Source organism: Tyto alba, unplaced genomic scaffold (genome assembly GCF_018691265.1).
Source record: "Tyto alba isolate M040663 unplaced genomic scaffold, T.alba_DEE_v4.0 Super-Scaffold_39, whole genome shotgun sequence".
Classification (NCBI taxonomy): Eukaryota; Metazoa; Chordata; class Aves; order Strigiformes; family Tytonidae; genus Tyto; species Tyto alba.
The window spans coordinates 13794532-14051110 of record NW_024881314.1 but is presented as its reverse complement, the minus strand read 5'-3'; the positions used below and the strand labels follow the sequence as shown (position 1 = coordinate 14051110).

The following is a 256579-nucleotide window of genomic DNA, read 5'->3' as shown; positions in this document are numbered from 1 at the left end:
TAGAGGTATGTGTGTAGAAGAGTCGTCTCTCTGTAGACTGAAATCATACCCCATCTCAAAAGAACCATTTCAGACAAAACCAGACATATTTTGTTTATGCAAAATTAAAGGATTTTTATATATTGGGGGAAAAAATAAAATCTCAGGAAGAAACAAACTTTTGCTTGTATTTTTGAGCATCTTCACTTAAAGTTTAGTGCTGAAAATGTCATTATGAAAGACCAAAATGTTTTCTTTTGAAAGTGCCCAAATGAAACTTTTTATTATAATTTTTCTCTGTTCCTTTTTCACTATTTTTTTTGACACAAGCCACACATTTTGATACATCTGAAGGTTTACCCTACCTGTGGCCAAAGTGACAAACTAGGTCAGTGGTAAACGGTGCTTCCACTTTCCTTCCAGGGGACCCAAAATTGATAATGACATGGGATTGTGACAGCACCAAAAAAATATTGTGAAATCTTTATTCCAGCATTTTACAAGAACCATGATGAAATTTTAATTGGTACATACAGCTCACCCAGAGACCCATGAAATATCATTAAGTTTTTTTATATTCTATGACCCAGTTTCCAAACTTGTGAACATGAGCCAATTGGCATACTGAAGGAAAAAATAAAAAGTCAACAAAAATATTAGCAGGCAATATTTATCTACAGTATAAATGTATACCTCAGGCACACACACATGTGTAATTATCTAGCCTACAACTAGTTACATAGCATTTGTTACAAATTTTTCCTGTACTTTAGCACTCTATTTTAACCTAAATGTCTGCAAATGTAGTAAAACATATCCTGGGCAACTAGTCCTAGGTGGCTTTGCTTGAGCAGGGGGGTTGGACTAGGTGACCTCCAGAGGGCCCTTCCAACTTCAACCAGCCTGTGATTTTGTGAAAACACTGTAGGTCAAATAAGTAATTTTCAGAGCTGCTCATGGGCTCTATTCACACATCTTTTCTCCAGCAGGTGCTAATACTGTGGCTGCCCTTATGTCTTTCCTTGCTTCTACATCTCTCCATGGGATGACTTTGCCCTTAGACGCCCTGCTTCCAGATTTACAACTTCAAATGTCACTTTTTTGAGATAGGTTGCCTATATCTTCAATGTGTTGTTTGAGCAGACTAGATTTATGCAGTTTATATTACTTAGCAACACTTTTAAAAATTATTTATCAGTCTACATGTAAACTTTACCATTTACGATATACTGTTTTATTGCAAAGAACAGATGCATTCATTGACTAGCACTAGGTCAAGAACACATTAGAGCTATTACATTCCTGGTATTGACATATTGATTAATTAACATATTGAATCAATACAAGGTTGTGTATTTTAGTAAAATATTAATAAAATGTAAATATTTGATCCATTTAAAAATATATCTGCAGTTTTAAAAGGCTTTTTACCAGAATGTGCACTCTGTTTATGTATCATTTTACTGCAGTGGATTTCTTCACCACGCATTACAAGCACCAAAGACTACATATCAGTTGACCATGTCTTCTCCAATTTAAAAAATTCTGATTTCTTCTAGAGCTATTGTTTATGATTTTAAAAAGCTTGAAGTGGTTTAGAATGCATTTTATTTGGGTGCTAAAAATGCAAAAATTGTAAGATTTTACTGTATCTCAGTACAGTATTTGCATTTTAAAGTATCTCAAATGGTCAAGAAATGAGTTTTCTGTGCTCTCAACAGCAGTCCCTGCTAGGTGCATTTTCCCCTCTCTATTATGTGCATGGTCTTTTTGCCTCTTTTGCTTTACAAAAATCAACTTTCTTTTATATAAGTAGAGCCTGAAAACCTAATAAAAACAATCATCATATGGATTCCTTCAGAAAGCATGTTTGTAAGTAGATAAATCAACAGGTTTCATCATAAAAATATAGCACTGTTTATTGTATCACTAAAGTACAGAAGTTGTTAAGTCTGGATGGACACACATATATGATGTATCTTTACAGAAATATTACTAGCTCTTCAGTTCTAAATAAAATATTAAGCAGTCTAGAAGACAGCAGTAGACTCAACAATTCAAACATGTTAGTGGAGTCAGCAAAAATAGTTGACTCTCTTCTTAGAGTGGTGAAGGTCTGCAGCTAGGTATCCTCCCAGGATTTTCCTTACACTTTTTGTGGAGCCCCAGGGCCACAGGAGGGCCACTGCAGCCAGAGGAACTGATAAGAAAAGCTGCAGCAGGCCCCTGGGATGTGAGACAGAAGACAGACAATCTGTCCTACAAGTGCACAGACTGGAGAGACAGAAACAGTTGGGAGAAAGGACAAGAAATATGATCTTGCTCTGGTGAAACTAGAGATGGAAGAGACAGGTTGACCCAAATTGGTGTTTGTTTGCAAGTGATATTTTGTATAAATTACTTATCCAGTTTGCACATAGATTAATTATCAGACAACAAAAACTTTAATGTTAGTCCAGTTTTTTTTTCTTGTGTAGACCTAGTAACAGGATTTTTCTCTTTATCAATCAACTGCTCACCTTTACTCCCCAGATTTCCACTGCCTTCACCTTACGAGAAAGACTGGTGTAAACTAAAGGCTTCTTCCCCCTTGACAAGAGAGCCCATCCTCTCATGGTCCTGGCAAGTTTGGTCTCTGTCAAGTCAGCCCATTAAGTAAGACAAGGTGGGATACTCATGCTCAGGACATCAGAGGCAACCCATGCTAAAACCTGACCCCCACAGCTTTGAAGTTGCCTTTGACAATGATCTTGCTTTCCATCAAAACCTGAATTGAATTGAAATTTAATTTCAAGACCAAAATAGCTTGTGGGGTTCAACAGAGCTTTCTCAGTAACTGTGATTTGTACGAATATCAATCTTAATAATATGCTGTGAGACATGCCATAAATTTTTATGTTTTACTACACACAAAGCACAACTTTCCAAACACAATGGCTCCTTCTATGGCCAGAGATGTCAACTATATACTGATTATTAATGTGTACTTATATTCTTTGTTTAAATGTATTCCTTCTACATACCAGTGTCTGTGTCTCAAATGCTCAAATAGTAAAGCACAAACACTCCAGTCTGGAGAGATCTCTGTCAGTTATGCATTGGAATCAATAATACTGGTTTGTATTTTTTAAAATATGGAATAAATCCAGTAGATGGATAGATATGTCAGTTCTGTCACGTTTTATGTGCTCACTTCTCAAGATACCAAATATAAGTGAAGCAAAGAGTCACACATGTGCCACCTCACTGAATCCTATGAAAAAGACAAGTTTTGGAAGGTTGTGTGTCTGGGAGACACTCCAGTGCTAAGGTGCTGTTTTGTTCCAGTGCTAATATTCTGTTTTGTTCCAATGCAAACATGAATTAATACAACCACCTTTTTTAAAAAAAGAGAGAAAAGATAACTTTAATAAAATAAAAAATCAAAGTATCATATGGCAACTCGTTCTTAAACTACAGTCATCTTCCCTCTAGGATGTTGAGGCTGGGATGGGAGGATAGCAATCTTAGCTACTGACCAAACTGTGGCATAGTAATGGTATCTCTATACTGCCAGACTCAAGTACAGGAGATGAAAACTGTGATGCTGCACATCTGGGACTATTTGGATGTCCCATACACCTGTGCCTGATACCAGAACTGGAGGAAGGGAAGTCCTACCATCAGGTATGTACCTTCTTCATCAGTCTTTATCTTTGTGAGTGCTCAGTCTTCAGTGGAAATTGAAGACAACCTTGAGAATGTGGGACAGCAGTAAAATGAGAAACGCTGAACTATGACATAGCTCCTCAGGAGGCTGTAGGCCACAACTTCCTGGGCATAATGCCCTCACCCCAGGCTGATGTCAGCTTCTTCACATGCACAGTAGAGCAAACCACTTCCACTTGACTAATTCTGTGTTTTGCAGTCTGTTGTCTCCTGGTCCACTCCTCCAATACCCCCTCTAGCACCAGCATCTAATGTTGCTGGCAGTCCCCACTGCAACAGTCAAAGCTTCTCTACTGGTACTTTCACAACAGCCTGATGGCAGAAACTGCATTTAGGGACTAGTGGTGTTCTCAGTTTACAAGCTATCACCATCTTTGAGTCTCCCATAGCACTTCCCACTTTTCTAGCTACTCCAGCATTCCTATCTGCCATTGCTATATTGGATTATTGCTTGACCAGTTACTAGGCTGTTAGGCAGGCTGTATATATGCCTTAACTCTGTAGGAACTGTCCTTTCTTTCAGGATACAGCTTCTTCCTTTCATCTCCTTCAGGAATTTTCTTACTTTTTCCAGTCAGTCTCAGCTCTTAGTAAGAGGAATTCTGTGAACTGTAATTTTTTTCCCTGATGTTAGTACTTTTTAAAAAATCAAGAATATTTTTATGACATCTTTTTCAGCTTTCAGAGCAAACACAGTTCTGGATTTTTGATCATTTCTTTTTAGCCTGCCATTCCAAATCTCACCAACTATCTGCTGTGCTAAATGTCATGTTGTGTTTAGCTATCTTTGCAGTCATTCCTGGAGCCACAGCACTGCAGTGAGGAGCAGCTGCTTGTAAACTATCATTGCAATTAACTCCAGGAAATTAAATTGGAGCTGCCACATAATCAGACCTCAAAGTCTTGAAGGCTGTTTCCTTGTGTATCATGTTCATCACACTGTAATGATTATTTTATCCCATCACAGCCAAATTCTCACTGCTCTCCCTGTTTGCTGTTCAGATTGTTTTTTGCACTGTCTGGAGTCAGCTCTGATTCTAAGCCCAGAAGCATCTCTGCAGTCAATGCTGAGCAGCAGTCCTGGGCTGTTCCTCTCCCAGAGGCTGCCTTCTTTCCATGTGTGTATCTGAGTCCCTCTGGGGCTAACTGAGAGTCCTGTCTACCCAGCATGACATGTCTGTCTACCCAGATGCCAAAATCCTGTTTGCTTTTACCATGTTCCACATGGGTCCTTTCCTCACAGTGTCACAGTTTCCCTGCTTGGAGGACCATATATATATGATTGTCAGAAAATTGAATGATTTGAAGGGAGTTTGGGCCTGCTTGAATGTGGAAAGCTGACTCCACGTGATGTGTACCCCTAACCGCAGACACTACATGGACCACATCAACAGCAGAGATGATGAGGCTGACCAAGTGATCCTGGCTTCCTCTTCTCCTTTGTGTTTAAGGGCTGGTGCTTAGGTCTGGCTCTGTGTAATGCTTTGGGATTGCAGTCAGTCCTCCTGCAGAGTCCTCTCTTCAGGCAGATGATGAGGCTTAGCAAAGAGGCTGCTAAACACCATCTAGAACTAAAGAAAGCAACAACAAAAATTGCACTAGGGCTAATTCTTCAGATTTGTCCTGCCTCCTTTGTCTCACAAAGACATCTCCAGAAGGTAGCCAGAGTTTAGGGGTGAGAGGAGACAAATGGCATTTCCACTTAAAGCTGCCACTATGTGATTTAACCACATTCAAATCTGAATCTCATGGACACAGTGAACACAGGACTGAAATTTGGGTTGTTTCAATTTTACACAAGATGACTGCTACCTTGCTGGGTAGCTTTGGAAAAGTTGTGTCAATTCCATGTACTTCAATATCCCCTTTGTGAAAGAAAGGTGAAAGTAATGACTGTTTCCTCAAAGCAAGGGAGTAATGAGGTCATCATTATTATTTATTACTTAATATTATAAAAATGTCAAAGATTCAGGCAAGAAATATAAAAGTCCAGACAGGCTAGAAAATAATACTTTGATTTTTTTTCCTCTAAATATTGTTATTTCCAGACCAATCCCGTTTTAGGTGGTTTGATGCATTTGTGTTAGCATTCTTCCAGTAGCATCCCTAAAGGCAAGAAAGGGGAGATGGGTTGATAATGACTCAGGATTACAGTTATGGGGAGAAGTAAAAAAGCAGGAAAGACATAGCACAAGTATTTTTATTTGTACTTTATAATTAATGTACCTAAATCCTTAAACTTTGAGGATTTGAGGAGATAGACAAAAATCTGAGAGGTGTCTCTGCAGATCTACTGGCAGCTACACGCTCTGAACGCTGCAAAGCAGGACCCTTAGTTCTGATCTCTAGAATAGCTGTATAGGATGGGAAGGAGCTGTTGAGGAGTTTTGTCACCTAAATTATTTTTACCCATTGTCAGATATCTGAGTATTACTGAACTCAAAATTTCACAACAGAAAAAAAAATCATGAAGAGTAACTGCCTTAATTCTCAGTCAACACATTAAGGTGCATTGTAGCTGCTTTGAAACTCACAATCAGAGATGTTGCTTTCTGCCTTCCCATCTCTACAACCCAAGGGCAAACTTGTGCACTGGAAGGGCACTCTGTGCTTTGAAGTCCAGCTGGGTGAAGGAACTTCCTATGCCATTTTGTGAGTTAAGAACTGCTCAGGCAGATGCCTGTGCCTAGTGCCAGAATTCTGTTGGCTGGCTCCAGAACACCTAGTTCAATGTTTGGAAGCAGTGCATAAACCTGCAGAAGTGTGCAGACTCCTGAAGAATCTGTAGAGCAGTAGGTGTATCAAGGATGGCATTCACCTGAGGGTACTGAGGGAGCTGGTGGAATGCTCACCAAGCCACTGTCCATCTTTTATGAGCAGTCCTGACATTTAGAGGTCCCAGCTGACTGGTGGTTAGCAAATATGATGCCCATCCACAAAAAGGGCTGGAAGGAGGATTTGTTCTGTTTGTCTTTATCAATGATCACCCTGAGTGCCATCACAAATCATGTACAGGACAACTAAGTGATCAGGCCCAGTTAGCATGGGTTTATGAAAGGCAGATCCTGCTCACTAACCTGATCTCCTTCTATGACAAGGTGACCTGCTTAAGGGATGAGGGAAAAACTGTGGATGTTGTTTACCTGGACATTGGTAAAGCCTTTGACACTATTTCCCACAGCATTCTATTAGAGAAACTGGCTGCTCATGGCTTGGACGGCTATACTCTTTGCTGGGTGAAACCTGGGTGGATGGCCAAGTCCAAAGAGTTGTGGTGAATCGAGTTAAATCCAGTTAGTGTCTGGTCACAAACGGTGTTCCCCAGCACTCAGTATTGGAGCCAGTTCTGTTTAATATCTTTATCAATGATCTGAATGAGGGGATCGAGTGCACTCTCAGTGAGTTTGCAGATGACACCAAGTTGGGCAGGAGTGTTGATCTGCTTTGAGGGTAGAAAGGGTCTACAGAAGGATCTAGGCAGGCTGGACCAGTGGGCTGAGGCCAATTGTATGAGACTCAACAAGGCTCAGTGCCAGGTCCTGCACTTGTGGCACAACAACCCCGTGTAAGGCTACAGGCTTGGGGAAGAGTGGCTGGGAAGCTGCCTGGTGGAAAAGGACCTGGAGGTGTTGGTTGACAGCCAGATGAATATAAGTCATCAGTGTGCCAGGTGGCCAAGAAGGCCAACAGCATCCTGACTTGTATCAGAAATAACATGGCCAGCAGGACTAGGGAAGTGATCATCCCCCTGTACTTGTCACTGGTGAGGCTCCACCTCAAATACTGTGTTCAGTTTTGGGCCCGTCACTGCAAGAAAGACATTGAGCTGAGGGAGTGCATCCAAAGAAGAGCAATGAAGCTGGTGAAGGGTCTAGAGAACAAGTTTTATGAGGAGCAGCTGAGGGAACTGGGGTTGTCCAGTCTGGTGAAATGGAGGCTGATAGGAGACCTTATCGCTCTTTATAACTACGTGAAATGTGTGTGTCTGTCTCTTTTCCCAAGCAGATAGTGATAGGACAAGAGGAAACAACCTCGTCATGTTATGGCAAGTTTAGATTGGGTATTAGGAAAAAATTCTCACCCAAAAGGGTTATCCAGCATTGAAACAGGCTGACCAGGGAAGTGGTTGAGCCACCATCCCTGGAGGTATTTAAAGGATGGGTAGACGTGGTACTTAGGGACATGGTTTAGTGGTGGACATGGCAGTGTTAGATCAGCGGTTGGACTCGATTGTCTTAAGGGTCTTTTCCAACCTAAATGACTCTATGATTCTAAGGAGACACTTGGCCATACATAAGACATCTCAACTCCCCATACGCTTGTTTAAGCAGAAAGAAGCCCTGGTCTCTGAGTTGGAAGGGAATCGTGGTGTTCTCCAACCACAACCCCAGCTGGGGTCTGGAGAGGCTTGAATGTCAAGAACCTTAGGATGTGCTGTAGCACATCGACCCCGCAGTATTGAGATGGCCTTTGTAACCTGTCGGAGTCCCCTTCTTGTCACCTTTTGCAGTATGGGAAATCTTGCAACTTGAAACACTAAAGAGCAGAATCTCTTGATTGGGACAACCTGGAACAATCAGGTGCATGAGGCAGGCAGTGAGAAGCTCAGATGTGGTCTGCTGTTCTTGAAAACCACAGAGCAACTTGTTGACTGATACAAATACAGGACAGATGAAGGTCTTGAGTGAATGGGAAGAGGAATGAGAGGTGTGCAAGGACAGTGTTGTGAGTAGTAACATGGGTCTAGAAGTGACAGCCACGCTGTCAAGACTTTTCTGTATTAATGTGATGGTGAATTATGCAAGAAGTTGCCCAATGGCAGACCAACAGACAAAAGAGATAGGGAATGAGCTACCATTAAATTCAGAACAGAAACAGTCTGAGCAGAAGTAGTAGTAAGAGAGAGATAAGGGGGAAAAGGAAGCTGGGAGGGCTGACAGAGGAAAATAGAGGTACAATAGATGAGAGACACTAAATGGAAGGCAGTGAGCAGAGAGCAAAGAGCTGCAAGAGACCAGCACCAGTTGTGATCAAGAAACAGGGAGTCAGCAGCTTCCAGATAGAAGAGAAAATCAGCAGAGAGCAAAGATGAGGTCCAGATAAAATCCATAGGAGAGACAGAGGTCTAGGGGAGAGCAGATAAAATTCTGGTATTGGTAACCATCATTATGTTTTAGTTTATGGCTGGAAGAGGCTGGAGCTCCATGTGAAGAAGAATGTACTTTATTGAGTGATGCAGCTTTGAGGTGTGATTTTTTTTTTTTTTTGGTGTGGGTTTTTTTGTTGGTTTTTTTTTTTTTTTTTTTTTTTTTTTTTTTTTTTTTCAGGCATGTGACCTTTGGAAGCACTAAAGAGCAGAAGAAAGCAAAGACCCAACAGAGAAGATGAAGGAAGAATGGAGTTGAGGTGCATCACTGCCAGGGAGAGTGGAACAGAACAAATGAAAAACAAGCAAAAAAACCCTCTCCACCTCTTCGGTGAGATATGACAGAAGGAAACGGGGAAGACAGGAGATCAGGGAAGGAGATGAGTGAATTTTATTGAACTTTATTTGAAAAAGGTATCACAGGAGATCAATTGATAAATCATTGACTGATCTATCTATCTATTGATCTGTATATCTGCCTGTTTATCTGGTAACTTGGGTATGGTCAGAATTTTATGCATCCTAGTGCATATTAAATGTGGACATCTCCAGCACCTGAGGTGTTCAGGAAAGCATACTGTTCTGCCTGGGGCTACTGGTGCAGCTCTGCACAAAGAGGAGCAGCTCTATAAAGGCTGGAGTGAAAGCCAGCATACAAACAGCAGCAACTGTAGATAAGGCTGATGAAGTCTGGTGGAAATGAAGAAAGTGGATTTGTGGAGAGGATTTATGGAATTCAACTCTCCCAGGAACAAGAATGGATGCTGCAGGATAACAAAGCAGACATAGCATTTAGAGGGAAAGGGTGCAGAGTGGAGCAGGAGATGGCAGCTGAAGACAGTCGGAAAATAACCATCATGAATTGCCTCAATAATCCAGGTGGGAGAAGAGATGGCTGGATGAGAAGATGACAGTGGATGACAGTAAGTGATGCATGGTGGGAGAGAAAGCAGGAAGAAATAGGTAGGCAGAAAGAATTGTTGGAGGCAGCGTTGTGGAAAGTGAAGGAGTTGACTTTGAAATGAGACAATGAGACAGAGGAGTGTGCATTGTCAAGGCAGGAAGTGAGTGGCCTGAAGAAAGGGTGAAGAAATGATTGCCTGTGGCCAAGGGTAGCTCAGAGGGTAAAGTGGAGTGTTTTTGCTGTGTGAGCAACAAGTAGGTGTGATGGTTAAAAAAACGTACAGACCAAAACCAGCAGAGGCAGTATCTGTGCAAGGAGGGCATTTATCCTGACGAGAGCATCATTGTGCTGGATCCATTGCTTAGAGTCAACACTTTGGTGGTTACTTCTCTGGTAGCTTCACACATGGATGGTAGAGAGGATTTATTATCTTACTTCACTGTTCTAACCAGCTCACTTTTACTATGAATTTGTGCCGAAACTGCTTCTCTAGGCCTTCTTTCCTGTACAAGTCGGTAGAGCTTATGCTTGCCTCCTTTTAAGATTTTAGAAGATACAGATCTTTCTCCAGATTTCAATGTTACTATTTTAGGTAACAGCATCCATAAGCATTGTAGAACAATTTCTCTGCAGGAAATTCAAAACACTGTTTTCTTATTGTTAGCTAAAGTTGCTATTAATTCTGAGGCAAGGAATTGCAGAACACAGGAGCTATCAGGACAAAAAGCAACATAAATAAAAAAGTGCTATGCATTATTAGGAAATAAATAGCCACTCAGCATTATATCTTCAGTGGGCCTACATCTTAAATACATTATGTAGTTCTGTTCATCCCACCAGAGGGGACAGAGAAGAGATAGGTCAGGCACATAGCAGGAGGATTTTGAGATTGGAACTACTCACCCTGAAAAACAAATGAATGGGGCAGGAGGGAAGGAACATGGTAGTGAGCTGTCAGATCACTGGCTGACAACAGAAGGCAAGTAGATGCCTCTTCACATGCAAGAACTAAGACAACAAATTAACGTGGAGAGGTGCAGATTAGTAGAAAGAAATGCTTCATATCATACATCACTGTGCTGTGCAGCTGTTTTTTACATAATGTTATGGGAAGTTTATATGACTTCCAAGATCAATTAATGGGAGAAAAAAAAATGTCAAGTGCTGTTTAAATACAATACTGCCACTGTTGGCAGAGAGTCTCTGAGCAGGGATCACCATGGTCTTAAAGTGCTATCTAGGGAGGAATCATAATCTATTTCATTACAAAATATTCTTCTCCCACCATTCCCTAAGAAAAATGGTACTTACTGGTCACTGTCTGTGCCAGGTTACTGGGCTATATCGACCTTTAGTCTTGTCCTGGGTTTGAGTGAGTGATGGTGTTTTGTTTGGTGGCAGGGGAGGTGGCTATCGGGGCGGCCCCCTGTGAGAAGCTTCTCAAAGCTCCCCCAGCTCCAAGTCACCTCCACTTCTGTTTGGGAAATTGAGCCAATTGGCTGCACCTCTGCGATAACATATTTAAGAAGGGACGTGGTGAGGAGCAGTCGGACTTGTGAGGAGGAGTTGCTGCAGCTGCATGAACACCAAGGTCAGTGGAGGAATGGAGGAAGAAAGGAGGGGGGAGGTGTGCCGGAGCAGAGACCCCCCTGTATCCTGTGGGGAGACGGCAGGGCGGCCCCCCTGCCACCCATGGAGATCTACGGTGGAGCAGACACTGATTTATGGCCTGTGTTTCGTATGCATGATCAAGGTGATTGTGTCTGAAGACTGTCAGGATCCTGTGGGAAAAGTAGCCCCGCTGTTGTAGTTCAGCGCTGGGAGGATTGCAGCATGCGGGGGAGTCCCACACCGGAGCAGCTCGGGAAGGGCTGCAGCCATGGGAGAGAATCCAGTTGGAGAAAGTTGGTGACCCATGACAGAGCAGTGTGGGGAACGCTGCGGCCCATGAGAGGGACTCATGTTGGAGAGGGTTTGTGGAGGACTGTCTCCTGTGAGAGGGGGACCATGATGGAGCAGGAGGAACAAGTTCCAGAAGCTCCCCCCACCAAAGATGGAGAAAGTGGCAGCACTGCCTGCACCCCCCATTCCCTGCCCCTGCGCCGCTGGGGGAGGAGGTAGAGATACCGGGAGCAGAGCTGAGCCCGGGAAGAAGGGAGGGGTGGGGGGAAGGTGTTCTCAAGATGTGGCAATGCTTCTCACTATCCTACTCTGTTAAGTGTTGTTGCTAGTGTCTGTAATAAATCTATGTTCTTTTTTTTGCTTCCCCTAACGAGTCTGCCTTTTGCTCGTGACCATAATGGGTGATCTGCCCCTCCTGGTCTTATCTGGAATCCCAAGTCTGGCTTATTTGTCCCTTCTCATCAGTGGGAGGGAAGGGAGGAGTGAGCGGCTGTGTGGTACTCAGTTGCCCTCTGAGCTCAAACCACAACAGGTCTAACCCAAATTTTTACTTTTCCTGGACTTGGGAGGTAAGAAATTAATTTCTTTCAGCAATAGAGAAGACTGAGGAAAAGCATAAAGCAACAAAGGGTAAAAAATGCATCGACTACACATCTTCCTTTAATATAAGTAAGCACCACAGGCAGTTAATTATACCCTTAAGCATACCACTGTAATACATTTGCAGACATTTTCATGATGTGAGCCAACATGAAAGATTCCTGAGAACTGTGATCAGAATTAAGAGGGTGTTCTGACTTGACTCTCACATTTCCACATTAACCACAGCACCATCCAGCAACTTTTCTCCCTTTTAAACAGACTTGCCAGAAAGTGAGAGAAGAGAGCCTGAAGCTGTGAGCAGAGAGACGTGATTGTCACCATGTTGGAGAATTCAGCTTAAAGATAGCTAAGCAGCTGATAAAGAGTTACAGTCTGAGCAAATAAGCAGAGACAAGTGATACAGTCCTAAAGCATTTGATAAGTCTACCAAAAAAAAAAAAAAAAAATCATAGCTCTGTAAATAAAACCACTATTAATTTATGTTGTAGCTTCAGGAGACTCGGTGTTTGGTCTTTTACTTTATAAAACAGGAAGTCAAAATAAAATCAGAGCTAGATGTTCTCATTCTCTACTTTCAGGGACTTGTGACAAAAACAGTGCAAACAGAGCATGCAGCATTAACAAGTGAGGCTGGACTGTTTATGCCTACAGTAAATACTTCACTAGTGAATGTAATTTTTTTTTCATTTGTATAAGGACTGAGACAGTAATTTATACAAGCAAAATTATTTGAGTAAGAAATATGACATTAATATTTCTGTGATTTCAAAGAAGATAGAAGAGCCTGACTGATGAAACTTCACTTGTGTGTGAACTTAGTTCAATGTAAGGTGTGCAAACAGCATTCCTTGGACCATTTTGTCCTGACCATCAGTTCAGAAATTGCCATTGTATTTAATGAAACCATGTGAGAAATGGTAGTTGGCACCAGTGTAGCAGAAAAGGTTACAAGAAATAAATTAAACCATTTGCTTCAACTTTGCACATAGGTTTGCTTTTAAGGGCCTCATGAAGGACCTAACATCACAATGACCTGTGAGGGTTCAAAATTGGGGCCTCATGAAGGACCTAACATCACAATGACCTGTGAGGGTTCAAAACTGGGGCCTCATGAAGGACCTAACATCACAATGACCTGTGAGGGTTCAAAACCACTTTCAGCCCATTCAGCTTCTAGAGTAAGTTTAACTTCTACATTTATCTTGCAGAAGTAGTTATGACTGCTCCTATTCAGTGGTCTTGTGTGAATCCTTCCATGAGCAGTGCAAATCATCATGACCATCTCTGACCCTCTGTAACCTGGTTCTCTGTTCATCCTAAGCCCTGAAAAGCAGAATTGTTTCTTCTTGCATTTGTACAGTGGCCAACATGGATGCAGACGGGTCCAGCAGATCACTGTCTGTCAGGCCCCTAAATGTGCCAGTATGACTTAACTACCCTCACCAGCCTGACTTTGGGGCTTCTACCCACACCCTCTGCCCAAGGTTTCAGGAGGACCATTTAAATTCAGGCCAGAGCTATGTTGTATGTATCATCTAAGCTATGTTATAGTTGCAGCTAGCTCCAGTTTTGCCTCTTGAACGGACCTTTGTTGTAGCCTTGTCTCCTAGTCCTATGTCTGTCTCATCTCCTATTGCTCCTGACAAAATTCTGTGGATGAACCTGGTTCATCACCTCACCTTGTCTTAGAATGTCAATGCACCCCATGAACAGCATCCTGCTTTTTCCACACTTTTCAGACCCGTTCCCCTGATCAATGAGGGCTCTGCCTGTGCTGTGGTCACTTAGATCCTGGTTTGTTCCACCCTCATGGAGTAACTCTGCCTCTTGCTGCTTCCTGACACCATTGCTCAGCACATTTTTCATCAGAAAACATTATTATTTGTTATGGTTATATATGAAACATTAGATGATATAAGAAGCAACTCCACTAGAGTGATATCAGGGAAAAACATTTGTCCAGTATAGGATTATGTGGTCCCTTTCCAAACTTGGCATCCTGTCACCTACCTGGCTACTGGAGATACAGGGGCCTTTGGTGCTTCCAAGATTCTAGCTCCCCATGGTATAAAGGTTTAGCATCACTTCTTTTTAGCCAGAAGTTATGCCCTACTCCTTGAGCAAAGAATCTTGTGCTGCACCACCACTGCTCTGGCCTAGAATGCTTTAAGCCCAAGGCTTTTCCCAGAAATCCCACCAAAGGTTTCAGATTATGGTTAAGCACTAATGCTTGAAGTGAAGTATGTAATGTGGCTACAGATGTGGTATTGTCCTCTGCTGATCATGGATCAAGTTCATATACAAAGAAAATGATGCAGTTAGAAATATGTCATATGGCACATCACAGGACATTGCCTGCCATTTCCTCTTTCCTTCTATTGTTCCAAGTTGGGATACATTGAGGCACTGTAGACTGACAATGAACAAGAACGAGTCAATTATGACAATAAAGCCAAGTTTTAGAAAGCCAGCAGCTTTCACATTTGCGGCTGATGCAGCTGGGTCTGTACCTGCACATGATCCATCACCAGTCCTGGTAACACACCTTGCAATATTCAACTGACACAGCAGCAGTTCTCTAAAGACCTCCTAGTCTGAAGCCCTCTAAGGGAAAATGGGAGGCACACAGACATCTGTTGTATTAGACTGAAACACACACTCCAAAAACTGCATTGTAAGATGCAGAAATGGCTTTGAACTGCAGGAGGGCAAAGGGTCACTGGCAAATAATCCTAGGGTTTCTCCTCAGACAGCGAGTTGTTTAAAGAGAAAAATATGTGGAAAAGCTGTGCCTGACATAACATCACCTCCTGTATTTTAAACATCTAGAAGCAGTTTACCCTGTGTTCAGGAGAACTTGTAGATTCATTTTCAGTGCTATTTTTAGCATGTATTTTTATTGTGACAAATGGTTTAATCACGCTACTGATTAGATTGCTTGTTTCTCTGTTTGTCTCAAAAGCTGGTCTTTTAACTATACTTTTGTCAAGCACCTGGTGTGTTTCTTGTCTGTAACCAGAATCAAGCTGGAGCCTCTTAATCTGGACTCTTCAGATCTCCAGTATAAACCAAATCAGCACAGATCAGATATAGATGCATGCACTCATAACAAGACTGCTGAGTTCGCCCATGGGGTAGAAGCAGAAAAGTGCAGGGGCTTGCTGAGGCGTGTCCTGTATTAACCATAAAACCCAAGCAAATTTGAGCCTATGAGGGTCTTTGACACGTTCTTGAAACTCATTTTGCTGCTTTGTGTTCTGTCTCTAGTGGTGGAAATCCCCATACAGCCAGGGAAAAGCACACCAACAGGCACACATCTGGTGTACCTTCAAACTTCTGCTATAGTCCATACAGCTGCAAGACCTCCTGCCATCAGAGGCTGAGTCTCTGGCTCTGGCAGTGTCTGGAGTAAAGTCATTCTCCCAGCAGCCTAAACCTGTTTTAGAGTTATGAAAACTTCTGACATCCTCAGCATTAGAATTTGCAGCTTGACTGTTGCAGCCTGAGAGGAATTACCATCTTTTGCTCTTTTTTTTTTTTTTTTTTTTTTTTGTGAATTTAAATGCTTCTAGCAGGAAAGATTTGTGAAGAAAAGCTTTCCTGGCTTGTTTCAACTTTAGGTGAGGGAGGAGGATCCACAACTGCAAGATAGAAGAAAAAAAAAAAGAGAGAAATACAAGCAGAGGCACTTGAAAACTAATGCAGGCTGTGAAAAGATGAAAGATGTAGACTGCTGTTGAGAAAAAGGCTTCATACCCCTGGACTTCAGATGAGTTAGGAGTGACAATTTAATATGAGTCTTTAGCTTCTTGGACATAAGACCCCATGCAAAACCCCAAACTGTGAACAGGGAAAGAGGCATTCATTTGCCAACACAAGACTGGTATTTGCAATAAAGTAGAATTTGGGACACTCCTAACATACTGTGCAGTTGACCATGTAGAAAACTTCTATTTATCTGGAGATTTCAGCATCACATTGCTGATGAGCAAAAGATGCAGACTTTGTTGACATAATTCTATTTATAATTAACAGGAACTTCTCAGTATTAGGTAACATCTTAAGGCACAAAGCATGTCTACTTGTTGGTCTCAAAAGTGGTCTGAAATCAAATCTCCTCACCGATGCCCTTGCAGCTTGCTTTCTACTTCTGAGGAATGTGAGTGTCAAAGGCTTAATTGTACAGTGGAATCCAAGCTGATTTTTAAGTTATTTTTGTTGCAAAAGTTTAGCACAGGTATTCCTGTGCAGAATGGAGTAAAACACCCTGTCCTTTATATCTAAATGTCACATACTACAAGGCTTTCACCCTCCTACTTCCACCGTCCATTCTGGTCCTTTCGCTGTTTTGTTTTTCTGAGCAGTAGCACTACACCAGTGTAGCAAATAAGCATCATGGCTTGTACAGTAACTCCCCACCCTGGGTTTCAAAGCTGTATCGAAGTCCTCCACAAGCGAAAATTCTTTTTGCTGTTAAGTTTCAATTAAATGTACATGGAGAATTGTACCATCAAGCTGGTCTATACCATGCACCAACATGTGAAACAGCATTCTGTGATTTTTTTAACAGATTTAGGCTACCTTGGGCAAGGTCAAAGACTCTGCTGCTGTTAAAACCAAGCTTCCACATGGAACTTTTTCAGTATCTTACCTTCCTTCTCCTTTTCTGAGAAGCATGGGCACATCTCTGCAACTACTTACCATACGAGCGTACAAACACACCATGGAGCTGTGGGATGTTATTCAGCAGGTGGTTGCAAAAACTAAATTTTTACATGAGTTCAAAACCAGACAAATTCTTAGAAGAAAGCTCCACTGAGGTTCATGAGGGGTGTGGACAATGCCATCACCTCCAAAGTCAGAGTCACACGCTGCTGGGAAGGTGGGCTCGTGTTCTGCAGAACTGCAACACCCGCTTGCTCTGAGCTCTGCTTCTATAGCAGTAGCCTATGTTGGTCACTTTTGAAGACAGTTGTTGGATTAGACAGGATTTTGGTAAGGCTGATTTTGACTTTGTCAGAAAACCTGCCAGCATGCATGATAACTCAAATATTCAAAGTAGAACAATTTATTAAGAACAACATTTTACGACAGTGTTTTCTCTTCAACTAAGCTTCAAGAGGCACGTGGAACTTGCAGGTAAAGGACTGACCGGGTATAGAAGACTTACAAATCATTTAAAGAATACCCATTTCACAGCAGTTGCTTTCAAGACTGATCATGATCAGCTTGCCCTCTTCATAAAAAACACTTAACTGGAAGTGTTTCTTAAATTGATTTCCTAATAAAAATGAAATTTTAGGGACCTTACTCACCTGAATATCATGCAAAGACTTAAAAAGGATAAGTACAAGTAGATTACACCCGAGTGATGTGATTGCAAATTCAAGCAGCGTTAAGCTGGTATCAACAAAGCACTAAATGTGCATATGGCACCTCAGGTCTTCTTTCATGATATTGCATTCAAAAGGTGTGTGGCTTTGGTAGAAGAAAAAGCAAGCGGGTAAAGACAGTTTCCATGCTCAATGTGTCTCTGTACAGTTTATTTTACAAGAGATGAGATGAGCACTGTGGTTCATATAAACTTGCAGAACAATATAGGAAAATACAGTTTAACCATATGAAATTGTTTTACAGTAAGACAAAAAAATTATGTATAGGAAAAGCCTTCAACACTGAAGGACAAGATCCACAGCTGACGTAAAGTAGCTTCCACCAAACTCTGCCAGTTTACCTGAGCTGAAGATCTGCCCCTTAAATCATTTCTACATTCAACTTCTTAAGTACAGTAAGTGATTCCTTCATGTATCGTTATGGAACAAAAGCCATCCTATAATTTGCACAATGATCCAAGATTTACTAGTTACCCAGACAGAGGCTGCATGATACATTATTTAAGGGGTCTATTCAGCCAAAATTTATGGGAAGCTATAAAATTTTGGTTAAACATCTTTAAAAATAAATCATTAGTAATGGCATAGGACAACTTTCCTAGAAATTTAGAAATATTTAGCAGAAGTTACACAAAAAGCACCAAATAAGCAACTTTATTTTAGTAGAAAACTCTGGTTTAGTGTATGACTGGTGATCCAGCCTGCCTTTTAATCCCTGCTGCTAGAATGCCTGCAATACTGTTCTGTGTTTTTTTCACACTGTCTTTGGCTACTGAAAGAAAGGAAACTATCTAAGGAGAAGAAAATATTTGTCCAATGCTAGTACCTGTTTTTTTCATAATGGATAGAGGTTACTGTCCCTAAAGAGTGTTTTTGATCTGCTGGAATAAGAGTGGTATAAGGACATCCAAATTCCTTAGGCTATTCTGAAAATCTCAGCCATCACATCAAAAAAACTACTAAGGATCAAGGGCCTTTAGGTCAAGAGTTCCCAAATTCAAATGATTAAGATTGTCATGTCATGCAGATGCAAGATCCTCAAAATCACTATTCAGCTTTAGACTTCCAGTACCAGAAAACTTCTTTTCAGCAATTCTTATGCAGAATTCCTTGCTTATTCAACTGAGACCCCTATACTGAAGGATGTGCCAGAAAATTAGGTTAGCAACGCTCCTTCAATGCAGTTGCTTTCAAGTCTAACATTTTGTGCTCCATTTTCAGCATTGAGAATTTAGGATGACTGTGCTGGACAGTAAATGATCAGTGAGACAAAGGCAGGTCTACTGGATACGTGCATGTCCTAAAAGAGTGCACAGTAGAGAGCAAGGAAGAAAGGTTGAGAATCCTGCACAGATCTGTGCATACGGACTGCTCCCGAGTTTTGCAAATTTGCAGGGTAAATCTGTATATTTTACATGCTTGTAGCAGGTACAATTTAAAAGGCACTTCAAGGGAAACTACTAGCAGAATTTTAGTAGGGTTGTGATATAAGCCATTACTTGTTAAATCAGTAGCCCTGAAAGACTGCATATATTCAAAATTATAGTCTTGTTCACTCATTGAACCTGAATACAGCAGCTGAAAAGCTTTTGTTCTGAATATCCACTGAGTTTGTCTCTTATGATGCACCTAAAACAGTTCAATGTAATGTAAGTTGAGGGAATTAAATAAGAACATTTCAAATTTAAATATTTTTTTGTAATTATTATGCAGTTAACCTAAGACTTATTTTTTATTGGTCTATGAAAGTTTTTATTCATGTATTTAGAATCAGATGCATCATTAGGCACAAAAGGTTTCTGCCTTGAGGAACACATGGGATTAGAAATTTATGTCAAATTGTGCTATGTGTTGGTCCCTTCAGCAAAAACATCCAGGAAGAAAAAAGAAACTGTGACTAGCACAAAAAGGAGTCATTGCACTTCCAAACCTGGTGGCTAATAAGAAAAATCCAAAACAAAACCCCAAATAACCCCTCCAAAAAGTATGCACTTACCACTCTCAGAAAATATCCAAAAGCATGAAGTTTGGTCAGCACGTTAAAGCAACAGAGATGTTCTATGAAAATTTAAAAATAAAGAAAAGATCCTGAAAACTGATGTATCTCAATGATGGAGGGTTGGCGACAGTAACAATGAAGAGGAAAAAATAAGAACTGAAAGATGCACATTTATATGAATAAGATCTACTATAAGACAAAGTAATGAATATTATTTAAACAATAGTGCTTCTCAGGAAAAGACAAGGATTTGCTGACAGGAAAGACTTCATCACCATTATGCAACAGAAAGACTGTGTGCTCCAAGATCCTGGAGTACATTTCCACCTGACTTACTGTCAGTTCAGTGCAAGGGCTCAGGACATCACAGTGCTGCCAAATGCCAAAAAACATTCTGCAGTCATCAGTGTGGCATTGCCACATACTGGACTCCTACTGGCACAATCAGGTGCTAGTTGCAGAGACCTGTTATCAAGCAATAGCGACAAGGGAACATTTAATCACTGATTTCCAGATGCTAGGCAGAATTCAGAGACTGATGAGCCTGTTACTGGACCTGTCAGGGTCTGAGGGAGGTGAGTGCCTCATGTCGAGAAGCTCAAATACCACTGGGGCAGCTAAATATTTTCCTGCCCTATGTGTCTCTTTTTAATCTGAGTTTGTCCGTGACTATTAACCACGTGGTTAATTTAAATGTGACCAGCAGGCTCCTCTGGTAAAATGTCAGTGTCAGATACCTATGTTGTGCAAAAAAGGACCTGTGTACCACTCCCTACACTATATGGGAGGAATGCCCACACAGCAAGAGCCATTTATAGCAATGCTTCAGCAACCTCCAGGACCTCATTCTCCTATTTCAACACGTTAGGTAGCAAAAAGCCTACAGAATTTCCAGAAAGGACTGTGATCATTAAAGTTCATTGTTTTGAAAACTGCCTTTTTGACATTGTCTTTTGAAGACCTAGTTCTTGCAAAGCAGAAGTGTAAGGGAGACCAGGACTGCCATCTCTGGGAACAGATCTGGCAGGCTGCGCTAGTGCAACAAAAGCACACTAGCTACTATAAAATAGCAAATATGTTTTCAATTCAGAAGAAAACAATCAATTGATCACACCAAGAAGTCACATCTAACTCATTCCAGGGGGACCTTCAAGGTGCTGGTCTGGATTTCTTAAGGTGCTTGATAGTGAAGGACCCACCTGGGTAAGCAGTGCTCTTTTTTTCCCTGTGTGTGACTGAAGAAATAGATGGGTAGAGCTACTTTTTCACTTCATTTTGGATATGGGTTTTTACAGCTGCATCAAAAGGTAAGCTGCAGGCCCATGCTCTAAATCTGCACTCCTATCACAGCCTGACAAAGGGTCACTCATGGATCTGCTTGGAACTGCACATATAGCAGCTAAGTCTTATACATTAAATATTTGAGGTTCTCATTTCTTAATGTTTACCTTATGCATGTACTCAACAACTAAGGAAAAAAGAGTCTTATGCATTTCTATTTGTTAGCCTGATTTTCAAAGTCTCTTAACACCTACAAGCTTCCTGTTGTGTTCCAAGAAATCTCTGAGTGCCGAGCACTTCCAAAGAGCAGGTGAAAAGAAGAATGCTCATTTCTATATAGAGTCTATCTTACAGCAATTTTTAAAATAATGACATTAAAAACAGGGACAAATTTAAAGATGTTCTGAGAAGGTCTGAGAAATTATGACTGCTACTGAACATGTAAAAGCCATCTATGAATGCTTTACAGAAATTTTCTGTTAGGAAAAAAAGCCCCTACCAAACAAAGAAGAGATGATCTGAGCACAGTTCACTGTTACAAGACAGCTACACGCACTGATATTACAGGATGGAGCTGGCAGTTAAACAAAAAGCAAGTAATTCTGCAACATGACACTGCACAGAGGCATAAAGGGTAAAGAGAACCAGAGCACAAGTTTGCACGCTGCCTGTTATGCACAAAAGGAAGAACAATTTCAGCATTTGCTGTAACTGTGCAACACACCACAGAAGTTCAGGCAGGGCTGCAGAGGGGGAAAAAGTATTCTAGAAACATAACAGGGATTTCCATATGACTTTCACTGCTGTTAGGATATCACTGGATCCAGGATGAGTTCTATTAGGAAATAAGCTGAAAGAATACCTTAGAGAAAGACATCTAACAAGGACTCTCTATTGAGTAACTATGCCAGAAGATGGCTTTGAAGACATAGGCAGGCTGGTATGGATGATGAATAAAATATTCTCATTCTGTATGGCAGCTGAGGTTACAGCTGCTAAGTACTTCACCAGCTCTGGCACTTGAGTCATGACACTCAATAGATTCAAAGTTGTAGGATTCAAAGTTGTAGGAATTCACAAAGCCCTTGAGCTCAGACAAGGGCCAAAAGGCTCTAGCTGAAGCTGAGATTGCCAGGAAGCCAGAGGCTTGGCAGCACGAGACAAGTACATGACAGCATCACTCAGATAAAGAGGGAGCTCCTCAGGAGTGGCAGGACTCCTGAAACGCAAGTGGCTTCAACAAAAACCTGGACAAGCAGAGCTACCAAATAAGAACCAGAGGCAAATTCCCACTAATTGTACCTCCTCAGGTGAAAGCAAACAGTACTAATCAAAAGCTCACTTAAACACAGACCCATATGAAGATGTAAGACAGCCCTGTCACTCAGTAAAAAAAGACTGATACCTGTAGGGACTAAAATAGTAAAAACTTGCATCAAGTGCGTGAGCCCACCTGCCAAATGAAATGAGATGACCCTTAAGCTCAGTACCTATAGAGGCAAAAGATTTACTTTGCTATTCCTATTAATCAGTTACATTTCAACATCATCATGCTTTTCGCATGCTAACTATTTTAACGTAACATGAAGTTCGATCTTGTTCTGAAGAAGCAGCTGTTTAGGATGAGCCATTGCACAAGGAATTACTGGGTTTAACTGCATTTTTGAAACTCAGTGGAAGATGACTAGAGCAATGGTGAAACTCCTGAAGTCACCTCGTTAGGAACAAACACAAGGGCAGGCACCCATGCTTCCCTTCAAACATGCCACTACCTTCTTTGAAGATGCTGTCTGTTCAGAAGCACAGGGGCTCCAGCACCCCCTGCCTTGTAAGGCATCACACTGTCCAGGACCCATCAGCCAGAGAACTGAATGAGCCGGGTAACACTGATCCCACTGTCTGCAGTGTCGTATCACAAGGGAGTATCACATTTTGCAAGAAATAAACTGGAAACTGTCTACAAGCAACAGCAAAACTTCCCGAACACTTCCACTGATCACAGATGGAAGTCTTGTAAAGGAAGCATCTCATTTGTTGCAGAACAGTATTCCACAAGTTTGCTGGGCCTGGTAAAGATTAACCGCCAGGTGCACGTGCTCTCCTCAGATTACTGAAGTGAAAGAAAGATACAGATTCCATCAAGAGAATTATTGCTTTGTGCATCTTACACATTCCTGCAACATTTCAAATGGACCAAAAACTACAAGTAGGAAAACTGCCTGGAAGTAAAGCAAAAGTGATAAAAAAATTTACCAGAAAATACAGTTGAGAATTGAGAGCATCTTAAATACACTTTAGTAGAGGAACCAAAATACATTTCAGTCCTCAGAGAAATTTGTGCTAATGGACAGTATTTCCAGTCCAAAAACAGATAAAATAACAAACATCTTTAAAGAAAGAGGAAAAATAAAGTGTAATTGATAACACATTATTTCAGGTATTTATTAATAATACTGTATAAAGTGCACAACTAGCTTGGTTTTGCAATCAAAACAAGAATGTGGTGAGGCGTCATTAAGATTGCTCATTTTAATTTACAATAGAACTTAGAATACAGGGGCTGACCTGAGATGAAGCACTTAAATACTCCAGTTATTTTTGGCCATCAAAGTTTTGAAAGCTCACCCTACACCTGTGTTTTTCAATGAAAAAAAAAAAAAAAAAAAAAGAAAAAAAAAGTGCCTGTCCTCCAAAGTGCATGGTAGAGACAGAAAAAGTATACATTGGTATGCCAAAAAAATTATTGGGACAGGGTGAATCAATAGGACAATCAAAAAGGAGAAATCATCACAAAACTTTCCTGGTTGAGCAGCAGAAAAGGAGGCTAGGGAAGCGTATGTACTCTGAGCTGAAGGACTATGTGACGCTTTGGCAAACTGTGTTCCATTTGTATTGCAATGGTCTTTGCAGGAACTTAGGTGAGATTCACGTAATAGGGTGCTGGATTCTTACAACACTGAAAATAAAACAGAAGTGTGTAGTGGAAGTGCAGTACGGGAGGTGCCACACCAGGAATAACGATCCTGAGCATGAAGCAGTCATGACATTGCACCTGCCAACATGCAAAGGTTTATAAAGTTCAATGACACAGCAGAAAAGTGGGTTGTGGAGGCATTTGCAAGACAGGAATGAATCTATACTGGTAAAGAAGTGGTTGAGAAAAAGGGAACAATAGGAAAACACAAGAGAATTCAGTTTGAAATAGCAAACCAGAAAAACAATCACTGCAGCATTACTGAAAATGTGTTTCAGATAAGACTTCTCCATGTCTGTTTGTATTTATAATGGGGAATATTAATTCTCAATGATCTAACCACAGCACTTTGAGGCTGCTGAACAAAAACCTAGAATAGTAGTAGAACAGAAGAAGGTTGCAGTCTTGGTGCTGGGGAGAAAAATGATGGTAACAATGAGATCAAGTGGAGCATGATTGTGGGTCAAATGCAATAGTATGGCTTGGGAAATTGCAGATAACACCACAGTAATCACCAAGAGCCACAGTGGTGAGAATGAAGGTGAGCAAAATCTTAAGAATCTTGGCCTTGTATGAAATGCTGCAAAATATATTAACAGCAACACTGAATAATCAATCAGAATGAACATCAGAGGAAGAAAATTTATACCTTTTCAAAACCAGTCTCCAAACTACGTAACACTATGTGCCAAGAGCAGTGTTGAATTTTTGGTAGTTTGCAATAAGGGTAACAAAGGAAAAAAACAAGGTTAAGAATCTAATGCTGCAGAAGTGCTGGGCACCTAGATCTACATTTAATGCAATCTAGCATTCATGGCACCTTTGAAAATCAGGCTCTATAAAGATAAACCCCACAATTTAGCTAGACAAACCTGGTAATTAAAGACACCTAAAGGCTGTGATATTCACCTGAAAGAACTAACAAAGTGTGATTTAAACCTGGATCCCAAATAAAATGTTAGAGGACTGTCTTTAAGGAGATTCTGTGAGAAAACATCTTGCATAAGCAGGAAGGGTTTTGAACATCTCATTTATTCCTTGGTATATAACCTCTTTCTGTCATTGAGGGCACTCAGACAGCTAATGAGGTAGGTATAGCACAACCAAGTCTTTCCTGATAAATAACAGTGATGGTAGCACTTTCAGCCTTATTGATTGGCCTAGAACAGAAATCATGTTGATAATGGGTTTATGTATCCCTGAGAGGGAGTATAAAACAGGAAACCCAGGAGTCTTCTCCACAGATTTTGGGAGAAGGGCCATCACTTCACTGCCATGGTGGGAAACTGTATTATATGAAATATATTTGCACAACATTGCTGTGAGATATGTGTATTTTATAGATGGGGGAACCAGAAAAGTTAACTGACTTGCCTATGGCCATGAAAGCAGTCAGTGACAGACCTGGGATTCATGATCAGGATTTCCTTGCTTCCTGCCTCATGTTCATTATCTACTTGTTGGCCAGAGGCTCACTGCATGGTTGTTCTAACATACGGTATAAAGATAGTCATGCAAGGGATGTTAGCACAAAGTCACTGAAGTACAAAGAGCTCTGTTCCAGAAAGCAGATTTCTTCTGGAAGCTGCGTGCAACTGGGAACCTCTGGTAGGAAGCACACATCTGGTTTCTTCACCCTGGAATGTCTGGTGCTTAAGGCTTAGCACAATGAGGACCATTTTAATGACTAAATGTAACAGAGATAGCCAGTACAGGCATAAAATACAAGGTGTCTGGTAGTGGAACAACCTTTTCCCTATGCTCTTCTGACCCTTAAAAAACAAACATTAGCCTGGCTAATTAAGTGGTCTCATCACACAGAATTACAGATCAGTCTATATTTCCATGTCCACAGGTCGGATATCTCCAGTTTTGTGTTCTTTTACCCACAGTTCCCTGTCTTTGGCAGGATCCACTTTCCGAAGCAACTGATCCACAAGCTCTACTGTCTAAAACAAACAAAACAAGAATCAAAATGTCAAGGGCACATTTCAAGCAGAGACAGTCATTGCTCTGAAGCTTAGAGCGCATCTATGGGCATGCCTACGTCGCATTTGCAGACAAGTGAGAACTGCATGTACACGAGACTTGGTGGAAAACAGCCAGATCTGAATGTGAAGCCTTGTAGCGGGATGCAAAGAGGCAGACTTTTAGTGTCACGTAGAGCTTCTTATGCCAGGCATTGGCCAGTCAATCTCTGACTCCTGTTCTGCAATCTGTACCTTACACCAAATACAACCATGTACTGAGGTCAGCATACTTCCCCCATATTTTAATATTTGAAAACCAGACAGTTTTTTAATAAGAAAAAAATATATACTCCCTCCCCCAACAGTGCAACTATTTATCATCCTCCTTGCAAGAACAGCTCAAGGCATAGTGCATCAAGCTGGGAGAGCTAATAATGGCTCATGCTGGCCAAATGTAATTCAATTCATTGTGCCTCTCCCGGCAGAAAGATGTGATCCAGCAGTATGAAATGTAACCAGAATCAGAAAGTCTTGGAGAAGCAGGACTGTAGAGTGGCAGTACAGTACTGCTGCTAACTAACAAGATGACTGTATACACTTTTCACATCTCCTTTTGAAATAAGTCAGTCAGATCAGGATAGGGACTGTTCTGCTCAGCTGAAGGGCAGCAAAGACCAGAGGGACTGAACAAAAAGCAGACTTACACTTTGGTTGAACATGTCCGTCTCATGCCGCAGCTGTGTATACTGGCAAAGATGCTGCCGAATCATCTCTACCCTTTCAACTTCTAGTCTCTCAAGCTCCTGGACACAAAGAAAAATAAAGTCCATATTTTTCTTGGAAGCTGAGCTTAAAGGTCCAGAGAAGGGATGACACACAAAAGGTTTCTAGTCAGTGTGATACTACCCCAGGGTCACACTTTGGAGCTGAACTCTGTGGTTGCACATCCCTCTGATTTGCAGAGAATCAAGAGACATCAAACAACAGAAGTCACTTCAGCCTGAGCTGACAGAAAAGAAGGTCAAAACCTTTCCAAAATTGAGACAACTATGGCAAAGAGAGGAGCTACTGTCTTCAGGGATGCTGCAAGCAAGAGGGAATCTGTTGCCTGCTTTTCATGCTTTGTTGATAGCTCCAGAAGTTACAGTGATTCCTTGGGGAAGCTGGAGACCACATTGGGGTGTATGGCTCAGAGGACCTAAGTGCCCTTGGTTTAACCAGACACCTGTAAGAGCAGCTTTATCTGTTTACCACGTGATGAGCAGGGACAAGTCTCCACCTCACTCAGCTGGCAGTAAGCAGATCCCAGCAATGCTTCAATTGAAAAGGCAAGTGATTTCTAACTTTCCTCCTGATTTTTTTGCCTCCTTTTTCTCCTGCATTCTGATATTATACCCCAAAATCTGTATTTAGTCACTCCTTGTCCACCTGAGTGGCAGCAGTGGAAGCAACATGCTGCGGAATTCTGCCTTTAAAGACATACTGTAATGGACTTTGCTGTATCACTAGAAAGGTCTGTATTCACAGGGATATCAGTGGGGCCAAAACTTAAAAAACTTGCTTCAGAGGGCATTTCTTGTGTTCACTTACTGGGCATCGTGGCGGAGTGCAACCTGAGCATATACAAGTACGCAGGCTGCTACATTGCCTTCTTTATGCTATCTGCAATTTGTTAAATGTCTTTTGGGAAACAGATCCTTCATTATAGCACAAAAATCTCACGTGGCAGACTATCTGGATGGGGAGAAAGAAGAGCAAAGGAGCTTATGGTATGGATAAGACTGAAATACACTGAGCTCCTACTGCTGTTGCCAGTTCATGTACTGCTCTTATGGAAAAAATGATCCGCTTTGAACTCAGACTTCCCTAGGGCACAGATGCGCAGAACCAGAAGGCAGAACCAAGTGTGCTAGCGTCAGTAAGCATGACATATACAGAACGTGCATTCTATCTGCACCAGAAGCTTCGGGGAGGAGAGTACACGAGGAAATACAAATCTTCAGACCTTGACTCTCTCAACTTTGTATTCCATGTGAACTAATCTGTATCTGAGCTGATCAGATGCAGACTGTTTTCCAATTTAGGTTTTCTATTCATGCACACCAGAAGTTACCCTCAAATGCTTCTCAGCCTGAGTTTCACAACTGACAAACCTGCTGTGCAGCCTGCAAGCTATGACTTCCCTCTTCAGCTATCTACTAGCACTCTTATAAGTCATACTTCTCTGGGAGCAAATATGCGGCTAACATATACCTGGCTGTATCTGGACACAGTGGAACTGATGGTCAGTATCATTTTCATCAGTAAGAAACCACCAGTGAAGGTAAGAGAATCAGATCCCTTATGTATAGGAACAGCCAACGTTTTCTCTCTTGTTCTGCTTTTGGGAAGATACCTACCTCCTGGTTTTCCACTCACCCATCTGCCTTTATTTATTTACTGCAGTTTAAATATTGCACTGACATACTTCCAAATGCTGAGCAATTTATTACCCTGCCTCCTATTAGGAGGAGTTTAGAGTTTTGTGTTTGTCCAATAAGAAAAATGCATGCAAAAGACATTTTTATTTCCCACTTTTGAAAGCAAATGGCTGTTGTCCAAAAGGACTCTAAGGAATGATACGAGAGAGGAGCCCTAAGCCACAGTACAGGTATTTCAAGGAATACAGCACATCAAAGCTTTATCTTGGCGTCTTGGTGACTAATCCCAAGGTACATGCCCTAGGGTGAATACTGTGAGCTGTATTATCTTTAGAGAAACAGAACAATAGGCAATTAAAACATGCCTCTTCTGAGCTGGCAGCACTTGTGAAGAAATTGTAAAATCATGGAATACAAAAATTCATTAATTTATAAATGGATTCAGTGATTTATCACATTTTTCCATGTCTTCCCTGTGCATTACTTCATTCTTCCTGGGGACAATTCCAGTGTTCTGGTCCCTAAGAAGCCCTGATCTGGCTTAATGCCTTCTGCAAAGAAACAATTATTTCTTCCCTACTCTAATGATACAAGTTTTTCTTGGAACTGTGAATGGGAAATACAATGGGAGATTTATCACCCAGTTTTTCCCCACTGCTTTGCACTGTAACTAGCATTGAGTGATGAATGCTGTATGCTATTGACAATTTTTCAATGTTATACATGTAAGAGGCTACACAGAGCTACATACCAGAGTGGTGGTCACCATTTCCTCAAACCACTTAGACTGGGCTTGATTGTAAAGATCCACGCAGCGCATCAGGTCATCTCCTGAAAAGTTGAACATAGCAGCACATTAGTCTTCTTCAGGCAGTGTTACAGAGCTTAGAAGAAAACTGCAAGTCAAGTTTTGTAGACAGACCCAGAGGGTTTGAAGGCCAGTCTTGGTGGAACTGAAGACATTTCTGTTACATGGTATTTGTTATGTGCAACAAAATTTCAACAAAATGCATGTACTTCATGTGTGGTAAAAGATCAGGTGATTAGGGTGAGAAAGGATGAGAGGGAATGGTAATATTTTAAAAGGAAAATATGAACATTAAGTCATATTTTACGTAATGACCATAACTATAAAAACAAGTTACTTCTGTTTTTAGAAAAGGTCAGAGACAGAAAGTTATATATGAAAAACAAAATAATTAAAATGGGAAATCAATAACAATGAGTTATTGAGCTGCAGGGTAGCACTCTGCAGGTGAGCCTGCATTCTAAACAGACAGGTCTGTTTAAAACAGGAGCAAAGCATCAGGCTCAAACTGTTTGAGATCAAGGGATGCTTATTTGCAACCTCAACCCAGCTGCGCACTCATGCATTCTCCAGACTCTGAGGATGCGTAATTCCAGTTGAGCTCTGGCTTCCTCCCGTGTTCAGGGCACTAACGCAATAACCTGTGATTATTTAAACTTTTTCTTTGTTGCAGGACTTTGCTCTGACAGAGAGGGAAAGGTGGGTGAAAATTCCTGGAAGGCATCTCTCAGAGATTACTGATTTCCAACTAGTAAATTCCTTTTCTTCTTTAAATGAAGCTCAGTTACACTTTCCTTAATGGTTTGATGCCTAGGTCCAGGGCTCAAATTCATCCTACTCTTTTAGATGTAAAAGGTATTTATACATAAACCAGGGATGAATCAAGCTTTAAGAACAGGACTCCATTGACCAAACTAGTGTCAAATAAGTAAATGCATCTGGAAGTCTCTCATGGATTTGAAGTTGGTGTGGCAACCAAACTCTATGAAGAAACCAGGAGTCAGGGCTTAAAACTTGACAGTAAGCTTACCCGCCTAGACGAGGGATGCCTACTCTTAACATGACAAGTCAGAACTAATGGCTCCCACACTCCAGGAGCCTCCTCAGGAGCTATCTGACTTGGGGTTATCCTCCACCCACCCGAGTGAATCTCAGTCACTGTACAGCCAGAAACATAAAAGCCACGAAACACACGAACAGTCGTGAGAGCAGAAAGCAATGCCACGTAACACCGGTAACCAGTGGGATGGTAGAATGGTCTGGTCGAGAGCTCTCTAGTCCTATTGTCCACTTGCAGCAGGCCTCATTTCAAAGATCACTACATGCTTCTGCTGTGCACAAGTACCCTAGCTGAGCTGCTGGGTAGCACTACCTGTGGGTACAGGGCGAGTCCTCCCCTGCCACGTACCATTACAGGGGCACACAGTGAGGGAGACTCACACCAAACTCTGGGTTACTCCCATCTGATCTTCAGCTCTCCCTTGCTTGTTCAATAAGTATCTATTACAAACAATTTCTGAGGGCCCAAGAAAACACAGAGAGGATGTGAATTTGCAAACGGATAAAGAGAATCTCTCATGGAGCCTCCTGCCGATACCACTTAACTTTTGTTTCTCTTTAAATGGTTGTCTATACACATGGTCACACTGCAAATGTTTCTTCTCAGTCTCCTCAAAACCCAGACAGGCTATCCTGAAGTTTTAAAAGCCTCAGAACTACAAAGTACCACTCTGCCAAGGAATGGACCTATGAGGGGATGAAACATGGAAGCTCTAGTTAAAACATCTTTTCAGCAAAGGTACTAACAAAGCTGCACATATCAGCTTTGCAGATCTCAAGAAAGTTCCTGATGGATCCTGTGGAAGTGGTTTGAGCCTCTGTAAAATATCAAGTAGCTGTGTCTGCAGTACAGCGTAGCATACACTACTATTATCTTCAGCACTCCTTTAACAGAAATAATTTTAATTGCTGGGTAGCAGTGGAAAAAAGACAAAAAGTTCACTTTCAAGGAAAAAGACGGTAACAGGAGGCATAATAGGCATCACTATAGTTGTGGGTGACTATGATTTAGCAAACAACCAAGGAAGGAACTGTGATTTAAGAAAGAAACATCCTCAGCTGAGCTTCTCTGAATCTGACTTTGAACAAACATTCAGTTATCTCAGCACACTTTCAAAAAACAAGGACAATTCACCCTCCTTTTACTGTTCTCACCCCAATTATCAAAATCATCATTTTGTGATGTCTGACTTGGAAAAACTGAGCTTGTTTCTTCAAAGGATTTACTATCAAACAGATTTGTAGCATGGTTCACTTTGTCTTTATAGCTACAATATTAAAAATCAAGAAACTTGCTGGTGGATGGGCAGTTGCATCCCATCTTGTTCCGGCTGTTCACGGGGCTGTGCTTGCCTCCCATCACTGACAGACACAGGTACTCACCTGCCTGAGTGGACTTCCGTCTCGCTTTCTTAATTTCTTCTTCTGTCTTGTTGCTGAGCTTCACCTCTAGCTGCTGCGTTTTCATTTCTAGATCCTTCTGTCTCTCTGTCAAGGCTTTCCGGGCCTTGGAGTAATTAAAGAAGTCACATGTTTTAGAGGAAAAGAGATGCCAGCTGCTTTCAGCCATCTATGACTCCTTCACACAAGTATCTGCTAGTAAGAAGTCAGGAACTGCATAAATCTGGGTCCTAACTGAAATTCAAGTTCTTAGGACACCATGTGGTGTTCAAAGAAGTGTCCTACCACCATACAGCAGCTGTCACCAACAAATCATGAAAGCATCTGAACTCTTCATAGGTTCTTAAAAAGGCACAGTAAAAAAGGCATCATCAGACTTTCATGTTTCTTAGTAACTTTCTCACTATTTCTGGAAGAGAGGGGAGATGAAGCTTCTTCCAAATGTCTTAACCAGCATCACCTAGATACCTTTTACATCTGCTTTTCTTAGGATCTAAGTTGTTGAAAGAATTTCAAGTACCTTGCAAAATTTAAGTACCTTCTGGATTCAATATACACTTATCAGAAACTCTAACAATAGGAACTTTTAGACTTTTTCCAGAAAAACTTATTCAAGATCATGACAACAGTAGTTTGTACTGTAGAAATCAAGAACCTGAGACCTGGTTACAAGCAATTATTTAAATTAAAGTTCTTCAGGCTTTTAAAAGCTGATTTAGCAATTTCATTACTGAGCGTATACAGTCAAATTAGTAAAGTGTCTTAAATAAACATCATTCCCACATATGCATGCTGTCACTTCATTTGCTGAGGTTGTCTAAATACACAGAACAAAAATAACCTTTTTGGCACAGACCTGTTGTAAAATAGATCACATTTGTTCTTTATCAAGTTATAGTGTTTAAAACTAAATTTGGGTGATTATATTTTGCTAGCATCTTGCAGTTTTCTACAGTCACACCAGCCTGCAAGTTACAATAATCTTGAGGCATTACTTGAATTTTTTCAACTTGCAGTTTTGAAGACCCTGTGCTTGGTTGTGCAGATCACAAGAGGGAGCTGAAGGAAAGCAATCTGGTGAGAAGCTGTGTGCTTCATCAGGCACACTGCAGATATGGCATTTCCCGTTTTCTATTCCTTCTTCTCAAGGCTATTTTAATTTGTTCTTTTCAATATCCCTACCGAGGATTGTGTTTCTTTGCAGATATGACTGTAAAGAACTTACTGTTTTACAGAAAAATGCCTTCCTTGCATACATAGACTCTAATAACCTTGTGTATCCTCAAACAGTTACATCCCCAGGCAAACTTTCTCATGTGCACTCTAATCTTTAATGAAAGCCCAAACAACCTTCTGTGTTGACTGAGCACAGTATTTCCCTTTCCATCTTACACCCAAGAGCAAACTGCATGAAGATACCATTTGGCATAAGCATCCTGACAGCCAATGCATGGGTATCCCCTGTTTCCTGCCAGCTGCTGACAAGAGAGCACCTTCTGTGGGTATAACTCTCCCTAAATCACAACCTCAGTTACCTACTGGGTGTTCGTGTTAAAACAGCCTCTGACTAGGGTGCTGCTGCTGCTTAAGTTTTTCAGGCGAGGATGTTGGCTGTGATGTGCAGAAAACTGGAAGTGGGAGAGGGTTTGTGACTTGCCATGCCAAGTTTGAGCTGCCTTCCTTGGCCATCTGCTTTTGGCTACTGCACGAGAGGATACTAAGCCAGGTGAGCCTTTGGCCTGACACTGATACTATTCTAAGGCAAAGTTTTTTAAATTTTGAGGGCAATAGGCGTGACTTCCAGATGCACATGAGCAAGGTGTATTTTCATCAAGTGTACTTGAAATATATTGTCCCAGACTGAAAAGGGGAGGATGAAACAAAAGTCAGTTCAGCAGTAATGCACTAGCCCTGCCTGTAGCTCCCAGTTTCCCATATTTCAGCTAAGCAGCAAATGATGTCTATGGCCCCAGGAAAGTGTAACAGCAGAAAGCACTCAGCAGAAACCTTTTTGCTTCTTTGTGGAGAAACAGAAACTTTTCACCGGGCAGCTGCTTTTCTGTCCAAATCAGCATTATCTCATAAACTTTCCAGTTTGTTCTCTGCTCCCACCTTTTCAACTGCAGCATAACGGCTGGCCAGATGTTTTCGTAAGTCTGCAATATGGTGGTCACACTTCTTCATGTCTTTCTTAAAGTTCTCTCTGAAGTTGAGCAGGGGTTTCTCTACCTCACTCTGAAGCTAGTAATGAAAACAAAGGAAGAAATGGCAATAATGAGGAGCCGGGCAGGAATTCCTGGCTCTTCTGCTGAGCAGAGCTCAGGACAGAGAAGAAACAATGCACACACGACAGTCAAAGGCAATATCATACAGCAACACTTCTCTTCCCCAAGAGACCTCCGAGTGAAGCTACTGCAAAACTCTGCTTTTCGCAGGACAGCTTTGTTAAGGGAATATTTACTGAAGGGAGCAAAAGAACAGAAATCTTGTCTTCCTCTCTCACCATAAAATCTTATCTCTCTTCTTACACCTAAGATGAAACTGCAGGCAATATCCAGACCACTACCTGAGGTGCTCTGATTCTGGCCTAACTGATGCAACTTTGTTAAAAAATAAAAAGTACAGGGACTAAAGCCACTAACCCCTGACTGCAATAAGGTAAGTGGACGACGGCGACACATCTGCATTTTTTGTACAGTGAAAAGAAACCCAGTAAGGTACATTTTACTTATTTCTGTGAAGTAGAAGGGAGACTAAACAGAAGGCTGAGTATTTAGTTGAAACTCTAAGTAGTAGCAAGAAACCACTGAAATGAACTAGGTAGAGATCCATCATGACCGCACAGGTGACTTATCACTTAGCAGGACTTGACAGTTAGTAATACTCAACTCTGACAGTTTGTATCAGATTGCTCTTTGGCCTTTTGATACACAGTTTTGACATCCAGGAAATGTGCTCTGAAGGGATACAAATATTTCACCTCATCAGAAGCAACTAAATATTTATTTTCTGTTGTCCCTCCTGTGGGGATACTGGACTCCATCAGTGCAGGCAAGATGGATCCATAATCACCTGCCATGGCTGACAGTACAGTAGTATCAAATAGTCCCTGAAAGCAAGTATTTTCTGCTTTTCTCCAGTGCTCATTTAATAAAGAAGGAAACTTCATTCAAGCTCAGTACAACCTTTTAATGGAGAGAGGCTTGAAACAAAAAAGGCCCAAACAATCGGCCTCAAACCAAGGTTGACTTCCGAGTGAATCCCCTGACCAGCAACCAGCATCTTATCAGCAGCATGAAGCAACCAGCATCTTATCAGCGTGAAAATGCAACCCTGGGAACAATCCCTGGGAACTATAAGTAAACAACAGGAAGGAACTATAAATCCCAAATGTAAAGAAAAACAGAAACTCCTCAGAGGTGCCCGGATCCTGGCCAGATCCGGACACACCTGAGTGAGGCATGTCAATCTACCAGATATCTCCTGTGCGTTTTGTATAGACTTGTTTGTTAAACTGTATAAGAGCCGGGCCCCCTCACAGCACAGACACAGACCTCCCCTACGAGCGGACGCCCTGCGTGGGACTTCCCAGCTGCCAGGAAAGGCTCTGCGACCCTTCGCTGGGACGGGGCTCCCCAGCTGATGCACGGGTCGGCGGGATGGTGAAGTAGGAGGGCAACTGGTGATGGATCTTTCTTAATCACTATAGCTAGCTTTATGTAGTAATGACTAGGTGCATTACCTTGCTTATTCTTTCTGCTGCTTTAAACTAAAGTAAAATAAGCCCATTTCTTTAGCTTGGTGTCTGTGTCCTTTGTGTTAACCCCGTCAATTGGCAAAACAAGGCTACAAAGACAGCCAGGGCCCTACAGCGCATATCCTAGAGAGGTTAAACAAGCCTAAAGCAGAGCTTGTTTAGACAGATGAAGACTGGCACCATGGTGATCTAATACGGCCTACAGGTATCTGAAGGTCAGGTGCAATGGTAACAGAGCCGAATTCTTTTTTGTAGAGCCAGGCAGTGTCACAACAGGCAACTGAGCTTTGTGAAGTTCACGTTGAACATAATTAAAAAAAAAAAGTCACCAGAATAGTAGCTGGACACTGGAACAGGTTGACCAGAGAGGTTGTAAAATCTCTGTCCTTAGAGATATTCGAGATTCTGCTAGACAAAGATGTAGTTGACTTGATCCACTGTGGGCGATAGTCCTACTCTGACTGGGGGGTGTAGACTAGATAATTATGGACAATATTTTTACGACTGTCTCGTCAGGATGGCCACAGGCAAGATAATAAAGACATGTTCACAACTCTGTGGTCCAGCATGGTTACACAATCTCTCTTAAGAACAGAGATACACATAGCTCTGCCTGAAGCATTGTCAATGCTCAACAAGACAAGAACTGGAACAGAGAGCAGCTCAGTATGGCCTCAGTGAACTCCAGAGGCAATATATTACAATTGACAGAGATGTTTGTGTCCAACTGATTTTGAAGTAGCTAAACAACCTTCATGCCCTTCAGACTGTTCCAATAATAAATGGATTAACCTGGGTAAACAACACCAGTCAATCATCCTCAGTGGAACAAGTGGCAACCTGACTCATCTGACATAAGTAGACACTGCTGTGAAAACCTTTATAAAAATCTCCAGGGCCAGGGACACACTAAACAGGAGGGCATTTTACTGGTAGTTCTACTTGCCTTATAGAAAGTAAAGATACTTGTTTATTTCACATGGTTTATAATGGGACAGGAAATTCTGAGGACCTCTTAAAGATGGGAAACACATCACCAGGAGGCAAAAAATTTAAACAAGGCAACTGCTTTCTCCAATTTTGTGTTCTGGGAATCAAAGAAGCAGACTTCTGAGTGAAGGCTGTCATCTTTCCTCTAGCACCATTATCCTGCTTGAACTTCCATCTTCAAAGACGTACCATAAGCTATCAAAATAGATCCACATGTGAATGACTCAGGCTTTTAAATGTTGCATTATAGCTGGCCATATTTACTCTTTTTATTTGGCTTGAAGATCTTGATAAAATACTTTCAAATGCATGCAATATGAAAAAAAAAACATGAACTACTATCCTAAGTTGAAAAGATTTAAAGCACCTGTGTATACAGACAACTCTGACACTTACCCATCACTGAATAGGTGAGACGTGACAAAGGACTCGAAATCTCAAGAAGTTTGCTGAAAGAAGTTATCAGGACAGAGATCCTGTATCTCTGTACCAGTATAGCAGAGACTTAGACAAAAAGAGGCGTAGGATTAATCATAGTATTAGATGCTGGACAAACTACATAGATGAGTTATCAGAAACGACACTTCAAAATTTCCTCTAATTTCACAAGTACTTATTTTTATCTTTGCCCCATCAGTACCGTTTCCAGAATTGCTGATAACACACCATCATATCCAGGCCAGCCTGCCATGACTTCAACTAGTCCAACACATGTGCACTTTCTCTTCTAGCAGAATCTGCCTCCTGGAGCTCAGTGAGGGATAATCAAGAGGTTCAGTGCCATGACAGCCTTCTTGAAGGATCCTTCGTGTGCGTGCATCTACAGCTGCCATGACAGTCTGTACAGGCATTAGTAGCATAGTAACATTTTACATTCCAAGTGCCACAAGAGTGCTGTCACCTTCTCTGATCTGTTCATAATCCCCAATGTGACAGTACCGTAAAGGACTGTCAAGGAAGTTGTTCAATGTCTTCAAGGTTAGTGTTTATGTTTGAATACTCTTGGTGTGCTCTGCACTGTACTGACTGCTTGTGCCAGCACTGAATGGTTTTGTTCCACTATCAACAAGAAATATAATTACTACTCTAAGAATAACTTCTCTGAATGTAATAGCAAAAATCAGTATGTTTAAAATATATTCTGTTAATAAAAGAAAGCTGGAACTAGGAACTCCCAAAGCAGGTACTGGAACAGTTGGGAGAGTTCAGAGGATACTACAGGAGTTTCTGTGCAGGGTTTAAGTAAAATAATAAAAGTGGCCCTATACATTGCCTGTCTAGATGCATACACACCATTCTAGGGTATATTTCTTCCTCTTGGAAAACAATACAGAAGGACAATGGGGAGCAAAAAGTATTTCACTAATTACAGCCCTCAGTTTGAAGATGGAAGCAAAGCAGTAGGTTACCAAGGCAGCAGCTGGTTGCCTGAGTAACCTCTGCATAATCACTTGCAAACAGTGCAGAGCTATAATTCTCCTCCAGAACACGGCTGTTATGCATGCAGTATCTGCCACTGCATTGAACTTGATCACCCACAGAAGTTAACATAATGTAGCAGGATGAAAGAGTATGTCACATGTGGTGGGAAAAAAAACAGATAAATACCACAATTTGTTCAAGAAATCTCCTTGGGCATCACTTGAGAGAAGATCCAAAAATAACATGAATTAAGTTCCCAGTGAACTTTTCAGAAAGGCTAATGATACAAAGTCGTTGAATTACTGGTTCTCTTCCTTCCAGATAGACACAGTAGATTTTTGTTGAGAAGCCAAATATTATTTCTTCCTCTACAGAAGTAATCTGTACAAACTCTAGGTAAATTTACTTGAACAGGCTGGAACTTAAGAGCCCTAGGTGAACATCCTCTGGAATCAGTTTTCCTTTTTATGAAAAATTAATGCTAGATGTGTTTTAACTTACTCATCAGGTATAGGAAATAAACTGATTTTGGCAGGAAAAATGGACAGAATTTCAGTAAGTTTGTTCACCGGCTTATTGATTCTTCTAAATTTGTACCATATGCATGTGTATTTTCCCAACGAACAAGCACTGAAAGGAAATCCACATCAATTACAGGGCAAAAATCTTTGCAAAAGGAATAACTATTTACCTTAGAAGAAAATTTGAGATGAACCTCAGCTTCATCAGATAGACTTTTCTTCAGCTGAGCCCAAGCTTCTCCTAGTGTCCTAAAAGAACAGATTGACAATGATCAATGCCCTGTCTTCTGCACAACCTCCCAGCGAGAATTTTTCAGATAGTGTTAGACAGATATAGTACAACGCTTTGTATCATATCTTCTTCAGAAAAATCATGAAAGAGTGATAGCAGAAATCTAAGATAACATACTTCTCTGACCAAGGCAGAATTATACTGGCTTTGTACGTAGCAGATATTTGAAAATACTGTTCTTCATAATCTCCAGTTACAGAGATGCCACAGTATCCATAAGCAAGATGCTTCGGTATCTTATCCTTCTCATAATAAAGTTTTTATTTTCTAATCCATAAAATAAATCTTCACCAATGCAGTTTTTCCATTGGCTCTTCTACTTTACAGCCTACTTTTGGTGAACAGATTATTCTACTTCTCCTTGGAGAAGCCTTCCAGTATTTGAAAATTACTCCACCTTCAGACACTGTTTTCTAGATAATGGCAGTTTAGGTATGCTCCTCTAGACTCTCTCCAACAGCCTAGATTCCTCTTAAAGCATCATAACCAAAAGTACACCATCTTCCAGCAGGTCTTCCAGTCACTAAATGGGTAACAGATTATTTTGTATTAGACGCTCCTTCTATCTATCTCAGTATGATTGCTTTTTTAGACAACAGTGTGAAGTTGTTGATGAATAAGCTTGTGATTCACTATAGCCAGATCTTTCTCCCACAGACTGTTATGTAACTGCATCTTTAACATCCTGTGAAAGTATAAAACCTGGTACTTTGTTCTCATTGAAATGCATCTTAATTTTTTTCAGTTAATTTCTCTAGTTTAACAAAATAATTCTGAATGGCAACTCTGTCTTCAAATTTACATACCATCCCTCCTAGCTTTGTCTCATCTTCGATTACAGTATACCCAGTATTTATTCTATCATAGGACATTAACAAAAACATTGAAAAAAATCTGAACTCAGGAGGAACCTTATGGGATCTCAGTCCATATCTACTTTCTGAAGTTTACTTTTTGTAAGTAGAGGGTATGATTTCTTAGCTAATTTTGCACCTTAGGCTTTATTTAGGCCACACTTCTCTTGCCTGCCTACAATAATCTCCCATTGCAGGAAGCTATACTAAATTGAGAGCTATGACTTCGGTTATTCCATCACCAGAGAAATTTAGGTTGGTTTGATTGTTCTGTATGCATCCACAATAATTGCTCACCATCTTAGTTTTCCACCAAGTGCTTCCAGAAAGCTTGATGGTTTATTCTACCACTTTGCAGAAGTTAAATAAAGCTGAGCGATCTACAATTTCCTGTCTCCTCCTCTCTCTCCTCCACCCACTTTTTGAAGGGTAGCCCCTTCCTGACAGCCTGAAAAATTGCCTGTCACCTGCAATTTCAAAATAATGATCTGTACTCTCTGACATTGCTCCAATGAACTGAGTCCTCAAGTACGGTGTTCATCACAGATAAACAACCTGAGACTTTCACCAATATAAGTGCTCCCAACACTTCTTCCTTAGTCCCTCCCTGTGGTCCCCCCCCACTGTCCAGTTCTCACTGGCACTATTTTATCTGATCTATTTAAGTAAAGAAGCCATTTCAGCCTGCTAAGCATCTTTTGCTTCTCTTATTCAACTACAATGACTTAAATGACCAAGGATTGTATCACCTTCTGTGTATATGCAACAGCACTGTACACACAGCAACTTGGACAGAACCATCCTGATCCACCACTCGCATCTCGTCACCCTTGTGTCCCACTCACAAGCATGATGGTGGGTCTTTATATGACCAGAGGAGGGTAGAGGAACCTGGTGGGACAGCCCATACTTTGTGTCAATTCCACAGACCACTGGACAGCAAGGCTGGAAAACGCTCTGTGGACTATGAAACCAGCAGTGCTAACTGGTCTGTTCCCACTCATACCTTCTCAGGAATGAGAGGAATACCCTGGTGAACGTTTGAGTGTGCTAGGCTGTAGTCCCACTTTTCGCTCCTTCGAATACTCCTGTTGTCTGCTCTTCCTCCTTCACTTTCTTAAACAGAACTTTTCCCTTTCCTGGGCTTCACCAATTCCCAGGATCTTCTCACTAGCCTCTTCCTGGCCCTAGCCAGTTTGGCCACCACAATACCAAGAGGAGAAATTCCAGCAGGGACTCCTTCCACTCCCTTACCTTGCCACCCCTCCAGGCAAAGCACCACCGGGCAGTGTTCCTAGCTCCCTACACTTTGCTTCATGTCCCCTTCAGTTCCCTACTTCAACATTATTTATGCTTTGGTCCTCATTCCCTCTCTTTTCATCTACTGTCCCCTAGTTTCCTTCCCCTTCACATTTTTCCGGCATTTCCCCTTTCTCCTATTGGGGGTAGGGAAAGTTGGAGGAAGATGTGGAAGAAAGTGGTTTTAGCTTTACTAGGAGAAGGTTAACACCCACCCCTCAAGGGAAAAGAACAACAGAAACCATCATCAGTGTAGGTGCTTAGAGAAGTTAGGCCTAGTTAGCCTCTTGCAATTTCTGTCCTCGCCTACTGGAACCTCGTGGAGCTTCACTGCCAGTAGAAACACACTATGTCAGAACTAGGGTGAGGACAATAATTTCCAGCCTTGGGTTTCAGTGCTTAGAGGGTTTGTGTTGGAACAGATAGAGCTAACAGCTTCTAACCCTTCAGGAGTGGTTTCTTTTCATTACTACTGAAGAATTGCAATCTAGTCTGAAGTGCATTCCCTAATACCTTTTTAGTAACTTCCAAAGTGTGAAGAGGCTGTAAATAAGGGACAACCTCCTGCTTTACTTGGAGGGCCCGACCCACGATGAGAAGAGACTTTGTCCTCCCTCTGTCTGTGCTGCTCCAATATATTCCATATATGCTTCCATATTCAAAGTAATTTAGTACTTATACATTCTAATCTCTAAATGAACTAGTTCTGGCTAGAACAAAAATAGCATAAACACATTATTGGAAATGCAGTGTTTTATACATATTCCTAAAAATTTACCATGAACATCTTCGAAACTCCAAAGCAGTTCTATCTTCCCCAACACACCTAAGCTAAATAAACCTCTACTCAATGAGAGAGCTCAGGAAAAAATACATGTACCTGCATGGGAGGAATGACTTTTATGTTAAGATTTTTATCTTCTGCAGAAGTCAGATACACACTCACCCTTCTTCCTGAGCAGCCAAGGAATTCTGAGACAGTTTGGACAGGTTCTTAGCATATTCCTCCTCAATCTTTATCCTACACTCACAAACACACACAGAAAATAAAAAGACAGCAGTAAGTAAGATTTAAGGCAGAAGCCCACACACTTAATTTAAATAAATTCTCTGCATTTTAACACATCTTGCCACAGGAATTTTCCTTCCAGTCTCTAGGGCTTGGCAGCACCAGTTTCAGGATCCATCTCTCCCCTCCATATGCTAAATATGCAGTGGCAAGAGCAGGGATATGCAAGACAGCATGTGTGACAAAATTGGAAGAAAAACCTACAGTTCCTGAGCAAATAACAAGGACAGTGTGTTTCTACTCCGCAACATGGACTGTCTGCAAAACCAGGCTCACTTGAGAAACATGTGTTTCAGTCTGCTGCTAAACATCGTCACATATCCTTGAAGAAAAGATGAAGGAATGCAGAGATACAGAAGAAATCTAAATGAGGTTTAGGGTGCTGGAATGCACCTTTCCTAAGGACACTGAATGCTTCTTGCCTCCCATTAAAGGTGACAAAGCTGGTTAAGGTGTGGCAGGGCGTTTCTGTCACCAACACGTGGTGATGGAGCCCCTGTCCTTCACCCATCTCACCCACTACTCTGTCCTGCTCGCCATTCACTCAGCAGCACCACACCTGGGACAGGGTATGAGCTTGCCAGCGGTGAGAGTGCAGAAGAGGAAAACTGTTGGCAACCAACCACCGTGGGAATGGCTGAAGGGAGAAGAACAAGTGTAGCTGTTGAGCAAGGGTACATGGGTAAATGCCAACTGCACTGCAGGGAAGGAAGGAGCAGCAACTGCTTCAGAGATGGCTGTGCACCATGCCTGAAACCCATCTACATCTCCCCTGAGTTCTTCTCCTAATGAAACATTTGCAAGGTATACGTGATCCCAACTAGGGAAAACAACCGGCTATTCACTGGTTTTCAAACCAGCTTGCTCAACAGAGCATCTCCAAGAGTGAGCTGAGTGATATCCAGGTGGAGCAGCTCCTGATTCTGTGCTAACTATGTATAAGCAGGGGAAAAACCTGGTTTGAAATTCATCTCTTTCCAGTAAGGAGACAGAAGGTAGCGTGTTTTTGGCATGCCCGTTTGCAGTAGCTAGCTGAGCAAGTCCTATTATGTGTGGCACATTTTAGATAAAAAGGGATCCTCTGAGCCAGCTAAGAGGGGTCTGGTATTCTGGGCTGTTGAAAATACGATATGGATGCCACTCTGTAGCTGGCTGAGGCCCAAGGTGATACCCAGCTCAGTACAGCACAATATAACTACAGACTTCACCCAGCATGTGGAAGGTTCTCTTCTTCCCCCTCCCATGGGAACAAAACCAGCCAGCTCCCCATGCCTCCTGCAGCAAGACCAACAAATACAGCTGTCCAGAATCAAAAGCTACACTGTGGTTAGGACCTCACTATGAAAAGGGCTTTATCCAGGCACATTTCACCCAACCTACTTTAAATACCTTCTTCAGGATGAGACTAATCTTGTCTTAGAAGTGAAAATTTCTATGGACTGGAAAGGGAGCATAGTTCAACTAGAATAAATATGCACACATCTAAATGTAGCTAAGTACCTAAGTGTCCAGCCCAAAGCCAAGGCTCACTGCTTTCACCTCAGTTACTAGGATTTCCCAACCAAAGCTCCTGTCTATAACCTTCACCATGCAACTTTATTCCTTCTGGATTTTGGCTTAAGGATGCCTTTGAGTGATTTACTTGTGAATGCTAGATGCGCAGAAGTGCTAGCAGGTCTGCTGACTGTTCTGAACTGCCCATACAGACAGACCCTCACAGAATCTGTGACTCAGTCCTTTGCCTCATAAACAGGGGAATAACCATCTTCCATCATAAAGGTTTGCTGTGAAAACAATGAATTTGAAACCTCATTAAGTTCTTCCTTGATATTGCTTTAGCTGGGGAAGTATTGAATATAGCAAGACAAAAGGAAGCCTCATGATTTTCACAATCACACATAAGACACACTATGTCTTCTGCCATCAGTGCCTGTCCTAAGCGTGGCACCCTACATGAAAAGCCACTCCTTACCGGTCCCATCTTTGGCCCAGATTATGGGATTTCAAGTGTTACTTGTACTGCAGGTGGACAGCACTACTAATAGGGCAGACAGCCTGGCAAGGAGGAGTAACAAGAAAGATGTGAATTGGTTATTCCTTAAGAGCCCCAATATAAATTGTTCCATGCCAGCCTGGCATCCTGTCACCATCTGTGGACAAGATACCTTGAACACCTCAAAAGAGGCTAAAAATCAAGATGAAGATATATTTCAAAAGGGGAAAAAGCATGCCTTCTGGCCCTGGAGAGTATGAACACACTGCAGACTCTGCGTTGATGTGACTATGAAACACCAACACATCAGTACACAGGGATTCCTGAGCCTTGTCAGCCTACCTCCACGAATCTACACAGCTGTTTTGCAGTTACTCCACCTTCACACCAAGAAAACCCTAAGTTTCTTGTTTCTACTAATTTGTTTGAAAATTTTCTGAATTTCACTCCCTGTGTAATCAGAAGCATTACATATTAAAAGTGCACTTTGACCCATACCATCTTGACTTTATTAGTTCTAGTTGCTCTTTGAATATTTACTCCCTGCTCTTACGTTTTTTTTTTTTTTAATATAGTTCATGTGCCCACACTCAAATAGTTTCAGTCACACCATGTTAGAATGGATGAAGAAAAACTAGAGAGTTACAAATGGAGGCAAAGATGGTCTGATGTGACTGCCATGCAAGAAAAAAGCTAAATAGATTAAGACAACATGGGGAACACAGAGGAAAGGTGATAGAGGATATTGGACAGACATCTACAAAACTGTCACTGTGTGAAGACAGTGACTATGAGGTTTTTTACACTATTTCTCCAAATTAGGAAGCAACAATGAAATTATCAGACAACAGAAGCATAATTACTTTTCCTGTGGTTCGTAAATTGAAGAAGTCATCTACAAATTGTTGCAGTGGTCAAAAATACAGAAAGACTCAAAAGAACTAGACAAACAGTGGAAAATGTTTACAAGTATCTGCTGAACATGGCAGACCTAAGGCAAACTCTGGCTCTGGGCATGCCCAAACTTCTGGTTATTGAAAGGTGAGAGGACAGAGTCTCATGCTCTTTTCCTCTTGTGCACTCAGTACTTCCACGGTTAGATTAAAGTCCGTGGGCTAGACAGACCTTCATCAGACTCACCACAGCCCTTCTCCTGCTTGTGTTTCTTTTCATGTAGCTAAATAATCTGCTATTTATTTTAAATTTTCTAAGCATAGCCCAGCTCAATTAAAAAGTGAGTGGCCAAAAGCCTAAGACTGTGTTCCTTTGTTAATAAACACACTACTTATACTCAGAGACACTGATGCTATTCAGGGCAGCCTGCAGAGCTTCTTGGCCATTTTGCAGTGCTTACTTGATTGCAAATGCTGGATCATATTTTCACTTTTGATTTAAAGTAATTAATTCCTTCTTTCACACCCACACCCTTGATCTTTCAGTTCAGTCAACTTACTAATTATTTTCCTCCCTTTCTTAAGATCTGTCTTATTAAAATTCAAAGTCTGTAATATAACCCTACCTTTGTCAACAAGAACTGAACGAACACATAATTGCTCAGTCCAAGACTACTACTTACAAGTAGCTCCTCTAAAAGAATCTACTTGATAAACTAAGTTTCAGTTAATATTGCCTCTTGTTGGTTATTTGATGAAGAAATCTAGTTATCGTGTCTCATCCCAGCTTCCTATTTAAAGCTATTTTTATTAGCTGCCTGAACCTCACCTCCAGAAGTCTGGTTGTAGAGATGAAGAGAACATTTCTGGACATGAAAACCCCTAGTCAAATGTGGCCGTGTATTCCCTGAGCCACCTGATGGTCATCATGAAAATCTTATCAGTAGTTTTACCCTCTCAGGTGGGAATGTAAAGGTTCCCCCAGTGGCCTGAGCTCTCATTTCCATGAGTAACCTCTCCAGTTCAACACCGTCCTTCTCCTTTTCCACACAGAGCAATCCTGAATCATTTGTTCCAAACAAAAGAAAAATATATTCATCGTTTTATAACTCCCATCTAGATCCTCTTCACACTCAACTCCAAACCTCTGTTTCCAGCACACAGTGATCTTTTCTGTCTTGTCTTCTCCAACATGCCTACTTCTTACTCTACTGAAGACATGGACATGACTCCTTCCAGTGTCAGAGCTGCTCTCTCCTTGCTCTCTCTCTTTTCACACCAACTTTCCCCCCCTCTTGAATGCTTCTTTGTTTCTATCAAATTTCATTATATACTAATTTTTCTGAAGCAGCTTTCCTCCTCCTTTCTCTGGCCACGGCTATAACAATTCTGCTTGCCTTCTCCTCAGCTTCTAGCTTAGCAAGACTACTTCTCGACTGTATTTTGCCTTTGCCAGCTGGTCCTTTCTTCTACCTGCATCCTGTGGTCACACTTTTTCATGGATCACAGAGGCAGCTGTCTCATGTCAAAGGCAGTAGGAACCACAAATGGATGCTGAGCACTCTACAGCTCCTGTATCAGACCATCTTTATTGCCTGTGCCATACTTTGCATTTCTCTACTGTTGCCATATCCCTAATACTAAAAAAAAAAAATGAGAGGGAGAAAGAAAACAATCCATAAAGGAAAGCAACTATCTGCAAAGTTCTGCCCAATTGAACTGCCCCCATAACGCCAACACAGGTGCCTGGTTTTTGCCCTTTTCATTGCTTCTGCCACTACTGATTTACACCAGCATAGTCATGCTGTGTCTTCAGCAGCAGATCAGGAAGGCAATACCAACTCAGCAGCAAGCACCAACACAGAGGCAATAACAGAAGACAGCAGCTCCTTCAGCTGGTGCAGTTGACTCCAGGAGAGAACATCCATAAGCATGCTCTGCCTTCCTCCTGGGAATAAACACTGTTCCCTATGGGCTGTTCTCAAGTTTTGAGAGTCATTCTCAAGATGATTTACATTAGCATGGACATGTGACAAGTGATTTCAAATAACAGTGACACCACTGATGAGTAATCATGTCACATCAACTCCTATACATGGTTGAACTGAGCATCTAATCACCTGCTTGTTTGATGCTTAATGCATTTCGCATGTCAGCAGAGCAACAGCCCATTAATAGCATTCTGGCAATTTCTAGTAGCAACATCTACCTTTATGACTTGGGGTTCACTCTAAATATCTATATGTATAGCTTAGCTCCATAACCAGCTTAATTCCAAAGTGATGTCTTTTTACATCTTCCTCTAGGAAACTGTGCCTATGCTCCAAGCCAACAAACTGCTTCTCTAATTTTCAGACAAAATATTTCCTTTCTAAATATCACCTTTACTCTGTTTGTCCCATGTCCACATTTTTTCCTTGAATTTGCAGCTTAAAACCTTCTTAGTTTCCTCTGTCTAAACAGACAGCCTGTATGCAATACATCTGAGACAGGCACAGCTGGAGAGACAAGTGAGAGCTGGGGAAGACTGGAGAAAGCAGATGGACATTAAAGAAATATTAAATGTTCTTTAATAATTGGTAGCATATCTTTTACGCAGTTTAAGCTACATCATAAACATCCTGAAGGAACATCTAAATCAAGAAAAAAAAAAATTGCCATAAATAGTTAATTTGATAACAAAGTGCTAATTACCTTTCTCGAACAAACTCTGCCATTTCTTTCTGCATTTGTTTCCCTTTAAGTTGCTTTTGAAGAAGAATTTCAAATCCTGAGACTGTATTGTTCCCTTGTGAATCCTTCTTATCGGCCTGGAAAGAAAAACGAAGTTCAACAAAAAGATATGGGGATAAAAACCACTAACACGCAGTTCCCAGTGGCAATTGCCCAAGGAGTCCGAGCAACAGGCAGCAGTGGTGACCAAAAAGCCCTCCCCTGATAACAGCTCATGGTTGTAGCACCTCAGCCCCTCACAGAGGGATAGTCCAACACTTTCTCTTTCCCCCTCATCTTGTTCTTGTTTTACAATTATCTTTAGCTAGCATAAGACTACGCTGGGGCCAAAGCAACAGCCTTGCCTTCTCTTCTGCTCATGGCCTTTCACATGTGATAAAGCCCCTTGGGCTGCCTCTGATAAGCGTGAGCCCTGACGGCTCACCTTGCAAAGAGATGAAGGGATCCTGAAGCCAGCACAAGGGACCTGCTGCGGGAGAGGGGAGGACACTAATACTCCTTCCAAGGGTAACACAGCCCTAAACAACCTTTAATAGTGTCCTGGGTTGAGTGAGTGGTGGGGTTTTCTGGTGGCAGGGGAGGTGGCTATCGGGGCGGCCCCCTGTGAGAAGCTTCTCGAAGCTCCCCCAGCTCCAAGTCGCCTCCACTTCTATTTGGGAAATTGAGCCAATCAGCTGCGCCTCTGCGATAACGTATTTAAGAAGGGACGTGGTGACGGGCAGTCGGACTTGTGAGGAGGAGTGGCTGCAGCTGCATGAACACCAAGGTCAGTGGAGGAACGGAGGAAGAAAGGAGGGGGGAGGTGTGCCGGAGCAGAGACCCCCCTGTATCCTGTGGGGAGATGGCAGGGCGGCCCCCCCTGCCACCCATGGAGATCTACGGTGGAGCAGACATTGATTTATGGCCTGTGGCTTCCGCCTGAATAATCAAGGTGCTGTGCCTGAAGAAGGCCAGGGTCTTGTGGGAAAAGGCAGCCCCCACTGCTGTAATTCAGCGCTGGGAGGATTGCAGCATGCAGGGGTGTCCCACGCCGGAGCAGCTCGGGAAGGGCTGCAGCCGTGGGAGGGACTCCAGTTGGAGAAAGTTAGTGACCCATGACAGAGCCGTGTGGGGAACGCTGCAGGCCCGTGGGAGGAACTCACATCAGAGAAAGTTTGTGGAGGACTGTCTCCTGTGAGAGGGGGACCATGATGGAGCAGGGGGAGCAAGTTCCAAAAGCTCCCCCCACCGAAGATGGAGAAAGTGGCAGCACTGACTGCACCCCCCATTCCCTGCCCCTGCACCGCTGGGGGAGGAGGTAGAGATATCGGGAGCAGAGCTGAGCCCGGGAAGAAGCGGGGGGGGGGGAAGTGTTCTCAAGATGTGGCAATGTTTCTCACTGTCCTACTCTGTTACATGTAGTTAGTGTCTGTAATAAATGTATGTTCTTTTTTAATTCCCCTAATGAGTCTGCCTTTTGCTCGTGACCATAAAGGGTGATTTTTTTCCCCATCCCAGTCCTATCTCGAACCTCAAGCCTGGCTCTCTGTCCCTTCTCATTGCCGGAGGGGAAGGGAGAGGGAGTGGCTGCGTGGTGCTTGGCTGCCAATCAGCCTCAAACCACAACAAATGGACTGTCAAGTTCAACCCTGATTTGCACTCAGAAAAATACAGCCAGTATGCACAGGTCCACTGTAAAGCAGGATAAACCAGCAACTTGTTCAATAGATTACTGCCATACATCCCATCTTTCACTCTATACAGCACTTTCTACCCTTTCCTCCACTGACTTCAGGGTTGCTGCAAGGACCAACACATTCTTCTCTCTGCTCTTTTCTTTCTCTGCTTTTCCCAATTTCAGAACTTAATTTCCTATCCTCTTTCAACAAACAGGCCCAGAGGACAATTCCCTGAGGACTACAGGTTTTGTTCCAATACCCTGGCTGCTGTACATTCGCACAGAGAAAAATGCCACATTAATCAAAGTGTGAGACTTGTATGATGCCATGAAGGCACAGAGCAGCTGAGACAATGGGAGGGGTGGAGCTGATCAGAGAAGGAGAGCAAGTCACAGGCAGACTATGAATGACAAGGCTGAACATGCAGAAAGTACTGGTAGCAGAGCTATGGGAGAATAGAAGTTTGCAGAACAGCAGCTTTAAGTGGATTTTCACTGAGAGTGAGATGGGGTCAAAACCAAGGAGCCAAGCAGCGGCCAAGCCTAAATGGAAAGAACCAAGCAGGGCAGTGACTTCTGTAAGACACATGCAAAAAGTAAGCCTATACACCATTAATTATTTATTGTTCACTAGGATCAGAAGACTGGAAGAAACTGAAGAAACTTTGATGGTTTGGTAACGTGACCATTTGCAAGTATGTTAGTGTATTTTAGCAAGTTACCGCCATTAGTCCTCACACCAACACCAAGCCAGCAGAAGGGGAAGTGTTTCCATGACTCTAATAGCTACACTTTTTGTAAGTGAAACTCTCTTTTTTAATTTTTTTTTTAAATTGGAAATGCTTCAATAACTGATAATTGAGAACACATACGATATTCATAAAATCTTTACGGTTGAAGATGGTAGTATTCCCCTCACCCCCCAAAAAACAGTTTTCCAGAGGAAGATTTTTTTCTATCAGCCTCACACTTGAAGGATTACTGTACCATCTTCATCTGATCCAGGAAACTGAAAGCGGGGCTAAGCACAATAAGACACACAGAGAAACACAGCCATTGGAGACTTCCCGTGCTGAAGGCTGCATTAAACTTATTCAATTTAAGAGTTATTAATGGGCCTGCCCTTCACAGACCTCATCCTTCAAAAAAGTAATTTATCATCTGGCCTCCAGAATAGCCTGTAGGAATGGGTTTTACAATTTAACACAAAATTTGTAATTATCTACTTGTTTTAGATGTGATACCCTCAGCTTCCTTGTGCATCCCTAGCTCTTGTGCTCTGGGAAACAATGAAATAATATTCCCTGTCAGCTACCTCACTGTCTCTACTCCTGCTGCACAGCACTTTTGGCTGAGGTATTTTGAGATGTGTAGTTTGTCCTACACAATTCCCATTTCCTGATCAAAACCCTCTCCTGACAGCTAACTTTGCCTTTCTGGACACTCTTCTGATAATCGCCCACATCTGAGACCAGTTAGATGATTTCCACCTGAAATGGCTTCCTCAGTCTCCCTGGTGCTGCCCTAACATATTGCATTTCAGCCCAAATTCTCCTTTGCCTTGTATCACAAATGAGCTGTTTGTTCCACTTTTTCAGGAGCTGCAATATGACATGTGGCTGGCTGCCTACTTACCCAGAAATAATCACAGTAGCTCCACTCCGAAGGTTTCAGCAACTGCTGCTCTGGCATTACGTCAGGGTGGGGGAAAGTCACACAGTTTATCTGTAAAAAAAAAAAAGCAGAAGAGAGTTAGAAGGTAATGAAATTTAGCTGTTGATGAGAAATATGCAAATGAGGGGTTATATACATGCACTTCCAATCAGAAAACCCACAGTGAATGAACGTCAGTGAAGAAAAATTGGTTGTTGCATGGAAACAGCAGTTAAGTATTCCTAGAAAGCTCCTCTGAGTGATTAGGAGTGTTGGCTCAGAGGAAAATGAACTACCCATTTCACATGATGAAAACCTGCTTGATCTGAAAGTGCCATACAGGCAGTTCTCCTAGAACCCTAACAGACTGTGGTAAAAATCCTGACCTGAAACACCCTGAGCATGCCCTGAACACAAGAAAAATGGTGCAGCAGAGAGCACTGAAGGCACTATCAGTGTATCTCATCAGAAAATCTTGGCTATGTTAGTCCCTGACTGGATTACAAAAAAAGATGTTATTTTTTCAGTGCACAGCCCTTCCATCTATCCCAGAGACCTTTTCAAATGAAAATGATGTTCCATAAAAAAAGGAATAGGGGCTCTCAAAAGTCAGATAGCCTTCAGTGCGCAAAAACCACTGCAATTTTTGAGACAGGACTCATCACAGGCATAAAAAGTACAAGTATTCATTAAGTTATCACAGTAGAAAGTGTAGCCTGATGAAAGCATAGTGGAAGCAAAAAATGTGACAGCTACTGCAAAATGTGCTCCAGAATAACTCTGGATGCATTTAAGTGCTTCAGGGGAAGCATCAGGAAGAGTCAGAGCTCACTGCCAGTACATAATGCTTGCCTAAGATTTCTGCTGGTCAGGAACACTAAAAGCAGTTTCTCTTATTGCACCTGCAGGTTCACTGAACTAAGAGTACTTACTTATGCATTAATTAAGGAACCAACAGAATTTGGGGACGGAAGACTCACAAATATAACTGTATGCGCTTGGAGTTTTTTGGATCAGGAAATCTAAAAACAAAGCTGTGGACAGAGTTAGCACAGCTGCATGGGCAGACCTAAATGTAGTGCCTACATGAAGTGAATCTGCCTTTGGGCTATTCAGAGAGGATCAAAAAGGCCATGGCAACATGCTGCAAAGTGCTGACAGAGTGTAAACCTACAGTGCTAGAGCAACACAGACAAAGCCTTAGCTGATACAATGCTGTTCCTACAAAGCCTCATTGGCTTTGCTGCTGTCTGCCCATGCTGAACTTTCAATGGCTGCCCTGTATGCAGTGCAAGAGCTTTCTCCACCCCGCTTCTCCACAAAATCACTGTCCAGAGCTTGCCAAATCCATTTCAAAGAAGGCTGAGGACACCTCAGCTAGATCCCAAATCATGCGTCTCCTTCCAGCTTCCTTCCAGCTTCCTTCCAGCTCCCACTGGGCTTCAATCTGATCTGCAAGAGGTTGGAGACCAGGGCTCTCACTTCACCATCCCTTTGCAGGCAGCAGCCATGCACTGGTGAGACTGCATCGCCAGCCAGAGCCACCCTCCACCTGCCACAGTCTCAACAACAGACAACAGGAGCTGCTGAAAACACCTCCCTGATCCTTCACATTTCCCATCAGAAGTGCCACGCAACAGGGGTTATAAAACATCAGTTCAGAGCAGGAGGGCCACACGACAGAGGTGGTGGTGCTCACCTGTGACCACTACAGCCTCCAGCACGAAACCCCTCCGTTAGGGATGTTTCACCGAGGATGATTTCTGTCTCTGCTAAAGTTTTCCTCTCCTGCCTCTTCTCTGTCAGCTCAGTTATCTCAGGACGGCACCACAAGACCATCTTGCCCTGTTTTGGTTAGGTAGGTTGGGTTTCCTTCCCTTCCCCATTCAGGGATTACCAAATCTAAAAGCCTATGAGCAAATTCTATCAGCTGGAAGCAACCCAGACACAGGAGAGGAGCTGGCACCTCTCTCCCAGATGCCTCCAGCACAAGCAGGAGTGTGCAGGGCACTGCTCCGGTGCGAGGGGCTGCCAGCGTGCACTGGCTCAGCATCCTGTTAGGAGACTCCTCTCATCCCTGCCAGGAATTTTCACAACTGATCATCCCAAATCTCTTAAAAATACTGGCTAGAAACCTTAAGCCAAATTGCTATGTTCAGACAGCATCCGACAAGCACTGACCTGGACCAGCACACAAGGGCAGACAGAGAAAACGCTCTGCTTTGCTTCACGTATCACCAAATCCCACGCCACTGCTGATCACAGGCTGCACTGGTACCTGGGCATGCCTCTACACTGACACAGCCACACACCATTTTTCAAATAACACAATATATTGTAGTTTCACCTTAAAAAAAATGAGATGGCTTCAAAACCTGAGCACAACTGCTCTGCCACGTATCAGAGTGGGCCAACTGCTTCCAGTGAGTGAGCAATGCTGTACCTTCTCCTCCCAGAGCGGGGGAGATAGAGGATGCTAAGTATTGTCAGCAATGACAATGTTATAGGTAACCATGTGAAGTTAGGTGATGTCAAGACAGATTTAAACAGCTTCTGGCTTTGAGGATTTCTGGCTTTTATGCTGCATTTTACACTCACTGAATAAAAATATGGGTGACAGCCACAGGTCGTTTGGATGACTGCCCTTCCAGCCGACCTAGCCTTTCCCAACCCTCCAGCATCATCAACCCCTGCAGCAACTACATCACCTGAAGCTGCTCCAGCCTCTACGGCCCCTCCAGCACCTCCAGCCCAACAGCCTGCATGAAAATATTGCCCTGTGCACAGCTACCATGTGTGCTTACACAACATACCTCACTGGCATTCAGGACAAGGTGCTGCCTCTTGAGAGCAGACTGTCAAGCTACAGGAATTTGGGGTTTAGCTCAAGTTAAAAATAGTTAGCAGAACGCAAAAGAAGTAAAGACACTGCATGGAAGTTTTGGGGATGCTGGAAACAATTCACATCTCCACATCAGGAGCACCAATACTGCAGTGGTGAAAGGAGAAGCTATTCTGGTTTCCACCTATCCTCTAACTGGTGGTCTTGCAAAGAATGTCTAAGAGGTCCCCTGCAGAAACACACTTATGAGTGGAGTTGTGCGTTGCCCAAGACAACTTATTTCAACTGAGAAAGGACCAAATGCTTCCCATCAAGACAGCAGTGTTTTCAACGCAGACTTCTGGGGCCCAACTCTGTCACACTGGATAATGAGAAAGGGGGAAATAGGCATCCCCTAAGTGTATTTTGCAGCCTTTCCCAGAAGACTGGGCACCATTGCACTACACACCAGGACATGGACGTGATGTGCAGCAGGGAGCACGTACAGTGGCACACAAGTTGTTCCCTGCAGCTTAGAAATCTGCAAAGGGAAACTGCAAGGGAAGTTCATAGTCCCTGCTAAAAATGGCACCTGTTTCACAAAAACTAAATCTGTGTTGGTTGGAAACTCTGTTACATCACTAATGTCCTGAAGAAATAAACAGAGGCACTGGAAATGCCCACACTTGAACTGGTGAAGGTGTCCCACTGCAATGGGCTGAACTCATCACACCACATCCACACATGCAACAGGAAGAAGAACACTGAATACACATGTCAACAGGTAATGAGAGTAGAGTTAATTCATGTGTTTCTCAAAGAGTATCATCATACTCAACATTTGATGAGCAAAACAAACATTCTTCACGTCTCAGAATCTTATATTTAATTGTCTAAGAAATGATGCTTAATTGTCTGGAAGAAGTCACGAGGCCATTTGGTTCTAATATAACATTTAAAAGGAAATAGAATAAAAGAATGCCAGAATAAAAGAAAATCTGCAGAAGCTTTTTCAATAAAAAAAAAAAAAAAAAAAGTAAGAGATTATTTGTGTGGTGGACAAAACTTAACAGAACTTACATTTTTCTAAACAAAGTCCCAGAGGGGGCATGAAAATTTTCAAAACTCTAGAAATATTACTAAAAATTATGTATGACTGCATCGCAAATCCTGTGACTCTTTCCTTTCATCACCACAGATTTCTTTAACAACAGCTCTTGGATCTGTATTTCTGAACATTTCTAAAACCTCTCAGGGTTTCCTAGCAGCGAAGGGAACACTGGGCTGGCACTGAGCAGCACATGGCCACACACCAGTAATGGAGTGACCACATCTCGCTCCCCCCACAGTCCTCACTGAAATGCTCCTTTTCTTGTTTCTAAAATCAAAGACAGCTGAAAAAAAGCACCCTGGTTCACCAGCTTAGTTCCACTGAAGAGCTTTTTGACTGATGCTAAAGAGAGCCAAAGCATCTCGTGGTGACTTCCTGATGTTTAACAGCATTAAATAGATATATCAGTCCCACAGACGATGGCATCCCCTCCCTGTGCAACTGGACCCCTGCTCTCAAGCCAGTCAGGCTACATGAAAGGTCCAAATTCCAACAACAGTATATACCATTGCAGTGCTAATCACTTTTAACAACACTGACTAGCCAGCAAGGCCTGAACAAAAGTGTGCAGAAGCTGACTATTACGGCTGTAATTGCCAGTAAAAAACGAAACAAATCAGAACACATATCTCAGCTAATGATGGAGTCACATAACTTTTAAGGGAAAACAAGACATTATGACCTGCATTACATTCGCACAGGCTCCACTGGGACAGCTAAGGTGATAATCAGCCTCACCATGATATTAAGTCCTCATTCAGATTCTTCACTAATAAAAATAATGGCTGTTGTCAGCTTGCAACAAAGCAAAATTAATGACAAGACACCAGCAAGGTGTACTCCAAGTATAAGCTCAGCTAACATGCCAGAGGACAGCAGCCTGTCCTTCCAGCTGCCACTGGACATGAGTGGTACCATAAAACCTGTGTGAGAGATCCACTCCATCTCCAAGGATAGAAGGTGGTACACAGGCTGTGAAAAACATAGCAACAAAGCTTGGGGTGGGGGAAGAAAACCACACAAGCAACACAAATTGATGTATTTTTCTTGATAAGACTGCTGTGTAACTAAATAAATAAATAGATTAAAATACTTTTGCCTGTATACTGATCACGAGCAAAAGCAATTACACTATTAGGAACTAAATATTCCAGCTCATGTTTCACATGAGTACACCGGCAGCGATGGCAAAATGAGCTGTTTACGTTGTAGGCAACTCCTGATTATGTCTGAGTTGCAAAAGGGTGACAGAAGAAATGCCACAGGGAGGCAGGTGAGCACACAGGATTTGCACAACAGCTGTGTGCTCAAGAGCAAGCAACTTTGTTGGGTTGGATATGCACATTCATTTAATGGATTTCAAAGTCCTCAGGAGGCTTTGAAGTTGCTACCAGCACTCACCAGTAAATCAGACATTGTCAAGCAACATGAATAGAACAAGAATAACTTGATCAAAGCTTAGGTAATCAACTACATGTTTATTACATAAGACACTATATAAATAAGTGAGCAGACTGGGTGAGCTTACTGTGCCATGCTAAAGTGACTGAAGCAGGTCAACATTCTTGCTCATTTCTTCAACTCAAAATGCAGATTATTTTTCCTGATCTCTGCATGTTCATAGCACCTTAAACACAGCACTGCTGTGCCAGATTGCCTAACTTCACTATCTGCTTTACAATTTCAGCAGAGACCTGAAAAGTGCAATGGCCAACTCCACTAGATGTAATGAGTTCACCTGTCAAATGGGACTGTTTGGGTGAAACAGCCAAATGCAAAGTCAGAAAGAGATCTCAGAAGAGATAACGAACAAAGGCTTGGGCAGTTTTAACTCCACCCGGACAGGGAAGCCCAAGAACGCCTAGACTGTGTCTAGGTAGCTTCAACATCACAAGTTTGCATGAGGTTCTAGTGCTGGCAGGGTGATGCTGCAGCTATGGTACAACAGAAAGGGAGAACAGACAACTGAAGTCCCAATTGTTAACAAAGTCAGTTGATATGCTTCCTATTTCAAAGGGAGAATTCTGCCAAAAGTGTTTAGGAGCCCTCTTGATTTGGTCTATCTGTAGAAAGGTCCAGAGATGATTTGGTCTGTGCCTGCCAAAGCAGGGGATTTCTGACAGTTTCTGCCATGCAGTCAGCCCCAGGACATTAGGGAGAATGGTGCTGAACATGCAGCCTCATACTGTGTTCATCACATTGTGTCAGACACAGAGCACAGCAGCAGAAAATACCAAATCACTGAATGTAGACTGTCCCTCTTCCCATCTGCAGCACATGTTCATTTACATGTTCAATATACACAATAAATGCCAGCATTTTCCAAGTCATGCTGTATCTTCAGAAGGCACTAGAGCATTCTTCAGAAAGAAACCCACACTCAGAAATACCGTATCATCAGCTGGGTTTCTTGCTCTTCAAGTGAGACATAGCTCTGGTCCTGTACCCTGTACATCCCCCTGTACCCTCTCCATTTAACTCTCCCTCATCTATGGTAAAGGAGCTTCAGCTTCCACAGGAACTCAACTCCAGAAAGACAGCTCTTCAGGAATCCGGCAGCACACCATCCAGCCTAAAATTAATGAGTGCACCTTGAAACCGACTGTAAAATCAACACAGACCACAGCCCTGCACTGCTGCTTCCTAAGTGAGCATCAATAATTTGTGCAAGTGGCTGTTTTGTAACAGTCTCTGATATAACCCAGCAGAGTTTCCAAAGAAAACACTCAACACAGTGTTGACAACATTAATTTACCAAAGAGAAAACATCATACTCTTCTTGTTGGGTGCACATGGACGAGAAATACTCCAGCTCCCACCTGCCTTCAGGATTTCCAGAAGCCATGCTTCCAAATGGCTATTTGGAAGTACAGGAGGAAGCTGCACTCCTGGGAAGATGGGAATGAACTCCCACCCTTCTGCTAAAACTGGGGAAACAGAGACAGCTAGGCTGCAGCCGCTGCTCCGGTTGGACATCATCTGATGCCTGCAGTTTGCATATCACAGAATTTCAGTTTGGGGGGAGGTTTGCTGGACTGACCCCCAAAGTTAATCACAAAATTACCCTCTTCAAGAAAAAGTTCTGCCTGAGCACTGCTACAGACCAAAAAACATGTGACAGCAAGCTAAGGGCATGCCCTGCAGCTCAGTTAACCAGAACATCCCAATGTCAGCTTAAGTGGCACTGAACAAACACAACCTCCAAGGAGACGGGGAAAAATTACATTGCTTTACAGCTTTACATACTCCATATGAAAATACTGTTTTTCACAACACTTCCTTGATGCAGGCAATGGCTTGGAGCAAACAGCTGTTAAAATTAGCTTGTGTTTGTCTGTTTGGTGCATCAAACTTAAAAGCTTCAGACTTCTGCTGAGGAAACACACCCTGTGAGCCTGACATAACACGCAACACTTTCTTGCTTTGCAGATGCTACCACATGGCACGTGGGCCAGCAAATGCGACAGTGAAAACCACCCTTAGTGAACAGCCTGAGTCCTCCCCCCCTGTAAACAGCAAGTATTTCAGAAACACAAGTGCTGTCAACTCTGTAGCTGTACCCTGCAACCCAGTGCAACCCATCCCAGGACCCTGTCTAGTCCCTCTGGACATGATGTTCAACCCACGGCTTGCCCCTGCCCCTGTCCCAGGTGGGTAGTGGGCTGCCTTAGGTGGCTCAGACATGTTTGCAGGCCCAGCAACCACAGCCCTGGAGGCCCTGCAGCTGACTTCCCAGGACATTTGCAAATCTGTCCAATGCAACAGATTTATACTAACTTCACAACATCCCATTCTCTGAGTACACTAATCAACAGAACAATATTTTTTTACTTGTAACAACTGATTTTGATACCCAACTATTGAATTATTTGTTTTTTCCACATAAAACTGTGCCTACATGGTAATGACTGATCTGCACTGCAGTCAGAGACACCTGTATGTGCTCCTTTCAAACCCTCAAAACCCAGGGAATCATGCCCACTGGCAGATAAATCAACAGGCTGCATGTGATAATGCAGACAACAACCCCCTCCTCATAGTAACAGTTAACAACGATGTGTAACATTAAATCATTCCTTTGGTTCTCATGGATTTTATACCCTGCCAATGCTTGCAGCTGTAAGAATGTTTATTGCCTCTCCTTTATCACTACATTTCATTTATCTGCTCATTTATCTTATTTAATTTTAAAGAAACCTTTCTATCGCCAGTCACTTTCATTAATTTATTTTGATTTCCTTCCTGTTTTTAAAAATCTCTCCTGCACTGAGGAGTCCAGAAATGCAAAATGTGTTCCAGGTGAGGTCACCAGGCATACAAAAGATATTAATGTCTGTAAACATGGTTCAGATAACATCTTAATTGATTCAACTATATTTAATTTTTAATATTAAAAGCAAATGTAAGATTAACCTCATATCAAAACCTAAAATCTTTGCTTATACTTCCCATCAGAAATCTTCACCTGGACACTCTGGCACAGAAAAATACATTCCAACAGCTCTTTGAGAAAAAATTAAAGATTCAGTTTGTATTTCTCTAACTTTTCAGTGCTTCTCCAAACACAGAGGCTGTTGGAGGTTGGCAGAGTTACCAGATGAAAAAGTTTTTTCAGGACGCCTGGTTCACATTCAAGCACCTCTCGAGCACGCGTGTTCCCTTTCCTTGGTCTGTCCTGACCTCCTGCTCATCCCACAACCATCAGGATCGAAGGAAAAATGACACTACAGTTCTGCCCCGGAGGGCGATCCCCAAGCCTCCCCCGAGCCCCTGACTTACGTTTAAACACCAAAATTACTCGCGGTGGAGGCCCTGCCCGCTTATCTCCCCCCACCCCACCCCACCGGCCGGGCGCCCGCCGGTGCCCCGCACGGCGCACCGGCCGCACTCACCGTCAGGCTGCTCTCCTTGCTCTGCCGCCGCGGCGCTGCCGGGGATCCCGGGGTCTGCGGAGACAAGCGGGGCGCATCGTCACGGCCGCTCTCGGAGCCCAGCATGGCGGGCGCGGGGCGGGCGCTAGGCAGACCCCATGGCCCGGCGGCTCGGAGGGGCTCGGCTCGGCTCGGCTCGGCTCGAAACGGGGGGGGGGGGGGGGGAGCTGGAGGCGACGCCGCTGCCCGGCAGGGCCGCCCCCCCTCGCCGCCCGCGGCCAATGGCGGCCCGGGCCGGGCCGGGAGTCGGAGCCCGCTCCCAGCCGGGCGGGGCAGAGCCGCCCGCCCGACACCTCGGGGCGGCGCCGGCCGGGCGCTCCGCCTCTGGCCCCGCCGCGCCGGGCCGCGTTGACGGGGAGGTGCGGGCGCGCCCGGGGCCTCGGCGCGGTCTTGTGCCGGCTCGGAGGCTGCGGGAGCTGATGGGCAGCGTGCGGGTCCGTTCCTGGCAGCAATCGCTGGGCTGTGCCGTGGATTCCAGCCCCGCGCCCCCCCTGCTTTGGCACCGCCTCAACTGCAGCCGCCGCGGAGACAAGCAGGGCCAGAGGCGGGGGGGGGTCCCGGCAGCGTTCGCGCAGCGCCCCGCAACGGCGCGCTCCCCGTGGGCTACAACCTCCAATTCCGACGTCCAGCGGCCGAAACATCAGCAGCACCGTGCCCAGGCACAACGTGTGCGGTTCCACACGGGCCTGCTGCTGCCTTACGGGACGCCGGCCAGCCGGGCTCTGCTGCTGCTCCCTTTGTGGCGGTTGTGACGACCTGAACAGGCAGCATTTAGCTGCTCTCTAGGAAGCCGTAAACAAGGCCTGGCCCTGCGCCCAACACAGCACAACAGAACTGTGTTGTTCTCAGTTGTGGCTTTTTCCCCCTTGACCTGTTTCCAAGAAATGTGGCTGAGCCTGCCTGAGGGATCTTGCCAGTGTTTGTTTGCGTGATGGCTGCTACCCAGGTCTAAGAAAGCATCCTGAAGAATGTCTGGAAGCTGCTCTGCAGCAGACAGCCTGTGCCAAAAACAGACAAGGAGGCAGTCAAGGCAAAGCAGCTTGGGATGGCCCAAGACAGGCAAGTATGACAGGGACTGGCTAAAGCGTATGAGAATTTGAGGATGTAGAGAACGTATTCTTGCAACCAACAATTTATGGTCAAATGTTTTCCTTACTAAGGACTCTTCTGCAATACCAGCCCCAGCTCCCAGGAAAAGCAGGCTCCCAAGCGGGCGTGGACACAAACTGCTTTTAGAATTAATGGCACCAGCAGCTAGTTACAGATTGAAAACTAGTTGTAAGTTCAAAGCAGGAATGAAGCCAGGACTTCAATTTGGAAAAACTTGTAATAAAGGAGCAATGGAAAGGAAGTATGGAGGCTGCTGAAGTGAATGAGAAGTCATGAGAGGGGTTTTGTCAGTCTGATGGCTGACTCAGCTGAGCAAACCAGTGCATGACAGCGGGCTTCCCATGTATCTCAGATGTGAATTTGACCAGAAAGGTGGCTATAAACTTGAGTCAGACTCCGCACTGTAAAAGTGTAAAGTGACAGAAGTTGTTACAAAGGAAGTTCTAGGGGAGTCGGTTAATCTGACCTGTGTACCAAGCCAACTGCAAAAACATTGTGAATCAGATACCTCAAGAAATTAAGTTTTTTGCACACAGATTAACATAGCATTTTTTAAAGGAAGTCACAGCCTGCAAGTTTATTTGGGTTCTCTGAGGGAGTCACAGCAGACGTGTGGACAGGGGTGTCTGGTAATAAACTACATCAGTTTCTAAAATCCTTCAGACCTAGTTTAGGTGCCCACATACTCTGCCTCCAGCCTGGGCAAACTGCTCAGAGAAGAAGCAGCATGGGCAGTTAAGTGCAAGATGTTTGATGTGGAAGAACAGGGAGTGCTGAACTGTATCATGGGAGAAGCCATCAATCCACTGGTGAGGAAACAAAACCAGAAACGCTGACTTAGCTGAAACAACACACAAGGGCAAAGCTGAAGGCCACTGCCTAGGAGGCAGCGGGTGAGAAAGTGGGTTGAGACAAAGAGGTGCAGTTGGCAGACAACACAAAATTTAGATGAAGAAGTAGCATCAGAGGGACACTGAGAGCAACAGGCAACCCAGGTCAGCCCTGTAGCAGCACACAAACATGCATTTCACTGGGAGTATTTAAGGAGTTGCATTGCAGAAGAACCTACCAGTTAATACAGAAATGAAATTAACTCCGGTCTGGTACCATTGGGAGAACAATGCCAGCTGGCAGGGAAGCACAGCCCAACAGAGTGCAGCCCACCAGCTATTCAACTGTTGCTGTTTTGGCAGGGGGCAAAGAGTTTCATGGGAGGGCCTGGAAGAGCACCCTGTGCTTCATCTACAGACCTGAAGGGAAGACTCCCCAGGGACATGAACTGGTGCAAGAAGTGCAGGATTATTTATTGAAAATTTGCACAGACAGGCCAGGGAGACCAGCTGTCTAGGGATCAGCGTCTTGAACACTAGCCTGGGTGATGAGATGGGTGAGGCTCTGTAAGGCACAGAGGAGGGCCTGTAAAAGGACATGCAGAAATGGATGAAGTAATTGAGAAAGAAGCTTCAGACAAATTCTTTGTGAATACTGTCTTTGGGAGGGAAAGCTGGAGCTGCAAAAAAATACAATGAGATACAGACATGGGCAGATGTGGAAGTCTAGAGAGGACTGTGCTGGAGACAGGCCCAGGCTTCAGGCTGTAGTGGCAGGAAAATTTGTAGGGTTGTTAATAGCAACTGAAGTGGCCTGGTGGATTTTTCAGAAATGAGTGATAGCACAAAAAAATCCAAAGTATCTTGGCATTTTGTACTGTTTTACAAGTTGAGCATAAAGACTAACTATCCTAGATGCAACATATCTGTAAGATCTGATAATTTCTAAAAGAAAATGCCTCTTGAGCTCCTGCTCTGGGCAGATTCTTAAACTACTTAAGTGAAGACCCATTTATTCTTGGATACCACTGTTTGGCTTTTTAACCAAAACTTACCTGGGGGTCACCACTGGCTTTTCGGAGGCTCATATGAACAGAGTCAACCTGGTGTACTGGGGTCCCAGAGATGTGGTAGCCATTCACTGTAAGAAGAGATGGAGAGTTAGCAGGCTTGCTGCTGGTAGAAAATTAATAACTACACATTTTAAAAACTGATCACGTAATTGAATATAAAGATATAAATCACAGTGCCTTTTTTGAGTCACTGGTGTTCAGTGCCTCCAGCCTAAGAAACTGTGGATGCTTCTCCCCATCCCAACAGGCTAGCAATGTGTGACATGTTAGCTCCAACCCAGAAAGGCCCCAGAACCAGACTCTACAGAAGCTTAGCCCATGGGCCCACTCCACCCTCAGGATCCTGCAGTAGGGTCTTATCCAAAGTTATGACAGAAGTTACTGAGCTGGAAAGAGCCAAGAAAAAGAGAACCCTGAACTCAAAACAGTTCCCATGGTGCTGTTTGGTAAGATCATGTGTTTGAAGAAGTAGGGCATATTATATTGGGTTTGTGTGGCAAGGTTTTAGTAGTGGGGGGGCTACAGGAGTGGCTTCTGTGAGAAGCTGCTAGAAGCTTCCCCTATGTTCAACAGAGCCAACGCCAGCTGGCTCCAGAACAGACCCGCTGCTGGCAAAGGCTGAGCCCATCAGCGATGGTGGTAAATGCCTCTGGGATAATATATTTAAGAAGGGGAAGAAAAAAAAAAAAAAAAAAAAAAAGCTCTGTGCAATAGAAACTGCAGCCAGAGATGGGAGTGAGAATATGTGAGAGAAACAACTTTGCAGATACCAAGGTCAGTGAAGAAGGAGCTGGAGGAGGTGTTCCATGTGCTGGAGCTGATTCCCCTGCAGCCCATGGAGGTTAATGGTGAACTAGATATTCACCTGCAGCCCATGAAAGACCCCACCCTGGAGGAGGTGGCTGTGCCTTAAGGAGGCTCTGACCCCATGGGAAGCCCATGCCGTGGTGAGAGAAGACCATACTGGAGCCGGTTTGCTGGCAGGACTTGTGACCCCGTGGGGAACCCACATTGGAGCAGTTCATGAAGCACTACAGCCCATGAGAAGAACTCATGTCTGTGAAGTTTGTGGAGGACTGTCTCTCATGGGAGAGAGCCCATGCTGGAGTAGGGGAAGAGAGTGAGGAGTCCCTGAAAAGGAAGGAGCTACCAAGGCAACGTGTTGAATTGACTGCAACCTCCATTCCCCATCCCCTGCGCTGCTCAGGGTGCAAGGAGGTAGAGAAAATCGGGAGAGAAGTTGAGCCTGGGAAGAACAGATGGGTGGGGGGAATATGTTTTAAGATTTGGTTTTTATTTCTCATTATCCTACTCTGATTTGATTGGTAATAAATTAATTTTCCGAGTCTGTTTTGCTTTTGATGATAATTGCTGAGTGATCTCCCTGTCCTTATCTCGACCCATGAGCCTTTTGTCATATTTTTCTTCCCCCTGTCCAGCTGAGGAGGGGGAATGATAGAGTGGCTTTGGTGGGTACCTGGCATCCATCCAGTGTCAACCCACCACATATGTAAAAAGCACTGGTTTAATGGAGATGGGATTTTCATGTTGAGATATCAAGCATTATAAGATGTTTATGGTTCATGTATACAGCTGCAGCTTGTTTTATTTTTTGGAATATACTGAGCAAAAAATAATGCTCAAAGTAGGGTTACAACAAAGTCTACAACTACAATATAAATCCTTTGGTCACAACTTTCAAGCATGCTTCCCACTCAGCTCTGCTGATAAAGAGGGCTATTGGTTCGAAAAAATTCTACAAAAAAACATCCTCTAGACAGCATTATTTACAGTCAGCTGGCAGCAATGACCTTTACATTTAAGTTTTTATTCTAGAGTAACTTTTGCTTTGCTTTGTCTTTCTGCAGTATGCAAAGCTTTTCAGTACAGTTGTACAGGTAATTCTCTGTTACTTAATTCCCTGCAACTTCAAGTCAGGACAAAGGTGAAGTGATTAACCCTGTAGCTACCACACGCTGAAACACTTCATTGTGCACATGTGCTCTGTGTGGAAGAGCTACAGCCAGCCCACGTTCCTCTGCAGCATTTTGCTTCCCCTGCTCTGTCAGAAAGCAGGACTGGGGAAGGCAGACTATCCTTCCCTCCCCGAGCCGGCAGCCCTGCTGGCTTGCCGGGCCATCACCTGCCCCTGTGCCCTGAGGAAGGAGCCATCTCAGCTCTGAGCAGACACTTCAGACTAATGGCCAGAAGATGTATCAGTAGGGAAACAACAGGCAAGAAGATGTATCAGAAGGGAAAGTCCCACCATGTTTACTCTGCTACACTTGCATGACCATGTACTTGTACACATCCCACGTAATCACAGCATTTTCCTTTGCTGAGCAGTTGAGAAGCAGATTCACCCAATGCAGTGGTCAGGCACAGCATCAAACAGTACCTGCAGAACTCTGCTGTGACACAGGGCTCTTTGGAGTCCCAGGCACACTGCTTGGCCGCTCCCAGGTCGTTTCTGTTGAAGGGAAACATCAATATAACGGTGATGGAGGCCTTGCACACACATCAGAGTTATGTCTATTACATTCGTACAAACGGGTCTGGCCCTTACTGTTCTCTGAACCAGGTTCCCACCCTGTAAGGAAGGTGCATGCATCTCGCTGCACTTCTTGTCTCCTATCTCTTTCTGCTGTTGCTCCCCAGCCCTGGCTCCCTTGGCAGCTAGCTGGGATGGGTGGAAACAGAGCAGATTGGGAGCTGCATCATCACTGGTTCTTCCACTGCAGGTCTGCCCGAGCGCTCTGCTCCCAGTGCCTTGCTCAACAAGAAGGCAGTGATACAGCTGTAGCACAGACCACTGCCTGTATGCTGCCACAACCTGTGCACAGCCTTTCCAGGTGTAGTTACATGAAGCCCAGCCCAGGGTTCCACCTGCTGCCCACTGCAGACACAGAGACCTGCCCACCCACAACAGCTGCAGCACAGCCACTTGCAGCCCCTTGCCCTGGGAACAAGGATCAAGCAGTGGCAGTGCCTTTTGTCCTGCTTTCTGCATGAAAGGCAGCTGTGAATGACTCAGAGATGTGGTTTCAGTGACATAGACACAGAGTGTAGCATTTTTTTTCCCTCAAAAAAGCTATTTCCCTGGCAAATTTCATTTTCTTCCACTCGGGTGCTTTAGCAGCTGGGATATGTAAATGTATGTCACACCAGTTTTGTTACTCAAAAGACTGCTCCTGCTTCTCCCCTCTCAATTCCACAGTAGTTTAACCATTCTGCTCATTTCACAGCAAATGTAAAATTATTTTTGACCACATGCTACATACAGAAGATTTAATTGCAAAACTTTGTAAAGTTGCAAACAGCAGACAGTAGAGTTAGAACAGCAACTTCTGCAGAACTCTAGCTGAAAGCCCAAGCCTTCAGTCCTTTTGAATAAACATACTGGTACCAAACCAAATAAATAATACTGACTGCAAATATCGAAGAAAATAAGCAAGTTAGTGTAATCAAGTCAAAGGGCTACTTTGGCCACTTTGTCTGAAACTGCCATTCCCCAAATCCCAACCAACAGCCATCTCACCCTGCCAACGCCTGAAATCCTGCACCTCTCAGTATTCTGGATTAATATGGTCAAGTGGTAATGGAGCAGGAGAGGCTGAGAGAGCCCGAGGGTATAATGATTTAGGGTTGTCAGTCAGCCCTTCCATCAGGGCACATAAGGCCTCCTATCCTGGGTGAGTGCTTATTTGAGCAATAAACAGGATGCTAACATGCTTCAAGAACCATAAAATGCCTATTGGGTGAAGAAAGGAGTGCTGTTTTATCTGTCTTTCTATATATATTCATGCACATATATACACATACAGATGTCCTCAAGGGTTACGTTCGGTTCCTTATTTCAGGAAAGGACTCAGGATTATGGAACCGAAATGGGGGAAGGTGCCATCCCTCAAACCTGTAATGCCCAAATCCTTGAGACACATGCCCTGCTTCCCTCTCTCGTCCCTTCTCCCCAAGCCTCAGCAATGGTTTTGGTTGCAAAGAAAAAATACTTTGAGCTTTTTTTTTTACTTGCAAGTGCAAACCTGGTTGACTAGAAGCTTTGATGACTTATGGGGAAATACTTAAATTTTGCTCAGCTTTTTGTGAATTGGGTAGTAAGTTAATAAATTCCATGCTAGGTCAATGAGGTAAAATTGGAATGTGTTGTAACTAAACAGAAGGAAGATCAAATGCTAAGAGTTGTCTTTTATGAGTCAGATTGTCTTGGCTTAAAATACACAAGTGCATGGTTAAATAAAGACAAATTCTAATTTACATTTATTGTAATGCAAAGGTAAACAACACAATATGCTAGCCACGTTTCTGGTAGGTTTGTTTATTTTTTCTAATGAAAATTTTGATTAATGAATAATGTAAGTGAATTGACTTGAAGACAAGTAGCTTCAAGAATGGCTTTTGGGCATCTGTGTGGAGGTGTTGTGATGTCCACTTATGCTATGTCCAAGTGCAGTCAGTGGGGTAACATGTTTTTGTCAGAATTGACTTTGACATCAGCACTAAAAACAGTTATCTTCATATCTGGCTTGGGTTTTTTTATGCAAGCATATCTGTCCACAGTATTTTTGCATTTTTGAGACCGTACAGAGGAATGTACCTAAAAAACTAACAAACATATCTGAAATTTAATGAACAGTTAAAATTACCAGTTGCTTCTTGTAACTAGTCTCTACTTTGCCTGATAGCTGCTGTGGACCTGATGTGAAGTGCCTAATTCTTCCCTGTCATCCAGAAAGCCCAGATACATAACGTGAGGACAGAACCTTTATACATGCAAGAACAGTGCCCAGTGGTTATCATATTTGTGAATACAATCCAAAACAATCAGTGTCTTGACAAATTTTCTAAAATAAAGTGATTGTGGACTTATGCACATTGAAAAATAAACCAAAAAATGCTATAAAAATGCATAAAATAGAAATAACACCTTTTATTAGGTAGAAAATTAAAAGAACAAGAGTGTTTTAAACACCATTTATATTGAGTGTTAGGAGAAAAAAAATCCACTTCTGTGCACAGAGTAACAGAGGGGTTATTCCGGCAGCCAAAGCAGGGATAGGAACTAACCTCTATCAGGACTGCACTGCTGTAATGCCATCTACTGGAAGCAACTAAATTTACTAAGATAATACTGTAACATTACAAATTTCTCTGCAGCTTAGTCATGAGTAGAAGTGAGTGAGGGGAGGAGGAGGATGTTTTTCTTCCACAACTACACAGAAAAGGCTTGGTGAGAGATAACACCTGTTTGATATAGACAAGACAGGGTCTTATCGTGGAGTACCGAAAGCAGCCTTTCATCCTGATCCATGGAAAATCTGAAGACTAGTTGTAACCCTGTGGTAAAACAATGATCACTGCTATTAAGAATATATTCAATATCAGACAAGATGTTATACCCCATCCAATTTTCCAGAAATGATGTTGGAGTCAACCTATAACCTCTCATTCTCTGAGAGTGTAATTTAGCACTGACAGACCAACACTGACAAGTTCTGTGCTCCCCTATCAGCCACATGTTAATTATTCTATTTATCCAATGAGGGGAAAGAATAATCAGTAGTATCCTTGTCACTCTCTCGACTGTGAAGGACGTCTGTGAACAAAAGTCCTGCAGCCCTGGGAGATACCTGGAATTTAGTTAATGAACAGCAAAGCAGTAGAAAACCATTCGTTTAAACTGAAATGATGTACTGAAAGGAAAAATAGTTACAAGACCCAAACTATATGTGCCAACAGAACCAAAGAGAGTTTTCACAGATGTGGTTAAACATTTCCTCACAAAGGAAAGCGGAAACCTGTGGTGTTCAGGGGAAGAAAGTTCACTTTGCATCTGTTTGGCAGAATGAGAAATTACATGATGTGTCAGGCCTTCAGAGAGCCACACACTCTGGGACGTCATGTTAGTCAAGAAACACAACTTCTGAGGAGGTCCCAATGCAGACAATTTTTGTGATCAAAGTGTAGCAGTTGAAGAAGGAATTTTGTGTCCCTTTTTACGAATCTGGTAGCGCTCTGGGGTCAAAGCATCTGCTTTCCTGTCTGAACATAAAACAACAGCCAAACAACAGGGCTTTAAGGTCTAGCATAACCCCTCCTGAGTATTGCTTCCAGGAATGGATTTAGCACTTCTGCGTGGTGTCATGTGTAGTACTATTTCAGTAGCTAAATGCTCCATAGTTTCATTGTCCAAACTACAAGAATGGGGCAAAGCAAGCCAGAGGACCTCTGGGCCTGCTTACTGTGCAGAAACTTTCCCTGGTCTTAAGGCTCTGTAGCAGCTACAATGTGTCACCCAACTACTGGTGCTATCTCACATCTTTATAAATAGGTTTGGAGTTTGTTTTGGTTTTAACAGCAATAACTCTGTAATGCTGAGCAGCTCCAAACTTGGTTTCTGCCCTGAATAACATGAAACTGTGCAGGCTGCACAGGTCACTCTGACATGGATGAAGAACAGCAACAGAACATGTTCCTCCCCAATGCCACAAGAAGAAACCCCACAAGCTTCTCCCAAACTGTTACTGAAGACATGCAGAATTAGAAGTAATATTTGCAGTCCCCACAGTCTTACCTCATCTTTTTTGGATTCACTTTGCTCTTGCCAATGGCATGTAGAAATCACTCATATGTGCAGACAGTTTGCAAACCTCCCAGCCCTCCTTTGCTGCTCCACTGTATCTCCATAGGCTTTCAGCAAGGTTTGCGGACTGTCCGTGGCTCCCTAAAGTGCAAAGATTGGTTGGACCTGTGAGTCAAAGGGAGTGCAAACAGCCCTGCTTTGGAAACAGGTTTCCTTTAACAGCAAAATTCTTTTAATAGCAAAAACTCCCCAGTCCAAACCTCCAGGCAGCTTGAAGCTACCACACTCCAGCTGGATTTGCTGGAAGCAAACTTCACCTTACCAGCCAGAAACAAAGTGTGTCAGTGCTCTCACACCTTACCTCCCCTTTCTAAGATCTTCCCCACATTTGTGATGAATCAGGGTTTCATGGCACTTCATTTCTTGATATTGAGTGTGGGAGAAAACAGCCCAAAGGAAGGGAGCAGGGAGTGTGTGGGTTTGTGCATGTAAGGAGGCAATTGCACTTGCAGTGCCCTGAGACAGGAGTAAACCACTCAAAACTTTAGAAGCAGGAGGGGGTGAATGAGAGTACAATGAAAATGTTTTCCTTCTATTCCATAGAGAATGTGTAGCACAAGGAGATTTTGTTTCATTGGAATGAGGAGGTCTCTCCTCTGTGTCAGCTCACAGAACTGACTCCAGCCCAGGAAGAACTGTCCTGGCTCTCCCCTCTTGACCTTCTATAGACCAGAGTCTGAGGACTCTCCTGACTCAAGCACATCAGCAAATTCATCTTTGTGCTCCAACATTTTGGTCCAGTGAGCCCTGCGGTACTAAACCCGATATGGGTCACCTATAGCAACAGGAGCTCAAAAGGTCCAAGTAACCAGCCCATGCACAAGCCTCTGAACTGCAACATGGTCCTCTACACAGTGTTCTCACATTGCATTGCAAGGTCACACTCCTTCATGGGCCTCCCAGGACCCTGACCTTTACTTCCATCCTCATACCTAATGAAAAGAGACAAGAAAAGCAGGCAGAAGTGACAGATGCAAATCTCTCGAAGCTGCATGAAACATGAGATTCAATCTCAAAAGTGCTGAAAGTAGAGCACCATGTAGTGCATGAACTAGTTCAGCAGGAGTTGCAGTGTCAGAACTGAAATCCAGCTCCATCCTACAGGCAGTTCAATAAAAAAAGAGACTGAGGCTGCCACACAGCTTTTATCCTTGGTCCCAACACAGCGCCTTGGGGACAGGCACCATCGAAGTGTTCTGTCAATCTTCTGTACATGTGTTGAGGGTAGAGGTGCTTGTTGCTACCTCAACAGCATGGGTAAAGCTGATGATAACAGTCGTTACTTGATCTTTCAAAATGAGCTCTGAGACTTGTACCATGCCCTTCCTTTTGCAAACACCATGCAACAAAAGCAAGCCCTTCATTGCAGGTTTAGTAGTGATAGTAATGCGATTTCCAGCACTTTCTGAGACACATTTTGTTTTTTCTACATTTTAGGTCACTTCCCCAGGTCAGATTTCTATACCATCCTTTAGCTAGGGCAGCCTGTATCAGAGGGAAATTGTCACTAAAAAGTTTTATCCGTATTAGAAAAAACTTGTAATAAAAATGCTTGACATCTCTTAGGTGTCTCCACAGATGACTTACTATTTCAGCTGCAGTTCATAAGTGTAGTTGGAGTAGGTGTAGACCATAGCTGGTGAGATATGAAAGAAAAACCTCAACCCACAGATTTAATCCTTCCAAGATCCTTAGCTGACTCAGAGAGATAGAACAATGTTAGGCAGAGGAAGTGCTAGAGTAGGTCATGGTTGTACTTCCTTCCATCCACTGAGTTCTTATTTCAGGTCTCACAAGTACTTCAGAAGAGACATGAATTGTCTGCAAGTGGTGAGCTTCCTTACTGCTTTCCAGCACTGCAGTTGTCCTGGGTTTGAGTGGTGGGGTTTTTGGGGTAGCAGGGAAGGGGGCTAAAGTGGAGGACCCTTGTGAGAAGCTTCTCGAAGCTCCCCAGGCTCCAAGTCAGACCCACTTGTGCACCAAGGCCAAGCCAGTCATCTGCACCTCTGTGATAATGTATTTAAGAAGGGACCTGGGAGGAGGAGTTGGACTTGTGAGGAGGGGTTGCGGCAGCTGCGTGGACACCAAGGTCAATGGAGGAATGGAGGAAGAAAGGAGGGGGGAGGTGTGCTGGAGCAGAGACCCCCCTGTATCCTGTGGGGAGACGGCAGGGCAGCCCCCCTGCCACCCATGGAGATCTATGGTGGAGCAGACATTGATTTATGGCCTGTGGGGGGCCCCTCACGAGCATTTAAGGTGATTGTGTCTGAAGGCAGCTGGGAGCCTGTGGGAAGAAGCAGCCTCCACTGTTGTAGTTTAGTGCTGGGAGGATTGCAGCATGCGGGGGTGTCCCACGCTGGAGCATCTTGGGAAGGGCTACAGCCATAGGAGGGAATCCAGTTGGAGAAAGTTGGTGTCCCATGCCGGAGCAGCGTGGGGAAATGCTGCAGCCTGTGGGAGGGACTAAAGAGGGAGAAAAGTTGTGGAGGACTGTCTCCTGTGAGAGGGGGACCACAATGGAGCAGGGGGAACAAGTTCCAGAAGCTCCCCCCACTGAAGATGGAAGAAGTGGCAGCACTGACTGCACCCCCCATTCCCTGCCCCTGCGCCACTGGGGGAGGAGGTAGAGATATCGGGAGCAGAGCTGAGCCCGGGAAGAAGGGAGGGGTGGGGGGAAGGTGTTCTCAAGATGTGGTAATGCTTCTCACTGTCCTACTCTGTCTGTTAAGTATTGCTGTTGTTAGTGTCTGTAATAAATCTATGTTCTTTTTTCTTCCCCTAACAAGTCTGTCTCTTGCCTGTGACCATAATGGGCAATTCATCCCTCCCTGTCCTATCTTGAATACCGAGCCGTTACTTATTTTCTCCTTCTCAGCTCTGGGGGAGAAAGCGGGAGTGAGCAGCTGTGTGGTGCTCAGTTGCCCTCTGAGCTCAAACCACAACAATACTACTGGTTGTCTTCAAGAAGAGACCTCATCTAATGCATATGGCTTTGTTGAGTCCCAGGCTGACACATGCACCCTGGCTCTCAAGTATGCAACAAGGTGTGCTGGACAGGAGCTCCAGGAACATGCCAGTCTAGCCCAACTCCTGGGTCATCTCTTTCAAATGGGGTGCTTTCAGCTCACTTTGAGGTTGCTTTTTAACCAAACAAAGATAAAATAAGTCTTGATTTTTCTCTGAAAATAAATAGTGCAAGATTTGGTAAAGGTTGGAGGTAAAATTACAAAATTGCAAAATGTTATTAAAAGCATTAGTGCCACCCTTACCCAGATTGATACCAGGCTGTGCTTGAGCTGCCACGATAGATCTCATATGCATTTCCTCTGGAGAACTGGCCACTCTCTGTATTCACCCAGTTCCCTTCCCCACTCATAACAGGTATCTGCAGATATCACTGATCACGGGGTAGAAAATTCTCCTACTTAACTTGTTGTCATCCTCCAAATACCAAGTGAAATGCAGCATTATTAAAATTCCTTTTATATACTTGATTAAGGTCTGTCTTAACATGGTGAAGTAGGGAGGTTTCCTTTGCATCTGGTGCTTCTTAATTTAATCCTTTTTATGTGCTTACCATGCTTAAAAATAATGTGTTTCAGAAAAGAATAGTTGAGCTTGCGACATACTAATGTTACAGTGCTCTCAGCTCTGGCATTGCATAGAAGCAATGAGAACATAAAGGCAGTGAATTAGGCATTTTAGGATGGAGAGCCTCAAAACACGCAGAAGTCCCTTTGAGTTTCCACGGATATTCTCTGACCCAGTGAGTGTCCTAATGACAGAGGTGTTGCATACAAGATGACCACAACACAACCACTGTTACCATCTCTTATCTGCTCATGTTGTGCCAAGCACTGTTCATCACAACAGCCCAGACAAGGCACAAGGAGGACAAAGATTGGTGGCGTTTCCAGCTTTGGATTCCAGTGGTGCTTAGACATGTCAGCACTTAACCACTCAGACCGGGATGTTTTAGTAGATGCCGGTTTGGTGCCCTGGGAAATTTACTTGCAAGACAAAGACAACACCATGCTGGACGGAAAGAACCCAGCTGCTCACTGGCTACAGGATATTTAAGATCCCTAAGCATTAGGTTTGCAAGGGAAATGCAATGCATTTATGGTTTTCAGCTATTGATTGGGTGCTGTCTAGAAAAGCACAATCTGTTGTTTCTGTTCTTCCTGGAGTCAGTCAACAGGCTGCAGGTTGCAGTGGTTGCACAGATGCATGAGACTCATTTGGAGTTAGAAACTTCAGTGGATGAAGGATGAAAGGTAAAACAAAATAAGCAGGAAAGGGTACCCAGGAGGACAGAAACAGAAAAGGTGGCTGGTGGTACCAGGAAGATACTAAATAATAAATTTTTTTTCATGCAGATCAAAAATATTTTCCTAAAACTGAAGTGCTGGACTTCAGAACACTTTCAAGGAAATGACCACTTTCAGCTACACATTTCTGGACTGTCTGAAAGTCCATGCCCCAGACCTTGCTGACTATGAGAATATATGGACCTTAATGAGGACCAAGATAATGTGAAAGCAGAATTCCTGCTTTCCAGGAGACAGAAAGCTGTTTAGTAAATGGGAAGGACGTAACACCGCAGACAAAAAAAGCCTGAAAATAAGGACACACCATGTAAGGCTGACCTCAGCTGAGAATGCAAGATGGCAACAAGCCACACGTACACTTATATCATAAGTATCTAAGTCATCTTGAATGGGATGGACAAGGTAGCTGAAATGCTATTGTTTGACTAATGCAAGAAGTAATACAGCTGCAGCACATCAGAGAATTTCTTCAGCATAATCAAATATTTTCCTGCTGAATCTACCACCCACGCACAGTTGTAAACCACTCCCAAAGACACTGAGCGACTGTATGGTTAACCACATAGTAGCTGTGCACTCTGGGCACATGGTACTTTTGAACTCAGCATGGCAGTCTGGTCCTAGGGCTCCCCTTTCATAGAACACACCAAGGCTGCCCCTGCCAAGCAGCCTAGAAACTTTTCCATATTCTCTTACAGTCCAGGTTATATGCAGCATCAACTGCTCTGCTGGCACTATTCAGTCAATGGCTTACAACCCTCAGGCCAGGAAAGAGGATTAATGGGGTGTCACAGCAGGGGAGATTGCTCACCACAGTTTTCTTAAAGATGGATAAGTACTGACCATGCACAGAAGATGGTTTTAAAAGGCTATGTGAAACACACAATTCTTTACACCTTTCAGAGACTGGATAGCACCTCCACCCTCCCACCCTGACTGCTTCTCACCTTCTCTGCCCCTTCATTTACCCATCCTACCCTATGTCTTTACGTTCTTCCCCATCACTTGTGCCTAGACTCATGTCTCCTCTCATTTGCAGTCACAACACAGAACTACAATTATTACTGATAAGCAAATGTCATACAAGGGAATTACTTCAGAAATATAAATTTGTTTCAGATGATGCCAGTGTAGTGCTGGGAAAGGGAAGAGGCTCAGCCCTAGTATGCTGCATGAAGTTGCCAGAAGTCCTAACACTGCATGAATCAAATATGAAACATTGTAAAGAAATGCAGGCAGGGGAGAGCAGTGCTATTTTCCTTGCTTTGGGCTCTGAAAGTGCCAGCTAGAAACCTGCTGCCAACCCCCCAAAACAGCAGCAAGTAAATAAATATAGTTATTTCACAGGGACTGACAGGTAGGAGATATCTAGGGCAGAAGTTATTTCACCTTACCTGCACCCACCTCCAAAAGACCCATAGGTTTTCCAGATGTACTCAAGGTTGAATGTAAATGTCAGCACTCTGTCTATTTGCCCTCTCTCCCACACAGGGTTTCTTCCTATTCACAGTCTTCCCATCATCTCATATACATGAAAGGTTTTGAAAGCTTCACATAGTGATTTTGCAACCCAGACCAGCCTGGGGACATTTATTTCCTGAAATTCCAGCAGAACAACAGAGCTTCTCACATACCTGCTGCAATTGTACCTGTCTTGGGAAGGGAATAGACAGGGACGCTGCTGTACACAGCCAGGTAGAGGAAATCTCAGCTGAATGGTAAAATGCACACAGGCCCTGAGGGGCCAACAGCGGTCTGCAGCACTTCACATAAGCACTTATTGGCTCTTCTTCAGTAAGATCACACACAACATACAACAATCCCTCACCCGAGTCACAGAGAGATGGAGGAGGTGCATAAAGAACTGGGATATTTATCAAGCTGGGCCTTGAACCAGCTCACTTGAAATATGAAGGCTACAAGACAACTGGTGGTTTCTGGAGGCATTATTTCATGTTTCTCCAAACAGGTCAACACCAGAGCTGACCTATGAACCCAAGGAGAGTGCAGATGGGCAGATGGCCTCGAGAGATGGAGCCCACCCCTTTTTGCTGAGGTAAAACCAACAAAAAGGGCAGCACAGTTCTTGTGAGGAAGAAATAACAAAAAGTCTGTGTTCATATTTTTTCTGAAGCAAATAAAGGAATTCAAAGGGCAGCCAGGTTGCCCATCCTCCCAGAAGCATGGGAGCTGTGCATGAGTGTTGTACCTCTCTCCAGTCCTCCTACACTTTTTTCTCCCCTTGCCTGCAAACAGGACCCCTAAACTCATCCATTTTGGGATGTACAGACCCCCTTTTCCCTCAGTCCATCAGCTACCATCACCCTCAGCTGCCGACACCCTCCCCCATCCCTGGGAAGCAGAAGCAGCCGTTGCTACAAATGCTTCTTGGCCACTGGGAAGGATTAGGCCAGAGCAGGGTGGCTTGCACACCATGCTCTCTCCATCCAGAGTCACAAGCACTATTGCTACAGCCCAGACTTCTTTTGCAGGGCAGCAGGAGCTTCAGGGGACGGGAACAAGGGGTTTGGGCTGCTTAACACACTTCGCCAATTCCTATTCCTCTTGGCACATGCAGTGGGCACTGGACAACATGGACTGAGCACACATCCTAGAGGGCTTGTGGTAGGGCAAGGTGCTGTGTGCCTATGGGTGGTAATGCTGAGGCTGGAGAAACTGGGGAAGCACAGACATGGAGATAGCCAAACACTGGCTAGGAGATTTTAATGTCTAAAATTTGATGGGTAGAAAATGCAAAGCAGAGTAGTATTGTTCAAGGGCACAGGGGCAGAGTGCTGAGGAACGGCCAATACTGCACGTCTGGGAAGGGCTTTCTCACCCTCAGAAAGTTATTTCTCATTGGTCTCCCATTCATTGCTCTAACAGCAGAAAAATAGTCCCCCTCCATCTGCTGAATCAAACTTATGAGTACTGCACACATAAATGCAGTTTTATTCAGCTCAAACCTAGTAGTCTCTAGCATGTAGAAAAGCTTTCTGTGGGGCTTGCAGCTCTGGCCAGCTCTAAGCCATATACCGTGGCTACCCTGAATGCAGCAAAGTGTGTTATGGGGAAGGTGTTCTCCCTAAGACATCCCTAAAGCTGTACTTGCAGAGCCTGACTTTCCTTTACACTGCCTTCCTGACAGCTCTCTCATGGCCTCCTCGATTCATGTTAGTACTTGTGCAATGAAGGTATCTAAAGACATATCTCTTTCCTCAACCACTGCTATGCCAGCAGGTCATATTTCTGGTATTTCTGATATTTCCTAAACCTGACAAGGCTTCCTGCCCCTGGATAAATATTTTTGCCCTGGTCTGATTTGCAGAGCTGTTGGCTTGGCCTTCCAGCTCCTGTTATTCAAGTAACCCCCAGGAATACTCCAGCTTTTCAGACGCTGAATCTCCCCCAAAGTGCTGTCCCTCTGAAGTATGAGTACATGTGCAGATGTGTGTTTTGTGTGCGTGTGTGAACATGCCTGGGTATTTGCAACAGCTGTAGGAATGAAGTGTAGAAACCGGGTGCGGTATTTTAAAGATGTCCTATGCATCCTACGCACTGTTGGGGAGGAAAGCCAGGACAGATATTTTGGGTGTGAAGAGAGGTGTGCTCACCATATGACGTGATGGGAAGAGACTGTTTTATTGTGTAGTCTGTTCTGTGCCTGATGACACCATCATGGCTGCATTCTGCTATGGCTGTAGTAAGGGGCAGTAATCCCATGCAAGGAAACTAAGGACATTTTTCAAGTTCCCCTTCAGGTCTAGGCTGTAAGCTCAGGTCACTGGTGAGATTCACTACAGCCAGATGTGCCTGTCTGTGGAGTCAGTATTGTCACTGAAGCTCTCCTTAGAGTCAGTGAAAAAAGACTGGCACTTACAGGGTGTAGCTCACATTAGCTATTTTATACACCTACATCAGGAAGACAATTGAGATGTAAAGGTAATTATTTCTTTTAATGGGTAAGTGGTGAGATTGGAAGGTCCTATTCAAATGGAGTTGTCCACCCTGCTGATGGTACCTTGTTGGGTGAATCGAACTCTGCTCAGAGTGTGATAGGGATGGTGAAATGTATCTAAGGGCACAGGAGGGAGCAACCTACAGGCCAGTCAGTGCTGTGGACTCTGGTGGGTGGCAGCCTGGCAGCCATGCACTCCTTTGCACAGACTTCTTTCCAGTTTCTCATCCTTGCTTGCTGGTGTTCCGATTCTAAACAGAGAGTGTGAACATGCATTTAACCCTCCAAATCCCAGAAGAGGTATGCTGACTGTCATTCCAGACAGCACAGGACTCCTTGCAGAGTAAATGATGTAAAATAAGGACCATGACTGCTACAGAGGGGAGTCTTCCAGGCATTTTAGAGTGGCTTGCCATCTCTCTCCTCTTTTCTATGTTTTGATATGACAAGCTTGGATGGCTGGAGATGTTGCACAAGACAGATGCCAGGCATCCTGACTATAATGTAATTGATGCAGACTCAATCTTCCTACAGCAGGCCGTGCTGTGAAAACAAATTTTAGGTATACTCTTGGGCTTCATTCTGCAGACCTTTTACAGTTCAGAGGCCTTTAAAATGGTTTCGGGATTGAGTCCAACCAGTTTCAAAGGATGATAAATGCAGAGTGTTTATCTGGTTGGACCATCAACTGGAAACAGACAGGAATGTGCTGCCTTTGTCAGCTGACTCACTAACCTGTACAAATCTGTTTGTTCCATACAGAGTCACCCCAATTCTTGCATTATAGCTTTTTCTAACATCCTTTTTCCACATAGAAACACTGTCTCATAAATTCTAATTCTTTCCCATTAAGAAATAATTCCCTTGTGTTTTTCATGTAAAGACAATGAAAATTAGATCACACAGCAACATGCATGGTGGAAATACTATTATGATCAGGTAAGATGTATGGATAGCACAGGCAGATAACCACAATGTTGAAGGACACTAACCACCGGAAACAGATGACAATAATATTAATGCCTCACAAGGGGGGAGGGTTCTGCTGTATTTTGAAGGCTCAGAAGAATCACGGTGTTAATTGCACCTAAAATCCCATTTCCCTGCCCCAGGAATGGGAATGCATACTTGAGCTCCCATCTCTGAATATATCAAGCACCAAGAGCTAAAAATCTATTTAATCCAAAAATAGGCTTCTGCACTTTGTAAGGAAGGAAGCAAATGGTGAAGCAGAGATGGTGCAGTGCCAGGCATGTCAGATGGACCGGTCACCCAGTACCTCCCATCTTCAGGAAGAAAGAGCAGAACTACACAGAGAGCTCAGCTGGGGAGCAACACAGAGCCCCACCGCACCAAAACTTAGAGCTTTTGCTTGATGAACTTCTTCAAAGGCCGTAATCTCTCCCTGCTCCCTGCCATGCACCCATCTCAGCAGACTGACTGCTCAGTGCAGAGCCCACCAGCTGCTGCCCTGCACACTGCTGGCTAATCTAGCTTTTCTTTGGGGAGCAGGAAGGCAGGACTGCCCAGGGAGGAGCAGGATCTGTTCCAACACACAGTGGGCATATTCAGCACAGGTGCATGTGGATACACATGAAATGAAGCACAGTGAATGTTCCTTTGAACTCTTATTAAGATTCTTTGACTTAGACATCCAGAAAAAGCAAACCAGCAGTTGAATGACAACAGCCTAGTCAGATGTGACTTATGTAAAAATTGGGGAAACACAGATTCCAAATAAAGAACAACTCCCATGTGAGGTCCAGGCACTTGTCGTCCTCTGCATTGATAAATATTTTTCATATACATTAGGCTTTACAGACTGAAAAAACAGGCCTGACAGGGATTTCAGGAAGACATTTTGTACCTGCTGTGCCCATAAGCAAAGCCAATATGTTTTTTTCATGATTTTGCATAAGGTCCTCTTAGAGGCCTCCAGTGATACAGACTCCCAGGCAACTCCCTACTCCCACAGTTTACTCTATTACAGAACTAGTAAGAGTTAGAGTTGTCCGCATTGCAACTGAAGTGTATTACTGTGTCTTCTAGTGACAACAGGCATTGCAAACAACATTTTATGCACATGAAGTCTACTTTCATTTCCCCATCCACATCTTTGCTTTCTTAGGGCAGACAGCCCCAACCTCTTAACATTTGCCCATAGGCCATGTTTTCCACATCTCCCATCATTCTTGCTACTCTCTTCTGGGTTTTATCCAACTGGCTCACATCTTCCCTGAAGTGGAGTCCAAAACAAGATAAAATATTCCAGCTGAGGCTTTATAATTTCCTTGCAAAGTTTGAAGTTTACTTCACGCCTCACAGACAACATTCCTATTCATATAATGGAAAATGCTGGCTGTTTTTGCAATAGCACAACACTGCTGGCTCACACACAGTTTTAGATCCTCCAGAGCCCTTAGGTCTTTGTCTGTAAACTGCTCCATTGACTCTCTTTGTCACATAATTATTTCTGATGAAATCTCCAATCTTAAGCGCATCTTTACTGAACAGCATCCTTCCAGCATGTGCCCTCAGCTGAAGGATGACTGAATTCTGAGCCTGTTCTGTGCAGCACACCATGTTCTCTCCCAGATTCTGTTAAAGTTAACATTTGAGTAAGTACTCTCAGTGTCAACATGCCATTAATTACTGTAAATACTGAACAGAATGAGGTCTCAGGTAGATCTCTGCACCATTTCCCTTGGTGTAGACTTCCCCTTGACAAGGGACCATTGATTACTATGCTCTGAATATGATCAGTTTTGCACCATCTTCTTGTAATTTAACTATAGGCCCCTTTATCTTTTGTTTGTTTTCCCTCCAGCCAGCTTTCAAACTGCCTTTGTTGCTTTTAAGTACTGTCTTCCTGTAAATGAGATGCCTTTCCCACCTGCAGGCTCTCTGCTCACAGATCTGCCCTGCCCAGAGGCTGTATAAATGTTTAGCCACAATCCTACTCCATGAGAGGTCAGGTACCTCCTCACACCACTGCTTGTCAATGATGGACGTGCTAAAACTGCCATGAACCTGCCAAGAAAACCTTCAGAAAGGCAGTGATACTAGCAAGGCCCCAGAGCAGGGCAGGGGGTGCTCTTACGTGTTTTTACCTGACCCAGGGCTCAGCCACAGCCCTCAGCTTGGTGAATACCCCCAGCCCTGCTCTGGGATATGCCTCCCACTGACTGACAGGGTGACTGGCTGGGCATGCAGGACAGCTGGAGTGCTGCAAGAGAAGGACATGCCACTCAGAGGATGTCCAAATACAACATTTAAAAGAACAGACAGTGAACCCAATGCCTGGAGCTTCCACACATGCTTAGCATATGGCTGAGATAAGTGACTGTCTTCTACCTCATGCATGAGAGACATAAGATGGAAGGGAACAACCAAAGGGAGGAGGCATGATAGCAATGCCTAAGGGTTGTGTTACCTGTATAAAAAGAAAGCAAGAGCATGGACCTGTGGGCTTCAGGGCATTGGAGACCTTAGAGAGTGCTGTTCAAAACCGCAGTGCTACATTTGATACCTAACAAACATCAGCCTTGAAGGAAAACCCACAATGTAGCACTCTAGCAATTAGATGAGTTCAGTGGCAGGCCAAGCCTGGGTACTTCTGAACTCCAGAAAAGGTGGGATCAGAGACAGATCCTGCAGCGCTATGCTGTTGGTAGAGGCTCAGCAGCTGCATCCTTGGATGGAAGCGACTGGACAGGGTCCCTAGTGTGCAGGGGACAGGGACACTAAAGTCCCTAGGGTCATATGGGCAAAGCAGAGCTTGAAGGAAGGGCTAGCAGGACTCCGGCTGAGGAGAGCTGAAGATACTCCTTGGATGCTCCATGTTATGAAGAGGAGCCCTTCCTTCCATTCACTTTCTGGCTACCTTTTTCCCCCAGATCACTACCTATGAAAGAGCACTATCATCTCCTACTGTTCACTAAATAGCTCTGTGCTTCTTCTAGCCATCATCAATTTATCCTCTCAAATTTCTTCATGCTTGAATAGAAGCTAATAGCCTCTTACCGCTACCTCAGCTCCACTGCCTGTTTTAGCCTCAGTGTGTAGGAGAAACACAGAGCAAATAATACAGGAAAACTTCAACAGGAGTGATATTCTAAGTTATTTAAAATAAGAGGGAAAAGAAAAAAACTGCATAAAACCCAGTCGCCAGAGTCGCCAGAGAGACCTGCTGTAAGCTAGCAGAATAACCAGTCATATTTATTCTCTCTGAAACTATTCGTTCTCTCAGCAAGCAGTATTCAGACCATAGATGAGATACAGAAATACCTTTCTGGATTCAAAAATTTCAAGGAAGAAAAAAAAGGCTATATGAAGTACAAGGCACTATAACAAAGCTGAAGTTGTACAGTCCTTCTAGACAATTTGGTGTTTCAGCACCTGGAGAAGACACCTTTGATGTGGCACGGTGATTTTGATCCATGTCCAGATTCTGCAGCTGGAAATGGAAGGAAACTCCACAGAGAATTTCAGAGGAGCCTGAGAGGGAACCTATCTTTGGTCAATGACAGAGAGCAACCACAGAGCCTTTCCAGGACAATTTAATGTTCCTTCTTGATGAACAGGAAGCTTTGTAGATCCTGATAACAAGAGCCATGAGACATACACAGGGACATGCCTAAACTGCTAGAATGTCAGACTAAAATGTCAGAACCTCCTTCTATTTTGGGACTGAAAACTAAAGTCCTCTCTGATAGAAGTCTCCAAATGAAGAAGAAAAACTCATTTTTCAGTGTAGCCCAGTGTAACAAGGTCTCTGGAAACCCCTACAGTCCAATTGTTTTGTTGCATGTCAGAAGGTCCACCCTCTGGTGCCAGCTCTCCACCTACTCAATGCAGCAGAAGGCCCTGAGAGGGCTGAGTAGACAGTGTACTGGCTGAGGTCCCCCAACCAAAACATGTGCCATAGCCTTCAGTGAACAGTGCCTTCCTGTTATCCAAGTTGCATTAAACTCACCTTCCAATGCAGCTATGTAAATGTACAATTCTAATAAAATACTTTATTCACAGCATCTAGTGTCAGCAAAACAGGTACAGATACTTGTGACAGTCAGAAGTGAAAAAAAAAAGAAAAAAAAGGAAAACCACAATTGAACCACTTAGACTAAAAATAACCATAAACTCCCTTCTCATTCCTTTATCTTTCTGAAGTGCTATCCTCTCCTGGTAGGGTGCTACCCAGAGCTTCCTTCTCCTAAGGCATACCTTAGGCCTTATTGAATCTGTTAAGGAGAGGTCTCCATGAGAAAATCTGCATCACAATATACACATTGTATATCATTGGACAGCTCTGGGAAGCTCCTTGGCTCCAGGAAGGCTCCTTTTCAAGCCCTTGTCTTCCAAGGTTCAAACATATTTAATCATTCACTCTGAATCTCACAGTACTTATTCCTTGTCGAGGAGGTAGTTTAGCCATTTGTCTTCATTAAAATAAGGACTGCTTCATTCACATGGAAATGCAAATATTTCTTTCTCAGATGGGTGCCTCTCTGTTTGACTGACTGGTTTGACTGACTGTTGCCTCAAGAAGCTCCCTTTTCTTCTCTCTAGTGACCCACTGGCATGTTTAACTATGAAATGTATCATACACAGAATCTTGTATTTTGTAATAGTCTGTACATTAATGAGTATACTTGTTACACCCATCTGTGTGGGATTAATACATGCAGAACATTGCTGACATTGACCAGACACAACAGTAATGGGGTCCGTAATCTCTAACATCTTTCTCTCATAGGCAGACTCAACATCCAGTGTCATGCAGTGTCATAGCAAGAGAAGTGCTCATGCCCTTCCTGGGAGGCACTACTGCCATCAGCACCCAAAGCAGTATCCTCTGATTCCTCAGTCTCCTGTTGCATATGTGGGGCATGAGAAAAATCATCATTTCAGACTGTCTCAGCTGTGGAATCAGAGGGGAAAGACCATGGGAAAGCAATGTGCACAGGATTTAAAGTATTTCTCGATGGGTTAGCAATGTCCCTTCCCTTTCCGCTGCGACCAGATGTACACTCTAGCAGTGGCTGTCACCTCTACAGTGGTTTTACAGCAAGTCAACATGCAGTCAGCCAGCCACTTTGTGAGTCACTGTGTGAAAGCTGCTGAACACCCAGAATTCCCCATAGCAGAAAAAATAAAAAGAATTTCTGAAGAGTGTGGAGGAGGTCTTGAAATACTTTCTGATCATCCATCTCACTTAAGAGCTGACGGGTCCCTGGGAGATCGGAGAAATGTTTATGACCTTACAAACCAAGAGTTTTGCTTTTTGTTTGGGTTTTTTTTTTTTTTTTGGTGGTGATGGTGGTGGTGGGTAATGGTGAACAGAAGACCTTTACTACATGGATCAGACTGAAGGCCAACCAGCTAGATCCCACTGACCTCTGAGTTACTGTATTTGTGCACTAAACAGTGATATCTCTCTCAAACGCTCCAGAGTACTTTCATCATCTGGTGATAGCTATGATACAGAGAGAGAAACCTAGGAGTACATCTACACAAATAAGACCTTGGTGGAAAAGAGACCTAGATCCTGCTGCTGAAACAATGGTGCTATGGAGGCAAAGCAGGAAGGAGGCCCATGAAACCCTGTGACAGAGATGTATGCTGGCACCATGTCCCCATGACAAGCACTGCCAGTATATATCGTGATACTCTCAGCAGCAGCTGCAGCAATGACAGGACAAATAAGCAGTTACAACTCAGCAGGTGCAGTCAGTCTATGAGACTTGTGATAAACATTCCCCACGTCAGTGCAGCTGTACCATAGGAAAGATGGTGACTGCAGTTTTACAGCATATCGTCTTTGACTTATCATATGGCTCAAAGCTAAAGAATACTTCCTGAGTGTCAGTGTGAAATCCCACTGTTAGACAGCAAGCCGTACGTGCCAAATGTGACTTTATGGTGACTGCATGGCTCAGCAGGTCCAGCTCTGCAGCACAGTCAAGGAAGAAAGTGCATATTCAACATGAGACTGAACAATCTGCCCACAGATAGCTCTGCACTACCGGTTTTGCAGGGACAAAGGTCAGAGTCAATTAGTCAGATTACATCAAAACAGTGTCCAGACAGGTGCTCATGCCAGATCTGGATGAGGCTTCATCACACACTTCAGCAGAAAGGCCTAGAGGTTGCATTCAGCTTCTGCTTTGTTTGAGGCCTAGATGACATCATAGGTGACACTTCTTTGGTTTATAAACCACTTTCAGGAAGCACAGGCATTTGGGATGTGCAATATAGCCCAAATAGAGCAAAAATACTCCCAAGCAATATCATCAAACTAATAAACTAGCAAAAAGCAGTATCTACACAGCAAAAAAACTTTTAGGCAGCATCATATTCTAACTGAGCAGGCTGAGAAAAACTGAGCTTGCCAGGAACGCCAACTAAGATGAAGGAGTGGAAGGGCTGGAGTGCCCCTGTATATGCTACAGGAGAATCCTGTTGTCTCACAAAAGGCTACAGCCTTCATGGAAGGTGTGGGAGGCTCAGAAATGCATGATTCTTGAGTCCAGCACAAGAAACAAAAGCAAGCCTAACTTCAAAACTAGTTAGGCTTAGGACTACTCTGGTAGTCATCTCAATAGAATTTGAATAAGTTCTCCCTAAAGCAGGAACCAGAACACAGAAATCCCACTTCTACCCTCTCTTTTATTCTCTGTTATTCTGAGAACCATATTTCTTGCTGCATAGCAATCCCATTGCAGTAGCTGAAAGCACAACCATAGGTGGTTTGGGCACTGTCCTGAGAAGGACAAGTTGGAAGTGACCTCTGGGAGTCTCCAGCACAGCTACTCACGCTGAGCAGGATCACTGCTAACAACAGATCAGGTCAGCCGCAGTTTTATGTAGCCAGGCTCCGAGATCTCCCAAGGATGGAGATTCCACTACCTCATTGGTCAGCCTGTGCCAGGGCTATCCTCCCTTCCTATAAAATCACTTTCCTGATTTCTGACCTGGACCTACCAAGCAGGACGTGGCTATCCATCCTTGTTACAGTCTGTAACTTTTGCAAGGAAAGGAAAAAGCTGCCTGACATTATGGAGAAACTGAGATCAGGCCATCTACCCTTTAGGTTAGGATTCCTCTGACAAGAGCGTTTATCACATAAAAAACAGGCTCTGCCTCTTACTGGTTTTATCTGATCTCAACCCAGTTTGTGTGAGTAAGTGTCCATCACTACAATGGCTATGGCTCAGGGCTGAGTTTAATCACCTCCTCACCCACATCTGAATTGCAATAGGGACTGGGTATCTAACTCCTACTGATCTCCCCAGCTGTGCAAAGAATACTGCTCATGAGCCAGAGCAGACTATGCTTGGAAATGAAGGCAGTGTTTAATGGTAATGTGCCTTCTGGAGGGTCCCATGAGATGTCAGTGCATAAAACTCAGGTAAATAATGACTTGGCCAAGTTCTAAGCCAAAGGCTTCTGAAATAAAACACATCAGTCCCTGAATGGGCTGTGAGGTGCATTGTGACAGACCATGGCTCTCCTTGCACTCACAGTGAGTCAGAAAAAGGAATGCCAGTGGTCATTCCTGATGGCTTCAACTCCATTGTGAACAAGGTGAACTCCTGATGTCCTCTCCTCCCTTGTCATTCTGTCATTCTTTCTGGAAAAGAAATCTGGTTTTGCTCGTCACAAGTCCCTCTTTTGCAATGCTGTTGTGAGCTCATGATAAGAAGAGCAGGTAGACACAGAGTCTTAGGTAAGCCAGAAGTGGTGCAAGTTTGACAGGTCTTGAGCATCTGATAAGATCATTAGTTGTCTGCTTTTCTACTAGCACGACACTGAATAAAACACCCAAATATAGACTGAAAATTCTGTCTTTAATGTCCCCTTACATGTGTCTCCATGGGCAAGTTGCCTCTGACTTAAGCAACTTTTCAATTAACTATTTCTGTTTGCCCCTAATGGTGCTTTAGGGATACCTGACATTCTATCAAACTCCTTTACATGTATGTACATATATAGACATAAATATCTCTAGCTAAAGGGAAAGGAAATAAGGAATGTGGTGAAGATTATATCCTTTATGGCACGGGTGTTTCTACTTTACATTCTCTGTCTTTTGTAAAAGCTTCAGATGTCTTCTAATGGTCAGAATTAAGATGACAGGATTAGAAGACTAAATCTTCTTACAATTTTCTTTCATATGGTGACAAGGTCATATTAATTCCTTTGACTGTGGTTCTGTTTTGTCATCAACTTGAGAGACAATTTCTGGTAATAGATCTGTACTGCTAGGGTGACATTTACTGGAGCCCCCTCCCCCACTTACCATTCGTGGAGGTGTTCACATAGTACCTTCGGCCCTGGGGAGACATATAGCTCTGCCAGCCGGCGGGTAGATGGATGTTCAAGGTATCTTCTCCTGTCTGAGGAGCTGCCTTTCTGGGTTTCTGCTGAGAAAAGAAAAAAACCCCAACCTATTAAGTCAATATCTAGATAATGTAAAGTCTAACCAGACACACATCTGGGAAGGAACCATGTGGTTTGGCATTCTAAAGATTGCAGTACACCCAAAGGCTTTCAGTTCATTTCTCCCCTCATCTGTCCTAGCTTCATCCAGAACATGATTCAGTCTTCCCTTGGAGCACTTGCTACACTGAACAACCTTTGGGAGAGAAATTAAACCCCTCTGTATTTGATGTCCCATGAGCACCTGGACCTGTCCAAGAAAATTACTCTTGTTAAGTAGTAAAATGCAAAGGATAAAATAATCAAGTGTTTGAGAAAAAAAGGCATGCATCTGGCATTCATTTACTTTCACGTGGATATACTGGTGGGTCAAAGCACTGGTGGGTCATGGAGGTGCCACCTAAATTTAATTTACATGGACACCATTAGCTTCAGACATTTTCAAGAAAAAACACTGCAGAGCCATGTTGCCTATAGGTGGAGTACACTGAAGTAAATTTATCAGTATACTAATAATTCATGTAATTAACAATGCATACGTTACTGATCTAGATGTAATATGCATCCATATGATCTAGATGCAGGATCATTAGGATCCAGATTACTAGAAGTGATCCAGATCATTGGGAACAGCAGGAGATGAGCGTCATGCTGTCACCTACTTTCCAGGCACACAGAACTGTTGCCAGGGTTCAGGTGCCACCTCAGCTGTGCACCTCTTCACGAACTCAGCTGTGAGCATCAGTGCAGGTTTGGGGTGCAAGGAAAAAGAGGTGAAGCTGAAGTGCAAGTAATTGGCTCACTATACTGCATCACCTGAACAATTTCCCTCTTCCAAATAGCTCTGGTGGTTCCTTGGTGGCTTGGTATTTACAGCAGCTGCTTGATGTAAGACTGACAAAGAGGGCTTCATCCCAATGGAGGCATGAACCCTGCCCCATCCCTTCAACCAGGAAGGCTGAATAAGGCAAAGGTAGACAGATAAGATGCAGGTCCTGATCTGAGGAAACACTAACACGACAGCCCCTCCCTTTCAGGGGATGCTCACACTAGCCCAATAGCTCCTGGGATGCTCACCAGATGGCCTTCATCAAAGGATGGTAACTCCCTTGCAATGGAATGAGAAAGAACAAGATGGGCCATTGATGGTCCATATCAAAAGAACGTAACTCCCTTGTGACTGAATAGAAGGAAGACAGGATGGGCCATCTCTGGTACCTCTTGTCCTTGAGATAAGAAGGGAACTGAAACCACTGAGCCAGAAAGACAAAGGAGCTGCAAATTAGCCCAGACCTGAAGGACAAGGTGCACCTGACCACAGGGCTGAGTTGGGGCAGAAGTAAGGGTCAGCTAGCGAACACAGTGAAGAAGACTACGGGCCTTCATCTGAAGACCCCTGCCCATAACCACCAGGGAGCACTGCGCAAGCGCGAAGGGAGCAATTTGGGGTGGGGGGATATGTTAATCATTTCTCAGAACTAATTGTAATATTCCCTCCCTATCCTTGGAGTAGTGATGCATATGTATTAGAGTAGATGAATATGTAATATTTTAGACAATAAAAGGGAGCCCCTTTTGGCTCCAGATGGGGCACACATTTGGAGGAAATTATTCCCCCCATGTGTCCAGCGCTGAATAAACATACCTACTTTATAACCTTACTGGTTGTAAAGTTGTGATTCCGCGCCACACGCCAAAGACTGCCAGTTGCAGCCCTTCAGGGCTGCAGCTATGCACCCAACAGTCTCCTCCTGCCTCACATCCAGAGACCTCCACTTTGCCTTTCCACATTCCCAAAGGCAAACCAGGCATGCTATGTACTAGTTTTTTTGTTTGTTTGCATAGCCTTCAAAGGAACAAATACAAAAGAACAAGGAAAAATGTGTGAAATTGAAGTATTTATCCAGTGGAAGCTAATCTCTATCCAGGAAGTGTCTTCTGACATGGCAGGGAACAGGTCTAAAGTGACTGTACTAGCTTCACAAGCAGCCACATCCAGTGGACAGGCAGAGTTTCAGCATCTGGATGCATATAATGTTCAAACATTGACAGACATATTAACAGTACCACCAGAAATAAACCTATGATGTGTCCTTCTTATACACATTCAGTCTCTGAGTGAAATTCCAATTCTGTTCCAACCCAGAATAAAAGGGTCATTTAAGAATTTTGGAGAAAGAAGTCTATTTTATGTTTCTTTTCAGTTTCAGAAAATTCTGATTACAATGGCTCTGAGGAGGCACTGAATTCAAGAATGATCTTACGTTTGTACCTCACCAACCTTACTTGCACAGGCAGGTCACAAACTGCAAGGCAGCCGTATGGACTCAAAGCCAGTGTGAGATAAATACTGTCTCACCGCTGCAGCATTGATGGAGCCTATGCTGGTTCTGATTTAACTCCTCTCCTTGAGCAGAAATACCAGCTGGGAGATTCAGCTGGCCCAACATGAACTGAACAAGTTAGCTTGGGAGATATGAATGGACTCTACCAGGTATATGACTCAAATCTCATGTTCAGCATGCCTATGGCTAGCAGGGTGGCATGCAAAATTCATCAGTACAATCTTCACCATTTATTCCTATCCCCCGTGTTTCCGCTCTCTAACGTTTAATCAAATAAATTTACAGTTCCACTCACCCTGCTATACATGTGAGAAAGCAGAAGCTTTCACAGTTTATGTTACTATTTGATTTTAAAATTTTTTGCTGATATCAGCTTAGGATGAAAGTGAAAACTTATCTTACACATTAGTCTGCCCAAAGGCACATGTTCTCATTTTATTGTTATTCTATTGCCTAGAAATGCACTAAATGAAATTCTTGTCTTAGTGAAGCTAGCACAACCATGCCTGTTCTGTGATCACAGGGGCAGGACCCCTCCACACATGCCACTGAAACACCCCCCAGTTTCATACAACTTTCTGTGGAAGCTCTGAATCCTGCTAATGAAAACATCAAACCTCATGAACATGACAGAAAAATTAAGCTATCCCAGTTTTAACTCTGGGTTATCTGAGTTTATGCAAGTGCCTTGTTTCACTATGCAATGCCACTTCTAACATGGCTTGAACAACCATGTACTTATTTCCAGTTCCTTATAGCCACATACTGGTACCACCAGAAACCTACTCATACAGTCCTGACACCTGCAATATGACTCTAATATTCAGCATCATCCTTTTGTTTGGTTTTACTCTCAGTCAAGCCTGAAAATAAGTCACTGCAGGCTTCCCAGGCATGATGTCCCTGGAAGCATCGCATTGCTTGTGCAGGTGATAAGTATCAGTGGACTGGCATATGGCACTGACACATACTTTTATCACATGGACCTTACAAAAAACAAAAAGCTGTTTTGCACAAGCTTCCTTTTGGTCCTGTTCAGCTCCTGTGACCTGCCATGCAGGGGACCTTTTCCATCTCACATCACTCTCAGACACCTCTCTCTACAGTTTCACCTAATGCAATTAAACACTGGGAGGAAAAAAGAACTCTTGGAAAGAGTATGGCTGAGCAGTGCCATCACTCCAGTAATTGCAATAACAGCTAAGAATGCTGCTGGTTGATTTCTGTCTCCAGGACTACCTCCTGAGGGGCTGTACTTGCACCTTACCCATGCACAGTCCTTGTCCAAGACACAGGTATGTCTGGTGAGAAAGCCAGGGGTAAAACGCATTCAGAGGTTCAGGATCAAGTAACATATGCAGAGGACGTCAGATCAGAACGGAAAGCATGATAGCCCCAAGCTCATTTTTGAACCACAAAGCCAGTCTCTCTCCCATCACGTTCCAAGGGATAGCACAGAGTGCTGGGACAAATCCTGGGATAGCTCCCGAACTCTCTCCATCACAGGGTTAATTGTCCTCCATTACTGTTTGCTAAAGCACACAAAGTAAAAATAAATTCCACAGTGTAGGAGTGTACCAGCTCGTGAAGAATTTGGCAGCAGGTTGGGTCCCTTAGATTCACTGCACAGATCTCTGGCCTTGAACATAACAAAGTTACACCAGACTATCTCTGCTGTGCATGATCAACCATAAAGAGGAATTTGGGATAATCCAATCCTGGGTTCTGTTCCAGAATCCAGAAGGTACTGAATTTCACACATTTTTACTGCATGCTTGCCGTTTCTGACCTTAATACCCTCTTTCCCTTCTGGAACTAAAGTCCTATCCATTCCTGCTATCCCTCTTTCTTAATATGGTCCTATAGCGATCCCACATACCAAGTAGGTCAAGACTAGCTTCAGTTCACTTTAGGGGCCCATGGTATTACTTAATTTCACATGGTCAGCACCAGGTAACCCTGCAAGGACAGATATCACTGGTTTGCTTAAGGGAAGCTCTGCAATTGCCCTAACATCCTTTGAGTCACTTTTCCAGTGTCACTTCAGTTCTCCCTGATAGACTGCAGGAAAAACAGAGGTCTTTTATATGGTTGTATTCTTAAAGGCTATGTCAAGAGACAGATATGGACAGTATAGAGTGGACACCAGCAAATGTTGGTTGGAAATAAAATAAAGACCAAAGTTGAGCCAATGTTTTAGCTATAGACCCTGCCAAAATGTGTATCACTTCAAAAAAGCACACAAGCATTATGTTTTACAGTTGCTAATTCTATTTTTGAGTTACTAGTATTTCTACCTTTGCTTCTGATTTCACCAATGATAAAGTGTTGCAAGCACAGCAGTCCCTATCAACAATAGTCAAGAGGACTGCATTGAGTATAAAGGGAAACCCCAGCACTGCCAAATGTAGAAGTTCTTGTAAACAATGGGGCAATGGTTTGCACAGATGTGCATGGAGTATGGATGTGTGAATCTCTTCCTTTTGTTTTAGAGAGGAATGTGATCCTAAACAGCAGTTTGCTATTGGGCAGGACTTCACCCCTGCTACAGGGACTGCACAGGAAGATCCTCTAGATGCTGGAACCACTTCTGTGTTAGAGCCCCTAACTGGTCTCAGTGCAATCCCCTCCCACACACACTTGAACTCCCACGCCTATATCAGCTCTGCTCCAAACTGATACTCTGTTGGGAAAAGAGGAACTGAAAATGACATATGGGAGGAATTGAAGAAGAAACGAAACTTGGCTTCGTCCTCTACTCCTCACCACCCTACACTCATTGAAATAAAGACACCAGCAGGCTCTGAGATAGATGGTGTGGGGCAGTAGCATTTGGGGATGGGGTCTATTGCAGGTTAAGTACCTCACTGCAGATTAAGTACCTCATAGTTTTGGCACACTTAGTAGTGCATACTTTCAGAAATGTGAGTGCCACAGAGGCCATAGTGGCAGCACATCATCCCTCCTCTGATAAAGCAGGAGTTCTATGTAACGGGAGAGACTTTCTTGCTCTGTTTTTCTCAGCAGAAACAACCCTTCCCTAGACAGACCCTCTGCAGTCCCTTCCTCTAGCACCAGCATAGTCAGACTGGAGCCATGTTTGCACACCCATACGGGAGAAGTTGGGGCTAACCTGGCATGTAATGACAGGCTCTCCCAACGCAGATGGTGGTCAAGAGCCCAGCCCCAGTGCTGGCACAGCACTGCTGGGCAGGCGTCAAGCCTCCCTCCAAGCCCAGCGCGCACAAGGACACACCCTGGGCCCAGCCACATTGCACAAGAAAAGTGAAGCACTTTTCCTTGCACAACTCTTCCTTAGATGGCTCGGCAAGACTGTGCTGTTACTTTGATTTCTTATTCCTATTTTTAGAAGAATTATTGCCCAGATGGTTCATGAGAACAGTAAATCACAACAGAGGGATGTCTACATGGAGAAGAGGTTTCAATATCAGCAGAGTGTTACAAACCAGCAAAACCAGAATGACAGACAGGGGCTGGAAGCTGAAACTAGACAGGCTCCATTTGAAAAGAATCTGCCAATCATGAGGATAAGTATCAACTGGAATGGCTTACCAGGGGGCTGTGCACTTCTTGTAGTTCCTCCATCAAAATTAAGTGCTTCTTTCTACATCTGCTCTATTCCAATTGGAGAAAAAGACAGCGCCTGAGCTGGCAGTGCAGAAGCTCAGTCTGAGTGGGCTAGCAATTCCTTCTGCCTTCCAAATCTTGCAACTCCCACAGTGCCTTTCAGCTGAGAAACATGCCACTCCCCTCACTGTCACTTCTGGGAGTGTCACCAGCCACTGTATGGTGGTGGGCAGAGATCTAAACCTGAAAAGGATGTCTGCAACACAGCATTGAGGAAACAGGAAATCTGAACAATGTGAGCAGAGTAGGGAACGTGTGACCGCAATGAAATCCTTCTGCATCAGTATTTGCTGCCTGGAAAAGGGATCAAAGTATCTCTCAAAACATTCAACACCAAGAACACAATACACTTCCCTCCTATGAGACTTCCTACGATCAGAAGTCCATATAGCAGGGTTACATACAGGGGTAGACAAGAGCCAGCCACTCAACAGGCCTCATTCTCCATGACAAGCAAAGGTTTTCATTTGCTGTCTGCAGAAACACGGGGATGGGATTCTCCTGATATATGAACAGCTGTAAGGACCCAGAAATAAGCAGAAAATGCAAAAGGCATCTCAAAGCAGAGAGGGCACTGGAGCTCTTCAGCACCAAACCATGCAAAGTTACCAAAGGCAAGCATATGAATTAAGAGCACATCTATGGGGTTAAGCCACCTAGTCCAAGATACCAGCACTGGTAAGAGGCAGAAGGATGTGCTTTTTAGGGAAGAGCACATGAACCTGACATTACCTGTGGCCCATTCCCCCTGCATCCACTGGCACTGGGTTAGGGACATCAGGGAGAGGAGGACAACCAGTGTGGGAAGGACAGCCACCCCACAGCATCATAACTTACCCACAGGCAACACTCTTGACCAGTGAACAGTGTCTTATCTGTGCACTGTTAAGTACAGATTGTCTAGAAGCACTTTTGAAGAGAATGACAACTGAGTCAGATATCCTGCATGCTCTGTGTAAAAAAGAGCACCAGCTATGGCCTGCATGTTGAAGCCCTGGCACTTGTGGTCTGGCTGAGCCAGCTCAGAACAGGGCTGCACATCAGGGAGGCAGTGGGGATGACTCTCCCACTCCACCTCTTCTGACTTTCTAACTACTTTTGTTTTCTTTTCTTGCTCTTCTTGATCAAATTAGCAGCAGCCCAACTCATGCTGTTCCTTTGGAAGTCCACCTGGCAATGTAATCCCTTCCCAATGGTGGAAAAAAGAAAGCCGACGGGTTTTATGCAGCAAAGTGAGGCAACAAGCAGTGAAGGGCCTGCACACATCAATCCATTCCATGCTGACTGACCCGCTGAGGCAAGTTCAGCCTTGCTCAATAGAGGAAAATCACTTCTCATTTTCAAACTGCAGGAAATCCCCATTCTCCTTCAAAGAGGGATGCTAGGGAGGAAACATCTGTGCCTGAGCTCCCCGAAGATGTGTTAGCTTGCACTGCACTTCAACAGAGTGCAGCCCAGGAGCTCTGCTTAACACACAACCCAAGGTAAAGCAAACCAAGCCCAAAATCACAAATTCAGGCCCTGAGCAACCTGATCTAACTCTGAGCAGGGGGTTGGACCAGAGACCTGTAGAAGTCCCTTCCAATTCAAATTCTTCTACGATTTTATGATCCTATTTCAACAGAGCATGCAGCCTTGGAGCAACTGCAGAGGATGCCTCTAGCTGCGGGAAAGGTTTGAATTAAATGCAGTGTCAGTATACTTACCTGCTGTTGCCACTTGCTCAGAGTCACACTGCACAAAGTGTTGCAGACCCAACAGCACAAAGGCTACATAGTCCAGCTAAACAGCTCCCCTGCAGTGTCCTGCCCAGTGCTAGAGAATCACTGGTGACACAAAGCTGGACAAAACATGCAGGAGAACTCCCTGCAAGGAACAACGCAAGGACACAGCAGGGAAAATCTGTCACAATAAGAACCTGCACCAGAACAGCCCTCTGTCCTGCGGGGAAAAGATTGCTCTGTACTGACATCAGTGAGCTTATGTTTCCATCTAACTGCAGTTTCCATAAATAACTAATTTGGCAAAGGTGTGTGTCAACCCCAGGGTATGAAGCAGAAATAAGACAGACACGGTGCAAATGAGTTGCTAGAGAAAGAAGTCCATAGAAGACCCTTGGCAGCAAGGATGCCTACACCAACACTTGTGTCCATCCCAAGTTTGACATGAAGATCCCAGCACTGAGAAGTGCCCCGCAAACCCTTCGCAGGCTGGCCATGGGCATGCCCACACCGTTTGCCCTGAAGGGGAATGCCTGGGGCACCTCTGGACCCCTCCAGCACTACCCACAGCCTCTCTCTCTAATGCTTTGAGTCATTCTTCATTTTGTTCATTTTTATGCACTCTTTCTTGCTCAACATTTGGTTTCCATGGAGTCACATACACTGTGTGAAACAGAATTATATTTAGAAAGTGGAACGGGTCATATGACCTGTCCCGGTTGTCATGGCAACCAACACAGCTCCAGTTCGGATGAATCTGATGGCACATGGCTGGTGGGGTCAAGTCGCCCTCCCTGGGTGGCCCTGTGGGCGGCACCTCTGCAGCAGAAAAACAGCAATACACTGCCAATGCCACCGCCACTGCAGTCCCCACAGCCTGGCCAGTGGCATTCTTCTTCTTTGGGCACTATGCCTTGTCTCTGGCCACCTGTAACACCAGCCCTCTTCCTCAGAGAAACAGTCCCTCTGCCTGTGCCAAGTGTTAGGGTGTCTCAGAGCACTGCTTGTGCTGCCAGACTGGAGCCATGGGCTGAGCTATGCCCAGCACATACCCCACATGCCAGTCTACCAGGTCAACTCTCATTTTTCCCAGTCTTAAAAATCCTCCTGCCCTCCTCTCCTCTGTGCACACCGAAGTCTTCTTCACCCCCCCCCCCTTCCTCCTAAATAACTTCAGCATCTCCACGTAGCTGCTGTTTCCTTGGACACCATCTCTCCCACCTTCCCACCAGCCCACTGTAACTGTGACCAGGAGAAGGACCAAGTGGCCCTTGTGTAGGGGTCTCTGCTCTGAGGCCAACTCTCCTGTAGCTCTGCACCCCTCAATTTCCCATTTGGCTTTGAAATTCAGCGTGCATGCTTCCCACCCACCTCTACCTTCCCTGCTGAGGGCATGCTCTCCCAGACAGATCCACAGCTGCCAAAATCCTCCCTCCTCTCCCACCCAGGTCCCTGGCTGCAGCGCAGGCATGTGCCCAGGACTTCACTTTAAGGTAATATCCATGAATAGCACTGTGTTTGCAGAGAATTAGACTTCTGGGGGTGGTATACTTTTCTCTGCTAGTACCCTAAACTAGGGAAAATCAAACTGTTTCTGAAGGATACGTGACCCAGGGAGACAGACTGGGTGACATTTTCTGGCTCAGTGGTGTGTGAGAGACCGAAATGGCTGTGAAGAGAAATGTTCTGATCTGTGAAGCTTGTCTGGACCCCTTCAAAACAGGTGCTGTGAAGCCAGAGGTGAAAAATCAGAGTAACTCCAGTGCAGCTCAGTCCTCTCCCTTCCTTCTCAACATGTGCCTGGTGCACGAAGCCAATTAAGGGGCCAGGCTGGGAGAAGCCACAGCACTGAGCTGCAGCTGAGCCTGTCCCCTGTGGTGGGACTCATGGGACCCATGGCACCAGGTCTGGTCCAGATCCTACCGCAGATGATGCTCACTCCCTAGGCAGAGCAGCTCAGGGAGGTGCTTGGCAATGGCTATCAACTTTTTTTGGCTGAAGAGAGGGAAGCTAGGCAGGTATAAGAGGTATGAAGGATACGAAAAATGGGGTGGTGGGGGAGATTCAATGTGGGGAAAGAGCATGGCAGGTGGCCCTGATTTGGGGAGGGTGGTTAGCAAGAAAGAGAATAAAAAGCCTGTGACGGCTCCCAATTTGGGGAGCTGCAAGTGTGGCAGGAGGGTGAGTGCAGTTTCCAGAGGAGGACAGCCTGGCTGCTGGCTTTCTTGCCTCTTGCTCTGCCTGAGCTCCTGGCACACTCCCAAGTGAGTTCATCACTCTTCTATGGTCCCTTTTTGGTGTTCTCCCAGCCAGTGTGAGTGCTACCCTATGACAGTATTTAGCACTACCTGACAAGGGCATTGAGTCTTGGCACTGAATTAGCAACCAGGAAAGGGGATACAAAGAACCACCCTCACAGCGGGTGCTGAAGACCCTGAACAGCCAGATGGGAATGGTGTCTGCTCTGAGTAAGAAAGCCAGTCTAGAACATAGTGACCACGGCTACACACACACTTATCCCTGCAAGTATAATGCATATATACAGACAGGAAGCTCAAGGATCACCCCCTAGGAAAATACATGGTTGTTCTTCGTTTCTGTGATAATGGACAAAAAGTCATTTAATGGACAGCTCTGCCCTATTCCCTTTGAGCAACTCCTCCTGGCTAGTGTTATCCAGAGAAGCTATGCATGGAAAGGTGATGGCCAAAATGAGACTGGATGGGAAAGAAGCTATGGACAGTCACACTGGGCAGCTGCAAGGAGCTGGCACTGCTAGGTGGTGATTCTCCAGTGTGGCCTGGGAAGGCCAAGAGGGAGTCAAGCAGGCAGACTGATGTGCTGAAGGGCTCAGCTCCACACACAATGGAGCACAGAAGAGCAGTAACAGCAACACAGAGGGACAGTGATGGGTGGGGAACTGAGATAACCTATTTCCACAGAGCACCCTGCTTAGAGACTCCCCTGTGCATGAGAGCCATCAGCCCTTGTCCGGGGTGAAAACCATCAGAATGAGTCAAGGGAAAGTTAGCTGAGGTGAAATAATCCCAGTCCAAAACAAAACTAAGCAATGATGAAGAGAGATGCCTCACATGTGGGAGCATTGAAACATATCTCTGTGTTCATGCGTTCATGCAGAAACTCAGTTCTGCAGCACCAGTTTAACAAAAACCTTCACACACTATGTCTGCCTGAACTCTAAGGCATGAGATACTGAAGAGAAAAGAGGCATATCTCAGCATCAACATGTGGCCTTGGAGACCCTCTTGGGAAGTATGTACCATACAGATATTAAAAGTGCAAGAATGCCAGGAAGGACTGCTGCTACTTCTCACCCATTCCCAAGCACAGCTGTGTCCAACTGCCTCCCTCAAACACAGAGCAATCCCTCCCAACAGTCAGTTTCCCTGTAGCAGTCAAGGAGTTTCTCTGTAATATCTGTAGTCCTTTTTCTTCCCCAAAAGAAATAAATGTTAGTACTCTCCCATTTCTCTTGTTTTCCTTCCAGCACCATTGTTTCTTGCTGTTCAGAGTTAACATTTGGTAACTGACTGGCTAACTAGCAGAGCTGATAAGGGCTGTGGAGATTTGGGAATGGGTTCATCTGCAAAAATACAGCCAGCTTGGGCCACCAACAAGCAGCGCACTGAGTGCTCTGCCCTGCTACCTTTTTGTTACTAGGAAATTAAGCCATAGTGTCTTCCTACCATGGTGTCTCGAAATAACAGGATGTGGACAGCTGGGACAAAGCAGATTTCTCAAGAGATCCAGAGCTGACGATAGCACAGTTTCATGTTTTTATGCCCAAGCTCTGCATGATGCTGCATACACTCAGCTCACTAGGATATGACAAAGTTTGACATGAGCTACTTGAGTCACAGCCCCATCCCCTCAGCAGGAATTGAGACCTGGAGCTCTGCCACAGGCTGCCATGAGCTAGCTCTTCTGGATCCTAAGGCTCCTCCAGGCAGGAGTTACCACACCATGTCTTGGTAGGGTAGGAATGGTCAGGAGGAGGTAAAAGCCTGAGGATGAGGCAGTGCCAGCACGCCGGGAGCTCTGGCTGGATATGCCCTGTGCCAGGACAGCCTGTGAGGAGGCAGGAGCTCTCCTGCACTCGCTCTGCTCAGGAGGGATGTGCCACTCTGTCTCTGACATCAGCATCTGGTACAAGGCAGAGCACCAGGGCCAAGCACTCTGAATGGCTTTTTTGTCCTGGGTAGCCAGGGACAACAGCACTATTGTTGAGCAACCCTTGTACTGTAAGAGTCACCCCCATACGCCTAGAGAGTCACAAGGCCAGGTCAGGCCAGCTGCATCATTACCGCTTGTCTCCAGTTTTAAATGACATGCTGCGGGGACAGATCTCCCTCTGAGTGACTGCAGAGCATGGCACACCAGCAAGATGGTCAGAGGCCCAACAGGTAGCCAGGGAGCTGGGGGAACGCTGCTTGCTCCAGGTGCTCTGCGCTGGCAAGGTGACCAAAAGCAGATAAAAAAAGAAACCTCCCACAGCCACCTAAAATTGTGGTCTGAGCCCTCTCCCTGGGCTGACACATGTAAAGGGGGCAGAGAAGTCACCCACAGCAGGCCTCAGGGCAGGCAAAGAGCTGGGTAGCACAGCTGTCTTCTGTGCTCCTATGGCCCTGGAGTGCAGCTGGTTTTGGAGAAATTAAACATCTGGGAATAATGCCAAATGCTTTTATATGGGGCCTCCAGCCCTTTATGCTGCAGAAAAGCTCAGTCTGGCTAAGTGCTCTCTCCTATACACACTGACACAACACGCTCTTACCAGCCCAGGACGAAGCCCCAAGCCTACCCACGCTCACCTGCACATGGGAATGTGTCCCCTCTCTGGCCAGGATCAAGATGCACTGATGGCTTCATAAGATTAGATGCGGTGTCAGGGTTGGGTATTTCAGAAGATGTTGCAGCAAGCTGCAAAATGCATGCATGAAGAACTGGAAGGGAGCCCCAAGCCACTCTGGTTTTCATGGGGATGTGCCATACCTCCTCCTGACATGACTGTCCCCAAACAATGACACAGGGTTTTATCCAAAGAAGTAGATGCTTAAATAGGAAAAAACTTGAAGAAAATCCTATCAGAAATAAGAAGAGGTAGTAAAGAAACCTGTGCCTTGCTTGCTGTGTAGCTCTTTTAGGTCCACTCTTGACCTCATGCACAAGCTTTCTGCATTGCACCACACTTTGCCTTGCCCTCCTGGACCCTAGAACAAAACCCCTCCCAGAGACGCAGGTGGGGGGCCCCTGCGGACTCCCACGGGCTGCCCAGCTGTTGGCTGACCCACTCTACCAGGCCTGCCAGCGCCAGCAGCCTGGCAGCCCATCTGCCTCGACCATGCTCTGCAGCTCCCAGGAACTGCAAGCATCCTCTCTTCCAGCTGCGTTGCCTGACCCAGAGCACAGCAGCCAGGCAAACAAACCGCAGTGTCAGCCACAGCAGTAACACAATAAAAGAACTGCCCTCAGCAGCAAAATACTCCTGCTCCAAGTCGGGTTGGAGGTGTACAGTGTTTCATCCGGGGATGACGTGGACACGGTGCCACTACCGGAGCTATTAGTGACAGATGCATTTGCTTTTTGTGCCTGACACAGAACTGGGACACTTCTCTACTCCAGCAATGCACAATGAGTAAAAATAAAATAATGAAAAATATACAAATCACTATAAAATAGTTTTTTTCTCTGAAGGGTACAACGCACCTATGCAATGTACCTTCACAAACATATGCCATTTACAAGGGGGCTGTGCCAGGGCATGCCTTTACTTGCTTAATTTCTCATACATCACAATGTTTTTTTTAATAAGCATGATTCTACTGCTTTGTTTTGCAGTTTCCCAGGCACAATAAAATCACTTTGTAGCAACTAATAATTAGTGTCTGTTCTTTTAGAAAGGAAGGGATTCTCCCTTAAATTATATAGACTCTCTCCAAAGTGCATACATAAACATGCACAGCAAAGCTAAAGCATAGCAGCCTCCACCTCAGCTGTAGTCATCTGCCAAAAATGGCTATTTACAAAACATTCTGAAGCAAGCGAGTAATATAGTTGTAAGTTAGAAAAGCAAGTAAAAGCATCAGAGAAGAGTTACTGGTCAGACCTGGTGACCAGTACAGAACACACCAGAGGTGGTGTGTTCTACTTCTCAAGATAAATTAAGGAAAGGATATTCTGAAACTGTCCAAAGAATAATCTGAGTTAGTTGTCTGTATTTACCTTTAATTACTTTTTAAAATACTTTAAATATTCTCTCTCTTTTAAGAAGAATGTTGGGACCAAGTCTCTGAGAACCTTACATTAATGATCCGAATTTCTAATAAGAAATAATATATTTTTATTATAAATATTATTTCAAAATACATGCAATTATATTGGAATGGTTAATTCTGATTCTGTTAATGGCCCCATGCCATAAGCAAAGCTATTAACATTTTGGTATATTACAGCTATATTTTCCTGCACTTTAAAATGGAATTTGTTTTCCCCTGTTGCTGTGGTAGGTCAGGATCCCCAAATAAAGCCTCTAGCTACTTTTGCAGGAAGCCTGGATGGAAACGTTTCATTTACAACCGTCCTTAATTTTTCTTGAATGGTGTTTTCCTGCAGAGCAAGTATATTGTTCAGCCCCAACCTGATATTCCCTGGATTAAACAGCCCTCCACAACCAAAATTTCAGGAACCTCAGATGCAGAGAAAACAATGAAACAGCCAAGATACAAAGTGCTGCCAGATGCACATTCCTGCACCCTCCCTTGTAATCTCTCTCAGGCGTGGGGAATGTAACTGTTGTTGCCTGTAACTTTGCAGTAAAGCACACTCAGACAGACACACAATATTTAGTTTTCATTTCTGCTACAATTCTTAATAAATGAGCAAACAATAAAAAAAAAAAAAAAAAAAAAAAAAAAAAAGCAAGGGAAGTAGACCATTCCCACAACTTGGCAAGGCCGAGCGGGGCTGCCAGAAGCCCAGCCGGAACCCCTCCAGAGAGCTGTGGCTCGCCCTGGAACCCTGCCTGCCCACCACTGCGGCCAGTCAGATGGACAGGCAGCCACTGCCAGAGCACGGGTGGGTGCTGGTCCAGGAGCAGGGCTGGTGTCATGGCAAGTGGGAGGCCATGTGCCCATCCCTGATGGGGGGACAAGGTGGAAAGGGGATGACTGGGGGAGTTAGGGGTCTGTGGTGCAATGCGAAATACTTACTCCCCCCTTGCAGCTGGGACACAAGTCTCCGGCCAGGCTCAGTGGCTGCATCCTGAAGAGAGAGCCCTGCTGACACACAAGTGCTTGCTGCCTTTGCAGCATTTTTCCAGGAGTCCCTTCTCTAAAAATGCAAAGTGTGGGACTGCCTTTGTACCCGAACAGAACAGAGATGTCACTAAAGAAAAGCCTTCTTTTCCAGGCTTGATGATGCTTGGACTTTGCTCAGGCAGGACATGCTGAGAACAACCACAAGCACCTCTCTCTGCCTGGCTGCCTCGTCCCCTCCCACAGGAAGGTCTGGAGAACAGTGGCAGAGTTGCCTGCTGGCACCACAGTATGCTATATTCATTTAAAAGATTCTTCCTGTTACATGAATGGCAAAAAAAAACCAAATGTGACATACAGGTAATGCAACACCACCAGCTGCTTTTGAAGATGACCCTTGGTGGGCAGAGCAGCAGAGGATCTCCACCACTGTGCAAGAGCTAAGTGCTCCCCTCTACCCACTGCAGTTTCTGCTGCTCTCAGGAAGGACAGGGCTGCTTTGCACTGATTCTGGCAACAAAAAGTGCTCTCTGTAGGTCCTGTCCCCTCTGGCGCTCCCGGACAGAGGCTCCACTCCTTCTTCTGGCCTTTCTGATTTGGAGGAGGACATCCACAGAGGACATCCATGCCTGACAAGAAAGGGTCTGTTCATGTTTGCTTACTAATTAGCGGCACACCTTTGAGCATTTGAAAAACCTCAGTTTCTTGTCCTTGGAGCTACTGCTTCCTTCGCTCTGCATGATAAAGGCAGCTCAGATCTCACTTGCCCAGTGTATCTCTTTGTAATGAAACTCCACCATACAAACGTTTCACCTGAGAAGAATATCCAGGTTACCACATTTGTGCAGTGAAATTCATTTCGTCCTGGGATGGCCCATATACAAGAATAACATTTAAGCCAGCACACTGCAGGTGGTGGGAAGGACTGCAGAGACAAGGGGTGACAAGAAAAGCGCCGGGAGACAGCTGCAGCTGAGCTGCGTCCAGGACAGGGAGACTCATACGTTGGAGGTGATCATCTGCAGCCAGGACTGACGCATGCAGCAAAGTGGAGTGGGCAGAAACACAGACAGGAAATTCAGCTTGGAAAAAATGCAAGTACAAGAAAACTGCCCAAAAAACAGCCAGTGGAAGTGAAATCCCTGGAAATAATTATAGCTTACTTTTAATTTGCCCCACACAGTAACTGAGCATCCTCAGAAGAGCACAGTGAGTGTCACTGGGTCACCTTGCCTGTCACCTTCCTGTCCTACTAATGCTGGCTTAGAGGAAATTAATAAACCGCCCATTTTTAAATTGCCACATTTCCCTTATAGACCCTCCATTCTCTTCTGGACTTTACCAGACTTCAAGCTTCCATTCAGATGTCTGTGAGGATGTATTTTTGCTTCACCTCAATTTTGTTTATGTAGCAAAAAAATGGAGGAAGTTCTTAGAAAAAAGGCCAATGTTGAAGCATGGTTATGCCAACGGTCAACCAGTACTTGGGTGATGTGTGTAGGAAGTTTAGAAATTTTGCTAGGAGGTGGTGGTTGCTCCTGGCAGGACTTCCATGGTCTCTGGGAACAGCAGACCAGGTTAAAAACTGCAGTGTTGACGCATCACCAGAGGTTCCCTTTCTTTCTCAAACCCAGCTATTCTGTTGGTGAACTGCTAGTCAGTGATGTGCACCACTGATGAAATATGTGACTACATTCTTACCATTTGATATAGAATGAGACCAAGTACAGAATTCAGCACTGAACTCACCCCCAAATACCATTATTTCTGTGCAATTCATAACTTTTGCTGTTCCAAGAAAAGTAAGCTACAGCCTGAGCATGCTATCTACAGAATGACTGAGCACAGAAATTACCTATTACCACAAAGTTTAAATGTAATTTTGGCTTTGAGTTACTGCAACTACACAAAGGCAGCTAGGGGCACCAGGCCTGTATGACTTAATTGCCATTATAGATAAAGCTCATCACAGAGCTGGGGAAGGCTGGCCCCTTAATCCCTGGGACTATCTTGCAATGAGGACGCATTCCCAACATGGTCCAGACACTGTGACCTGCTGCTTATGCAAGATTCATCACCAAGCCACGCTATCTCTCAAAGCAGATAGAGAAAATCTATTTGCTTGGTTGTTCTACATCCAGCAAGTTAATCTTGTTTATGAAATTCAGCATTTCTATATACTACTCTTATGTGCACAGGATATAATTACCTCTTACTACAGCAGTGAATTTTAATAATTATAATACGGAAACATCAGAAGTCATTGGGACTGGGAACCCTATGCACCCAGCGCTATGCATGTAAAGAAAGGAACCTTTTAGATTGCTTTTAAATGAAAAATAACCTGCCTGTTACTCTATGACAAGTACAGAAGTGTAGGCACAGAAGTAGATAAAATGAGCAGAAAAGCATTAGCAGTAATGGAAAATGATCTATAACTGCAGTAGTATTAAGAGGAAGACCAAGTAAAGGAACCAGTTTCAACTCAGCAAAGGAGGAGAGCTGCCCATGGATGATCATGTTCAGTATCTTCAACAAAAAGTCATCTGTTAATAAAGAAGTCATCCATGATCAAGTGGCTGTCACAGTTCATACTAGTAACAAAGCGTTAAGATCCCAAACTGCAATAGAGAAGGAATCAGTTGGATAACACTGAGACTGACAGATTCATCCTAAGACCTTTAAAGAACTAGCTCATAAATCCATCCCAGGTCATTTGCTAATCATCTCTGAGAATTCATGGAAAATGAGGTAGGGAGAGTTCTGGCAACATAGAAAAATCAAAACCTATTGTATAGCTTGGAGAAATGGGAAAAGAAGGAAACAGGGCTGTGGAACAGCCACTTGAACTCCAGTTCCTAGAAAAACAATTGAGTAAAATATTTAACAATTTTTTAAGGACCCTGAACAGACAACAAGGATATAATTGAAAGTCTACACCATTTTGTCATGGATAGATCTGTTGAACCAATCTGATCACCTGCATGTGACTGAACACTAGTCTCAAGGTGGAAGTGGGGCTGTAGAGGTGTCAGCAGTGGTACACCCTCCTAGACAGACAAACATCTTACTTGGAAGGAAAACAAGAGAGCAGCCTGAGAGACATGGACCTGGTAAGACCTCAGCTGGAGCTATGTGTCAAGTTCTGAGTTTCACTCTTCAAGATATGAACAAACTGGCCAATCGAGAAGAGAGTAAAAACCAGAGATCTGTAAGAAATGACCTGAAAGGAAGAGGAAAAGTTGTTTAATACAGAGCAGGAATGAGTGGGAGGGGAGTATCTCAGGTATGTCATCAAGCTGCCGAAGAGAGAAAAAGGGTCGTTTATTTTCCCATCCACCATAAGTGGGTTAAAAATGGATTTAAATTGCAGGAAGGAAGGTTCAGGATGGAGGTAATATTGAATCCATGGGATAGCCTGGACTTTCTTAAGACCAGACCAGATAACTCTTTATAAGCAATGATGTAGGTATTATTGAGCTTTTCTTGGAGCAGAGGAGTGAGCCTATGACTATATATGAGACACATTTATGTACCCTGGGAGCTGTTTTCAAAGATCACACTATGCTGATGTTCCCTGAAGTCACTTGGAATAGATGCACTTGATATGGTAATGGAAATATTATTTAAAGTATGACATGAAGTATTAAAAAGAAAACAAAATCTAATATAAGAAAATGCTGCTTAGAAAAGGTCAACACTTGGAGCTGAAAGTTAAGAAAAATTGGGGTGGGAACTACGTAATCTTTCTGATGGCATTCACAATGCAATCTTGAATAATATTATCACAAATAATTTTCTTCCACAGGCCTCTGATGCTTGAGTTGTGTGATTACTAAAAAACTGCTTAACTCTACCTCATTTCCATCCTCTGGGGAGAAATTTATTATGAGGGTAATGGACTTAGCTGTAAAAGCGACAATTTAGACACACAGCAATTGGGAATAAGGTCCTAGAGACCAGCATGACATGGGTTTTACCTCTTGATCCTGATATTTAAGACAAATGCAAGTCATTTAGCTACCACCAGCCAAACCAGTAGTATCTCCCTGCAGACACCCAAACCAGGCCATTTTCAAAGGGATGTGAAAGGCCCACATTCAGATTTGATCATTGGTCACTTCTCAGATCAATCATGTTCCCCTTGCATTCAGACAATTCTCCATTCATAAGCCAAATCCAACTCACTCTGAATTATGAAGCCAAACAAGCTTCTGGACTGATCCATCAGGTCTTTAAAAATGTCAGTGAAAAATGAATGCACTTGAATGACAGAGACACAAGGTCATTGTTTTCGAGAAGACCTGGTAAAAATCTGACGGAGCTCCAAGCCTAGGCTGTATTATTCAAAGGATTCTGCAGATCGGTGACCTTGGATCCGTACTAAGTACGCTGGGCAGAGTGGTCTTTGCCAAAGCCCTTAGGCACTGCTGCACACCCATGCTTGCAACATCTGAGAGTTTCTGAGAGGCTGAAATACAGAGCAGCCCATTTCCCCCTCCAGCCCAGCACCCCAGCGAAGGTGACATCCTGCAGCCCTGCACTCTCACATCACCCTCCTCTTAGCATATGGCACTGCCTCTGGCCTCATGCATAATTACCTGGACATCATTACTTCAAAGAGGCACAAAGAAATAATTCCTAGACTATCAACCCTCTCTACACGAATCGCTACAAACTTCTGTGTGGGAACTACAGTAGTACTTGCAGTTGATGTATTTTTAAGCCTGGGACTACAAAAAAACTGAACCTAGTCAAAGCAAGAAAGTTCTGTTGAGTCTGCCAGTTATATCTCACTGCTTTAGATGGGATTTTTAAGGCCATGAGCTTTTTAATTAATGTGTTTTGGTGAAAAAGGTAGAATTTTATTTTTAATCTAGACTTGATGTGAAAACAAATGGTTGGAAATTTCCTGGTAGCAAGCTGCTACCCTCTGGAGAGCAGAAAAAACAGAGGACTATTGCGACACAACTTTGGGTACAGCTAATCCAGGAGTCATGGCAACACCCTCTTGAAAATATCCAAACAACCCAAGCTCCTAAGAGGTACCCTCTGTCAGGAGCTTGCCCTCCTCCAAGTACCTCACTGTCTGTACTACTTCCCTCCTGAAACTTCCTGCAAAATCTGCAGGTCAACCTCTCTGTGACATCTGCAGGGCTGCACCCAGCTGCCTGAATACTTGTGTTGGGCTCAGAGACACAGACAGGAAAAGAAAGCATTTAGTTCTCAGAAAATGTTTTAATTCAAACCCAAGCGCCACTTTCTGCTTGTAAAAAACATATTTGCACCTTCCTGTTCTGCTGCAAGAGCCTCGTTTTGAAAGAAGGAATGACGAGACCCAGCACAGCCTTGCATTTGCAGGCAGGTCCCACCTCCTCCTGGACACCAACCACCAGCCTTGGCCTCATGCCTATGAAAGAAGCAGGACAACACTGAACAGATGCTGAATTCAAATTACAGATTGATAACAACACCCCCAGGCTCCTGCTCTCTGAGTTAGCAATAGGAAGAACAGTTTGGCAAGACATGAAAACTACATTTCAGTGTAGCTCCTTGCAGAGACTGCCATACATCCTATTTTGAGTACACAGACATCAGTACGCAGAGCTGGTCAATGCTCCTGCCTCCATTCAGCACTGCAGACTTCACGTGTGCAAATGCAGGTGCCCACAGCTGAATCAGTGGGGCTGGTGCTTTCTGATCACTGGGGAGAAACACAGGACCCAGTTCCTTCTGCCTGGACATCTGAAAAAGCATCAGGAGAGTCTGACCTCAGAAGGGCCTCCTCCTCAGTTGGCTATAAAGAAACCTGAGTGTTTTGTCTTTCTGAAGTAAAGATGAACTTGGTCTTTGCTGTCTGCATGTTGGACTGAGAAGTTTCTGCTCCAGGATTGCTCACCTGTCCACACTGGACCATCACAGCAGAAACAATCCCTGAAGCTTCCGAAAAACCTGCCATCCCCCTGGACAGCCCGTGCTTGCTCTCCCACTGGCAGCCTCCCTTGGGGCAGGAGGATGTTCACTGCACAGCCTGGCAGCTAACATGCTCCCTGAGGAACAGAGAAGTGTGCACTTGACTCCACACAAAGTAAGAGGAAACTGAAGCCACTTCCTGTGCTTGAGATGCTCACCTGCTGCAGGAGGTTAATGGCCTCTTCTCCCCAAAGCTTTTAACGAGACAGTGCACATCAAACTCGTACATCCCTCCTGCACAGCCCACGTCAGGCACTGCAGCTGCCAGGAGGAGAAGCCCTCGCTCACACTACCCCCAGGACTTGGCCTTTCCCACTGGTGAGCATTGGGCAGCTCCTGCTAAGCATAAACCAACACTCAGTCCCTTTGGAGAAACCAGCATCTCTTGCATCATTCTGTACAAAAGGGCTGGATGCCTGCCTTGGACGGTGGAGATAACCTGCTTGAGCAGCACACCTACATGTTAGTGACCAGGTAGAGCTCTGGCTCTGGTACCATCTGTAACACCTTGTGATCTGTGTGCTCAAACTGCTTCACTCCCCACCACCCCAGTCCCAGAGAGGCAAGGGATGTGTTCAGCATCCCTGGAGACCCAGCTGCTGCAACCACAGGGTAAAATACTGGGGGAGACATTGAGGTGCCTCACAGCAGGGCTCTGCTCCCACCCCTACTCTTGACATTCACTTTGAACCGGCTCTGGTGCTCAGTGGCCCTGCGAGCTCACCCAGCAGAGAAGCCACCCCAGGAAAACAGTGAGTTGCCTGCTACTGAGAGCTGGACTGGTTCCTGGAGGGAGGTTCAACAAGGTCGTCATGGGACTGCTGCCAAATGCAGGTGGGATTAAAGAGGCAGGGGGGGATTGAAGGGAAGGCCAGACCAGGTCAGGTCTCCATCCTCACCATAGGTCTTCACCTGTCATAGCTTAAACATCCTTCACACTGCTCTAAATATTGCTGTGCCTGTTGCTGAACTGAAATGATGAAAGCTTACCAGACAACCCAGGATCAGCAGGATCTATGTGCCCATGACATCTGTATACATGCTGCCTTCCTGTACAGCCCCCATGGACAAGTGCCTGTCTCCCCCACCTTCACTCATCCTTCAGAGGGTGTCTAGTGCAGTGGTGCTCCTGCCACAGCAGCTGTGTTGTCCGTCTCAAGTTCCTGTAATTGACTTGATTAAGAGAGAAAAGTTGGTCTGATTACAGGAGGAATTTCCCTGGTGAATCCTGCACAGCTGCAGGATCTCACCACGTGAAGAAATACAAAACCTGCTTTATTTGAGAGAAATCTGGGAGGTTATCCTGGTTTTGGTCTGATTCTAGTAGTCATCTTGCACACTTAAATGTATTGAATCTGTGTCTAATTAATCATATGTTACCACACAATGGCAACACACTTAATATTATTGTTCTTCAGAATAATATTGTTCAAAAATAGAGAGAAATGCAACTTCACTGTAACTTGTGGTTGTTGTTTCTTAGACCATGCTCCTGAGAGAGGGAATATCTGGAGCTGAAAGCCTTTTTCTCAGCATTTTCTAAGCAAAATTAATGAATGTAACATTTCATGATGTCCACGGAAAGAGATAAGTCTTTAGAAAGGAAACAGAGATGAGATCAAAATTAGTGTTACAGAACAGCTTTCAGATCTGGCTTGCTCTTTTCTGGGCTGATATATTTAACTCATTGAACTGAAGAAATTGCCTTACTGCTGCTGAAGCTGAAGCCTAGCAGAGAAGAAAATGATCCAATGCTGAAGAATTTATAAACGCATGTATTTTATTTCTTTATAAAAAAGCTTCTCACCTTGAAAATAAAATGTGGAAACTGTCAAGGAAGACAACATCATAAATAAAGAAAAAAGCTTACAACAGAAGAAAAAATTGTGTCCTACATTGTAATGATCAGTTATTCAATTCTACTCCTTGAAAATATTCTAATAAGGCAACTGAGGCAGTTACACATGACATGACACAGAGAGACAATTGCTGCTCCCCGCAGAGAAGAATATGACATCTTAGGTGTACAGGTTCTACCTGAGGTCAAGCTGTAACCTTATTTGTTAAAGTACATATTTTTAAGGATTTTAGCTGCACTGAATATCAAGCCGTAAGAAGCTGCATGCCACCTGAATAAAAGAGACAATGATGAACCATGACCTTAAAATATTTGCTACGTGCCCTCCCTGGCAGGCAGAACCATTCATGACAGTTGTCTGTTGCATCCAAGCCAAATAGTGCTGCTGATGCTAATGCTGCATTTCTCCATGGGGGTACAGGTATGCACCTTGGGCAAGCACCAGAGAGGTGCTGGGAGCTGCACTGTTAAAATAATCCGTGCAAGAACCCACAAGGCCTCCATCAAACAGAACAAGGCAACGTTTATTAGTCAGCATCATTGTTATTTTCAAAATAAGGATTAATGACTCAGATTGATTATGATTCTTCCATAAGTGGTGTATGTCAGAGAGGATGAAGGTGCACAGTGGTTAAAGAATGAACCCTCTGACATAAAAAAAAAAAAAAGCGTAAAACTGCAGGAGGCTCTCACTTTTTGAGGAGGAAACATCCCATCCAGCATAGGGACGGAAAGGCCTGAGCACAGCAATTCAAATCAATGTCCCAAATACACTTCCCTCCCACGAGGAGGGGAAAAGGGGCCATCTCTCTTTCCTCTAACCACAGGCAAACATTGGATGCTCCAGCACTGAAAACAAAAGCAAATTCTGTACCACAGAAATGAATGTTGAGATTCGTTTGCTCCAGGGGCTGACACTGGGGATGGAAAGAGACTGGAGTTCCTGAGCTCCTCTTCACCCGCTTGCAGGGCACATACCTGACCCCAGCAGTGGCATCTGAGCTCAGGAGCAGTCTTGCCCCCAGGAAGCAGCAGGAGGGGGAAGGGAAGAGAGGGGCTCAGCCGTGCGGCCCTAAGAGCATTGCATATAGCAGGGACACACCCACAGAGCACTAATCAGTGCTAACACAAGGACTACAGGCATTCCTGCTTGCATACTTCTGATCCTAGAGCCACTAAAGAACCATTTCCACTGATGCACATTTTGTCCAGCAAAAAGTCACTCCATTCAGTGCAGCCAGCTTCATTCCCTGTGTTACAAAAATCACTGTCTTTCAGCTCTAAGTGCAAGGTTCAAGCACTGCTGCTCTGTACAAGACCCAGTGCATGGCACTCCGCTGGCCCCCTCAGATCAGCTGGGCTCTTCGGCACCAGCATCTCCCCCTCCATCCTGCCGAAACGCTGAAAGACTCAAGAACAAGTCTATTCATGGTCAACTCAGAGGAAGGGATAAGACCCACTTGGCTGCAGACTCTGAGCCTAATGCAAAGTCCGCTGAGGTCAACTGAGAAAAATAGTGAAGCAGAAGTGCAATTGAGGCTGTGGCAGCAGCTGTCTGCTGCCTGGGCCAGCCCAGCTCTCCATGCAACCAACCCATCTGCTGGCAAACCAACAGCCTGGGCCCAGGAGTGCCAAAAGGTGGCCAGCTTCCCATGTGACATCCATGCAAATGATATAACAAGGTGGTCTGCGTATCTGAAATGATCTGCACTTGGTTGCAAACTAGCAGCCTCTCAGCCCAGAAGATATGGGTAAAGTAGCTCTTGGCCTGGAGAAGAAAGCCTAGGGAACACTGTGCTATTGGGTCACAACCACGAAGGAGGTGGCAGTCCTCATACTCCTCAGATCAGACTGGAGTGGTTCTCCCTTGGACACACAGGAGTAGTGCATGGGTGCAAGCCTGTGAGGCTGCAATATAAAGAACTTGCTGGGCATCACTGGGTGGAGCTCTGCAATCAAGTTCTCCAACCTATTAGAGTAAAAAACGCAGCCTGAATTGTAGCATTCAGTTTCTCCGCATTTCAGTGAGGGCAGCAGCCCTCAGCTTCCTTCCCCTTTCATGTGCTGCTTGGGGCTGCTGATCTCTATCTGTGGGTTCCCTGTCCTGCTCCAGCAGAGAGTCCCACTTCTGAGATGTGGAAGATCCCACCTCAAAACTGACAAGATGCCAGAGTAGGGGATCATTAATTAGAGATATGCTGGAAGATGCCCTGTTCTATCCTACGTCCTACAGTGATGAGGCAGGCAGTATCTTGCTTGGCACACTCTGGACAGTGCAGAACACCAAGCACTGTGAGCACAATATGCTGGTAACAGTGATTTGTACCAGCTCTCCTCCCTGCCACCTCCAGCACAGCCAGCAAGATGCACATCTTAAGAATTTGCCACGGCCCTGTCCCTGAGCTGAACATGTCTCTGGCCAGCACTGAGAGAAAGCTTTGTCCCTCCCCAAAGATACATATTCAGACTTGATAAATTGTGCTGGCCAAGAACAGAGGGAGGGAGTCCAGCAAACCCTGGGGCAATTCAGCTGAGATAGGAGCTGGGCTCACTGACTCAGTTTTATTTCAAAGTTATTTTCCAAAAGGGACCCATAGATAATTTAAATATTATTTAATTTTGGAAATACCTTAGGTTCTATTCTTCATCCCATAACAGACTGAGTTTCAATTCCAGTGTTCCTGTGGTGCCAGTTACCACTGTGATAATCAGCAGTTCACAGCGCAATGAGACGAGTCATAGGCTCTCCTCTAAAACTTGCTATTGAGAGTTATTACTTGGCCTTGGGTAATGAATTAGTCCTATTATACAGCAGCTGGCACAGGAGAAGCAAATCTGCTGCTCGGGCAGCTCATTACATGGGCAGGGCTGGAACTCCTCAGCCATGTGCTACACACACAGCCCTCAGCAGGATTTTTAAACTGAATTCTGCAGACAGTACATACATTTCTCCGGGACTACATTCATCAATCCAGTTTCTGGCTATTCCTTTCCAAGGCAAGCATTTGCCCCACCCTCACCTCCACCCCCCCTTGGAAATATAATTCCTGTTCTGTGCAATTTCTGCATGGCACTTTGCCATACCAGTATCAGATTCGAACTGTGTAAATTCTTCATTCTCTGCCACCTCTTGCAAACTCTGTCACTCCAAATCTCCATTTTTCTCCTCCAAACTCTACCATACTAATTATTCTTTCTGCCCCGCTGCAAAAAACTTGCCAGCTGTTGATGCTGCCTCTTCTACAACCAAGCCTCACTTCTGCAGCAACTGAAACTGCTCTTCTCATGCACCAGCTTGTCATTGTAGGTCTAGTTTTGTGGCTTTGTGGCACATGGCTCAAGGAGAAGCATGTGGGCACAAAGAAACTGCAAGATTTTGTTTTGGAAACATGAATAAAGTGCTAAATAAGTGAATTAGAAGGGATCAGGAAGACAAACCAGATCCAGCCAGCCAATTTAAAAGAACATTCTGAAAGTGCTTCTAGACTACCAGAGGGAAGAAAACACAGTGACAGAATACACTCAATAGCAATGTTATAGCCATGATGGCATAAGCCTATTTATTAGGTATTCTTGGGAGTGCTGATATCTTCTGTTTTTTAGACAACTATCACAAGAATGCATGTGAAAACTTAAAGTCCTTTCTGTGAAGACTTTCAGACGAAAAGAAGCAGTCAAGAAGTGAGAAAACTACTGTGCAAAATACAAAAATTACAAACCAGAGAGCAAGGAGCAGAAACAAAAAGTCAGTCTTCCTCAAATCAAAAGTCAGCCACAAAGGTCTGATAATGCACTCACCCCTCAAGCAATTCAAGAAAAGAATAAGAAGCGAGGGATAAGTATGTACAAGTTATACATAATTCTTTACATGAGGCAAAAGCCTGAAGAGCTTCAGTAAGTCTTCAGTGAACAGGTAACATCACAGCAAACAAATTACAGCACTGATAAATGCAAAATATTACATATGGAGTTAATAATTTGAATTATACAGGTGCTTTTCATGTCCCAAACTGTGTCCACCAGCTCAAAGATCCTTGCCCCTTCTCTCTGTCTTCCACTAAAGCTAGTCCTGTCAGCCCAGGATGCACTCAGGAGAGGGGAGATGCTTCATTTTAACCCCTTCCATGGTCCCCATCCAACTGCTCTATTTTTCCTCAACAGTCTCAGGGCTGCTTGACCATGCCGCTGACTGAATGGGTGTAAGAAGGCTAACAGAGGTCATGAGCAATGCCAAAATGCCAGAAAGAACACTGCAAGTTCCATAAGAGATCAGATTTAACTCTGAGCTAACAGATCTGCCTCTGAAAGTTAAGGAAGATTTTACAGGCATTTCAAGTAAAAGGGGCAAGTACAGGAAGATAAAATGAGCAGCTTGAGATTTTTAATTATGTAGTCATGTGCCTCTGCTCCCTCCCCACTCTCATGCCTTTCTCCCTTTTACCCATTCGCAGACTTGCTGAGTGTGAGAGGGCATTTCAGGGACTAAGATTCAGTGCTAATAAGACAATCTGACAATTACAGGCTGCATATCCAGTCTAAGAGCTACCTCCTGCTTTCTCTCTATGTAATGTGTTAAAGCCTTGCAGTGTTGCCCCAGCTCTGGCAGCTCTACCAGCAATGCTGCCCAGCTCTGGATCCGGCATTGCAACAGCAAGTCACATCACAGCTGAGCTGGGTGGACCCTCTGTAGCTTTCATGTCAGCTGTGTGCCCTCCTTGCTTTGAAGTACTCTGTAGGAGAGCCACGGAAAACTCGTTCACATGCCTTATTGACGGACCTTGGCCTGATCCATCCCATGATACAAACATCCCAGGTCTTCACATGACTTTTTATTTTTAATTACCTTTTACTGAGCTTTTTTTCCTCCATGGAAAACCAACTGATAGGGCAGAAGAGAGAGGCACAGAATTGAGCAATAGGGCACACAAAGTGACAGCAGATGAAACAGTTAACGTTAAATTTTGTTCCTAGCATACAGCCTGGAGACGGCAGTATCAGACGTGCAGAGGGCTATCCCTGGCTGTCACAGAGCTGGGAAAGCCCAGGAAGATCTGTGCAGTAAACAAACTTGGTGCTCAGGCCACCAACACTGGAAGACCACGATGCTTTTCCTGCCAGCATCACAGTGGGAATATCTGTGGCTCAAGAACAGTCAGCACAGTCTACTCTTACAACTATGAATGTAAGAAAAAGTGCCAGACATATCTTAAACAATGTCAAAGAAATATTTTTGACTTTTGGGTCTGCACCTGTCTAGGAAATCAAAGATCAGTGACCAAAGTCACCTGTCAGCCTAAATTCACTCCAAAGTTACCATACAACAGACCAACAACTGAAGACTGAGGGAACTGCTCATAAATGCTGAAAAAGGTGTATGTTAAAAGACCCTGGCCGGTTCCAGTGCTAGATGTGTTCTTCTACAAAATGCAGAATGGTAGCTCCTGAGTAACACATGGCATCCACCTTCCCAAATTTGCCAGCAAAAAAGCAAATCACAAATGCACTAGGCTAATACAAAAGCTATTTTAATAGCATAATGTGTAAAACTGGATTACTAGTATGAGCAACTCTCTCTACTATTGCATACACCTGTGAAAGGAGTGCTTCCCAGGATGGTCACCACAGCATTTACAAGAGAAAGTACCACAGCAGGCAGAGTATCACCAGCAAGTCTATAGCCCATGGAGTAGAGCCTGCTCTCCCCCTTGACTAAATCAAGTGCACTTTTGCTGGTATGGCAGGTATGTGAGGGGCTCTTGCTGGCCCAGCCCTCTCCCATGCCTAACACCCATGCTGCATTGGCTTAGCCTGTCAGCCTGCACTGAAGATACAGTGCAAATCTGTAGAGCTGATAGCCCAGCTTTCCTGCCATATGCCAACCCTTTACATGAGGTCCTCTTAATAGGTAATGTTTTACACAGTGGCATGACATAAAAAATTCCAACTACACTAAAGCATACTTTTATTTTTCAAAGCAAACACTTGTTGAAACACCCCATTCTTGAAAAACAGCAGCTGAACAAACTGTTACCCTTGATTTTACACTGCACTCTATAAGTGGATCATACCAGTAAAGGGGAGCGTGACATGGAATTAAATACAGCCAACAACACTTTAAACTGACATAAACTGATGGCAGTGTGCAAAGCACAGAGTGAGGACGATCAAGTCCATTACACTTCTTTCATATTTCCCCAGGTTCCCCTTCCCTGTCTGCAAACATGGAGCCATGCACAGTAACTGGAAATGTGCACTGCAGGGAGGAGCCACTGCAGCATAGTCCAAGCTTTTGGGATGCTTTCAGCAAATGTGCCATGTGTGCATAGTAAGTGAGATGCATCTCATGAGCACTGAATTCTGGAAAAGCTGCACAGAAAAAGTGCTCCCTGGAAGTGTCAGAAATCAAAGACAGAAATATCGGTGCCGTATGTCAAATACTCCACAAGACACAAGTTAGCAGTGCTGCCTGCCTGCCACGCTCAGCAGGTTGGCTCCCCATCCTCTGCTGATGGTGCGAACAGGAGAAACACATACAACATGGGAAGTACCACTCTCGCTGCCCTGAGCTGCAGCACGGCCACAGCAGAAACAACTGAAACAGTCCCAAATATTTCCAAAGACAGATACTATCTGCAACACTGCAGCCACATACGTGTTCCTATTATTGTGGGACTTCTCCAAAATAGAAGAATGATCTATCTTTGGGATTGTGCTTGGTATCAGTAGTCAGTGAAATAATTAAAGTAAGCCCTGAGTACATTCTCAGACATTTAAGATTCTGGTAATGCAGAACCAGGGTGCATTACTGATAATAATGTGATCCATGCGGCATAAGCAACCATGGAAGATAAATGACCATGGCAAACAAAACAAAGGTTTAATCTGGTTATTTAAATGACCAGTTAATTCTACCTGGTTATTTATTATCACACAGGTAAAAGTGAAGTAAGTAGAGAAAACCAAACCCCACCAAATCTGCCAGAATCTGCTGGTCTGGGTTGCAGAGCTAAATCTTCCATTTCGGACACCAAATTACATGAGGTTTTTAGAAAATACTGAGTATATGGACATCTTCTCATTATTCCTACCATGTCTTTCTAAACTACATTCAGCATAAAGTGTTGTGTAATACATACAGCACACATTGTTTGTAGTGCAACACTCAAGAGACTGAATGTGCATGTTGCACCCAAGTTGGAAAGTGAGACTATTTAGAGTACACCATGCGTACCAGTGAAGAAATCACTCCTGTTTTTTTGTCTACAGGATGCGTGCACATTCAGAGCACAGAATGCTTTGGGGAACTAAGACTCACTTCAAGTGAGTCTTTATGTAATCCACATTCTTTATCACTGTATATCCACCCTTAATGTGCAGGTACACAGCAACTCATTTAATCTTTAACATCTACAAGGCAGACATCTGCAGTGAGACCATTTTTAGACTGTTTGTAATCCATGGGCAGAAAAAGGTCCTTCCAGATGAAGCCTCCCATGACACGTTTTCATCCTTTAGTTAAGGATAAAGAAAAACATCTTTAAAAATGCTGTACTGTGCAATTTTCACAAGGCCACCAACGTGATTGTTCTCACCGCTACAGGTGTAGCATCCATTAGCCTAGCTTCTGCAACACCCCAACCTGTGCAGAGGACAGAAGAGCTCACAGAAAATACCACACCCACCAGTAAGACCCTTCCTTTAACAAACTTTGGGTATTTACATTACTATTCAGTTTTTAAATTCTATCTATAACTTCAACAGTGCAAGACAGTTATCACCAGATGCATGGTAGATGGCACTCTGATGAGCGAGGGATTATGAACTGTAGTAACACATCTCGTTCACATTCTCATGGGACTTTAAAATCAGAAAGCTTGACTGAAAAGTGATCTTCTGGCAGCAAAACATAATTTCCTCACCCTTTTAATACAAGAGAATAGGTTGTTTAATATCATTCACATTTTCCAGATATGTCAATGGTCAGATGTCCACAAGTTTCAAGTCTGAAAAGATACACACAGAAAGTCGCAGATATAAAACAATAACACACTGAAACTAAAACACAAAGCAATGCCACACAATTCTCACTGTCATTCCTATCTCACAAATGCCCCACTTTGGACAGAGTTTTGCTGCTGAAACGCACAAAGCGGACTCGCCTCAGCAGCTGTGAGTGCTGAATTTTAAAAACTCTACCCTTCCCCCTGAGACAACACCCACAGCAGCCTCTATCTACAACCTTTCAAATCTCCCCTTCTGCCTTCCTTGGTCATCCCCACCAGGAGTCATCCCTGCACCGGGAGAATCAAAATCATCCTGCACCTGGAGGAGATGCTGTCCCCTTTTCGGCCCCGGTTGCTGCTCCTACCCAGCACCATCTCTCAGTGGCATCAGAAGAGCCAGAACACTCGAGGCAGTGCCACAGGCATCCCTGGACAGGGCTGGCAGGAGATGGGAGTACCAGTTCCAACCTGGCAGTTGCTCAGCCAAGTAGCTTAACTGCTCAGCTTGTAGCATCAGAAGCTGAACACTGTATGAGTTTCCTGAGCACAATGCTGTGCTCACTCCCTAAACAATTAAAAATCACAGAAGGGTTCAGCACCCACAGCCTTATCACACTGGATTAAAGACCAGATTCCTCTCCCATCATACAAGACTACATATTGAAGCATTACTTGTTCCCTGGAGTTCCATCCTTAGAAAAAAGCAGTGGTAGCACCCGCATTTATATCCGATATCATCACACATCCCCTCAGTCCTTGTTGCTCTCCGTGACTTTTTATGTTGAGCTCATTTTTGAGTGGGGCAATGAAGGAACAACAGAGTGTGAGATTACAAACTCGAAGTAAGTAGAAGAACCTGCTAAGAAAGCAAAGCACCATTGCTGCATGCAGGCGGTACCAACACTGCATAGAAAGAGCCAAGACATCAGGTAGTCACAGCCAGCCCAGGTACTTTCCATACACAACCTTATTCTTCTTTGTACAGTCACCAGGAAAAGCTCTGATGCAATAGGTACCAACATCTCCTCTCTTCCAAGTGTATTGTACATAATATATAGCATCCATGATAGCACAGAGAAGCTCCAGCAGCTGCTCGTGTCAGCCCCTTCACATCGTAGCACTGGCTACCGTAATGCTCATTTCTAGGACTGGCTGGATATTTTCTGACAAAATCTTTTCAAGATTTTTATTTTAATATTACACAACAGTGCAAGTAATGTATAATACTCTCTGATGCCTGCACGTGCACCGTGCATCAGGGAGAAGCATGCAATTTTTTCCTTCCAAAACACCTCATAGTTCCAGTAAATCAAGCTGTGAAAGTGCAGGCAAGATCAGTGACAGCTCTCAGTCCTACTCAGGCCAGCTCGCTCAGTTAGATTCCAGAGCCACCTCCATCCATGCTGGAAGCACACACTGTGCTTCATACAGAGACTTACATCTGTGGGATGACTGAAGCTATGAAAAGTGCTGACAATTTTCAGCAAATTTGCATATGTTGCCACTGCTGCTGCTTATGTAAGTGATTTCTAGCTAACCACAAATACAAAAAAGCAACATCCAAAATAGATTTTAAAACAAACCGCTTGCAAATGTGACTGAATGACACATCTCCCCACCCCTCTTCAAATCACTTCTATAGAAAAGGCAGACACAACTGCCAGTGTTTCCCCAGAGAGTCCCATGGAAAGCACCTCCTGGAGTACATATCCCAGAGCCCTAACATCACCTCACCTTCCTGACATCTATGCTGACCTGCACCAGTGAAGGCTGACAAACTGGCACACACCTGAGACTCCTCCTAGGTTGCTCTCAGGTCTGGAGCTGTAAAGATCTTTCTACGCACATCATCATCCCAATTATCTCTTGATGCAGGTGGGGTGAGGAGGCAGGCAGGAAACATTTTGTTGCCTTCAGCTGTTAAGAAATCCCACACAGCACATTACATTTGCTTTATACCTCTGTTCATCATGGCAGTGCTGGCCTGAAGGACAGCTCATCGCCCATATCTGCACGGATTCCTCTGCACCAGACTGGGAAGGGCAGTTTCTTAACCTGGGACTGCAACAGTCTGGTACAGAGGGTCCATGTATGGCTCTGCTCAAATGGTCAAAAGGTCAGGCAAAAATATAAAAGAACACAAGGGAGAAAATGGGCAGAAGATGCATCTGCTAGCCCCTGTCTTTCAGGTCTCATGGCTGACGTAGCTATAAATAACCAAAGGAGGGGTGAAGGTTGAAGCTGATGGTGTATCTACTCAATGGAATATGGATCACAAGCAACAACATTCCTCCTCCCCCAAGCCCTTGAGTTTGCAGAAGGGTGTTGCTTGCTCACAGACCGAGATCAGTCAGAGCAAAACCACATGCATTCAGCAGCACTCTTTTGGACTCCTCTGGTGTCAATGGATTCTCATGTTTGGGAAATACTGGTTAGGGGCTGTTTCTCCATTAACCTACTATCTCCAAGAGCACAACAGTGTAAGAAACAGTACTCGGCTTCCCAGCGAAAGGAAGACAAGGACATACTGGAGAGTCCAGCAGTGGGCCACAACAATGATTAAGGCATTGGAGCATCTATCATACAAGGAAAGGCTGAAAGAACTGGGACTGTTTAGCATCAAAGCAAGAAGGCTCAAGAGGGATGTTATCAACGTGTATAAAAACCCATGGGAGGGCCAGTAAAAAAATCAGAGACAGACTGTTCTCAGTGATATCCAATGAAAGGATGAGACACAATGGGCACAAATTTAAACACAGGAAATCCCTTTTAAACACAACAAAAAACTGTGAGGGTAGTCAAGCACTGGAAGAGATGGCCCAGAAAGTCTGTAGAGCGTCCATCCTTGCACATATTCAAAACCTGAGCAGACATGTCCAGGAAAGCTGGACTACCTGATCTCCAGCGGTCCCTTCCAACTCAGCAGTTCTGTGAACAAGACCACAGCACCCTCCCCAACTGCTGCCAACCAGCCTGGGCTGAGGAAACCCATCTGGAACCCCAGCACAAAGCTAATACCCTCCCTTGCTCACTTTGCTCTCCGCTTTTGATAGTCTCTTGGTTTATGCTATCCCTTTTGCTCTGTGACAACTGTATCCTCTCCAGAGCTCACAGAGATTATCTTGTTTCCATCTTCTTCCTACCACACAGTTCTCCAGTCCTCTTCCAGCTCTCATTGTTTCCATCACTGCCATGAGCAGGAACTTCCAGCCATCCTTGTTTTCTTCTAACCTGCCACTGTGGGCTTGCAGCAACCACGGGAGCAGAAATGAAAGAATGCCAAACATCTTTACCTCTTTACCTCCCTGTGTCTCTCTTGCCCCACCTTTACTAGGTTTTTGGTTCTTTCCTTGATCTTTTGCGATGAATGAGTTGAAAACACATTCTTGCTAGCAAGATAACTTGGGTGGCAAAGGCAGCAACCTCTCAGGAATGCCCATCTCTAGCACCAGTATTCTCGTCCCACAAGTCACCTTCATGATCTTCTCAGGGCTGTCCAACTCCACATTTGCCATTAAAACCCATTCTGGTTAACCACCAGCCATGGCAACATCTTCTTTGGAAGAGCCAAGAGCTACCAACATTCAGCGTGAGTGCACATGAGAAGGAAGAGCATGCCCTATCCTCAGCTCCTCGATAAGCCAGCTAGAGCCATGTGGCAGCATGCAGATGGGTTCTGGCAGCTCTGCAGCCCAGCTGCCTGTGAAGAGACACAGGTGCTATTGGTGCAGCACGGTTCCTCCCAACTCAGACACAGCACCAGCATTTCTCTTCCTTTATCCAGCAGGAACCAGCACACCGCAGACTGGCTGCTAAACTAGCCACTCAGGGGTGGAAGAGACACCCCCCCCCAACTGTTGTCCTTCATACTTTTCTTGCTTCACTCTTTCAGCTCAGAACCAAATCTCAGGGCAGACTTTAGAGCAGTGCTGTCCGAGGAGATTTCAGTGTTGGTAAACCTGAAGTCATATGAATGAGAAAATCCAGCTTGCCTGTCTATACACAGTGGCAGGCTTAAAGTTACAAAGGCTTCAAAAGAAGGCCATCTCCTTTTGGTATTACCCAGCCACCTGATAGACTTTTCTGTGAGGAGAAAGGATGTATGCCATGCAGGGCAAACCCTGCCAGCCCTGGTACACTTTGGACAATGCCACAAGCCATGTTCATTCACTGCTGTGGCAAGAAATGCAGCCAGCTGTCCTTTGGGACAGTGAGGTACAGGGAGGGCTCCAGAGACAAGAGCAGCAGTACCTGCTGGAGTAAATGGGGCATGGGGAAGCGAGGGCACGACAGAAGGCAGGAATAACATTTTCATCTTTCAACAACACCATGTGGTTAAATTAAGCTCAGAACATAACACTGAACCTTACCAAAAGCTGCAGGGCCAGGGCCACCCAAAGCCAACGTAAATGCTGGTTGGTACTGAAAGGAGAATTGTGTTCATGGCCCCATCTGCCTATGCATTATCATCACCTCCCTGACGCTAGATCCAATGTCAATGTGGTTATACAGGGACTTGGATCAGAGAACAGAGAAGGAGAATATTTCTATCCTGTTGTCTTTCAGTTAGAGCAGGTCCCTGAGCAAACTAGCACACAACGGAATGTCTACCTGCACAGAGACATGACACACACACACACACACAGAAATGTGTGCCAAATACCCATGGTCACATAAATTTGGTTAATTTGGTTAATTAGCTCTCTTTCTATATATTTATTAACTCCAGCTCATAGTCCTTATTAGGCACCACCTCTGGGGAAAAGGAAAACATGCCAGAGCAAACAGCACTCGGCACTTGCCATCTTTCTTACCTTCCTTCCGAAGGTTTGCTCAAGAGAAGGGAGGCTGGGCTGTGTGGACAGTCGGTCTGCAGCAAAGTTTTCAGTGGTACATGAGCCAAGGGTCAGAAAGGCACATCAGGAGGGCAGCAGCTTTCAATCTGAGCACAGTGGAACTTGCTCAGATTTAAGCAGGAAAAGAGGAGTTTCCAAGGGGGAGATGATAGGAAAGTAAAGTTATTGTGTACACAGAAGTGATTTCCCACTGCCTTTGCTGAGCAGAGTTTGTCTCATGATAGATTTTGCCTCAAACAATTCCTAAATTCCTGGTTAGATGTGTAAATACTTAGCAATTTGTGAAACCACAAACATCCACATATCTCAGTAAATGATCTTGTAGGTGGCAAAACTGACAAACAAAAGGACTCCCACATTCTTAAACTAACAAAGAAACTTGTGTTGTGAAAACACAGGAGTCCAGAGGAGCCTGCGGCTCGCTGTACACCCTGAACCCTGCCACTCCGTGTCTGTGAGTGGGGGCACCAGAGGCTCCGGCTGCCGGCGTGGGGCCGCGCGGGCTGTTCCTTCTCCGAGCGCCGCGTACTGTCACCGGCACCCAGCGCGCTCCAGCCCTGGGGCGCCCGGCCCACCCGCGCTGCCCTGGGCACCAGGCAGAGCGATGTCGCGGAGGGTCCCCGCCGGCCACGCCGGTGCGCGGCCGCGCGTCCCCCCCACGCACCGCTGCCGGTACCCCCCCCCCCCCCGCCCCCCGCCCCCCGCCGGCACATCCCCGGCCACCCCCGGGCCGCGTGAGGGGCGCTCCGGGACGGCTCCCGCCCCCGGCCCGGCCGCCGAGCGGCTCCCGCCCCCGGCCTCCCTCCCGGCCCGCTCTCGGCGCGGCCCAGCTCCCGCTCCTACCTCCAGGAGCTGCACGTAGCTGGCCGGGAACCAGCCGCGCAGCCCGTCCTCCTTCTGCCCTTCCCACCAGCCGCCGTCCGGCACCTGCAGCACCGTGATCAGCTCCCCCGCGGCGAAGCGGAGCCCCTGCCGGTGCCGCTCCCCGGAGAAGGGGTACAGCGTCTGGCAGCGCGACCCCGACATCCTGCCGGGGGCCGCGGCCGCGCTCCGCCCGCAGCCGCCCTGGCCTCGGCCGCCGCTCCGCGCCCAGCCGGGGCGCCGCTGCCCGTCCAGCGCCGCGCAGGGCTGCGGGCGGGCCCGCGCTGGCCGCGCCCCTCGCCCGCCTCGCACCGCCCCGGGGGGGGCCGAGCGGGAGCGGTGGCGGGAGCGGGAGCGGAGCCGCCCCGGCGCCCACCGGCACCGCCGGGGCGGGGCGGGGCGGGGCGGGGGACAGGCGGGACAGGGAGAGCGGAGGGGGAAGGGGAGAAGGGGAGAGGGGGAAGGGAGGGAGGAGGGGATGGGGCGGGGGAGAGGGAGGAGAGGCCACCCGGGTTCGCCGCCCGCTCCGCGTGGGCGACACTCGTGTCGGCGGACAGCGTGTGTGCGTGTGAGGGGGGGAGACCGAGTGCGTCTGTGACCCCGAGAGACATCGCGCGGGTGTGTGTGAGAGACAAGGCGAGAGTGGGGCGAGACACCGTGTGAGCGCGACTGCACGAGGAGCTGGGGGTGGGGGGGTGAGTGGTGTAGCTGTGTCCGAGGGACACTGTGTGTGGCACCTGTGTGTGGCAGAGAGAGAGGCCGCGGGTGGGAGACGCGCAGTGTGTGTGTGTGAGGGGCACCCGTGAGAGTCACCGTGCCTGTGACACCCAGACACCTCTATGTGTCTGCGAAAGGCGCCGTGTGAGCCACTGTGTGCCTGACACCGTGTGTGTGTACACCACCTGTGTGTCTGTGTCTGTGAGAGACAGGATGGGGGACACCATGTCTGTCTGCAACACCGATGTGTATGACCCCGTGTGTCTGAGACACCGTGTGTGCGTTTGGAGACGCGTGTCTCTGTGAGAGTGAGATGTCTCAGTATCTCTGAGACACCATGTGTGTATTTGTGACACACACCTAAGTGTGTGAAACCCATTTTGCCTGCAAGACATCATGGGACATACCCAAGCATGTGTGGACCATACAAGCATGTGTGTGACACATCTTCATCTCTGCAACACTCAGCTGAGTGTGCAGCTTGCTTTGGGTGTGTGTCTGACTGCAGCATGTGCGTGAATCACCCGTGTGAGACACCTCTGTGTATGTGACACCCTGGTCTGTCTGATACCTGTGTGTTTGTGAGACACCCTCATCAGTGTGACACTCATGTATATGTATGTGTGAGACACCCCCGTGTGTGTATTTTGTTTATGAACACACGCTCTGTGTGCAGAGCCTGTTCTGGGTGTGCATGCCTGACTCACTCTGCAGAATGTGTGACTTCTGTGTGTCTGTATGTTAGACACATCTGTCTGTGCACATAGGGGTGTGTGAATCTGTGTATGTCTCTCTGTCCAGGTATGCACACCTGACTCACTACACATATGTAATATATACCTGCCTGTACATGTATAAGCACTGGCGTGGATGTGTGTGTATGAAGCCCAGGCATACACATATGTGTGACTTGCTGCAGGGTGGGCTGCCTGACCCACTCTTTGTGTGTGTGTGTGTGTGTGTATGTGTGTGGATGAGGGCATGTGCACATACGAGACTCGCCCACATAGTGCTTGAGATCTCCATGTGTGCATGGATATACCCAAAAGGCAGGGCATGCATACCTGAGTGACTCTGTACTACCTCTTGTGTGTTGCTTATGGGATACGTGTGTCTGTGTTTGTGTATGAGAATCTCCCACAACTGTGTGTGAGAAGCTCAATCTTTTGTGAAACTCAGCCTCCTATGAAGGCGTACGGTACGTCTGCTTGTGCAGGAGACACGTGTGTGCATGTGAGAGACTCACCTATGAGTGTGACTTACTGTGGTGCATGTGAGCACACACCTTGAGGCTGAGCTGTGCGTGTCACACCCATGCATTTGTATATATGGCTTCCCCTGAATGGGTGAGACTCACTCAGATAGCAGACTGACCTGTATGTGTGCTTATGGGACAACCATGTGAGACCCAGATGCATGTGTGTGACTCTGTGTTTGTGTGTAAGCTGCCTGTGTGCGTGTCTGAATACACCTATGCATGAGGAACTCACTCCAGAGTGCCTGTAAGAATGAGTGGCTGGTGGGACTCGCTGCACCACGGGCATGTATGAGGGTCTCATCCCTGTTTGTGCAACCTGCTGCACGGTGATCTGCTCCTGTGGTACCCTTCAGTAGTACATGTGGCATGTGGAGGAGAGGGAGAGGCTCACTTGTGTGTGTGCAAGATTCACGCCAGCGTGCATGCGGAAGGGATGAGGCAAAAGGAGTTGGATCTGCCTGACAAGCACCTCACAGCAGTATCCAAGCCTGCCACCCAGCATCCTTCTGTATTCAGTCAGTGGAGAGGGGAAAGGAGAGCACAAACCTGGTGCTGTATTCAGACATCAGCAAGATAAGTGGATCGTTCTCCCCACTGATTGAGGGGAGCCAGACATGCCCAGCAGACCTGTCCACGTCTCCTCTGATGCTCACTCTGTTGATTGCCTCCCAGGCACTGTGTGTCTGTGTGTGAGTAGGAAAACACGTCTACTTCCTGTGCATTTGTGAGACCCTTAGATGCGTGCAAATGTGTGAGCGCTGAACTCAGTGTGCATGTATTTGAGAACCTTGTTGGTCCACAGGAGAGGCTTGCTGCAGTACAGAGGTGTGACTGACCCCAGAATACACACACACACGTAAGACTGCACTTGTCTGTGCGTGTACATATCATTCATTTCGATGTGTGTGTGACAGTCTATTGTGAATGTGTCAAAAACTCACAAAAGTTGAGATGTGTGGTTTGACTTAGCCCAGTGTTCATGTCTCAACAGCAGTAGGCATACACTGCATTTCTCTGCAGTTTGGTGAGATCCTCCACTCCAGGAGGTTTCAGACATACTGTGCACCTATTTAAGTCTCAGTGTATTCATGCATACTACTCCACAGAGCATGAGATCTGTGTCATTGTGTGATTCCCTCTGTGTACATTGCAAAACTATCTCCATATTCCAGTCATTAACTCCTCCAGGCTTATGATTATGGTTCTGTGCACAAGTCAACCGTGTGTCTCATTCTGCTATATGAAAGTGGCTGATTGTATGCTGCACATTTGGGCATGCAGGTGTTCATGTGACTGCAACCTGTGCATGATGCTCCTTACCTGTGTTGTCCTTTGAACCCAGAGAGCAACTGAGCACCACGCAGCTGTTCATTCACCCCTTTCCCCTCAGGAACGGGAAGGAGTAAATAAAGCAAAATGCTCAGGAATCGACATAAGGACAGGGAGGAATCAAGGGCAAAAGACAGATTTGTTAGGGGAAGAAAAAAGAATATCACTTTAATTCAAACACTAACAAAAACAACACTTAACAGACAAGGTGGGACAGTGAGAAGTGCCACCACGTTGAAAAAAACATCTACTCCCACCCCTCCCTTTTTCCTGGGCTCAGCTCTGCTCCCCACATCTCTACCTCCTCCCCCAGTGGCACAGGGGCAGGGGATGGGGGTTACAGTCAGCTCGCTGCTCATTCCTTCTCAGGAGAGGTTGAACGCCGCACATTCCTCCCCTGCTCCACATGGCTCCCCTCCCACTGCAGTCAGTCCTCCATGAACCTTCTCCCGCATGAGTCCTCCCCACATGATGCAGCTGTTCCCATGCTGATCCAGTGTGGCTCACCCCCGCGTATTGCAGTCCTCCCATCACCAAACCACAACAGCAGGCACCGCTTCTCTCCTCAGAGTCCTGGCTTCTTTTAAGCGCAGATGCCTGTCCCAGTGTTGGCTCCTTCACAGACTTCTGCTCCACTGCGGACCTCCATGGGTGGCAGAGGGGTGGCCCTGCCATCTCACTGTAGGATACATGGGGGGTCTCTGCTCCAGAGCACTTCCCCCCACTTCCTCCTCCTTCTGTCAACTGACCTTAGTGTTCACATAGGTGTCCTTCTCATAACTCTTCCTCACAAGCCCCAACCCCCTCCCAGGTTCCCCTTCTTAAATACATTCTTGCAGAGGTGCAGCCACTGTCGCTAATTGGCTCAGCCCTTGGCCAGATGTGGGTCCGACTTGGAGCCGGGGGAGCCTCGAGAAGCTTCTCACAAGGGCCACCACTATAGCCCTCTCCCCCACAACCAAAAACCCCACCACACAAACCCAGCACAGTCCTGCACTTCAAGGCACATGCATCAACTTCTGTTCCAGTGGAAAAGAAGCAGGTACTTCTGTGAGTCACTCCAAGATTTGCACAATTGGTGATGTTTTGCTGTGAGCTCAGTCCTTTTCACAGACCCCATCTGACCACTAACTCCTGTATGGCCTGTTCTGTTTCCAAGATTCAGGTTCCTTTCTATTCCATCTGTTGTCATGATGGAAGACCCTCCCATTTCTCCTTTTGATTTGTTCTTGCTTTGCAATCAGTGGCGAGGAGAAGTTCAGAACAACTACCACCTTTTGTGCCCATAATGTATGTGTGTGTCTCCTGGCCTTGGGCTGCATGGGCTTTTTATTTATGTGACACTTTATTAGAGTACTTTACTACCTCTCTTTTCCTGAAGTTTTACAAATTTGCAATACCTTTTTCTTTAAAGTGAGTAATCAGGTAGCCTGACTGTAGCCTTTCTCCTGAACATTTCAGAAGGTGGCTTTCAGTGTAGCTGTCCTTCATTTAGACAGGCTAAGCAGCAATCAGCTGCCCTCTTCAAGGTTTTTTGTTAGGATTGGTTCAACAACTCTCAGACTACTTTCCACAGATCTATTTTTGATTCTTGGAATTTGTGCTAAATTGCTTTAAAACATCCCCTTTTGATAAGCATTTAAGCCAATAATTACTGAACTATGATCCATTATGTGTTATTATCACACCAGCTGTGCCTTGCTTGGCAAAAAAGCAACATACCTGATACCATGGCACACACCCAGGTACATCTATCAGCAGTATTCTCTAACAATGCCATTTATAGATGGCAAGATCTGAAATCAAACCAAAAGCCTCAAATTTTTCTCCAGCATATACAAACCCAGATTTACCTATGTTGGAATGCAGATCCATAGAGTTTAGAGCTTTCATGTACAACAATGAATTTTAGTCTAAATTTTACTTTTCTTATGTTTAAAGTTGCCAGAATACTTAAATATTTTTCTTTGGTTTATTCTCTGACATTTTTTTTCCTCTGTTATTTTTATACTTCCAACTTCTGCTTTCTCTTTATCTCCCTCTGATATTTTTGCAGGCTTCTGTCCTTCTTTGCATGAACTTTCTTGATGAGAAAGCCTCTAGCAGGGTTTTAGTCCTAGGGTTGTCCACTTCTTGAAGCAATTACAAACTTCAGCTTTTCAGCAGGCAAGCCCAAATGTAAACATTAACTGCATTCTTATTTTGCATTTTTTTTCTAAACTTGTTACTATAACTTCACATTGGCTTGTGTACAAATGTCCAATCTAAACAGAAGGGATCCATTCGTGTCAGAGGATCCCTTTCAATCACTGGAGGTACATATCTCTTGAACAAGTCCCATAAGTAATCCTCATTTCATTGTGCAGATAATTACATGGTTAGTTTCTCTTGAGATATGTCTGGTCCTTCTCTTCAGCTTGCAAAATAGCTTTACTTCTTTCACAGAGAGCAGCTATTACCAAAGGCTTAGACCTATGTTTGTTTCTGTATCATGTATTGTCTTTATTGTGAAGGATGACAAAGGGTGACATGTTTACTGTATATGAGGAAAATTATTTCTGAGCATAGAAAGCTTTTTTATCTAGCATAGATATCAGAGCTAGAGTAACTAGATGGAAGATACAGAAGCCATCCTAGAAACATGCAGATTTGCAGCTTCTAGGGTACCAGGCACTGGAATGAATTGGTCAGCTTTCAGTCTCAGCCTTGTTTTCTATCATCTGTTCCAGCTCAGCTAAAGCATCTTGGCTGGATGCAGGTGTTCTTGGGCCAGTAATCAGCAGGTCTGACTAAATGGTCAAAACAATCCCTCTGGCTATAAGATCTCTCTGAATTTATTTCCTGAGCCATCACAACTGTCATACTCACTCTGTCATCTGTTCTAGGACAGTATTCTGAGAAACCAGTTCTAAAATCATATGAAGGTATTCTGTGTTAGGGTGAGATTAATCTCACCTTGAAAGGGCCTTTTTCCCCCTGTCTGCTACCAAAGAGCCTATGGTGAAGACCTCAGTTAACTTTTTAACAAACCTTAGTGTCACTGAAATTCTATCTGTGAATGAGAAAGAGACAACTTCATATAACACTGCAGACAGCCTCAGTTACAGTTATCCAGTCATAGAAAATTTATTCCATGATTTTACAGATTGTATCTGGAGTTTAAAATGACACCACTAGAACAAGCCCTTTACAGATGGGCAGATTCCCTGAAGAGAGACCTAAGAATATATTGGGAGTAACAGAAGAAAGTTCACATCTGACAGCTGTAGAAACAGCATGGTCAATGTTTTGTTTGTTTAAAGTAACATCTGACAATCTGTCCAGCCCATGGAAAAGAGCTAAATTACTCCTGCTGTCTTCACTGAAAAGATCCTGCAGAGCTCAAAATGAGAAAGGGTTCGCATAGGTGCATGGGAGAGTTTTTTAGTCGCAATGGACTGGAGATTCACATGAGTAATTGATTGGTCATACCTGTTTGCAAGACACAGCAACACCAGGAGATCTCTTGAGGCCAAGAACCAGGAAAGGAAGGGTCTAAAAAGAAACTACATGTAGCACTGGACCTTTAAATGACCTTTCAAGTCTAAATGACTAGCAGAAATTAGTTCTGTTGTTGGAGAGGAAATGTTCTGAGCTTGTACACAAAAGTTGTTAAAATGCTTAAAAGGTATAGCTTTTGATGGAGGGGACCATTCTGAATGGTTTGAACAGCCAAGACATAAGAACGGATACAGGAGCTCAGAACAAAATCTCATCTAGTCTACAGTCTTTCTGACAGCAACACAAAGAGAATGCATAGGGTGGAGTTAAGTAGCAGAACAACACATAGCAGTGCTTCCCTTGAATGAATACTTCCCCATCCATCGTCCACTAAGCTGCTGCAGTTTAGGGATTTCCTAAACCAGATATTCCTGAGTATCACACTTGGAAATTGAGGCATCCAGGGCCTCAAACATTCCAAGCAGAGGACTCAGAGTTATGAGTCATTTTCATATGACCAAATATGTGATTCAAACACAAATTTTAAAATGCACTTAATGATACAGAATGACTTTACCTTTGATTTCTGCCTTTAGCAGTGTTTCTTGTGGCTCTGCTGACCTTGGAACTCTCCTTGTACAAGGTCAAATATGAAAATGACATCAGATGTGCAGTGTCCTGCCTGGCTGTGGCTATTGTAAAACTTAGCGATGTTCCAGGGCGGGTTTAGTCATCTTTGTTGTAACAGTGCCCAGAGCTGTACCTCCTATTTTAGAGTCAGACATAAACACACGTAGTCTCTGTCTATAAATGGACAATGATACTACATGAACAAACAGCTTGTAGTGATTCACCTAAGACTAAACTGGATTTGCCTGCCAGGATAATTCACCTGGAGAGCTGACTGCTTCACTTCACCTCCTTTCTTGGAAGCAGGCTGAGAATAACAAACCGCTGTGATAACATCAGCCTACTTCTAGTCAACATATTTCCTATTGAGAGGAAGAGCAGGTCCCACCCTGTTACATGACAGGCACGTATTTGGTCACATAAATGTGACATAACTCTGACTCTTTGCCTTAGAGTCAGATGTCAACAGCAGCCAGATGTCACAAACCCCTTGTCTGAAATGGTGATGCCATGCCTTCTCTCCAGCAATTCAGTGTTCATCTCTGTCTTCCTGTGGCTCTGGAAAGCCTAAGTCACAACAGCGTGCTCCAATCAGCTGGATACAGAATTTCAGGAAAGAGCTTCCCTCACTCCATCCGGCTGCTATTCATCTTTGTGCAAACTAATTATGCAGGGCATATCCAGGGCATTTCATGGTGGTCAGGATGCTCACAAAGAACAGGACAGGCCTGACTCTAGACCACCTCAAGGATTCCTAAGTGTTTGTATTCATTAGAGCAGATACTGTAGCCTTGTCCTCTCTTCTTCCAGCTCTATAAACACTAGGTCAATTTTATTTATTTAACGTTTAACTATTTCATGCTACATGGAAAAGCCATTGAAAGGAAGAAAGGCATTATCCAGAAATCTTATAGTTTCAGTATCAATAACAAGCAAACTGTGACCATTTGGGTCACAACTTCTAAGTGTTATACAACAACATAAGACAAATAGTTCTGGATCAGACCACAGGTATGTCTGGTTTATTATCCTGTTTCCACCAATATCTAATAGCAGGAGTCTAGGGAAAAGGACGGGTATGGAGAGATATTTCTGCAGAACAGCCTCTTGATGTCCAGCAAATGAAGGCTCAGGTCTTCGCCAGTTAGAGGTGGTATCTTGTATTTAATAGCTCATTTCCATTATCTAGGGCAGTTATTTTTTGAGCCCATGGAAACTTTTGGCATCCATAAAATTCTGTAGCAAGGGTTTCCAGTGCAGGCACTGTATTTTGGAATGTGTTCCTTGCCTGTTTCATCTGAGGCAGTGCTGGCCCAGGCAGTGCTGGCCCAGGCAGTGGCACAAGCGACTGACAGTGACCTTTATACTGTTATAGTTGCCCTGGTGTCCAAACCGGAACCATTGAACTGAAAGTTACTGGCATGTGGAAATGTGGGCATGAACCTATATGAATCACCTACTTTAAGGGTTTTAAGGGGCTTGCCTAAGATCGCATGGAGAGGCACTGGAAAAGCAGGAAAACATCCCAAGAGGACTCTGATGAGAGCACCTAAACCTTCCTTCAGACCTCCTTCTCTCTGGCTTAGTATCAATCTTAGTGGTGTGATCTGGACTTGCCAGATCATCTACAACAGCTTGCTAGGTCCTGGAGCATCTGATCTTTTCTTTTGATCCCATGAAGAACTGGGCTTCTGGCCAGCTAAGAAAAGCAATCCAGATAGGCAGTTGTCCAGCCAAACTCCCTCTGGGTGTGCTCGTTTGGACATTGATATTTCACTGACAGTAAGCTTCCCTCTTCACCATGAATTGCTCATTACTTGAATTCCATCAGGGATTTCTTATGTCATGAAAGAGCAGAGATTCTGCCTGAACACACTGAGCAGGACTGACTGCTTTCTGCGGATAAAGTTGTTGATCTGTGTATATGTGTGTGTCTGTGTCTGCAGGACATAGATGTCTCAGTGTTTTCCTCTCAATAGTGTCTCTGTTCTGCAACCATCTGTGTATAAAGCTGCTATTCTCTTGTGAACAATGACTCATACAGGAAAGTCTCTAAGAATTAGGCAAGAACTGTGTTCATCCTGAGTAGCACTGAAGATGAGGATTCAATCCCATAAACTCTTGGAAACTCAGCGTTAGTTTTCCCTTGACAGCTTTAATCTTTAAAATCTGCTGTTGCTGACACACACTTATTAAAAACAGGTTGGCAGTGAACTGTCTCTGCAAAATGGGCACTGCAAGTCCACCACTTGCTTCTGACAAAGACCCAGCACAGCACTGTTCACTGTGGTCAACCTTTTCCTCACTCCATTTTCCAATCAGGATCCACTTAGTGACTCTTCCCCCTCCCACATTCTTCTCAACCCCCACAGATGACTTTCTCCAGCCCTTTCTCTTATATTTCTAGGCTACTCTGCATCTCTGCTAACTGCACTGGGTGAGTGGGAAAAATAGGGCCACTGGTCCCAGCACCCTGCAAGCTACACCTCGACTTGGAGCTGCCCAAAAGACTGAAGTTGGCTGTAGGGACTATCTGGGGCAGTGATCCATACTGATATCAAAAAATCATTATGATCTCCACTTCATATATCTAGTAAAGTTTAGGTACTTAGGAAATAGCTGAAAGAAAGGAAATATCCAGAAAATTTTATCAGAAAGTCTCCTGCAGCCAGAATGAGTGCAGAAAGAAGAGTTTCAATCAAGTGAGCTTCTCTGGCTAGTGGGGAACGCTCTGCTTTGTGGCACCTTGTCCAAAGAACTGCAAAGAGAAGGTTACAGGGTTCTTATGTTCTCCAATTCCCCAGAGAGGTAACAGTCTCTGAGGATGCAGATTAAGATGGTCGAGAAAGTTTAAAACAAATGGTGACATATCCTAATAATGTAATTGGAAGACAACTCCAGATATGTAGACCATACCCAGAAAATGTGCACACAATAAATACAACTTTTCAATCAGATTAGAATTTGAATTAGAAATTTTATTCTCAGGTTTTAAAATTTCTCTAGGATGTTAGGTGACAAGCAAGGGTCAGAGGTGCTAATACCTGAAAGGAAACATGATCCTGTGAGTGTGAGTGAAGCTGAGTGGCTAGAGTTGGACAGAATGTTAAAATCAACAGATAAAATCAGAATCACAGAATCACAGAGTGGCTGAGGTTGTAAGGGAACCCTGGAGGTGATCTGGTCCAAAACCCCTGCACAAGCAGAGCCACCTTGAGCAGGTTTTCCAGGACCATGTCAGACAGCTTTTGAAAATCTCCAAGGTCAGAGATTACAGCTCTATCCTGTAAGAACATAATGAGAAAAAGAGGTTGGCACTTTGCCCCTGGGATCATCACTTTGAGGACTCAGGCTGAAGGAGGTGATTTGGTGGCTCATTTGGATGGTGCCCGAGAGGACTCATTCCCATGCTACCCCTTACCAGCCACCACCCTTCCTGCTACCTGCATGGTCCTGACCTTCCTGTGGCTGGTACTAGTTCTGTGCTCCTCAGCCTTTTCAGTGAATTGATCAGTCTTCAAACAGCAGAATGCAACTTTCTTCCTGCTGGATTAGTGAGTCCAACTGAAACAGTGAAAAATGTAGATTGGAAGGAATATCAGAGGTCCAATCTCCTACACAAAACAGGGCTAACTTCAAAGCTAGATGAAGTTTCTCAGGGCCTTGTCCACATGTATCCTGGAAATCTCCAAGGATGGAGAATCCACAAACTGTCTAGGCAGCATGTCCCAGGGCTGCAGCACACTCATAGGAAATAATGTGTTCCTTTTGTTGCAAAAAAAATTTTCCTGGTTTGCAGCATGAAACCATTGCTTCTTGTCCTTTCAGACCCTTGTCCTTTCCTTGTGCACTTGGAGAAAAAGCTTGGTTGTACCTTAATTCACAACCCCCTTTTCAGCGGTGTTAGTCTGCAATTAGATCCTCCGTTAGCCTTCTCTTCTTTAGGCCAAACAAACATAATTCCCCTTGCATCTCCTCATCTGGCATGTGCTCCAGCTGATTGATAATAGGGGCTTTCACTGGGTCCTCTCCAGTATGTCAGCATCTCCCATATAAGGGGAGGGAGTGGGGCAGTTCCCAAAACAGAATGCAGTATTGCAGATGCAGCCCCACCAGTGCCAGGCAGATGGAAATAACCACATCCCTCCACCTGCTGTCTACTTACTGGCTACTTACTAATTCAATCCCATGGCCAGTTAGTGTTATTACTGCAGGGGAGCACTGCTGACACAGGTCCAACTTGTCTTCCACCAGAATCCCAAGGCCCTGGTCTGCACTGGTTCATGGAGTTGTTTTGTTCCGGGTTGAAACTGTAAAGAGGGTTTGTTATTTCATAGAATTTGAACAAATGTATGAGGTGAATTAGACCAAATTTATCACATGATTAAAAAGGGTCAAACCTTGAGTCCTCTTGCACTTGGTCTATCTGCTAATACCATCAAGAAGCAATGGTGGCACACAGGAGAAATCTCAGTTTTCTGTAGAAAGCTTTTAGAGCTGTACAAGATCTGATGTTGGTCACAGACATAAGCAAAGGGGCTGTAACTCTCAGCACAGTTTTCCCTTTTCCTAGCAAAAGGTCCTGCAGGCTTGAAAGAGAAACTTGTTAGGCCACTGGAATGAATCCCACTTTCATCCATTCCCCCAGGACCTCAAAGGAGGAGCAGGCACCATGCCTAGAAGGGATGAGCTTTGTGTGTGCACGATGTGTTTTTAAATCAGCATTTTAATCCTCTTTCTGACTTCATAGATAGGAAAACTAGTAAGAGTTATTCTTAGCATACATTGAGGTATGACACAGCTCCAGCTCTCTTACTAAGCTTACTTGTTACTGTTCTGAATTGAAGAGTCTGCCCTTTTTTATTTCCTAAGTATACTTCATGGTACCTCTGGTTCAACTGAATAAAAATTAGTACATTTCTTGTTCTTAAATAAATAATTAAACTTTATTTTGAAAACCTAGCAGTTATCCTATTTCAATTTCCTTCCAGCTTACTGGGCTTTTTTTGGGAAGGATTTTTTTTTTTTGTCCCCTCAGTCCCTCTCCTATTTTACAGAAACCATCTGCTTCTCTTCAGAATGCTAATATACGCCTGCATATCTTATAAATTTAGCAGTAAGAACTAAGCAGAGAGATAAAAATACAAAAGTCTCTGAGCTGGGAATAGTCTAGAGTTGCCCACTGGAACTGCTCGGCACAGACCTGTGTTCAAATTCTTGCCAGTCTCTGGAGGCTCAATGCCTCTCTCCTGTCTTGTCAGTCTCTCTCTGTGTGAAGATACTTAGCTGAACAGTGAGCCATTTTTGAAGAGCAGATGACACGGATGTTTGCTGTCATTTTCACATTTGTGACTAAGTTAAAGGTGTGGTCTGGATGTCTTTTTCATCAGCCTGAGCAATTCAAGCCTTTGACCTGAGCACTGTTCAAACCATCAGCTTGGACAGTGCACTCTGCCCCTGCACAGAGGTGGTAAATAGCATAGATTTAGACTGAGCCTTTATCCTTCACCTTGTCTCTTCTGCCTCCCTCCCAGAGCTGTCTTGATTGAGCAAGGTGACATGTTCTGTGGTCACAAAAGAAAGCCAGTGATGCTAATGTATGGCCAAAACACCTAACAGGCTGCTTTACTGAAATACTCCTGCAGAGAGATGGGTGATCACACGAAATGATCCTTCCTACTGCTGCCCAGCATGTCAAGAAAAATCCAGTGCTGACTCATGGGTAATACACGTGCATCTGGTCATTCCATTACCTCTTCCTTCCTGGTATACTGGGATAAGCAAAGGACTCAGAGGGCTCTATAGAGCTCATGACAACTACAAAGTACATGTAGAAGCTTCTGTGAGTGCAAATACATTTTCAGACTAAACTTTTCTTTCAGCTTTATAAGTGTGTTCACAGCCATCATCATATTAAAGAAAAAATAGCCTTAAAACCCACCTCTGCAGAAGAAAACCCCCATGCAGGAGCTGTTTCTCATTCGTTCAATTTTTATTCCTTTATGTATGAGTATTGAGAACAGGTTTGTGCTTAACAAAAGGATAAACCCTGCTAATCTACTCATTTGTCTGCTAGCACTGTGCTTATCACAGCACTGTTTGCTGGCTGGGGCAGACGTGGTCCTAATGTGCACAGTTGTGCAATGAAAACTGCATCATGTCATATGAGAGTGTGGACAGGACCTGCCAATTTTGGGGGGGGGGTTGGACAGGATGACAGTTCAAGTCACAAGCTGCTGTGTATGTGACCAGACTGTCCATACCCACATCTGGCAATAGGAAATGCCGTGCTGAAGAACATGCAAGCTAGAGCCAAAGATGGCAGGTAGACATGAAGCAGAGGAAAAGAAACAATAAGATGATTTTGTCAGCTTGACAGGCAGTGATGGCAGATCACCATCTCATGGGGCATTAGCAGACAAAATATCAGACAGCTATGACTGCAGCAAAGAATGTGAAAGTGAATGAGAGGATGATCAGTCAGGGAGCACAAGTGTAACAGCCAGCAGTGATGACAGGGTACAAAACACGGGAGAGTGATGACAGAAACCCAAACAGAACACAATGTACAAGAACAATTGACACAGACGAATACAGAAGAGGAGAAAGGAATGGCATGGAAGGAAGGAGCATTGAGGGGACGTGAACAGCAGGCCACTGAGTACTGAATGGAAACGGGAGGAGGCAGGAACGTCGATGGTGATGAACAGCTCATGCGTGGTGATGGCACTTGTGCCTGAAAACAAAAGCAAGACCGCGGAAAACGGCCAGAGCCGCCGGCTGCCACCTGGACACCACTGGCTGACGGAGCGTCCACCCCAGCTCCCACCGGCAGCAAACACCCAGACGTTTTACAATGAATGCAGTTACGTGCCCCTGAACATTTTTGCTTTTCAGAAACGGTCCCTTTTTTCACTTAGACAATGACGAGCAGCTCAGCAAAGACCCGTGTGGGGCAACGGGGCCAGAGCATCCCCTCCCTTTGCATACAAGGACCCTGCTCGCCGGGGAGGGCTCGAAAACACGGGGCCTCGCAGCGGTTCCCGGGCGCCGGAGCCCAAACCGCGCCGGCTCGGAGGGTACGTGCCTGGAGCTGGCAGTGAGCGCGCCAAGGCAGGGCCTCCCCGGCGGGCCTCGGCGGCGGGTGGAAGGCAGGTTCGGCCCCAGCAGCGGGAACAGCCCGGGCGGCCCGGCACACCGAGGGCAGGCCCGGCACACCGGGGGCAGGCCCGGCACACCGAGGGCAGGGGGCAGGCCCGGCACACCACACCGGGGGCAGGCCCGGCACACCGGGGGCAGGCCCGGCACACCGGGGGCAGGCCCGGCACACCGGGGGCAGGCCCGGCACACCGGGGGCAGGCCCGGCACACCGGGGGCAGGCCCGGCACACCGGGGGCAGGCCCGGCGCTGCGGCCCCGCCCCTCCGCCCCGCCCCCGCCCTATCCGCCGCGGCGCGGTGGCGCCCCCTGCCGCCGCGCCCGGGCACACGCACGGCCCGCGCCAGCCCCGCTCCCGTGCCTTGGCGGCGGCGCCGCCCCGAGCGCTGCCTGCGGGGGGGTCCGGCCCGGGGGGGCGGGGGGGGCTCCGGGGGGCGGCGGCCGGGCAGAGGCGGCCGGGCGATCCTGCGCCGCGGCCTGCGGGGCTTGGCAGATTCGGCGCCCTCCCCGCGCGGAAGAGAGCCCCTCCACACACAACCTGCGTGGAGCAGATCCAACCCAGCCTCCCCGCCGCAACTGCCTGCCGCAGATCCCACGCGCGCTTCCTGGAGCGGATTCCCGCCTTTTCCCTCCCTTCTACAGACACAAGCCATCCCACAGCACGCACACACATGCGCACACAGCGCAGGGTGCTGGTCCCCCGCACGATCCTTCCACTCGTGGCAGATCCCTGCGCACACGCACTGCCCGGAGGAAACGTTCTACCCGTCTCCACAGTTATGCCGTGGACTGCAAAGACAGAAGAACGGAGCAGTTCAAGTCACAGGTATTGTTGCAGCCTTACAGAGAGATCTTTTCTATATTTTTTTCCTATTTAACTGCTAGCTTCTCTCAAGCATGAAAGTTGAAACCGTGGAGAACAACCGAGGAGCTTGTTCCCGTTGCCCTGGGAACCCTTTTCCCTGCACAGGACGTAACCTGGACTTTGGGAACCACTGCTACATCCGTTCACAAACACTCACTGTCAATCTCATAATGAATTGATAGTCGTCACAGTCACCAGAGCATAACCAGGTTTGGTTTTCCATTCGTTTTCGTTTTATGTTTTTGTTCTTGTTCTTGGCTTTGTTTTTCTCACAGCTTCTACTTAGGGTTGGCTAAATATGACCAGGTGAAAGATGAGTTACATGCACACCTAGTTACGTGAAGCAAGTAATTAATATCTCTGTTGGATGCACAGAAATCTGTATTGTAAAGGAGCCTGCCACAGCTGTGGTCAGGGACCTAATTTCTCTGTTTTCTAATACAAAAAAAGGAAGATAATATAGAGGTTATTGGGGTTGCTTGGGGTTATTTGTGGGGTTGCTCCAGGTTTGTGGCTATTGCAGATGTTCAGCCATATTACTGGAAAGGAACCACTGTCTCCCAATGCTGCTGAAAGACCTGGATTCTTGAGTTGATCATAATCTGGTCTGTCTCTTGGGAGGCACCAAAAGGACTTTCAAAACCCACTGGTTTTGAATAAGTGCCAATTCCTAGCCTTCCTTTATGGGGATACTCCAGTGTAAGAGTAGGAGTATACAGCTGTGGCTGCCAGGTGTTTGAACAGAGATCTTTGTGGCGCTTGCTGCATAGGAATAGTCCTTCCCTTCAGCCCTCCAACTCACATGTCCTCCAATATCATGACTTTTGGCTCACAACCTGTTAACATGACATTCAACAATATCAGCTCATTCTTCAGCCTCTTGCAGCTCATGTTGGGTCATGTGATATCGTGAGAGATTAGTGTTTGCCTGTTCTTCCTGAAAGTCGTGTAGTGCCATCAGTGACATGGGCACAGACTGACATTGCCTTATTTCCATTAACCAAACACCCTATGGCTGCACCACAGTAACATCACCTACTAGTTAGCCTCACAGATACATCCCTGCATTGCCAGCACTGTGCATTTCTATCTAGTACTGTCAACAACATGAGCACTCAGCTGGGGACAGAACAATTAGTCCTGCTCAGTTCAAGCTGGGAAAATTGGCTAGGGTGGCTCCAGAAGTGCAATAACTCCGGGATAGTTACAACTGTGCATGCTCTGTTGTGAGCCATAAGCTTACGAGGTTATAATTATTCAAAGGCAGTGGCCATAACTGCCTTATCAAACTCCATATTCAATTATTTTAATGAACTTGGGAGCCCAGACCTTTTGGAAATCTCCACCCAGGACCCACAAAGATTTTGAAAAGAATTCTGCACTCACACCTTCCTCAGCCTGTTTCTTGTATACTTTCACTTTTAACTGCAGCTTGTCCACCAGGTCCTGTTACTGGAGAATGTTTTTCTTATCCTCTTCAGACTGTGGGAAGTGAAAATCAAGTCTACCTCAGAAGATGGACTGAGGTGATGCACATACAAGGGCAGAGGATTTGAAATACCTGGATTTTAAATAAGTGAGCTCCTTCAGCCTTTGTTCATACTTGACAGCACCTTCCAGTGACTATTCCTCATTTCTACTCAGCATCAAACTTGTTTTCTAACTCATTAATCTGAAACACAGTATCGTGGTGAAGGCAGCAAGCTGCCAAGAATGGCTGCTGACCCTGCTGTTGGATACTGGAGCCACGGTTCTGCGGACTAAGGTTGTGGAGAAAGTGGCAGGGCAGTACAGCTTCCTGCAGCTGCTTCTTGGGGCTAGACTGGCTAAAAACTACTCACCATGGTATACTAGCAGTGACATAGTGTGTGAATCCGTAGTTATTCACAGAAGGAATTTAGCTGTGCATACTTGGGGCATTTATAATCAAAATTGGTCTCAAATCTATCAGAGAAGGGGAAACAAACGGGGAAGGGGAGGGTTCTGTCATTATTTACCAGGTAAATGGGAAAATCTGTTTAATTTGTAATCTTTGAGTCCAGCTCATCCTCATGAATAGTCCTTAACAACCTCCCATAGCTCCATGGCTCTTCTGCAGTGTATGTAAGTCAAATCTGGACACCAATGTTTTTATTTCTGTGTGGAAATTTCCTTTCAAAGCCAAGAGCACCTAATTCCCAGGCAGTTGTGCTGTATCTTGGAACAGGAACAGTTGAAGAGCACAATAAATGGGTCAAGCAAATGGTCCATCTAGCCCAATGCTCTGCCTCTGGGAGTGGCAGCAGCATACACTATTTAGGGACAGCATGGAAACCTGGCCACTGTCTTGTCCTGGCCTCACACTTGTCCAGCTTCCACAGTCATTGGATTAGAGGCATAAGGTAGCATATCTATGCCCATTCCCTTAAGTATGTCTATAAACCTGCTGATTTCTAATCCTTTTTTGAACCTTCTAACAGCTGCCTCTACAGCCTCCCACGTCAGCATGTTCCAGAATTTCACTCCCCACTCTGTAAAGTACTTCCTTTTATTTCTTTTAAACTGATCTCCAGGTGAAGATGTCCTGATCTGCATCATGTGTCCTTACTTCTCATATTGACCATTTTGATGAATAACCATTCAGAATACATCTTGGTTGCAGCTTTCATGATGCTGTAAACTGATCGCATCCTTCGCAGACAACTCCTCTCCAAACAGGAGTCCTAGCTTTGTCTGTCTCTCCTCATAAGCCTCCACCCACTCAGCTGCCATTCCCTGGATGCTTCTCTGTCATGTCCTTCTTGAATTGTGGTGACCAGAACTGCACTTGGTACATTTAATACAGTGACAGGTGATGGTCTCTGTCTTGTTCTCAGTGCCTTTCCTAATGAAGCCCAAATTTTTTTCTCTCTCGGGTCTTTGCTTCTACTACGCATTGAGTAAACAGTTTCTGATGTCTGTCATGGATGAGACTGAGATCTCCTTGCTGAGTTGTAATTGCCAGTTCCAAGTTCATCCCCACGTAAGTATGATTTAAATTATTTTTCCCTAGGTAAGTTACCGTATATTTCTAACCCGATGTTCATCTGCCACCATTTTTGCCCACTCAGTTTTTATGAGGTCATTCTCAAGTTCTTCACCCACAGTGCAATATTTGACTACTTAGTGTAACTCATCAAACCTGCTGGAGATACCTGGGGTTGTCGCTGTTGTAACCTTCCCAAGAGGTTCCAGCAACCAAGGGCCCACTCAGAAACATAACCTTAGCCTACCCTAGTCTTCACCATATCCTCGCCTCTAGTTTCTGGAGTTGCTTCTTTCCACTCTTCAGTGCCAACTGCCCAGCTTCAGGCAGACAGTGCTGCAGGTTCTTCACTGTCCGTTCCAGACTCCTCTTCATCCTCTCCAGGTCAGCACTGGTGTCCTGCTCCTTCTTCAGCGCTTCTGCCATCATGGCTGCCTGGTTGTAGTACACAATTATGTTATAAATATGCCTCCCTGTCTCTGGCAGTTCCGTGCTCTCCCTGGGAGCAATGCCCAGCTTCATGTTGGTGTATGGCTCTCCACATTCAGTCAGTGCCCATGGCTGTGCCAAGGGTCTGTCATATAAAGAGGATCACTGTTTCTCAGTATCTGTATTTCTAAAACCACTCAGCCTTGGAGAATGGGCAGGGTTGACTCAGTACCTAAGTTATACTTTTTAAGAGTCAGGTGGAATTTAGGGGCATCTTGAGGTGTTACCAGCTCGCACTCTGCATCTCCGGGCTCCCAGCTGATTTTGAATATCTGGCCATTTGGTGCCTAAATTTGCCAAAGGGTCAGACTCCTAAGCAGTTTTTGCCGATGAAATGACCCTGAGTATCTTGAACTACAGTGAAAAGCTTGTGCCTGCTGAGATCGTCAGAACCTGGGATAGATAGCTGTCACCAATGTGACAGGGCAGAGAGGGCAGAGGGAAACCTGCAGCCCTGCTGCTGGTGGGCAACCAGAACTTGACACAGCACTTCAGGCCCAGGTGCGCCATGACTTGATGGAATAGTGTAACCATTTTCTGTTTAATTTTCATATACTTTTCCTAAATAGTCGAAATATTTGTTTCTTCTGATGCTGTAGAACTGTAGCCTTGTTTAAATGAGATATTTATATTCCCTCTTTTCATTTCTTAGGTGTCTAGCATTAGTATAGAAGCATGTATGATTTTAGTCTTAATTTCTGCGTTGCTGTGCTGTGTCTAAACAGGACTTGGTTCAGACTACTCTTTTCCTATTACAGTTTTGCCACCATCTGTTCTATCCTGTCTATTACATTTATACTGAAGCAAAAATGAATGTGGGTATGGGGACAGGGAGTTCATCATCTTCGGTTCTGACTTCACTGAACTGTTTTTTGAGAGCTTGGAACATCTTTTCCAGGTTGCTCTGTTAAGATATAGGAAGCATATCCTTCAGCTTATCTAATTGTTCAGAAGAACAATGGTAGTGATGATAAATGTTTTTTCATGTGCAGCAGCCTTGGCTTTGGAGACAGATTCCATGTTACTGGCCAAGTTGTCAATCTCCATCTTCAGCTCACTCTTCTCCTTCTCCAGCTTCTGCTTCACTCGTTGCAGGTTGTCGATCTGCTCCCCGAACTCAGCTGTGCTGTCCGCATGCTTCTTCCATAGGGTGGGAGCCGTGGCTTCGTGCTGCAGCGTGGCCTCTTCAAGGTCACGGCGCATCTTCTGAAATTCTGCCTCACGCTTCTTGTTCATCTCGATCTGAGCTGCTGTTGCCCCTCCTGCCTCTTCCAGGCGCTCGCTGATCTCCTCCAGCTCCCTCGAGAGGTCAACTCACTGCTTTTCAGTCTTTGCATGGCTTGCACGTTCAGCCTCAATTTCTTCCTCCAATTCCTCTATTTGAGCCTGTGAAAGTTAATTGGTTAAATGAGGACTTCTGAGTAGACACATCTGAAATTTTCAGTAAGGAATAAAGAGCAAACATTCACATCCATTTATGTCAGCATAGAGAGTGAAGCACCACTAGAAATTTAACTGAATTGTGTCCTGGGACATGCAGAATTCAGTTTTGAAACAACAGTGAGTGCAAAATCTGATATTTCGTTTCATGTTATAGCTCAGAATGGATTTATTATGTTATGAAGGATCTAGTGTTGCACTTTTCTGAAGGAATAGGGGATGTGTCAGTGGAAAATGTAAATGTGAGTTTCTTAGAAATTTCCCAAATGTCAGGCCAAAACAAAGCAGTGTCATCTCTCTATCAGCAATTAAGGTGGAAGGAACCTTGAGATGAGCAACCATGGGACAACAGCACTGAAGAGAACTGTCTTCCTGGCTCTGCATTTAGGTGATCCCTGTCCTGATTGTGACAGATTATGTCACATTCTACTGTTTTCTTGGAAAAGTAATTCTCAGTGGCTTCGCTACTGTTATAACTCAGTATCTGATCTATTTTCAAAGCCTGTCACAAGCTCCACTTAAGAAATCTCTTACACAGTTATGTGTGATTAGAGGCCAGAGTTCCTGTAAAAGTGTCCTGAGATGGGAACAGGACCCAGAGTCCATGTTAATTGTTTTATTCATGTGTGGCAAAATATTTTTGTAGAATGGTCTAAGAATAAATATGAGTTAATTCTAAGGAACTTGTGCTTGGCTACTAAAAATATCAATAACTTTTAGACTCTATCCAAAGCTCCTTAATTTTCTTTTGCAGCTGAAGAAATTTGAGCCTGCTCATCTTCAATTTTACTTTGCAACTGGCTAATTTCAAAATCCTTTCTGTTAAAGAACAGGAATGCAAATTCAATACAGTTGAGATAAAATCTGAATTTTAGAATTCAGAGCATAAAAAGTCAGCGCAATACTTTTTTTAGCCTGCCATCCATCTGTTGCTTATCATTTTCCAGATCTATGATGGAATCCTGAGCCATTTTCAGACCTCCCTCCAGTTTTCTTTTTGCTCTCTCAAGGTCCATTTGTAGTTTCTTTTCTTGTTCCAGAGGTCCTTCAAGCTAAAACACATAAAGCATACTTTGAAACACATAAATTGTACTTTGAAAGTAACTATTCTTGATTTAAAAATCTAACTAAAGTAGGAAACTGATGAATAGAGAAAACAATCAGATCCTGTATATACACCTGTGATACACTCTCACTGCAACATCAGAGCTGCCATTATGATTTGGTTTAGATACTAAGCTGTCCACATCTTGGCTGTGCACAACTTGAATTGCAAGTTTTTGAAAAACACAGAAATTAAATTTTTTCACTGGCTGTAGTTCCTAGCATATAGACTGCTAAATATTGACAAATTCCCAGTGTTCATAACTTCCTGGGGTATATCCACACTGCACAGTAAGAGACCACAAGTAACTGCAGCAAACTTCAAACTGCCACAGATATACTGCTCCAGCTAATTGGTTAAAACAGGGCACAAAGTCTGTAATGCTGAAATACCCAGTTGACAAACATAGTTTAAATAGGCAGGGAAAGACAAAAAATGTACTGAATTCCATAATACCCTGTCAACTGGCAATGATATATTGGCTGAAAGCTGGCTTGGCTGCTTTAGGTGTTGCTTATAATCCCAACTACAGATTTCTAGTATCTTCAAATCCATTAGAGCATCCACCTGCACAACCCAAGAACTTTTTTTCACATCATCTACTTCCTGCTCCAGTTTGGTCTTAGTCTTGGCTAGTGTACTGACTTTGTCTTCTTTGACTTGCAAGTCATCCAGTGTCTGCTGGTGGACTTTCTGGAGGACTTTTTTCTCCTTAGTGAGTATATAGAGAGAAATATTTTCATACAGAGCTGCCACCTCTTTGATAAGATCCTTAACTTCTAACAGACAAACTTCTCTGGCATGTTGCCTGGGAATCTCTGAGACCTTCCTCAGTCTTAAAGAAAGTGCAAGTGTTCAGGTGAATACCAGAGCGAAAACTGACATTCTTGAAGTACTGCTGCTGAGACTGTCAATTGTGGAAACAGCAGCTTGATGCTTTTTGCGTCACTCAGAATAGCAAATACCATATTAGAATTTAAGACAGAAACTGAAAATAAAAATGAAATCTTTTTATGGTATTGAATACAAAAGGATGTTGTTGATGCCCATAGTTCAAAGGGAGTTTAGATAATTCCTTGCAGAGAAATCCAGTAAGAGTTACTGAATTTTTAGAAACTACCTCTTAGGAAGCCGCTACACTAAATATATACTGCAGAGTATTACAAATAAAAGAGCAGGTTGGCAGAGCATCCTGTGCATTTATGCAATCGTTGCTTCCTCTAAAGCTTTCACTTGTCAACATTTGAGAAAGTTTGCTTGGCTTGCCCAGTGCTGCCTCTCCTACACACTACATTTTTCCTGATTCATCCCATCTCAAAGGGAGAGAGCTGAAATGGGAAGAGTATCATCTGGGATGGTCAAAAATATGGAGTACTTTCTCCATACAAGCTAGAATTGTTCATCTTAGATGATGGAATCATGAAAGAGAATTAAAGAGGAGAGCAGAGAGTGATTATATGCCATTTTTTACAAAATCAGTGTGATCCAACAAAATTGTCATACAACACGTTCAAAACAAACAAACTTTGGAACTTTTTCAGTTGGCTGTCTCTGTCACAGGGTTCTGTAAAGGTTGAAAATGATAACTGTGTTCCTGCAGAAAGAAATTACTGTTAAATGCTAAATATCATGGTCCAGCTGCATGGTCCAACTGCTAAGTAGCCATTTCCAGAATTTGGGAGGGTGTAATAAGGAAGTCAATAGTTTGTGCTTTGTTTCCACTAGCCTTTCTAAGACTCTTTCCTGAGGGCAGTCTTTTGCATGAGAAAGTATACTGCATTGCTGGACTTTTGGTCTGACAGTACGATTGTTAGTATTTTCTTATATTACCTTTTTTCATTCAACTTTTTAAATTCCATTCTCATGAGGTACCCCCTGCACATAGCTTGTGTATGAATGATGAGGCTCACAAGATTCTCATTTCTCATCTCTTCTAGGAGTCCTAGGAGACCTGCCTTGAAGAACACCTAAAACACAAAAGATAGTCAGATATTTTGAAGCTTAGACAGATGCACAACCATTGGCAGCTGATGCAGGATAGTACAAGGCAGTATTGGAAGAATGCCTGCAGAGTAAAGGTATAACAGCTAGAGAAATTTTGTGTCAGTATTCATATTGTCAGTGTTCCTGTGATTCATGACAAGTCATTCTATGTATTATTGCAGTGTTTTTTGATGCCTGCTCCAAGGTAGGTTGTGGAAGATCTAGCTTATCAGTAAATATTAAAGAGTTAACTTTCAACTTAGTACTATATCCTACTCTGTCTCTTTGGTGTACTCTACCCTTCTATGTCAGGCTGAAGATTTTCTCTGTAAACTGACTTAAAGATGGCTTGAGAAGCATAAATGATAATGTCTGTTCAGTAGCGTAGGCAATTGTTTTTTGTCCAGAGATAGTACTGCCTTGGTTGTGCTGATCAGAGAATCAGTGTCCCACCTAACACTGCTCTGGATATGGAAGATAGACTTGTGTGTGTGTGTAAAATACCCTGAAAAGTCTGACTGTTCAAACTTGTCTGAGCCTCTCTAACATGCACTGATATGAATGACTTCAACTGTGAGGAGAAAGGGACAGCATTACTTCTAGTTGCAGCCATGCTGGGACATTCTGGTAGTGTGGTGTTCCCAGGGCTGACACTGCTACCCCTCACACATACCCCCAGAACCAGACAAGTTTTCTGTATTCCTTCTTGCTAGTACTTAGTTTATAATCATTGTGAAGGCTGATTTCATATGTAAAAAATACCTTCAATGAAGAAAATTTTTTGCCATTATACCCACTCTTCCACAAGGGCTTTACCTTGGTTTGGCGAATATGTATTGGTTGTAGTAAACATCAATGGAGGAAAGAAGCTTTTCTGAAGACTTTTTTGCTGTCAGTCAGTTGGCCTTCTGGAATGGCTGAGGCCTTAAGAATCTTGTACTTGTGGTTAGACAGGTTGCAAGGATGGGTGGCAAACAGGGTGAGGAAAATAGGATCCGTCGTATATCATCAAGTATACAAAGCTGAGCTATCTGAAAGTGGCCGAACATGCCATCTGTAATCTAGACAGTCTTGGCTGAAGAGAACGTGATGGCAAGGGGACACATCTACTCTTCAGAGGAATCTGTTGGCTGTGTAACAACACAGTATCTTGTTACATACAAAATTAACGAGCATGCGTAAGAGTGTCTTGCAGGTCCAGGGATTAGGCAGAACATAGTGAGAACATGTCAACCTCTTCTCATTTCATTGATCAGAAGAATGCTAATCAAATTAAAGTTGAAGATGAATTAAGATTACTAAAAGAAATCAGCTATATTCCAAAGGCAATACAGATCTTGCACAGCTCAAAGTCTCTACAAGATGTACCACTGAATCCTTGAGTTTGGACTAAAAATGGCATGATATTATTCTGTAAATGCTAACAGCGGTTTTAGCATTTTGCAAGGTAACAATGATTAAGGTAATCCTGTGTCATGAACAGGACCACCTAATCATTCTGAAGGTGTTTCTTCAGATAGATCAGTGAGGATCTGTTACTGTACACTGGAGCACTTATTCTCAAGTCTACCTTGAAAGAGATTATGTAAAATCACGACAGTGATAATGGTGCAGTTAGTTTATTCTCTATTTCAGGCTTCCATTGTAATTCCTCATGAATTTCAGCATATTTCCTTTGAACTATAAAGCACTTTGTGGTTCTGGACCGTGGCCTTTATGGATAGATTCCTTCACCTGTCACATCAAATGATAATTTGACAATTAAGACCAGCTAATGCCTTACTGAACATAAGATTGCAGGGCATTTTTGGAGAGGTCTTGGGTCCTTTTCACACCAGTTCAGCATGAAAGATGCTACTGTTACATTTAATTATAGCAGCCAGTTTCATTCGGTACTTTATAGCAACTAAACTCACATGAACCATTTTCATTGTCTCCATTTTAAAGATGAGGAAAACAAGGCACAGGATGCAGGCCTGTGACAGGGCCTTGGATTTCTGAATCCTTAATGAGCATACTGTAAGGAGGCTGTGCTGACATGTATTGGTTTTGTATCTATATTCTGAGAGATTTACAAAAATCAGTCTATAATGCCACTTAATTCATTACACTGTAAGCACTGTGCATCTCTGAATGATCGAGCATTTACTACGGTTTAGAAATTATATTGGTTCTAATGATTCAGGAAATCCCTGGTCTGATCAAAGAGGGAAAGACTGGAGTGACCTAAGATAGTATTAATGACTTGGTTCCCTCAAATGCCACTAATCTAGTCTGATTCAGAGGGTGTCTCTCCATGATATCACCAGACTTGTGACCTGAGTTGTGGGTTAACTGAGGCCTTATCTTAACAGACAGTAATAAGTGAAGACCTACTGTTGCTTAAAGTCTGCATAAAGGATTCTGCTTGGAAACCCCTTCCTGCAAATTCAGATGCCTTCTAGAACCCCATTGCACTGCAGCTGATGTATCACCAAGTAATGGTCCATTTCACCTTAAACAAAATACATCCATCATGACTCTTCTTCCAAAAAATCTCCATATGCATTAGCATTCTAGAATGACCTCCCTTTTTTTGATAAAATTCAACCAGTTCTTGATTAAAGATGCAGGAAGTAAAGACAGTACATGTCCTTAATTCTTACAAGTTGCAGAGAGCTGCTTCAGTGAGCTGAGCTCTATGAAGAATGCTAGGGTTGGCAGTGTTTGTAAATTGCCAATGGCCAAAAGGTATAAGGCTACATTACTCAAAAATGGCAGGAGAGTGCTTTAGGACATCAGCTGAGAAATATTCTACAGCATCAGAATCCTCATTGGATGTAGGTAGAGGCGGCAGAATGCAGAGTATAGTACCATCTAGACAATTAGCTCTTCACATTATGTAAGATTTTCCCTTGGGTCTGCCATGCAAGTATTGACTATACTCAAACTTGAACAGATTTGATATCTAGATAGATTCCAACACAGCAGTAGATAAGCAGGTTGCTTAAAGCTCTCAGTCTGCCTGTGGAGGACAGTTGATTAAAACTGCAAGAACTATCTTTCTCCACTCTAAAATATGTATTTGATATAATAATTAACTGTATTTCTAAGTCTTATTCCTAAGTATTACAAAGTACAACTGGCAGAATAAAACCCTCTTGGAATCACTTTGTCATGCAGAAATTTCTGTCATCTGCTAGAGACATTAATTAGTACAGAATGGTCCATATCCATAACTTTATCTTTCCAGTGTAATCAATAAAGGTGTACCCAAAAGTTGAGTATAAGCAGCCTAAAACCAGCTAAAAATCAGATGCCCAGTTTCTCTTCCTTCACTTCTCCATCCTTAATTTTGCTCACACAGTACTACTTTTCTTTTTCTTAAAAGACAGAAGTCAAGATTCCTTCTGAATCACCTCTGTCAACCAACTGAACGTTAAAATGACAGCCATATCTGACAAAATCATTAATTCAGATATGCTTTTCTATTTTAGTATGTTTCCTTGATTCCCTCCCTTACACCTTCTTGACTATCTCGACCCCAGTGAGATTCTTCACTTTGAGATATGAAGTGTAGATATTTCCATTTGGGCTTCATTTATAGTCAGTGGAGTGAAACAGTTTCTTTTAAGATGTGATTCATCTCATCCTAAGATAGGATAAAAGGGGCCAGATGAGTCATACCTTAAAATGCCAGCTTGTCTCCACAGAATATAAAAGGAGTTTAGATGAGTAGCTGAAATGGGAATGTCGTATGTAAGTGTGTTTCTTAAATCCTGCTTGTGGTCTTCTGGGTTACACAGACATAAACAAAAAAGGTAAGAGACATTCTGAAATTGGTCTGTTGTTTCCTGAGCAGATAAACAGATGCTAAGCTCCTGTTTCCTGGTACTCCTGTTGCATCCACTACATTCTACCAGTGTCTACCTTATTGTTCTACCAATATCAGACCTCGTAATGATTTGACCTCTAAAACTCACACATGCAAGTCTCTCCCCAAGCACTTTAATTTAATGACCATATGAAAATGCTTCCAAACTTGTTTGTTTTGGATACTAAACTCTGTGAGATTTTAATATTTAATTAGAGGAAGGAAAGTAACTCTTATCAAAATGCTTTTCAGCTGTTAGTAGCACGCAGAAACTTGTACATAGAATTCTACAAACAGTATGTGATTTCTTTGACAGTCCTCCAGCTCAGTGAATCAGATCCTAACACAGAACATTTGGAAATTGGCAAGTGGTCTTGGGCTGAACCTAGCAGTTCTGAATGACACAATGCTCCTTAAAATTAGGCATTTGCTAGGGATTTTTTAATGCTGTTACTCACAACAGACAGTTTCATCATCTGTAATCAACCCCATCTTCATGATCTTCAGCTCTGTATGCTCATTAAAGCAAAGATGGGTAAGCGTTGTAGATGTGTAATGCTTAAAGTTTTACAGTCATGGTAAACAATACAAGAAGGTTTACTTTACTGGGGCAGGGTCTCACAGGCCAAACCTCACAAGAACTTCATATGCAAAGGGAGCTATTCTGGAAGAAGTTGGTGTGAAAGTTAAGCAGGCCAATTCCCGTCGGTCCCATTTCTTCAGAGTATAATGATGGACTTACCAGGTGACTTGGTCTCATTAGGAATCAGGCAGTGCACAACGTGAGGTTGGGTACTTCTCAGTCATCAACTTGCTTAGATTTTCCTGTGATAGAAGAAAACATGGGTTTGAGCTTTAGCTACAAAGCTTTTGCATTCTTATTCAAATGTCAAGGATTTATAGAATCACAGAATGGTTTGGATTGAAAGGGGCCTTTGAAGATCATTGAGCCCAGCACTTCTGCCATGGACAGGGACATCTTTCACTAGACCAGGTTGCTCCAAGCCCCATCCAACCTGACCTTGAATACTTCCAATGACGGGGCATCCACAACTTCTCTGGGCAACTTGTTTTAGTGTCTCACCAGCCTCACTGTAAAAAAATTTCTTCCTTATGTCCAACCTAAACCTACCCTCTTTCAGTGTAAGACCTTTGCTCCTTGTCCTGTCTCTACATGTACCGGTAAAAAAGCCTTTCTCCGTCTTTCTGATAAGCCCCCTTTATATACTGAAAGGCCACAATAAAGTGTCCCTGGATCCTTTTCTTCCCCAGGCTGAACAACCTCAACTCTCTCAGAGGTTTTTCAGCCCTCAGATCATTTTTGTGGAAGCATGGCTCATCGAAAAGGAAATTCACATACCCTGAACACAGCAGACACCGTCTGGAAAGAGCCCCTCTTCTTCTTAGCACCTTTCTTGCCACCACCACTATCACCTTGGAAGAAGTAGATAAGAGGCGAATGGATAGAGTAAGCAGTGTGTTTTGTAGGCTTCACCTTAATTTCTTTGTTCATGTGGAAATAAAATAATTAATTTTAAATTTTAAATACTGACTCACTGCTGCATGAGAGTTTTAGTGAACTGCTGATCAATATATGGTATATTTGGTCTCAGATGCATAATTTAGGTTGCACTGTAATGTATACGGCTTTGGTGGTATGGAACACTGGCCTGACATAAGTTTCCTAACAGTGTACTCAGTGCTACTAGTCACATTGCTTTTACTTGTAGACATAGACCCTTTTTTACCTTTTTTTTTTTTTTTTTTGTAATTAGATGAAAGGCCACAAGAATGTGGCTCAGCAGTGGACATTTGTTTACCAGTATAGTGAGTATTTCTTTAGAAAGAATCTCCTAATCCAATCTACTGAGTTATGGCAGCCCCAAGGCAGGAAGCAAATTATAGTCTCAGGAATACAAGTCTGGGCAGTGCCTTTTCATATTTGCTGCACTGTTGAAGCCAATTAAATCAAGACTTAAATGGAGTTTTTGTGCTCTGAACTTCACACCTTATCCAAAATTTTATCCTCACAACCTTTTCTTCTCACCTTGCTTATATTGATGATACCTGCAAGGACTGTAGCCAGCTCATCCCCAGTATCTCCTAGGAGCTTGCTCAGACACATTGTTTTGTCAGCCAAACTGAACTGCAGGAAAGTCCCTATGCAGTACTCTCTTGAGCCTCAAACCCTGCTGTCCGTATGCCTGATGGCTGAATTTACTACTGTTGTGAGAGACGACTTGTAACTCCCCTAAACATGGGCTAAGAAAAACAGTCTGAGAAAGAGATAAGGGATGGGGGAGCAGAGGCCCTCCAAGCTGAGGAATGCCTCAAACACTGGCAAGTAACAAAACTCTAGTCATGGGGTGAATAATGTGGAGTCAGGATCTGCTAAGGCAGCCTGATTAGCATAGGATGGGGCTGGAGGAGGATGCTCTGTGAAAGTGGGACTGTTCTGCTCTGGTGCATCTTGTAAAGTTTCAGGGCCATCTGTCCAGTGAGTGACCTTTGCTTCATTATCCACAGAATGCATATGAAAGTCGACACCCCTGAATGTTCTGATGAAGATTAACAAGATCATGCTAATTACATCATCCCATAAAGCACCTTACTCCTCGACATACATGTGATATATAGGTATGTGGGTTGACCTAGGATATGGACCCAAGGAAAGTGTGTATAAATTGAGGGTGGACGAGAAGTGATAGTAAGTGAGCAATAGAAAAAAAACATGAAGAAGTGAAGAAGACAGATGCATCCCTGATGAACTTGGAAGGGACAAATGTAGAACCTCAGACTGGTGATCTCTATTTCTCTATTCTCTCTCTCTATCTCTCCTCTTTTCTTTTTCCCCTTTTCCCTTATTGCCATTAAGTAATGCAAGGCATACTATATCGCTTGCCATAATTCATCATATACTTTGCCAATTATCATGTATCCAGTTAGTGCATTGTGGGAAATTGATAAATGTCCATTCATGGACTTTGAGACTTGTCTCGCTGTTATCTGCTCCATTGGGGATTTATGAATGTAAGTCACTTGTCTCCCTCATCTGCGCAGGACATGACAGTGTCTTCTTTTTGCCAAGCATAGAGGCTGCCAGAATATTGGGGTTTTTTTGTAGGAATCTATGTGGCCATTTTTGGTAAGGCAGACCTATTGACTGTCCAACTTGGCAGTCTTCAGTCACATAAAAGGGTAAGAGATTGGACTGCTCTCTGATGACATTAGAGGACTTCTAAATTATATTCAATCTCTCTCATTTTCCCTTGAAGCACCAAGACTGCTCAGCTGGATATGAAATAGTTCCATGGTCTCTTAGTTCTTCCAGTTCAGCTCAGGAAGCAAAACTCTGTCCCCAAAGACTATAAAGTGCTTGCATTTTCCATGTATATTTGGCACCTGTCTAGAGGATGGGTAAACATGCACATGATGCACAACACAGGAAGTCGGGAAACGTAACACCTCCTGTCACTTTGTTTTGGACTTGCTGACTTTTACTTCTCTGCACCATGTGAATGTGTTTTCAGCAGTTCTGCATGTTGGTATCTTAGTTTTGGCATATCTGGGTGCACACAAGAATAAGGTCACATTAGGGGATGATAGAGTCTATACCACAGAGAGGAGAAGCATAAGTAGACTTCAGTTGATTCTTGCCTTATAGATCATCACTGAGGAATTACTTACTTCTTTCTACACCTTCAGAGTTAGAGGAAATGAAGGACAGCAGCTTCAAGAATGATTTCTGGTACAACCCAATGACAGTTTTGTTCAGGGGGTCTTTGTTCTCAAGCCAGCCAGAGATGTTGTAGTCCACTGTACCAGCGTAGTGCACCAGTGAGAAGTGGGCCTCAGCCTTGCCTTTGGCAGGCTTGGGCTTCTGGAAGTTGTTGGACTTGCCCAGATGCTGGTCATAGAGCTTGTTCTTGAAAGAGGTGTCAGTTGCCTTGGGGAACATGCACTCCTCTTCCAGGATGGAGAAGACGTCTCTAGGCTGGCAGAAATATGAATACATGAGGAAAGTAAGTGGTATGGGAGAGGAAAAGTAAATAAAGTGTCACCTTGCATATGATTTGTGGCTTGTTTCAGCGACTAATTTACACTGCACAAGTTCTTAATATATTACTATAATAATCAGACAAGCTATAATTAGTCTGTGTTGTTCAAGCTACTACCCATAAACATGGCAACTTGACAGTACTGTTTACATACATCTTTGAATGAAAGGCTATATATACATGTTTATATACATATTATAATAAATTGTTTCAATCATCTTTACATCATTAGGAAATAGGCTTTAGTGTTCTGTTTTCAGGACTGATGCTGTTGCATATGTCTGTTACAAGTCATGAGGTTACAATTGTTAACAAGAACTTAATTTGATGGTTCCTTATGAATGTGCATAGATAACTAATATCTAACAACTCCTGTTCTGTCTCCAGTGAATGTGCATGATGAATCAGATTTCCCTCACCTTATATGGAGTTTAGCTGGCAATAATCTGGCACTTCAGAATACCCATAGACTTTTGTCTCAGAACTGTTTAAAATTTGAAGTATTTCAATAGAGAGATGTAGGCACTTTCTCAGCAACATTGGAGCTTTCATCTGAGCTACGTAAGGTATCTTCTGACAGTGCAGATAAGCACACGTCTTCTGATTCTGCTGGAGACACTGATGTGACCTGCACTTCATTGATCTAGAGACAATTCTATGAGTTCATTCTTTGTATGAAACTTAAAAAAAAAAAAAAATAACAAGAAACCATTAGATGCTTACATCTCATTTCAGCTAGATAACTGCTAGAGCTAGAATCAAGGATCATCCAGAGCAGCAACAACCACAGGAGGTGGGTGTTGGGCAGGAATACTGTGATTTGAATTAAGATTTTGCCCTCTAGGTGTGGCTGCTGTGTGAGAGCTCTGGGGTTAGCATTCATCTTGCCCAACTGTAGGTATCTATAAAACAGAATCTATATCTGAGTTAGCTGTTCAGATTGCTCTTCTACAATGGAAGCATTATAAAGACAATTCACAGAATCAATAACAGAACATACTTTATAAAAGAGATGATTTGCATCCTAAAAGTGTCTACTTCTTTCCTGTCATTACAAAAGAGACTACATCTTAGATTAGTGTAGGTGTTCTGATTTCTTTCTCTCTAATACTCTGTATTACATAGATATGGGACACAAAATGTGTGGACACGGAACAGTAGGTGTGGATTTTGGGTGTTAAATATAGCAGTGGGCAACAGGCACTAGCTGTGAATGGTAGTGCTGCCTGTAGATGCTGCTATATGGTGGGACATGTGGGAGGTTAGCAAGAAATATGTGGCATATGTGTTCAAATGCATAACTCATGGGTATGAATATCAAGCAGAGAACATGCATGTGAGCTGAATCAATCACTGGGCACTGGGCATGAATGGTAGTGCTGGGAGCAGATACCTGTATGCTCCTGAGAAGGAAGATGTTTGGGTATGTGCATGTTGGATTTGCACATGATGTGTAAGTGCTGTGCACTGGACACTGGACACTGGCTTGTAATGCAGCCGTGAGGGGTTATTTCCCATTAAGACCCCCAGTGCAGTAGCAGTGAGCAGTGACAGAGGGGACAGAAAGAGTTGTGTTGCTAGAGCCAAGAACTTAATTCTATCTATTACTGCAAGGAGTAAGGCTTGAGGTTCACATTACTGTTAAAGGCAGACTTTTTAAAGACACCAAATTAACACTGCATACCCCCTCTCCCTTCCACCCTAGCCATGTTGTTCACGAAATCATTGTTTGTGCAGAGGCAGCCTGTCATTTCAAAAGCTTTAGTTTTATGAACTGCCTCAAACTGCCTCTTCTTAGGTGAGAGGGTCATTCAACAGTAATACATCAATTTATTAAGAATGACTGGACTAAAATAAATGACCATGAAAGGAATATGCTCTCCTAAAATGACAAGATTTCCTCTATTTTCTCAATGAGCTCAATGCAGGCAGCCAGGTCCATCCCAAAGTCAATGAACTCCCATTTAATTCCTTCCTTCTTGTAATCCTGCTCCAGCACGAACATGTGGAGGTTGAACTGTTGCAGTTTCTCATTGGTGAAGTCGATACACAGCTGCTCCAGGCTGTTGAACTGCAGAATTCAAAATACCAGAAAAATGCCAGTTTGGAAAAGTTATCAATGGGCAAGCATACCTACTGTAACTCACATCAAAGATTTAAGATCAAGCAATGTCCAGGACACCAATGAAATGTCGTCTGGGTTTTGTGTCCAGCTGTTGGTTGATTCAAACAACCATCCACAGGAACATCTTCTCATAGACTGATTTAGCCAAGGCACCCAATGAATTATATACTGGTAAGAAACACAGCCATGGCAGTAATGAAACTTGAGTTAGCTTTAAAGTTGAAAGAACTGTCTGAACAAAATGAAAAGCTGATCAGCTTTCTAGATATCTATTGGACATTTTGTCCTTACATATTCATTCCCAACTATATCCCTGGGATAGCATAAAGCCTTGAGCAAATGAGCAGAATTCAGACCCATCAGGTAGCCAGCTTTGTCAGCCACTAGGGTCAGAACAGCAAACAAGTTCAAAGGAGACAAAGAAAGGTGTCCTGGTCCTCTAGGATGTTTCTGTTACAAGGAGCCTACATTCGGTGCTACTCAAATCCACCTGTTGTCAAGGGAAGTTCCCATCCAGTCCCATGGAGGCTGTTTTGCCCCCAGCGCAGGCAGTCTCAGCTACAGCACATTCCTATTCCAACCCTGGAGGGCTGCAGTAATACTTCATCTTCGCCTTTCTGTTTCCTTGTGAAGCATAAATGAAATCACTGACCTTGTGGAACTTTCAACAAACTTAAAAACTCTAGTTTCTGAAAGGGAAAATAATTCTCAATTTGTTGAGCACTTTATGGGACATGGTTGCATTGTCTCCATGTCTCAAGGTGCAGTTCACGAGCAGACTCTGTAGTCAACACTACCTTTTGTGCTGTCTGCCTTTGCCTGCTCCTCCCACTACTTCTGCTTGAACTTCATGTTCCTGTAAATATGATCGCCGCCGTCAGCTTGTACATCCCAACCTTCTCATTGGGCTAAACCCCAGGATGTCCACAGTCCTCTGCAGAGGCAAGTTGGGGAAGGGCAGAGAAGTACAGGGGCTGAAGCACAAGATGTTGTGATGGGAAGGTGGGGTTTCTCACCCTGCCTGCTCATCCTCCCTGCCCGCACCAGGTGTGTGCAGCATCAGCCAGACCCAGCTGGCCACAGCAGGACAGTGGAGCTCGGTGCTTGGTGGCCCTGGGCCAGCTGGGCCTTCCCGGCTGCAGCCGCTCTGGTGCTTCCCCGCGGGTGCTCCGCTGTACTCACATCCGTCGCCATCAGCGCCTCACTGCTGTCAATACTGTCAACAGTGACTTCTCCTTGGCTCACCTAGGGGAAGTTGGAGGGGGTGGTGGAGGTAAGGAGGAGATCTGCAGGTATACAGGGCACCTTTGGTGGTATGGGGGCAGGTCACAGTGGAAAGAGAAAGCACTTGCTGAGACAAGCCCAGCATTTCTGGCACTCACCAATGAACGCTGGATTCTCATTGGACATTATCTGGTAAAAAATATGATAGCTCTTTTCACTGGCCAGCTGGAAAGTCAGTCTGGATTTCTCTAGGTCTAACCAAAGGAGAGAAGCTGTTAGTCTCCTGGTAAACTTGAGTTAATAAACGCACACATTCTGCATGCACTGACTTGTTCCAAATCACAGGTTTTGGTATCCGCAGAAGTCAGCCTGCCAGTTGTTCCAAAGTGAACCCAGATGAATTTTCCCTATCAAGCAGTACAGATCAACCCATTGGTTATAGCAATCATGAATGAGACATGTGTTAGACGTCTATTCCAACAAATCTGAAATGAACTCACAAAGCATGAAGAGTCATCATTTCTCACAGTATTGGCATTGCCAAAGGACTCCATCAGTGGGTTGGCCTGAATGATCTGATCCTCCAGAGTTCCCTAGTTAGAGGAACTAGAGCTTCTTGTCAAACTTCACTACTGGTTAATAACCAATATTGAAAAGGAGATATTACAAACATCACTCTTACACTTCATACATGATTTTAACCTAAAATTTAGCAGAGTTTTTAAGCACTCATCAGCCATGACTCATGAATATTTCTATTGGTTTTAAAAGGAAGAGCGTCGAAAGACAGATCAGGGTTTTGTTTCCTTCCTGTACCTGCTGTCACATATTTAGTATCAAATACAGAGTCACTACAGTGATGCTCAGAGAATTTGAAATCTGTATGAGAGAGGTATTTCCACATTCCCATTAACAAAGGCCATGACAGCTACAGAAAATGTTACAGTTTTGGGATTTTTTCTGCAGGTTACTCGAGCCCAGGACACACACGTTGAGGTACAGCCTTTAGTAGGAAGCACCCAGCAAGGGAGAATGTAAAGTTTTGCAATTGCATTCAAACAACCTGCCTTTCAGAATGCAGAAATACATCCCCAGATATGCTTTGGAAAGGAGTGGGAGGTGGACAAAGCCTGAGACTAAACTTAAAAAAGCAGAGAACAGAAACTTTGATTTTTTTGCTGCATGACTGCAGAAGGAATGATCAACATGTAAAATTTTGATATTGCATTGTATCACTCTTGTTAACTGAAAAAACATGGAAGGAAAGAAGCTTCTGTGCAATATAGTCCATGGAGCACAATCATGTGCTGGTTTGGAATGACAGAGCAAAGCTTTACTCAAGGCTTCTAGCATAGCTGTGGTTGACTGATTTCTACATAGTTGGGGAATGAAAGTGTTACCAGAGATAATTTCCAAGACAGAGGTGGAAAACAAAGAATGAGTAAAAAAAATCAGTTTTTATCCAGAAAAAAAGATAAGTGGCAAAGCTCAAATTGTCGTGTCTCTCTCTATATGTGGTGTTCAGTGCAGCCTTTAACATTTTGCAGTGGAGATGGAGTGCTATTCCAAACACTGTCTGCAGATGGCACAATGGGTTTAAATTAGTTTTTATTAGTTCACCATAAAGATGGACCCTATAAAATTAAGGCAACACAGTAGCATATGGAGCTTGCTCTCTATTTTTTTTTTAAACAAATCCCTGGAGTAATGCCCTCTCACATATGTATTTCAGCTTTCTAAATCAACTTCCTCATTTAAGAAAAGAGATTTATGTGTCAGTGCAGCTGATTACACCAACAAACCTCTTTTTAGTGCACAGCTGTGACCAGGGAACTCACAAGGGAGCATCATGCATTGAGAACAGCATGGAAGAAGACATGGCAATTCTTTACATAAGTTCATTTTGTAGTCTTGTCTACAGGCTGGGTGACAAAATGCTAGAGGCTGAGACAGTATTCTGGGGAAATGCTGTTACACGCTTCCCTTATTCATATACTCTTGTTCAAATACTCCAATTTCAGCCTGCTAAGATAGGATGCTGGGTTAGACAGAACTATAACTTGAATGTTTTGTATAATGTTCTTATGAAGAGGCACATACTACTGTTACAGAAACTGTGAACAGTAAAAAGATTGAGTATTCTGTGAATAAACTCAGAAGAGGGCAGAACAAGTCCATCTGAGAGCCAGGTGATTTTCCTCATCAGACATAGTCAGTACATCTCAGCTGTCCCAAAGTTTTTCTGAGATCAGTCCCAGCATAGTGAGCAGCTGGTGAAAGCTGAGACCAGGAGGTTCTGAAATGGTGCTGATAGAAAGACCACTTGTGATGAACTTGCCTTGGCCATAACAACCCATCAATCACAGACACCTGCCCCTGAGTGTGAAGAGAGTATTCAGCCTTGGAATCTCCTTAGTTTCAACTGTGCCCTTGGGTACTCAAATAACATGCTGACACGTGTCACCCACTTTGATTCACATACCATCTCACAGACTGTGGTGGCACACACTTGTGTGACGAAGATGTTTGTTGTTTGCTCTGTGCTAGGGAATGAAGCCCATGTCTTTCAAATGCACCGGTGGGCTCAGATTGCAGCAGCTGGGCTGCTCAGCAGAAAGGGGCATCAGGGCATGTGCTTTCTTCTCTGGAATGATCCTTTCTGAGGTTACTTTCTAATTGTCAGGCAAGTGGTCCCAGCTGTCCCAAATCTAACCTTTATGCTGCCCCTCAGGGCTGTTATGTTGACCACAAGGCAGGAGAACAAGCTAGTAGAAACTACTACCTGATGCAACTGAAATGACTCTTAACTTCAGCACACCCATGCTGGAGTCCAGAGCTCCTGCCATTGTCAATAGGAATGAATCAAGGAATTGGAATCGAGTCATGTTCCAGTGGCAGCTGACTGCTCTCTTACACTTGCAGCCACTCAGGTGCTGTGGATGTGGCCGAACTCATAAGATACAAATATATAGATACATAGACAGTCAGCACAGCTGTCTTACATTATCTCCCTCTCCCTGGTGAAGACTTCCCCTGTGTAAATGAAGACCGGAGAGAAACTGAGGCTTGGGCCTTTCCTACATTAAGAAAATGTTTCTTTAAGTAGCATTCCACTAGTGTTCAGAGGGATGGAGGCCAGGTAGCAGGGGTAAAAGAGCATAGATGTGCTTGGACTGTGCATCCAGACTGTCTCCTTGCTTGCACTACACTTTCTGCCTTTTCATAGTCCTTCAACCCCCAAAAAAGCATTGATAGTTTCTGGTCTGCAGACAGAGTCTTGGGCAAACACTGGAAGGGGGAGCCAATGACATACCTGCATTTTACCAGGCTATCTTCTCCCCGCTCACTGCAATTGTTGCAAAGTACTGGATGTGTTCTTTTTATTTACAATCTTCCCTGCACTGGATTCTCCACTGTTAAATTGAAAATATTAGTATTTTCAAAACAAGAAACAAGAAATGTTTTTACTTCTGTCAGCCTTGTCACACATACAAAAATATACTAGCATGATAAGGATTGACTGATTGATATGATCTGAAAGCAAAGTCACAGAAAGAGCTGTTCAACTGAAATTTGGAGGGCTTCTCTTCTTCAGACATAACTAACTGACTTCAAAGGAAAGAACTGTATTGTAACTGTATTTATCGCTTTGTAACCAGATAGGTTAAATTCCGCATTAGTCTGCATGTGGATTTTTTGTGCACAGAGGGATGGAGCACCCCAAAATCTAACTCAATGTGGTAGTTGTTTGCAAGGCTTCCCACTTACTATTTATTTTCTCTTATTTATAGACCTTAGGGTAAATATTGTTTAATCAGAATCAGATTCTCTGATTTGTACCTTCTTTACTGTTTCTTTAAATTCCTTGCTAGAAGAGTGGGCACAAAACCATATAACTGGCTGCTCTCTTTCCTTCATTATCAGACAGCACAGAGGCCATTAAATGCCACAGACAGTCTAATCTTGAGTTGTGCTGTAGGACTATGGGAGCTGTTGCCATCAGGCACTGAGTAGAACAGCACCTAGGATGCCTGAACCATCAAGTATTCCTTGACCAAGCAGCCAGCCCAGCTTGTATCAGGGTTTCCCATTCTTGCCGAATGTCTCACCAGTCAGCATGAACTGATAGGCATTGTCAGAGATGGAGAAGATGTGTGGAGGGGCCTCCTGGCGCTTCTTGCCTCGGTAGGCCAACACCACCTCCGGGTTGTACACCGGCAGCCACTTGTAGGGGTTGACAGTGACACAGAAGAGACCCGAATAGGTCTGTGAGGAAGGGAGAGAGCACGTTGGCTTCTGCTTACCCTGGCAGAGCATCTCCTCCTCGCTGCCCAGAGGAAGACTGCTGCTGGTACTTACGTAGATCATCCAGGCTGCATAACGCTCTTTGAGGTTGTACAGCACAGCGGGTTCATGGAGGTGGGTCATCATGGCCATGTCCTCGATTTTATCATACTTGGGAGGGTTCATCGAGAAGATTTGATCATCCTTTACAGTTACAGTCTGACAAAACCAGAAGAGAACAGAAGAAATCTGAGCGAGTAAACTGCCTGAACTGGATGTTCATGTATGAATAACAGTTGGTATCAGTGTGTCATCATGTGTTTTAACTGTGACTTTGCCACCTTCTCTATTCTGTATGGTACCTTTCATGTACATTCACTTTTCATCCACTACAAAACAGGCTGCCTTAGCATCAAATGGACGATTTTGGATTTCAGTTCTCTCCTCAGTCTTCCATAAATAGGGAGCAGCTTCTCCAAAGATTGCTATCTCTGCATCTCAACTCATGGCTGGAGTTGCTATGGAGGAATTCAGAAAAGTTTTAGAGACCCCATGCATTTGTAATTTATATTTAACCAGAAAGTGATCATGCTAAATGATTAAAAGAAAGAATAGGACTAATCAATGTCAGGCACTTAACTTCTGCCTTAATTTTAAATATCCTCTGAGGAAGTCCTAATAATGTTCCTTTTGTAGACAGAGGCATACTGTCTTTGAAGATATTCCCTTTAAACAGGATACCTGTGTGCCCATGTGAGGGTAGAGAGAATATCAAGCTAGAAGTCTTCAAAAGCTTCTTGTGCCTTATCTTCAGCTGCTATTCAAAAAGCTGCACAGCCCCATAGTTCTCAAAACCACGTACACATACCCACTTAGATAGATTGTTTCATTAGACATCTAAAAACTTAGACACAAGTAAGATCCATACATGAAGCAAATTGGCTCTCACACATAATTTCCAAGTGGAGGTATTCTTGGCACCATTCTGTTTTCCATGTTTTAATACCACACAGGGTTCAACTAGTTTCTGTCTATACCAAGCACTGGAACAAATTGTGAGGGTCAGTTATCACCTATCTAAAGCCAAACGTGTTCATCATATGAACCAAATAGAAAACATCTTTTCAGGTCTGTGGCAAAAGTAGCTAATAAGGGAATATAATGTTTATTGGGGGCAATAATAGCATACTATTTTCTAGATAAATAAGTACATGTCAAAGAATTTCAATTACAAAGTACCTTTTAGCTTTATCATATTATATAGGGTAATATTGTTTATGAATCATTAAAATACAATTAATGTGTACCAATATGTACCAGACATTCAGTTAGAGATTTGTCTGGTAGATAGATATATTTCAGAAAACTGCTTTATGCTCAGTTTTATTTTACATTTTTAACAATATCTAGTAAAAATTCTTCAACACAAATAGATGCCATTGTTTGCTACAGTCAGAAGGATTGGAGTGGATAGTACGAGAGCATCTGGAAATAACACAGGCAGAAATAATGTAAGCAGAAACTAGCATAAACGGAATGTTCTACCCCTCTTCCCCCTCTTGCTGGAGGTGCTCACTGGTGTCATCTTTGACCTGGCAGGACTAGTAATGGTGGTAGCTACTGGATATTAGTTATGAAGGTGGTGGTGAGTAGAAGTAACCATGTAGTTGTACAAAACTAGGTATAGTTGTCTAAGTGGTGTTATGTTGGGTGCGTAAATGATGACACATAGCCATGCAGATCAGCATTTTCTAAGAGCTTTGATTGGGGGATGGGATGTAGTTGAGAGTAATTGTCAAATACAGGGCTGTCTAAAATTGTGTCAGAAGGCTACTTTTAATTGCATGAATTGTATCCCATATTTCTGTTCTCTGTTCCTTTGTCTCAGTATATGAGCTATTAATCTATTATTAAGCTAGAGAAAGCACAAAATTGCCTTACACACCAAAGTAGGTGGGACTGAAAACTTCTAAGATCAGCTGCTTTCTTCCTCTCACCTTCCTCTTCTTTAGTGAGACACCTATATATAATTTCTTCCTCTGTCATGGGCCACTTCAATGCATAAAACCTTTAGACAGAAACACAAGAACAGCCATATTTTGTCTTTCAAACCCATTGGTTTGTCTCCAGCCATGGCCATGACAGATACACAGGAAAGGATATAAGAACAGGGTACACATTTAGTTCTGTTTACCCAAAGTGCTCTCCTAGCCTGCAAAAGCTAATGGTTCAAGGAACTCCTGATCTGGATATTATGCTTTTAGATTAAATAGCTCTTAATGGATTTCTTCTATGAAATTATTCAGTCATTTTTGTACTCCTGCAGGCATTTAGCATTTACAACATCCTGTGTCAGTAGGCTAATTGCATGTATGAAGAGCAACGACTTTTATTTGTTCTGAGACATGCATCTGAAAATTTAATTGGTGTCATCTACAGTGAAGCATTATTTCCTATCTACTCTATTTTTCCACCCATACTTTTATACGCCTTAATAATTCCTAATTCAGAAGTGATCACATTGTTTTGTTCACTATTGTTCTTCTCTAAGCCTTCCCCAGTTCATTCATCTCCTTTTGGGGTACATATAGCTAGAATTGCATTCAGTGTTCTAGCTGTGAGTACATCATGTATTTATAGACTCATGTAATAGTTTCTCTTTGTGTTCTATTCCTTCCCTAATAATGTAGAACAGTTGATTTCCGTTTTTGAACTATTGCCAAGCATAGGAGCTAATGTTTTCAGAGGAATAGCTATTGTATCTGTGTGATCTATTCTGAGTAGTGACGGTCATCTTAGAACCCAATTCTCTGTGTAAAAAAGGGGATTGTTTTTTTTTTTTTCTTCTCATAGATATAATTTCACAGTTATTAATTTAGTCTACAGCTTTATCACTTATTACAACAGTTACAATGAAGAAAGCAGGGAATGAAACTCTCCATGCTTTCTCTTGAAGCTGCTCTGATACAAAGAAACAATTCAAAGTGTTCAGAGATAGAACAAATACCAGAGAACCAGAGATAACCGCTGGTCTGTAGGATTACCAGCAAGGTGTCCATTTATGCTATTTAATTCAGAGGCCTTTGAATAAGGTTTAGTATGTAGAGCTAAACAGATGGATTTCCTAATCAGTAGGTTAGGAAGTCATCCCTACTTTTCTGCCTTTGTCCCAAGTACTCATGTGGACTTTTTTTTCCTTTTTCTTTTTTTCTCTTGGAGAGTAGAACTTCAGAAGGAATGTTGACAATGTTCATCCATTCCCACATGGACCTATGCACATGCTGTGAGCTTCCGGAGAGCCATATAGCTATGGGAAAAAAAGCTTGGGATCTGAATTCTTCAGGCAACAGTAGGAGTTGATTTAAGGTCTCTCACAGCTTGGTGGATGATTTTACCATTATGTTATTTTGTACAGGAGGTGAGGTGGCAAAGTACATTTGTTATCATTACCTCATCTTTATTTTAAAAGCAGAAGAAACATTTGTCAGAAAATTATTTAAATTTTAGAGGCCATGAAATCTTACCACTTTTTTATAGAATTGACCCAGTGTCCTATGTGGAAAGGGATGGGTTTGCAGATGTATTGTCATCACTTCTTGTTGTCTCAATCTATGAAATGTCCTGGGTGCATTTACACAGTTCTCATTGACTGTTTGTTTTGGATCATGTTCATGATGCCTACTATTTAGGTACACTGTATAGGAAGTAAAAGCATCTAAGAGAATATACTGGATTCTGTTACAGAAAATGGACTCCTTCAAGTCTGACATTGCAACATATAGTGTTGAGATGTGTCCTATTTAGGCCTTTTTTCTTGTTTCTTGAGTCTCTTTTAGTAGGTTTTTCAAAGCTTTTATTACATTGTTTGTGTTTGGGTTTGGTTTTGTTTTTGTTTTTTTTTTTTTAAATAAGAGTCACTGCCATTCTGTCACAGTCTAGCGTGAAGTGTGAGTATAGACACTGTATGAAATAACAGTAACTACAGAGATGTGGAGACAATATTGTTACTGTATTTTTCTTTGACCAATTATTATGTACAAAAAAAACAATTTAGCTGTGCTAATTACAGTACTGAACTTGTATTCACTTCTTACTTTTTAGCAGTCTCAAAACCTGCTTTTGGTACCCCCACCCTCTCTATATTACAGACTGCATTCTTCATTATTTTCTATATGAACTTATATTTGCATTTTAATTATGTGCATCTTTATCTTAACCATAGAGATAACAGACCCATGATTACCCTTTGTCAGAGCCTATCTTGTCTTTTATATCTGACTCATCTAGTACTTTTGTAATAAAAGTGAATTTGCATTTTCTCCTGGGTCATTTTTTTGTTAAAACAGTATATGCTGAAGAATCAACCCTTTCCAAAGGCACACCCATCCACTGATGACCCTATACATACAGAATCATTCTTACACCCCACAATTAAGCAATTTTTAATCTGTGTAGTGTGTACTGCTCTGGTTTTGTGGTGTTCTAGCTTACCAAAATACATACAAATGAAAACCAGTAACAGATCTATGTGCTATTACTATTATTACTTTTAACAAGAAAGTATATAAACTCATAAATATTGACACAGTTTAAGCTACCTTAAAAAGACGGTACAAATTACTGTATTTAGTTTGGCTTATCAGGTGTTCCAGTGCTTGCCTCCAGTCAGTATCAATACAATTAGTCTATTACTTACACCATCATTATAAGTGTTACAAACATTTATAATATTTACAGAATTTTGAACTACTACCTGCCCTCTGGGGGGTTCCCCAATATTTCAAGAATTATTGAAAATCATCATTAATAATGCTTTTGAAATACAGTGTTTGCTTGCGAGATTGTCAGAACAACTTACTTGAGAAAAGGCGTGCAGAAAGAAATGACTGGTATAGAATAACCTCAACCTGATGAATAAGTAGACTTTGATTCTCCAGCTTGAAAAAAGAATCAGAGGACTATGTGATATATCTTTATTATCTGAAAATTCCTGAGTGTCAGATATATCCAATGTCTCTTTTATGTAAGAACTATTCAATAGCAAATGAAAATAGCAGGATGATGGTTCAAAACAGATGAAAGGAGATACGATGCTTTGCCAGAAGGCATAATGGATGACACCTATGCAGGGCATCTGACTGCAAGTGTCAGTGAGAATGACTACCTAGAGGAGGGCCTCTAGGATGAAGAAGAAGCAAAAAGAATAATCTTCCAGCATGGCTGGGAATTCACAAGTTGTTAGGGGAGGACCTGGGCTCATCAGAATCAAAGGACTACAGGTTGTGCAGATGATGAGTTTCAGGAATACTAAAAAAACATCTCCAAACTGTATATTTCCCCCAGCCAAAATGAGCTACCATTATGGGTGATGACAGTCCCCAATTCATGATTACTGCCAGCAGATACAAAGAACTTTTACCTGGAACCTCTCATTTATTTTGACAAAAATTAATTCCCTTTTCTTCACAGCTAATGATGTCTGACACTGCCTCCCTCAGGAAACCACAGATATCTGTAAAGCAGCCCTATATCTCTGCATACTATGTATTATGGCTCTGGAATACTGAAAATGAAACATCATTGCTTCCACCAAACTAGAAGGTGGAAACAGGTCCATACTACCTTTAGGACACATTGTATCTTCTTTATCTCAGGTACAGTCTTCTCTGAAAATCTGAATGAGGTGCAGAGAAACCAGAATAGTCCCTCAAGGAGAGAGAGAGCAAAGCCAGAGTGCAGCAGCATTTGTCCAGAACGGCCACAAGAAGGTAAGTTGTGATTTAGAGGCATTGTAGGCTACAGTGGCTGTAGAGTAGCACTGCAAAGTTCAGCAACAGAAGAGCATGGGGTGTACATTCTGTTGTGACCCCAGAAAATGGCTGACAGCCCCATTGTTCTTGTGACTCTTCTTGTGAGGGACTGTGTGACGGTACTGGTTTGCAGAGCATAAGCAGGGTTTCCCAGCATTTCTCAGTATCTCTTGTGACCTAGGCTTAGAGTTGTTCAGGTCCTACAGGGACTCTAATCTGATGCTGAGAGGATGTGTGAAGGGTATGTATATGCTCATGAAGAGATAATTTTCCTAGTACAAGTGGCCAGTGAAGTAAGCCTGCATATACTAAGTCCCCGAATGACTGATTGATAAGTTGCTGTATCTGCAACTGTCTGACACTGTTGGGACAGTGGGCATTTTGGTCTGAACTAGTGTAGCTATGCTCATGTTTCATACCAACACTCCTTTTCCTAGGCCTGTGTCATGGTTTAAGCTCAGAGGGCCACTGAGCACCACACAGCCACTCACTCTCCCCTTCTCGCCCAGATGGGAAGAAGAAAATAAGGCTCACTTTTTGAGATAAGGACAGACAGGGGCAAATAACCCATTATGGTCACGAGCAAAAGGCATACTCATTAGGGGAAATAAAAAATAACATAAATTTAATACAGACACTAACAACAACACTTAGCAGACAGAGTAGGACAATGAGAAGCATTAACACCTCTTGAAAAGACCTCCTGACACCCCTTCCTTCTTCCCCAGCTCAGCTTTTCTTCTGATTTCTCTACCTCCTCCCCCAGTGGCGCAGGGGCAGGGAATGGGGGGTGCAGTCAGTGCTGCCACTTCTTCCATCTTTGGTGGGGGAGCTTCTGGAACTTCTCCCCCTGCTCCAGCATGGTCCGCCTCCTACAGGAGACAGTCCTCCACAACTTTTTTCCAACTGGAGTCGCTCCCAGGGGCTGCAGCCCTTCCCGAGCTGCTCCGGCATGGGTCACCCCCGCATGTTGCAATCCTCCCAGTGCTGAATTACAGCAGCGGGGGCTGCTTCTTCCCACAGGATCCTGGCTGCTTTCAGGCACGGTCACCTGAGACAGCATGATGTTGTCTGCTCCACCACATACCTCCATGGGTGGCAGGGGGGGCCGCCCTGCCGTCTCACCACAGGATACCGGGGGGTCTCTGCTCCGGCACACCTCCCCCCTCCTTTCTTTGTTCCTCCACTGACCTTGGTGTTCATGCAGCTGCCGCAACTCCTCCTCACAAGTCCCACTCCTCACCACGTCCCTTCTTAAATACGTTATCGCAGAGGTGCAGCTGATTAGCTCAGTTTTGGTGCAGAGGTGGAGGTGACTTGGAGCTGGGGGAGCTTCAAGAAGCTTCTCACAGGGGGCCGCCCCTATAGCCCCCTCCCCTGCCACCAAAAAACCCACCACTCACTCAAACCCAGGACAGCCTTTAAGCAGATACGTATTTGTTCCTCATACCATCCAACTTTCAGACTTTCTATCACTTCATCTTAACAGGTTAATGTGTTACTGTTATAGCAGTACACCAGGAAGACAGAAAGGGCATGAGAGACAACTAACTTCTTGTTGTCCCAGATCAATTTAAACAGCTTTTGAAATAAATTTTTTTGTGGCTTTATCCTTTATGTGGGATTCTTTGATTACATCTTCAGTGATGTAAAGTTGCCTGGCCTTTAAATCATTAATCTGCACTAGTAATTCTATCAATTTGGACTGTGTCCTTAACTGCTCATGCAGATCTCTGAAAACTGCAAATTTACTCCATCATATACATCATCAGTGTTCATTATGGGATAAAGCCTGTTCCCTGTGTTTTAAATTATGTGTTTACAAGGTTGCATGGGACTGGTCCTGGAGAAAAGGAAGAAAAGTAACACCATCCTCAAGATGCAGAACTGTGACGTGACTCACTGCAATTTAATGCTGTGTTAACCCCACAGTTTAATTTGGTAGTGTCCTGTTTGTTGAAAGCTTTTTAGCATACAGTCTCCTATTCCATGGGCAAAAGAGTGAGAATACCTCCATAGCTCTTCTCATATTAGAAAGAATGATTCTTAGGCTCAGATGATCAGTGATGGCAGAATAAATGCACATTCATGGAAAAATGTATCTTCAAATATGTTTTTAAACTCACCAAGGGTTCCTGCATTTAATAGAAACAAATATATTGAGCTTTGACAATATGTAATATTTTTTTAAACTCAGCAAGGGCTCCTACATTTAATAGAAACAAATATATTGAGCTTTGAAAATATGTACTAAAAGTTCATATTCTCAGCCTGACTTTAGATGACACTCTTTTCTAATGAAAGTTGAGATATAATTTATGTGAAGGGAAAAGAAATTTAATCTAAACTTGTCAAAAGTGTATGATACTGCATGCTGAATTTTTGTATCATCGAGCATGAGTTTGACACTTCATCAGGGTCAAATAGAATTAATGATAATCTTTGAGGGATTCCTTTCTAAAAATATATTCGCATTTTTTTTTCACAGCTGTTAACTACCCACGGTCTAGAAGAGCTTCTGTTGTTATACATGGTCATTGAAGATGTCTCTCAGCTAATTACTGAACACTGCAAAATGGTCAATGATATATATTGTGTATTTTGGGGGAAAGGTGATCTCTATCCTAAATTGATTGTTCTGTCTTTTTTTTTCCAGCATAAGGCAATGATACAATCATATCTTCAGGTTGTTTCATCAGTTGTAAAGTTGGCAGCAATCCATATTCTGTGCAAGACTGACAAGAACATTACTGACAACAACTATTTGTTACCCTTCTACACTGTGGCGCTATTTCAGCTTAAATGGCAGGTTTTCTATTTCCTTCTGCCTTTCCTGAGGCAACCAAACTAGAAAGCAATTCATTACCAGGCCAGCATTTGTACTTTGGCATTTTTCCCAGGCAATTCTGGCAGCAAAACCAGAAGTAGAGGCAGGAGCAGTTGAAATAACACAGATTGTTTGTTCCTACTTACAGCTGGTCTTACACCTGTACTGTCTCCTTGTACAAGGGCAAATTATATTGTATATTTGGGATGTTATCTAATAGCAGCAGAGAAAATCAATGGAGTCAGGCAAAAAAACAGCTTGACTTCCATGCCAGAATTGTTCAGCTAATAAAATGATGACGATTGTATATTCTGCCTGTTGCCAAATAGACAAAATTAATAGTAACAAGCGGCCAAGAACAGATGGGATTTACACAAGATTTCCAAAAAGGTGTGGGGATGTAACAGCTGATCTATCGGCTGTGGTGTGTGAGCTCTTACTAAAACTGCCTCGCTTTCGAAGATCTGGAAGTTGTCTAGTAGAATGATAGTTTTTAAGAAGTGTTTCAGGGAACTGTGACCCAGTGAACCTGGTGACTGTACTGGGAAAAGAGTAGAAGCTAATAATGATTAGAATTTGAGGACACACTGGTATATGTAACATAATGAGAAAAATAGTATTTGTAACAGGATGTCATATTCCACAAACCTAGTGGAGAAACAAAAATAGGCAGATAGGTGGGAGAACCAGCTGGTATTGCCTTAATGAATACCTAAAAGCCATGTGAGAAGGTATATCACATTTCTTAAAGAAGTTAAGTGTGTGTATGTGTTGTTATATCTTATAGTTCTGAGAAGTGATCCTGGACAAGGACAGGCCGATAATCATTGCTGCAGACATATCAGTGTCCCTGGGGATGGTCTCCAAGTGTCCAAAATGGCTTGAGCTGAAGTAAATCCCGGGAGCAGCTCGGGGAAAGCTCACTCCAGCAGCTCTATTTATATATATACGTGGTAGGGTTTCTTGAGGATCAGGGACATGCACTGATCCTACAGGGTTTGGACAATCCAGGCTGGGTCTCTGAGCAGAAAACTGCCACGTGATAATCTTGCCCTTGAGGTCACCTGGAAGGGCAAGAATGAGGAAGTCAAGCTAGTGCTTCCTTCCTGTTTGAATGCCCGGATACACTAACCGCAAAGTAGATTTAGTTTGTTCACGCGTGCTAACGATGCAGACCTATCACAGCACTCCCGGGTGCCTGATAAGTGCCTTTAGCCAACAGATTGTAAAGCATAGAGCGCATGACCGTGTGGCTCTGTATATCTTGGTGCTATTTGGGCAAATAAAGGGAGAACGACTTTTATTGCATCGGTGTGATGTCGTTACTCGGGTCTTGTCTCCATACGGGGTCCCTCCTACATATATATATTTCAATAGAGCCCAGCACAGCCCTCCAGTACTGCCTCAACAGGCCTTGTGTCCTCACACTCCTTATTTAAGCTCACAACCCCTCCTAAGTAATGTCCCATATACCCTTGCTATCCTCTGTAGTCTGCTAACAGGTTATGAAGCAGCTATCGTTATTTTAAGTCAAGTAATGATTACCTAGTGATAATTACTCTACTGCTTTTTGTAAAAGATCTTCTATATCTAGGACATCAACACTGCTTTGCTTGAGCCTGTTTCCTATTCAAAGTAGGCAGTAAAGACAAAGTGGAGAAGTGACCTTCTGACACAGTCAAGATTGCTTTTCTCTACTGCACTCCTATTGCCTACACCAACTCCACCTTTCTCCTGTAGTCTTGAGAGCAGTCAGTTGCACAGGTCACTGGGCTGACCCCAGGGTTCTGCTCTTCAGGTGGCCACTCAGCACTACCTGGCCAGTCATCCGGTCCAAAGCTGCTCTCCAACACATCTTTGTGGATCCAAGCTGAATCCATCTCACTCAAGCACTGCTACTCTCCTTGCTATGAAAGTATCTGGGAGGATGGATATAGGAAAGAGTGTCATATGTGAAATGTGCTGCAATTCTCTATTATTTGAAACAGACAAACAAAACTATGAATTGTCCTTTTATTTCATATTTAACAGGGAAGATCCTGCACCACCTCTTTTTAGCTCCCTTCTCCTTCTTCCGAGCTGAAGCTATCTGAAAGAACTCCTAGATACTCTTCTGAAAGCAATTCACCAAGCCCAGGATTTTAGAGGAAAATGTAACATGCTGGATCCTGTAGCCTGAGAGTGGCAAGGCTGCTGCAGCTCCATGCCTTCAGGTCCAACCAGTACTGAGGCTGCAGATGTATTCCTAGCAGGCACATGCACACATAGCACACGTATACATCATGCAGGGGAATTGCAGAGCTACACTGCACATTATTGATAGTTTTCACACATGCACTATCCCCATATTTACAGTATTTAGAACTACAAGTTTCATTTCAAAGACATAATTAAAAAGGTGGGGTGTAAAGACAAAGTAGATAGGGAAAGGGCAAAAAGCACAAAAGGTAAAGCTGAAATTTGCACCTTTCATCCCTTCCAAAGGCTCACAGTGTTCCTGTATGATCTGGAGTGCTGTTACCAGACTTTGTAAAATGAGAAAGTGTTCTGCGAGTTGAGGACACTCATTTGCAATTGTCAATACCTCTTTGTAACTCAACTTCCAACAAGTGGTTTGCAGAGAACCTGGCCTTGTCTCTGGTCTCTACCTGCTTTGTGGTCAATATAGTTAGAACTCAATTTATGGTTGTTAACAGTTTTTCAAAAGAAGCCAACTCTACTCACAAAGCCAATTTACACACATGTGTATTGTGTATGTCTTCACATACACAATATTGTGTATGTTTTTCTCAGTCCATCACCCTGGTTAGTCTGGGAGTTTCCCTCACATATTGCAAAGGTTTGGTAAATAATTCTAACAGACAGAACACATTTGCAAAAGGATCAGTTCCATCTACATATTGGGAGTATCAAATCTGCTGTTTTGGAAATACTCACAGCCAAGCTGGCTGCTGATGACTATGCCAGATGTTAAAGGAAAATATACCGTGGTGGATCCAACAGCCTGAGACAAGGCTGCTACAGCTCAGTGCCTCCAGATCCATGCCCCCTGGTACATACCCCCCTGCAGCGAGGTTGAAGATGTCTTTCCAGGAGGCACAAACACACACAGAGCAAAAGTATATGCCCTGTATATGTGCTTACTTACATAAATATACCAATACATATATAAATCTATCTATGCATATACATATACATACATACTTATATCTATGTGACTGGTCCTACAGATCACAAACAGACACTCAGAGTGCTTACATAAACACAGATAGCACCAACAGCCTTATCCTGCCCCCCTCTCTGGCTGAAGAGGATGGGTGTTGTCTTGGTTTGGCCTGAAATAGAGTTAATATTCCTTTTCAGGGACTAGACGAGTGCTGTGTTTTGGATTTAGCTTTGGGTTTGGCATGAGAAGAATGCCGATAGCACACTGGTGCTTTCAGCTGCTACTGAGACTTCAAGGACTCTCCGACTCCCCATGTTCTGCCCGTGAGCAAGGGCACAGGGAGCAGGGAGGGAGCACGGCCAGAGCACCTGACCCAAATTGGCCAATGAAATATTCCATATCATGGAACATCGTGCTCACTGTATAGAGGAGGGGTGGTTGGGAAGGAGCTCTCTCTCCCTCTCTCTCGCTTCTGGGATTGCGATTGCGGGATCTTGGTATGTCGGGGTTGCTGGCCGGGAATGGGCTGGGTATTGATTAGCGGGTGGTGAGCAATTATGCTGTACATTGCCTGTTTATATATTTCTTTTTGTTTTCCCCCTATCATCATCATTGTTCTCGTTTTATTGCCATTATTAAACTGTTTCTATCTCAGCCTGCGAGTCTCCCTTCACCCCTCTAATTCCCTCCCCCATTCCCAGGTGGGGAGGGGGAAGTGAGGGTGACCAGCTGCGGTGGTTGGCTGCCGACCAGGCTCAAACCACAACAAGTGTCTACTAGCAAGAATATAAAAATATACGTACAAGGTGGATTCCTCCAGCAGCTGGGCTCAGACGCTCAGTCTGACCAATAGCTGCCCTCAGATTGCAGTCTCTCCAGTTGCTGACACCTGGACATACAGGCCCCCAAGGCCACAGCCCCACTCCAGTGGCTGGTACACACTGTCCCCCACACACATGCAGCTGACAAGGACACCCTTGATCCCATAGCTGACCGCCGCCACACTCCTGCCCCTCAAGACATAAGCGCTGTCACACCCAGGTCTGGCCCTTGGAAACCCACTCAGGCCTTGCTCCCAGGCCATCTCACCAGATCATCAGCTGGTCTGGCTTAATCTTTACTAGCAATTACACACTTGTTTGCACACATGCACTTGGTCCAGTTGTTACATCATGGACACATGGGCCCTCCAGTCCATTGTCTGACCCTAGGTGATGCACTCTCATCCCACACACACTGAGGAAGGGAGCCCTCACCCAGGACGGAGCTGGAAAGCAGTTTAATAGCAAGGTAAGACAGACTGCAATGATCAGGCATAGGGCATGGCCAGACAAGTGTCCTGGCCAGTCACTATTTACATGCCATCGGCCCTTTTTATCTACTTACCCTTCTATTTTCCTATGTCTGTTCTTGCCCACATCACCTAATCCCTCCTCTTCCACACCTTTGTTTCCTTCCTTAAACATCCCATCACTAGCCTTGTGTGATCCTGTCTGCTCTTTCCCTGCATCCCTGAAACAAAAAAGGGGCCCAAACAATAGGCCTCAAACCAAGGTTGACTTCTGAGTGAATCTCCCGACCAGCAACCAGCATCTTATCAGCAGCATGAAGCAACCAGCATCTTATCAGCATGAAAATGCAACCCTGGGAACAATCCCTGGGAACTATAAGTAAACAACAGGAAGGAACTATAAATCCCAAATGTAAAGAAAAACAGAAGCTCCTCAGACGTGCCCGGATCCTGGCCAGATCCGGACATGCCTGAGTGAGGCATGTCAATCTACCAGATATCTCCCCTGCATTTTGTATAGACTTGTTTGTTAAACTGTATAAAAGCTGGGCCCTCTCACAGCACAGACACAGACCTCCCCTACGAGCGGACGCCCTGCGTGGGACTTCCCAGCTGCCAGGAAAGGCTCTGCGACCCTTCGCTGGGACGGGGCTCCCCAGCTGATGCACGGGTCAGGGTGATGGTAAAGTAGGAGGGCAACTGGTGATGTACCTTTCTTAATCACTATAGCCAGCTTTATGTAGTAATGACTAGGTGCATTACCTTGCTTATCCTTTTTGCTGCTTTAAACAGTAATGACTAGGTGCATTACCTTGCTTATCCTTTCTGCTGCTTTAAACAGTAATGACTAGGTGCATTACCTTGCTTACTCTTTCTGCTGCTTTAAACTAAATTAAAATGAGCCTATTTCTTTAACTTGGTGTCTGTGTCCTTTGTGTTAACCCCATCAACTGGCAAAACAAATTTGGCGTCATGGACAGGATAAGAACAAAATGTAATTTTTTTAAATCTAAACGTAATGAATCAGCTCCATCTGAAATTCCTGAATGGGAAGACCTTCCCTATATTTCACTGGCTCTCGAGTGGGCTAAGGTCAGAGGACCGTGTGAACAGTGGGAAAGTCGGCTAAAAGAAGCTGAACCACTGGATGTATTAAAATGCATCCAAAAATTATCTATCGAAAAAAGAAGAGAAATTGTGTGTTCGGGAAGACGGGGATGGGTTTTGTTAACAGCATATCAGAAACAGCACCAACAGAGAGAAAAACTGTTGTTAGAGTGCTCCCACATGGAGCGACAGATGTGTGATTGGCAGAATCAAATTGTAATGGTACAGTGTCAAAACAAGTTGCTTGCCGATAAGTTGGATCCTTATCAGACTGTAGCTGGAAGAGCTGCAGTAAGAGTTGCACAGTATAAGAAAAGAAGGGGACGAGTAAACTGTAGGAAAGTGTATGCTGTGATTGCAGAAGCAGGGGTACAGTGGGATCCTGACAGATGGGATGGAGATATTTGGGATTCTACAGGTTCTGATGAGGCTGGTTCCTCAGATGAACCTGTGGATGTAAAACCAGTGTGGAGACGGAAAATAGAATTGGATACTAATGGGCAACAAGTAAGGAAGGATATGATTGAGGATTATACTCAGCAAGAAATAAATGATATAATTGAAAGATTTAAGCAGAGACCGGGGGAACCCCTGCTCTCTTGTATGGTGCCTTTGCACGATCAGGGAGCAGCAGAGGTAACCCTAGATCCAGAGGACTCGAGGAAGTTTTTAGTTTTGAGTTCTGACTACTTTGTGCAAGATGCATTCCGAAATAATCCTCAGGATACAAATTTGTTAACCTTGGCCGCCTGGGGATGTAATAATAAATACCCCACGGAGAATGATTGGCCAGGTGGGGAACGTCCCTGGTGTACTTTGCGAGATTGCATACAGCGGGTGGAGGAGGAAGGGATGAAATTGGCAGTCTTAATAGGAGACCCTGACAGAATGATGCAAGCTGCCTTGTCTGTCACTCATAAAAACCGATTGATTAAAACTGCCCCACCAGCATATAAAAATGTAATAATGACTCTCTTAATTAATGAGACCAGAAATCCCATTGATGAGATAATTGCAAAAATACAGCAGCTAGGTGATCTTGGAGAATGGGGCCCCCGAGGAAGTGAGGGAAACCGAGATACTTGGGGCAGCCCTAAAGGAAGTGAGAACAGAGTTTCTCGCAAGGAAATGTTTATAGCTTTATTGAAGGATGGCATGTCTTGTGAAAAGATTGATGGTGTTCTAACTAATGAGCTGTGGTGAATATACAAACAAAGAGGGCTGAATAAACCTCACAGGAGAGTGCAGAGTTCTGAAACTAAGAAGCCAGGGGTAACTCAGCCTACAGCACCTCCTCCTGAGCCCCAACGGGACTTCCCATCTGCAGACAGTGGGCCCTCCGCGGGCAGATCAGTTGTTCCGGGGGAAAGGGAGGATTGGGAGCTGTATTCTGATTTATACCCATGGAAGGAGACTAGGGAAATTGTCCAGCGTAGTAAACAGGAATGAAATTATGGCCAAACTCCAGTGCAATGGGCACGGAAGGACCGACGGCCCCATGTGGAGGTCCAAATATTTTGGAAAAACCGGTCCTCACAAACAGTAAAAGCCTTAGTTGACACAGGAGCAGAGGCCTCCTTGATAGATGGGAACTCAAAGAAATTTAAAGGACAACCTGTAACTATTACAGGTCTGGGAGGGAAACAAATTGAAGCTGTACAAACCCAAATTGAAATGAAAATAAGAAACCTCCCAAAACGACTGTATTCAGTCATGATTGTCCCCGTTCCTGAATACATAATAGGAATAGACATTTTGAAGGGACTAACTTTGAATCTCCCAGATGGTCAGTACCAGTTTGGGGGGCAAAATCGTATCAGTATTAGAACAATTTTAGTAGGAAAAGTGAAAATGACTCCTGTACAGATTCCTGCTGCTACTAAATTAGTGACTATGAAACAATATAGAATTCCAGGAGGGCCTGAGGAGATATCACAGACAATTAAATATTTATTAGATGCAGGAGTATTGAAACCAGATACCACAGCTTGGAACAATCCGGTATGGCCTGTCAAGAAAAGTGATGGGTCATGGAGAATGACAGTAGATTTTAGAGAATTAAATAAACACACCCCATCACTTACAGCAGCTGTACCAGATACTATTACCTTAATAGAAAAGGTTCAAAAGCATTCAGGGACTTGGTCTGCTGCTAACGCCTTTTTCACTATCCCAATTGCAGAGGAGCATTGGGACCAATTTGCCTTCACCTGGCAGGGACGACAGTATACCTTTACCAGATTGCCTCAGGGATGGCTGCACAGTCCAACCATTTGCCATTGGACAGTGGCTGAGCATCTGGAGAAGATAAAATTGCCTCCTCATATGCAAATAGTGAATTATATTGATGATATCCTAATTCAGGGAAATGATGAGAAGGAAGTGCAACAAATACTCGAATAGGTGGTAGATCATATGAGACAGAAAGGTTGGGAAATTAATCCTAACAAGATTCAAGATCTATCCCAAACTGTAAATTTTTTAGGAATTTGGTGGCGTTGTGGGCATTGGGAAATATTACCCAAAACTCACACAGCTACTGATATTGCTAGTTTTGAAAGCAATTGTGAAATAAGGGGATCCACCTCAAGTCACCACTGTTCATGGAGATAAAGGGTTTGGATCAACTAATTTCAATAATGGAGATAAAGTATGGGTCCAGAGTTCAAGCGGACTTCCTGAACCAGCTGAAGGAATAGCCACAGGAAAAGACAATACTGTTTTAATCATGAAACCTGGACAGGAAAAATGGGAATATGCTCCTGCAACTAAATGTTATCTGCGAGAATAACTAGATGTCTTAGGATTCTATCTTTTAGATTCTGCTAAGATGGATTTGCCTGAGTATCGTCATGGTCCATTTGGGAAAGGCTTTTACCCCAGGATGGCCACTGGAAGGTCCATGAGAGACACCGCTTAGGTGGCAATGGAAAAATGCAACCAAGACAAGACAACAGGATGATTTCCGATGCAAAGCCAATTCTGCCTGTATCATAGCCAATCTTACTTTCAGTACTCAGTTTATTGGAACATTCATTGAATCTGTGTAAATGTACAATCTTGCCCAAAAGCTTTGATATTTTTGCAGAAATTAGTGCTAAGCATGTTTGTATAGTAACAAATGATAAAAAACTTATAGAAATCTAACTACTCCATTTTTGGGATGCTTCAGAAATGTATTCTATCTCATCTGGCACGGACAGATGTATACTTTTTATTCAATGCATGAAAAACAACTAAACATGTACTGGTATCCCCAAAGCTTAGGACTTACTGGAATCAGCTTATCCCTGACCCCACTGATAACCATCATGGAACAATCAGAACATATGCGATGACACCTAGAACGATGAAATAAAACTCTGTCAGACTCTGTAATACAGACTGTAATCACAAAGAATCAACTGATGTCGTTAGCTAACCAGATGGAGAAGGAGACTGCACACCACTGGTGGGACATCTTTACTGGATATTCATCCTCTGCAACCCAAGTGTTGAATTTCTCAATACATCCTCTTGTAATATTGTTAGTTATCATTATTATTATTACTTTATATAATTGTTATGTATGGTACCGTATCAAAAGGATAGAGTGAACATACTGGGCTCTTCCAAAAGGGTCGTGATCTTCACTCATAAGTCAAAGGACCAATTGAAACAAAAAAGGGGCCCAAACAATAGGCCTCAAACCAAGGTTGACTTCTGAGTGAATCCCCTGACCAGCAACCAGCATCTTATCAGCAGCATGAAGCAACCAGCATCTTATCAGCATGAAAATGCAACCCTGGGAACAATCCCTGGGAACTATAAGTAAACAACAGGAAGGAACTATAAATCCCAAATGTAAAGAAAAACAGAAACTCCTCAAACGTGCCCGGATCCTGGCCAGATCCGGACACGCCTGAGTGAGGCACGTCAATCTACCAGATATCTCCCCTGCATTTTGTATAGACTTGTTTGTTAAACTGTATAAAAGCTGGGCCCTCTCACAGCACAGACACAGACCTCCCCTACGAGCGGACGCCCTGCGTGGGACTTCCCAGCTGCCGGGAAAGGCTCTGCGACCCTTCGCTGTGACGGGGCTCCCCAGCTGATGCACGGGTCAGGGTGATGGTAAAGTAGGAGGGCAACTGGTGATGTACCTTTCTTAATCACTATAGCCAGCTTTATGTAGTAATGACTAGGTGCCTTACCTTGCTTATTCTTTCTGCTGCTACTAAAGTAAAATAAGCCTATTTCTTTAGCTTGGTGTCTGTGTCCTTTGTGTTTACCCTGTCAATTGGCAAAACAATCCCACAATGTGCCCCACACCCCTCAGCAGCAACCCTCTTCAGTTCGAAAGCAGAGCTGCTCCCTGCAGCTCACAGTGGTGGGTTTCACACCTGGATCCTGGGTCTTGTGCTGCATCAGGACAAACCTGCAAGGGACTGGCAATGCTTCCTGTTCCTCAGGGGTCCCCACTGTGCCCTGAGCTAGAGGACGAGTGCCTTTGATGGGCTGATGGCTCCTGTGATGGGCTTGGGAGTAGCTGGGCAGGGTGCTATTTGGGCTCCCCCTCCTGCCATTGCCTCTCTGTGCTGCTCTGTGGGTGTGCAGACAAGCTCTTATCACATAATCTAACACAATCCACTCATGTTTCCTGCATGCTAGCTGGTTGTCCTCTGCTGGAATGTCATGGTTTGGGCCTGGTTGGCAGCCAACCACAACGCAGCAGCACTCTCTCCCTTCTCCTCTGGCAATGAGAAGGGACAGAGAGCCAGGTCTGGGGTTCGAGATAGGACTGGGATGGGGAAAAATTCCCCTTTATGATCACGAGCAAAAGGCAGACTCATTAGGGGAAGAAAGAAAGAACATACATTTATTACAGACACTAACACATAACAGAGTAGGACAGTGAGAAGCATTGCCACATCTTGAGAACACCTTCCTCCCACCCCTCCCTTCTTCCCAGGCTCAGCTCTGCTCCCGATATCTCTACCTCCTCCCCCAGTGGCGCAGGGGCAGGGAATGGGGGGTGCAGTCAGTGCTGCCACTTCCCTTATCTTCGGTGAGGGGAGTTTCCAGAACTTGTTCCTTCTGCTCCATTGTGGTCCCCCTCTCACAGGAGACAGCCCTCCACAAACTTTCACCAACATGAGTTCCTCCCATGGGCTGCAGCGTTCCCCACACTGGTCCGTCATGGGTCACTAACTTTCTCTGACTGGATTCCCTCCCACGGCTGCAGCCCTTCCCAAGCTGCTCCGGCGTGGGACACCCTTGCATGCTGTAATCCTCCCAGCACTGAATTACAGCAGCGGGGCTGCCTTTTCCCACAAGACCCCGGCCTTCTTCAGGCACAGCACCTTGATTATACGAAGCAGAAGCCACAGGCCATAAATCCATATCTGCTCCACCGTAGATCTTCATGGGTGGCAGGGGGGGCCGCCCTGCTGTCTCACCACAGGATACAGGGGGGTCTCTGCTCCGGCACACCTCCCCCCTCCTTTCTTCCTCCGTTCCTCCACTGACCTTGGTGTTCATGCAGCTGCAGCAACTCCTCCTCACAAGTCCGACTGCCCGTCACCACGTCCCTTCTTAAATATGTTATCGCAGAGGCGCAGCTGATGGGCTCGGCCTTGGTTCAGAGGTGGAGCTGACTTGGAGCTGGGGGAGCTTCGAGAAGCTTCTCACAGGGGGCTGCCCCGATAGCCTCCTCCCCTGCCACCAAAAAACTCCACCACTCACTCAACCCAGGACAAGGAACAATGTGGCATCTGCAATAGGAGGTGGAAGAGACACCTTAAGAGGCACACACAGATCTTTCATGAGGTTTTGGTATTTATTCCTGTGACTGTCCTGCTCCAAGAGGTTGCTGGTGTCAGCTCATCTAGGAGTGGGATCAGCTCCTCAGTCTATCCCAGTCACTGCAGCCTATCATACCAGTGGGGAAGAAACCTAGCTGCAGCCTCATGTCTGAAGAGGTTCAGAAGTCAGTCAGACAACGTCATGGCTGAACCAGACTGAAGCCTTCTTTTCTTCTTTCTGTAAAAGACTGAGCCTTTTCCACCTATTGCTTTTGCTTTCCTTCAGACTTAGCTGAGGCATGATGGTTGTGAGTGAATAGTCTTAGCTACTTAATGTTTCTGCTTGGAAATCTTTGCCCAGACTGGAGATGTTTTTCATTATTGATGTTTTTAAGACTTAGTTGCAGCAAGGCACTGCTTTGTAATGGGCATAGTATGGTATTGCAATAGTCTCTTCAGGGGTTATTAGACAGTATACCCCTGTCAGACTACCTCTGGTGTACAGAAGACAGAACCAGACTGATGAAGCTTGATAGCACTGCTTTGTGGATTCATATTGTGAGCAAGCATGGAAAAGGGATGAAGGCAGGGCTGGTAACACACAACTGTGGTGTGATCACATGGATTTGGGGCAGACAGGGATGGAGTAAGTCACAGATGCATTTGGAAGGGAAGCAGAAAGAGTAAAACTGTATTTTTGCTGGTGTTAGCATAATATCTGAGGTTGCATCAGCATGTTGTGCCATTCATGAATGTTGTGATGCCAGATAGGCTAGATGACAGCTTTCACATTTTTCCTGGTGCCAGTGGTGTCACTTGAATGGTCCAATACTGTACAGAACCTGAAGAGACCAGATCTATTGCAACCATTCTGGTTGGCATAGCTCACTGGTGTCTTTGCACAGTGTATGCAAGGTGTGGCAAGCTAACAAAAAGAGGGAGAAGCTGTTGCCCAGCCTCTTCATCAGGGCTTGACTACTCACAGTCAGCCTGTTAGACACAGCTGAAGCATACCTGTAACCTTCACAGAGGTTTGCTGTACTCACCAGAGCATTGTACAGCCCTGTGACCAAACCAGCTGATGTCTATGGGTGATGAGGTGTTGCCTGCCCCACAGTAATGTTATCTGCTTCTGCCAGTGGGCTTACAAACTTCCCCTCATGGCTGAGCTACCCTGTTAGGTTGATAAAATGGACTTGTCAACCTTGATTTCTGTAATGAACTGATACAGATCCCAGAGTCTGGAGAGCTTTTGCAGCCCACGTTTTGTAATCCAGGGTTTCATCCTGTGCATACACTGCAGAGTAGATAGGAAGGAGCCTCTGTAAAAGAAAAATCCTGTCTTTACACTGGAATGCAAGCAAAACTATTTTCAAAGAAGGTAGCTCCTGTCTATAGAATTTGTATACGTGGATAGTAACAGTTTGGACTGCAATCTAATTATAAGTCCACACACTCCCTGAAAGAAAAAGATCAGCTTGAGTCAGAGGCAGGAAAAAAGCATTATGAGAAGTAGGAAGCATGGCCCCAAAAAGCCCAAACAGTTCTTTGACAAGTAAGGGGGTTACTGAGCAAGGAGGTCTTCTACAGCTTTTGTTTCTATGGCATACATGAAAACAGGGCTATCTACATAGTATAGGCTGCGTGATGATTTGTCATCTTTTTTCTTCCTCTGAGAGGAATTTGATAGCAATACTTTTCACCGGTGGCAATCAATCCCACAATCTTCACTTCTCAGGTGTCTGGCATGTGACTCTGGGAATGGGTTTGGAGATATGGTGATGCTCAATTAGAACTTCAGTCAGAAGAAGCTGTCTTGCAAAGCTGAAAAATGTTTATCAAATCCTTGAAATTGAACACTAAAAATAGTGACTACTTTTGATCTTGCTTACATATCAGTGATGAAACAATAACATACATTTTCATGTTACTAGATTGCTGCTGAAAAAATAGCTTTGGAAACTTTCTCTCTTTCTGTGTATACATGTATATATATAGTTACACAGGTATATATGTATGTGTATTTATATATACACATGTAGATATAGATGTATACATAAATTGCATACAGTAAATACATTAATATGTAATGTTTCACACATGTATCTTGTAACCTTGGAAAGCTGTTGAGGAATTTACTATTTACATTTTAAATTCTCATTTGAATAACACTCATTAAACAGAAAACAAAGGAGAAAAATTACTATCTCTCAGTCACTGAGTTATGTATTTCATGTGTCTTAAATTGAGAATCAGACCTGTGGAAAACAACTGAATGTTATATAATCTATTACATAATCAAAAGTGAATGTGGTAAACTGAACACCAGTCATAATTCTGTCTTTTCCTAACCACTCCATGGTTAGGAAGCTTAATAACTTTATTTTTTTCTAAGAGGAAATGGGAAGGTTGTGAATGACTGGCAAACCATCTAGAATGACAATCAGTTCTGCAGCCTACATTATTATTTAGTCTAACCTGTGTTCACTGAGAAGTACAGCGGCTGTAAGATTTGTCTGAGACAGTGGTGTCTTGATGCCAAATGGCAGATGCATTGTGGGCTACGTCACTCTTAGAAGAAGACAAATAAAGAAACTACAAACAGAAGTCTGCTGTGAGAAAAGTGACTACATTGTGCTGTTTATCATAGCCTTCTGCTCTGGACTTCTTCAAAACATAGCAGATAGATAGCACCACAGCCTCATTGTCCAGTTAACATTGAGGTATGAAAGGAAGAAGATGATATGAGACCTGAGAAGATGAGAGAGATGAGGAAGAAAGTTTTAGGGTATGGTCCAACTCAGAATGAAGAGAATTGAATTTCCTTGGTGCTTGGGAACACTAAGTCATCAGGTTCATCATACAAATCGAAAAAGCAGTGGGACAGGCCTATGTAACACTAGTGAATTGCCAGCCATTCAGTAGTGCTGATGTGCCTACCAAATGCAGTCATCCTTCTCCCAGATGAGTACTTTCTCTATTATCTTACAGAGACCATTTTGAAATTTTTAATTTTAGATGATTATTTTTTACATCTGAAGGCATAGCAGTGCATCTTCAACAGGACTGGTTGATTTAGTTTCTCCAATTATCTTATTTTCAGGTGGAATATGACACAGTCATTGAGAAGGTCTCAGTGGTTCAAATCACTTTAGACTGTGGAAGGATGAGTGCTCTAGGTATTAGACTGACAGAAAAAGTAACATTTATCTCTCCTTGTTTCCAAAGAAGTGACCATGGCTTCTCTGTTGTATGCTGATATCTACAAAGAATGAAAATCCACATTTTGAGTGAGGCCAACCTTGGCAAAGTTATCTGGATTACTCTGAAGACTACATAGGAGCTAAGTGGCTGCCTGACCAGTTCAGGAGATTCAGGGGACCTTTGGGAACAGAATATTTGAACAATGAACAATATTTGAACAATTGACAATGAAAAATGAATATGAGATAGCTGGTTGCTCTGCCCTTAGAATGTTGGTTTGCACACCACTTTCATGAACAAAAGTTAAAAGCAGCTCTCATTTTAGTTTTAAATATCTTCTAAACTATGTTTCAAAGTGTCTTGAAAGACTAAAGAGGCTTAAACTGAAAAAAAGATCTTCTTGCAAATAAGACACATGATTTAATAGAATAATCAATGATTAGACTGGATTACTGGAAGATGCAATAAATCCTTATTCTTTGGACAGAACCTTTGAGTTAAAATCTGTTGTATTCCTAAAGCAGAAGTTTTGAGGGATAATTACATTCTGTTGTAAGGAAATAATGTTTTCTCCCTTAAGGAAGTCTTAGATGAAATTCCATGGTGAGAATGAAGCAGGATGTCTGATTAGACCACTTTAACAGTAGCTGAAACACTTTGAAAATATCTGAAGTAATATTTCTAATTGAATTAATTTAAATAAGTAAGGAAAAATTTAAACCTTATAAGAATTCAGGATAATAATTAAAATACAACAGTGAACTTCTCATTATTTCTGTGGGAAATTCTCTGCTATTTTTATTATCTAGGCATTAATTATCTAGCGACTGATGAAGGACTAAGCAGTATTACAAAATCAGAGTGATAGAATTTCACATTTTGTGTAATTATCTTTCACTTCGCACCACTGGAGGTGTCTACTCTTCACTTTCTGCCTTCTTGCCAATTTCACGGCTCTTTGCTCGGAGCTTGTTGACCTGCGACTCTGCAATGTCAGCCCGCTCCTCAGCTTCCTCCAGCTCGTGCTGGATCTTGCGGAATTTGGAGAGGTTGACATTGGACAGCTCCTCCTGAGGATAGAAAGAGGGATAAAATAGGTTTTAAAATATTTAATAATGTTCCTACTGTAACACTGCACTGGACATGATGTGTTATTTTGCCTTTCCATAATTAAAAAAAAAAAAAAGACTGTGAGTTAGTATGTAATTCTCTCTCATACTTTTAGGGGGAATCCAAAGAAATAGCTTAAATAATAAATGTTTACATGGTAAATAAGATATACCAGGAATCTCTCTGGATATGAACTGCTAATGCAGTTTGGAATTTTTGAATAATTATATATAATTACAGTTATTTCCATTAAATCATTTCTCATTTATTTACAGCTATAAAATTATGCATTATAATTTTTGAAGGTATTTCTTCCTGCTAAGCAGAAATATGACATAAATTAAAAGGGACCTTCTCCCACAATGTTGACCTGAACCTTCACTGTGCTTCCCAGTAATGCAATAATGCTCACAGAAAATATATACTACACCCTTCTATACCTTGAGCTGTTCAGCTAGAACAGCTGTTCATTCCTGAGTGCACAACGAAAAAAGACAAAAAAGTTAAAGGTTTGAACAGAGGTATAGAGGGGAATACACCAACACAGAATTCCACCTCCACCTGGATGGAGACTGCACACAATAATACTTACAGCCTCCTCAGCTTGTCTCTTGTAGGATTTCACTTTCATCTGAAGCTTGTCCACCAGATCCTGGAGCCTGAGAATGTTCTTCCTGTCTTCTTCAGACTAAAGAGAAGGACAAAAAACAGAAGCACCTGTTTGCCCTTCCTCTTTAAACACCCTCTAAATGAAACAGAGAGTAACACTCCTTATAGATCATTGCTATCCAGTAAGACAGAGGTGATAGGCTAGATCTTCCTAACATGACAAGAAAGATAATTTCTTCTGATGTTCTTAGATTTCTCCTTTTTAACTGTGTGACTCAGGTCAGAAAGAAATCCCTAAAGGCTACATTTTGACATTCTGCAAGAAGAGTGTGTGAACTCAAGGAGGCCTCCTGCCTCACCTGGTAGGTCAGCTCCTTCACCCTCCTCTCGTACTTGCGCATTCCCTTCACGGCTTCAGCGCTGCGCTTCTGCTCGGCATCGACCTCCCCTTCCAGCTCCCGCACCTGCAATGAGAAGCCCGTCTTTGGAGCTTCCCTGCTGCTTACGTACGTGACATGTTCACTCATGCACGAATACCAGCCCTACTCACTCTGGCCTCCAGCTTCTGGATTTGTTTCTTGCCTCCCTTCAGAGCCAACTGCTCGGCCTCATCCAGACGGTGCTGCAGGTCCTTCACCGTCTGGTCCAGGTTCTTCTTCATCCTCTCCAGATGGGCGCTGGTGTCCTGCTCCTTCTTCAGCTCTTCTGCCATCATGGCTGCCTGAGGAGAGAAAAAGGTCAAGGCCATTTTGGGACTGGAGGCAGTCTGGGGGAGAACAGGTCCACCATCAGCACCAAAAGGAGCCCCCAACTCACATCTGTGATGGCCTTCTTGGCCTTCTCTTCAGCATTGCGGGCTTCCTGAACCGTATCCTCCATTTCACCCTGAATTTGGGCAATGTCTGTTTCCAGCTTCTTCTTGGTATTGATCAAGCTGGTGTTCTGTTGATCAACAACATAGTTTTGTTTTTGTTAGCTCATTAATTCAAATCAAGTATATTACAGGATTTTGAATAATTTCAGGAATAATTACACGAAAAATTGATACCACAGATATTAATGTAAAATTTCTTATCACTAGGGAACAATGCTTTTTTTTTTTTTTTTTTTTTTTTTCCCCCCAACAATTACTTTTATTAATTTGAAAAAGAGTACTTAGAAATATAATCTGTGCCACATCTCATCCACCAAGGCTGGCACAAGAAAGTAATAAAAATAGAGTGAGGGAAGTCAATGTAATACCTTTCCTTCAACATAATTAGCGAATCCTAATTATCCACTCTCATCAACTGAAAAGAGAAAAATTTGCAATTTAGATAGGATGGATTCCTTCCAGAATCTTTTCAGAATTCTCATGTTGGAGGAATATGAGAGTTCCCTAGTGCTACATCTCAACTGAGCAAGGAATTAACGTTGCTATAGTTTCAGAGCTTCAGTCCCTGACTGCTCAGATGGGAGACCATTTGGCATGTTGTGAGAGATGACTTGTAGCTCCCCAAAAACAGGACTGAGAAAAACAACCTGAGAAAAACAAGGATGAGAAACAAGACTTGCAAAGATAAGGGATGGGGGAGACCAGAGGCTCTCTAAGCTGAGGAAAATCTCAAACACGCTCAAGAAACGAATCTCTAGTCACAGGGTGAATAATGTGGAGTCTGGAGCTGATAACTCTGCCTGGATAACGCAGTGTGGCTGTGGGAGGGAGCCCTGTGGAGACAGGACAGTTCTGCTGTGGTGCATCTTGTAAACTTTCAGGGCCATCTGTCTGGTGAATAACCTTTGCTTCATTATCCACAAAATGCGTATTAAAGTTGACACCCCTGCAAATACTAATGAAGATTAACATGATCATGATAGTTACAACATCTCATGAAGCTCCTTACTCTTCCCCATACACGTGATATGTGGAAAGGTAGGTTGACCTAGGTGAGGGACCCAAGGAAAGTATGTATAAATTGAGGGGAGGGTGAGAAATTAAAAAAAGCAAGCAAATGGTAGGAACTGAGGAAGTGAAGAAGACAGATGCATCCCTGACGAACTCGGGTGGGGCCAATGCAGGAACCCAGACCGGTGACTTCAATTTCTACCCCTCTGCTCTCTATCTCTTCTCTTTTCCTTTTTCCTTTTTCCTTATTATCATTAGGTAACACAAGGCATACTATAACAGTTGCCATAATTTGTTATATACCTAGCTATTTATTGTGTATCCAACTAGTATACTGTGGGAAATTAATAAATGTCTATACTTTGAGACTTGTCTCGCCATTGTCCAGTCCGTTGGGGATTTACAAATCTAAATCACTTGTTTCCCTCTTCTGAGTGGGATGTGACACATGTATGACTGAAAAATCTGGTGACTAAGTGTCTTTACTCTGGAGATCACGTTAGGATGCAAAGAAGGTAGAAGCATGGGTTTCATTGAATGTAACGTGGGAACACAGCCAGTGTTCAGACTTTTTCAGAAAAGATGTGTTTTAGTATAATGATTACCTCAGAAAAGATAACTCTCGCCTTCAAAGCTGAGCCTTCAGTGGTGACTGGAATTACATACAAGCATTCTGCTTACCAAGAGTGCCATTTCTCACCAAGTGACCTCACCTGGGTATGGAGGAGCTGAACTCTCTCACTTGCATCCATCAGTTCCTGTTCAGCCACCTTCCTGGACCGCTCCGTCTGCTCCAGGGCTGCCCGCAGCTCCTCAATTTCAGCCTGCAGCAGGTTTGCTCTGCGCTCCACCATGGCCACCTGCTCCTTCAGGTCCTCCTGTGTCCTGAGAGCATCGTCCAAGTGTATCTGGGTATCCTGTAGAGCCGTTGAAAGAAATTATAAGCAGATTCAGAGCTGTTTGGCACTGAAAATACCAGCTAAAATATTTCTCTGTGGGCAACTTCTCTTGAACATACCTTGAGCACGGCCTGTGTGTTTCTCAGGTTCTTTTGTGCCTCTGCAGCCACGCGGTTGGCGTGGCTCAGCTGGATCTCCATTTCATTCAGGTCTCCCTCCATCTTCTTCTTCAGCCGCAGGGCTTCATTCCTGCTCCTGATCTCAGCGTCCAGGGTGCTCTGCATGGACTCCACGACTCGGAGGTGGTTTCTCTTCAGCTGGTCAATCTCCTCATCTTTCTCTGCGATCTTCCTGTCGATCTCCGACTTCACCTGGTTGAGCTCAAGCTGGAGGCGCAGGATCTTCCCCTCTTCATGTTCAAGGGAAGCCTGAAAAAAATTATGAAAATCAGTTAATTATGTAAATAACAATGTCAGTAACTTTACAAGATCTATTCTTCTGAAGAATAACATATACCATGAGGTCTGAGACAGCAGGGGCAGAAAGAAAAGGTTTGCACTGTATCCAAAGACTTTATTGGTGTCCAAAATCCTTTGCTTCCTGTGCCTGGAGTTAATTCTCAATGCATATAGTTCCATAAATGGTATCTGAGGTTACTAAACCGTGTTGTAAATAAATGATTAAGAACAGAAGGCTGTACCTCAGCTTCCTCCAGGGAGGCCTGGAGTTCAGATTTCTCCTGCTCAATCTGCTTCTTGACTTTCTCTAGCTCATGAATCATCTTTCCTCCCTCTGCAATCTGCTCCGTGAGGTCAGAAATCTCCTCTGTGGGAACAAAGTCCAATGTCATGGTCAGGCACGGAGCCGAATGGGAAGGGCCCTGACACACACCAAGGTGACAGACAAATTTGCCAACCTGCAGGTACAGACCCATGTGGAATGCTCAGTAAACAAGCTTGTGAGAAAGCCCTGCCAGGAGCAGAGGGCCAGGGACTTACGCTGCAAGTTCTTGTTCTCACGCTTCAGCGTTTCCAGGTGGTCCAAGGACTCCTCATAGGCATTCTTCATCTTAAACAGCTCCGTGCTGAGAGAGCGAGACTCCTTCTGGGAGGCTTCCAGCTCAGTCTGCGTTTCCTCGTACTTCTGCTTCCACTCTGCCAGGATCTGAAGAGAAACGGGGCGTGAGTATGGAGGTGGCAATCAGGAGGGGAAGCCCTGCCCAGGAGCCCCAGGGCTGGTGCCCAAAAGACCTTGTCAAAGTTCTTCTGCTTCTTGTCCAGAGCTGCGCACGCAGCATTTGATCGCTCCACGTCAATCATCAGGTCCTCCACTTCATTCTGCAGCCTCTGCTTTGTCTTTTCCAGGGAAGCACATTTGGCGTTCACAGCTTCAACATGCTCCTCTGCATCCTGCAGGCGCTGTGCCAGCTTCTTCCTGGGAGGTGGTAAGCACAGGTCCAGGTGAGGAATCAAATGGGAGCCTGTGGTGTGCAGCCAGTATGTTTTTCACAAGAGCACACTTAGCCCCTTGCTAGTGTGTGATCCCCTTGTACAGAGAAGTGTAAGACAGCTTCCAGCCGGCCACTGTATTTCTGTGTCTGAATCTTGGGCTACAGCAATTCACTCTCTGCTATTCTCACTAGCATCTCTCTGCTACTCTGTGTCTGAGGAGCTTGCGGTTTCTGCTTTTCCCCAACGCATACCCGCTCTCGGTTATATTTTCTCTTGTCCTGGCAGCCCGCTCTGAAGCAGAGCATTGACCTCTTCCTGACAATATCACAGTGGTCTCCTCAAATTTCCATTCTTAGTGTCTGCCAGCCTTCCCCACTTTCCCCACATACTTGGCCTCCTCCAGCTCCTCCGTGCGCTGAATAGCGTCTGTCTCGTATTTGGTTCTCCACTGGGCCACTTCGCTGTTGGCCTTGGACAGGGCACGCTGCAGCTCCCCCTTGGCCTCCTGCTCCTCCTCATATTGCTCGCGGAGCAGGTCACAGTCGTGGCGAGCAGACTGCAAGGCGTGGGCCAGGGCGTTCTTGGCCTGGGGGAAATGTAGTAGTGCGACAATGAATGGAAATGTCCGGGGAAATCTGCCATGTTGATGGACACTGGAGTATTCTGCTTTGAGAATGATGGCAAGCTACTGAATGAGAAAGGAAGATTTGGGAATCTGCAAAAGAATTAATGGGTAGACTGCAGGGAAGGGGGAGCAAAGCTAATATGAGAAGAAGTGCACTGCGTTACCTAAGTGGTTATTTTTCCCCCTCTCATCTTGTTGATTCTGTGATTTCGTATGTTTATGATAAAGCCTTCTCACCTTGATCTCTTCCTCTAGGTGCCTCTTGAGTTCCTCAATCTGTTGGGTGAATGCCTGCTTGCCTCTTGACAGCTGAGAAATCAGAGCATCTTTCTCCTCCACCTGGCGTGAATATTCACCTGGGAAAATTTGTAGACACACAATCCTTTTATTGCCATCGATGACAACATAGTGGACATTTAGGGCTGTTAAGATAGACAGCTAGCAGACCTTGCAGAACTTATGATCCCATTTCATGCATTTCACATGACAAGGGAGACAATGAATGTTGGACAGACCATGTGCCCAGAAGGGTCACTTCTGCATTAACTCTCTGACATTAGTCATTTGCATATCACAGTTGTGTATGGCATACCTGATTCTGTCTGCAAACGAGCTCTTTGAGCACTGAGGTCATTGATCATGCGCTGATGCTCTTCTTCTTTTGTCTTAATCTCACTCAGCTGGTCTTCCAGTGCGCGACACATCTTCTCCAGATTTGCCTGTGGGTCAACATATGGAAGAGGAGGGATTAAGCATTCACTTAATATGGCAAGCGGAAGAAGTTGCATTGTATAGAATTCCATTAGGGCAGAATCTGTGTGCCTATAAGGAATTTGTGTACCTTGGCTTTGGAGACGGACTCCATGTTACTGGCCAAGTCATCAATCTCCATCTTCAGCTCACTCTTCTCCTTCTCCAGCTTCTGCTTCACTCGTTGCAGGTTGTCGATCTGCTCCCCGAGCTCAGCTGTGCTGTCCGCATGCTTCTTCCGTAGGGTGGCAGCCGTGGCTTCGTGCTGCAGCGTGGCCTCTTCAAGGTCACGGCGCATCTTCTGAAATTCTGCCTCACGCTTCTTGTTCATCTCGATCTGAGCTGCTGTCGCCCCTCCTGCCTCTTCCAGGCGCTCGCTGATCTCCTCCAGCTCCCTCGAGAGGTCAGCCCGATGCTTCTCTGCTTTTGCCCGAGAGGTTCGCTCTGCCTCAATTTCCTCCTCCAGTTCCTCAATACGAGCCTGGGGGACATTAGGGGCCCTTCACACCCATGGCCTCCTCCTACCCCACCTGAGACTGGGGGAGAGAGGGGAAGGGACAGAGACTTGCCTGCAGCTCCTTGATCTTCTTCTGTAATTGCATGCCCAGGGCTTGCTCATCCTCGATTTTGCTCTGGATCTGGCTGATTTCAAAGTCTTTCCTTGGGGCAAAGCAAACCGTGTCAGAGCTCAAAGACAAAAGCACACCAGCCCAGCATTTGGGTGGCCCACAGACACACTTACTTCTTCAGTTTCTCGTCCAGCTGCTGCTTATCATTCTCCAAATCCATTATGCTGTCATGGGCCAGCTTCAGGTCTCCTTCGAGCTTCCTCTTAGCTCTCTCAAGGTCCATGCGCAGTTTCTTCTCTTGCTCCAGGGACCCTTCCAGCTAAAACAAACAGGACCGCCAGTGCTCTGCCAGTCCGGTTTAACTCCATACCTGTTCTGGTCTTGCTGTATGCCTGTGTGCTTACATCGTCCACTTGCTGCTCCAGCTTGGTCTTAGCTTTGGTCAGCGTATTGACTTTGTCCTCTTCTGCCTGCAGGTCATCCAGTGTCTGCTGATGAGTCTCCTGGAGGGCTTTCTTCTCTTTTGTCAGCTTGGCAATGGTCTCGTCCAGGGCTGCCATCTCCTCTGTCAGGTTTTTCACCTTTGAGAGGAAGGGACCAAGTGTAAATAGAGGAAGTAGATACAGAAATCCTGTAACAGCACAATGCTCTTTTCTGGAGTGAGAGTGACATCTTCTGCTTCATACCTTGTTTTCGGTGGCATGTTTCTCCTTCTCAACCTTGGCCAGTGTTAACTCCAGGTCATCAATATCTTTCTTCAGCTCTGAGCATTCATCCTCCAGTTTTCTCTTCTTGGCTGTCAGCTCAGCATTCATCTCTTCTTCATCTTCTGCTCTCTCTGTTACCTCCTTAATTTTGGCTTCCAGCTGGATTTTGGTTTTAATAAGCTGGTCACATCTTTCCTCAGCATCAGCCAAGCCATCAGCTTCCTACACGTGTTTCATTTAAATAAAACAGTTTTCAAAGAGTTATTTTTTTTACTGATTTTGAAACAAAGAATTATTATTTTCAATGCAGCTTTAAGATGTACTTTGTATTTAAAACTCATTATTATAAGAGTATCTACTTGCTTTGGACTGTCTCCAGCCCAGAAGTTAAAGGAATATATTATCAAAGTATAAATATATGCTCTGAGCAATTTTTTTTTAAAAAAACTTTTTTTTTTTTTTTTTTAAACCATGTAGGCAGATTTTTTAGCATACAGTGTTTAAAATCTGAATGCTAAACCCTCCAACATTTATCTGTAAAAACCTTATTACAACTCTCCCACAAACTTTTACTGAGCACATATATAATTTTTAGTTTTGACAAAATGTGTTGCTAAGATCACTGTTTCAAGGGTAGCACTTGAATCAGGCATGTTTCTAGCCGTTATTTTCAAGAACAATTTGAAGGGACACTGGTGTTTAACAGGGCAGTATTAGTTACCTGAATTTATATGCATACTATCATGTCGGTTACTAAGAAGTAATCTTTATTTTCTACATACTGCTTGTTCTTTTCCTCTTTGTTCTAGTGAAGAGCCATGATACCATCCAGTCAGAAGACTTTTTATAGCTCAGTAAGATAGCTAGGTTGGAATTTTTTTCATGTAGATTTAGATATCTGCCATGATATCAAGAGGCAGTCCATTCAACAAAAAAAAAAATGTACGTTTTTGGACAAATTGTATCATACTCTAAAAAGATGTTTCTTGTTGGTGAAAATGAAAAGAAGCTCAGACTACTAGATCTGATGTAGACTTTTAGACTGTAGACATCAAGGTCAGATCAGATGAATACTAACCCTTCCTGGTAAAGATAGTTTTAAGGGTATTATTGTTGCTACCTTATTATTTCCAGGGAAAAAAAAGGAGGACTCCACTTTGATCACTCTTTTTCCTGAAGAGACAGGGACCATAAATGCTAGAGAAATGTCTGACAGTCTCAGCTCTTTCTACTCCACCTGAATCTACTTGTGATTCTTCAAATATAAAAGTGTTAATAGGACCTCCAGACTACATTCACTGATCAGATTGTGACATATCAAAATTATACAGTATATCAAGTTTTATAAAGATTGCTGCTGTAAGTTGCCATGTATGTTTTAAAATGTCATACTATAAGCTGTAGTATTTACTAACTGGAAATGGATTATTTCTCTCTTGATATAAAATAATAAGTAACCAGCTGCAATAATTCACTGTAAATTTATTAATATTTGTAGATTTCAACTTAGTTTTTCTATGTGCTTTTTCTTCCTATTTTATAAAACATGTATATTTTTAAAATAAATACTGTTTTGCCATAATGTGTTAATTACTGAGTTATTTCCAATCATTTTACAGAGGACATTACAAACCAAAAACATTAATAATACTCACAGCCTGCACTTGGAGCTGCAGATCGTTTTTCTCCTGCACCAGTTTCACCATTTTCTCCTCCAGCTCCTTTCTCTTTGCCTCTGACTTTGCAAGCTCCTCCTTGGTTTTCTCAAACTCTTCCTTCATGTTGGCCATCTCCTTCTCAGATTCTGCACTCTTCAGCAAGGGCTTGATCTTGAAGAACAGCTTCATCCAGGGCCAGTGCTTCACATTCATGAATGCACGAATGTTGTACTGGATGCAGAAGATGGACTCCCTGGAAGGTAATAAGAAATATACTGTTACATATTTTAAAATTTGTAATACACATTTAATAGTATATATTGATATGTATAAAGTGAAATTCTGCATATAATACTATATAGTTATAGTTCTAGATATCTATATGTATATATTTATTATATATTATTAAAATTATATTTAATAGTAATATTTAGCATACTTAATAGATATAAAAGTAATAGTAATATTTAGCATACTTAATAGATATAAAAGATATACATCTCTGAAGAAAACCTCCTAGTGTGATATAGATTGTCAGCCTGTATGGGCAGTTTTGATGTCCATATGTTTGGCTCATTTTCATCGTTAAAGATAAGGAACAACTCCAGAAGTTGACTTTATCACTTTCATTAAAGTTATCCAGGGGAAGAGAATTGTGCTAGTAATATGTGTTTCTCACCTTTGATTAAAATGGTGGCCTAAAATAATTAGTTTAGAATAGATATCTGGTTTCTGGACATACTTGTAGTGTAGCCATTTACTGAACTTAGCAAAAAATTAGTACAAAGGTTGATATAAGTTAAATGTTATTTTTTTTCCTAAATTAGGATTTTATATTGCTTCATCTACTGCCAGGATATACCCCAAATACATCCATATTGGTAAACTGAATTAATGACAGACAAATGAGATTTGACAAGAAAATGGAGCTTATTTTCAGTTTTGTTCATATTGTTGGTATCTGATGAGGATTGGCCAAGCAGGAGAAGTAAGTGTAAGTACCTCCTCTCCATCATTTTCTTGAACTCCACTCTCATCAGGAAGCCCCTGCACCTGGCCTGCGTGCGGGTGATGAGCTGTGCCAGCTTCTCATCCCTCATCTCCTCCAGGAGTCCCAGCAGCCCAGCTTTGAAGAACACCTTGAGAAGGGGAATGTTGCAGCACATCACTGCCAGGTAGAGCAAAGCACAGACACACAGCGAGTGACTCAAGGAGGGTTTGTACCTTGGTGTGGCCAAATTTGTACTGGGTGTGGTCCACATCGATGGACCCGAGGAGCTTCTCAGAAGCCTTCTTGCTATCAATGAACTGTCCCTCTGGGATAGCACTGGCATTAAGCACCTTGTACCTATGTGAGGAAGTAGAAAATGAAGGATAGATTCCTGAAAACTCAATCAAACCTGTACCAACTGATGACATTAAAATTATCTGAAGAGGGGATCAAGAAAGGGAGAAGTGAATAATTCTGAACTCTGCCTCATTCTTTAAAAATTACATTTTCATGGGTAAATATGTTTTTAGGAGAAACCTTGCACTTTCCTTATTCCAGAAATTCTTGACACAGAATGGGTACTGCTTTCCATGTGTAACTGCTAACATATTTCACATGTCCTGTTATGTAATGCCTTATCTCCAAATAACCTTATGTGCAAGAACAAAATAAGTGGAGAGGAGAAGAAATTTTTTATCCAAAATGGTGGCAGACATACTATCTAAGTATTTTCCAGCTGATATAGAACAAGAAGCAAGATTTTTTTTTTTTCCAACTTAGTCTAGAGTATCTTGTAGTTTCTTCATTCACATTTCTCTGCTGATGGCTGCAAGTCATCCTACTTTGCTACCGAGAAGTTTACTTAGTCTAAGCTAGTAAACTTCATTCCTGGATAGATAATTTAAAAATGCTTCATCCCACACCAGAGTATGAATCAAAGAGAGTAATAAATATTTGCCCTTTGATAATGTCTGTTCTTCTAGTTAGCTATAGAAAGAAACTAGATGCCCAACTTGGACAATTGACTTTTGTATGACTAAAGGTAGGTACAGTGAACCCCACCCATAACTCCCACAATACTTAAAACAATTAAGAAATACAAATTATACAGCATTGATGGATATGGTGGATGGTGGATGACATGGAATCTGACCTCTGTTTGAAATCAGCATAGAGTATTCTGCTGGGGAATCCTTTCCTACAAATTCTAATCCCTTCCAGCACACCGTTACACCGCAGCTGATGCAGCACCAGCTCATGTTCCATGGCACCTAATAAATGACATAATGAATTGGTACTTCATTGTACTGCACATGGAAGAACAGACTTATCTCATTTCTGAACTTTAACAACTTACCAGGTGTTTTTGTTTCATTAGGAATAAGGCATCGCACAAAATGGGGATGTGTGCTTCGCAGATTGCTCATCAGCTTGTTTAAATTTTCCTTAAGAGCAAGAGCAAAGACTTAGGTTTAAAAATATTACCTACAAGATCTTAATATTAGATGAAATAAAAACACTGAAGTAAAACCATTATCAGTTTTTGGTTTTGTTTGCTTGTTTGTTTGTTTTTTAACAGAGCTTTTAGGGAATTCTGAAAGAATACTTCCAAGGTTTCTATGAAAATCCTTCTTTATTAAGAAGTATGTGATTTTATCCTTTATGAACATAAAGATTTTGTGTATTAGATCAATCTAAAGCTTTTATGAATGGAATTTGCTATATTTTTTTCACAATGCAGTAAAATTTAGAATTATTCTACAGTACCCGGAAAAGAGCCGAGACAGTCTGGAAAGAAGAACCCTTCTTCTTGCCACCCTTCTTGCCACTGCCACCACTTTCTAAACAATAATATTTTTTTAAAAAGAAGAACAAAAAAAGAAGGCAGTTAGAATCTGAAGAACTTTGTGTGCTCATCTTAAAAAAATAGAAAATGTAATAATATGATTAAAACATGCAAATGCATATAGTATTTAAAGTTACAGTGGGAGACCTGATTTTTCTCAGATGATAGTAGAATGAAATCTAATGACTTCAAGCTGAAGTTAAGAAAATGCAAACAGGAAATTAAATTTAACATTTTGCATAGTAAGATATATACAGAGTTAAATAAATCACTAGTAAATAAACCAAATAGAGCATTTATGTATCTTTCTGTCTAAGGATATAGCATAAATTTAAGAGCATATTGATGCATTTGGCTGTATTCCCTGAAGTATTTAGGAATGCCTCATACTGCAGAAATGTGGTTTGTCAGCTAGCCTGGGTTAATGTTGTGTACAGCCATCTAGCTTTAAAACCTACAGATATATTAAGGTCTCTAGTGAAGTGTCATATCCTTTATTAGTATGTGTGACTGAGTTCCAAAAAGTAGGTGAAGTTTTGGGGTTTCAATTTTTTGAAATGTAAAAATTATTGCAAAATAATAGTTCAAGATTTTTTTCCAGTAAATTACAGTAGAACTGATTTAAAAAAAAAAAAAATCACCTGCTTCTGCCCCACCAACAGAGGCAAAGAGTAAAGCCAGTGTCTTCATTGATGATTTCTGATACAGCCCCACAACAGTTTCATTCAACGGATCCTTATTTTTCTCAAGCCAGCCAGAGATGTTGTAGTCCACCGTACCAGCATAGTGCACCAGTGAGAAGTGGGCCTCAGCCTTGCCTTTGCCAGGCTTGGGCTTCTGGAAGTTGTTGGACTTGCCCAGATGCTGGTCATAGAGCTTGTTCTTGAAAGAGGTGTCAGTTGCCTTGGGGAACATGCACTCCTCTTCCAGGATGGAGAAGATGCCCATGGGCTGGGAGAAATGGCAATATGTGAAGAAAGAAAATGTGAAAGCAAGAAGTAGAGAGAATGTATACAAGAGAGAGGAATGGAAGATAAAAATTTTAGAAAGCACACACACACCCCTCCACCCCCAAATGTATAATCTTATGTTTTTACAGAAAGGTCTTTTTCTTAGTGGATATGCCATCATTTATAAGAAAACAAGCTCACTCTTAAATGTCAGGGTTGTGATGTAATAAAGATCTAGGATGTAGAAATTAATTATGTGCATGTTAGTTGAAGATGGAAAGCAAAATGAATTAAAATAGTAGCATCCAAATGTAAGGAAGATTTTACGCTTTCTAAAAGCTTTTTCTTGGAAACAAGATAGGAAATTTCTTTAAACGTAATAAAACAGAAGTTGCTCAGTGTATTTACTCACTCAGCATGCATTAAAAATGTACACTTTTTTGAGTATGAACTAGAGAACAGAAACTAGGACTGAAATTTTTTCCCTATGTAAATCATATGTACTACATGACAGAATCCCACAGGCAGTGAAGCAACAGACAAATTAAAATTTATATGAAATGCTTGGACCCCAGAAAATAATCGTGTTATGTGCTGCATTAAGTGTGAGTGCCACACATTAGACTGGTCTAATACGAGCATAGATTTCTTTTACATTACATCTGGAAAACTATTAAGTGTGTAGGTCCCAAGAACCTTTTCAATAAGCTCAATACAGGCAGCCAGGTCCATTCCAAAGTCAATGAACTCCCATTCAATTCCCTCTTTCTTGTACTCTTCCTGCTCCAGCACGAACATGTGGTGGTTGAAGAACTGTTGCAGTTTCTCATTGGTGAAGTTGATACACAGCTGCTCCAGGCTGTTGAACTACAGAATGCAGAGATTTACTTAAGTATGAAGTTCAGTTCCAGGAACACTTTCCATCTTCCAATAGGTTTTCTTTTTAGGCCATTAAGGTCTTCAGGATTGGGATCCTGAATTTCTAGTCATGGGACTGGACAGGTGACTGGCATAATCCATCCTCTAACATATCTACCCTTTCAGGCCCTGGCACTGTCTCAACATATTTCTGAGCTCTGAAAAGAGTTGCAGAACTTAGTCCATGTACAACTTTTCAAGTGCTTGAGTTTGTCTATATTGCCAGTCTATTCCCAAGCATTCTGAGGGAATCTGGCTCCAGCATTAATAAAATATTCCTTCAAGATGGCATATTTTAACTTCTTCAAAATCTCTCTGCTGTTACCTATGTATATACGAATATGTTCAACATATTCGTATTGGTTTTCAATGCAATTTTCACTTCTGCATGCAACAACAGACAGCTATAAAAATCGGCAGCCCTTGTGGGATACTATGAGAACCAGAAGAGTGCCATTCCTACAGGAATGTTAGGGTTATCAAATAAATCAAAACCATCCATAATTAAAAAAACAAACAGCCCCAAACTATTCCAGTTTCTTAATGCCCCTTCCAGAAAACCTGTATGAAGATCCTCCTCTTACATCAAAGATCTCAAAGCCAGCAATGTCCAGGACACCAATGAAGTACTGTCTGGGCTGTTTCGTATCCAGCTGTTGGTTGATGCGAACAACCATCCACAGGAACATCTTCTCAAAGACAGATTTTGCCAGGGCCCCCACTGAATTGTATACCTAAAGAAAAGTAAAAGAAAAGTTACGATCCAGGGCAAGAGGGGAAGTCCAAAGTTTTCATTCATGTCATTTGTTTTCTATCATCACTTGTTTCTTACCTGCTGCACGGTTTGACCCTTGGTCACATATTCATTCCCAACCTTGACTCGGGGGTAGCAGAGGGCCTTGAGCAGGTCTGCTGAGTTCAGACCCATCAGGTAGGCAGCCTTGTCAGCAACTAAGGAAACAAGCATACAGCAGGATTGAGTATTAGCTCTCCAGTGGACATATCTTGTAGTAATTCAGAATTGTTTCTGCAGAGGCCACATATACTTTGTCACATGCTTCAAAATATTGTAATTTTTTTTATTTTCTTTTTTTCCCATTTAAATGGGAATGATGATTGGTAAATCATAGAATCATAGAATGGTTTGGATTGGAAGAGACCTTATATATCATCTAGTTTCAAACTCCCTGCCACATGCAGGGACACCTAGACCAGGTTGTTCAAAGCCCCGTCCAATCTGGCCTTGAACCCTTCCAGGGAGGGGGCAGCCACAGCTTCTCTGGACAAACTGTTCCAGTGTCTCACCACCCACTCAGAGAATAATTTCTTCCTTATATCTAATTTGAATTCACCCTCTTTCAGTTTAAAACCATTACCCCCTGTCCTATCCCTATACCTCCTGATCAAGAATCCCTCCCCACCTCTCCTGTCCCCCCTTTAAGCCCTGGGAGGCGGCTCGAAGGTCTCCCTGGAGCCTTCTCTTCTCCAGGCTGAACCCCCCCAACTCTCTCAGCCTGGCCTCCCAGGGGAGCTGCTCCAGCCCCCCCAGCATCTTCGTGGCCTCCTCTGGCCCCGCTCGAGCATCTCCATGTCCTTCTGCTGTTGAGGGCCCCCGAGCTAGCCCCAGCACTGCAGGGGGATCTCCCCAGCACGGAGCAGATGGGGAGAATCCCCTCCCTGGCCCTGCTGCCCCCCCTGCTCTGGATGCAACCCAGGGCACGGGTGGCTTTCTGGGCTGTGTGCACGCATTGCTGCCTCATATTCAGTAAAGATTCTTCCAAATGCCTTTACAATGAACATGCAAATTTTGAAACAAGTGACTAGAGAGATGAAAAGGGCAAATGGCCATGAAAATTGGAGGTCAAATAAGTCACAATTTCTGACTAAACAGAAAAGGAAACTGGTTAATATTGAAATATGCTATTCTGAAAATTGTAGTCAGTAATACTCTAATGACAGACAGATAGATTAATGAGGTATTATGCTAAAACTCTGAAGAGGGTATCTCATACAGCCTTCATAGTGGGACCACATTCTCCCCAGTGATAATTATCACACACATAGGACTTTTCCATTTCTCTTTTTCTCTGAATCTGCATTATCAAATACAAACACTAGAGCACTGGACATCCGTCATCACTTTCAATTTTATCTGTCTCTTCTTAAAGTGAAGATTACAGCGAGCACCAGTGCTATTTACAAAGTGCTTTAAAATGAGAAGGCAAAACCTCATTATAGAATATATATATATACACACAGATGCTAACTTTGGGTGGCTTTTAGTGTATATGTTACTGACAACTAAGTATTTAATGTACATTTATCACTAGAAAGAATAAGGTATGAAACAAGAAAAAATGGAACTTACTTTTTATTTCAGTTTTTTAGAGTTATTTTTTCAAAATTAAGTAGTCATCAAATTCTACTATACTCTTCTATAACTCTTTCCTATGGTTATATTCATACAAAGATTACAGCTATTATTTGTAGCCTCTTATACTGTTACTGTTCATCATTATCAGATTCAATGCTATTGTATTCCTTGCAGTCATTTCCACCTATGTGTTAACTTTCCTAAAAACAAACCTGCAGCTAACCCCACACACACTAAAACTCAAGAAAAATAGCCTGTAACATTACATGTTTTTGATATACACAAATAACTCTGGTTTCATGGAAATGCTTCCATGAACTTTTAAAGGAGTGAACCCTTGAAAAATTCTACGCAAAGCAAACGTTAGACATATCTTAGTTGCCTATTTTTCAAACAGAATTCCTGGAGACAAGCTGAGACTCTACAGAAAATGTAGAAGATATGAGCCACAGCCACAGTATTAACTGATGTTCCTTTTTAACCCCCCACATAAAATGAAGTAGCACAGTGTCCTCAGTTCAGGCACTGTGAATTGCCTCCAGAATACAGGCTTTGAAGCAGAGCAGCTTCAGGATTCTGGCTTCTTGTCACCTGGAAACAATACCGTTAGGGGGTGACTACAGCTGATGGTAAGTGATAGTAGCTACTGGGGTACATAAACTTAAGTCAGTGAGCAGAGTGGCTCCTGGTTCTGTGCCAGATCTGGGAAGGTGTCATTCAGTATAGCAGCAAAGCTTGCTTTTCTTTGTCCTGACTCCCACTGTGTCAGCCAATGGAAGCGTGTTTTAGGATTTGCTGGACCTTATACTTTGCATAGTTCAAAATAATCTGCCTCTTCCACTGAACTGTGGTCTTCCAGCAAAGTCCTCTTGTTAGGACACACTTATATGCTACAGTACTAGTGTCTGGGGAAATGCACAGGCTGAGTCAATGGTTCTGACCCTGAACTACTGCCTGTATTAGCGAGTGTTCTGGCATATAGTGTGCTCTGATATATATTGTGCTGGTACCTTCTGTGCCGTCTGGTTCTGCCTGCTCCTCACGCTGCTTCTGCTTGAACTTCAGGTTGCCATAGTGCATGACAGCCCCCGTCAGCTTGTAAATGGCTGTTTTCTCATCAGCAGTGAAGCCCAGGATGTCAATGGCACTCTAACAACAGAATCATTAGAGTAAGTACCGTGCCTGTTAAAGGTCAGAGTCCACCTGAGAAAACTTCCGTGCATTACTTACGTCCGTGGCCATCAGCTCTTCCTGGTCATTAATGCTGGGAACCGTGATCTCACCTTGACTCACATACTGATAGTCATATGGGTTGGTGGTGATCAGTAACATCTCTGAAAAGAAGGACAAAACACATACAGATCAAATGTAATTGTCATGTCAAGGGATTAAATGTTGTTCCATGACCTTTGTTTGGAGAGGTTAGTGATCTTGCCTACCAATTAGCTCCGGCTTCTTGTTGGACATGATCTGATAAAATATGTGGTAGCTTCTTTCTGCCTTGAGCTGGAAAGTGACTCTGGACTTCTCCAGCAGATCTGGCAAGGATGGTAGGACAGAGTTAGCACAAGAACTGAGGAAGGCTGGAAGGACAGGGATGAGGACAGGAGGGCCACTTACAAGTTTCAATATCAGCAGAAGCCAATTTCCCCGTGGCACCAAAATGGATTCTGATGAATTTACCCTGAAAGAAGCAGAAAAGTCAGTCGAGATCTATTTTACCAATCCTGACTGCAAGAATGTCAGAGTCAGTGTGCTGATACAGAAAAGTAATTTGGTCCTAGGCAACAACTTACAAAGCGTGAGGAGTTGTCGTTCCTCACGGTCTTGGCATTACCAAAAGCCTCCAGCAGTGGGTTGGCACTGATGATTTGATCCTCAAGTGTCCCCTAAAGTAGAAATCTTACTGTCATGATACAGCTCGTAAATAAACCTGACGGCTGCAGGTTCCTACCCCCTAGGATCTCACCTGCATTTTTCCTGCCTGCTGCTCCTCCTTCTTCTTATCCCCACTCGCTGCAATTGTTGCAAAGTACTGGATGACACGCTTTGTGTTCACGGTCTTCCCCGCACCGGATTCTCCGCTGTGAAACCAGAGAGAGAAGCAGAGAGCGTGTGGTCAGGCAGGAGGTCCCCTGACACCGGGCAGCCCCGCAGGGACCCGAGCAGGGGGTGTACATACGTGATCAGGATCGACTGGTTCTCGCGATCTGTGAAAGAGGCAGAATCAAAGATAGTGTTAACAGCTGACCTGGTAACGCTGAGCTGAATGAGAAGTAAAGCTGTAAATGGAAGTTAGGGCTTCTTCCAAGTCCAGGAGTAGTAGTCCAAGTAGTCCAACTAGTCCAAGACTACCTGAATCCATGGCAGGTCTCAACAGTATAAAGTATAAACCAAAACGGGGGCATAGAGCTGTCAGAGGCACGTGGTCCTCACACAAGCTGTGTCCTTACTTGTCCTTCACACAGTTCTTATCAAGAAATCTAATTAAACTGCCTATCTGCATTTAAAATAATAGAGGATTATATGGAATAATTATTCTTTCTGACCTATCAGTGTCAAAAAGTAAAAAAAATCCAGTTCTATTTCTGTAGTGGGAGAGTGTAGCATTTCCTAAGATGAAGTGCAAATAATACACAGTGCTTCTGGGTGAGTTTAATTTGAAATTAATTCCTGCATAACTCGTTCAAATTCTCAGTCAAACATCTCTGTGGTGATTTTAGGAGCCTTGTCACATGCTCCACTGAGATCAGTGAGGCTTTTTGGTTTAGATTGCTGTGAGGGAGGTCAATCACTCACCAGTCAGCATGAACTGATAGGCATTGTCAGAGATGGAGAAGATGTGTGGAGGGGCCTCCTGGCGCTTCTTGCCTCGGTAGGCCAACACCACCTCCGGGTTGTACACCGGCAGCCACTTGTAGGGGTTGACGGTGACGCAGAAGAGACCCGAATAGGTCTGTGAGGAAGGGAGAGAGCACGTTGGCTTCCGCTTACCCTGGTAGAGCAGCTCCTCCTCGCTGCCCAGAGGAAAAGTGCTGCTGGTACTTACGTAGATCATCCAGGCTGCATAACGCTCTTTGAGGTTGTACAGCACAGCGGGTTCGTGGAGGTGGGTCATCATGGCCATGTCCTCGATTTTATCATACTTGGGAGGGTTCATGGGGAAGATTTGATCATCCTTCACAGTAAGAGTCTGACAAAGAAAATAAATATACATATTTTCCATTTAAAAGTCCACAGCAGGATTAAATTTTATTCTCAAGACTTGAATTTTTGTTTTACTCACTTCTCCACCTTCCGTCTTGACAGTGACCTTCCCTGCTTCTTTGCTCTGGATTGTGCTTTTTACATAGGATTCCTTTGCATGTACTACAAAGATGGATGACTTGGCATCAAAAGGCTTGTTCTGGGCCTCGATTCTCTCCTTTTCTGACTTTCGGAGGTAAGGAGCTGCCTCCCCAAATATGGCCATCTCAGAGTCTGATGACATGGCTGCTGTTTACTCGGATGATACAGCAAGAGTCTGATGGGATAGAAAATACATTACAATAGTACATGATGGAAGAAACACTCCTACAGCATAGTGGATTTGATGATGCTCTGTTGTATGTATCAATCGATCGAATAGACATATTTTTTTTTCTAATTCAGAGCTCTGTTCTATAGTTTTCTTTCCTTTATTTGTGTTTTATGTAGTCAGATCTCTAGGCCTACTGGCTGACTGCATTTACAGAGGAATGCTTTCTGTGGTTTGTTTCTTTTGTTTTGTTTTGTTCTTTTTTTTTTTTTTTTTTTTTCATTTGTTGAATTAACAGGATAAACATCCTTTCCCAGTTTCCAAAGACTGCACTCATTAGATATTCCTAGTTTTGGAATTATGAAAGCCCTCTCATGTCTTTTTGGTTTAGCACCTTTCAGACTGAGATTTGTTTACAATAAAACATTGGAAGAGGCACAGGACACTGGCTATGCAGAGAGACAATATTATTAGCACTTCTCATTAAAGATATTCCCTTAGGATAAAGTATCCCAGGTTGTGAAATATTTCAATTATTCCACAGCTACATCTGCTAACAATCAAAATTTATTGATATTCTCTGTTTTTTATAACAGAGACCAAGTAATCTTGCATTCATTCACTACTGTTAAAAAAAATAAAATATCAGTAACCCTGTACTGCCAAGCAACTGCCTTGACTGAAAAGTTTCATTGAATTGTGAAGCTGGAATTTAGGTATATTGTTCCAAAATTAATAATGTTATAAATTTATCTTTTTTTTTTTTTTTTTTTTTTTTTTCCTATTTTTATCTATGTTTATCTCTTGCAATTTGGAATTTGAGTAGCTTTCCTGGATAACCTAAGAAGATCATTTATCTATCAATACTTTCACCTAATGCAGACCTCTTAGTGAACATCAAATAATTGGTCAGCTTTTCCTTGAGAAACAGTTTCACTTTGATTACAGGAAAGATATCCAGAATTTAGAATATTTTTAAAAGCTCTTTTCTGAACCCTTTACCATTTAGCAACCTCATTATTGCAGTATGGCTAGCTTAGCAGAAATAATATTTTAATAATGATCACAGTATTTTTGTACATTATAAAACTTGTTCCACTCAGTATACCGCTGTTTATACAGGAAAAAATTGCTTTGCCTTCTTAGCCAACAAAGGCAGACTTTATGTCATAGTTAATCAATTGTGTTATCAATTCAAATACATAGGCACGATCTCCTGACTGATGGTTTTGTTTCTAACTACATGATTTTCTACTTCATTAAAGTGTTATTTGTCAAATGAGCCCATTTCACAAAATAATTACATAAAGTTGTAAAATGGATTCAGTCTTTCACTAGCAGTTTTAACATTGCCTATAATAGCTCACATTTTCTTACAAGATTCCTAACAACAATAATACTAGCATATTATATATATTAGTATATACCATGTTAATATATATTATGTTAGCATATGTATGGTACATTAGTGTACATTACATATATATTGGATATTGTATTTTTGTATTGATACCGAATGCTTTTATTACAATGTATCGTTATGGTATTATTACAATGTATAGTATATATAGTAGATTAATATATGTGATGTTAGTATATTATATATATATTATATTTGTATAGACTGCCTTTTAAAAATATTTAATGACTATTTTCTTTTGACTTTTTTATATGATTTTTTCCTGAAATCACTGATATGCTAACTCTCCTCCAATTATTCAAAACATGATAGTTATATGCTTTACACATGATAGCTTGTTGACATTTTACAATTTTGAGGGATATGTTCCAGTGACAATATTTGACAAAGTTAATATAAATCAATGTAAAAAGCAAATATGAACAATTAATTTTCCTGGGTGCAAATATTTAAAACTTTGAATTTAGTTGTTGTTCTATCTCTCTTTTTCTAGGTATCCAAGTAGGTATCATCCTTTCTTCATTTTCCTGTGATTATTAATGTTTGCTTATGTAATTATATCACAATTGTGCAATATTTTCATAGGCACAAGCAAGTTTATAAGGAAGCTTAGACCAAATTGCTTTATTTTAGCACTTTGATGTTTTGATACACAACATATTAACCTCTTTCCCCAAGCTTCCTTTTGAAAAAATAAAATATTAACATCATTTAAGTACGTATGTATTTTCCTGTTGCTTCACAGCTAGAGCCAGTGACCCTAGAAGTTTGAGGTAAAAAAAGAAAACAGTTTCCATCAATAATATATTTAATTTATGGACAAGTAATTGGAAACTACGTCCTGATGGGGTTTTTCTTCTTAGGACAGTTTCTCCTAAGCTTAGGACCAAATATCTGTTAATGTAGGAAAGCGTGCTCTACAGAAGAAACCCGGGGATATTTTAGGCTATGCAGCAGTGATAATTACTTCTACAGCCACTGTCTTTCAGAATCTTGTGGCAAAGATATCGGCAATCCAGTCCAATTCTCATACTGTATTTATACAGTGGACATAAATATAAAGTCCTACCTTAGAACCCCTCTTATCTCTCCCTAAAGAGTGAATAAATCAAGATCTTACCTTCTGTGAAACAAGATGAATAGCTTGCAGACTGGAAGCTGGTCAGTATTGGAAAACGGAATTAGAAACTTCCTTCTTACTGCTGCACATAATTCCAGAGAAAATTTATAGACAGAAAACATATGGATGCCTTGAAAGCAGACTGAAAATCCCAGCTGACACTGGCAGTCCCCCACTGAATGAATGTGAGCGTCTGTAGGAATGCACTGGTGCTTGTGGAATGCAGGGCCAGTTTCCCTTCATCCCCCACCTCCCCTGTCCAAAGCCTTTGACACTCTTACCTTAGAGATTTCTGAGGAAGGACAAGACACACTGGTCCCAGGGTACTTTTATATGATCTGATCTGCATATGTAGCCACCACCTCCTCTTTCTTAGGTCAAAACATTGAGGCAATCTTAACTCCTAGCAGAACTGCCATTCATATTAGAAGTGAATGGATATAATTAGACATAACAGGTCTGTGAATCAATCTCCTATAAATAATTTGACAAGAGAGCCTGAGAAGGGGGGCAAGCAGGAGAGTGTGCTAAAGGAGATGAAAGGGGCTACATTGATACTGTAATCCATTGGATGCCGACTTGAGCAGAGGAAGGAAAGAGCAAGAGTCAATGTATTGTAACAGGAAACATGTAGGGATGGAGAGATGAATGAACAGGCTCCTTTATGCTGCAAATGCTCGGAGTCTGCAAGGTGAAAAAACATGAGGGGCCCTACTGAGATGCATGGTCACTGTTAGAGGAAGGAAATCTCAATGCAAGAGGAAATATCTGAATAGGAACTGAAGTTGCAGGAGTGAGAATCAAGGGATGATATGAATGACCAAACAGTAAAATGGGCCAAGGCCAAATCAGTAGAAGGGTGTAAGGATGAGTCTGAGGGTAGGAATAAGGAAGGATATGTGATTCAGGAAGAGGAAGTAAATAAGAGTATGGTTCCAAGGTGATAACAGCAAGCCACCAAGGACCAATGAAAGGGCAAAACAAGTTAAGTCTAGAGTTGAAGATAGAAGCCTCTAAGACTGAACTCACCAAGTTAGATCCCAGAGGAAAGGCATAGACATTCAACAGTTATTTCTTGGGCCAAAGGGTTTCAAAGATCATATGAACAGGACTATAGAACCACTGTACTGAATTTAAGATACATCTCCCATTGGAACCAGGAGAAATAGTTGCTGTCTCAACATAGGGGAGATGTTCAACACTACTCTTGCAGGATAAATGTGCTAGATGGAGGGAAAAGATTAATAAATTTACATACTCTAGAAGAGAAACAGTCATGTTCTATGCTAGTGTGGAAGAGAGGCAGTTATTGTTAGAAGGAAATAAACCCCATGCTAGTTTGTGGAAAAAGCCAATCTGCTGTGCTGATCCCTGACATGTTCCCCACACAGATTAAGGAGGGGGTTAAACATGTTGTGTAACAACACAAGTGATGAAGAAGACAGTGGAACCCTTCGCTTTATTGAGAAACAATTTAATCCCCATACAACAGATCTTGATCTGTTGTTTTTCAGGGTTGTTTTTGTTTTTGTTTTTGTTTTTGTTTTTGTTTTTGTTTTTGTTTTTTTTTTTAGTGTGTCTTCACTTTCCAAATTACAGTTCCTATGACAGACAAGGCAATCTGAACCGAATCACATAGCAGCTTCACCTGATCCCAAAGCATACTACCTCCCCACTTACAGCACCTGTTGTGTTCCACTCCCTCTTAGTATCACCTACTCAGAGGTCTGGATAAGAAAGTGAGGAAATTCTTTCCTCCTCTTCTCTCAGCTGACCGTGTCTCTATGATGACACTGTAATCCTGGGGGTGGGGAGTAAACTGGCAGAGGTCAGCTTCACATTTGGAGTAAATTCACACTGAAGAAAAAGATTGAAGTCTATAGTTTAGCCCTAAGAGCCTGATTCTCACCTAAGTATAAACCAGTACTACTTTCATGTCTTTAATGCAATCATGTTGTCTGAGAACTAGAATTCACTGTGAATTTCAGGTATTTCAATGTCTCTCTATGTTCTCTCTGTTTTCTAGCACATGCAGTTTTGACCTGGATTAAAATTGGCTACAAAAAACCCCCATGGTTTTCCCACGTAATACGTAATACTGGCATAAAGCTGACAGCTGGCTAAAAGCCTTTATTTGCAAGACTTTTTCAAATAGAGAAAGAATTGTCCATAATTTCTTGAAGACTCAAAAGGACTTATGAGAAATATTTTTTAAAAGTATATTTCAAAATTACATTGAAATTGAAAATTTCCACAACCTGTAACATTTTGCTTGGTCTGTTTTCATTTACATTTTTTTCCCTTGTTCTTGCTTGCTTTTATGTTTCTAGTCAGTATAACAGAATACAATGTGACTATTGGTTTTCTATCTGTATGTATTCTTGCTTTTGCTTTTTCCTTTCTGTCATTTTAAGGGCAAAGTTTTCTTAACTTGGAAAATCTCTGTAGCTGTCAAAGAAAAACTGAAGCTGTGACTTTCTGAATTGGAAAAACTTGGCAAAAATACAGACAAATGAAGCTGGAGGTGAAGAAAAAAAAAAGTGTATGTGCGTGTCTGGGGAATTAAGCCTTGTATATAATTTATTCTGTTACTTTTGGTAGTAAATGAAAAAAATTCAAAATGAAAAAAAATTATTTGTGGCAGCTCATAAAGAATGAAATTTTTTCTTCCTCCAAGATGTCAGGAAATCTTTTGCTTTAATACAGTTGTTTTGTTTCAATCAAGCTGAACAAAAACAGCCACAAGTTTTCACAGCCTTTTACAAAAGGCATTTTAATATTTTTTTGCCAGCTATAATATTCTCTCAGGGCCTCCCCTTCTCTGGCAAGTCCACTGAAACTCCCTCCCTACTATCTGCACATGTATAGCCCTCCCACTGTATATATGCAATCCCCATTTGCTCAAGTCTTCCATCAACAACAACCCTTCACAACAAACTAGCAGCACACATACTCCCCTACCTGTGAACTAGGTGCCTGAGATGTTATCATTGATGGAGCCTGAGCTAATGGAGTTTGGAGAACGATTCATCTGTCCTAATGTGGTTGCCCATCTTAGTGTGAACTGAAACATTTGCTTGACTTTAATAGTAGTGTCTGCAATGGGAGTTTAGACACCCAGCTCACTCACAAATTTATTTAGGCATGAAGATGATTAAATGTAGATATTTGAGTTTGGAATTGAATCTCATCCACACGTACAACAAACCCAAACATAGTACTGCGCATCTATCCATCACTGAAATTCTTCTCTCCTTGTTTCCAATTCCTGCTCATTTTACCCCTTGATTCATTCTGAGAGTGTCCACACTGGAAAGAGTTACTGCAGCTAAAATTGCTGCACTGCTCTTTGAGAAAGGGGAAGCAGCAATTGTTGAGCACAAAGTATAAAACCTTCTAGAGAGGCTGCAGTGAAATGGGAACCCTCAGAAGCCTCTTCAGGCATCTCTCAGACCTGTGGAAAGGTGGTGGTTTCTTCAAAAGGAAAATGTTTGAGGCACTTATAAAGGACAAGTTCTGCTTACTAGGCATAATGGCAAAAACTATGCCAATACAAATTTCTCCTCTGTTTTATAACTAGTTTGTGCTTTACCTTTATAACATGTTATGTTTGGACTAACAATGTAGTTTTCCAAGAAGTCAGCAATGACAAATTGTAAACCCTGATAAACACCAGGCAGAGAGCAATTGCAACTGATCACTGTTGAACATTCACTAAACTACTACAAACTGAAAGGGCATAAAGACTAGCTTATATATGATGCATTCCAGAAAAAAACAACAAGCAACAAAAAAACCAAAACAAAATAAAACCAAAAAAATCCAAACAAAAAAACAACCAACCAACCAAAAAAACAACAACAAAAACTCCAAACCAAAAAACACCCCAAAAAACAAAAAACCAAACCAAACCAAACCAAAACCAACCAAACAAAAAAGCCCCAAAACAAAACAAAAAACCCCAAAACATGTGGAGGACAAAATAAATAATTTCTCATTTTAAGTACAGTCCAGAAGTTGTCTGTGTGTCTATTGAAGTCACTGATCCTTTCCTGTCTACCATCAGTGGCATAGGCAATGTCATTACTGACTGCTAGAGAAAGGACTAAATAAGCACCATGCCACAGTATTTTTCTTCATCCCCTACCTCTGAGAGGTTCACCCTGTGCTCCCCTCCCTCATCCCACTGCTCCGAAGAGGAAGTTGTAGCCAAACTGGACGGGCACCATGTCTAAACAGAAGACTCCAGAGGCAGGGTCTGCAGTGTGGATGGCCCGTGGGGCTCCAGCAGTGTGACCAGCATCCATGCTGACGTGCCGAACTGCCACGAGGAGAGGCATGCCCCTGGCAGGGCACTGAGCTGGCCTGTGGGGCCCTTAGCCTGTCTGGGCCTGCGGCAGGCTGTACCACAGGTGAGGAGATCAGGCCAGAGCTCAGGCAGACACTGTGAGGCATCAGGGGCAGAGCAAGGGGTGAACAAGGCTGAAAAAATAATGAAAAGAGAAAGGGAACTATTGAACTTCCAGAGAGATGAACAAACCACTGAAAAAACCCAGCTCTTAGCTGGCATTCCTCCCCGTACACTTCCCCTGGCAGGGCCTCTGTCCTCAAGAGCTAACCAGGGTGGTGGCCATTGCCCCATAGGAGAGAGCATCATGAGGCACTGACGGAGGCTTCCCATCTCTCCTGCTGTGCTCGACCACCAGCTGCCTGCTTCCCACTGCTCTCCTCCCATGCCCTGGTTTTGTCATACAGGAGCTGGATGTAGGTGAGCAGCTACAAGGGAAAATAAAAACAACATCTCTCCTGGTGCAGAGCCAAATGAGCGAATGCATTAGCAAAACAGCTTGTTCACCTTCTGCCACCCTTTCTTAAATGTACCAAAACCTGTAATGTGTTAATGGAGGTCTCTGATGAGCACTTAGAAGAGCAGGGCATATGTTAGTACACTTACAAATCCTGCCACAGGTGATGCTTCCTCTCACTGCAGTTGGGTTGTGTTCAGCATTACCAGTGTCACAGGGAAAACAGGTGCTGCTCATACAAAGGGTGCCACAATAACCTGAGGGGTCCAGGGGGTCACTAAAACATCAAAGATGCTCAGCTATGGTGGCTCCTGAACTACCATTTCTAAAAAGGATGGTGTAGTGTCCCTTCCTAATTCCAGCTGTCGTCTTCTGTCTACATGTTATTTACGTGTTTTATTAAGAACCCTTAGCATTTGAAGGCAGTGTTTTTTTACAGCACTTGGAGTCTGGCTGGAGGATTAGAAAAGCTATTCAAAAAGGACACATGAAGGTCAGCTAGGGATTGACAATAGTGGTGGGATGGCCAAAGATGTTTAGCACTTGCTTTAAATAAACAGCAAGTTTGAGGTAGCTGATAAAGCTTGTCACATATGCCAAAAATACCAAGTCAATCTCACACCCTTTCTCTGTGGCTTGGCAAAACCAAATTTATTTGGCAGTAACAGGAGTCCCCATACAACTTTACTTCTAATTTACCAGAGCCCTTAGACGTACTGAATATATTCCCAAATCACCTAATTTACTTACCCATTTGTAAAGTGTGATCAGTAATTAGATACCTTACAGAATCAATGCTGTACTTTATCTTGTCTTACATTTACAATCAACATGTAAATGTTGAATGTCTTGTTCAGTTTAATCCAAAATATTATTTTGTGGGCTAATAATATGTTCCTATGAATGTGAACAGGCCCAGTATATTGAGAATGACAATAAACAAGCAAGAGAGTTAACCTGTGGATAGAGGAAGGCAAGCAAAAGGGGTGAGGAGAGGAGGAAGGCAGAAGACAGGAGATTTGTTGGACCTAAGTAGGACAGGCAGAGCCACTAGTCCCAAGGCTTGAACTGGGCCCATGGGCTGAGTAAGAGGTCATCTCATTTTGCTCATATAGGATCTTGGCATAGTGCAGCATCTTCCTTTATCTGTTATGAAGTTAACAAATGCATCACCCCATACTCACCACCTGATTTCTTGTGGATGGCTGGAAGCCTACAATTTCTTACAGCATGACATGTCTGGACACAGTGCTAGCCTTAGCCGTCAAGTTGTGGTAACAAGCATAGACTCCTTCAATCTGGTGTTAAGGCTTTGCCTTAATCATTCAAGGAAAAGAACTAAATTCTTTAAGCAACTGCCCGGACTGGAGACTTCCCTGTCATGGAGCTTGTTGTGTAGGTAGGAAGACAGTAGTGGACCTGTGTGATAAGACAAAGGCACTGAACCTGACGGAGATCACCAGCTTGCTTGGCTAACATATTCATCTAGAAGTGAATGATCAACAGCAACAGTCACTCTGCTTCTATGAGGAAGCAGCTATACTTTTGCTATAGATCTGGACACTGGTAAAACCACTTTTTCCCGGGCCCTTTATTGGATGGCTCTGCAATAGACTTTCCCTGGACAGAAAGAGACAGTAAAGACTCCTAGAAAGGTAGGGGAGGGCTTGACTTGAATTATAAATAGATTAAATATACTGTGATGGCAAAACCAAATGCCCACCAATTCTACGACACCCTTCAGTCCTCTAAGGAGCTTGTGAAATAAATGGCAATGCAATGTGAAAAACAAATGATGGGCCTGAGGAAAATCACCCTGTGGTTTCTGCCCCTTATTTACTCAGTGAGTCTTCCCTGTGGTTAAACAGCTCTGAACTCAGAAGCTGTGGCAAATCTCACTCCTTTATACAGCCTGGCTCTGTTGTGTTCCCACACAATGCATAGTAGAAAGAGCCTCTAGCCATGGTTGCATTGTCCCTTGTATTCTTAATAGAATCGAGTCCTTGCTGGTCCCCTGCATTTTGGATGACACAGGATTCTTCAGAGCAAAGACACTGATTTATGCAAGCAGGAGACCTTTAAGAGAGTGGCCTGAGCAGAGATCTTCTTAAAGTGACTATTCTGCTTGTAGAGGCAATTCAGAGAACAGATGTGGTCCAAGGAATCCCCCATAGCACTTTCCTCCTGTGACAGATTCTCCGAAGACAGCACTGCTTGCTGCCAAAACATATCACCATGATTTTCTGATTTACTTTATGATTTTTTAGGATGACAGTCCATGGTGATTGCCTCTCACAATTGAACAGCACAAAGTTCTCCACTGAGCACCTCTTCTCTGTTTTGGTGGTACAGGTACATTACTGCATGTGAGATATGTACTGTGTTTATTCTACAGTCCTCACTCATTTGTCCCAGTAAGCTGACCATCCAGCTGTGCTTCTGTCCAACATTATGGGACACTACTGTGATATAATAGCTTGAAGAAAGTATTGTTTTTCTTAGGTCTTTGCATGATATTCCTTGAATGTTGACTGGAATTGCTTAGAAGTACAGGTGAAGTTATCCAGAACTTGGCCCGTGTTGAGAACTGGTCATGGAGCAGGAGGGCATGTACATAGGGAGAGAGGGGTAAGGATGTGCTCTTAGCTAGGAAGAGATTTTTTGCCACCTTAGAAATTTTCCATTGCAATGCAGAAATCTGCCATTGTTGGCTCCGGTCATCTTCCAGTTTACTTCTCCCTTATCATATTCTTCAGTACCCCAACTGGACTGTCTGCCTTGTCTGTATCATTAGGTTTTGGGTCAGTGAGGTTACTGAAGATGGTCAGTGCAATTTCTCAACCATGAGGTGCACAACATTGTCAATCAGGGAATCATAGAATATTGCATGTTGGAAGGGACCCATTAAGATCATTGAGTCCCAGTCCCTGCTGCTTTCAGGACTACTTAACACTAAACCATATGACTAAGAGTGTCATCCAGATACTTCTTGAACTCTGACAGGCTTGGTGTTGTGACCTCTTCCTTGGGGAGCCTTTTTCAGTGACTGACCACCCTCACAAGTGAAGAACCTTTACCTATGTCCAATCTGAACTTTCCCTGATGCAGCTTCATTCCATTGTCTCATGTAATTGTATTCGGGATTGACAGTGTGTTTGGGGATCTTCTTGAGGGGTATTTCTTGTAGTGTTCTTGACCATAGGGACCTTCCCAAGATTTAGAACTGTAAATATTAGTGTGAGTGTTTGACCAATCTCTCTCCTTTACTACCAGATGAGGAAAGCAGTATTCCGTACCTACCAGACAATCTTTCTCCCAGGGCGGCTGCATGCAGCACTGGCTGCCTGGGCTTGACCTGTCAGGGAAGACCTGTTTTATCTTCTCATTTCTACAGGTCATCTTTCTTCAGGAACTCCTTCTAATGCAAGACTTCCTTTTCTTTGCCTTGCTCCTTTAGGAAAGGCAGATACTCTTTCATCTCTTTTGATGGGCAAGCACAGACAAATTGTCTGTGCACATCAGAATGCTGAGAATATAGAAAACCCTGGAGAAGCAGGCATGTATGCATTGAATAGTGAAACGAAACAGGGAGATGAGATAAACTCTTCAATAGGTGTCTAGTCTGCATCAGAATATGATAGGTGAATCTTAATCAGAACATGCATTTCATTATGAAACAATGTTTGATTTCTCTAGAAGGCAGTTATTAAATATAAGTACATCAACAGAAGTAAAAGATCTCCAATGTTGATAGTTATTGCACCTCTTACATTCTAAACTTCTATGTCCATCAATTTTTACGTTAAAAAAATGTCTTTACTGTCTAAAAAGGTGTTTTGCATAGACTCTGTATAACCTTTCTTTTAAACTGAATCAATCCATTATCACTTATGAGATGATTATCTTGCATTTAAATATTTGCTTCTAATACTGCTACTTAGCAAAATCAATGGTAGATTGTGACCTCAGGTTTCACAAACAGCTTGCTAGGGAAATACAAAACCCCACAAACGTGTTTGATCTTCAGTCTGTATGAGGGAACTCAACATGAGGACACAATTCCCAGAATTATTTATCTTTTTTTATGATATAGAAATACCCATCCATATTCAAAACCAATCCCTGGTAAATGTAGCAGACTTTTCTGATACTATACTAATAGTAGAAACTGTTATCATGCTTGACAGTGATTTTCACTTATTCTTTTTATTTATGACATTACTTCTTTATATATTGTATCTATAAAGAAAAATAGAAAACACTCCATCACCTTTATCTGTCTTAACATATGGTCAATTATCATTCAGTTGGCCATAAAATACTTGGTTTTACCTATGATCAGGAGTATGCAGCCTCAGCTATTCTTTCTTCCATAGTCTTTTAACTGTAGATTCTTATCACTCACCCCATCTGTGAAGTGGCTATAATTTTGTGCTATGTATGAAACAAAATAGCTTCAGAGAAAGAGAGTGAAGATATTTCTTCGTGCCACTATCTCACCATGTTGGTTTGACTGCTTGTCAGTGCTTGGAGTGAACTTCAATCTCTTAAATTAAAGTAGAAATTTGAGTTTCTCACACCCTTAGGCCTAACCAAATTTTTTAATTAATAAAAATAATATGCATTTTAAAAAATGCTGCAGGAATTTCTTTTTCTTTTCATTTAGTTACTTTTCTTTTTTTTCTTTCTTTCCCTGAAGGATTCACCAAAATAACTTGAAAGAATCTAGTCTTAGTTTATCAAAGAAATGCATACTTCTCATTGCAAGATGAATAGTGAATCCATGTAATTGTTATTATTCCTCATGCTTTTTTAAAAAATGCAAATGTAAAAATTTATTGCTGTTTAATATACTTTTGAATGTAAACATGAACTGTGTACATGTACTCCAAAAGTAATGAATACTAGAATAAATAAATAAAACATGCTAATCATTGTTCATATCCAAAGATCTCTATTGTATTTATTACCTAGACATAAATTATAATTACAGAAGAAAGAAACACAAAGGTTTACATTTTATGCATGCCTCAGGTCTCTTTTTAGTCTTTGGATTCTCACTCCTCCTCTTCTATCTTCTTATGAAACTCCCGGCTTTTCACTCGGAGCTTGTTGACCTGCGACTCTGCAATGTCAGCCCGCTCCTCGGCTTCCTCCAGCTCGTGCTGGATCTTGCGGAATTTGGAGAGGTTGACATTGGACAGCTCCTCCTGTGCAGGGAGAGGGAGTTGTGAAAACAATAGGCGTTGTGTGTACATTTAATATCTGAAAACTGGGCAAACAAAAATTTAAATTCCACAGCTGAGAAAACAGGTCAGGTTCAAAACCAGGGTAAGAAGCTGCTCAGTGCGTAAAGTGTTCCAGAAGGGAAAAGAAAATCAGTGTGTTATAAAGGTCATGGCCAAATTATACACAGCATGGTCTAAACAGAGTTCATGGCAGAGTTCTGAATGGACAGACTATTAGCTGCCTCTGACAGCCAGAGTAGGGTAGGAAGGAAGAAATAGTGGTGGGAAGTGAGGATTAGAGCAAAATAAATAGAGCTGGGGAAGTATAGTTCCTCCCCAAACCAGAAATTCTTACTCTTACATTCCCGATTGTCTTTCAGCAGCAAATGCATCAAAATGGTCAAGGTTTCAAAAAGTTGGGCAGAAGAAAACACCAACACAAAATTCTACCTCCACGAGATGGAAGTGTGCTTGGTCAGATTGGTACTTACAGCCTCCTCAGCTTGTCTCTTGTAGGATTTCACCTTCATTTGCAGCTTGTCCACCAGGTCCTGGAGCCGGAGAATATTCTTCCGGTCTTCCTCAGACTAGAGTGGTTGGTAAGCAGGAAAGAGAAGAAATGATCGGTTCTGCATCATGTGCAGTTAACAATTCCCCTTGGGGATGTTGTGTGAAAAGCTTGACTTGCTGGGAGAAAACTCTGCCAGCCCAAGGAGGCCTCCTGCCTCACCTGGTAGGTCAGCTCCTTCACCCTCCTCTCGTACTTGCGCATTCCCTTCACGGCTTCAGCGCTGCGCTTCTGCTCGGCATCGACCTCCCCTTCCAGCTCCCGCACCTGCAATGAGAAGCCCGTCTTTGGAGCTTCCCTGCTGCTTACTTACGTGACATGTTCACTCATGCACGAATACCAGCCCTACTCACTCTGGCCTCCAGCTTCTGGATTTGTTTCTTGCCTCCCTTCAGAGCCAACTGCTCGGCCTCATCCAGACGGTGCTGCAGGTCCTTCACCGTCTGGTCCAGGTTCTTCTTCATCCTCTCCAGATGGGCGCTGGTGTCCTGCTCCTTCTTCAGCTCTTCTGCCATCATGGCTGCCTGAGGAGAGAAAAAGGTCAAGGCCATTTTGGGACTGGAGGCAGTCTGGGGGAGAACAGGTCCACCATCAGCACCAAAAGGAGCCCCCAACTCACATCTGTGATGGCCTTCTTGGCCTTCTCTTCAGCATTGCGGGCTTCCTGAACCGTATCCTCCATTTCACCCTGAATTTGGGCAATGTCTGTTTCCAGCTTCTTCTTGGTATTGATCAAGCTGGTGTTCTGTTGATCAACAACATAGTTTTGTTTTTGTTAGCTCATTAATTCAAATCAAGTATATTACAGGATTTTGAATAATTTCAGGAATAATTACACGAAAAATTGATACCACAGATATTAATGTAAAATTTCTTATCACTAGGGAACAATGCTTTTTTTTTTTTTTTTTTTTTTTTTCCCCCCAACAATTACTTTTATTAATTTGAAAAAGAGTACTTAGAAATATAATCTGTGCCACATCTCATCCACCAAGGCTGGCACAAGAAAGTAATAAAAATAGAGTGAGGGAAGTCAATGTAATACCTTTCCTTCAACATAATTAGCGAATCCTAATTATCCACTCTCATCAACTGAAAAGAGAAAAATTTGCAATTTAGATAGGATGGATTCCTTCCAGAATCTTTTCAGAATTCTCATGTTGGAGGAATATGAGAGTTCCCTAGTGCTACATCTCAACTGAGCAAGGAATTAACGTTGCTATAGTTTCAGAGCTTCAGTCCCTGACTGCTCAGATGGGAGACCATTTGGCATGTTGTGAGAGATGACTTGTAGCTCCCCAAAAACAGGACTGAGAAAAACAACCTGAGAAAAACAAGGATGAGAAACAAGACTTGCAAAGATAAGGGATGGGGGAGACCAGAGGCTCTCTAAGCTGAGGAAAATCTCAAACACGCTCAAGAAACGAATCTCTAGTCACAGGGTGAATAATGTGGAGTCTGGAGCTGATAACTCTGCCTGGATAACGCAGTGTGGCTGTGGGAGGGAGCCCTGTGGAGACAGGACAGTTCTGCTGTGGTGCATCTTGTAAACTTTCAGGGCCATCTGTCTGGTGAATAACCTTTGCTTCATTATCCACAAAATGCGTATTAAAGTTGACACCCCTGCAAATACTAATGAAGATTAACATGATCATGATAGTTACAACATCTCATGAAGCTCCTTACTCTTCCCCATACACGTGATATGTGGAAAGGTAGGTTGACCTAGGTGAGGGACCCAAGGAAAGTATGTATAAATTGAGGGGAGGGTGAGAAATTAAAAAAAGCAAGCAAATGGTAGGAACTGAGGAAGTGAAGAAGACAGATGCATCCCTGACGAACTCGGGTGGGGCCAATGCAGGAACCCAGACCGGTGACTTCAATTTCTACCCCTCTGCTCTCTATCTCTTCTCTTTTCCTTTTTCCTTTTTCCTTATTATCATTAGGTAACACAAGGCATACTATAACAGTTGCCATAATTTGTTATATACCTAGCTATTTATTGTGTATCCAACTAGTATACTGTGGGAAATTAATAAATGTCTATACTTTGAGACTTGTCTCGCCATTGTCCAGTCCGTTGGGGATTTACAAATCTAAATCACTTGTTTCCCTCTTCTGAGTGGGATGTGACACATGTATGACTGAAAAATCTGGTGACTAAGTGTCTTTACTCTGGAGATCATGTTAGGATGCAAAGAAGGTAGAAGCATGGGTTTCATTGAATGTAACGTGGGAACACAGCCAGTGTTCAGACTTTTTCAGAAAAGATGTGTTTTAGTATAATGATTACCTCAGAAAAGATAACTCTCGCCTTCAAAGCTGAGCCTTCAGTGGTGACTGGAATTACATACAAGCATTCTGCTTACCAAGAGTGCCATTTCTCACCAAGTGACCTCACCTGGGTATGGAGGAGCTGAACTCTCTCACTTGCATCCATCAGTTCCTGTTCAGCCACCTTCCTGGACCGCTCCGTCTGCTCCAGGGCTGCCCGCAGCTCCTCAATTTCAGCCTGCAGCAGGTTTGCTCTGCGCTCCACCATGGCCACCTGCTCCTTCAGGTCCTCCTGTGTCCTGAGAGCATCGTCCAAGTGTATCTGGGTATCCTGTAGAGCCATTGAAAGAAATTATAAGCAGATTCAGAGCTGTTTGGCACTGAAAATACCAGCTAAAATATTTCTCTGTGGGCAACTTCTCTTGAACATACCTTGAGCACAGCCTGTGTGTTTCTCAGGTTCTTTTGTGCCTCTGCAGCCACGCGGTTGGCGTGGCTCAGCTGGATCTCCATTTCATTCAGGTCTCCCTCCATCTTCTTCTTCAGCCGCAGGGCTTCATTCCTGCTCCTGATCTCAGCGTCCAGGGTGCTCTGCATGGACTCCACGACTCGGAGGTGGTTTCTCTTCAGCTGGTCAATCTCCTCATCTTTCTCTGCGATCTTCCTGTCGATCTCCGACTTCACCTGGTTGAGCTCAAGCTGGAGGCGCAGGATCTTCCCCTCTTCATGTTCAAGGGAAGCCTGAAAAAAATTATGAAAATCAGTTAATTATGTAAATAACAATGTCAGTAACTTTACAAGATCTATTCTTCTGAAGAATAACATATACCATGAGGTCTGAGACAGCAGGGGCAGAAAGAAAAGGTTTGCACTGTATCCAAAGACTTTATTGGTGTCCAAAATCCTTTGCTTCCTGTGCCTGGAGTTAATTCTCAATGCATATAGTTCCATAAATGGTATCTGAGGTTACTAAACCGTGTTGTAAATAAATGATTAAGAACAGAAGGCTGTACCTCAGCTTCCTCCAGGGAGGCCTGGAGTTCAGATTTCTCCTGCTCAATCTGCTTCTTGACTTTCTCTAGCTCATGAATCATCTTTCCTCCCTCTGCAATCTGCTCCGTGAGGTCAGAAATCTCCTCTGTGGGAACAAAGTCCAATGTCATGGTCAGGCACGGAGCCGAATGGGAAGGGCCCTGACACACACCAAGGTGACAGACAAATTTGCCAACCTGCAGGTACAGACCCATGTGGGATGCTCAGTAAACAAGCTTGTGAGAAAGCCCTGCCAGGAGCAGAGGGCCAGGGACTTACGCTGCAAGTTCTTGTTCTCACGCTTCAGCGTTTCCAGGTGGTCCAAGGACTCCTCATAGGCATTCTTCATCTTAAACAGCTCCGTGCTGAGAGAGCGAGACTCCTTCTGGGAGGCTTCCAGCTCAGTCTGCGTTTCCTCGTACTTCTGCTTCCACTCTGCCAGGATCTGAAGAGAAACGGGGCGTGAGTATGGAGGTGGCAATCAGGAGGGGAAGCCCTGCCCAGGAGCCCCAGGGCTGGTGCCCAAAAGACCTTGTCAAAGTTCTTCTGCTTCTTGTCCAGAGCTGCGCACGCAGCATTTGATCGCTCCACGTCAATCATCAGGTCCTCCACTTCATTCTGCAGCCTCTGCTTTGTCTTTTCCAGGGAAGCACATTTGGCGTTCACAGCTTCAACATGCTCCTCTGCATCCTGCAGGCGCTGTGCCAGCTTCTTCCTGGGAGGTGGTAAGCACAGGTCCAGGTGAGGAATCAAATGGGAGCCTGTGGTGTGCAGCCAGTATGTTTTTCACAAGAGCACACTTAGCCCCTTGCTAGTGTGTGATCCCCTTGTACAGAGAAGTGTAAGACAGCTTCCAGCCGGCCACTGTATTTCTGTGTCTGAATCTTGGGCTACAGCAATTCACTCTCTGCTATTCTCACTAGCATCTCTCTGCTACTCTGTGTCTGAGGAGCTTGCGGTTTCTGCTTTTCCCCAACGCATACCCGCTCTCGGTTATATTTTCTCTTGTCCTGGCAGCCCGCTCTGAAGCAGAGCATTGACCTCTTCCTGACAATATCACAGTGGTCTCCTCAAATTTCCATTCTTAGTGTCTGCCAGCCTTCCCCACTTTCCCCACATACTTGGCCTCCTCCAGCTCCTCCGTGCGCTGAATAGCGTCTGTCTCGTATTTGGTTCTCCACTGGGCCACTTCGCTGTTGGCCTTGGACAGGGCACGCTGCAGCTCCCCCTTGGCCTCCTGCTCCTCCTCATATTGCTCGCGGAGCAGGTCACAGTCGTGGCGAGCAGACTGCAAGGCGTGGGCCAGGGCGTTCTTGGCCTGGGGGAAATGTAGTAGTGCGACAATGAATGGAAATGTCCGGGGAAATCTGCCATGTTGATGGACACTGGAGTATTCTGCTTTGAGAATGATGGCAAGCTACTGAATGAGAAAGGAAGATTTGGGAATCTGCAAAAGAATTAATGGGTAGACTGCAGGGAAGGGGGAGCAAAGCTAATATGAGAAGAAGTGCACTGCGTTACCTAAGTGGTTATTTTTCCCCTTCTCATCTTGTTGATTCTGTGATTTCGTATGTTTATGATAAAGCCTTCTCACCTTGATCTCTTCCTCTAGGTGCCTCTTGAGTTCCTCAATCTGTTGGGTGAATGCCTGCTTGCCTCTTGACAGCTGAGAAATCAGAGCATCTTTCTCCTCCACCTGGCGTGAATATTCACCTGGGAAAATTTGTAGACACACAATCCTTTTATTGCCATCGATGACAACATAGTGGACATTTAGGGCTGTTAAGATAGACAGCTAGCAGACCTTGCAGAACTTATGATCCCATTTCATGCATTTCACATGACAAGGGAGACAATGAATGTTGGACAGACCATGTGCCCAGAAGGGTCACTTCTGCATTAACTCTCTGACATTAGTCATTTGCATATCACAGTTGTGTATGGCATACCTGATTCTGTCTGCAAACGAGCTCTTTGAGCACTGAGGTCATTGATCATGCGCTGATGCTCTTCTTCTTTTGTCTTAATCTCACTCAGCTGGTCTTCCAGTGCGCGACACATCTTCTCCAGATTTGCCTGTGGGTCAACATATGGAAGAGGAGGGATTAAGCATTCACTTAATATGGCAAGCGGAAGAAGTTGCATTGTATAGAATTCCATTAGGGCAGAATCTGTGTGCCTATAAGGAATTTGTGTACCTTGGCTTTGGAGACGGACTCCATGTTACTGGCCAAGTCATCAATCTCCATCTTCAGCTCACTCTTCTCCTTCTCCAGCTTCTGCTTCACTCGTTGCAGGTTGTCGATCTGCTCCCCGAGCTCAGCTGTGCTGTCCGCATGCTTCTTCCGTAGGGTGGCAGCCGTGGCTTCGTGCTGCAGCGTGGCCTCTTCAAGGTCACGGCGCATCTTCTGAAATTCTGCCTCACGCTTCTTGTTCATCTCGATCTGAGCTGCTGTTGCCCCTCCTGCCTCTTCCAGGCGCTCACTGATCTCCTCCAGCTCCCTCGAGAGGTCAGCCCGATGCTTCTCTGCTTTTGCCCGAGAGGTTCGCTCTGCCTCAATTTCCTCCTCCAGTTCCTCAATACGAGCCTGGGGGACATTAGGGGCCCTTCACACCCATGGCCTCCTCCTACCCCACCTGAGACTGGGGGAGAGAGGGGAAGGGACAGAGACTTGCCTGCAGCTCCTTGATCTTCTTCTGTAATTGCATGCCCAGGGCTTGCTCATCCTCGATTTTGCTCTGGATCTGGCTGATTTCAAAGTCTTTCCTTGGGGCAAAGCAAACCGTGTCAGAGCTCAAAGACAAAAGCACACCAGCCCAGCATTTGGGTGGCCCACAGACACACTTACTTCTTCAGTTTCTCGTCCAGCTGCTGCTTATCATTCTCCAAATCCATTATGCTGTCATGGGCCAGCTTCAGGTCTCCTTCGAGCTTCCTCTTAGCTCTCTCAAGGTCCATGCGCAGTTTCTTCTCTTGCTCCAGGGACCCTTCCAGCTAAAACAAATAGGACCGCCAGTGCTCTGCCAGTCCGGTTTAACTCCATACCTGTTCTGGTCTTGCTGTATGCCTGTGTGCTTACATCGTCCACTTGCTGCTCCAGCTTGGTCTTAGCTTTGGTCAGCGTATTGACTTTGTCCTCTTCTGCCTGCAGGTCATCCAGTGTCTGCTGATGGGCCTCTTGGAGGGCTTTCTTCTCTTTTGTCAGCTTGGCAATGGTCTCGTCCAGGGCTGCCATCTCCTCTGTCAGGTTTTTCACCTACAAACATGAGGAAGTGTCAAAATTTGGTAGAAAATATGTTCACTAGTGCAGGAACTGTTTCACTCTACAGTGTTTAGCCAGGAGTTTCATTTATCCTTTGGATGCTCAAAATCTTCCAACGCCAACATGTCTTATGGTAGCAAGCTCTTCCTCTGAGAGTCAGTGATGTCTTGGCCCTTTATGTGACTCCCCATGTGTGTACCTTGTTTTCTGTGGCATGTTTTTCCTTCTCAACCTTGGCCAGTGTTAATTCAAGGTCATCAATATCTTTCTTCAGCTCTGAGCATTCATCCTCCAGTTTCCTCTTCTTGGCTGTCAGCTCAGCATTAATTTCTTCTTCATCCTCAGCCCTTTCAGTCACCTCCTTTACTTTGGCCTCCAGCTGGATTTTGGTTTTGATGAGCTGGTCGCATCTTTCCTCAGCATCAGCTAAAGCATCGGCTTCCTGTTGGGAAAAGACAGGAAAGGTTATCTAATGCTGAAGGAACAGATGTGCACCTGTATAACCCTGGCCTACACCTGTAAGACCTTTGAGATTACTTTTTTGGGAAAAGGTTACTGCGCTGTTACTTTACAAATTACAAATTCAGAAGTTTTTAACCAGTTTTATATTTTTTTCTGACCCTTTTCATCATCAGATACTGTGTCTAGATCCATTAGGTTTCATCTTGTTTATTTCAGGTATGTCTGAGGGTTACCTGGATTTAATCAGTGTTTTCCTTTTTTCCTTTAGAAATTGATTGTATTTTATAATGCACCACATTCAAATTTATGTTGAGGTATTGAGAAATGCAAGTAATTCCATCATTGAGAAAATATTTGATACTCACAGTAGTAGATTTATACCCAGCCAATACAGACAGTGGACACTAGAACAAGATTCATCTTTCACTAATCTGGACACTGCAACTCAAGAGTGTTGTCTAAATGTTGCCTCAGTTTCCAAGAGTCCAAATGGCATTGGAGACAAACATACAAGGGTGGCACTTGTATAACGGGCATCTGGATCTTCTGGGAGCAGTAGCTACAGGAGCTCAGGTGAGACATGCCGTAAGGAAAGGCACTAGGCTCTTCATTTCAACAACTGAATTAAGGCAGAGTAGCCGGTCAATTGAATCACTGTTCCATCTCCACTAAATACACTACAGTGACTACAAGGAGGCTTTACGTCATGAACTCCAACGGAGACATGTACATGTAGGCATTAAGACTAAAAAGTCATCTTCAGCTTAAACTCCCCTTTGCAATAGTGATACTGAGTGGGAGAAAGACTGTGGCCTGAATTTACCTTTGCTTACACGGTATTCATCTTAACATACTTTGTAAGGTGGTTTAGCGGACAATTTAAGTTCTGTAGCATGGAAGAAGAGCTAGATCTTATTTACTCATTTCCCCTATTAAAAAAAAAAAAAAAAAAAAAAAGAAAAAAGAAAAAAGAAAAAAAGAAGTGAAGAAGTGTTACTCACAGCCTGCACTTGGAGCTGCAGATCGTTTTTCTCCTGCACCAGTTTCACCATTTTCTCCTCCAGCTCCTTTCTCTTTGCCTCTGACTTTGCAAGCTCCTCCTTGGTTTTCTCAAACTCTTCCTTCATGTTGGCCATCTCCTTCTCAGATTCTGCACTCTTCAGCAAGGGCTTGATCTTGAAAAACAGCTTCATCCAGGGCCAGTGCTTCACATTCATGAATGCACGAATGTTGTACTGGATGCAGAAGATGGACTCCCTGAAGCATTATTAAAGTGTACATTGAATTTTTCCGTATGATATGTGCAAACACTTCCCCCCAAGTACAGTGCCTTTAACTGAAGATGAGGAATGCCTACCTCCTCTGCACCATTCTCTGGTACTCCACTCTCATCAGGAAGCCCCTGCACCTGGCCTGCGTGCGGGTGATGAGCTGTGCCAGCTTCTCATCCCTCATCTCCTCCAGGAGTCCCAGCAGCCCAGCTTTGAAGAACACCTTGAGAAGGGGAATGTTGCAGCACATCACTGCCAGGTAGAGCAAAGCACAGACACACAGCGAGTGACTCAAGGAGGGTTTGTACCTTGGTGTGGCCAAATTTGTACTGGGTGTGGTCCACATCGATGGACCCGAGGAGCTTCTCAGAAGCCTTCTTGCTATCAATGAACTGTCCCTCTGGGATAGCACTGGCATTAAGCACCTTGTATCTGTGGAATGAGAGGAAATACAAATGAAGGCAATTTCAAGTCATAAGGTTATACTGTTTACTGAATTTAACATCAATCTTTTCAGAAGAATCAGCCTGAGAAAGTTGGAATTTCATCCCTTGTGTAGAGATACAATTATATTGAACTCCTAATCTGATAACAAAATTAAGGAACCTTTCACTGTCTTTATGTGATCAGTCATAGATGAAAAGAGGACACTGATCGGCCATTTCAGTCCAATGTTTTTCATCTTTTCTATGCTGTTGAAAATTGCTAGAGAGGAACATTGCCACTATGTGTATAGGAAGAAAACATTTTCCCCTGAAAATTGCAGCTGACACAATGGCCAAAGTACTCTGAGTTTGTAATTTTTGTCTGAGAACGTTTTGCAGCCACATCCCAATCTGCATTTTTTAACCTTGTAATCACTGGCTTGCATAGCTCTATTGTGCTTCCATATTCTGAGACACTAGCAAAGTTCAGTTGTGTGATGAACAGCAATCAGTGAGGATACCTGACGTCTTATTTTCTCAACAATTTTTATTTTACTAGCCATACATATTGGCATTAGTTTTACATTCCAGAATTTTTCCCTTCTTTCAATTATAATCAGCTATTATTAAAAAATAACCACAAATGTTAAAACAGTTAAGATGTACAACTTATTCAGTAAAGACAGAATAGAGAGCAGAAAGGAGACTGACCTCTGTTTGAAGTCTGCATAGAGGATTCTGCTGGGGAATCCCTTCCTGCAAATTCTGATCCCTTCCAGCACACCATTACAGCGCAGCTGGTGTAACACCAGTTCATGCTCCATGGCACCTAAGCAAATAAGACAATTATTGATACTTCATGATAAAGCATAGAGAATAATGTCTGCATCACACTATGATTTCTCTCTACTTGAGGTTCTTACCAGGTGTTTTTGTTTCATTTGGAATGATACAGCGCACAAAGTGGGGGTGAGTGCTCCGTAGATTGGTCATAAGCTTGTTTAGGTTCTCCTGTGGGTTCATGAGCAAAGATTTTTCATTAAAAAACGGTACCTCTGTAATTATACTGTCAGATGTGAGAAAAGTTTTGGAAAGCAATAATGAATTTATTTTTCCCACCTATAGACATTATAATTTGAGTTTTCATCTGCCTTTCAATCTTGAACATGAGAGAAAGTCACAAAACTGTGTAATGTGTTTTCATGAGACTGAGGGATACATCCACTCAGTCAGGACACTTATGGAGAATTTTTTGTAGCAAAAAGCATAATTGAGATTGAAAGATGATTTTTTATAATTACCAGATTTTCACTCTACAGAAGACACGTACTATTGATGGGAACAGAAACAAAACCAAAAATAGGACAAAAGGGAAGAGAGGTAAAGACCAAGTTTGCAGAGAAGGCTGGGAAATGGAGCTTAATGGCATTATGTGCTACTTGTGAACATATATTTGACAAAGGTTGAGCAGAGGAAGAAAAGAAAGACTCCCTGTTCAGTGAGAATGGGGGTCACAAATCATATAGAAAAGCATGAATAGCAGGTCCTGCAGCACCCCTTTCTAGAAGTGTTTTTAAAAGAAAACCCATGAATTACCTCTGATTTTATCAAGCACTTTTACTGTCTATGTCCTAACAGTTCTCAGTTTAGCCCTGATTTGGAGCAGGGGCAAAGCTGCTCAGACAAATACCTCTTTCTCAATGTGACAAACTGCTCAGGATGCCATATAGTAACTAGATGCCACAGGTGCTGAAACAAGAGCATTTCCATCTCCCTTAAGCTCTGTCCACTGGTGGAATGGTAACTGTCCTTGACATTTCCCTATTGCCTTGTTTTCATATGTATAATCATGTGCAAACAATTATGTGTTATATATTATGTGTTATGTATTATCATGTGTAAATGCACATACATTTGTGTGTGCTGATCCAAACTTGAGATTCCCTGAGGCAGGTAGCCAGATCCACCATTGTCTTCCAATGGCAGAGGGAAAGAGGGAAGAACTTGGTCTTAGTAATCAGTGTACTCATGAGTAAATGAAACTCTAGCCTGACCTAAGTACTTTTCTGAACTTTTGAAGAAAGTTTAGATCAAAATCTATCTTCCTCAGTTGGCCTCAGCTGACTTCAGCCAACTCATTTATGAATAATTGAAGAGATGTTCTTGATGCAGAACAACATTAATGGGTGAAGTAAAATGGCCTTTTTGGAATTAATGTGAGGTTTAACAGTCTTCAACAACAACAACAAAAAAGAGACAGACAATAGTGGGAATTACTTCTGTACTTACCCTGAAAAGAGCTGATACAGTTTGGAAAGAAGAACCCTTCTTCTTGCCTCCCTTCTTGCCACCACCACCACTTTCTGAAGAACACCAAAAAAAAGATGGTTTTATAACTTTGATTTGAAAAGTTTTTCTCTATGAGACTGCAAGAATTTTGTTCATATGCATCATTCATGTTAAGAAAGAAACCTAGGATGCAGTGGGAAACAGGGTCAACACTCAATCTAAAGGAACACAGGACCAAAGGTATGTGATAATCCAAGGGATTATCATGACTGAGTAGAAGGCTAGGAAAATATTTGATCTTTACCTTTGTTAATAAATTCAAGCCATGGGAGACTCTGCACGGCATACAGCTTCTTTAGAACACTCTATCTGATATTCATGGCTCTGGTAGGGTCATTAAACAAAAATGAAAATATGAATTTAAAAGAACCTACCTGCCTCTCCTCCGACAGAGGCAAAGAGCAAGGCCAGTGTCTTCATTGATGATTTCTGATATAGCCCCACAACAGTTTCGTTCAGGGGGTCCTTGTTCTTGTCAAGCCAGCCAGAGATGTTGTAGTCCACTGTGCCAGCGTAGTGCACCAATGAGAAGTGGGCCTCAGCCTTGCCTTTGGCAGGCTTGGGCTTCTGGAAGTTGCCAGACTTGCCCAGATGCTGATCATAGAGCTTGTTCTTGAAAGAGGTGTCAGTTGCCTTGGGGAACATGCACTCCTCCTCCAGGATGGAGAAGATGCCCATGGGCTGGGAGAAGCAGAAGGAAGGAGGAAGAGGTGAAAAGACAGTAAGACTAACAGATACAGAAATAGCTTTCTGAGTGGGACAACATTAAAGCTATCTGGGATTGTTCTGCTCAGCAGAGCAAATTGTAAAATAAGATAGACCTATGACTTTACAATAGCACATTTGCCCTTTCAAGCTATGTTTATAAATGTATAAAAAATGAATGCATTTTTGAAAATATTAGACATTGTGAATTACACAAATACCTTCTCAATGAGCTCAATGCAAGCAGCCAGGTCCATCCCAAAGTCAATGAACTCCCATTCAATTCCCTCCTTCTTGTACTCCTCCTGCTCCAGCACGAACATGTGGTGGTTGAAGAACTGTTGCAGTTTCTCATTGGTGAAGTTGATGCACAGCTGCTCCAGGCTGTTGAACTGCACAATTACAAATTCAGATTACTTTCAATATAAATTTAGAAATCTAGGGATAAAGAACAGTACCAAATTACAGGAGGATCTGGCAGTGTTCCTTCTTTGCTCAGCCAGGAGTGTGGAACTTCTGACAGTGTGTGCCTTTTGTCAAGTCAAACTTTATCCATATGTTTATGACCCTAGAATCTTAGGCAAGTTTAATATTTCAGACTAGTCAGTTTCGATATCTACTAGACTGAGTTATTTCGGTTATGAGAGAGTCCACAGTTCAACAGTTTATCCAGTATTTCCAAATGCTGATTTCAAAGCATGTCCCAAGCTTTTTAAGCACAAATTGTGTCTATGGAACTGGTGTCTCTGCATTAGGTACCAAATGCTGTGTTAGTGTATGGTTTAAATGAGTCAAAAATCTGCATTTATGCATTTATAGATTTCCATTGGCAACACAAAATCTATTCGCAATAAAAAACCTGTCAGAATCTTGATGCTTTAGATGCAATCTGAAAGGATCAGAGCACTTAAAAAAAAAAAAAAAAAAGATTAATTCCTTCTTAAGTACTTTGACACACGACAGAGTTACCTCTAAAAGCATGGTAGTAAGACTGATCTTACATCAAAGATCTCAAAACCAGCAATGTCCAGGACACCAATGAAGTATTGTCTTGGTTGCTTGGTATCCAGCTGTTGGTTGATGCGAATAACCATCCACAAGAACATCTTCTCAAAGACAGCCTTTGCCAATGCACCTACTGAATTGTATACCTAAAATAAAAAACATAAGTCTTATAGTTATCATGCAGAACAAAGGAGGAAGTCCAAAGGATTTGTCAACAAAACAGGGATTTTTGTTACCTGCTGCACAGTTTGACCCTTGGTGACATATTCATTCCCAACCTTGACTCGGGGGTAGCAGAGGGCCTTAAGCAGGTCTGCTGAGTTCAGACCCATCAGGTAGGCAGCCTTGTCTGCAACTAAACATAAAAAATATCAGTTGTTAGGGTACCAGCAGACATTAGTGTTACTTTAAAACAAGTATTAAATGGCAATTATAATAAAGATAAAAAGATTTGTTAAAATAGAAAAGTAATGTAATTGTAGTTCATCATAAACAACATTAGCCAGCAATTAGGGAGCATTTATGGCAGCTATTTTTTCTTCACCTATTCTTAGTTTATTTCAAATTTTGAATGAAAAATCAGTTTAGAGACTTCTGGGTAAGCAGACTTCTAAATAATAAATGCAGAAAAGTAAAAGAAAAGATAAGACAGGGATGATGATCAGGTTGCAGGCAATCTCAGACCCTCTCAGAAGCAAATCAAGTGCAATTTGTTTCAGTGACTTGTGGTAGGGTAGCTTTAAAGACATAATAATCAAGAGAGCACAGTGCATTATTGTCAATTATGCCTTTACAAATCTACAGCTAAACATATGAGATGAAGCCCTATGTTTAGAATTGCATCCTCAAACAAAAAGTTTTACCTTATGTTATTGTTTTTAATACAGGATTCAAACTCTACAAGCAGGCACAGTATGGAACATGATTTGTTCAAGAATGCTTATATAATTCATATGACATCGTGATAAAAATGTACAGCAGATTCTTGCATGAATATTGGGCATGATCTAATAGTCTAAAATTATGTCAAGACATATTTATGCTATAAATTGGGGAAAAATTTCAAATGAGTAATGATAGTGAAGTACTGGAATAAATTGCATGTTTTCCTCAACATTTCAAAAAGTAAATAAAGAAAGAAAATTATGCAGTAAACGAAGTTCACAGGAGGTGGAGAAGATGAAGTCCCATATTCGTCCAAGCTTTATAAGCTAATAAAACTAGAAAAATAAAAGATGACTTTGCCACACTGAGAAATTTGTTCACAGGTTCAGAATAACCCTCATAAGAGGATTAAAGTGTCTGTGCAACGGAACTGATTTCAATGGAATCAGTGGCACGTACACTACTCCAAACTTTTCCGAGATTGGTTAGCAAAATACCACAACTTAAATAAAGTTACAGCTATTATTTGTAGCCTCTTATACTGTTACTGTTCATCATTATCAGATTCAATGCTATTGTATTCCTTGCAGTCATTTCCACCTATGTGTTAACTTTCCTAAAACAAACCTGCAGCTAACCCCACACACACTAAAACTCAAGAAAAATAGCCTGTAACATTACATGTTTTTGATATACACAAATAACTCTGGTTTCATGGAAATGCTTCCATGAACTTTTAAAGGAGTGAACCCTTGAAAAATTCTACGCAAAGCAAACGTTAGACATATCTTAGTTGCCTATTTTTCAAACAGAATTCCTGGAGACAAGCTGAGACTCTACAGAAAATGTAGAAGATATGAGCCACAGCCGCAGTATTAACTGATGTTCCTTTTTAACCCCCCACATAAAATGAAGTAGCACAGTGTCCTCAGTTCAGGCACTGTGAATTGCCTCCAGAATACAGGCTTTGAAGCAGAGCAGCTTCAGGATTCTGGCTTCTTGTCACCTGGAAACAATACCGTTAGGGGGTGACTACAGCTGATGGTAAGTGATAGTAGCTACTGGGGTACATAAACTTAAGTCAGTGAGCAGAGTGGCTCCTGGTTCTGTGCCAGATCTGGGAAGGTGTCATTCAGTATAGCAGCAAAGCTTGCTTTTCTTTGTCCTGACTCCCACTGTGTCAGCCAATGGAAGCGTGTTTTAGGATTTGCTGGACCTTATACTTTGCATAGTTCAAAATAATCTGCCTCTTCCACTGAACTGTGGTCTTCCAGCAAAGTCCTCTTGTTAGGACACACTTATATGCTACAGTACTAGTGTCTGGGGAAATGCACAGGCTGAGTCAATGGTTCTGACCCTGAACTACTGCCTGTATTAGCGAGTGTTCTGGCATATAGTGTGCTCTGATATATATTGTGCTGGTACCTTCTGTGCCGTCTGGTTCTGCCTGCTCCTCACGCTGCTTCTGCTTGAACTTCAGGTTGCCATAGTGCATGACAGCCCCCGTCAGCTTGTAAATGGCTGTTTTCTCATCAGCAGTGAAGCCCAGGATGTCAATGGCACTCTAACAACAGAATCATTAGAGTAAGTACCGTGCCTGTTAAAGGTCAGAGTCCACCTGAGAAAACTTCCGTGCATTACTTACGTCCGTGGCCATCAGCTCTTCCTGGTCATTAATGCTGGGAACCGTGATCTCACCTTGACTCACATACTGATAGTCATATGGGTTGGTGGTGATCAGTAACATCTCTGAAAAGAAGGACAAAACACATACAGATCAAATGTAATTGTCATGTCAAGGGATTAAATGTTGTTCCATGACCTTTGTTTGGAGAGGTTAGTGATCTTGCCTACCAATTAGCTCCGGCTTCTTGTTGGACATGATCTGATAAAATATGTGGTAGCTTCTTTCTGCCTTGAGCTGGAAAGTGACTCTGGACTTCTCCAGCAGATCTGGCAAGGATGGTAGGACAGAGTTAGCACAAGAACTGAGGAAGGCTGGAAGGACAGGGATGAGGACAGGAGGGCCACTTACAAGTTTCAATATCAGCAGAAGCCAATTTCCCCGTGGCACCAAAATGGATTCTGATGAATTTACCCTGAAAGAAGCAGAAAAGTCAGTCGAGATCTATTTTACCAATCCTGACTGCAAGAATGTCAGAGTCAGTGTGCTGATACAGAAAAGTAATTTGGTCCTAGGCAACAACTTACAAAGCGTGAGGAGTTGTCGTTCCTCACGGTCTTGGCATTACCAAAAGCCTCCAGCAGTGGGTTGGCACTGATGATTTGATCCTCAAGTGTCCCCTAAAGTAGAAATCTTACTGTCATGATACAGCTCGTAAATAAACCTGACGGCTGCAGGTTCCTACCCCCTAGGATCTCACCTGCATTTTTCCTGCCTGCTGCTCCTCCTTCTTCTTATCCCCACTCGCTGCAATTGTTGCAAAGTACTGGATGACACGCTTTGTGTTCACGGTCTTCCCCGCACCGGATTCTCCGCTGTGAAACCAGAGAGAGAAGCAGAGAGCGTGTGGTCAGGCAGGAGGTCCCCTGACACCGGGCAGCCCCGCAGGGACCCGAGCAGGGGGTGTACATACGTGATCAGGATCGACTGGTTCTCGCGATCTGTGAAAGAGGCAGAATCAAAGATAGTGTTAACAGCTGACCTGGTAACGCTGAGCTGAATGAGAAGTAAAGCTGTAAATGGAAGTTAGGGCTTCTTCCAAGTCCAGGAGTAGTAGTCCAAGTAGTCCAACTAGTCCAAGACTACCTGAATCCATGGCAGGTCTCAACAGTATAAAGTATAAACCAAAACGGGGGCATAGAGCTGTCAGAGGCACGTGGTCCTCACACAAGCTGTGTCCTTACTTGTCCTTCACACAGTTCTTATCAAGAAATCTAATTAAACTGCCTATCTGCATTTAAAATAATAGAGGATTATATGGAATAATTATTCTTTCTGACCCATCAGTGTCAAAAAGTAAAAAAATTCCAGTTCTATTTCTGTAGTGGGAGAGTGTAGCATTTCCTAAGATGAAGTGCAAATAATACACAGTGCTTCTGGGTGAGTTTAATTTGAAATTAATTCCTGCATAACTCGTTCAAATTCTCAGTCAAACATCTCTGTGGTGATTTTAGGAGCCTTGTCACATGCTCCACTGAGATCAGTGAGGCTTTTTGGTTTAGATTGCTGTGAGGGAGGTCAATCACTCACCAGTCAGCATGAACTGATAGGCATTGTCAGAGATGGAGAAGATGTGTGGAGGGGCCTCCTGGCGCTTCTTGCCTCGGTAGGCCAACACCACCTCCGGGTTGTACACCGGCAGCCACTTGTAGGGGTTGACGGTGACGCAGAAGAGACCCGAATAGGTCTGTGAGGAAGGGAGAGAGCACGTTGGCTTCCGCTTACCCTGGTAGAGCAGCTCCTCCTCGCTGCCCAGAGGAAAAGTGCTGCTGGTACTTACGTAGATCATCCAGGCTGCATAACGCTCTTTGAGGTTGTACAGCACAGCGGGTTCGTGGAGGTGGGTCATCATGGCCATGTCCTCGATTTTATCATACTTGGGAGGGTTCATCGAGAAGATTTGATCATCTTTTACTGTCAGGGTCTGCCAGAGGAAGCAAAGGTACATACATGTCAGCTAAGATCTCAGGTTGGGAATTTAATTCTGTTCATAGATCTTGTATTTTACCCACCTCTCCACCTTCAGTCTTGACAGTGACCTTCCCTGCTTCTTTGCTCTGGATCGTGCTTTTCACATAGGATTCCTTAGGATGCACCACAAAGACAGATGTCTTGGCATCAAAAGGCTTGTTCTGGGCCTCGATTCTCTCCTTTTCTGACTTTCGGAGGTAAGGAGCTGCCGCCCCAAAGATGGCCATCTCAGAGTCTGATGACATGGCTGCAGTTTATTGAGTGCAGCACGGCACAGGGCTGAAGTGGAGAGACATACTACAGTGTTGAGTGAAGGAAGAAATGCCTTTGTACCACTCACCTGACTCTCTCGTGTTTTGCCCTGTCTATTCTTATGGTCTTTGTCTTATCTCCTTTTCACACTAGATATCATTTAATTTATTTAGATCCTAAAGAGGATAAGTTTCTTTGATTTAGCTGATTTTAACTTTCTCTCCCTTACTCCAGTTTACATGTTCAGTTCTTTAAATATAGTAGGCTATACAGAAAAATTGGATTGATTGGCACAACATAAAAATTTTCTGTATGAGGTAGCAGTGATATTGTAGGAAGTCAACTTATCAAAATTATGAAAGCCCACTTACATCCTTTCTCTCTTGCACATTTTAGAGTATGTAATTTGTGTCAACTCTAGAGATGGAGCAATATAAGAAGAAAGGTGCAGAGTAAGCAGAAGCACATGTGTGAATTGTCTGTGTAAAACTGTCTCCTCAGAAATCATAGTTTTAGCTTCTTCAGTTGTTCTATTTTTTCCAGATCAACCTGATCCTTTAAGATTAACTTGTATCATGCGGAAAACTTCTCAATAAAAATACTCAGAGGGATTGGATAAAATCTTAGCTATGTATGTGCTGTTCATTCACCTTCTTTTTCCTGGATTTCTGTTTACAGGCAATCTCCCATTAACAGTTCTGTGTGGTAAGAGGTCAACTATTTTCCAGCAGGTACCAAACAAATATGGACAATGCAGTTATAAAAGAAAATTTTCTGTTTTAGGCAACACAGCTCAGGTACAACTGCACTGCATTAGTATACACAGAAGTAAAGGGATATGGGAAGTCCCCATACAGCTGCATTAAAAAAAAAAAAAAAAAAAAAAAAGCGTATTGGACAGTTTATTATTATGGAGTAGGTAAATCTGAGTCTTACCTCTTGTGATACCAGCTGGCTCTCAGGCTGGAAGCTGGTCAATACTGGAAAACAGAAATTACAACTTTCTTCTTACTGTTGTACGGAATCCCAAGGATAAGTTACAGTGCAAAAGTATGTCGTTGACTTGAAAACATAAAGAAAATCTCTATTGATATAGACAGCACTTTGAGAAAATCTGTTCCACAGGCATCAGGAATGCAGTGGGATTCTGGCAGCACCCAACCCTCCATACTCTTACCTTGAAGCTTTCTGTGAAGACAGAACAGATTTGTCCTACCAGCACTTTTATAGGATCTGGTCTGCACATGCAACTTGCCTCCTCCTCTTTCCTAGGTCAAAAAATTTTTGGCAAAGCATTGTTTGGCAAACTTGACTGAGTGCATGATTCCCATTCATGCTCATGGATATATTTAGAAATATTTGAAGTCTCACTATCTATGTGAATAAATCTCCTATAAATATTTTGACTAGGAATCTGGAAGGAGGAAATACTGTCCAGCAAATACAGCAGGACACTGGGGCTTGGAATTGTTGACTTCTTTTCTCCTGACTCTGAACTGTTGTTTGACATACAAGATTTGTGTTTCTCAGGACTCAACAGTAGTTAGAAGGATTACTATTACAAAGATCTTTTGGGAGATTCTATTCTGAAAAATTCTGGAAATAAAAAATAGGACCAATCTAGTATAGTCTAATTCCAAAAGTTTGGACAACAATATCGTGCTTGTGTTACTGTACCTATTCACAACTTCTTAGCTTTTTGCTGGCTGCTTTCAAAAGATCAGAGAAGACTTTATCCACCTTGATTATTTAATAACTTCTTTTACCTTCTTCTGAAGTATTACAAATTGGCTACAATTTGAAATTGGATTTTAAAGGTATGTTTTGTTGTTCTTCATATCTGACTGTGGTGGTTGGCTCAGACATGTCTAGCAGAAGTTTCGGTAAGGTTAGATTAGCAGTGATTACTGTTATTTTGTGTCCTTTGTCTTTTAGGTTTATTGACAGTTTTAACAAGCCAATTTGTTGCTATTGTAGAAAACTTGGACAGTGGCTACAGCTACCAAATGCAGGAATGGAGTTTCGATCACAAACACACCTCCTCCAGCCTTTGTAATCATAAATACAAACTCCACAGAAATTTGGAGAACTCTGGGAAGGCTCCAGGTCTTGATGTATTTAACCTGTGGATGTAGACATGACTTTTTTTTTTTTTTCCCATAACAATCCAGTGTAAATCCTAGTTATTCCAGGTATATTTATTCAACCAGAAGCCTTGTTCAACAGAAACTATTAATAAAAGCAACCTAAACCTCATCTTAAGAATACAAATCTAGATCAAGAAGGAAATTTTTTCTTGCTCTTAAAATGCCTTGTAATTTCTAAGACAAATGAACAAACAAACCAAAAAAGGATCATTGGCTTAAGCAAAATGAACAAAGATTTTGGTTGCTATTTATGTAGAGGAAGAGCGCTTGATTTGTTCCGATACATCAATGACAATGTATGGTGTCTTAAGACAGGCACATTGTTTATCTATGTACAAATAAGTTGAGTTGTGCAGATAGCTTTTAAACTAAGCATGATGATTCTCAGTGAAGGTGAACATTAGGTAAGCCTGGGAAGAGATATATTAAGTAATTAGAAAAAAAAAAAAAAAAAAGCCACTCACATAGCATTTTAGCAATTTATAGGGAATTTTAAGGATATAACCACTTTAGGGAATATGGTATGGCCATATCCTCTGGTGCTACATATATGTATCACGCAGCAGAAAACTTACATCATATATTGTGGGAAGGGTGTAGGGGGAAAAGACACATGTAGAAGACTCTAGCTGCTCTGTATAATAAAAGTTAGAGATTCAAGAGGTGTCTGGGAATACCTTTGGGGTCTTGCAGAACTGTAATTTTCTTTGCAAAGTGTTAGGTATGAGCTGCTATTTGAAGTTCTTCCATGGAACTAAGATGAGGTGCTGTGATTCTGTACCAGATTCTGAAGGCTCATGCTCTCCCTCAGATGTATGGGAGGTAAACTACTGTAGGAAGGGTCAGAAAGGATGGCCAGTCTTCTCAATTCAGTGCTTTAAGGAACTTTTTTATGCTTCCAACACTGTATGTACAACTGAAATATCTGAAAAATTATATTGAATACTTGTAGAAATACCATTGAAGAAAGTGGAAGGGTCTTATTCATCCTCTAGCATGTGAAACAGGATAAAGGAAGAGAAAGAAAGGATAGATTTTACCTCTTTTTCTAATGAATTATTGAATTGTTTAACAAAGAACAGACCTGACTCTTCTTCATATGACACATGAAATTAACTCTAATTTGGATCTTCAGATTTTTGATAGACTTGTCTCTGACTGTTGACATAGTGACTTCCAAGCTGGGCAGGAACTGAAATCTTAGCAGCTGAAATCCATACAGCTGTAAGAAACCTCTCATCCTTTTATTTCTGATTAAGGCTGTCTGTGACCATGGTAATATTCACTTTTACAGTTATTACTAGGTTTATGTGTCTAGTAGTAGTTGCAAAATGATTCTTTATATTTCAGCTTCCTTCTTGGGTCCTATGCACATGTTAATTAAAGAAGATGACCTGGATTCCAGCACACTGGTTCAAAGATCACACTTGCAGTATATCACCCTCACTGTCAGTTTGACATTTTGTATTTTGTTTCACCTCCTAGGGTAATGGGAACCATCTGGGAAGGCAACAGATTCCAGAGGGAATGACACATGACTTGTTTTTCTGTTCCCCGTGTCTTTCCTTGCTAGAAACCTGGTAATAAAGGACCACCTTCTACATTGCATGGCTTTCACCTGCCTAGGTCAGGAAATAGCAGCTCACATATACTCCCCTCGCAGTGAGTACACACCATCAGATCCCAAAGCCATCCTGGGGCTCTGAGTTCTTGTGGATTGCCTTGTCTCTGCATCAAGCTTGGAAAAGTGAGAATAGGGAGACTGACCAGTCTGGAAAGACATCCTAGACATTACCTGTCTTGAAAGACAACTTGCCAAGGCAGAAGCCGTTCTCCATACCTTGCTGTATAAGAGGTGAGGAGCTCCTCTTACCCCTATCCTGATCCTCAGCCTGCTGAGGGGATAAAGAATAAAGAGCAATAAGTGGGCTGTTCCTCCTTTGCATAGGATAATTTGGCCTACAGATCCCTCTTCCATCTGCTGAGTGGGACTGATTCTGCCTAGGGTGTTAACACCAGGTGAGAACACAGAAAAGGAAGACAGTCACAGAAGACATCTTCGGTCCCAGCCAGGAAACATTGCTCTGGTTTTCAATATCAAATTTCCTGTTCCTTATGAGACTCTTAGAGAAGCATGTCTATGGTCAGATAAAGGCTTTCCTAAACAAGGTCACTAGCCTACACGCAGCACTTTCTTGGTCTAAAACAGTTGATGGCATAGAAAGGCCTAACCTAAAAGTTGTCTTGGGAATTTTTCAGTCTGAAGCATCTTTCTTATTTTTATGGTACATTGATGTTTTTTCCCACAGCCAAAAAATAAGGGTGCAAGAGAGAATGAACAATTGTTATGGAAATAGTAGACAACATCATAATGTATTGTCACGGTTTAGGCCTGGTTGGCAGCCAACCACAACGCAGCAGCTCTTTCTCTCCCTTCCCCTCCAGCAATGAGAAGGGACAGAGAGCCAGACTTGGGGTTTGAGATAGGACTGGGATGGGGAAAAATCACCTTTTATGATCACAAGCAAAAGGCAGACTCATTAGGGGAAGAAAAAAAGAACATATATTTATTACAGACACTAACAACACATAACAGAGTAGGACAGTGAGAAGCATTGCCATATCTTGAGAACACCTTCCTCCCACCCCTGCCTTCTTCCCGGGCTCAGCTCTGCTCCCGACATCTCTACCTCCTCCCCCAGTGGCACAGGTGCAGGGAATGGGGGGTGCAGTCAGCGCTGCCATTTCCCTTCATCTTTGGTGAGGGGAGTGTCCGGAACTTGTTCCTCCTGCTCCATCGTGGTCCTCCTCTCACAGGAGACAGTCCTCCACAAATTTTCTCCAATATGAATTCCTCCCATGGGCCACAGCGTTCCCCACACTGGTCCGTCATGGGTCACTAACTTTCTCTGACTGGATTCCCTCCCACGGCTGCAGCCCTTCCCAAGCTGCTCCGGCGTGGGACTCCCCCGCATGCTGCAATCCTCCCAGCACTGAATTACAGCAGCTGGGCTACCTTTTCCCATGAGACCCCGGCCTTCTTCGGGCACAGCACCTTGATTATACCAAGCAGAAGCCACAGGCCATAAATCAATGTCTGCTCCACCGTAGATCTTCATGGGTGGCAGGGGGAGGGCACCCTGCTGTCTCCCCACAGGATACAGGGGGATCTCTGCTCCGGCACACCTCCCCCGTCCTTTCTTCCTCCGTTCCTCCACTGACCTTGGTGTTCATGCAGCTGCAGCCACTCCTCCTCACAAGTCCGACTGCATGTCACAATGTCCCTTCTTAAATATGTTATCGCAGACGCGCAGCCGATTGGCTCAATTTCCCAAACAGAAGTGGAGCTGACGTGGAGCTGGGGGAGCTTCAAGAAGCTTCTCACAGGGGGCCGCCCCGATAGCCCCCTCCCCTGCCACCAAAAAACTCCACCACTCACTCAACCCAGGACATGTATCTGTAGAATCTAAGTCAAAGCTGTCCAGACCCATATTATAACCTTAAATTTGATTTTTTATTGCTTGCAGTAATCTCTGTAATCTTCAATGTCTAGAAAAGAAGAAAACAGCAAGCTATTATTATAGAAAAGTGACAATATAATGTTCTGTGAATTTTCTGAATAATTTTTCATGATTGTGACATTTTCATGCTCCCATTAAACTCAAGATTTTTTATAGAATTTGTTAAATTGGGAAGATATGCTGTCAATTTGCATTTCAGCCACTTCCTGCTGTTTTCAAGTTCTGAAAAAGATTACATAAAAATTTTTCGCTTTTGGATGGAAAAAAGTTTCATAAATACAAAGGAATGCTGGTTCTACTTCTCCTGTGATTGATTGTAGAGGTGAACCTCATGCTACTGGCCAAGTTGTCCATCTCAATATTCAACTCACCTTTCTCCTTTGACAGTCTCTGCTTAATGCTTTGCTGTTTTTTTCTTGCAAAATTCATCCGTCTGCAGTAGGAAAAGGATAATAGGTTCATAGAACCACAGAAGTGTTGATGATAAAGGACCTCTGGAGGTCCCTAGTCATATTTTCAAGTGATGAAAACATCCTACCTCTCTCAAAAATCTGTTGCTATGGTGCTCTTACTTGAAAAATTGTAAATGTCAAGGCTGAACCTTCCAAGCTGCTACTTGTGTTTTATCTGGCACTACCAAGAAGAATTTGCTTTTATCACTTTTTTAATGGTCTGTCAATTAGTTATAAACTGTTATGCCACTCCCTAGCCTCTTTGCCAGAGTAAACTCCTTGTAGGTTTTGTGTGCTGACCAACTTGGTAGCCTACCACTGCACTCTCCAGTTTCTCCACATCCTTCTTGAAGAGAGGGAAAATAATAACTTCCTTTAATCTGATGGTGACACTCTTCCTAGTGTAGCCTAACATACGGTTTGTTTCCTTCACAATAAGAATGCACTGCTGGTTCATATTCACATTCGTTATATGAAGATTTGCCAAGGATACATACACCCTGTATCATCATTGTCCAAGGTGCTAATGAAAATGGTGAACAACATAGGTCACAGTGTTGAACCACTGTGCTAGTTATTGACATATTGAGTATCAAACCATTAATCACTATCCCTTGAACTCAGGGGTTCAGCTAATTTTCAACAAGCCTAATAGTCCATCTATTCAATACATTCTTTTGAATAAGATTGCTGTAAGGATACAATGTCAAAATTCTTCCAGAAGTTCACTTCTTTTTTCTCTCATGACCCTATTTATTTAATCATAGAAGCAATCTCCTTCAGCAGAATTATTTTTCCTTCCTTCTTTTCTTCACTTCATTAGGCATCCTGTAAATTTTGAGGACTTTTTAAGTTTTTAAAAGTTACAGAGAGGAAAAAGAGAAAAAATAAAGTAAAAAATAATTAGTAAATAATAAAAAACCTTCATCTCTGCTCATTTTCCCTATGTTGCAATGATCATGGGTAAAAAATGGTGGAGGAAGAGGGGAAAATATAACCAACGATTAAAAATTCATTCAATTTCAAAGAGAAAGTAATTTATAAATTATTAATTAAACTAATTTAAATCTAGTCAGCACTTTGTTTTTCATGTGTTTTAGGTCACCTTGGATCTAGAAGAGTGAAATTCACACAAATTGGAACAACTACATGGTTCATTACATTTTCTGATTAATTTTCATTTTATCATGTTCTGTTTTCTAAAAATCCAATTTAATTGATTTTCATCTTGCAGAAATAAAATGAATAAGCAGATAAGGCATAACTGAAATAATAAAAAGTTTGTAACTTAAATTTTCTTGGAATTGTAACTACAGGTTATAATGTTTCATGGAATAAGTAGGAGTCTGGACTTTGTTCCAGGGTTTGCCTATCTCAGCAACCTGTTCCAGCACTTGAATGCACTTACTGTTAAATTATTTTTTCTTATGTTTAAATGTGATTTCCTATGTTTCAATTTCTGCCTGTCACACAAGTCATTGTGATATGGTATGATATGGTGTTGATCTCGGACTGCCTTCCTTGGCGAGGCAATAAGATGCAAAATTTCTCATGGGTCAAGGTTAAGACAGGGAGACTGTTTACCAGCTACCTTCACAGGCAAAACAGACTCAACTTGAGGAAAATCTATTTATTTTTTGCCAATTTAAATAGATTAGGTTACTGTGAAACAATGACAAAAATTAAAACAGCTTTTCCCCAACACTTTCCAGACTCAAGTTCACTTTTTCATTCCTGACTCCTCTGCCCCCCACCTCTCTGTGGTGCAGGTAGATGGGGAATGAGTGGTAGCAGTCACTCTGTAACAGTTCCTCTCTACTGCTCCTTCCTCTTCATACTTTTCTCTTACTCCAGCACAGGCTCTCCACGAGCTGCAGTTCCTTCAGGAAATTTTCACTTGCTCCATTGTGGGGTCCTTCATGAGCTGCAGTGTGGATATCTGCTCTAATGAGGTCCACTCCATGGACTGCAGGCGAGTCTCTGCCCCTGTGCCTGGAGCACCTCCTCCTTCTTCTTCTTTTCTGACATTATGGAATACAGGATCAAAAGGGTCAAAAGCCTTGCTAAGGTCAAACTGAACAACAGACACTGCTCTTTCCCTATTCACTAAGTTAGTGATTTCATCACAGAAGGCTATGAGGTTGAGCCGGCATTATTTCTCCTGCTGAGTACTCCCAATGATCTTCTTGTCCTTCAATGTATTATAAAAATATTTTCCATGAGGATTTGCATCAGTTTCCCAGGAATCAAGGAGAGATTGACTGTCATATAGTTTTCACCTTCCTGCCTTTCCTGAAAATAGGAGTGACATTTACTGTCTTCCAGTCCTCAGGAACCTCCCCAGTCACCATAACTTGTCAAAAATAATCAATAATGACTTTTCAATGACATCAGCCAGCTTGCTCAGCACTTGTGTATGGATCTTATCAGGTCATATGGATTTGACTGTTTCTGTATTCTTTAATTATTTTTGAATTTGATTCTACTCTACTGAGGATATGTCTTCATTGCTCCATACTTTCCCACTGGGCGTGGGATACTGAGATTTCTGAAGACAAAATTTAACAGTGAAAATGAAACTGAAAGAAGGATTTCAGTACCTTGGCCTTGTTTATGTCCACTGCCACCATGTACCTTGCCCTATTCCACAACAGACCTATATTTTCCCTGGTTGTCTTTTTGCTGCTGATATATCTGTATGTTGTGGCTTGAGCCTGGTTGGCAACCAAACACCAGGCAGCAGCTTTCTCTCCCTTCCCCTCCAGCAATGAGAAGAGACAGAGAGCCAGGCTTGGGGTTCGAGATAGGACTGGGATGGAGGAAAAATCACCCTTTATGGTCATGAGCAAAAGGCAGACTCGTTAGGGGAAGAAAAAAAGAACATATATTTATTACAGACACTAACAACACGTAACAGAGTAGGACAGTGTGAAGCATTGCCACATCTTGAGAACACCTTCCCCCCACCCCTGCCTTCTTCCCGGGCTCAGTTCTGCTCCCGATATCTCTACCTCCTCCCCCAGTGGCGCGGGGGCAGGGAATGGGGGGTGCAGGCAGTGCTGCCACTTTCTCCATCTTCAGTGGGGGGAGCTTCTGGAACTTGTTCCCCCTGCTCCATCATGGTCTTCCTCTCACAGGAGACAGTCTTCCACAAACTTTCTCCAACATGAGTTCCTCCCATGGGCTGCAGCGTTCCCCACACTGCTCTGTCATGGGTCACTAACTTTCTCCAACTCGATTCCCTCCTATGGCTGTAGCCCTTCCTGAGCTGCTCCGGCGTGGGACACCCCCGCATGCTGCAATCCTCCCAGCGCTGAATTACAGCAGTGGGGCTGCCTTTTCCCACAAGACCCTGGCCTTCTTCAGGCACAGCACCTTGATTATACGAAGCAGAAGCCACAGGCCATAAATCAATGTCTGCTCCACCATAGATCTTCATGGGTGGTAGAGGGGTGCTGCCCTGCCGTCTCCCCACAGGATACAAGGGGGTCTCTGCTCCGGCACACCTCCCCCCTCCTTTCTTCCTCCGTTCCTCCACTGACCTTGGTGTTCATGCAGCTGCAGCCACTCCTACTCACAAGTCCGACTGCATGTCACCACGTCCCTTCTTAAATATGTTATCGCACAGGCACAGCTGATTGGTTCAGTTTCCAAACAGAAGTGGAGGTGACTTGGAGCTGGGGGACCTTCAAGAAGCTTCTCACAGGGGGGCCACCCCTATAGCCCCCTCCCCTGCCACCAAAAAAAATCCACCACTAGCTCAACTCAGGACACTGTACAAGTCCTTCTTGCTCTCCATATCCTTTTGCCAGATTCAACTCAAGATGGATTTTGCTTTTCCTAACCCAATTCCTGCACTCATACACTGTATTTATATTCCTCCTGGGACACATGACCTTGCTTGCATCGCTTGTATGCCTTCTCTTTGATGTTTGATTTTAGTCAGGAGTTTCTTGCTCATCCATGCCACTACCACTTTTCCCTGACTTCCTGCATGTAAGAATAAACCAGTCTTGAGCTTGGAAAAGGTGATCCTTGAAAATTATCCAGCCCTCCTGGACCCTTTTTCTCTCTAGGACAGTCTCCCATGAGATTTTTCCAAGTAGATCCACAGACAGTCTCTTCTGAAGGCCAGGGCTGTGATCCTGCAATTTGCTTTTTTTGTGTTTTCTCAGGCTCCTGAACTCCACTATCTCATGGTCACAGCAGTCAGAGCTGGCCCTGACCTTCACATCCTGTTTTGCCTTTTTTCTAAGTATCAGATACAGCAGAGCACCTTCCCTTGTTAGTGCTCTTATCACATGTCAGGAAGTTATCATAAATGCCTTTAAATCTTCTGGACTGCTTGTGCACTGTTGTCTTGCCCTTCTAGTAGATACCAGGATAGTTAAAATCCCCCATTAACTCTATGATAGCTGTCTTCTCTAGGTTCTTTTTTTGATCTTTATTTAAACATACAGCACAGAAGTTTTCTACAGTAAGAAAAAAACAAAACAAAACAAAACAAAAAGTGGTAAGTGACTTAACTCAATGTATTAGGGTGTCTGTAGTGAGGTTTTGATAGCAAGGGTCGCAGGGATGACCTCTGTGAGATGAGACCAGGGGCTGTTTTCCTGCTGGACACAGTTCCAGCCAGCTCTGTAATGGACAAACCACAGGACACAGCTGAGCCCACTAGTGAAGCTGGTGGTGCCTCTGTAAAAATATATGTTAAAAAGTGTAGAAGATGTGTGAAAGAGAGAGGAGTTGGGAACAAAAGGAGTGAGAAACATCAGAGGGAACACCAAGGTCAGAGATAGTGGGGGAGGAGGGGCTCCATGGCTCATATTTTCTCCCCATGTCCCACTGAGGGTGTGAGGGAGTGAGTGAGTGAGTGAGTGGTCATTTCACTGCTAGCCAGGGCTAAACTATTACACTCTAGAAAGAAATGTAAGCAAACAACATAAAAGGGTGAATAATGCTGTAAGTTAAAACACTGTTACAGTGCACTTCCAAGGATTTCCTTGTACACTAATTATTTGTGAAAATAGACAAGAGCAAAATAATGCAGGATTCAGAAATTTCCAGACTAAAGCTGGAAAATCCTAAGAAAACACTGCATCTTCAGTAACAGGGAACATTACTGTTCTTTGGAATTTAGACAGACAGGCTACTTAAATGTCAGATTTTGATTTTAATTTGATAAACCAATCCAATGTAAACAGTTTGCAGACTGGAAACTGGTCAGATCCAGTAAACAGAAATGTCAAGCCCCTTCTTACTGCTGCACAGAATTCCACAGGCAAGTCAGATGTCTCTGCCATGCTGCTTTTGAGTGTGGACTGGGCAAAGAGTGCAAAACTGTATGTTCCTACACTCCAGGAGTCTGTAGAAAAGCCTCTTGAGGCTTTTTTTTCTGTTGTGTTGGACAATTGTTTTCACAAATGTAGGAATAAATGTAAAGTATCAAGTGCAGACTAGAATATGGTAGCTTTCATTCATTTTATGTAGCAGTTTGCTTTTTAATACTGTGTTAAGTACCATAGACCTCTCTTCTGCAATGGTGGGTCTGAGAGAGGAAAGGCTGGAGAGGGATGCTCAGATAGCCTTACTCTGACATACACGAGGACATGAGTCTGTGAATTTCTTTTTATTAAGGTCAGATATTCCTTGTTACTCAACTATGTGATCCTATTTTTTCACTTTCATGGGCTTGCTAGACTTGACACTGTCTCAAGACAGGTATGTCTGACTGTCCACAGGGCTGACATATATTAGAACATCCACAGAATAACAAACTGGCTAGTAAATTCAGAAAACCAGATGATATACAACAAAAACAGATAATGTGGGTACAGAGAAAGATAAGAAATACTGATTGGCATTTTACAGCTCTGGGGAGATCTAAGGGGAGAGGAATGAAGAACTGGGACAATAGATGTTGCAATCTAGATGGGGCTTTCTGTAACATGTGGAGATATGACTATCTGTCCTGTGTACTTATGTATTTTGCTAAGAACACTTGGGCCATATCTTGCCCAATGCCATGCCTGTGTTGGATGTCCTGGCTCCCTGGATGCTTCCTAGAGCTTGAAGTGCTGTGAGAGGAGGAAGCGACAGCAGTCTCTATGTCTATTACAGGGTTTTCCTCTAGCTGTGTAGAGAAGGAAGGACACAGACCTCTGCTCTTAGTATTTTTCCTTGGCTCATGTGTGACCTCCTTTTTAGTTCCTTGAACCCATATTTATATTCCCAGCATCACTAATTGCTAAAATCAGTCACTGACATTTATTGGGGCTCAGCTATGATGGGAATTCAGTAAATTCAGGTGTGTGTTCTCATCCTTATGTCTCTCTTACATCCACCCCCATATAATTTAATTTTTCTGTCTCTGCTTTATAGCCATACTTACATATACTACACCAAAAGAAGACCCTGCCCAATATTTCATAGTTTTCGGCACACTGCAGCTGTCTGTATGTCTCTACATACTCTGTCATGTGGGCTGTATTTCTGGCAAACCTTAGGTGCACTGTTACTGTGTGTACTACATGGAAGGCACTGCTTTTGGAATTGTTCTTTTACCTTTTCTTGTTCTGCTTGGTGCCCTCCAGTGAAATATCTAGTTGGGTCCAAAAGCAGATGCTTGTGAAGCCAGCTGAGAAAACTGCTGACATTTTAGAAAAGAGGACAGCAGGACTTTACCCCAAATTACATGCTCTTCTACATTCTCTCAATCTTTAAGAACTCCTCTATACATTTTTGTTTTTAGCAAGGTAATTCCTGACTCCCTGATAGCTGGAGGTTGGCAGGGAAACTGATATACCTTAGCCATAATTATTGCTGGAAAATACCTTTGATTAAACTTGCTTTCTCAGCTGCAACTCCAAGGATAGATAAGAGCAGTGATAACCCTATCACCATCACTTGACTGGTGGAAAAACATGAGCTTTGAGTTCTAAGAGCCTTTATTAAAGTATCAGGGCAAGGCCCCACCCTGAAGCCTAGGAAAGTTTGATCAGCTGATCTGAGCACCCTTCCTTTTCTATTGTTAGCATATCAACAAACAAACAAGCTTCATTAAAGGGTGCATTATTGGAAAGATTATAGGAAAACACTAATATGTGAAAGGGCACAATTAGTTGATAGTGTTAGCGGTCACAATCATGAATAGAACTTATCTACACAAGGCAGATAAGCAGGCACTTCTTTATTCCACCGCTGGGGAACACGGGGGATAACTCTGCCAAAGACGTGTTCACCGACAGATACAAAGCACAACATATTTATACACTTTTTCATCAGAGTCCTGGTTACATAAGATCAACAAAATTCATAAAGTTTAGTTTGAACTTAATAATGATTGGATTTCAGTTACCTCACCTTACCTATATTTTTATTTTACAGAAATCATTGGTGATCTTTACTAATTGATTTGAATAGAATGAGGGGAGGGTAATGATTAGCATATTAATGTTATTTCCTGGAAACTATTATTATATGCAAATGTCTCTAACGCATGCATGGTTATGTTGGACGGGGGTCCTCTGGTGGTCGTTGATAGTTTTCCTCACTGTGTCCACTGATTGAACTCCATCCTTGCACATGCTCAATTCATCTTTGGCCGATGTTCATTTCTTCTTTGGCTGATATTCCAAACAAAACCCAGTATCTTCTGGTACCTATTGTTTTGACTCAAGATCCATAACCAGTACCCATTGTTTTAATTTAGAGTCCATAACGATTCATACAATGTTCAAGGCACACACCATACTAGCTACCTATTCCTAAGGGCCTTAGTGTGCTTTATATTCTCGTAGCTGCTATAACTCCATTTTAAAATCAAAATCATATTCTAAACTAAAATCAAAATAATATGCTAGGACCCAAGCTATTTTATTAAGGTAATTGCAACACTAGTGTCTTCCTTCTCTTGAGACTCTGGCTATTACCTGACTGCATTTCCTGGAGTCAGAGTTTAGGACACGAATGCCCACAGGTGTGAGCCACTGACAGGTCAGTGTTCTTTGCTTACTGTTCCTTGCAGCAGGTCCATGCTGCTGGCCATCCTGTTAACAGCACCTGGCCATGAATAGTCCTCAGCTCCTTCAAAGTTACTCTTTAATAGCTCTACAGTTTCTTCTGATTTCCACAGGTAGTCCTTGCTGGAGAAACTTCCCAAACACTCTTATGTCCCTTCTTTTTCCAGGCTTCCTTCGCCCAAGGTTGTAACTTACTGCAGTATATGAAAGAACTGTTGACACTGGATATATTTTTTCCATGTTCCTACAGCAGATCACATGGTGTTCACAGCAAATCTGAAAGTCACTAAATGGAAGAAACAGCCTGACAGGATGTAAAGTGTAAGGGATATTTATTTATAGAATCTTTGTGCTTCTGATCTGTCTCTGGATTTTTTGTGGCCTTACAAATCGTCCTTCATAGTAGAATCGGCTTTGGGGGGTATAGTAGTGTTGATTATAAAATTATATGTGCAGATCAGCTGTAAAGTTTTATTCAGTTCAGGGTCCTGGCATAATCAGACATCTCAGAAACTTTAGAAAAATAAAGTAAAAAATATGGTACTCAAAAAAGAAAAAAAATAGCTCAGAGCCTGGCAGCACTCAGAATGTAAAACTGGGAAACATTACTATGCTATGCTATTAAACTGATTTGGTACCCATAACTTGCCTAGGGAGTCCATGTGACTACTCTACTTAAAAACATATGTATGTAGTAGAAACTGAAAAAAAAAAAAAAAAAAAAAAGGAGAGCGATCAGTAGTGGCCTGTACATAAAGGACACTGTGTATGACAGGAACCTTCTTTCTTGGAACGGAAGTAGCTGATTACACCTAGGGTGCAAAAAAATCTGGAAAATAATGATAGGCTTGCAAAGGTAAATATGGAAAAATAGCTAAGGGACACCTGTTATCAATTAAATAGTTTTTCTTAGAATGCACAATTAACTGTAGAAATAATTTCCACAGAACACTATGAAAGTCAAAGGCTAAATGAGTTAAAAAGAATTAACAAGTCTTGTTATTTTGTTTTGGGTTTATTGTTTTGGTTTTTTTTTTTTTTTTGTTTGTTTGTTTGTTTTAATAATTTCATAAAAATTTAGGCTAATTTTTGGGGAATAGGTCCATCAGAAAAGCAACTGTTCATACTAGTCCAGGTAGACCACCCTATTGAAAACTCTAAACTACTCTTTGTTGTTCTCTCTGGACCTTATCCAGTTCTGCTATCTCCTCTTTGAGATGAGGGATAAGAACAGCCACTGTATTCAGGTGTTATATTGCAATGAAGCAAAAATCCAAGGAATTGTTTTTTCTCTGTTCCCTTTTCTGATAATTTCTGCAGTTTATTTTACCCTTTTACCAGTGCTGAGCAGATGGGAAGGATCACCTCCCTTGGCATGCTGATGATGCTCTTCCTAATGCAACTCAGGACGCTCAGCCTTCTTTGCTGCAGGGGCGTATTGCTGTCCACCATGACTGACTGGTCCCCTCTTCTGCAAAGCTGCCTTCCAGACAGCTGGTTCTCAGCCTGTGCTGGTGCATGCACCTATTCTTTCTTGGGTACAGGATTTCATGCTTCTCTTTGTTGAACTTCATGTCAACCCTTTTTTCCAGCCTGCTTCCAAGGTCCCTATCAACTACTTCTCCCAATTTTGTATTGTGTACAAACTTGCTGAAAGTGTGTTCTGTCCCATCGTTCAGTTTTGTTAATGATGTTAAACGCTACTGAATCTATATTTTCTGGCCCTGTATTTCCTGTATTGCTTATTATTTGAACTTTTGTCCGTTGTGCCCATGTTTGTTTGGGATCCTCTAGTTTAACAAAAAACTTCTGTATCTCAGGGATGTCATTGGATATCATGCATAATGTGGGACTATCCAGAGCTGGTGCTACTGCTCTTTCTGTGGGAAAATCAGGATGCCAGCTTGCTTGATAATCTAAAACAGCCTGCAACTAGCTCCCACTTATACAATGCCATTTTCCATTCTTTGAATTCCTCAGATCTCTATATATCTCATCTCAGTCTGAAGCATGACACAATCACAGGTTTTCTCTCTGGAAATACTAAACCTTTCATATAAACAGTTGTCAAATTAATAGCTTAGAGAAGATGCACATTACTCTTTGTAGGGCAAAACAGAGGTGATGGAGAAATTTGGAGAGATTTCTTTTAAATTGTTGTTATTGTCAGCACGTCTCATTATTTTGCTCCAATGTGACTCCATATACAGACATGATACTTTGCTCCTAGAATCCCTACTGGATCACACCAGCTGGTTCTCTCCACCTGGCAGCTATGGCACAATGTGATATGTTAATTCACCCCAGGATCTGTTCCAGACAGACAATATAGATACTGAATAGGCTACCTATATCCTAATGCAACATAGTACAACATGTGCCTCTCTCACCATGCTATATGCACGTCACTGTAGTGAGCTGCAGCTTAGTCCTTATCTTACTGAGGTCTGTGAAGTAGAAAACTGCAAAACAGTTACTGTGTTTCATCACCAGATGTGTGAACATCACACCAGATGCTATGCTATGTACCTACTAGATCCCGTTAGCTCTGCTATCACAACCAGTATTCAAAACCCCTTTTTTAAACAAAAATAAAAAGAAGGTTAATTTGATAAAGCATTTAGGACTAATATTGCGCCCCCCCCCCCCCTTTTTTTTTTTTTTTTTTTTAACCTTAGCAGTTTAATAATTATAATTTCCCTTTTGTTAGAGAAAATGCTTTAAAGAGAAATTTACAGACTGTCAGGTTCCAATACTCTCTGACCAGTTTCTTTTGGATATTCCACACAAAGAGAGTTTAAAGTTTTAATACTGCTTTTAGCTATTTGAAGATATTTGACATTATACCATGTTTTGATTTAGCAGAGTGATACCACAAAATATGGAAATCACAACACAAACATAATATAGTAATTACAAAATACAGCTGAATCACAATACAAACATGATTCCCATTACCAGTCTCTAGATGCTCACCATCATGATGCTAGGAATCCCCAGACACTGGGAAGCAATATGTCAACTGAAGAAAGCCCAAACCCATTGCCCTTTTCAAAGTTCATTTTTCTTACTGTTTGATTTTTATACTCTATGTTGGCCTGAGCCACATACACGCTTCCACCTGATCCCTTCTCACCTCCTGCCTGGTCTGACTGACTCAGGAGGATTATACTTTGTACTGGTTGTTTTAGGGAAAATAATTTACATAAACAGTTGTGCCACTCAACTGATATAGCTGTTTATCTGAAAAAATGGTCCCCTTAGTGTTGAGATAAGTTCAGATCCCTTTAGGATAACTGAGATCACTTCCTATATTCTTTTAGGATTTTCTTGAGCACATCATCCTTTCTTACCATCTCTGAGCCTTCTTCTATTGGAGCATTTGTTGATCAGCCATACAGACTGTTGCTTGAACTGATGTTATGGAATGCTCTTATTGTATTGTATACTGCTACTCAGAAAGACCTTGACAGGCTGGAGAATGAAGACATGAATCTCATGATATTCAACAAAGGGAAATGCAAATAATGTGTACATGTTAATGTCAGGTAGGTACAATCCAAGGAAAGTTGACAATCCTGGGAGAGAGGAGGGGTGTATGTTTTTGTGTGTTTTAAGCAAAAAACAAATCAAAGCAAAACACAAAATTTGTTCCTACAAAAGAGAAGTTGATTATAAACACAAATAGAGAATGGCCTCTGAAATTTACAATAGGATTGCATTCAGTCTGGAAATCCACATGCCATATCTAATCAAGATTCTGCTAGATGATGCAGGCAGTCCTTAAAGATCCAGCAGTGTTTGGATGCAAAAAGAAAAACAAGTAAGGTCCTGCCAATAATTGACTTTCTGCCATTTATGTTTCCATTTATGTAGGGTTCAACTCCACTGGCACTAGAAGCAAAACGCAGCACATCCAAAAAGAAATAGTTGATTGAAGGCTATTTCTGGATATAGAATATCCTGCACAGCAGTGTGGTGTGATCAAGGCACTGGAGTGCTAACATTCCCTACAGAGGAAGGAAGATTTGGGTACGTTGAAAATAGATCTTTCTTGAGATGGAGTTCAAGCAGCTGCCTCATTTTCTTCCAGCTCCAAAGATATTACTTCCCTTCCCCCATACTGAGAGGTGCCAGAAAAGACAGATATGAAATTGTAACAGTTCAGATAAGATAAAGTTGAAATATCTCAAAGTTCTCAGCTTACGGTCTGCCCCTTCTAAGATTCCCGAGAGAAATTATCTTCCCCCCTGTTCATTTTGCTGTGGAGTGACTTTTACATTTGAAGTGGGAATAACTGATATGAACAATGTACTGTTCTGAAAACAACATTTACTCATAAGCAATGTAATCTTTATGCTACTCTCCTCATTCAGTGTTGTCCACTGATTTTATGGTAGTACACTAGACAGTCAAAGACAGAAAAGTCACTTTACTATAATACATGCAAGAAATCTGTAAAGGTTAATGACCTGCAGGTGTAGTGCAATAAACATACAGGCTCTGGTATGTCCACAGTAATACTTCCAGTAACTGTAAAATTCTCAGAGACATTTTGGTGTTTGGGCTCTATCTTATATTAAGCTCTCTTTGGTTAATATAGTATATGCTTTTTCCTTTTTTTTTTTTTTTTTTTTTTTTTTTTTTTTTTCCCATGTCTGATGTTATTGTTGGACTCCTAGAGTTTTTCTCCTGTCCTTCACTGGTGTGATCTGAAGCTTCTCTACTCTGCTGAGTCTAACTGCATGGGTAATGCTAGTCATTGCCCCAGCTGAACCTTTTCTGGGCTGGCTGGCATCTCTGCTGGTACCACAACAAAACAGAAACTTCCAGCCTTACCAATGTTGCTGACTTACCTGGCTGTGGGTCCTGTTCTTCCTCCACCTTAATCAGCTTTAATGAATGGAAAATTGTTTTTCTTTGTTTTAGTTGGGCAGGATATTTGCACAGAACCAGTAACTATTGCATTCATTGGGGCAATTCATAGCAAGTGGTATCTATTCATGGTTTGTCAAGTCTGCCAAGAGAAGAGGAGTTGGAGCTTGAGCCTATAAGAATGCAGCAGCATCTCTCTCAGCATGGGCTCAAGAAATACACATGGCAGCTGTCCCAAGACAGGTGGCAGCTCTAACCAACTGCAAGTAGGCACTGCAAAGTAGCAGTAGGATGTGTATTTCTTATTGGTCTG

General features: G+C 43.3%; 3 protein-coding genes and 1 pseudogene across 9 annotated transcripts; all 4 read right to left on the bottom strand.

Annotated features, from left to right (window-relative positions):
- Positions 1-17755: 17755 nt before the first annotated feature.
- Positions 17756-123732, bottom strand: GAS7 (growth arrest specific 7). Of its 4 annotated transcripts, none has more exons than XM_042802540.1 (14): positions 123466-123731; positions 86808-86931; positions 64955-65026; positions 62539-62624; positions 59505-59558; positions 50663-50752; positions 47332-47447; positions 41629-41703; positions 38408-38486; positions 33660-33788; positions 31530-31653; positions 29031-29110; positions 26564-26662; positions 17756-25838 (listed from the first exon to the last, which is right to left on the bottom strand). In XM_042802540.1, the coding sequence occupies exons 1-14, from the start codon at positions 123646-123648 to the stop codon at positions 25725-25727; spliced, it is 1425 nt and encodes a 474-aa protein (XP_042658474.1). In that variant the 5' UTR covers positions 123649-123731; the 3' UTR covers positions 17756-25724. The 4 variants fall into 4 exon arrangements, with proteins under 4 accessions (XP_042658474.1, XP_042658475.1, XP_042658477.1 ...); XM_042802541.1 differs by having other exon boundaries at positions 86808-86928; XM_042802543.1 differs by lacking the exon at positions 41629-41703 and having other exon boundaries at positions 123466-123732.
- A 16016-nt stretch (positions 123733-139748) lies between these two features.
- LOC104362154 lies at positions 139749-162991 on the bottom strand (annotated as a pseudogene).
- Positions 162992-186517: 23526 nt separating this feature from the next.
- On the bottom strand, positions 186518-206504 carry LOC104358057 (myosin-1B). 2 transcript variants are annotated; one of them, XM_042802533.1, is made up of 39 exons: positions 206301-206504; positions 206064-206207; positions 205814-205970; positions 205197-205224; positions 204984-205098; positions 204811-204903; positions 204635-204698; positions 204454-204552; positions 204245-204348; positions 204025-204163; positions 201473-201591; positions 201225-201374; positions 200419-200589; positions 199414-199723; positions 198910-198919; positions 198694-198754; positions 198284-198371; positions 198080-198197; positions 197160-197283; positions 196938-197074; positions 195933-196188; positions 194257-194499; positions 193975-194151; positions 193744-193889; positions 193571-193661; positions 193093-193482; positions 192844-192970; positions 192489-192607; positions 192016-192212; positions 191426-191609; positions 191174-191339; positions 190876-191000; positions 190295-190603; positions 189990-190193; positions 188208-188333; positions 187942-188112; positions 187751-187855; positions 187375-187470; positions 186518-186742 (listed from the first exon to the last, which is right to left on the bottom strand). In XM_042802533.1, the coding sequence occupies exons 1-39, from the start codon at positions 206502-206504 to the stop codon at positions 186590-186592; spliced, it is 5820 nt and encodes a 1939-aa protein (XP_042658467.1). In that variant the 3' UTR covers positions 186518-186589. The 2 variants fall into 2 exon arrangements, with proteins under 2 accessions (XP_042658467.1, XP_042658466.1); XM_042802532.1 differs by lacking the exon at positions 198910-198919 and having other exon boundaries at positions 198694-198767.
- Positions 206505-218813: 12309 nt separating this feature from the next.
- LOC104367770 (myosin-1B-like) lies at positions 218814-237243 on the bottom strand. Of its 3 annotated transcripts, none has more exons than XM_042802510.1 (38): positions 237040-237243; positions 236808-236951; positions 236558-236714; positions 235941-235968; positions 235728-235842; positions 235555-235647; positions 235379-235442; positions 235198-235296; positions 234989-235092; positions 234769-234907; positions 232695-232813; positions 232455-232604; positions 231675-231845; positions 231119-231429; positions 230689-230758; positions 229323-229410; positions 229111-229228; positions 228283-228406; positions 228061-228197; positions 227705-227960; positions 226441-226683; positions 226059-226235; positions 225828-225973; positions 225655-225745; positions 225177-225566; positions 224928-225054; positions 224573-224691; positions 224100-224296; positions 223510-223693; positions 223258-223423; positions 222960-223084; positions 222379-222687; positions 222074-222277; positions 220292-220417; positions 220026-220196; positions 219835-219939; positions 219596-219691; positions 218814-219086 (listed from the first exon to the last, which is right to left on the bottom strand). In XM_042802510.1, exons 1-38 carry the CDS (start codon positions 237241-237243, stop codon positions 218934-218936), a joined length of 5820 nt encoding a protein of 1939 aa, XP_042658444.1. In that variant the 3' UTR covers positions 218814-218933. The 3 variants fall into 3 exon arrangements, with proteins under 3 accessions (XP_042658444.1, XP_042658443.1, XP_042658445.1); XM_042802509.1 differs by having other exon boundaries at positions 230689-230762; positions 231123-231429; XM_042802511.1 differs by having other exon boundaries at positions 218934-219086; positions 230689-230735; positions 231123-231429.
- Positions 237244-256579: the final 19336 nt, after the last annotated feature.

Coding starts and splice junctions, on each gene's coding strand:
- GAS7 (XM_042802540.1), bottom strand. CDS start 123,648: ATGTCGGGGTCGCGCTGCCAGACGCTGTACCCCTTCTCCGGGGAGCGG. Junction 86,932..123,465: donor GCTACGTGCAGCTCCTGGAG/GTAGGAGCGGGA, acceptor TTCTTTTCTCAG/CAGAAACCCAGAAAGGCAGC. Junction 62,625..64,954: donor GTCACAGCAGAGTTCTGCAG/GTACTGTTTGAT, acceptor CTCTTCTTACAG/TGAATGGCTACCACATCTCT.
- LOC104358057 (XM_042802532.1), bottom strand. CDS start 206,504: ATGTCATCAGACTCTGAGATGGCCATATTTGGGGAGGCAGCTCCTTAC. Junction 204,164..204,244: donor AAGAGCTGATGGCCACGGAC/GTAAGTAATGCA, acceptor TTCTGTTGTTAG/AGTGCCATTGACATCCTGGG. Junction 198,198..198,283: donor TAATGAAACAAAAACACCTG/GTAAGTTGTTAA, acceptor GTCATTTATTAG/GTGCCATGGAACATGAGCTG.
- LOC104367770 (XM_042802510.1), bottom strand. CDS start 237,243: ATGTCATCAGACTCTGAGATGGCCATCTTTGGGGCGGCAGCTCCTTAC. Junction 231,846..232,454: donor CTGGTTTTGAGATCTTTGAT/GTAAGATCAGTC, acceptor GTAATTGTGCAG/TTCAACAGCCTGGAGCAGCT. Junction 220,418..222,073: donor TTCAGCTCCTCCATACCCAG/GTGAGGTCACTT, acceptor GTTGATCAACAG/AACACCAGCTTGATCAATAC.